Consider the following 288,358-nt stretch of genomic DNA (forward strand, 5'->3'; position numbering starts at 1 on the left):
CTAGATAGCAATAGATTTAGACTTGATATTTTAGTTTAGTTTAGAGATTGTGTACAAAGGAATTAGCCACAATGGCTAACTACAGACATAATATATGTACTAGAATGCTCTGTTCTAGAACGAACAACTATTTTGTTCGTCTGTAACGAACAACAATATTCTAATACTTTTCAGACTAGTTCATGTGTGTAAGAATGAATGGAGACACGACAAACAGACAGACACAACAAAGCGATCCTATAATAAGAATTCCTTTTTTTCTGGTAGAGATATGGAACCCTCAAAGGGCATTTATAAGTGTTTATTTTTCTATAAAAATTACATTTTGTTATTTTAGATATCCTGGGTAGATACAATAGAAATCATCCCTCAATTTATTTAAAAATATAATTATGCATGCTGTCAATGCGCTGCCGAAACTAATTTTGATGCTGAATGCACAACACAATATAGCTATTAATTACGTAGCTTAAGCTAATAATTCTGAATTAAGTTATCAAAATAATCACAGATCTTTAGAAACATTTTGGGAATAATCCTCACAGTTTATTCAACTTACCAAATGCGACAACCACATTCATGAATCGTAATCGTATCGCACTTTTCGTAGTTTGTATCAGGACTATCACCTATCACCACATGAAACTGAACACAACAGAAACTGAAATCACAAATCAGCAGACTATCAAATTCAATTTCTTCTCTGCCTACTGAGGTCTGAGAGCCACTGACCAGAAAAAAAAGCTGAGAGCTGAAGCCTGAAAACCTAAACTTGGATGAAGGGATGCCTGAAAACCTGAAAAAGTGAAATCCACCGCATATTACAAAGTACTCTGTGATCCACCGACCAGAAAAAAAATCCACAATCCACATACACATGCTATGTTGCATCAATCTATATTGTATCTATGTACCAAAGAATTTCTAAGAATGCTGGATAAAGCTGACAGATCCATAGAGATAGTATAGGTAGGTACATCTCGGTGAGTGTAGTGTCCATAGATAATATACTAATATGGTAGTGTCTCTGGTATATAGTGTGTTATCTATGGTGTTGTGTGCAGAGTAGGTACCTACCTACTTTGTAAATATTGGTTTTCCATATGTGTTCCATATGTAAAAAGAACTCTGTGATTGGTATGATTGGTACGCTACGCTCAGAAGCAAATAAATAAAATATTAAATTATTCATTTTATTCTTGAAAGGAAGTAAAATTACCTTTAATAACCTTTAGGCATTTCACTTAAGTTCAGATAAAAACCTAGAAAATGAAAGCAGTTTTGATATTTGACAGTGTAAATGATTTATTATTTTCTAAATGGGATGAAAGTTTTTTATTTCGGATGAAAACATTTAATGGTCAGGTAAGTCGCACTCTAAAGCCTTAGTACCTATTTACTTTACTACAAGTCCGGTGAGGATTTTTTAATAGGTAGGTACTTATCAATTGTAAATATCAATTATTACTAGCTGATACCTGCGACTTTGTCCGCGTGGATTTAGATTTTGCCGTGGGAACTATTTGATTTTCCAGGATAAAAGAAGCATATCCACTCTATAGGTCTTCAACTATATCCATGTAAAAATCAGGTCAATCTGTTGCTCCGCTGCAGCGTGATTGAATGACAAACCGACCAACAAACACTTTCGAATTTTTACTAAGGGTAGGGTATTTGATACTCTTACCTTACCCCCTTATTTATTTTTTGTTCTATTCCATGCCTCTATCAAGCAAAGTTCTCAAGTTCTCTATTAAATGCTTTCAGGCTGATATCTATAGAGTGCACTTTGACTTTGCTCAGACTTAAGATTGAGTTAAAATGAGACAGATTTATGTGAGAGATATACATCTGTCTCGTTTTAACTGTCTTAAGTCTAAGCAAAGTCGGAGTCCCAGTCTCCCCTTAAAATTGCCGACATATCTGTATGATACCTATTAAGTACCTATCCATTCTAATTTATGTTCCAACTTTTCATGAAGGTTCACAAATTATTTGAGACATTTTTTTTATAAGGAAAAGGATGGCAATATTACGGACAGTCATCACGTATCACAGCTGCTGTCACCAATCATTACATCCCAGAGGGTCATGGCGGCCCAGTTCAGCAACACATACACATCCATGCAATGTAAAGATAACACTACTATAGTATTTGATGAGGTATGTATTCACCTAACACCTTTTGTTTGTAAAGTTCTGCATTTATGTTATCATTATAAGTACTATACCTCGTACAATCCTTCATTGCATGCTGGATCATGGACCGCATCAGTGATATCAATCATTATGATTGCAAATGAATTATCAATAAATACAACGAATGGAGACCATCATTTATGTTTGGACTTACATTCAGAGTGGATGTGTTCTAAAAAATTTACATTCAATGTTTAATCTTAAGAGCCATCTGCCAGTTATTAGCCTTAACTATAAACATAATATGACTCAACTCAATAACCCAAACAAATAACTCAAGCAGCTACATCCTCATCCATATTTTAATAACTCCAGTGTAATAATTTTGTTACTTATTTTATTTAAATTCAATAAATAATAATAATTTACAAATTACGCTTCTTTTAAACATTGAATTTTAGCTTTAAGCATTATTTAATTTTATGCTTAAAAAGGATCGATTAAAAAGTTTGCAACATCACTACACCCACCATGACATTATTGATATAAATTAACTAATCAGTTTGTGTATTGCAGTGGCTCGACCATGTGTTCATGATCATCAGTGAGGATGATGTAGATGATGCTCATCGGGAGCTGCTGGATTGTAAAACCCTTGTGCAGCATATTTGTGGTCAAAACATCAATTTGTAAGTCTTTATGAATTGACAATGTTACTTACATTTGATTTTTGTTTTCTCGATTTGCTAGCAATTTACCCAAATTGCTGCTTCTTTTCAGTGACTTGAAACAGAGTAATAACCAGAATACTCAATTATAGGACAGAAGGCACATCCATTATACATTTAAATAATTACTCACTACTATATTTTTATAATTTTTATAGTGTTTTACCTACACTTCAAGGAAATTTGTAAATAATTTTTAAATACATATCAAAAATTGCGAACCGGCAGGAATCGAACCCGCGTCCCCTGGGATCGCGCCCGACGCTCTGACCACTAAGCTACAGACCACTAAGCTCGGTCGCGATCCCGGGAGACGCGGGTTCGATTCATGCTGGTTCGCAATTTTTGATATGTATTTAAAAAATTACTCACTACTACTCATTATGGTGCAATTAAGCTTGCACAGCGCTGCAGCCTAAATTTATTCAACACTCTTTCTTTCGCGCAACTCTCTCCCTCTCTCTCTCTCGTCACGTCCCAACCTCGTCACCAAGTGACCAAGTGAGTAGCCTAGTAATACTTAGGTTCTAGTTAATAGTGTTTTTTTCTTTTCAGATTACATTCTTCAACATATCAAGAATGGTTGTCAGTGCTGCTAGAGAGTCGAGATAAAGGTGATTCAATCCCAGGCGCCAGTGGGGTGATAGGAGAGAGTGGAGCCACTGCAGCAGCGTTGAATGCTCTGAGAACAGTCTCAAAGGACATAAAGTGCTCTCCGCACCAACACTACCACATGCTACTGTTTGTGGGGGACAAGATGCTGGCTTTATATTCCAGGTCTGTAGTAAATTATTTTCTACACAACTTCGAATTTGTTAAGATTTTATTATAATTTTAACGTTCTGTTTGTTTGTTGGATCATTGGTTCTTAATTTTTGTATAACTAAACGATGCGGACTGTTTTGAACAGACAGACAAACAAATGTTTATATATAACTAAATGATGCCCGCGCCTTCGTCCGCGTGGATTTAGGTTTTTAAAAATCCTGTGGGAACTCTTTGATTTTCCGGGATAAAAGTAGCCTATATCTTTCCCCGGAATGCAAGCTATCTCTGTACCAAATTTCGTCAAAATCGGTTGAACGGATAGGCCGTGAAAGGCTAGCAGATAGACAGACTTTCGCATTTATAATATTAGTATGGAAGTATGGATAGTATAGATATCAGTATGGATTTATTTCTAGCCGCGGATGTGAAGACCTCATGCCACCAGATTTGATATTGCTCAGCGTGCAGTGTATCGCCGCTCAGGAGTATTGGAAAGAGTTGCGGGCAACGTACACTACGACTGAAAATGCTCATCTACCTTGTAAGTATCACACAAAATAGGGATGTCACTTGCGTAAAAAATAAATCTCTGTGATTATTTAAATAGAAAGTCTTCCGAAATACGTAAAATCTACGTTTTCCGTTAGTTTTAACTGTTTTAAGTTGCATAAGCATTTTAAGTTCTATATTAAACTAGATTATGCTCACAACTTCTCTGTGGGAACTGTTTGATTTTCCAGGATAAAATATAGCCTATGCCCGTACGGCTCCAAGATGCAAGCTAACTCTGTAGCAAAAAAATTGATGTGGGAGAGGGTTTTTAATAAAAAAAAATTAAAGAAAAGAACTTTAATTTATTTTTAATTAGGTACTATCCTTTAGCACAGAGAATTCAACCTCAAGAATACAAGGTTTTGTATGCAAACAAAATCGTAAAATGTTGGTGGGAGACAGGGGAGAATGGGAATTAAGACAATGTGCGGAATGAGGGTACCGAACGGGCGAGGGCCGACTTTATGCTAAGCAACTGCCTAAGCTTGGCGATCGGAAGTGTCTGGCTATTAGGCGTCTATAGGTGGTGGTCTGTGTCTGTGGGTACAACTTACAAGCTATCTCTGTCCCAAATTTCGTACAAAAAATAGTTAAAACAGATGGGCCGTGAAAAGCTAGCAGACAAACAGACACACATTCGCATTTATAATAGTATGGATTACAAAAAGCACCGCAAATGTTTATTATCGCACTGCGGTTTTGTAGTCCGCAATAATTCCGCCAACGTTCATACAAGTTCCCATGCTAGCCGCGCGTTTTGACATTTGATAAAGAGTTGCTTTGAAAGTTTGAATATTTGTCAACATTTCTATTGTCAGTCAACATAATTTACCAAATCATATCATGCAGTGCTGCGTATCAATCGTACTACGTTCCTGTTATTTACATTATGATATGACTTTTTTTGCTGCGTCCTGACGTGCCTTATAAAAACCGCGTGCTGCCTGCAGCATGGGCCGTGCTGCGCTAGTGGGTGTGGCACTAAATGGGAGTATATTGCAGGGCTGTCGCAGGAGAACAGCGCCATAGTGCACCTGTGCGGCGGCGGCGCGGTCAGCCCGTGCGCGCCGCACTCCCTGCACGTGGCGGAAATCGCGCCGCGGATCGTATTCGCCGTGCTCGTTGATATGGACTCGAGGTAAACCTCTAGTAAACTTCTACTCCGACGCGCGACGCTTCTTACAATTGGACTTATTTATTACCTACTAGATTATTCCCGCGACTTCGTCCGCGTGGAATACACAAATTTCGTGCCCCTATTTTACTCTTTTAGGGTTAGAATTTCTAAAAATCCTTTCTCAGCGGATGCCTACGTCATAATAGCTATATGTGTAAAATTTCAGCCCGATCCGTCCAGTGGTTTGAGCTGTGCGTTGATAGATCAGTCACTAGTCAGCGGTCAGAAATTCTCTTTTATATTAGCAAGCATAGCTATAAATAGGTACCTGGTACATAAACTATGATATTTCAGGGAAGTTGGCATTGCAGTGCATATGTCTAGTCAGATTTTATCGAACTTGCGACGGCTTCTTTTGCAAAGGAATTTGGATGTGTTACCAAACACACTGGACTCTTTGGAAGCAACACTGAAAAAGGTAACAGATTCTGCTAGTTATTTCAAAAAGGAGAAGACGATATTTTGACGAAAAGTATAAAGATAGCTTGCATTCCAGGGAAGGACATAGGGTACTTTTGGTCCCGGAAAATCAAAGAGTTCCCACGGGATTTTTAAAAACCTAAATCCACATGGATGAAGTCAAAGTGAAAATCAAGTTAGAAATAAACGATCTCTGTGGTGCTGGGGTAGTGGACAGTTAATCCCACAGAACACACCTTCCTTCTAAATTCTTTAGAAACTAACTTACAGTCATTACTCATTGCAAATCTTTTTTTCATAATAATCAAGTTTTTGAAGTAACACGTTGTAGTCGCAAACATGCGTTTTATATTGTCGGGTGGTACTAATGCCGTCATTTGAATATAGATTAAGTATATATACCTACCTCAAATGATTATTAATACGCTTGAAAAACAAAAATGTTTTGTCATAAATAGGTTTTTTGTAAAAGTGTTAAATATTAATCTTCACTTTCCTTACCTTCTAAATTTTTATCAAATAAAATTAAAGATAATTCTTAATTAATATGTGCCACATGGGTTGCTTTAAATATCCCCCTGTATTTCAGACAACAGAAGCACTTCGCAAAAATAAGGCACCCTCCACACTATGTGCCCGCCTCACTAGTTGCATGTTGGAATTGCGGAAATCATGTACAACGACCACTCCGCTCACTCCGGAAACCACCGCCACAGCCCTGCACACGGCGCTCGAAGCCGTCATAGAATACCTCAAACCGGATATACCTAGCTTGAAGTTGGAACATCCTGTGAAGGAGCTCAGGGGTCTTTTAAGCCCCTATCTTGAATTCCTACGCGTTAAAGCTCAGCGATACTTCAGTTTGGAATCATATCCTTTTCATAAAACTGGTTTATTTCTTTTTAACGCCTGCAATTTGCGTGTTAATTGTACTGGTCCTTCGATTGCTTAGCTTAGCGTGAAAATAAAAAATAAAGCTTGTTTTTATCTCTGTGGCATTGCTTTGTCATTTTGATGTTTGGGAGAAACCGATACCGTATAATTTTATGGTTTTGCATAGGGCATAGGATAGCCGTACTATCCAGCTAAGATTCATTAACAATTTGCACAAACAAACTCAAACCACATTCCAGCGAATAAACCATTATTTATTTTTATTTATTATGTGTTTGTGGCTTGAGCACGTGTCTGCGCTGCGATGGGCTACTGACGACGTAATTATCTACAGCATGTTGAAAAGTTGCAATATAGCCTCATCAAGTTATCGTCAAAGTTTAATTTTGGGTTAATGTCGCTCACGCATTTACTTCCATTTTTTAGGGTGCATGGGATTAAGAAACTCTAACATGCATGATAGCTTAACTTTTCATTTTAATGGTGCCATCATGCACTGTTCAAAACGAGGAGAAGGTAATAGACTTGAGTATCACGAAAACATTATATTTTTAATTCTTTAAACCGTTGGATTGGACAGGTGTAAGAGAAAGCCTTCCTTATGGCCATATCGTATTTTTACGTTAGAACCTTTAGACTTTAGATTTTTTCGAGTTATTGTGATTTTGTGTATTACTTTCTCTGTCTGCGGTTAAAACGCACATTTGATATCACATTCATGTCGTGTCGCAATGATCGATTTCGCTTAACGTGGCTGTTACTGGCGGGACGGAGGCGGGTAGTTCCCTGACTCTGCACAAGTATGTGGAAGAGTTCCCCGGCCTCGTGCACTTCGTGTACATCGACCGCGGCGCGGCACGCTGCCTCGCGCCCGACATGGCGGACTGCGTCGACATGCTGACCCCGCGCACGGTGAGATACTCGTTTAACGTGGCTGTTACTGGCGGGACGGAGGCGGGTAGTTCCCTGACTCTGCACAACTATGCGGAAGAGTTCCCCGGCCTCGTGCACTTCGTGTACATCGACCGCGGCGCGGCACGCTGCCTCGCGCCCGACATGGCGGACTGCGTCGACATGCTGACCCCGCGCACGGTGAGATACTCGTTTAACGTGGCTGTTACTGGCGGGACGGAGGCGGGTAGTTCCCTGACTCTGCACAACTATGCGGAAGAGTTCCCCGGCCTCGTGCACTTCGTGTACATCGACCGCGGCGCGGCACGCTGCCTCGCGCCCGACATGGCGGACTGCGTCGACATGCTGACCCGCGCACGGTGAGATACTCGTTTAACGTGGCTGTTACTGGCGGGACTGAGGCGGGTAGTTCCCTGACTCTGCACAACTATGCGGACGAGTTCCCCGGTCTCGTGTACATCGACCGCGGCGCGACACGCTACCTCGCGGCCGATATGGCGCACTGCGTCGACATGCTGACCCCGCGCACGGTGAGATACTCGCTTAGCGTGGCTGTCACTGGCGGGACGGAGGCGGTTACCTCCCTAAATCCGTATTAACCAGAAGCGCTCTGCAGGCTTGTAGAAAATGCATATTCTGTTCTACATAAACTTTTACAGATTTTCTTTTACAGGCTCTTTTGACACTTGAATGACATTGACGTGTCAGTGACATTGACAGGGAGGCACTGTTGGAAAACAAAGGCTTAGCTTAGACTATTCAAACAAGAACAAAGCGGACACTTGACGGCAACGTTAGTTCCATTTTCGCCACGCGCCAAAAGAGCCTTGTCGCACTAGCTTGTATGAATTACATAATCACATCTACATAATTACATTATGTAGATGTGACGTCATAAACATTTGACGTAATTTTTTAGTTAAATCGATATTTTAAAATGTGTAGCACTTTTAAAACAGCGGATGTGGATTTTACGAATTTTAGAAGTGCCTCTATTTAATAATTCCTAAGAAATAATTTATTTTGGACATAGGCATCATACCAATAGTGAATGTGCAGGTCCGCAGCACGCTGTGCACGGCGATGCGCGCGCTGCGCGAGGGATACGGCGCGGCGGTGTGGCGGCGTGGCGCGCTGCACGTGTGCGCCGTGCGCTGGTTCGAGCGGCGCGGCGTGCCCGCGCGCCCCGCCGCGCCTCCGCACCCCGCCGCCGTGCGCGCGCTTCCGCCACCCGCGGACTTGCTCGGCGTGCACCACAGGTAACTTGTGGGTCAGAGGCACTACACTAAACAACTTGACTAACTACTGTGTTGCGGTGTGCCTCAACTCTCAACGTGCAGAGCTTGACGATCGATCAATGAGAGCTCGCCAGATTATGACAAATATCGAAAGAGTGCCAAGTTTCTATAAAAAATATAACTTCGATCGCCTTCCGTCGCATCGTGAAGCCGGACACGTCACGACGTATCCATCATCATGTAGGTTTTATTTGAAAATGAAGGTATCATTATAGTCACTAACTCGCTGACTCATAGACGCCTAGCTTGGACCTAGAAAGCAGAACTAACGTACACAAGGAATAAGGCCAGATTTTTTGAAATTCGATGCGATGCAGTGAAAGAAAACTAAAATTTTTGTTGACAATTTCTTAGTAATCAACGGTGCCAAAATGCGGCAGTGAATCAGTGAGGATACTTATTATATCTTTAGAAGATGGCTTGCTGATAGAATGTTTTGTTGATAGGCAGCTGGTAGAGCTGGCGTTCCCCGGGGACAGCCAGGGCGTGAGCGTGAAGGAGCTGGTGTGCATCCACCTGGGTCTGCTGCCCGCCGCCACGGCCGTGCAGCAGGCGCGCCGCCTCGCGCACTCCGTCCTCGAGCTCACCGGCGAGAACCCCGCCGTCGCCGCAGACCTGTTGTAGACGAGTGGCAGACAGCAGGGCGTCAGCGTGAGGAGCTAGTGTGCATGCGGCCGGGTCGCTCGACGCTCAATGTGTTGAGGGCCTAAGGATTAATCTCCTTATGTGAAATTATTGTTGTCTAAGGATGACAAAACTGTTACCCTGACGAAATTCCTCTGTTATAGTAATATGCTCTAGCTCCCATTTCTTAGAAGCTTGTTTCCTTATTTTGATGGCTGTGTATGCTTAAAGCATTCCATACTACCTTGGACCCCCACTAGTTTTATTTTGTTTATTGCAATCTCAAAATTAGATAGGTCACCAGTAATTATTGTAAATGGAGATATAGGTTTATTGTGGGCCAGGAAAAATGTGTATTATTTGAGAATTATTGTAATTGGTAGTTTTAATCTAGTCATAATTATTATCATTAAATGTTTTTTAAATAGGTACTTATCAAAAATTACGCAACCGGCATGATTCGAACCTCGCGTCTCTCTGGGTATCGCGACCTTTAACCGCGAGGCTCCTCTACCCTTCCGTGCCGAAATTTCAAATAGTATGTATCTACTCAAGTGTAGGTAAACACTAAGTAGGTACGTAGTATATAAAAAAATATTATAAACTAGATGAGCCCGCAACTTCGCCCGCATTGATTTAGTTTTTTCAAATCCCGTGGAAACTCTTTAATTTTCCTGGATAAAAGTAACCTATGTCCTTCCCCGGGATGTAGGCTAACTCTACCAAATTTCATCAAAATCAGTTAAAACTATTGGGCCGTGAAAAGCTAGCAGACAGACACACTTTCGTGTTTATGATATTTGTATGGATATAGTTAGTATTATATTTTTCTTTTATTATTATGCAATTAACAATATATCATTTTAAATTTGAATACAAAGATAAAATTGAGGCAGCCACTCCCAATATTCACTGCCACCTCAACTTTATAATTGTGAGATACCTACGAAAGTTGACAGCCACCTTGACAATAAATTATGACCTGATGAGCTTGCAACCAACCAATCTGTCTGGCAGTCAAAATAATTTTGTAGCTCCAATGCAACCTCAGTGACGCCTGGATTTCAAACGGGTCGTTCATTAATATCTAAGAGGTGGCGCTAATTTATTTGGTTCCAACCGTAAAAAATTTTGTTCGTTTGGGCATATCTTGTCATTTATATCGATGTTCCAATATAACTTTACTCACCCTGCGGCAGATGGACTAAATAGGGGGCTGTTTGACATCTTTCTGAAACTTATTTTACTTCAATAGAAAATATAATTAAATTATATAAATGTGCCATTTAGTTTTTATTATATTATTAGTATAGGTAAGTAGGTACTATTAATACATGTAGATGTACAAAAATTAAAAAAAAATTACAATCTTTATTTGGTTTTATTTCAATATTTTAGTAGACAAAAAAATGAGCAGGGTGTAAAACAAATGTTACAGAATTTACAGGGTTATGAATTAACATAAAATCTTGGTAAGTATCTTATGAAATCATAGTCAAGAGCTTCCGACACGTTCAAGCGGCTTGACGTCAAGTATGTAGACTAGTTTTTATTTTTACAAAAACATAGGTACCTCTACCTACATTGCCTCTTTCGCTTTTCGACACTCGTGACTTGACAGTAGGTATTATGTATTATACATCTCTATTATACCTATTCTTACGCCATTCCACGCAGGCTTGACTTTTCTAGTAATGATCGGGTTAGTTCGATTAGCTGCTAGGTTTATCGTTACCGAAGTTAAACATTTTCAAGAAATTGAAATACAAAAATTATGATTTTTAGCAACAGTAGGTAAATTATTATTTCAGAATCAGATTTAGATACAGCAGAATCAGATAGAGGATAATAATTAACTATCAGTGATGTTATTTGTTACAAAAATACTTCCTACAAGTTTGCATAACATTTTATTATAAGAATTTATTTACAAGATCTTGTAATGATATTCTGATATATATTTTATGATAATAGTCAATAAGTTTCGTACATACTAGTAAAATCAAAATATTTGACAAACATGAAAGCAGTATCTGTAAATTATAGAACACCACAGTAAGAATTAAGAAGTAAAACTATAACTCCATGTCAAAGGTAACATCAAACTAAAAAATATTATTGGCGGAATTATTGCGGACTACAAAACTGCAGTACAAAGAGCCATAGAGAAGAAAAGAAGAACAACAATCATATAATAATTATTATAGCAATCCATGTGTCTGTCTGTCTGCTAGCTTTTCACGGTCCAACAATTTAACCAATTTTGATGGTAGAGTTCACTTACATTGAGGAGATGGCCATAGGCTACTCTTTATCCCAGAAAATCAAAGGGTTCCCACAGGATTCTCAAAGGCTCGTCCGATAAACTGATTGATATGATATCCAGTATGAAAGTAGTCTTGGAAATTGATACGACTACTTTTTATCCCAGAAAATTAGAGTTCCCAAGGGATTTTTAAAAACCTAAATCCCAACTGAGAAAGTTTCAGGTATCATCTAGTATAAAATATAACGAAAAAACCCTTAACATCAAGGAAATAATAATATTAGACCATGGCTATTTAAGAGCAAGAATAACAAACTTGATAGTTAACATGTTGGTATGTTTTGTTTATGGTAACTTAATTACATTTTTATACATAGTTAAGGCACTTTCAATATTCCGGGGAGCTACCACCAGTAGTCTTATTATCATTGATGAGGATAGGCTTGTGATGATTCTCTTCCACATCAAAAGTAATTAAATCTTCACTGAAATTGGTTTTCTGTAAAAAAAAAAAAATTGAAAGTCTGATAAAGTACATAAAGCATACATATTACAAAATATATTTTTGTCATTTATTATTTTTGTAAAAAAAATTTAGTACTGAATAAAATAAGAATTAGGAACTTATTTTTCATTCATTTCTTACTATTCCTAGTTACCAAAATGAAATATATGTATTAAAAAAACTAACACTTGTTGAAGCTGCATCTGAATTTTTTTTGAGCACTGCAGCATAATTTAATGTTGGTGATTTCATACAACTTGGAGTCATCGGTACAGGGCTGGGAGTTCTCTCTTTGACATCATTCTCTTTAACCTGGGTAGAACTCTGACTGTCAGATAAACTGTTATTAATGCTATTAATAAAAATATTAGGTACGCTCAGTATGTCCACTGTGGTAGGGGCCTTCAATGCATCTATGCATGCCTGGGCCATCTCTACTTCTCGGTTAATATATTTTTCTTCAACTATTTTTTTATATGCAGTTTCCAGGTCCACCGCTTGATTGTTGGCCAAAATAGTACTCATTAATTTGATTTCTGCTTCTAGTTCCCTAATTGAACACTCATTTTTAGCTGCTATTTTAGCTTCTTTTATAAGTCTCACATCTACTGCCTCCTGGATCTTCAATATTGCTTCATCTGTGTTATTAGTTTGAACATTACTCTCTTTGACAATTTTGTTAAATATGCAATGTGGTGATACTCTGTTTGCCTTTTTATATCCAGTCAGTTTTTCACCCAAATTTGCTGTTACATCCTCCACATACTCATACATGTCGAGGCAGTTTATTTTACCAAATCTATATATCAGAGTATGTGTTGAGCTGGCAGAAGAGGTTTTACTTGATAAGTTACACGAGACAAAAGTTTTTCTCCCATGATATTTTTCGAAGTACTTTTGTAATCCTTTAGATATTAATTTGTCCCGGAAGGTGGGTTTTATGCTGCTATTTTTCCTATATTTATACCAGCCCACCACTTCAGTTGCAGCACTTGAGAGTAGTTCTGATAACAAATCTTCCTTTATTGTTCCCGTGGGTAAGTAAAATAACGACACTGAAGGCATTGGTAACACAGTTCTTATCACAATCTGGGTGTCCAGCCGGGCGCTATCATTTTGGGAGTCCGATATATGGTTAGTAATTTGTGAAGTTACATCGCCGATAAGGAAACCCTCCTACAATAAAAATATTTCGCAATATTATTCCAGTGTTTAAAAACGGCATTATAACTTAAAATAAGGCATACATACCTGACTATTAACAGAATTCATACATTCGTATAGTAAAAACGAGAGTGCGGTGCCATTGAGGGACACCTTCTCTGTGTAGGCCATTAGATATTACTATTCAATCATTTATTCGTCCTAATTAAATAACTGAATTATAAACATATTAATAAACAGATTTTACACTATTTCACCGAGTATTAATGAATTTATCCTAATATCGAGTCAGCAGCACAAGATAAGTACCTAATTAGTAAACAGCCATCAACGTCAAATTCACCGACCTGAAATAAAAAGTCAAATTCACCGACGAAAAAGGTCAAATTGCTAGTCTGTGGTCAAAATGCACAGATTTTTTGTATGAAATGGATGACTGAAATAACACAGATCAGCAACCACTGAATAATAACTCACATCACAACAAAAATTATTTTCTTTGACTAAAACATGGGCTTAGAATATGCTTAGAATATTAAAACAAGAACAAAGCGTTAGTTGTGGTTAGTTTCGATTTTCGCCACGCGCCAAAAGAGCCTTGACGCATGACTCTGTTGCTCATCTTGCTATAAAATATAACCACGAATAAATAACCTATAAAACAAAGAGTACCATACCAAACTATAAAATTAAACACAGAGCCAGAGCTATAAACTGTGGCTCTAGATAAACAAGTGATTATAATAGGCTACTTGACTCATATCTAATTTCGTCCAATAATTAATGATTATTTATTATAGTATTTTGCTTAAGACACCGAAATATATCAATAACAATTATTAAAAACGCAGGATGGATATATAAATCCAATTTAAAAAAATACAGTTTTTATTTTTATTTGAAACGCAGAAAACGCTGTCAGCCATGATGTGACGTCATTCAATATGTAAACAAAGAAATGTCATCCCTATGTCACGCGTGGACTAACGTAGTATCCATATAAATAAAATTTAAAGTCCTGACTGACTAACTTATATTAACGCACAGCCTAAACATCTAATCTGGTCCTAGATACATGAAATTTGGTGGGTGTGTTCTTTGTAGGTAAAGAGAAGGTATCCACTAGGAAAGGATTTTTTGAAATTCCACCCCTGAGTGGGTTAAATGGGGGTTTGAAATTTATAAAGTCCACGCGGGCGAAGTTACGTGCATAAGCTAGTTTTTATGTATTTCGAAAAACTCTACAGTAAACGTAAAAAAGTATCGTTTTCTCTTTATAAATTGAATATGTTATTAAGTAAGACTTACAACAAAGTGATCTTTGCAAAAATAAATTTGGATTGCAGTCGATAATGATATAGGATCCCTTTAAGTATATTTATTTCACTGAGCACTCTAATCCACAACTTTCCTGTGTTCTTTATCGATGCGTTTTTACATTCTCGGATGATACAGTAACGATAATTACTATATTTTTCATGTAAACTAGTATAGAAGTCATGTTTATTAAACTTTGGGAGGTTATGCTGTTGTTTACAAATGCATGACGTCAGAGCACAGATAATCTATCGGCCAAACATGGCCGACAGTGTGGTGTTTTCACGGTTCACCTGTCTAAGAAAAATATATTTTTGAATTAAAGTTTTACGGTTTTTAGGGCGCAATAAAAGATAGTGTTATTTTTTTTGATCGAATAGGACAAATTAACCATTTAAGACCTACTTAAAAAGAGTGTGAACTAGCCTATTAAAAATGTCAAACAATAATGTTTTGAACAATATTATTTTACAATTTATAATAGAACATAATATTTAAATTTATTCAATCTACTATAATTTTACATTGCTGTTGCGTGTCATAAAGTCGTTAAGTTCTAATTAAAAGATTTAAGTTATAAAAATATCGTAATGAGTGCAAAGCCGAACAATTTGGTTTGTGTTCAACTCTTTAAATACCTACCGTTTAGATTATTTAGGTTCTTTCTCGTACGTTGATCACATTAACCCATCGCTAGCCTACTACTGATGTCTGAACACAGATCTCAGAATGAGAAGGGTTTAGGTCATAGTCCGCTACGGTGGCTAAGTGCGGATTGGCAGACTTCACACACCTTTGAGAATATTATGGAGAACTCTCAGGCTTGCAGGTTTCCTCACGATGTTTTCATTTACCGTTAAAGCGAGTGATATTTAATTGCTTAAAATGCACAGTATAACTCAGAAAAGTTATAGGTACCTCACGAACAGGAGGCAAATGTCTTAACTACAAGGGTATCAGAGATCTTGTTTATTTGAATCATTGTTTTTTTTAGAAAAAGATCAAATCTTTGTGTTATCTAACATTGGGAGGAACCCTCTCGTACCAGCTAATATATTTTAAAAAGGATTTTAATGGTTATTATGATACTTTCTTACGACCGCTTAGCCAACTTCTGGATCCTGAATGGGCTCATAAAATAGGTGTTTCAGCTATTAAATACGGTATTTTTCCACAAGAAAGTTTTCAGGATCCAAATGTATTAGTGAGTTGATTCTTTCTTATTGAATACTTTTTAGAAGATTCTAAATATTAGATCCAGTTTTGGCCTGAATAAAACCAACTCTTGATGATAACTGTCCAGCTTTTAATATCCATAGCATTGCTTATTATTTTCTTTAAAGTATATTACTATGTTCCATATTCCTACTATATTTTACTGTCCTAGTTACATCAAGGCATAATTAAAACACATTCTCCATTTCCAGAAAACCAAATTCCTCAAATATGAGCTTAGTAACCCAATCGGGATAGCAGCGGGCTTTGACAAACATGGTGATGCTGTCACAGGCTTAAGATGCTTAGGGTTTTCAATAGTAGAAATAGGTTCTATTACACCGGAACCACAGCCTGGCAATCCAAAACCACGAGTATTTAGATTACCAGAGGACAATGCTGTCATTAATAGATATGGCTTTAACAGTGAAGGACACAATGGTGTATTCCAAAAAGTTAAAAACTTAGACAAGGCTTTGCTGCAAAATGGACTGTTAGGAATAAACTTGGGCAAAAACAAAAACTCCATTGATGCTACTCAAGATTACATTTCAGGCATTAATACATTTTATGACGTAGCCGACTATTTTGTGATAAATATTAGCAGGTATTGTTTATTAATTACTAGCTGATGCCTGCGACTTCGTCCGCGTGAATTTACCTTTTTCAAAATACCGCGGGAACTCTTTGATTTTCTGGGATAAGAAGTTGCCTATATGTCAATCCAGGGTATAATCTATCTCTATTCCAAATTTCAGCCAAATCCGTCCACATCACATCACATCACACTTTCACATTAATTATAATATTATTAGGATTAGGATAACATAATAATTTATAATGATAAATTTTAGAATAAACTATGAAAACATAAAAAATTTTAGAACTGGCAGGGATTGAACCTGCATCCCTGTGGCTATTGCTGCTTTGGGATGGCTTTAGTATGTTTAGACCACTGTGGTCTTCCTTCAGAGATGATGACAAAATTTTCAATGTGTGTTTTTTAACCAGTGCAACTGATAGTGACATTTATAGTATGCAACAGATAGAGATGGCAATCGGGGAGGGAACGCCCCGCACACGCGCACAGACTCGCGCTAACCGGCTGCAGGCTGTTACTATTTTTTTTTATTTTTTTTATTGTAAATTATTATGACTTTTATGATAACACATTGTATTTTATTGTTATTTCAGTCCCAACACACCTGGGTTAAGATCATTGCAAAACAAAGAAGAGTTACAGAAACTTTTGGCTGCAGTCAACAAAACGTTAAACTCATTACAAACTGAGACTAGACCACCCCTTCTACTGAAACTTGCACCAGATTTAAGTCTTGAAGAGATTAAAGACATTGTAGCAGTAATCATGAAAAAAGATACCAAAGTTGATGGTCTTATTATTGCTAACACAACAATAGAAAGGCCTTCACTTATAAACAAAGTATATGCTAGTGAAGTTGGGGGCCTTAGTGGAAAACCCTTAGCTAAAAAATCTACAGACATGATAAGAATAGTGTACAAATTAACAAAGGGTATGTTTTGATATAATATATGATATGTATTACCTACTAGATGATGCCCGCGACTCCGTCCGTGTGAATTTAAGTTTTTTAAAATCCCGTGGTAACTCTTTGATTTTCAGGGATCAAAAGTAGCCTATGTCCTTCCCCGGGATGTAAGCTATCTCTGTACCAAATTTCATCGAAATAGATTGAACTGCTGGGCCGCGAAAAGCTAGCAGACAGCCAGACAGACACTTTCGCATTTATAATATTTGTATGGATGATTTAAGAAATCAATTCACAAATAACAGGATAATCCATAGAAAGATATAAAGTGCATGCAAAACAAGTAGTTCAATCTATGAGGTTAAGGCACATGGTGCATTGTACAAAAACAGATCTCAACCGGGCTGGTGTGTTTATTTATGTAAATTGTTGGTTGACGACCTAGTCAAGCTGCTATGTTGCATCTTCAGATTGGACTTCTTGTTTTGTGATCAGTGTAAGCTTGAATATTGTTTTGGCTGGATGCTTTAGATTTTGTAATCCATACTAATATTATAAATGCTAAAGTGTGTCTGTCTGCTAGCTTTTCACGGCCCAACCGTTCAACCGATTTTGACGAAATTTGGTACAGAGTTAGCTTATATCCCGGGGGAGGACATTGGTTACTTTTCATCCCGGAAAGTTAAAGAGTTCCCACGAGATTTTAAAAAACGTAAATCCACGCGGGCGAAGTCGCGCGTCTTAATATAAAATTGCAATGCTTGCCTTCTAAAAGTAAGTAAATTAAACATTCAATTTTGTTTTAGGCAACATTCCTATAATTGGTGTTGGTGGTGTGTTTTCTGGCCAGGATGCATATGACAAAATATTAGCTGGTGCCAGTGCAGTACAGATATACACAGCCCTCATTTATCATGGCCCTCCAGTTGTTACCAAGATAAAGACTGAACTTACTGAATTGTTAATAAAAGATGGATATGGTAATGTCAGTGAAGCTGTTGGTAAAGGATTGAAATGATTCACAATGTTAATTCGCCAAAATAATTTTATTACATGGTATATAAATAATATTCATATTTGTTTTGTTAATTTTGTATATAGGTAATTTAATGTAAGCACACACAATATGAAGGTTTCAGTTAATTATTTTATCTTCTTTCCCTGAAAAAGAAATACAATATTAAATATTCAAGAAAGATCCCTTGATGAAATCAGCTGTCATCTTAAGTGTTACCGAGTATTTTGCATTTTGGCAGTTGTGATTGTAGATATTGCTTGCATCCTTCTAGATCTGATACACTTGACAAACTGAAGACAATTAACATCTGTAGGTTTTTTAACACCTTGATTTCCTTAAGGCCTTGATCTTTGACATTTACACATTCTGAAACTTGGACATGTGATAATGTAGCAAGTCCATATGAAAGTCCTTTCATTGCTCTGTCATCAATGTATTTGTTATTATGGAGAATTATTCTTTCCAACTTAGTGCAGCCACCTAAAAGAAATATTTTATGGCATTGAATTATACATTTAAAAAAAAATTTAGATTGGTGCAAAATCACCTGCTTGTTTGACAGCAATAGGCTACTTGACACTTTTTTTAAGTTGGTCTTAAATGGTTAATATTTGTCCTATTATATCAAAAAAATTAACACTATATTTTTTTGCGCCCTAAAAACCGTAAAACTTTAATTTAAAAAAATATTTTTCTTAGACAGGTGAAAACACTGTCGGCCATGTTTGGCCGATAGATTATCTGTGCTCTGACGTCATGCATTTGTAAACAACAGCATGACCTCCCAAAGTTTAATAAACATGACTTCTATACTAGTTTACATGAAAAATATAGTAATTATCGTTATTGTATCATCCGAGAATGTAAAAACCGCATCGATAAAGACCACAGGAAAGTTGTGGATTAGAGTGCCCAGTGAAATAAATATACGTAACACGCAAAGACTTGCTTAAAGGGATCCTATATGACTAACGACTTCAACCCAAATTTATTTTTGCAAAGATCACTTTGTTGTAAGTCTTACTTAATAACTTATTCAATTTATAAAGAGAAAACGATATTTTTTTACGTTTACTATGAGTTTTTAGAAATATATAAAAACTAGCTTATGCTCGTGACTTCGCCCGCGTGGACTTCATAAATTTCAAACCTCCATTTAACCCACTCAGGGGTGGAATTTCAAAAAATCCTTTCCTAGTGGACACCTTCTCTTTACCTACAAAGAACACACTCACCAAATTTCATGTATCTAGGACCAGCTGTTTAGATGTTTAGGCTGTGCGTTGATATATAAGTTAGTCAGGACTCTAAATTTTATATATATGGATACTACGTTAGTCCCCGCGTGACATAGGAATGACATTTCTTTGTTTACATATTTTAATGACGTCACATCATGGCTGACAGCGTTTTCTGCGTTTCAAATAAAAATAAAAATTGTATTTTGTTAAATTGGATTTATATATCCATCCTGCGTTTTTAATAATTGTTATTGATATATTTCGTTGTCTTAAGCAAAATACTATAATAAATAATCATTTATTGGACGACATTAGATATGAGTCAAGTAGCCTTTCAAGCTTTAAGTATTGTGAGCTGAGCCAGCATGTATGTGCCAGACCTTCGTTAATTTATAAAAGCTTAGTTTCTCTGCACATTCTCCCCAAAACAGGGAGGAACGATCAGAGTCTATGAAGTTTGGAATTTTGGATCATGCTGGTTTTGGGAGATAACAGGAAACGAAGCTGTAAAAAATCCTAATCAAAGTACCTATAGTCTAATTTTTTTTCTTGGGAATAGTATTTGAAAAAATCACGTCATGCATTGCCAGACACTTGGCATCATACTAACGCTTAGTATAATAAATAAATGTAACTAAGCCATGATGCCCTTAAACTTTAAAGTCTTGTAGTCTTCGTAGTCTCAGATGAGCTTTTATAAAATAATGAAGGTCTGGCACGCACACCGGCTCTCTCTCTATTGTATGCAACAGGTTTAGATGGCAGTTTTCTAGTGAGGAGTCAATGCAAAAAAAAGATAGTAAAATTATTACCACCTTTTTAAAAAGTAAGTATATTTTTCATCACAATCAAAATCAAATGAACTTACAGAAACAAATACTTTGTGAAATGGACTTTAAATAATTATTAATCATACCAGGCATTTACCCGGACCCACCCTCAGGCTAGTTCACACTTCACATGCTTGAGAATGGATTATTGGTTATATTATTTTTACATGTGACGAACAGGCACGTTTTATTTTTCAATACACAAAACTACAAGCAACAACAAAATTGATAAACGCAATTGATATGGGCTTGTGCAATAATAAAAGTATGACAGCGTGTGCAGTGTGTGGGGCTTACTCGCTACATGACTCGCCTCATACCCTGATTGTGATGTCAACCTGTCGCAAACAATATAGGTCTGGGAAAATTTTGCCTGCTCTTACCTGTTCTGATTGTCCTGCAATCTTTATGGCTGCCATAAAGATTGCAGTTGTATCTTTTGTGTTCACAAATTAAAATATGATCATGATATCATAGAAAACAAGTGACAGGCACAACAACAAAAAAATTACTAGGCTTATGCTTTAGAGTAATTTAATATTTTCATACTTAAATGAGAAAATCCATAGTGTGATATTGATGAATCAGTCCCATCAATCTCAACAATTTTTGGCACAGTCTGTGATTCTGGTGGAAGTAAATTATAATCATCAAGTTTTTTTCCATTCGCCCATACCACTTTTCCACCATTACGAAGCACCCATTCAGCACAAGCTCGATCAGGGCCGAGCGATTTAATACGTTCTGGATCTGGCTTGTTAAACATCATATTCACATACTCCCAAAAAAACCTAACTGGTTGAGTCTTAGGTAATGACAAATTCTGGACCTTGAAAAATACCTAGAAATAATATGAACTAATTCAGAAATTACAGAAAATAGGTATCGTACACTGACTGATTATATACTAGTATAACCATTTCATTGAATTCTACTTACTTTTCGTTGCAAGCCAAACATGATTGCAATTTTGGTTTTAACCTACGGTTTTAGCAACAAGATATTATCAGCTTGATATAATAAGATATTTATAATACGAAATACCTACAACTGAGCTGTCCAATCAATTCTATTTTTAATTCAAAACCTATTTTTGTTCAAAAATCTCATATCTCTGACTAAATACCTACCTATTATTATGAAAAAATGGAAAAAACTTCAAACTCTTCAACCAACAAACGCACAGACCTTGGATCAGTGTTTCCATATGTAAATCGAGAATTACCGTGTTCAAGGGTTAAAATTACGGTGTTTCTAGATTAAATTACGGTGGATTAGCTAAAAGAATACCGTGTAAATTACCGTGTCATTTTTAAAAGAAAAAACTTCACGAATTTGCTTTTTAATCAACTATTAATATTATTCTGAATCTGACTCTCCTAGCATAGCAATATCTTTTTCATATACGGATTTATTCATATTTGTTAAATCTCATTAGTTTTACATTTTACTCCTTCCTAATTGCTTGAATATGGACGAAAATAGATTGCTGAGATTTGATGCTTAAACCGAGAGCAAGAGAAATGTTGCCATTACGAAATATGCTTAGGTGACTGAGATTCGTACTCGTATTACGCAGTATATTATGAATTTTAACGTGATTTTGTATTACGGTGACACGGTCAAGGTAATGGCCATATTACCTTGACGGTAGATTAGGGCTGAATTACGGTGCATCTACGGTAATTACCGTGTACATGGAAACACTGCCTTGGATGAATATCTCTATGGCACAGACCATCTTCGACAGGTCTCAGATTAAGAATCAAGGTCACAAGGTAGATAGAGTAATAAAGGTAGATGCAGGAACGTTTGCTTTCTCATTTGCACTAAAAAGAGAGCACAGATAAAGTTACTAATGTGATAAACAGAGACGCAGCTAACCTATTTTTTTGTCCCTTATCGTGTAACTGGTTTATTTCAAGAATACATACAAAAAGTTGCAAAACAAACTTTGAGAATTCGTGGGGTAATTATATTTCTCATTAGTTATTTACTTGTTTTCACATAAAAAACGTTTAATACAAATATTGTTGATCGTTTAACACAAATATTGACTACGAAACAATGGTAATAATTGTCGTGCTATTCATCGTTATGTCGTGCTATCGCTATCTCATACGCGGTTACACAGTATTTACTTTTACCTATTATTCTATCTACACTACCACCTCTACCACCGACCCGTGCACCGACAGAACGTAGTATTGTCAAATATCTTGTTAGATCAAGCCTGCAAGATGCAAAGAATTTTTATGTACTACTTGATTATTACCTCTTACCTCCTATGTCGATGGCAAGATGTATTAAAGAAAGTAGATATTTAAGAAAAGCTCTAAAAAGTGATAAAGACAAAAACATATTTTTTTGTCTTTGTCATAGTTAAGCTTTTTTCACAGATCTGTCGCTTTTTTGATGGACACAGTTGTCACCTGTGCCCAACAAACAAACCTCTGTGATAAGTTAAGAGCTGTATAGAGTATGGGTGCTATTCTTGGATGAATGATTACCGTGCTATAATGCTATTATATACACGTGCTATACACCTATGATCCAAGCATCCAAGCCATAGAGATAGAATTCATAATGTGTACACTCGCGGCGCTAAAGCCCGCGACAACTGCGAATCACAAGTGTAGATGTTGTTGCCTTCGCACTGAAAACAGATATCGCAATAACGCATGCGATATTGGGGCCGATTCTCTTGTTAACAATCTCTAAACTAAACTAAATTAACAGGTCTAAATTTAGTGCTATTCTTTTCCGCAAGCAACATTATGAAAGGGATAGCAATAGATTTAGACGTGCCATTTTAGTTTAGTTTAGAGATTGTGTACAACGGAATTAGCCACATTGTGGCTAATTCCATTGTACACAATCTCTAAACTAAACTAAAATGGCACGTCTAAATCTATTGCTATCCCTTTCATAATGTTGCTTGCGGAAAAGGATGGCACTAGATTTAGACCCGTTAATTTAGTTTAGTTTAGAGATTGTGTACAAGAGAATCGGCCTCATTATCGACCTATAATAACGCGCCTGTGTGGGGGAGCCTTTATTCATCCAAGATATGTCCAAGATCCAAATTCCATCTCACAGTTCCAATAGTCCTTGTTCTGAGTTCCAAGCAGATTCCAACTTTCCAAGCAAACAATTTTATTTTTTGTCAAATGTCATTTGTCATTTGATTTTGAATATTGTTTAGAAAATAGTAGGATAAATAATTATTATAAATAGTAAATAGCTACCAAGGAAAAATAGCAGGAAAATAAAACAGAAAAGGACCACAGGAAAAGGACTGCAAAAAATATTCAAACTAAAATCGTTGAACTAATTTCCAATTATTCCATATTTGAGCATACCTTGCCTGCTAATAAATTTAACAGTAAAATTTACTAAAAACCAGACATTTCAGAGATTGCTAGCGATGTCCGAATCATACGGTAAATATTGCTGCGACTTGCGAGTATAGTTTGTTTATGTTTAATATTGAGTTTAATAATATACTAATATGAGCCATTTTATTCCAGAATATTTGTTTAAATTCTTAGTGATAGGAAGTGCTGGCACAGGAAAGTCAAGTTTACTGAATAATTTTATAGGAAACAAATGTGAGTAAACAGTACAATTTGATTTATCTGTGTAGGTATTTATCGTATATAGCTATTTGTCTATCGCCATTACAAATAAATTCTTTTTATTTTAGTTAAAGAAGACAGATGCCACACTATTGGGGTCGAGTTTGGTTCTAAAATAGTAAATATTGGAGGGAAATCTACAAAGTTACAAATATGGGATACAGCGGGACAGGAACGGTTTCGGTCTGTGACACGCTCATATTACAGAGGTGCAGCTGGAGCCCTGCTAGTGTACGATGTCACATCACGTGATTCTTTTAATGCCCTTGCTAATTGGTTGAGAGATGCTCGCACATTAGCCAGTCCTAATATTGTCATACTACTTGTGGGCAACAAAAAAGACTTGGAGGAATCCAGGGAAGTAACATTTACAGAAGCTAGTCAATTTGCCCAAGACAATGGTAAATTTCCTGAATCTTTCATTTTTGGCATTATGTGGATTTACTTAACTGTAAATAAAAAAGTATTAATAAATAAGAAAGTCTTTATTAAAATCATTAAGTAAAGTTCAGTTTGCTCCTGTAAAAAGGGTGTTACATAATCAAAGATTATTATCTAAGGGATAAAAGGCCATAGATTGCAGCTCACTCCAGTAGTAGGGGATGGGAAAAACGGGACTGCAACTACTTAACATTGCATAATATTGTAAATGGAATATTTGAAAAGAGTAACCACTGAGTTTTTTGCTGATAGGAATGGCATTCCAACCAGTAGTAGACTCAGTTGACGATTCAAAAGCATGTGAGAAGTTTTATTTTAATAAAAATCTTTCGATTTCTGTTTTGAGGCCCTTCCTCCTATGAAAGTAAAAAGTATATTTATTTTTTCAATTTACAGAAATAATGTTCCTTGAAACCAGTGCTAAAACTGGAGAGAATGTGGAAGAAGCCTTCTTGAAGTGTTCTAAAACAATTCTTGCAAAAATAGAAACTGGAGAATTGGACCCTGAAAGAATAGGTTCTGGCATTCAGTATGGCACAGCAACTTCAAAGAGGCTGACTGCACCAAAGAAACCTGCAAGAACACCGTCTGATTGTGCTTGCCACGTCTAAAGTTAGTATACAATTTACCAATAGTTTCAATGGATATTTATTTGATTGAGCTACATATTATTATGACTATTTAAATGTGATGTTTTACATGACATAGCTATTAGATTATAAGTAAACTAAGATTCTAGTTATTGAGTTATAAATTCAATAATATTCTCAATAGAATTCTGAGAACTGAATCTCAGTGTTTCTGTTTCAATTTACTTTTGAAGTAATGTTGTATCTCATTACCAGGTTGTTTCAAATTGTTAAAATAATAATTTGATTTTGTAAACATATTACATAGGTATGATCTGTGAATATAAAATGAGAATACTAGTCGCCTTCTCTTTACAGCTCTTTATGTTATTAATTGAATATTTAAATTATATTTTGATAAAGCAAATTCTAAGAAATGTTTGTGACTTCAAACTATGAATTTTATTAATAAGCCTAGATAAAAATGACTAAACTTTAAAAACTAATATTTTGATGAAAGTGTAACAACATACATAATGTATATTTTTTCACTAGGATTCAGGAGGGGTTTTCAAAACCTTCTTGATAAATAATTCAATTTAAACTGTGTCAACACTCAACAGTTTACATAATAGTAGCCAGTGTTCTCTGCTTGATTCATTAAAAGAATCCTCAACTATTACGTAATATTAGTTGGCTTTTGAGTAGAAAATATAGTAAATAATCACAATCTACTGTCATATGTGAGCTTAGCACTTGATATCTAGTTTTATACCAAACTTCAAACTTGCACTTGTAGAGTGAAAACTGTTTTCTTCTCAATGATTGTTATTACTTATACCTTAAGTGGATGTATTCCTATTTCATTAATGTGAATATACTGTCAATGTATTTGTGACAATAAAGAAAACAAAATCATTTCAATTAATTTAGTTCCTCTACAAAATGCCTGACATAAATAATTATAATTTTATGATTATGAAGATTTAGGTAAATAATTAATATCTGACTAGTTAGGTTTTTCAAAATGTGTTCGAAACAAACTACTTAACATAATATTTTTCTTTTCAATCTAATTTGAGTATAACTGAAAATCCTCTAATGTCCAAATCCATCTATCTCTAATGATTTAAGCTTATTTCGTGGTTTTCGTGGAAATATCGAGAAATAAAGCAATCACATTAATCGTGGTATGTACCCCGTTGTCTAAAATCTATCTCTAATCTGTCAATAAATTATTATTACTTAGCAGCGTTGTTATTTGTCACAAAAAAAGGTCATACGTTTTATGACTAATAACAACGAGATAGATTGACTATTGGCATTGGCCGCCAATCATTTGCTCACACCCTGTTCCCAATTGTCGTTTGTCACTTAATGTTCCAGTGGTACTGCATTTTGGCACGAAATCGGTTTTCGACAAGAGTGAATAGCTTCATATAAAATGTTCTGCCACTGTAACATCCGATTTAAATCCAGGTCCGACAAACGACAAGTGGAAACAGGGAGTTACTGCTTAGCTCAGGCCTCAGGAATAAAAGATACATCTCAGATCAGAATCTCAAAGAGATTTTCAAGTCAATGTTGAAGTCATGGTTCCTACCTATCTATATCTATACTAATAAATAAAATTAAAGTGTCTGTCTGTAATTTCGAAATAACTACCTCAAATTAAGCTCATAATATGGTTATTTGAACTGTACCATAACTGAATCACACGTTTTAAAAATTTTTGTCTGTCTGTTTGAACGGGCCAATCTTCGGAACCTATTTTGACGAAATTTTCTACCTGGAGTGACATATGTACTGTGTGAGTGGCTACTTTTATCCCGGAATATCAAAGTTCCCACGGGATTTTTTTAACCTAAATCCACGTGGAAGAAGTCGCGGACATCAGCTAGTTGTTTAATAAATAAAAAGTATAAAGATTGGGAGGGTAGGTATTTATTAAATGACGAGAAATACTTATTCTTTAAAAATTTATTTTGCAATCATTAACATTATTTAGCTCCTGATTTAGAGCTAACTAAATATAACTACTATTTCGTGAATTCAATATCATTTTATAAATTACTTACCTAATTAAATATTTATAAAATATTTCTTTATGACTGATCAAAAAATTACTTGTAAAAATAATACAAATTGAATATTTTAGGGTCACATTGTTTTACATTGTTTTGTCGTACATAATAATCGAATTATAAACTTGCTAAAACATTTCCGCAGGTGGCGATATGTAGATTTCTGCTTCTTAACTACATCGCAGATAATCAATGACCCATTAAATGACATCAATGCCTTCCATAAGTCATGTGGAATGTAAAAAACTTCCATTTGAAGCAGAATGCTAAGGACATGACACTCTTTCCATTGCCATCATTCTTACTTATTGTTATCTGTTCCTAAATAATAAATAAATAGGTGACAGGTATTAAAAAAAAACAAAAATTTTGAAACACTGAGCAAAACGTTGAAAGCAAATTCACAGAAATTAAACCAATAAATTAGCTAGCAACATTTTGTATAACTTTAGAAAGCATAACTAGTAAATTTGAGTACTAGGACTTATTTACTTATGTTTTTAGATTAAATGTAATAACCAAAATGTTTATGGATTTTTTTTAATTGGTTGATTGAATGACAATTCTTTAAAATATACAGAATTCAACAAAATTACATAAGTAGATACAATTATAAAGCACTGATTTTTCACACAAACTATCTACTTAGGCTATGTTATGCTCGATGCAACAAAATTATTAAGTATAGAAAAAATCTTAAAACAAAATGCACCTAATTTTAACTAGGAACTATAATTAAGTAGTGTAATGATGTAATATCGCATGAAAGTTACACTTTAAATACTATTTGCAATTATCTTAGACCATCAATTACTCAGTGAGGAAATTGAAAATGTTTCCTTCCTATATTGCTTGAAAGTAAAATATCCAGTAATTTCCCAACGATTTATTTCGGTACAATACATTATCCATATGCGTTAAGTAACTTAACTGTTTGAAATTTGAATCCTGTTGTTGGGCAAAGGCTTACACTCTTATTTGTGAAAAGGAATATAGCTGATATCTACCACTTCAGTAGGTGGCGAAAGGCAAACATTGATTTAGCAGTTAGCACATATTGTTATCAATGCAAAATCTTAAGAAATGTGTGCCAGGCTTGTAGACCTGTCACTTTTTGTGAGGACACGCGCGCCCTGACCACTAAACCAGCGTGGACATCAACATTGAGTTACGCGCTAATCACAAAACTAAAAAGTACATATTTTTACAGTATGTCCTAGTTCTATCACAGTAAAATATTTAAAAAATCACTTATAAATAGCTACATAATAATATCTAAAACAAAAAATTAACCACTAATTTATAGAAACCATATAATTGAACAGAATTTGCTATATTATAACTGATAAAGATAATATATTTAATTATATACAGCCACAGGTATGATTTATGAAACTCAATTAAAGATAACTACATTTGATAATGTGCCCAAAAATAACACAATTAATGATACGAAAGTTGAAATATGTATTCGTAAAATTTCATAACCTACCATGGTATTCAAATCAAAATATAAGTTTTTTTTTAATGGAATGATCTAAATGATTCTATAACAATGTAATAATCAATGTAGAGAATTGCCAGAGAATGAGATTCCTACATTTATTGCTTATGCATTTATAGTTCTCGCAATTATTCCCGAGCGCGCGTGAACTTTACTTGTGGTTAAGTCATTTACATGCATATTGCTTTAAGTGTTCGTGCCTGTCGGACCAATCAGTCGTGAGCAAGCGCTTGCAAACGCACACATTTACTTTATTTTACTTATACCGATAAGACTCAAACACAAGCCTGTTAATAAAAGATTTTAAAAAAAAGCATGAGCCACACGCACTCTTGAAATGCAAGAACTGTAATAACTTACAATGCGACAATACTCTTTTGGCGCGTGGCGAAAATCGGAACTAACGTTGCCGTCAGGTGTCCCCTTTGTTCTTGTTTGAATAGTCAGCCTTTGTTCTCCAACAGCGCCCCCCTGTCAATGTCATTCAAGTGCCAAAAGAGCCTTGTCGCACTGTATGTATTATTGATTTCAAGCGAAGTCTTCAAATAAATTAGCACAAATGAAAGTTTTCAATTCTATAATGATAATCGTGCCATAGGGAATAACGCTAACTATTAAAAAATATCTAATAAATTAATAAGTTCAAATTTAGACAGACTTACCCACATAATTTCAACAATTTGGTAGATTCAGTCAACATTATTCACATTTTTTTAAATTTGAGTGATCTATTTAACTGAACCTTAAAATTATTTAGCTAGTCAGGTGCTAATACATTTATGCTTATTTAGAAAAATCCCTTGGCAGTTGATACCTTAAATAATAGGTACATAATAGTGATCCTTTTTAAAAACACAAAGTTTTTTTAAACAATATTATGGTTCTTGAAAAATACATAGTATTGCAAGTTTTCAGAGATGTAACAAAATCAAATGCACAATGTGGCCAGAACAGATTGACACTAAGATCGAGAGTATGGATTGGCTATGGATGGTCTAATTTTAAATCAGTCTCAAAAACATATGATCCCATACGTACATATATAGTAGGTATATTTATTGCGCGACTTACAAATGCCATATAAAGTACAATTTTTTTTGCTTCCAATAAATAATACCTAGCCCATATTTAAAAGATATTGTGACTAGATTAATCTAAGTTATGTAAGTAATTTAATAAGTACAAAATATTAGCTTCTTAAAATCTTAGTGTCTATCCATACAATTATTTAAGTTCTTTATCGAACTCATTTGTATAACAACAACAAAAATACCTTTTGAATTTAAGAAATTTTAACCTCATAGGATAAATAAATAGAAAAACATTTTTAAACAAGACTGCAAGAGTAGCTTTAGTTTTAAGTTTGCGTAATAATCATCACCACTATATCTCAGAAATCCAACATCTGACCATCAAAAAGAGTTATTAATTACCTATTTTGAATAAATCATTTGACTTTGAAATAACACATTTACTATCCAACAGAGAGCTCACAGTTAAACTGTATCCAGCCTCCAAGCACAGTGGCAAATCTTTAACGCTGACCATACACGATCAAGTTTACCGGTCAAGGTTGCAGCGGACTTGAAGCGGCGGCCAGTGAACTGATAGCGATACACCCTCAAGTTTACTGGACGCTGCTTCAAGTCCGCTGCAAACTTGTCCGGTAAACTTGATCACACTTGACCAGCGTAAGACTTAACACTAAACGAAACCTATTCATTATTATCATTATTTTACAGTATCACTAATTCACTAAACCGCCTTCTATATATAATCTTTTCCGTTGCAACAGTCTATTGCTACACAAAATGGTACTTTGAGTCCCAAAGCGCAACTTTAGCAGTAGACACTGTAGGTTTAGTATAAGATTTTACATCTCCAACGTTAATAGAATTTGAGTGTCGATTGGCTTCAGTGTTAAAGTAACAGCCCTTTGTTTAAAGCTCAAGTTCGCCCATACATCTACACCCAGCGCTCCATGTGGTAATCTAATCTAATCTAAATCAGCCTGTGCTGTCCCACGTCTGGGCAAAGGCCTCCCTCGGAGGGAGGCTCCATGTGGTAATGTTTGCGAAATTAAAATCGGCGTTTAACTTTTAAGGTCCCATTTTACCCTGACGTGTTTCGAGTTTCGTAGCTCGAATTCTATCAACGTTGGTGAGATGTTAAATCTCATACTAAGCACTCCGTGTGTACTTATAGGTAATGTGTACATAAATTATTCGGCGGTTATTGGGTCTATCGTACATTTAACGCACCTCGCCAAATCAACAAAACCTCAATAAGTATCTATATAAAATTCATAATAAGTAACTTTTTATTTTGTACAAAAATACAAATGTTTCACGTGACACGATTTTTGTTTCATAGTTTAAAACTGCCGCAGTATTAGAAATCAGCGACTATGAAGTTTGGATCATGTTGGTTTAGGAGATAACAGGTAATAAAGGTGTAAAAAATCTTACGTCATAAAGTAATTTTTTTTAAATATATTTTCTTCGGAAAAAGTATTAGTAATCACGTCATGTATTGCGACACTTACGTTGAGATCTATAGAGCGTACTTTGACTTTGCTCTGACTTAACATTAAGTTAAAACGATACAGATTTATGTGAGAGATATAGCTCTGTCTCGTATTAACTATGTCTTAAGTCTAAGCTAAGTCAGAGTGCGCTCTATAGATCTCACCCTCAGTAAAGTGGCAACCCCCTGCCAGGCACTCTTAAAGTTTAATAAATTATTAAAGTTTTAGGGTGTCTGACAGGGGGTTCCACGGCACTAAGTGTCTGGCAATGCATGACGTTTTTAATACTACTCCGAAGAAAATATGCATTATATGAAGTCGGTTAAAAATTAGACTTTATACTTTGACGTAAGATTTTTTACACCTTTATGAGCTGTTATCTCCCAAAGCCACCATGATCCAAACTTCATAGTCGCTGATCGTTCCTCCCAGTGTTGGGGGAATACGCAGGGAAACTTTTAGCTTTAATAAAATAACGAAAATCTGGCCTGCCCTGGCTTTTTCTCTATAAGTCAGAAAAGGCAGTTTCGAAAAAACGGCGTTTAAAGTCATGTTCTATTATTTTGTGCTTGTGAAAACATTGTGATTTTCATATTGTACAGAGGCATAAAACCCAGATAGTAAGAAAGATCGTTTGACGAACATTATATAAATGTACCTAATTTTTTAAAAACCGACTTACTGCTGTACCTACTACGTACCATAGTATTACCACGACAGTATAGTCCAGCTTAGTTGCAAGTGTGTATTGAGGTATTGGAGGTTGAGGCTCGGGCTCGGTCTGTGACGAGCGAAGGCCGAGGCACGTCACTGGAGCTGTAAACGGTCTACGCCAGCGCCTCGCGCTGCCGGCACGCCACGGCCGCCACTAGCGCCGCGCCGCGCCCGCTGCCGTCCTCCGACAACATCAGATCGAACTGGAACAAAAACATCAGATATGAGGAGACCCGTAAGAGAAGCAAAGTAACAGATATAGCTCTACGAATTGCGAAGCTGAGGTGGTGGCTATAGTCCGCAACATGTCATGGCAATCAGGGTATGAGGCGGGGGGACGCTCCGCACACCCGCACGTCACCCACGCTATCGTGCACCGGGTTAGCGTGGGGGCTGTGCGGGTGTGTTCCCTCCCCAATTGCCATCTCGACTTGTCGCATATTATACTTGACCTACAATTGGTACGTCACGAGATGATTCATGCTGTCATGAATCATGAATTGATGGGTAGGTATTTATTGACATAAACACGTCCTGATCATTATCTGGGTGTTTATTTGTATTTGCTCATACTTAATCAAAACGGTTCAAAAACAACTCGGTTATACGAAATAATCTATATCTATACTTATCTATACTAATAAATAAAATTGAAGTGTCTGTCTGTAATGTCGAAATAACTACCTCACGTTGACCTCATATGGTTATTTTAACTGTACCATGACTGATTCACACGTTTTTAAAATTTTTGTCTGTCTGTCTGTTTAAACGGGCTAATCTTTGGAAAAGCTGCACCTATTTTGACGGGGCTTTCATAGACAAGTACAGAATTAACTAGGGAGTAACAGGCTACTTTTTAACCCACTTTCAAAAAAGGAGGAGTTGTATTTTTTTACCTATGTACGTCGAAATCTCCGAGATTTGCGTACTTTCTTTTTTCCAACTCCTCAATCCTGATGCTGCAGGGGGACCTAATCACCTATACTGATGGGATTGAGAAACTGTCGGTTACAAATTGATATTGGAGGTACCTACCTACCAAGTAAAGACTATCGTTGAACTCGAGGACCCAACTCCTCAACCCTGATGCTCTAAGGAATTACATTCCTAAATCGTGGTGATTTAAAAACTGGCCTACTAAGTTGGTTATGAAAAGGAACGACTAAACCGAAGCAATGGCGCTTGCTTCCAAATCCTACTTACATTCCTATTTGCATTGGGTTTTGAAATCGGTAGGATGTTACTTGCCAGCGGGACAGGAGTCGAGAAAGCGGGTAGAGACTTAGATAGGCGCGAGGGATGCAACGGATCGTCGTTAATATTTTGCATGGATTTAGACCGGAGGCTGGAGACTGGAGAGTGACATAGGCCACTTTTATGCCGGAAAACCTAGTTTCCACGGGATTTTTAAAAACCTAAATCCACGCGGACGAAGTCGCGGACATCAGCTATATAAAATAATATTATTTACTTACGTAAAGTATGTATGTTTTTACGTATTCGATATCTCTAAATGAACATTGAACCCACTAACTTAGTAGGGCGCCTATTTTTTAATTGAAAAGATAAGGATTCATTTGCGTACCTACTTACCCATACCGGTACCTATAAACTTTAAAATTGATTGTGTAGAACACAACACAGTAGGTACCTACAATAGGCCTAAGTGGTGTGTGTGTGTAGAACGTAGTTTGTCTCCTACATCAATCAAATGTCCTGTTGTGTTGTGTCATGTTCCTGAACTAGGAAGTGCAGTACACAATACCTACCCACAGTAGGTATTTGCTAAGATTAAAATGTTTTTTCCATCCCAGAGAATTAAAACATTAATACCTAGCTTAGTTTATAGATACCTACCATACTATGTGATAATATAACTGTGTACCTGATAGAATAACCATATCACTGGTGTACCTACTAATAAAAAATTTTTACAAAAAAAATAAAAACCGACTTCGTTACACAAACACTAAAAATTGAAAAATAATTTAATTTATTACCGAATATATTATGTATACAAGAGTTAATATAGTTCCATTATAATACTTTTTGGTGCCGGTGCCAATTAGCTTTAGCTGCGCGAATCGTCTAGACTTCATATTTTTATGGGACTCCACAATGGCACCTCATTGGCACCGACCCCAAAAAATATTATTATGGAACTATATTAACTCTTGTATACATAATATATTCGGTAATAAATTAAATTATTTTTCAATTTTTAGTGTTTGTGTAACGAAGTCGGTTTTTATTTTTTTTGTAAAAAATTTTTATTTCACAATTTTTAGTGGAATTATGCTATGACTGGTTAAAAATCTACTGTTTACTAAGCTATTACACTGATCGCGAGCAATTCACTCTTATCCGTTGAGGAGTTCCAGTATCTATCTTCGAAGATGTTCATCAGATCTTCACCAAATTGAAATGGGACCAACTTTGAAGTATACCCTTTCAAACAAAAAAAGAATTTTCAAAATCGTTCCAGGCGTTTTCGAGTAATCGGGGAACATACATAAAAAATAAAAAAAATAAAAAAAAAAAGATTCCGACGAATTGAGAACCTCCTCCTTTTTTTGAAGTCGGTTAAAAAGTAGGTTACCATAACTAAAACCGGTCAAGTGCGAGTTGGGATCTCACACGAATGCTTCCGTAAAGCCGTACAAGAAACACATTTTATTTTAATTTGCATGGCTGCCATATTGAATTTTTTATTATTTGTTGTAATAGCGGCAGTAGACATACACACACACTAAATTACAATGATGCTATGGATATTTAAATGATAGATATAACCACCACCAATAGTGAAGAGGATATTTTCACGGACAGTTTTTGACGTCCTCAATTTCTTTTAATTATTCATCAAAGCCTTAAATCAAGATCTGTACCGAAAGAATAAGACGGCTGGTCAACCTAACATAACGAAAAGGGGCTCGCCTGTGGCACTTATCGATAAGTTCATAACCTCAATAATTGTTTATTCAATATTTCAATATTTTATTTATAAAATGGCAATGGTATAATAATAAATAAGTCCATGACCTATGAAAACTAACTGAGATTTCAAAGTCGTTTTTAACTTAGATATCTATGCACTTAGTAATATGCACTTAATTTAATTTTCTTTCCCATTACAAGGCGGCGCAAGAACGTGTCGTCTGGAGACTGGAAGTCCCTGCAAGAGATCTATGTCCATTAGGTATCTTATGTAGGTATTAAGATTAAGTACTAACCCATGTACCTATTTGCAAGTATTTTACGTAGGAGTAAGTAGGTTCGTGTATAAATTAGACTAATGGTATGTAAAGTGAATGACCTTACTTACGCATATTAATATTATTGTGAGTGGCAGTTAACGTATTGTTTTGAAAGTTTTTTATACCTAACGCTTTCGTTCAAGGTGAATTGCATCAAATATATGCTACCTGCTAAGTACTTAGATATTGTGTGAGGCGTTAAAAAGTGAAATGAAACTTGAAACTTCTATAACTTAATTAAGATAGAACAGTACCTATAGTCATTCCGTTAATGTGTATTTCCTTGACCTTATAAGTCGTAAGACAAGTTTTGGAGAGCGACATTTTTTTTCATTTTTAGGTACGAGTATGCATAAGTATCTATCTAGTTAGCTATTATAAACTGTAAAAACAACTGCCCAAGTGTGAGTCAGACTCGCTCACCGAAGGTTCCGTACTACAGTCCTATTTTCGACATTTTACACGATAAATCAAAAACTATTATGCATGAAAATATATAAAATTCTGTTTTAAAATTTACAGGTAAAACTATTTCATATGATACCCTACTTGGTATAGTAATCTTACTTTGAAAGTTGAAAGTACTAATTAGGTATTTGTTTACTAATTACTTGTGCTATAGGACTTACCTACATACCAAATTTCATGATTCTAGGTCAACGGAAATTACCCTATAGCCTTTCTTGATAGATACGACGAACAGTCGGACATACAGACAACTAAGCAATCCTATAAGGGTTCCTTTTTACCTTTTGAAGCACGGAACCCTAAAAAATTTATAGCACGCAAGAATAATATTAAATGTTAAGTACCTAAAGGTCATCAGGAAATCGACTGGATTAAAATCTCTTCATAATATTAACGTTGCATACCTAAGTACTTTTGTAGAGACACAGAATTATAAGAACAATAAATAGGTACTTATAGTTATAATTAATTTTGAAACGTGCCAAGTCAATTAAGAAAACATCGACTACATGGCTCCTGGAGGCCTATTAATTATATTATTATAGAACTACCAACTTAAAAACCGCACTAGCCGCGTATTACGCTTATGGCTACGCATTTTTGAGATACGGTGTTATTCTCTGGGGAAACAGCACAAATGCCCATGATCTGTTTATACTACAAAAAAAGTGCATACGCATACTAGTCAATATAAAAATTACAGACTCGTGTCTACCTCATTTCAAAAAATTTAAAATTCTAACCCTACCTTCCATATATATCCTCGAAATATATATGGAAGGTAGATATACACTTATACACAAAACAAAAGAAATATACACTTATACACAAAAAAAGAAATCAAATCCCGTCGATTTCCCGAAAGACCTTCAAGATAAATTAAACCTTCCGCAATCAAAATTAGTACTGCATACCTCGAGTCTCTACGTAATGTCTATAAAGATATATAATAATTTACCAGACAAAATCCGTAACATAAACAATGAAAATAAACTCAACAAAATATTAAAAAACTTTTTATTAGAAAAGGGCTACTATGCCGTAAATGATTTCCTAAACGACGAACATAAAAATAAATAATAATATCGGTCTCCCTACTAAGGTCTAAGGACCAAATTGCGACACCCAAACTGGGTATCCATAATACTTTGTACATACTTAATAATATGATGTAGTTTATGGAAATGCAATAAATGAAAATTAAAATTGAAACTATTATAACTGTAAAATATATAAATCCTAGCTAAAAACCTAATTCAGTTTAGAAAAAAATTATATAAGAAACCTCAATATCATTTTTGAAGACCTATCCATCGATACCCCACACGTATGGGTTTGATAAAAAAAAATTTGCGTTTCAGTTCTAAGTATGGGGAACCCCAAAATTTATTGTATTTTTTCTATTTTTGTGTAAAAATCTTAATGCGGTTTACAGAATACATCTACTTACCAAGTTTCAACAGTATAAGCTCTTATAGTTTCGGAAAAAAGTGGCTGTGACATACGGACGGACGGACAGACAGACAGACATGACGAATCTATAAGGGTTCCGTTTTTGCCATTCGGCTACGGAACCCTAAAAAAGAATAAATCAAACAAATGCTTACTCCCTATTATATGTGCTCAAATTCAGTGATATGATTAATATAATAAGTCAATGCTCAAATTGGTATTAATTTCTGGTAGGTACCTAAATAATAATGTTGATAACCAAGTAATCTACACGTTGATACTTAAGGTAATGCACATCAAGCAAACTGATTATTTTATGTATTATCAACTTATTTGTTGAGTGATCTATCTTCCCGTCTGGGAAAAATTGTAAAAATACCTATTCATTTATCTTGTGAAAATATTTACATACCGTGATCTGACGACTGAAATTGATTTGTCTAGCTCTAAACTCTAGTGCCTTTGGTTTACGTTACAAAAGTTCCTAGGGGAATGGTTACAGCGCTTCTACGTAAAATTCGTTTGAGAAGGGCGAGTGTCGGGTAGTATATTGGTATAGTTATTTGTTCATGTTTATATTATACAGCACGCTTAGTACGAGATTTTATGTCTCACCAACGTTGATAGTATTCGAGTGTCGAAAACCTTCTGCATTATAGTAAACTGGATCTTAACTGCCTTGTTTTAAAGTTCAAGTTTCTCTACACATCTACAGCCAGCGCGCGCTCCAAGCGGAAACGTTGCGAAATTAAAATCAGTGGCATTGAATTTTTGACTTTAATTCAAGGCTCTTTAGGTCCATTTTACTTTGACGGTATTGTGTTTCGACTCTCTAATTCTAGCAACGTTTGGTGAGACGTAAAATCTTATACTAAGCGTACGGGTGTAGGTAGTTTCTGAGGTAGCTGCGTGGTGCGGGCGGGTGACGGCGACTTAACAGTCTTCAGCCGTTTTTAGGCTTCCGTACCTCAAAAGGAAAAAGGAATCCTTATAGAATCAGTTCGTTGTCCGTCTGTCTGTCTGTCCGTCTGTCGTGTCTGTCAAGAAAACCAATAAGTTACTTCCCGTTGACCTAAATTCATGAAATTTGGCTAGTAGGTAGGTCTTATAGCATAAGTAAAGGAATAAATCCGAGAACCGTGTTTTTGTGGCTATATCACAAAAAATATTAAAATGTGTTCATGAACAAATAAGTATAGTAAGTAAATAAATTTAGAGCCTCAATAGCTCAACCGGTAAAGGAGTGGACTGAAAACCGGAAAGGTCGACGGTTCAAACCCTGCCCGTTGCACTATTGTCGTACCTACTCCTAGCACAAGCCTGACGCTTAGTTGGAGAGGAATGGGGAATATTAGTCATTTAACATGGCTAATATTCTTTTTAAAAAAGAAAAAAAAATACCGTGCCAAAATGACGAAAAAAATACATGAGTAAGTTTTTTTTTAACTATATAGGTACACCAAATAGTAGACGATGATATGTCTAGAAGATGCCTATTCACTCTTCTTTCTGTCATTCCGTCTCGTTTAACGGTAGGCCTATAACGAGTAACGCGATGTGGCAACGGCACTCTCATACCTACTTTACTTTATGTCGTGTAAAGATAGAGAGAAGTTTACGCGATATTGGAGAGGCGTTTATAAAAGTGTTTTTTTCACTGCAGCGCTGTGCGAGCTGAATTGCACTTTATTGTGTTTAACAAGAGTCGTTATTTATTTGAACGTCTTGGCGGAGTGATTCTTCTGTATCCAGATTCCAGAAGGTAGAATTAGGTATTCTGTGTGTTAGGTGTAAGTGGTCGTACCTGTAAGCCGGGGCGCACCAGCTGCGCGATCTTATCGCACATGAGCGCGTGGAAGTGCGGGTGGAAGCGGTACACGGAGCCGTCGATGCCGACCGTGACGCGTGGCTCCCCCATCTTGTTGAGCAGCGTGGCGATGCCGGCCGACACCAAGTGTGCCGCGCGCCGCGACACCGCCTCGCACACGTGTCGCACGCCCGCCATGTCCGCCTCCGTCGCGTGCGACAGACCTGCGGGGAAAGATGTCGCTTGAACATTTGCCCAGCTTAGAGCCCCTTTACTTTTCTTGAGCGTAGGCGTTCATTGTGGCACAAGCTGTCGTGCCTAGCAAGGTGCATGGGGTCAGGAGTGTATACCTATCTTTCAGAATGAGCCCCATGGGCGTCGCGCAAGATAGAGACCGGCGCACGTTCTAAAGACTGCATGCGCACTAGGCGGCCTGGTCGCGGCGACCAGTGCGATCTAGTTATCCATTGTTCACAAATTTTAAAAACCGCACGCATTTAATGACACGATTAGCCGCCGCGGCCAGTGAGATCAAGCGCGAGCGCGACACATGCGGCCAGAACTGAACTGGACTGAGAATTCTCAGCCGCTCCATTGGCCGCCGAGAACCGCCTGGCCGTTGACGCCCAGGTCACCGTGGTCTGGCCGCCTAGGTGCGCATGTAGTCTGAGTTTCCGGGAGAATTGGCCACAAAGAGGGTTTTAGTGGGTACAAAGCCCACATAACCCGATCTCTCAGGGATCGATCGGGGAGACCCAAATAGATCGAGTAGGTATGTTAAGAAGATTTCGTCCCCGTCAATACAAAAGAAAAGGCGTCGTCGAACGTAGTACGTACGCGCAGCGCAGAGGCCGCGTCGACGCGATACACGCGCCTGAGTTACCTACGTAGGTCGTGATGTGCAACCGCAAACTATTTAATTTTTTTATAGTATTAAAATGTTTACCTACTCGTAAGTAAACATGCACACCCAAAATGCATTACGTAACTGACATTTGAGTAAAATTGGCTAAACATCGCGTCGCCCGTCGTTTAGTAAAATCTTACATAATAATACCTATACCTACTTATCTACAGTACCAACTCGTAGAACTTGATTAATTTCATCGTACCTAGGTATCATTGCATCGATTGATGCAAAGTTATGCCATAGTTTTGTATGTTAATCATTTCGCTCTCTACTAACGCTTATGTCATTTGAACCTGAAAGTTTCTTGATAGTTTGATAAAATACTTCAATAATTCAATTTAAAATTTCAACTCAATACGAGCTAGCTAACCTTTTCAAATTACTATAATTTTATCAAGACGACGACGTGTTAATTTAATCTTTATTATTGCTACAGTTATCTACATATTGTCTTGAAAGTAGAAAAGCGGAAAACTTTAGTATCGACCTTCGATGTAAGAGTGGCAATCAAGGCCAGCTCGCTCCAATCATGCCTGACTGTCGTCAAACGCATTTTCGTGCATAGCAATAAAAATAAGTTTCTGGCAGCGCGATTTATACGTAAAAATTTCAGCCATAATATTAGGTAAGTACCTATATCAAGAAAGGCGTTTGTTCTACTTATGCCAAACTTGGCTTGTGCCAGATGTAACACATGTTCGCGCCACATCTCCTGCCTCGCCAATTTTATATGAACTGCACTCTAGACTTTCGTGCCCCAAGCAACGTGAGGAGCGCGGCAAACATTTAGAGCCGATGTTTCGTCAACTATTTTAGGGAATTAGGTGGAGCCTTCACCTTATCGATGCATATAAAATATAAATATCTTGTTGACGAATGACATAAAAGAGAGAGAGCCAGCGCGTGCCTTCCTTATTTTATAAAAGCTGAAAGTTTTTCTACGTATTGTCGCCAACACTGGGAGGAACATTTGTTCGGATGTTAGTTTGGATCAAACAAAAGGACACCCTTACCGTTCATAATTTATTAAACTTTAAAGGTGTCTGGCAGGAGGTTGCCACCATACTAGTGTCTGGCAATGCATGACGTGATTTCTAATACCATTCTGAAGAAAATATAAAAAAAAATATAAAAAATAGAATAGTAGTTTTACGTAAGACTTTTTACACCTTCTGGCACGCGCTGACTCTTAAGCCATAATTACAGACCTACTACTCTACACTGAAAAAAAACTTACCGAGTTCTTCAAGAACTTCCATACAGCTAGTGTAGTCGCCCGCCTTATCTGACTCGATCTCAGACACGTATTTGGTGTAGAAACTGCCCCTCTGGTAAAGCAGGTCTGAGCCGCGGCCTCCGAAGAGCAGCCCCATCCGTGTGAACTTCACGAGCGCTAGACGAACCAGCTCACCCATGTACATGCCCGATATCATTTTTTCTTGGCTGTAAAGATGTTGAAAATAAGCATACTAAACTTTTGGCAACATTGCAAACTAAAAAATTGCTTGTAGATAAAATATAATAAGATAGGGAAGAAAGATGATTAGGTACCATAGATAATTAAAAATCAGCCAAGCCCAAGTGCGAGTCGGACTCGCATTCCGTACCATGGTAGCTGTACGTACATAGTAAGTACAAGAAATAACACTTTTTTTATAGCGGCAATAGAAATACACATTATGTGAAATAATTGAACTCTCTACCTATTACGGTTCACCAGATACAACCCGCTGACAGACAGACGCGCGACGGACGGACGGACAGCGGAGGCTTAGTAATAGGCACCTTTCCAGTACGAGAGCCTTAAAGAGTGACCATAGGGATTCTATCATTTGCTACTCCATTAAGTTAAAATAAAATAACGATATTATATTCTAAAGTAGGTAGGTAGATAGGAAGATACCCAACTAGGTACTTAATTAAAACTGTTTTGAGCAAACACGTGCAGAACTTGATCAAGAATTTCGTTATCTGGTCTAATTAAAAGGCACTTTAAATAAAGAAACTTGTTTTAAACACTTATTAATTATTATTAATTTATTTTTGTTAATTTGCTTACCCCAATTACAATTGTACCTAAATACCAAGGTATGCAAGTAACAATTAATTGATAAAAACTTAACCATACTAATCTAAATTCTAAATTCGTGGTACTTTACATAAGTACCTAGTTACTATGAAATACCCTAATTTTAAGATAGCGGGAAGTGGGTAGAAGAGGAAGGCGGAGGATCGTGTGTGGTGGCGTGCTCTTGAGAAGGCCTATGTCCAGCAGTGGACGCAAACAGGCTGATTGATTGATTGACCCTAATTTTAAACTTGGATGAGATTAATCAATTCATAACATCACCAGGTAAAACCTAAAATAATTTGTATTAGTAACTAGCTGATGTCCGCGACTTCGTCCGCGTTTAAAATTTTTTAAATTTTTCTCTCCGTAAGAACCATCCTTGTACTTCAAGGAATATTATAAAAAAAGAATAAGCGAAATCGGTTCAGCTGTTCTCGAGATTTGCGATCAGCAACACATTCAGCGATTCATTTTTATATATAGAGATGTCTTTGCCTAAACGGTTTTTCCAAATGTACCAATTTATCTATTGTAACTAGGACTCAGAAATTCTAGGCATTTGAGATATCGAATTAATTATTTGTGTAATGTTTAGGTAAGTAAATGTTTTGAAGAATGATAATGATATTTCTAATATCATATTACAGTGCAGTTAAATATTGCATTACGATTGAACTTTGTATCCACGATATTAGTCGGCAATCCTGATACATGATAAATGATGATTTGATAACGTAAACGTTAGGGAACAGACAGAAAACATCTAAAATATTTTGTACGGTCTTCTATTCTCCCACGGGCGTTTTAGGGTTCCGTACCCCAAAAGGAAAAAAGAACACTTATAGGATCATTTCGTTGTCTGTTTGTCTGTCAAGAAAAGGGAATCAAAATCTATAGGCTACTTCCCGTTGACCTAGAAATATGAAATTTGGCAGGTACCTTCAGTCAGTCCACTTGACCGGTTTTTTCTTCAAAAACTATTTTAACGCACTACCCTCATTAGAACTTAAACTTTGCGGATTTGCCTTATCCTTTTTTAAATTTGCAAAACATTCAACCGTAATAATTCCTTTATGTTGTATTGCTATTAGTAGTAAAAGTAAAATAAGGAAGTTATCTGGATCCTCTGGAGGTAAATGATTAGCATTACCTACAATTTACTTATGTGAAAAATGTGTCAATCACTTGAGTAGTACATTAGGTACTTGACTGATTTTTATTTTATTTTGAAAACAGCGGGCCAATTTAGAATGTTTTTAAGAGACTTTGCCCTTTATTAACTGTACCTTTAAAAAGCGGCGATAGCTTAGTGGTTATGACTTCGAACACCTATTCTAGGATCCGGGGTTCGATCCCGGGCACCTCTAATTTTTCTGAGTTATGCATATATCACTTGTTTTAACGGCGAAGGAAAACATCGTGAGGAAACCTGCATGCCCGACAGTTCTCCATAATGTTCTCAAACTAGGTGTGTGAAGTCTGCCAATCCGCCCTTGGCCAGCGTGGTGGACTATGGTTTAAGCCTTTTTCGATGCGTGATGATGATATGAAATTGAGTGCACTTTACCTTTCAAAATAAGTTATTTAGCAGAATTTTCAAATCAAGAACGAGATGGCAATCGGGGTATGAGGCCAGCGGGGACGCGCCGCACACCCGCGCTATCCCGCATCGGGTTAAAGCGGGGGATGTGCGGGGCGTGCCCACCCCGATTGCCATGTCAACCTGTCTGTTAGAATTGTAAACATAACTATGTATTATGAATGTTCTTCGCAATTAATTAAGTTAATCACCTAGGTTTATTGACATTAAGATTAGTATGCACTTAAGGTTTTGATTGATTAAACACCTATGTACCTAATTCAATAATACGCAGTAAAAAGGCATACCATAGGTACCTACTTATCCAGTCCAGTACAGTAATCAATTGGTTTTACATAACGCCGTTTTAGAAATAGATTATTAGGTAGGTTATGGTCTGTTTCACAATCTCCAGATATAATAATGATTGGTGACTTACATCTGTTTGCCGGGATTGATGGAATTGGTGTCGACGTCTCGATCGAACTCTGTCCTTATAAAGTCCAAGGTGCCGTCGTCGCCGAAGGCACCCCATTCCGTGTTGATCAGTAACTCCGGCTTGCCTGGCTCGCCGTCAAATATCTCGCAGTTTTCTGTCTTCTCCACGTAGCAAGCATTGCTGCCTGTACCTATAAGGCCATACTGATTTAATCAATCTGTCAATCTGTAGTCAACGTACGACGTCAGACTAATGGTAAAGAATAGATGGTTAAAGGCGTACTAAATTATGAAGCCGGTCTAGTCGATATCCACAGCAACTTTTAAATGAAATGTATTTACTTCTGCCACTGACATGATATGTCAGGATTCTACCACGGGTTCGGAAATCGGAATGCAGATTTAACTGTCTGTATCCGACTGTCGGCTATGCTAAAAACTCACGATGAGCCAGCCGCCATTTCACAGTATGCTAAGATTTTCCTATATGAGGATGACAGAAAGGGACAGAGTTGCTTTTCATCAAAAAGATTTCAGAATATCCCAGCGCGGGCTGTGCATTGCGTAACAGTACAAAAACTCGTGCCACACAATATTATCACAACCATGCATTTAGGCCATATTGTATACCTACTTAAATGAAAACTTTTTTCGGGACAGTTCCTTCTATTGTTTATTTTTTAGTCTGCTCAAAATATTAACCAAGCGTATAATGATATGATTATACGCGGTAGGTAATACTATTGCATTAGGTAGATACAACTTCATAGAACAGGAAAATCCATAATAAGTGGGTAGGTAGGTATTAACTCTATGGATATTATTATGTTAACGTTTTTTTATGCTAGCACAAATTAGTCATTTCGTATTATTAAATAGAGTGGGTAAAATTGAAACAAAATGTTAATCTGACGTAAATAACAGTTATACTCGTATGTTGCAAGTGCAATAATATAATGAAAATGCAGTCGGGGTGCAAATTGTAATACCCGAGCCGCAGGCGAGGCTTTTAATTTATAGCACCGAAAGTTTCATTTTCAATACGCATACCTACTGTAGTACATCATACAAAGTTTTTCAATACATTTACGAGTGAAAAGAAACGGGATTCTATTTTTAAAAATGATAGCAAGAGGTTTTACTAATAGGTTCCATTATCTTAGGGTTTTATAATATTATGTAGCAAGTAAAAAGAGTTTTTGATGTATAGTACCAACATATAAGATGGCAGCCTCGAGCAGCTGTTTTGTTTGGTGGCCATTCTTAGAATTATCGTAGGCTAGTACGATAATCAATATTACCGCACCATTGTCGGCCAATAACTGTGCGGCAGTGTTTTTGCCGCCCAATTGTAAAAAATTACTTTATGGTTTTAGTAGCGGTCAAATGAAAGTCATTTTACAAGCAAATGTATTGAAAAAACCGGTCAACAGGAAACATGTATTATGATTATTGATTAGACAACAAAATAATTAACTTAGAAATAATGTTATCACAAATGCACATTGATAAGATAAAAACACTGGCTCAATGAAAAAGAGTGCCTTAATTTATTTAAAAACCCCGGCCAAGTGCAAGTCAGACTCGCGCACCGAGGGTTCCGTATTCGGGTATATTTTTCGACATTTAGCACGATAAATCAAAAACTATTATGCATAAAAACAAATAAAAATTTGTTTTAGAATATGCAGGTACTTGTGTTAGTAGAGGTCAGTGAATAATGTTAAATTGTTAGTGTCATGACTCATGACTTATGAAACCCACAACAGAAAGCAAGCGAACACACACCGTCGTAAACAAGGTAAACCTACCAACGATGAGTCCTATTTTGCAGTTGTGGTTTTTCCACGCGCAAGACATCAATGTGCCCGTTGTGTCATTCAGAATAGCGCATATATCAATCTGGACGTCCTACAAGAATGGAAAAAACATGCTTTTAGAAAAGATATTAGCCCATTTTATAACGAGGCCTTCATTACCGGCGAGTCGTGGATGATGATTTATTATACCTAGAGGCTTTCGTTTCCATTATATGGAAACCCAGTCAAGAGAAATGCATGTATGATGGTGGAGATGATTAAAATATATATGTATCTAGTACTTAACTTATCTCCGTGAGATTTACGGGTCCCTAATAAAAGCTTTTAAGAACTAAATACATAAAATTTTCCTTATCGATTAAAATTAGGATCATCTAAAACTTGGAATTGTATAAGTAGGTACTTATCGTTAGAATACCTAAGGTCTTATCGTTAGAATACCTAAGCATGTCTCAAAAGTATATTAGGACTCTTATGTGAGAAATTTAAAAACACAAGTCAAATGAAAATTTTGAATGTGAACAACCAAAAATCATGCGAGCGTGCTTATGGAGATGGTATTATGATTGAACAGGCTTAGTTACCGACCAAATAATATGAACAAATTAATTCGTTCAAGGCTGAACTGATTAATTTGTCAAAGGGGAAAATTTAATTGCACAACAAAAAAATTAACGGACATCTGATCTAATGTCTCCATCGTCACTTAAACCACTGTACAACCAATTGTACTACTCCACAAAAAACCAATTGACTTTGATTGGTCTATTTGTTGTAGCGTGGTCCTGTTAGTGCTGGATCCTAATTGTGATATTAAATTTTTCTAGTAGGTAGGTATGCCGTATGCAAACAATAAATAACTAGGGAGGACATTGCACTAACAGCCAGCGCGTGCCAGACCTATTTTATAAAAGCTGAAAGTTTCTCTGCATATTGTCCCCAACACTGGGAGGAACGTTTGTTTGGATCATGGTGGCTTTGGGAGATATAACAGGTAATAAAGGTGTAAAAACCTTACGTCAAATTACAAGGTCTAATTTTTTTATATTTTTTTCGGAATAGTATTATTTACAATATTTCTCCCAGTGTTAGAGACACTACACAGATTAAGTTGTAGCTTTTATAAACGCGTTGGCTCGCTCTCTATAAGATGATAGTGGTAATTTTATTTATTGGTTTTGCTTAGTAAGTATAAGTAGGTATATTTTATATCAAGTATGTGCATTTAGTAGTTCATTTCTATAGTAAATTTTATTCGAAAAGCCGGTAAGTATTTATTGTTGTGCAGTTAAATACTACCCTTATAACATGATGTGACGCTCTATGCTCCAGTAGCAATTAAATGAGTAATCGACGACGTACCTCGTGACTAGACTATGTAGGTAGATTATACATAGATTTAAAAATTACTTATAATAAAAAAAGATTTTTTTATGTATAACAATATTCACGGTTAGCTAGATATAGTATTTCACATAGGTACAGTTACAGAATAGATGGCAAATAAAAATAAACCACCTCGTAAAACTGAAAGTGTTATAGGTGTAGGTGCATGCAATACAATATTAGTTATGTCCTATTGTTTCGTTAAAGTCCGATAAAGTGTAAAGAGTGATGCTATTGAGCATTAGTTTGGTCACTTGAGCTGAGATTCCATTATTAGAAAGCCTCTATTCGGTTCTCTTTGGCTTTAAACATGCCTTATTTTCTAGAGAGAGAGAGAGCACCCTCAACTCACCGATAATGATTCCTATTCGGCAATGGGGATTCTTATGCGCACAAGACATAAGGGTCCCGGTCGCATCGTTCAATATGCCCATTACAGATAAAGTTAGGTCCTGGAAAATGTTGTTCTATATAATTTAGAATAGGTACCAATTAGCAAAAATCCTTCAAAAACAAGATTGAAAGGGGCAGTTATTGTGATATGAAATCACGAAATTCATTTTCAATGTCAAATATAGCAGTCTTTTAAATAAGTAGATAGGTACCTACCTACTCATAATAAAATTCATTTTTAACAATAGGTAATGTTCTACAGGGTTTGGAAGACATGAAAACAACTGGTTTGTCTCGTAAGTAGATAAATAGTTTAGGTTAAGTAGTGTAGGTACAATTGTACCTACTTACCAATTACCTATTTATTTATTCTTGAAAATCCTGTCTCTACCTAGGGCACTACTATTTTTTTTACATTAGGTAAGTAGGTAGTTACATAATGAGTTCAAAAATATAATAAATTCAAAAATAAAAAGTTAACGCAACATTTAATAGTAGGTAGGTAACATAGTAACGTTATAAGAACTAGGTAGGTACCTAATTAATAACTAACTTACCCCGCGTCTAGCGATTGCATCCTTGAGTCCTTGCACGACGTCTTCGCCGACAACGCCTGAACATGAGAATCCCTTGGTCCAACGCTGCAGGATCCCTTTAGTAAGCCCCAGTTGTTGTAGAGGGAAACTGAACGTGAAACCGAGGGCTAGGCGTTCTTCATACACGCCATGTTCCTAAAAACAAAAATGGCTAAGTTCAACGTTCAACTTTCCTACCTAATTTTTTTCTTTTTTGTGGTGTCTTAATATTATATACCTTCCTATTTATCTATCAAAATAATAATATGATTTCTATCTCAATAGTCAAAACGCATGTTTGTCGGTATACCGTAAACTAAAGTAACGACAGCAAAAAATATTTCTTTTACCAAAATTTTAAGCTTCTATGTTTTTCTCAATTTAGGTAAAATAATTTATCAGGTAGGTACCTATTTCTTATGTAGTTTTTTAATCAATATATTTACCTTCATAAAATTAGCTAAGCATTCGGCAATGTGGTCGAATAGAGCTAGACCTGTACCTGTCATTATATGATTTGGTATAGCATAAATTTTTGATTGCATGTCGAAGTGATTTTCACCTAGATTTATTATCAGTACTCTAAAGTTTGTTCCTCCTAAATCTAAAGCCAAGAATTTGCCACGTTCTGCAACAATAACAATTATCTAGTTATTAATAAATATTTCATGTAAATATAAAAATATATAACAGGTGTATGAGGTGTATAATCAAGTGATGGGATACCTTTTCCATTGGGTAAATCTTGAATGTATGTGATCCAGCACTTAACTATTGCATTGGCATGCGAGTTTTTTCCAAGACCTTTGACAAGGTCATTGTGAAGTCTGCTCATTATCTCTCTGCACTGTTTTTCTGATAGATGAAACATCTCGCATTCTTCGCGAATCTGCAAAAAGTGGTTTTCTTATTATAGTCTTATAATATAACATAGGGGCCGATTCTCCTGTACAGAATCTCTAAACTAAACTAAAATTACACGTCTAAATCTATTGCTATCCCTATCATAATGTTGCTTGCGGTAAAGGATAGCACTAGATTTAGACCTGTTAATTTAGTTTAGTTTAGAGATTGTGTACAAGAGAATCAGCCCCATTGTCTAACTAAATACCTAACTAGTCTTCTATATTCTAAAAAATGAGTAGGTAGGATAACTTTGTTTGTTTGTCCTTTAGGTATGTGTCCCTATACCATCCATCCGATTGCAATAAAACTTTGTGCAGTTGTTGTTGGGGCTTGCGGGAAGGTTTCTGGCATCGTACCATCCAACGTATTAAAAGGTGGCGCGAGAGGTTATACAAATTACCATTGCAACACATGAACAGACATTAGTGCATGCATAACAAGTCTTTCTAATTCATGTATGTTCCTACCTAATAGTGTTTATTTTTACTTGTAACATCATAGGGAAAAAGGCTAATTGGAGTATTTTCTTAGCGAAAATTTAAGTAAGAATTCATAAAATTCGTTTATTTTAATTTCTGGTGCTCCGAAATCCAAATGTGAAATTTTTTTCACAAGAGTCCAAAGAAATCATTCTCAACTATTAAATATTTAAAAAGAAACCGTTACTTATATTCAACATGAGATATTTGTTTTACACGTCTCAGATGATTCGAGAACCAAATAAAGTCAATAAATTGCCTTAGGATTGCTATTCGGCTTCGCACGGGGAGCCTATCTATTCTTTAGAGTTTAGACAAAATCTAATGGCTGTATTGAATTAGAATATATACTTATAAACCTTCCATATGAAATGTACTAAATGATAATTAAAACCCGTATTAAATTGCACTAAAAAGTTTATAGGTCCTTGCCGCACACATTTTTTTACCGATATGGAACCTGTTACCAATAGGGAAGAAAATGTGAAAGTTACATACATTTACATTGTTGTTTACACTAATGTATGTTTTGTATTATGGTACCTACTTAATGAGTTTACTTTTTTTTACTAAGCTATTATACATATCGCCATTCGCCATTGATTTGCTGATATCCGTTGAAGAGTTCCGTCTTTTATCTCCGAAATTATTCATCAGAGCCTCACTAAATCATGGAATCTACCTGACAGTACAATCTTCATAAAGAAAAAATATTTTGTTAAAATCGGTTAGGATTTGATGAAGTGATGGAGTAGGTAACATAGACAAAAATTTTAGTCCGTATCCTGAACGAAACCTATTGTTTTTCGGGATTAAAACTATTTTATAAATGTTGACCCGGAGCTATAAGAAATAAGAATGCATGTTGCATTCAAATTCGTTCAGTAGACAGACAGAAAGACGGGCACAACTTAAAAAAAAGTATTTTGTGCTTTAATTCGATTATAATGCTTCCTACAATTAAAATTTTCAAAATAGATATATTTAATGCACAGAAATCCTTCAGTTACAGTTTTATTATAAGTAAGTAGGTACTGATTGGCCCTTTTACTTGATCCATTAAAAGGAACACCATTTATTTGATTTATCAATGCAACTTTTAAAGTCATGATTATTTAAAACAGCAACCGGAAAAAGATGACGTATTTTTCATTTTCCTTAATACATAGTTAAAAATTGAACAATGCCTGTCACCTGCAAAGTTTTACATTAAATAACAATCCAGAACACAATGCAATTCTTTTGCATTATAACTAATGGCGATAAACTAATTGTTGGTTTTATCGCCAACGAGTTTCACAAGGTCAAAGCGGTCATTACAACACTACTGTCTCTTATGGTAGCTTTCCAATAAAACTAAACCCGGCTTAAACCAATAGACTCTAGATCTATTTTTATTAACATTTTAAAAATATTACTAAACTACCACTTACCTGTGGTACATGATTAATTGCCATACCCATTTTTAATTAAGTTAATTGAATTTTTTACTGAATAAAACACAGCACAAGTTACGTATACTATACGACTTGCCAAGGCGAGCAATGAAAATGCAACACGACTCCGTTGCTAAAGGTATGACCGTCGATTGTGCTTGTTTCTTGCAAACTGGCGCGTTCTTTTTCATTCATGATAATAAAGTGTTGTTATCTCGCTCATGTGCGCAAACAGTCTACGTGTCAGAGTAGTACAGCATTATATTGTGCAATACAAATGAGAAAAAGGTAAACTCATATGGCTATTTGTTTATTGCACTCATTTAGTAAAGTATACCACAAGATATAGTAGATTTATAATTTGTCCCATAAATATAATAATTATCTCCTATGGTCGGGACGGTATCCAATGCTTATCATAAATCCTGCGGCGCGCCTCTTGTTGTATGGTTTTGATTGGATGTCGCGTGGGCTCGCTCATGACGTCATAAAAATTCCTCGAGTCGACGCGCGTCTTTCTATATTTACATTTGCTGCAATAGTATGAGTGAGCACTATCTGCGCTGGTAGTGATGCAAAGCAACGGTGTGTGGGTGCAACATTGCAGAATAGCGGCATTTATCCAATTTTTTAAGGGTCGACCGCCGACCTATTATGTTTTAATGGGTACTACTGGTAGGTACCTACTACTTATAAATACTATAATGTTGTAGGTACATTGCTAGTAGTTTGATTATTTTAGATATTATATGTAATGCAGATGTGATACGAGGTTTCTTACACTATTATTAAGTAAGTAGGTAATAAAATAAAATAAATTCATTTTTAGAAAAGTTTTTTGTTGACTCTACTTCGGATACCAATAGATAATTAGGTAAGTTTTTTTTAAATTATGTACTTCGGCACTAAAATCGGTCCGATGCGAGTCGGACTCGCTTACGAAGGGTTCCGTACCATCGTACAAGATATTTGTATAATAACACTTTTATGTAGAACACTGCAAGTTAATGACGCACTGCGCCATCTTTATGTGATTTAGTAAATTATTTTTTTGTGAACACATTTAAATTTTTTTTGTGATGTAAGCGGTAAGCGGATTCACGGTATTCTGATTTTTTTCCTTTACTTATGCTATAAAACCTACCTACCTGCCTTTCATGATTTTAGGTGAACTGGAAAGTACTCTAGGCTATAGGTTTTCTTGACAGACAGACAACAAAGTGATCAAGACAACACAGTGATGAAGTGATATAAGGGTCCATTTTTCCTTTTGAGGTACGGAGCCCTAAAAAGTACCTAGGAATTACGCAAGAAGCTTTCTACTTTCGTGGTAGGTTTTAGGAAAAAATTAGAAAAGAAAATATTTAGCGAAACCAAAAATTAAATTCCTTATCGGACAAAGCCCTCGTACAATTATGATAGAACTTCACTTACAGGTAAGTTTAATCATTAATAATATTAGATACCAGTGGTAGATGCATCCGACTATTCGAAAGTACTTGTAAAAGTTTATTCGAATAAAAAAGATTTTTATTTTATTTATTTATTTATTTATTTATTATTATAATTTCGGCTACTAATAATTATTTGTACTAGATAGTAGGGTATCACTTATCACCTATCAATATCACTGACATCAAAATGTAATCGGTAGACAATTAGAAATTGAGAGTAGGAGGTATGTATGTTTAGCTTACACAAAAACCTGTACTGGCCAGCAGCTGGGATCGCCAATAACCGCTAGCGTGAAGGTCATTCGGACTCAAGTCATTGATATTGAACATTTTCATCAAGACGGATGTAGATACTAATACATGGTATCCCTATCCTACTCAGTGTATCCCTACTAATCCATACTATCCTTGAATTCTCTGTGTATCCATCGAAAGCGTGCCTGTTTTTCTATCTGTTGACTGTTACCGTTTCACGGCTCACCGCTAAATTATTGAACCTATCGTAAGTTCTGACATTCATAACATGAATCCTGGAGATTTAAAGGTTGGTCAATGCAGGCAAAAGTAAGCAATACTAATTACTTTCTTTCTTTCTTAGAAGAATTTTGTACTACCTAGGTAATCTACCTTTGAAAGGTTAGGTAACATCGTAACTAGCAAACCGTTGCGATTGGATCATCATTATCATCATCATCAACAACCTATCACCGGCTCACTACTGAGGACGGGTCTCCTCTCAGAATGAGAAGGGTTTGGCCATAGTCCTAAGCCCATCACGCTGGCCAAGTGCGGATTGGCAGACCTCACACACCTTTGAGAATATTATGGAGAACTCTCAGGCATGCAAGTTTCCACACGATGTTTTGCAGACTTGCACGTAGGTAACTCCTTAAAGTTAGGTTTTGTGCACTCATCCGTGATTATACAGTTCCGTAAAATCAATGATATTAGAAGAAAAAGAGGTAGATAGGTTACTTATATCAAATTCGATGTTTATTAATGGCACGCTGCGTCAGCGCCGAAAGACTCAACACACATAAACGCATAGATAGTATTTTAACCTCACACAACAGAGAGTAAAGGACGGTGAACTAATAACATCAGCTTCAGTTGCGCACGAAAAAGAGACGGTTATATTTTGCACTACCTCGTCCTGCACAGAAGAGTGGAAGAAGGACGGATATATGCCTAATAATGCGAGCGTAAAAGAGACGGGACGAGACGGTAAACTAGAAACTCCAAAGAAAAAAAAAACAGTAAAGTCTTTTCGGCTAATGCCGATTTATGCCTACACTGTAGTTGTATAGTAAAATAAAAACCTTATACTGTGGTATTTAATATATTACGAACTAGCTTTTTCCCGCGGTTCCGCTCGTTTTTAGGGTTCCGTGCCCAAGGGGTGCCAACGGGACCCTATTACTAAGCCTCCGCTGTCTGTACGTCCATCTGTCAGCGGGCTGTATCTCGTAAGCCGTAATAGGTAGACAGTTGAAATTTTCACAGAATGTATTTCTATTGCCGCTATAATAAAAATAATAAAAATTAAATTAAATTAAATAAAGGGGGCTCCCATACATGGAAAAGAAGTCGAAATAAAATTACTAAATTTTACGCGGACGAAGCCGCGGGAAGGTAGGTAAAGGAATAAAATGTGAAATGAAAATATTTTTTATTTTTGAAAATATTTACTATTACACAATCTACATACCCATAGCCAAAATTCCCTCATTGTATGAAGAGACCCAGCAGTGGACCGTAAAAAGATGTTAGACCATAGTTAATTTATCCTTCCCTAAAACAGGAAATATGCACACTATTTGAATTGTCAATACTCAGAAGAGACCTATCTGTTTATTTTATATTCTTTGATCGGAAACTTTAAAATACGTACAACGATAACTTGATACGTACTTATGGCATGTGACATAAGGTACAAATTGCAATGAGTTGCATTTTACACGAACGTGCACGAGTTTGTTATTGTTAAATAAGTGAAAAATACGAATTATATAAAAGAAATAGTTTTACTTACGAATGAAATGTGATTCCTTGACTTTTGGAAACCTTGCTTGTGTAGTTTGTGCAGAATCTCATCACACACGACGGCATTTTCGGTTGTTTTGGGAGACGAAAACAAAATACACATTACTATCAACGACGTCATCGATAGCGCGACGACAGCGGGCGACTGAGCTCAGGTTTGCTAATTAGCTTAGTTTTAACGTGCCACTTGCGGTCCGCGTATAACGTATCTACCTATTTTCTTCTAATATCATTGCGTAAAATACTAACCGAGTTTGTATGACGGCCACTTCGAAGAATCACGGATACGAGCCGATTACGGATGAGTGCACAAACATCCTTAGGGTGCGTGCCCAGGATCGAACCTCCACCCTCCCGAATAGGAGGCGGACGTCACGTCGGCTATCACGATCAGATAGAATGTATTCTGCGTTGCAAATGCAATCTATACTTAGCTCACATTCACAGGAACCATAATAATATGTACTCAAATTGACCTGCGTCATAAGTACCTAGGTACCTTAACACATAACATTTGGCGATATCAGAACGATAAAATAATAATGGACGTTCTTCTTGTACGTACGTACATGACATTAACATTATAATAGGTAAATAATATATCAGCTTGCATTGATAAACAGGTTACAGTGGTTATTTTCCATGCGGATTGTAAAATTAACTAAGGTAGGAAGGTAGGTAGGTATTATTGACATCAGCTAGGTTTACAATAACGCCAACTAAACCTTATTTAGACTAGCATTCAATAATAACAACAATGTCAGTAACTTTGAATAAAATAGAATGCTTTGCAAATATGTTACAAATATGAGTTTTTCGGTATCTTTTGTGGCTAAAATACACTAAATAACTACAGATTGCTAAACATAGATTGGTCTTTTATCTCCAAACGTATGTAAAGTTTTTGATGAAAATTGACACTATAAATTAAGAACGATTTTCCGTCGCCTCTTCACGAAAAGATACATTGGTGCCACCGCACTTGAGCTGCGCTGATGTTAGGTTCCTATCGCATTACAACTGCAGTAAGCTGCAGTAAGCGTAGGTCTAGCTTAGGTCAATGTTTTTTATCAAGTTAAGTAGTACCTACCTATTTTTTTTTAAATCTACTGTTATTTTTTTCTTTTTTTTCTATAATATGCAATATACATTTTCATAAGAATCAAAACTTTGTTTTTTCAATTATTTATTTATTGTTTCCTCGCAAATGGGAGAAAAGTAGCTACTAAACAAGTCTCGGCCGAAATAGCAATTACCATGCCTCGTTCAGTTTTAAATCATTTGAGAAGTTCTTAGCTTCGCTTCGTCCTTCCAATATTACTCGGCCAAGTAATCGCTTTATTTCAGGCCTTGACTGTAATGTACTATTCACCCCTTAGAATTCGTCTTGAGAAGATTTTGCGTTGTGTAAAATCCACAGATTAGAGAAGTAATCTCTAATCTGTGGCAAAACCCGTATGATTTCTGTTGTACCTATACCTATATACCTACTTACGTACAAAACAGGACAAATGAACTGAGATTTGGCACTGACTAGATGCTGCTTGTTTATTTTCGAGTGTCTCGTGATTGCTAATATAGCAATGCGGTTGCGGCCAACGACGTGAGTTCGTAAATAAAATACACAGTTTACTTAATTACGCACAGTGTCTACGTACCTACCTACTACGTAAATGGTTCTCGTAACTCACTATATTGTATTTTATTTATATGGCCACTAAATATAATTTAAACACAACTAGATAGGTAATCAATAAAAATAAGTAGGTACATATAGGTAGGATCGAAATAAGTAGTAAGTACCTACCTACTTACAAGTATAATATTAAAAACGTGTTAAAAATACCTAACAGGAATATTACTTAGGTATCTAGAACGCCATCTTATTTTAATATGACTGATTTTTCCGTTATTTATTATTCTAAAAAATAAACCTAAAATAAATTAAAATTTTAAATTCTAAGTAACCACGGCCAAGTGCGAGTCAGGCTCGCGCAACGAGGACATTTTGCACGATAATTCAAAAACTATGCTTCATAAAAATAAATAGAAATTTGTTTTGGAACGCACAGATGAAGTCCTTTCATATGATACCTACCCCACTTGATATCTTAGTTATCTTACTTCGAAAATTGAAAATACCTACTAATTTTAAGTTCATGACCACAATTTAATTTTTTTGTGTGAAGTAACCACAAATTCACGGTTTTCAGATATTATTTCCCCTGATGTCTGCTATAAGAACTACCTACCTGCCAAATTTTATGAATCTAGGTCAACGGGAAGTACCCTGTAGGTTTCTTGACAGACCGACAGACAGACAGACAACAAAGTGATCCTACAAGGGTTCCGTTTTTTCTCCTGAGGTACGGAACCCTAAAAATATCATTTTCTGAATAAAGAAACGTAGGAAATAATCAAAAGAAATAGATACGTGCTACGCGGCCCTCCGCTGTGAAGATTTTTATCTAAACTAGGTAGGTAAGGTACCTACCTATTATGGAAATTAGCAAAATCGTTATCGTGTCGCGTACTATATATTTAAGTATAGTACGCGACAGGTCGAGATAGCAATCGGCGAGGGAACGCTTCGTATACCCTCACATCCCCCGAATACACAGAATATATAATAGCCCAAACGAGAATCGATCCTGGAACGAATATCTAGAACATCAGTTATGGTGATATAACCTACACCTTGTTATTATCTGAGGCCTTGTCCTTAAAGGTTAGATCAAGGTTGAGCAAACTCAAGTCATGGTATCTCCTATAAAATCTAGGTGAAGTAGGTACCTTATACCTACCTACTATCTACCGATAAAACATTTATTAATTAAATAAAAATAAAAAAAATCTTTTTTATTCGTATAAACTTTTACAAGTACTTACGAATAGTCGGATGCATCTACCACTGGTTCGGAATGCCTTAGGTACTAACTACTGCCTGATGACCCAGACTTCGTCCGCGTGGATTTAGGTTTTATACCGAACTCCTTACCGGGATAAAGTATTCTAATATAATCCGTCGGATGCATGTTATCACTGTGCCTTTAAAATTTTTGTGCAGTGGTTGAGCCGGAAAAGGGTAACAGACAGACTAGACAGCCACTTTCAACAACAACACAATAGGTGGTTATTCTAAGTTACAAATCTGTACCTACTCGTATAAATAAAATTCAAAGTCCTGACTGACTGACTGACTGATTTATACATCAACGCACAGCCTACAACACTGGTCATAGATACATGAAATTTGGAGTGTGTTCATTGTATAGAGTAGGTGTCCACTAAGAAATTCTACCCCTAAGCACTATTATATTATTATTCTGTGTTCTGGGTTCCGTGCCTTAAGGTGAGACAGTGAATAGTAGTAGAGTGACTGTAAGTGAGGCCTTTTGCAGCGGGCTAGATCTCATGAGAAACCAGAAATTTTACGCGGACGAAGTCGCGGGCAACTGCTAGTATATATATTTCTTAGTGCCACATCAGCACAATGCACTTTGCCTATGGGATAGTATGGTTTCACAAATAAGTAGGATAACAACCGTCAACTCCAAAAAAAACCCAGCCAAGTGTGAACGAGACTCGCCACCGAGGATTCCGTAGCTTAGAACATGAAATCAAATAGGTAGGTATAGTTGTAACAAACCAATAAACCTACAAACTCACTGTTGCATTTATAGGTAATATAGTACACAATTAGTATGGTAGTGTTAACTTATCACAAACGTGGGTGACAACTTATCTCCTATATTATAATAGAATAGCTAGTATTCATTGTTAAACTTGCAACTGGTTATAACCGGTCCTATACCTACATTTGTATTTTGTAGGTACAAGTTTCGACTTTCGATTGATCTGTATTGCTCATAATATTGAAGAAATAACAGTCACAATGAAATTTAAAAATCATGTTTCTAGATCAGTAGTAGATAACTAGCTGATAGATAGTAATTTTGATATTAAATTAGGTATAATGTAATGATACTAACTAATGAGGCGTTGGTAGGTATAGGTACTTAAATATTTATTGAGACTTGTAAATAGGGTCCCTATTTACCTGATGACGATAAATTAGCAAGACTAACACTCACAGATATTGCGATATTATATACCTATAAGTAGGTAGCTTGGACGATCTATAGGTTAGATCGTCCAAGGTAGGTAGGTACATACCTATATTGTACCTCTCGAGTCTCGACATCATTTACGTAGGTACTTACTACCTACTAATAGTACCTAGTAGTAGTAGGGGGTAGGTAGATACTAGGTTAGGTATAAGTAGCCCAGAATCTCATGAAAAATACGGAAATGAAATTCCAAAGTTAGCAACACTGTAGGGACCTACTCTGTGAATATCCTATGTACCTAGTATACTCTGTGGTCAAAGAGTACTAAGTACCTAACTATAGGCAGACCAACCTATAGCTACGAGTACAGTACGATTCAAACTTAAATGGGTCTGCGTGAAGTTGCGACACGTGCACAGTTACCCTCCCCGCTACCTCGGACACCCAGAATGTGTGGTCTGCGCAACGTCGTGCGCAAACGTCAGGGGCGCATTTACGTAAATGTTACGTTACGAAAGTCCCGTCAAAATAGGTTCAGCCGTTCCGAAGATTAGCCCGTTCAAACAGACAGACAGACAATTTTTTTTAAAACGCGTGATTCAGTTATGGTACAGTTCAAATAACCATATTATGAGCTTAATTTGAGGTAGTTGTTTCGAAATTACAGACAGATAAGTACTTCAATTTTATTTATATTAGTAAGTAGGTATATAGATTTATTAGTATAGATATAGATTAATAAAAACTCGGCGGGTACCTCCCCATGAATGTGTCTAAATTTTTCTCGAAGTTTTTCAATTGGTCAAGCGAACCGTCGAGGACGTTTCAATTTTAATTACTCATGATCACGATGATTTAAACATTTTTTGAATGACTTGCAGACGCCCACGTCTTCGTCCGCATGTACAATTTTTCTAAGGTACTTATAGGTAAACTTCCAACACCCATTTCAATTTTCACCCCCTTAGGGTCGGATTTTTCCAAAGTCTTTTGTTAGCTGGCCTTAGAAAATAGCCTACCTTCCAAACATGTAAACAATAACAATACTTAAAACTTTCTCATACAAATTTTCGTCCCCTATATTACTACGAGATTATTTTTCGAGATAACTTATGCAGGTTTTTATTATTTCAAGCTAGTAACCTAAATGCCGATTTTCATACCTCTAACAGCCGGTTCACACATGTCTCCGTTTTACTGTTCCGTTTTATCGTGTACGTTTTTTTTTCGTCGATGGCGTATGTAGTTGTATGAGCGACTTCACACATGGCAGTGCCAGTGCCATGATGGCACAGTATTCTGTATACAGTAAAAATATCGTTCTGTAAAAAAATGACATTCCGTTTTGTCATCGAATACTGGACGGACGGAACGGATATATATGAAAACGGATAGATACTGTGTGTTTTACTGCGTGTTTTACTGTGTGGTATACTGCGAGTTTTCTGTTCACACATCGCATCCAGTAATGACGGATCCGTTGAACGTTATACGGTGCCTATTGGTACGTCATAGAAATTTATGACGTATCCGTTAAAAACGTACCAGTAAAACGGACTCCCATGTGTGAACGGGCCGTAACTTCAAAAACATACGACTTTCATATCACCTTCCAACCCCCAATTCACTCCCTAAGGGTGCCTGTCCACTGAAGCGGAGCGGAGCGGAGATGTGTATAGTTGACCAATCAGAGTTTCATCAGATGACGGAATAAAAATGTCACGTTATTTACCGACAATCTGATTGGTCTGCTCAACACATCTCCGCTCCGCTCCGCACCAGTGGACAGGCAGCCTTAGCGGAGGATTTCGTAAAATCTTTTCTTATGTGACCTACCCCCTAGAAAGAACCTTTCAAATTTCAATTTAAATTGTAACTCACAGATATTCTTTTAACATAATCTTAAGAATATTTCTAATGTTTTACGATGATTTCGTTAAGACGCAAGAATAGCCCAATTTTCATACAAGGATCAGCTTTCTCCTTTTCCCATACACATCTCCTATTTTACGGGGATATTCCTAAATAACTTATATCCGCATTGATGGGTGGGTGGGTGTCAGTCAGTTTATCCTTCTATAGTAAGTACACCAGAGACTATTAATTGACCACACTCCTCAGTGAAGTACATAAGAAAAATAGAGTGAAACCAGACCCAATTTTATGACGGAAATCATAATCTATATTCTATATCTATAGTAATAAATAAAATTGAACTGTCTGTCTGTAATTTCGAAATAACTGCCACAAATTAAGCTTATATAGTTAATTTGAACTGTACCATAACTGAATCACACGTTTTTAAAATTATTGTCTGTCTGTCTCTTTGTCTGTTTGAACGGGTTAATCTTCGGAACGGCTGAACCTATTTTGACGTCACTTTCACAGACAAGTAGAGGATTAACCAAGGAGTAACATAGGCTACTTTTTAACCGACTTTCAAAAAAGGAGGAGTTGTGTTTTTCTAACTATATACACCGATATATCCGAGATTTCTGAACCGATTTGCGTATTTTTTTAATCAATATAGAAATTTGCGACTTAAAAATTTTGGATTCCAACTCCTCAATCCTGATGCTGTACGAGACATGACCACCAAAAGTTATGAGATTTAGAAACTGTCGGTTATAAATTGATATTGGAGGTACAACCAAGTAAAGACTTTATCGTTGAATTCGAAGTCCCAACTCCTCAAACCTGATGCTGTAAGGAATTGCATCCCTAAATCGTGGTGATCCCACAGGATTTTCATCATTTTTTACAAAATTTAGTACATAGATAGGTACTCTATTAAACAATATGTACATCTAATGTTAATAAAGAGGTAAGTAAAGTTTGTAAGTTTGTTTGTAGGAAGTAATCTCTGGAACTACTGAACCGATTTTGAAAATTCTTTCACCAGTAGATAGCTACATTATTCCTGAGTAACATCGGCTATTATTTTTCTAAAAAATTTGAGATCCGTACGAAAATTGGAATACCCGTGCGGAGCCAGGGCGGTCGCTAGTATACAAGTAAAGCGTGTAGACTGTAGAGTCAGAGAATGCTATAATAGTCAGGACGTCATTGAATGAACATTGAACTTACCTACCTACCTCATATGACCTTGTGCTGTGACCTTGCAAGACACGTAGGTACGTTTCAGTACAATGTTCCTATCTAGGCAGTTTAGCACATCACAAAATGACCACAATATGTTTCTGTATAATAATGTAATGAAAGACATTTTACTTATGTCTTTGAATATAATATACCTACCTACAGTACGAAACACAAGCGTGTACAACTTAGGTACACAACAATATAACATGACGTATCTAGGTACTAAAATAATGGGTAGCCTAAACTATGTTGTAAGTGCAAGTTGCAACACTACTTTTTAGTGTTATATCTGTTTTTCGACGTTAATTTATTGTACGTACTATGTAGATATTATGAGTTGCATATTAATGTGTAGGTATTATAGTTTTATTGTATCTATTGTATTTGTGATTGATCGTAATCCTATTCGTTTCATTTAGTTTAGATTGATTTATTGTTATACTAGCTGACCAAGCAAACTTTTGGACTACGGAACCCTACAATGCGCGTGGCCCGCCACGCACTTAGCCGGTTTTTTAAATGTTTGTTTTGTAATAAATACTTCTTTGTATTTTATGTTTTCTACATAAATAAAGTAGGTAGGTAAGTACCTACCTATTCGATCATAATCTACAAACATTGGAATGGAAGTAAGATTTTTTCTGTTCTATTTATGTAAATCATAGAAAAGAAGCGATTTAAGTAAGTAGGAACTCACCAAATTATAGGAGGTAGACCGTACTTACTCTGTGTAGAAAAGGTGAAAATCTAGAGATGTAGGTAATTTTTTGAATAATAAATATAGGTAAAATAATATAGGTCGGTACCTAACTTGGACGATTTAACCTATGGACTTGTAACGCGCCTAATATTACGAATAAAAATTTCTGTCACTTTTGGTGCGGGACGAGGAAACACTACATAGACAACTTGACACACTCACTCAACAAAGTTTTGTGTCATTATTAACACACACATATCTAAATGTTCAACACTACTACATTTTACGCACACTAATAAGTTATATACATCAACATACAAAGACATTACGAGTGTAAGACAGTCAAATTGATTTGCGATGCTACCGTATCGATATTTTAAAATATATCGATAGTTTTTCAGAAACAAAAGTAGAAGTAAGAATTTATTACTCGTATTTAATTACTTAAAACCAGTGTTTGGTCAGCGTAGCGTATTCTTGCATACATTCACCTCACTTAATAGGTAATTATCCCAAAAACTAATAATGCAACGTAAAAATAAGAAAAATATTTATTTAAAAAATATGCACATACTTTTTTACTTATTTTATATCATTTTTAATCTTCTGTATTTTTTTATGTAACGAAATTTTCATTTAAAATTTCGATAGTGAAAATGTGCTTATTAATGACTTATATTATTATATAATACAAAATAAACCTGACCGCGCAAAAGCCTACCAAACATAATTAGTAGGTATATCAATCAATAAAATGTTTTTTTCTTTCCAATCAATCATTTATTTATTGCACATTGGGTTTACATGGTAATTCCAATATGGTGTACTCTTTGTCCAAAAAAATTAAATGTAATTATTAAATATAACACGTATTGCCCTTACAAATTAGCAATGCAAAAATTTTCTCAATACCTGCCGCTTTTACCCCACAGCAAAATTCCATAAGACAGATATGATACTATGAAAATAAATTAGTAAACACACACGGTGGCCTCTTCTATTTTTAACACGTCATTATTTACCATTAGGTTAATGTTATGTACATTCTTGGCGATTTAATACATAAATTTTATACATTTCGCGCCTATCACTAAAATTGCGTTGCTTTAATTTTTTTTTTAAATGTATTAAGTACGTGAAATCACAGAAATCGACCAGTTTTATTACAAGTATAGGTAGCGAAAAAATTGTGGTAATTAATAATAACTATTCTTTACTTGACTTGAAGACGGTAATTTAGTCGTTAATAATAAAGAAAATGTTTTCATCGATATCGATAATCGAACCGCAATCACTATCGTACTACTACGTAATTTCATGCTGTTCACGCGTATTCAAATTTTAACCTAATTTGTATATATCGAGGGTTGCAATTGTTTAGAAAAAACAAAATATAGTCTCGTGAGGAGTGTGACTCGTTTCTACCGAATTATTACGTACTCAATTACTGAATCGGTAAAGTTCTCGATTGTTATTTTATTATAATAATTTATGTAATTTAATTTATAGAAAGCGTTTATTACACCAAAAATACTTACTTATGAAATGAAATTCCATCTTTTTGTAAATTTGATGTGTTTGATTTGTTCTTGCACTCACTAACGGCACAAACAGGCATTTTTCACCCAGCGTGTAAGACGTCGTCACACATCGAAAACGATTCTGACAATGACAAAATCGATTCCGCAAACAGTGTTTATAAACGCAGTGGATTAAAAATCCATTACTATTGACAGAGGGGAATAATCATGCGAGGCGCGTCCTTAGGTTAAATCGTCCAAGGTACCTAAGCACGTAGATAAGATCGAAATTTTCGAACACGCTGTATCTCACCTATAAAATAGGCGAGTAGGTGTATTGGAATATTTTGTTTTGGACAAATATTTGCCATTCTGATACTCACGATATCCCGAGCTTGACGCATATCGATTCGTCTTGTCAGTCGCGACGACTGAGATAAAAGGTGATGAACGAGGAGCGTTGGAGTCCACAGGGTGCTGTCATAAATTCCACCGGGCACAAAGATATCCGCGTTCGAGCGAATACCGGTTTGTCTGAATTACTCGTGCAGAAGTGAAAGGAACGGAGCGCTGTGAGCGGAGCAACGCGAGCACTTGTTTAGCGAGTTGACTATCGAGACTCGAGGGTCACCTTGAGACGCGGCGGCCGGCGCATGTGCACCACACCCTCGGCCTCGGCCCCCGCCCGCGTGACGTCATACCCGGCCCCCGACCGCGCCATACCATACCATTGTCCATTACCAGTTACCACACCACACCACGCCACACTGTGACTCGTCGCGTCCGGTGTCGCTCGCTTACAGGCTTGGTCAGATACAACTCGCGAAACATAGCTCCTAGAGACTAGAAGCACATGAGTAGATGCTAGAAGGAACTATATTGCAATAAAGAACTACACACACTGGGCATAAAGAGAAACTTTACGAGCATGAGAAGTGAAAATGTAAGTACAGCTATACGTGTAGGTTCACAAATCACAATTCACAGTCCGAAGCACGCTCCTGTGTATGCGCTTCGTAATGTAAAAGTCAGCGTTGCCAGATGATATGTAGCGAATCCTACGAGCGAGACGCTAAAAATATTATGTATACGAAAAGCTAGAACGCTGCTGTATCGCTGACTTTCTAAAAAAATAATGTAAAAAAACAGTTATTGCTGATTTTTGAATTGTGGATGTAAAGTTGGATTTGCCTTTCGATTTTTTGGACAATTGAAAAAGGTACGAAAATAAGACAGAAGATACGAAGGTACGAAAAGGTATAAATTTCGTACCCTTTCGGTCAAAGTTCCTTGTACCTGATGCGCGCGACCGCGATGGACACGTTTCAGTCGCGCATCGTTGCTGGCTGCCATTTCGCTTTGTGTGTGTCCAGGCCTTAGACGCTGTTGGTTAACGTGATACCCCTCACGCAATACAGCGTCAAATAACGCAACTTTTGAATTCTTGTGAAACATTTCAAAAACGTTCGTCACTTATTGAAAGAAAAATATTACCTATCTCATACACTACATGGACAGGTACAACTTATTGAAAAATACCTACATATTTTAATCTTTTTATTACAAACGGATGGAATTATAATTCCTTTCCTTTGATGCCTTACTTTAGATAAAAACAATAATTAATTTTATTAAAATGGTGCCAAATATTTAGATAAGCGCATTTATTTTATAAAATTTATTATTCTACCTACTGCGCTGTCTTTTTGAACGCAAGTAAGTTTATTAGGTAGGTACTTTATTGGGTAGGTAGGTACTAGGTATCTATTGATCATTAATAACTATGGATTAGTCTCTCTAAATCCTAGTAAGTCTAATTTACACTCCGCAATAAATAAATAAATAAATAAATAAATAATTGGATGCCTTTCCGGATCCGGACTAATGCCGCCGGGGAAAAATGCCAGAAACAAACGCCAGAGGAAATAAGCCCCAAGTTATGCCAATAGTCTGCCAATCCGCACTTGGTCAGCGTGGTGCCTGGTGGACTATGGCCAAATCCTTCTCATTCTGAAAGGAGACCCGTGCTCAGTAGTGAGCCGCCGCGCCGATGGGTTGATGATGATGATGATGATTAAGTGGTGGTTTACAATTAAGTAGGTATAAGTCCCGCAAATTACTAATGCGCGTTGTCGCCATTTTAGTGACGTCCGCACTAGGTGACTAGACTGAAGTTTCGCAGAAAGCGGGACAGACTAGGTACCTACCTACTGTCAAAGTTGTTGGTAAGTTTCTTACTTTAGCGGTTTAGGCTGGGTTGGTAGTGCAATCAGTCAGTAAGTCAGTCAAGACAAGTCTTTTATATAGAATCTATACAAAAAGACTATACTATACTATAGATAAGTGTTTAAATATGTATAATTTATAGATAGTCGTATTCAAATATTAGTGTTCCTCACGAGTGGAGTGAAAGGATTGTAAATTATGTCGTTTGTGGGTGTGGCATCGCGCGCGACGCGGCCGGCGCGCGGCTCGACGTGTCCCTGCGCAGGTTAGCGATAGCGCGTCGAACGGGTTCCGTGATACCGCGCACGTGTTCTCGTAAAGTATGTTCTCCGCATGACCTCAAGCTAGTCTCAAGCTTTGCGCAGGTTGTAGCCACTGCGTAAGCGCTCCGCAAGCGCCGCACGTACCGAAAAGAAAACCTACTAATAATATGTCAGTGACGTCAGCAGTCGCTAATTATTTGGGTTGTGCAAACTCTTGCGGCTCATATACGCGATAGGTTAAGATGGTGATCGGAGAGTGAACGTTCCGCAGTCCGCACACCCGCACAGCCCCCCGCTAACCTGATGCGGGCGAGCGCGGGTAACGTGCGGGTGTGCGGGTTACCCCCCGCTAGCTATAAGTATTGTGTGGTATCGTCTAGTGGCCAATTGTAAAAGCACGTCTCAAATAACCGCCACCGGGAATTACTAGGATGATATCATTGTAAGATAACTACAGATACGATTATATTATTAGGGAGGTATGTCTAGTTCGCGACAGGCTGAGATGGCAATGAATAGAGGTATGAGGTGGGGGACGCCCCACACGTCACCCGCGCTCGCCTTCACCGGCTTAGCGCAGGGGCTGTGCGGGGCGTTCCATCCCCGATTTGCCATCTCGATTCTCGACCTGTCGCGTAGGTCGAGATGGCAATCGGGGTGAGGGACCCCGCACACCCGCACAGCCTCCGCGACAGGTCGTGATGGCAATTGGGTAGGGAACGCATCGCACAACCCGCACAGCCCACGCGACAGGTCGAGATGTCATGGATGCCCCGCCTCATACCCCGATTGCTATCTCGAGCTTTCACGGACTACATCAATTAGTAAACAAATCTATGCTAAGTATATAATATTTAGATTATTATAGGTATGTAATTGTACTTAAACTTATATAATGTGTTTATAAACACTCTTGTGAAATAAAAGATCTTGCGTTGCTCTGTAAAGAGGATTATGTTTTATTAACGACCTGACATTTTACAAGAACCAAACACATAAGTTGTTAAAGATTATCTTACCTGTAAAGAGAAACAACAATTGAAGCTATTATTTCACTGTTATTATGTATTGTTTAAACTTTAAATTCTAATTTTATATTATAATTCGAAATTCACTCGCACAGCTAACGTTTTTAATAAAATACCAACCTGACAGTTGACACTTGACAGCTCTCTCGGGTCAATGCGCGGCAGATTCAAATTATGTGATCATAGACAGATAAGTGATGACATTGACATAGACAAATAAATGAAGAGAAATAAATGGGCTTCCTACGGTCATTTATATCTCCCCCCCCAGCCGTCGTCAATTCAACACTGGAACCAATTTTGTTATGTGGAATAGGTTTGATTCACACTTCTTATGTCCTGTATTTATTTTGTAGACTGAGGTTGAAATTTTTTCTAAGACCTCATACGGGCCAATTTTTAACTCATCTAGTTTTTTCCTGTTTAAACGGTTACCATTTTCAACATATACTAAGTCTCCTACTTTTAATTCACATGTTCTCCTGTTCTTGTCAAAGTATTGTTTATTATAATTGTGCGATTTTAAAGTGTTTTCCAATGCGGTTTTTCTATCCTTCAATAAATCATTACGGCTTTTATCTTGTTTCAATTCTTCTGGTAGTATATCAACATTTTTTCCTTCCAATAGATATTTTGGTGAAAATCCTGTTACAGTATGTTCCGTTTCATTATACTTTTTTGTGCATTCATGAGCAATAGTTGTCCAAGCTAATTTATCTTTCCTTTCATTTATCTTACATCTTATTTTATTTGTCAGTGTTTGATTTAATCTTTCATTCAGACCATTAGAAAATGGTGAATTCACTGCAGTAAAGATGATAGGTATATTCTCTTTGTCTAAGAAATTTTTAAAATCCTTTGAATTGATGCTGGGATATTGATCAGATAAAATTAAGCCAATTTTATTTTCACGTGTTACCTTTTGGACCAACCTTATAAAATCATTGGCATTTTGGGTTTTCGAAGTCAAAATATAAGCATATCTCGAAAAGTGGTCTACTAGGAGGTGTAAATATGTCTTTGTAGAACGTGAGCCACCAAATCCACCAATAGTATCTATAGACATTATTTCAAAAGGATAAGTAGCCGGACCTAAGTGAGACATTAGTCCAAAATTATATTTCCCTCTAGATTTGTTTTTTATACAGATTTCACAGTTGTCACAAATTTTTTTGATATTATATGTTAAATTTTTTGCTGTATAGAATGGATTAATTTTCCTTTTCATCTGTTGTATCCCAATATGACAGTACATATAATGTATTTTCTGTATAAATTTTTTACTAAATTCCTCAGTTAGTATTATCTTTTCCCTTTTCCCATCCTTACGATAGTATATGTTATCTTTTAATGTTACTTTATATTTATTCTGGTTTATATCTTGATTCCTTTTTTGATCATTTTGTATATCCTCTAGTTGAATCAAGTTTATAATTTTTAAAATTTCATCTTGATTTTCCCATGGGTCTAATACTGCATTTCTGCTTAAGCTATCTGCTTCCACATTGTATTTTCCTGGAGAGTATTCTATCTCAAAGTTGAACTGTGATAGGTAATACGTTAAGTCTCCTAGTTCCTCATCTGTTCTTGCCTTTATGTTCATTTTCTCTAAAGGTTTATGATCAGTGAAAACCTTGAATCTTTTTCCTATAAGCCAGTATTGCCAGTATTTTACTGCTTCCTTTATTGCTAAACATTCTAGATAAATGGCTTTTTTCTTTTTTTGTGTGTCATTTAATTTTCTTGAAAAATATGCACATGGTTTTTCTTCTCCACTGTGTTGAGGTTGCTTCAAAACAGCAGCGATACCTTGTATACTAGCGTCTGTATATATATGTATCGGGAGATTAGGGTCAAAGATCGCTAAAATAGGTTGCGAACAAAGTAATTTTTTTATTGTCTCAAAAGACTCTTGACATTTTCCTGACCAAATAAATTTTTGTCCTTTTCTTAACAAATTATGTAATGGATCTAATATTATTGATATTTTTGGCACATATTTCCCATAGAAGTTTATCTTCCCTAGAAACTGTCTAACATTTTTCTGGGTTTTCGGAACAGGGAAATTCTTTATAGCAATTAAGTTATCTTTCAGTGGAGTGACTGTATTATTCTTGATAATATGGCCCAAATATTTTACTGAGTCTTGTGCAAAGTTACATTTTGAGAATTTTAATCTAAAGCCTTCTTCTAATATTGCTTCCAGCAAAAGTGATAAGTGCTTGATGTGGTCTGAAAATGTCTCAGAAAATACCAAAATATCATCAATGTAGTTTACAGTGAAATCTGATAGTCTGTGTTTCCGTATAATACTACTCAATATTCTTTGAAAAATTGCAGGTGATATTTTTAAACCGAATGGTAAGCATGTCCATTGGTAATGCCCATCCTGGGTAACAAATGCTGTTTTTTCCCTGTCTTCGATCTTCAAAGGAATGGACCAGAAGGCTGAATTTATATCTAGTGTTGAGAAGTATTTACACTTTGCAGTCTTTACCATCAAGTCTTCTATAAGTGGAAACGGCTGCGCTTGAGGAACCACAATTTTATTTAATTCACGAAAATCTATACATAGTCTTGATCTTTTCCCCTCTTCTTTTTTATAGGCCATTGTTACTGGCGCAGCAAAAGGACTGCAGGACTCTTCAATTAGGTTCTCCTGTAATAACTTAGATACTTGCTGTTCAATTTCTTTTTTGTCTTCAATAGTGCACCTATAAGGTCTTTTACTACAGTATTTATCAATTAATAAATCAATATGTGCTTCATAGCCTTTCACAGTGCCTATATCATATTTATCCTTAGCAAAAAGAGGTTTATATTTGCATATTAAATCCTCTATCTCTGCCTGCTTTTGAACATCCAGATGATTGACAGAAATAATGAAACTAGTCTCTTCTACATGTTCATTGAAGTTTATTGTATATTTATCCTTAGTTTTATTCAGGACCTCCACATTTTTAATATAATTTTCCTCAATCTTACTATTTGAAATGTCCGATGGTATTCTTTTGGTTTTTAGGCTTACTTCTTCTTTATTATTATCTATTTTGAGGTTGATTGTACCCTGAGTAATTTCTAACTTCTCATTTTGAATCAGATGAAATTCTTTTATGCAGTCCAGACCAACTAAAAAGTCATAATCAAAGTTTTCTTCATCAATCACAAAAACATTAGCTTTTTTTTCCATTTCAAAAATCTTTATCTTTAATGTTACTATTCCTTTAGTTTTTTTCACGCCATTAATCGTTTTTAAGTTTGCATTTTCAATTGCAATATTATTGTTATTAGGTTTCAAAGATAGTAATCTAGAATTTATTAAAGAAACGTTTGATCCAGAGTCATAAATCCCTGTTATTTCTAAGGAATCATTTAATAACAATTTAATTTTGATTAATGGCGGGATCACTAGTTTTTTGGATTTATTTCATTTAATTCTGTTTCTAACTCTGAATTATTAACTGTTTTTATCTGATCTCTTTTTTGTTTATCATTATTTTTGTTTTTATACCAACACAAAGATTCGGAGTGATAACGGTTGCCTTTGTTTTCTTTCTCACAAATTCTGCATGGTTTATAACTTCCATCTCGGTCTTTAATTTTATTTTCTAAACCTTTCATTTTTATTCCCGAATTCTTTTTATTCACTAGATGTTCCAAGCCCCTGATATTATTAAACAAATCCTTAGTCTCCTTTAAGCTAGTTCTATTGATTTTGTCTGCAATAAAATTTGGGAGCCCGGTGGCAATTAAATCAATTAACGTGGTATTATTATCCATTGATTTATTAACTTCTAATAAAAGTTTTTCCTTTTTCAAAGCATATTCCAGTAATGATCCTTGTCTATATTTGAATAGCATTGCATATCTCACTGGCGACCATCCCCTGTCTGCGTAAGTTTCACAGAAGTTTTCCTTCCACGTTGACCATTCCGAGTTTACTGTACATTTTATGAGTCTTGAACTGTACCAATCGAGGCATGAATCTTCTAAGAATAATCTCAAGGCCTCAATTTTCTTAGTGTCTTCTTCTATACCAACACGAATACATTCTGATTCAAAAATAGCCATCCATTGTGATACATTTGACATCTTATTATTGAATTTCTCTAATACAATTCTTTCTGTCAGCTTTTTTATATTGTCGGACTTCGATGAATTCTTTTTTTCAGCAAAATTCTCTAAGATTCTCGTCAAAGCCTCTTCTGAAATTCCAGAAGTAGAGGGCAGTGTCCGCGTTTCTTGTGTTGATTCCTCTAGCAAATATCCTTTAAACTGCATGTTTCCATCTTCATCTATGTAGGTACCACATATCTCTGGTGTTAGTGTAAACCAAACTTGTCTTCTATCATTTCTCTTTTGTAGTGTGGTTTTTACTTTTTGAAATGTTTGAGTTTTTATCAATGTGTCGTGCAGTTTTGCTGGTTGGAATTCTTCCGGCATTAAGAAGGTACGATTATTATTAGTTATTGATGTTAAGCAGATGACATTTGATTTCGGATCATCCATCGATTTTTTTACAACAAATTCCAATCTTAACTTCTCCATGTTCTTGCAAAAAATAGCTATAGAATTGTTGTTTTATAATGTGTTTATAAACACTCTTGTGAAATAAAAGATCTTGCGTTGCTCTGTAAAGAGGATTATGTTTTATTAACGACCTGACATTTTACAAGAACCAAACACATAAGTTGTTAAAGATTATCTTACCTGTAAAGAGAAACAACAATTGAAGCTATTATTTCACTGTTATTATGTATTGTTTAAACTTTAAATTCTAATTTTATATTATAATTCGAAATTCACTCGCACAGCTAACGTTTTTAATAAAATACCAACCTGACAGTTGACACTTGACAGCTCTCTCGGGTCAATGCGCGGCAGATTCAAATTATGTGATCATAGACAGATAAGTGATGACATTGACATAGACAAATAAATGAAGAGAAATAAATGGGCTTCCTACGGTCATTTATACTTATATACATATTACATACCTATCTATATATTATGTAGAAACGCATCTATTACAACTATGGTAATTGGTAGGTACCTATTGGGTTTTCTCAGTCCAGAAATGAGCTCATTTTCCCGCCTTAGGGAAAATCGTGTACCTACTGAACAAAGCATGAATTAAATTGGTATTGAGTTTGTCTGCACCTACCTACCTATTTGGAAGCCTTGTATATGAATGTGTCATTACTCCTTATATTACAGGGGAAGCCCCGATGAATTAAGAGGTAATTTGTGCAAATATTAGTACTCTTTTGTGATTCACAGTAGAAAAGTTTTATTTTGAAAGAAACCTTTTTGCAACCTTTTTAACCGACTTCGAAAAAAGGAGGAGCTGTTCTCAATTCATCGGAATCTTTTATTTTTATTTTATCACGTCATCCTAAACATTAGCGTCATTTTTGTTTCAATTTCAGTTAATATAGATCGTAATAACTCGCCAATGAACTCGCAAAAATATAAATATTGAAGGATTTTTAAAAACCTAAATTCATGTGGACGAAGTCGTGGGCATCATCTATTTGGTACAGAGATAGCTTACCTACCTACATTCCGGAGAGGGATACATATACCTAGGTTACTTTTTATCCCGGAAAATCAAAGAGTTCGAACGGGATTTTTCAAAGATCGAAAAATATTTAGTGAGGACTAATTATTATACCTACATCCCAATTATTTTGTCTTATTTTCTCTTCCGACAGTTCTTCACCGGACTTAGCTAAAGATCATCTAACCGAAACGACCTCTAGGCGGAGATTAAGAAATTGTAAACTACAGTGATAAAAGTGATAATGGAGTTTATCTGAGAAATGAACCAAGTTTAAGTGTGTTTACCTATTAATATCTACACACAAAAGCAATAAAAACTTTCAGGAAAATTACAATTGAAGGAAACTCATACAGATTAAGCGCTGCTTATTTATATGTAAATATATAAGTAGATATGTTATCATATGTACCTATATCTAAAAAAAACACGACGTTGGTCAAAAGTAGAAAACTTAGAAAATACACGCGCCGAATCGTGAACTTCCTTCTTGGAAGTCGGTTAAAAAAAGTTTTGCAAGGTACTAACTATGCTCCTCCTGAGAGTCGAAAAACAAATTTTGGCTTACCCCCTTGAGTAGTATCTCGTTAAATAGGTATTTTAAAATCATTATAAGGTTTCTTAGACGGTTTAAAAAAACTGCAATTTAAGCCTAAAATTTTTAGCAACTACTTAGCATAGCTACAAGTAGGTACCTACCTACCTATGTACCTACGGATTACGGAACCCTACTTGAGTTCTGACTTCTGAACAGATATAATTAATTTAGAAATAAACTTAAAAATTATGTAGGTCCTAGATAGGCTGACCCTTTAAATCTCTTCATATTTTAACCCCCGCCCCGCCCCGACGAAAACTGAGGATCCCTAATCTATCATCGTAGCGCATCGTAGTGGCATCGTAGCGCTCAATCAGATAGACCCATTTGAATGTGGTTTTTCCTGATAATCCATTAGTAAGTATTTCCCGGATGAATACATACCTACGAGGATATTTTCTATCCTGGGAAAATATAGGATTCCTACGGGATTTTAATAAATATAAAGCCACGTGAACGAAGACTGAAAAACAGCTACATAAGTATTATTTCAAAGGAGTAAACCTATCTAAAGTATTGTGGTTTAACTAGTATTATAGAGGTATATAGGTAAGTATATTATATGAGCATGTAAAGATTACGTAATTTTTTTTGCGAATTTTGTTTAAATTTTTCTCACAAAGCTATTTACATACCGTATACATACGTATACCTAAGTACCTATATTAGCTTGTATAATCGTATTAATACCGACAAATTACTCTGTGGCGAAACTATTGTTCACGGTCCACCTCTCATTGAAAGACAATTTAACATATTTACATACCTTGAAATCCACTAAATCCTTAGTCATTTTCCTTCGATGAGTAGGTACAGGCACTAAGTACTACACTTGAAAGCGTAATGAATAGATAAGTTTTCCACACGTCTTTCTATAACCTCCCGTCAATAAAATCCTTTATCTTTACACAATAACAATCTTTATCTAAATTATAACCGTGAATTGCCGTTATTATATTGGCACTCTAAGAACGAATTATTGTTATATTGAATTTTCTTAGGGGGACATAATTTACCACTACTGCAGAAACAATAAATTAATTCGACAAGACTTGTTGTTCAATAATATTTTGTTCCAGTACTGGTGTCTTCAAAAAAGAACTGAGTAGTGTTATAGCGCAATTTTTACATATAGGTAGTATATTTAAGTATTATTTTCCACTATGGCTAGGTAGATTTTCTTTGGCACGGTTTAATATGTTACTTGGACTAGTACCAACTAGGAATGGACTATTGACTTTGAGAACGTAGATATACCTAACCGTGTCTTATGTAATTATGTTTACATTTAGTTTATTGACTTATTTACTATTGTGGCTTATTATATTTTATCTTCGTTTATGATTAAAACTGATTAACTTGTACTCTATCTTCTATTCTACACTAGCAATTTATTTTCAACTACCGACTCGCCCCAGCTTCGCACGTGTAGCTTATTACAATTTTCGTAGGGATCTCTAATTTTTGAAAATAATATACAGATAGCTTGTGTCACTTAGGAATAAAGTAGGTTTCTTCAAAATCGGTCCAGTAGTTCTAGAGATTACTTCTAACGTACAAACTTTATGTTTTTATAATTTTTGATCCATTAAAATCATTAATTAATTAGATTAGGTACCTACTATCTATTATCATTTCCCGCTTGAGTGAATATCCAAACTTTGCGCTTATAGCATTTTTTTAAATAAATTTCTCTCTTATCAAAATATCGTTGGAATTAGGTAAAATGGGCGCGGTAGGTAATGCGAAGTAATAAAACATTGTACCTAACAAGTAAAAAATTATACCTATTAAAACCATAATACGCTTATCTTAATCCGTCCATAATTTTAAAGCCGTCGTTATTCTTCGTAAGTAACAAGCAACAGTTGCCTAATTATTTTTGAAAAAAGGGGTTTTTCCCCCATATTACTATAACAAATTATTATTATAACAAATGCATACAATTACTTTAGAGTGATGTGCGAACAAATACCTATACAGACAGAAATTTAAAAAAAATACTGTGCGACTTCTCTATGCGGCTTCGTTCGCGTGATAAAATAATTTATAAGTAGCTTATATATACCTAGTATCCTAATATTTTAGTAGCCTAGTCGGGGTATCAGAAATAATTTTAAGAATCTGATCATTAGGTTAGGTCTACATAGTTTCGGAGATTTCATTAAAACTTCCTCTAAGTATCTTTATAATCTTTATAATACCTTAGTATAGGTACAGAATTATAAGTAGGTAGGTACTTAGTACTTACCTACATATTTAAATCATCTTTTCCTCATATTTATTTTTAAACAGCTCTATTATGAACATCGAGTCGTATGGCGTCACATTGCTAGTTGACAGGTATCTACTACTTACTTGCCTATTGTGTGGCGTAACTGCCTTAAAGTTGTGTTACGCCACACAATAGGTAGATACCTGTTGCGTGTTCGATTACGGATGACGAGGTTCTGGGTTCGATTTTCATTTCAGGCCAATAACGTTAGGTAGGTACTTATTGGTTTTTCCTATCAAGAAATTCTCAGTTTGGTACTGACAATTTCTCGGGAGTTTTCTCGGAGTTTGGAAGCTATTCCTGTGCCTCGTAGATCACGTCAAGCCGTAGTTCTGTGCCTGATCTCTCTCCAGTCGTGTTAGATTGCTGTCCCATCGAACTGTGAGAGTAAGGGAATAGAGAGGGCACCTGTGCATTATTTAATATCTCCAGCGCAGATGACATCTTTGTGGAAATTAGCAGTCCTTGGCTGAATCTCGGTCGAGAGGATATTATTATTGTATGGCGTAACGCCCTCTATGCTACCCTTATGTAACTATGATGTATGTAAGTAAATATGTAGCAATTGCGCCATCTCGCAGTGCGACTTAGTATTATTACAGCGATGAACGATCCAACATTGAAAACGATAATATGTCTGATAACATAATCATCAATGTAGCGTATAGATGGGGCTACGTTTATATTATCTTCGATACATGAGTGTTAAAAAGAACACAATTGTCTTCCAATAAATACTGGCACCGATTCCGTTGTCCGAGAGCTATAAACTAAGATAAGTCAATGGACCGATTCTTAGGTAAGTATTAGTAAGTTTATAAGTTTGGGTTAATATAATATTCTTATTAGCCTCTCTCATAGGCTATATTGTAATAATAGTAAAGTAGGTACTGTTGTCAGTACTTTATGACATAAAAAAAATGAATGTAATAGATAGGATTGGGTACAATAATGTAGAGTCTACTTTGCCTGCTCCTTCGAGCTTCGTCCGCGTGGATTTAGGTTTTTGAAAACCTTGTTGGATTCTTTTATATTCCAGAGATGAAACGTCCTAGTGTTTGAGTTTTGTGTCCAAAGATTTGTGCCTAGCACGAGCGTTAACTATCGATACGTTGTTCTCTTGCGGCGTGATTGAAGGACAAACCTACAAAGTTACAAACATTCATATTTGTATGGGTACCTACCTAGCAGGGCTTTCGAACACCGGATTTTTTCAATACCGGTATTAGGCAATACCGATTTTTTTGATGCCGGTACCTAGGTATTGGTTTCTGAAAAAATTGAAATTCGAGGTAAATTGATTTTTTAAGAAGTGTTTCACTTACACTGCGCTTACTATTATGATCAACCCATCGCCGACCCACTATTGAGCACGTCCCTCTCGTGAGAAGGGTAGGTATATGGTATATGTATATAAATAAGGGTAGGTAATATAATATTATATCTATTAATAATAATGTTATAGGCGAATCTTTATCTTACAATACATCTTCAGCAGCTTAGAAACAGAGATGAAATCATTGAGAGCGAGGAATGCAGTTAAAGCGTGGGAAGTCTGGTAGTTAATTAATTGAACGCGGTGTTAGATGTGCTGCTTCGGCTTATAGCGTGGCCTTGCTTTGAGACTCGGCATCGTAAACTATTGTATTAGGATCAACGAGGTTAACTGAGCGAAACTTACAAATCCTTACAATTAAAAGTCTATCAAATTCAATCAGTGTTATTTTTTTTACTAACCTATTAAGGAGGTGTACAATGTATAGCGCGTGGCGACGACTCCTCAAAATTTGTGAATTCGTTGTAGCTAGGTACCTACCTATAATTTCATAAGACATTCTTCAATATGTACCTAGCTGTTTTTTGCTATAGTTATAAACAAAGGACCAAAATGATATCAAGTATGTAGGCCACCTAGGTAAATCGTAAAACTTTTTAAAGTTTTAAGATGTAGATGAGGTTGAGGTACTTGTAGGTTCGAGTTTAGATTCGTGCTCGTAAGAACTGAATTGCCGTATAGGCTTGCGCTTGACGACAATCATGAATCAATTGATAAAAAGCAATAATGAGGTCTAGGTTGGAGCGCGCTTGCCTAGAAGATGCCTATTCACTCTTGTTGAAGGTTTGGTTAAAGGTACGTTGCAGGAGCCACGGATTTTGGTGAGGCATTCCACAACTTAGCGGTTCGTATAAAAAACGTTGAGCAAAACGGTTTCGTGCGGGTAGATTGTATGTCAATCACATATTAAGGAGACCAACGTTCAGTTCAGGGTTTTTAGCTGTTCTATGGTGGTGTGGAGGAGAAACAAGATTGTGAAGTTCGAGCGTTGCTGCTGAGCACACTCTGCAAAGTCTATCCGACTAGCTGATGGCCGCGACTTCGTTCGTGTTTAATTAGGTTTTTTTTTAAATACCGTGGTATCTCTTTAATTTTCCAGGATAAAAAGTAGCCTATGTCACTCTACGTCGTGTCTTTAACTAAGTAGTATATCTATGCATTGCATGTTCGCCATCTATCCCAACTTCTCCCATAGACTCTCAGGAAACCATTGCTTACATCATACATGCGCTTAGTCTTACAACATCATTTGGATTAATAAGAAACTGAGAACTGAAAAAGAAAAACTTTTATTAAGAAGTTTATTTATTTTATTCATTATTCATATAATAACAACATGATTTTTTACAAAGATCGACACATAACAAATTGGAAGTTCTCTTTGTGTTAAATAAAGTAGCGGTCCACGGTCAAAAGAAACTGAGAAACCGGTAAAGTGCGAGTCGGACTTGCACACGAAGGGTTCCGTACCATCGTACAAGAAATAAAACTTTTTATGAAAAAAATTGTGCTGTAACCAGAAATTCACTGTTTTCGGATTTTTCCCTTTACTTGTGGTATAGGTCAACGGGAAGTACCTAACCTATAAGATTTTTAATCCCTTGACGGGTTTTTACTGACACGACAGACAGACAGACAATGAAGTGATCCTAAGGATTCCTTTTTTTCTTTCTAGACACGGAACCCTAAAAAGGAAAATAGAGCAATAAATTATAACAATATTATTACTTTATAAATATAAATTATCCTGAATATTACTTATACTCACGCGTTTTGTCGACGTAAGCCCGACTAGTTCCGAACCCATCCGGGTTCGTTTTCACAGCGAGTCGCTCGCGCTTAATAGCTTTACTAGTAATAATAGTTAAACTAGGTTTAATAGTAAAACTATAGGTTTAACTGTAGGTTAAACTATAGGTTTATTAACTATAGGTTTAACTATAGGTTTAACTATAGGTTTAACTATAGGTTTAACTATGGGTTTAACTATAGGTTTAACTATAGGTAACTACAGGTTTAATAGTTAAAATTTAGTTTAAATGCTAAAATATTATTACAATGTGCTAAGAACGAACAAAAAGGCTTATTCTTATTTTGTTCGTACATTTAAACAAGCAAATTGTAAGGTCCTGCACATGCAATCTGGTAAAGAGAACATTTTCTTTTGTAAAGTCAACACACACGTTACACAAATAGCCTCATAAATATGCAATAAGCTAATGAAAATCACTTAGTATGACCACAGATAATATATTAAACAAGTTTAATATATATTAAACATATTAAACAAGTTATAATAATATTATAATATATTAAACAAGTTTAATATATTATCTTTGGTATGACACGGCACTCGGCAGGTAAAGGATAATAGGCGTAGCGCCCAACCGTAGCGGCCTCGTAGCGGCGACGGGCGGCGGCGCGCGCGCTCTCAGTGCGACAGTAGCTTTCGTTGCGTACGCGCATACAAATATTCCCGGGCTTTCAAACTACGAACGTTAACCCGACGTGCGTGCGGATAACTGTTGAAAATTTATAAATATAAACAGTGATCTCAAAGTGTTGCAAAAAATCCTCGAGTAATAATAAAAATGTTATCATTATGAAATTATATAAACAAGTCATGTTTTGTGTGTCTGTGTGATCGGCAAAGGGAATGGCGGGCACAATGAGTCCGCCGCAGAATTGGCACAAATGGCTAGTGTTGTCGCTACTCGGATTGGCTTTGTCCGCTCGCACAATTGGCTGCGATTACGGCTCCATCACCGAGAAATTTGGAGCGGAAGCTGTGGCTCGATGCAGTGAAAAATGCCCTTTCCAGGTCTGTTTTGTATCTAATGATCTTTTTATCATATTGAAAACCTCTTAAAAAGTCGGTTGGGTTTGAAGATTTCACAGTTTAACTAAACCTTTTTGAAACAGCTATTTTTATTTATCTCTAATCTGCAGGTTATGAATGAAAATCGGGAGTTGCGAGTTGCGACACGATATCAATTAAAACAAAATAAAATCGTAATCGAGTAATCCTAGTTAGCCGTCTGTGATAATTCAGAACAACTCTGTAGGCAGTGATGGTAGCTAAACCTTTTGCGTCAATTTTGACTATGAAGTCTATTATATTACCATTGTTACCGGCTATACAGAGATAGAAAGACCTTGGAATATGAAAATCTCTACAAGAGATTAAATTCTACCCCAGCAGTTGGCGTTTAAAGGTAGATACGACGATGGGCTATTATAACTAATGAAGGTACCTACCTAATGAATTATAAAAAAGAGAAACTGACTAACTAACATTTTGATGAACAGCTCAAATTGCTGGGACTAGAAAAAAGATTTCATAGTGAATCTAAATTGTTTTTCTCATTTCATGCGACCAGCCTTCTGCCTATAAGCAGTTGACAGTCGTGATGGATTTTAAATAATACGAAATGTAACATTAGTACAAACAAACGGTTCGCAAATCGCAACGGGCGGCGGCGCTTGTGCAAGTTCAACGCTCAACTAATTGTTGACAATTATCCGGTAATCAACGAGATCGCTAAATATAGAGGAGCGTGCTACAACTGTATTGTCCACAACACATGGAACGGCCTTGGATTATACTTTCAAACTGGAGCAGTTCACGAAATAAAATATGTGCCAACATATTTTTCTTCCATAATACGTTGTAATTCAATATATGCTATTTATTAGATAAAAATATTAAGTTCTGCCAAAAAAGTTGCCTTATTCAGCTTACCAATAATTATTATAGTAATAATCCTACCATTTATCCTAACATTATAAATGTGAAAGTGTGTTAATCTGTCTATTTGTATGTTACCTTTTCAGGGCCGATTTGTTTGAGTGATTTTAACAAAATTTCGTACAAAGATTGCTCTCACCCCGGAGACAGACGTATCTACCCAGTACCTCTACTTTATATATCGGAAAATAAAAGGGTTTCAACGGGATTTCCAAAATCATAAATTCAAGTGGACGAAGTTGGGGCCATGATCTAGTATTTTCTATACATAATATAACTATTAGAAGGGTATAATTTGTAAACTGTAGACAACACTAAAATGCAGTAAAAGCTGTGTTTGTAGTGGCGTATTCTATAATATAAAAATGAATCACCAAATGTGTTGGTTATCGCAAATCTCGAGAACCGCTGAATCGATTTCGCTAATTCTTTTTTTATAATATTCCTTGAAGTACGAGGAAGGTTCTTACGGAGAGAAAAATTTAATTCAACCTCCCCCTCAATTTTCTAACCTCCACCCGAGCGAAGCCAGGGCGGTTCAGCTAGTTGTTAATAAAATTAAGCACAATACTTATTCTAAGAATTTTATCATAATGATCATAAGATTTACTTTATCATAATATTTAGTAATTTTTGACCAATGTTCCACGTATGACTATAGGAGTGTTCTTCGGATTTTCATAATCTGATTAGTTAGAATGACTCAACAAATATCCCTGCATTCCCTGTGAACCTTATTAATTTTGGAGGGAAAACCTCATATTTGTATAAAAGGCAAAATAGGAATAAGTTTTCGAAATCAAAAAAAGGGTTAAATAATTTCGTTGTAGATACCTATTAAAATACCTAAGTAATCGAGTGTGGTCGAGTTGAGCTGCTAGTAGGTATAGTAATACCTACTAAAAACTTATAGTTAGATTTTCAAGAGAAATATATATTGCAATTTCCACCACTCCACCACTATATTGCTATCATTAAGAATATATATACCTAAAACATCACTCAAGTTTCACAAATATAAACTAGGCTCGTAATATTATGAAAAAATTGTTTCTCTGTGTTTACTACGTCTGACTCTACTCCATTCTTGGTCTAAATTTACCAAAACTAACTTGTAAAAGAAACATTGTCTGTAACAGATAACAGTTCATCTGTTTTTTATTAAAAATCGTTATGAAAACGTTTTTTGCGAGCGTGTGAGCGGAACCAGCGCGGTTCTCCTGCACTTGTATGGTTTTAAAAAGTAATGCGATAGCTTGAGGTTAACTTTTTTGGGATTTCTTAACTTTGCGCTATAAAATATTAAGAGTTTATTTATTGTTTGAATTATATATTGTTAAAATTGGTTTTAAGTAGTTATCCCATATTTTAATCTACCTACTCAGCAGTGGCTAATACCGCCGATATAGCAAACTGCATTGCAAAACCATCTCAAATTCTCAATTCTAGGTAATGTACATACGAAACGTGGTTTACGTGTCTATCAATATATTATCTATGTAAGACATAGTTTTAATTTGATTTAATTAAGCTACATTCAATTAATAGATTTTTCATCTAAGTATAATGATGAACAATCATTAAATGATGAAAGGCACACTTTTCTGCATCTAACTAACTTACCTTACCTTGCCTGACACGCTCGAGTAAATCCCAAAATCATCGCTTGGAATTCCCTGCCTACCTACCTACTTATGTAGGTAGGATTGCCATTTCAACATGTCGCTACAATATATACCTAAGGTAAATACCAAAGTAATATTTTATGGTTTAATCTTTTAAAAATTGACGAATTCCGCATAATTATAATATCAGGACATCATTTAATAAGTAGTTTAGTAGGTAATTATTAGTTATAGCAACATATGATATTATACATTCACATCCTGCGAACTGTCCAATTCACAGTTTAAACGATCGAGACCTAATGTCGCATGGCATGCTCCGATGCGCACGCGCGAGCGCAACGGATGCTATCAGGTTGATGTCCGGGGGATATTCGAGTTGATTATTATCAAAAAAACGGTACTACCTACCTACCTGTTATATTTTTTGTGCAAGACACCTTTGAAATACGTCCGAGATTTTTTTTTCAGAACCGAACGGGTGATGGTCATTTTGATGTCAGTTGTGGATCTGACTGCAGTGTCCAGCAAGTAAGTAAATCTATACTAATATTATGAATTAATAAATTCTATGTGTACAAAAATACAAGATCATAAAACACTCATATAAGTATTAGTTATGCAGAGTGGAGATTATATGATCAATCAAAGTGCAACATTTATAGTAGAACTAAAGTCGCATATAAATGTATAAATATTTATTTCTTTGAAATCAACTGTTTACTAAGATTTAATTACCAATACTCCTATCAATTTTATTTATGCGTAAATATGTAGGTAGTTACTAAGAATATTATTATTGTACTTGATACTACGCAAACAAATCGTAAAATTCTATCCGAAGCCGATAAGTTGATTTTTATTATTATAGTTTTTTTTACTGTTTTGTTTATTTTTATCGTATTGCTTAATACGTATAGCTCTCTACAGCCATATCGGAATAGTTTATTTTTATGTTTAACGGAAATTAGGAGTTAGCATTGTTAAGGGGTGCTTAATTATGTACGTTATACGTAGTTGATATGTGCCTATTTAAAACATTTATAATAACTCCTAAGTACATAGCTCTATATATACTTATTCTTGAAAATATGTTATGATTATTATGGATAACTCTCAATAATAATTAGACTCGGTAATCTAAGAGATAACTACTTACAATAATGTTATATACTTAGTAGGTAAGTAATTTGCTGCTTGTGTTACAAATTACCAAAGTATAGTTTGACTTAAATAGCAAGCGTTTTTAGCTTTGTTATTAAATTCCACTTAGGTATACTTATAAGTTGGTAGATACATTACATGCTGATGCTTCTATTTGTATGTTAGATATATCAACACTATATGTATTTATCTATACCTATGTAATGTATTGTGAATATAAAAGAGGCTCTCAGGGGTGACCGTGTTGAAATCTCGGTTACCATACGAAAATAATTACCTACTCGTATCTTCGTTTATAATTACCAACAGATAACTTAGTCGCATCATGTCAACCTCTAACCCCTTTTGCGCGATGGAAGGCCTTTAATGAATACTGGTCAAAAACATTCGATAAAATTGCTCATTAAGATTAAGAATAGGTACCGATTTATAATCTTGTATTTATTCCAAAATAACTAAGTTTTCTGAAGTCTTAGCAATTGTACAAAAATGACTAATAACTTGTTGCAGACATCTTGTTGTAATTATAATATTGTAAAATTTAAGTATTTTGATTTGTTTTAAAAGATATTTATACCAAACAAAAAAAAGTTATCGCACGAAAGAGTCAGTTTTACTAGTACTATTATATTATTCTGTGGTTTGACGATTCAGATTTGCTGTGTGCTATATTATACAAATTGACGAATTTCTTAATGACAAAGTTTCATGAAAACAGTCGGCCTTGGAATCAGCATCCCACATGGTACTTAGAGTAATAGTTTCATTGCTTATTGTGTATTTAAAATTTGTAACATTTTGTCTTTTAAAAAAAGAACAACGGCTGGGTTTCTTGCCAGCTCTTTTCAGCAAAAACTGCATTCCGAACCGGTGTAGCGGTGGTAGTCTCGACATAATTATTATCACAGACTGTCCCACGAAATAAATGAATTCATTTCATTGGGCAGTAGACAAATCACCTAATTCAGCTTTTAAATAAATATTTTGGATTTCTCAGACCTGGGCGCGTTTTGAACCCTCGTAGCTTTAGTTTTTAATTTCGCGTAAAAGTTATCTCACCACTATATCATCTTACAAATACAACAACTGACTGTCAAATAATCCATTTGATTTGATTTGATTAGAAGATGCACGAGTCGGTAGGTTCTTTCAGAAATTGTTTATTCACAGAAAATATGCTTATTATTTTGTGAACAGATTTAGATATCTCATTTCAACCTAAACCTAAGTTTTTTTTTTTTTTTTTAATAGATATAGCGAGCAAACGAGCAGGCGGGTCACCTGATGTTAAGTGATTACCGCCGCCCATGAACATTTGCAGCAACAGAGGAGCCGCCGATGCGTTGCCGGCCTTTTAGGAATTTGTTGGTCCGCCCCTTGAATAACCCCATGTTATAATCTAGTGGGAACACCGCCGATGGGAGTTGGTTCCACAGTTTGCACGTGCGTGGAAAGAAGGATCTGGCGCAACGGACGGTCGAAGTGCACCAGACACCCAGATGGTGAGGGTGGAATTCCTTACGGTGGCGCGCGGTGCGGTTGTAGAAAAAAGAGGGTGGAATGAGGTCAAAAAGCTCTTCAGAGCACTCCCCATTATACAGGCGATAGAACACGCATAGAGAGCTAACGTCTCTGCGGTGCTCCAGGCTTTCCAACGAGCCGGTAAGTTTGGGATCGTCCACAAGTCGAACAGCCCACCTTTGGATCCGATCAAATGGAAGGAATTGGTACTGGGGTGCTCCAGCCCAAAGGTGGGAGCAGTACTCCATGTGAGGGCGGACTGTTGGCTTGTTGTAACAGGTTTAATTTAAACAGACTGAATTAGAGCGTAACCGGCACTGTGTCGCTACCAGTTTGGTACCACTATTCACGATCGCTATTATAGTCGCTACTGTAAAGTGTAACTATCATGTATTTTACACAGAACTGTAGAACAAAGGTAAGTTGATTCCTAGTTTCTTGCATCTTTAACATTGAACTATCATTGTTTTGCCGTTAAGACAAGTTTATTCTGCGTTAGTTTAGTTTTAGTGCGTTCCAAACACACAGAGTTAGACTCTCGTTTGAATACTAAACCAATCAAACTCAATGAAATGTAGATTCATTGTAATGTACTTACGTTGTAGGAACTAATATCCGTGTCTGTGGTTTTCATCCTATTTTCAAAATTACACGGGCTCAACGATTTACATACAAATCTTTAAGCTCCTGTTACTTTAAAACTAGATATTTTTATACCTACGGAAATCTGACAAACTATAGACAATATTAGTCTGTAGAACGTGTCTACAAAATTGATTGAGTTTGGTTGTTTAATATTAAAATTCGAACCAAACTACGTTTGTATGGAAAGCGCTGGAGAGCGCGCTAAAGTTACTTCCTAGTTTTAACTTTTACTTAGGTATGATCTACAGTATTTGTATTTTTTATATAATAACAGGTTCACTAAGATTTCGCTGATAAGTATGTACATACATAGTTACGTAGTAGGTACATACATACATTATACATACATAGTTAGTATGAAGTCTATTCAATTTTTCCTCCAAGGTTTTCCATAAAAAACGCACAAATTGAAAACCTCGGCCTCCTTTAAATGAAAAATCTACTAAGGGAAATCGGTTAATTTCGTAAACAGTGATATTATCTACCTACTAGAAATTAAAACAGTTTAGGTATGTGAACCTATAATTAAAAAAAATACACAAATGTTAAGTTCGTTGGACCATTTTCTAAACTGTACAGTATGTTTAATTTTAACTTTTCAAGCGAGTAATAACGTTATCCGTCATTTTTAGGACAAGCTAATTGACACAAAACGGCTTGTTCCCCCAAACTTTGACAGTTACTACTGGTTAATGTCAAAATTATCGGTCGGTCCCAATTTATGCGCCCGCGCAACGCAAAAACTCTCAAGTGAGGAGAAGTGGCGGCGCGCACCCTTCTAATAGCCAATGAAGGCAATTGACTTGTTTCCATATATTTTTGGTTACAATAACATGTTACATTTTATAGCATGTGACCTTTAAATTGTTTAGTGTCTCTTTTTTTGAGTAGTGGCCTAACTTGTAGTAAGTATTTATAGTACGCACAGGTCGAGATGGCAATCGGAGTATGAGGCGGGAAAGTGCGGGAACCGCAGCCGCCGCGGTTGCCATCATCATGATCGCAAGACCGGCGGTTATTACGGATGCAAATCTGTTGAGTTAGTTACAAGACCGCCATGAACACACCAGAAACGAGCTGTTGCGTTTTATTTATTTTACAAAAGAATTCAAAAAAGGAGGCCCAAAAGGTTTTGGGTGTATCCACTGATTTCGGAAAGGGATCGTTATGGACTATTTGTTTTCCTTATTATTAGTGAGTAGAGAGTGAATGAGCACAAAGAAAAATTCTATAACTAAATATAATTTCGAATGTCATTAAGACGTAGTCATTCAGAACTCAGTTCTGAATAACTTCATTTCGCACGCCGACCGATCGCAGAGCTTGCGGGCGATATCCGCAAAGCTCGCGGGTGACAGCAGCCCGCACGATTTTACAAGCGCCGGTGCAGCAGGACCCGCAAATAACCGCGGATTCAGCGGGAACAAATAGCGTCGTGAAAATTGCTATTTACTTACCATGTATTTCGTATTCGTTCAAGTGTTGCAGTCTCGCAACCGCGATGGGCGCAGGTGAAAACCGCTCTGTGAGTTCTTAGCGTGGGTCCCTCTTATGAGAGATTACTAGAGATCTCTTACCAGAGATTTCATTTAGCTGAATAAAATAATCACCAGACACTCCGCTCGTGCGGACACTATCTATCATCACTGCACTAAAGGTGTGATGGACAAAATGCATTCCCTCCTTATAAGTACCTGTTAAGTTACGGATACTCCGGGATTGTGTTTACATCACACCTTCCTGTTATAATCGTTAACAACTAGCCCACTTGTCGATTTATATACAGTTCCCAAAAAGGGCACGCAGCTCAGTAGGTACGGTCGACTGAAGTTGCCGGCGCACGTGGGTTTACTTGTTTGCTTTTCACCTAGCATTGTATGAGAAAGGTGAGAGACACGATGATTTTCACCGAGGGAATAGTATATTACTGCACGAGACCGGGAAGTACCTAAGCGTTTTCTGGTCGAGTGTGAGTTAAACGGCCGAGCCTTGGCGAAGACGTCTATAACACGAGGCCAGAAAGGCACTCCCAGTCGAGGCATGTATAGTGCTTTACTAAAAAATTAAACAAGCAAATTGTTTAAAAATTACATATTATGCTAATTTGGCCTCCGCTCTCAAATTAGGAGGAGCGCAATCTAAATAGATACCTACTTAGAACTAAAATGTAGTGCTTCTTTTCTGCAAAGAGCCGTGTGGAAAGAATGGCAATTCTTAAAGAATTTGTGATTTAGTTTAGATTAGAGATTTCGTACAACCGATTGAGCAGCATTGATCGGTTATTGACTTTGGTTATGGAGACATGGCTATCCGGCGCGGTGGTCATCCACCATGGCCGGGGCGGGGGTCGCGACTCGCGTGAGACTCGACGCCGGATGGACGCAGGAAGGAAGCTGCTAGTTGCCAGCCAGCTCCCCTCGGATCTATTTTAGAGTACATTTTATTCCATCGTTTCATACAACGCTCTATTCTGAATAAAGAGTTTATGTACAGAATTGGTTAACTTTTCGTCAAGAAAATCTATCATATCTATATCAGGTACTAAATGCGTACAAAATGAATTCTCACGCGCCATTTTAATTTTTCGTGTCAATCGTCATGTCACAAACTAATTTAGTCCTTATTTTAAAGGCGAGCTATCCCAAGCAATTCGTAAACAAAAAAGTATGATAGGTACTTTTAAATATTAATAAATACATATGAACCGCAGGTTAGCTGCGATAATAGCCTTACAAAAATAGATAATCTTTCTGGACGATTAATTCTGAATACTTGCTCAAACTTAATAATATCACATGAGAAATTAAGTAGTATACAGTTTCATTATGATAACAAAATTCATGATATAGCTGAGTGTACAGTGTACACTCTACTGATGCGTGAAGAGTAGAGGAATTCTGCTACGGTGCGATGAGCATGACAACGCCGAATATCGGAAGTGGACTCTAGGTTTTTAATAACTTTTGCCCACGACTTCGTCTGCGTAGATTTAGGTTGTTAAAAATTTCGTGGATAGGTACTCTTAGCTTTTCTGGGATAAAATATCCTATATTGGTCTCCAGGATGCAAGCTTTCCGTGTGCCCGCCTCAAGATCTGTCCAGATCATGGATGGACAGATAGACATATTTACATTTATATAATGCATATATTGTAGATAGGTACCTTACCTACCTACTTAGACCGTGGACGGATTACTAAAGGAGATCGCCCGTGAACGGGCCCTCTTTTGTGGCGTCGTGTCTAAACTTAAATTAAATTTAACAAAATGTGTTATTTTTTACGATTATATGTTTTATTACGACATTTCTTTCACTCTATTATTGCAAATATCCACAATTACATTAAGAATTATAAACATCCATTTATTTTGAGGAATTATTAATTAAATATAACCTCAATATTAGCAGCATAAAAAATAAGATTTCTTTATAACCAGGGTGAATAAATGGACATCGTTTGCAGAATATGAAGAGGTAATTATTTGTCTACAAAACTAAATTAAAATCATGGTGACATAACAATTATATTAGGGGGGGGGCCCAAAGCTCCTAAGAAAATGGGCAATCTCCTTTATTGCTGAAACTGTCGCAAAAAAATTACGATGAACTATGAAGACATTTTCAGCATTCAAAAATGAGTTGCTTCTTCTCGTACCTGGGTACGTTCCTTGACAATTTATCTATTTTACGTATTAAGTAGTAGGGCGATTATGCACTGCGTCAGATCCGAATCCGTGAAAATAAGTTCCGAAGTAGTCATAGAACTATTTGTATTGTAGCTTACGCACTAGCGCCGACTTCCGTCATCCAAGTTCTCTCCGTCATCCGTGAGAATATCTCGGATGTGCCTCGGATTCAAATAGGATGTATTATGTAGATATGTCAAAGATGTCCACTGATTAGCTTAGATTTGGATAAGAGATCGGATTAGTGCGTAACCAATATCCGAGTTCGGTCTGAGTTTTTTAAATTTCACGGACTCGGATCGGATGTAAGCGTAACTGCTCTTATAGAGACAAAATACAAAAAATTTGTGCAGTAGCTAGATATTAATATTTCGTTATTAATATCTACCTACAGCACATAATATAATTAATATATTAATATATCAGCAATATGCAATATGCAGTTATTATGAATCTATTCTCATTAAAAAAGATGTACCTATATTTACGTAAATTGTATTGACTAAAACGTTTGAATTCTTGTTAGAGTTCCGATCGAATTAGAATAATTTATTCTTAACGCCAGTAGAGCAAAACCGTCAAAACAATGTTTTCACCTAGCGGAACTGAAACGAGTTCGGCCATTGCCTCACCTGTGACGGTTCACGGTACCTTACATAGGTATTTGAATATTCAGAATTTATGTAAATCGTTACACTCTTTTACACCATAGGTATGCTATACATGTTTCTATATTTACTGTTTAGCGACGGATTGGGTTCAAAAGATAAACTGTTAACTGTGTATCCTTCGGACTACGCATGTGATCTGATACGTAGTCCAAGGCGTCAGTGAGGCCGCCATTTGTTTACAGGGTTCCTTCTGTACCTCAAGAGAAAAAACCTTTAGGTATAGGCATCCTTATAGGATCGCTTCGTTGTCTTTCGTGTCTGCCAAGGAAAAGGAATCAAAACTTATAAGGGTACTTCCCGTTGACCTAGAATCATGAAATTTGGCAGATATGTATGGCTCTTATAGCATTGCACAAGTCAAGAAAAAAACCGATGAACTAATTTGTGGATACATCACAAAATAAAACCACCAATACCAATTGATTAATTAGTACCTAACTGTTAGCTTACTTTAATCAATAACTACTGATTAGATAGTTTTCAAAAGTTTCCCAATAAGCTGAACTGAATCAGTTTTCAAAGTTTTCACACGAGAACTTTCTCCGACCGCGCTGAATTAGTGAGCTTTATCGTGCGATGCCAGCAATTGGTCAGCTAATTGAAACACGCGATAATATGACGATGTCTCGGTCCTTTCGTTGGGCAATCGTCACTAATTAGCTTTATTTGTTTTCGTTTTATCGCTTTAAAGATTTAAAACGCTTTATGACATCATGTCACCACACCGATCGCATATTATCATTGATATTGGATAGTAGATTAATCTATTTGTATGAAAGAAAAAAAATAAGAAATGGGCAGGGAAGCACTTATCTCTATAAGAGATTTCTAACAGTGACACTGTGGGAGAGGTTGTAAAAGGAGAAGAATAGCTGTACAACGAAGGTGGGACTTATTGTAATGAAACTTCATATATTTCAAAAGCTTAACAAACTAAATAAAACTATGAATTACTTACCGGGTAGTAAACGTTATTAGAATTCCAGACGGCTTAATTCCTAGACTCAGTCTGTTTATTAGTCTCCACACCTACTTCTTATGTCGAGCTTTAAATGGAAACAAAGACAAGTATATTAGAGAGAGAGCCAGCGCGTGCCAGTCCTTCATTATTTTATAAAAGTTTCTCTGCGTATTGTCCCCGACACAGGGAGGAACGATCAGCGACTATGAAGTTTGGATCATGGTGGCTTTGGGAGATATCAGGTAATAAAGGTTTAAAAAATCTTACGTGAAAGTATAGTCTAATTTTTATATATTTTCCTCGGAATAGTAGTCATGCATAGCCAGACAGAGTATCGTGGCAACGCCCTGCCAGACGCCCTTAAAGTTTAAAAGTTTATAGATATACTAGCGACCCGCCTCGGCTTCGCAGGGGTGCAACGTAGATACTAATGTGGTGTCATTGAGGTGTCATTGCCTCGGAAACTCTCAAATGAGAGGATTATTTTCCGACCTAATTCACATTATTTCAATTTCGCGGGAAGCGACTTTATTTTATACTATGTAGAGAAGTAGTATTATCTTTTTATAGTATTAAGTACCTGTTATCTCCCAAAGCCACCATGATCCAAACTTCATAGTCGTTGATCGTTTCTCCCTGTGTCGTGGACAATAGGTATATACGCAGATAAACTTTCAGCTTTTATAAAATAACTAAGGTCTGGCACGCGCTGACTCTTAGTCCATGTGGTATTTCCTGGTGGCTATTTTAAGATGGTTAATTCTATTAATTGTATAAAGGAGAACTTTTATTGTAATTTAGGATACGAGTGACTTAAGTAGTCCGATATTACAAGGCGTGAGGTTTACTCCATGCATTACTTAATATATTTTTAACACTGCATAAAATAACCTAATCAAAAGTGTCTATCCGTGGCTTAAGTAGTCCAGGTTTTATACCTATCTTGTAAAAATGGACACTTAGGTAAGTCACGGATAAGCATCCCGGGTTTAAGTAACGCGCGAGCTCTGAAATAACTAGCTACTCGTGACTTAGCGATTAAGTCAATTATTTCACGACTGAGCTCATTGCATGGTGTTCGTGCAATGCACAAACCTCACGCCCCATGCAGTAATTGACTGTAAGTCACATATCATAATGTAAAATTTTCATGGTGTAAAATGGACTAGGTAAGTAGGTACGTACCATAGGCCACGGATAAGCGTTTCTTACCTAAGTGTGGGTTTAGGTCACTAGTGCTATAATATATTAATTCTTAGCACAAAACGTTAACATTTAAAAGTTTACTACGTCGTATCTACTTATATGTATGTATAGAGAACTGCATTCAGCTTCGTCGCCCGCTAATTCTTATTTCCTCATTAGGTTGAGCGTTCCCCGCCGCAAGCGCGCGCATCACAATCGCATTGCGTTCGTTCAACGTCTCTTTGCCCATTCTGATTCCTTTAAGAGCCAGTCCTCGCCGATAAAATACCTCATCTAAATATATATAAAAAGAAGAGGTGGCTGACTGACTGACTGCTCTATCAACGCCGACTCATACTACTGGATGGATCGGGCTGCGCATGGTAGCAAAATAGACATCCGGTAAGATTTCTAAAAATGCAACCCATAAATATAGGTTTATGTTATCCCAACCTCCAGGATCAGTTTTTACAGAAATCCTCTACATTTAAAGTCATAGACAAATTCTTTAATGTGATGCTACAGAAGGCGATTTAAAGCCAGATTACGTTGACCACACCACGACTGTTTGTGAACTTATAAAGACCTAGTACTACTTACCTAGACAAGTTTTCAACGTTTTACGTTCGTCATAAATCTCTACAATATCCTTTATTAGGGACTAGATGATGCCCGCGACTTCGTACGCGTGGATTCAGCTTTTTAAAAATCCTGTGGGAACTCTTCAATTTTCCGGGATAAAAAGTAGCCTATGTCCTTCCCCAGAATGTAAGCTATCTCTATACCAAATTCCGTCAAAGTCGGTTGACCGGTTGAGCCGTGAAAAGCTAGCAGACAGACAGACAGACACACTTTCGCATTTATAATATTAGTATGGATAGTATGAATATGGATTTTACCGAACGAGGACCCTAAACCATGTTCATCCGCCGAGCGAAATTGTCGCGAGTGCACTCAACCATGGAGTGTTTTGATTTATTGTCCATTTATTGGACTCTCAGAGGCGATTGCACGAATAAAAATAGAATAATTCTCCACTTGATACTGAGCATAATCATTGTGTTAAACTCCGAGCCCAACAATAATGACACAAAAGATTATATCCGTTTAACATCATACGAGTTGCAAACCACATACTTATTATGTGCACAATTTGCAGCCATTCGATGTACCTATTCAACACAATGACTAATATGGACTTGAATATTACAAACCTATTCAAATAATTTACACCTACCCAAATATATTAATTCGTTTTGATATTACCATTGGTAAAGCAAAGAGCAATCGCACAAACGTGGTCGGCTGATAGAGGCCAGCGAGTATACTAGAACAGAGAGCTCTCGAGAGCGCGAAGAGCGGGGCAACGGGAAGCCACCGGTGGGTCCCAATTTGCCCCAACATTATCCAATTGCCGGAGTCAACCATTTGGCGTGGGCCCGCGCGTGACCTGCACACGTATTTTGGATCTGTTTAAATATTTTAGACGACTTGTATAAGTAAACACAACTCGGATCAGAGCGAGATTTTTTCCAGACTCTGGGTGGATTGTGCTTAGCAGTTTTTATCCGACTCTAGGGACTCTGGAAGAGGTTGTTTTTAGCTGTCTATGCCTGTTCAACGATCCATCGGTTCCGTTATCGTCATTATCCTCAAATTACTAATTAGATTTTATTAAGTAAGGTGTCGATAGCATCGTCGTAGCAAGGTCGTAGCGTTTCGTAGGTAAGTCAATGGGCTACATGACGTCATGGAAAAACCATAATGGTCGGTATCACGAATTCACGATCTAAAAGTAGCTTAATGTCGGTAGTTCAAATGAAAGGTCTCACTGTGAAGACTCCGAAAATAATAAAACAAATAGGTAGATAAAGATGATATGAATTGTTCAGTCGTAGTGGTATGTTGATTAAGAGTAGATAGGTAGTAGGTAGGTACGTACATCTTTTCGACATATTATCTTGTAATATTTTTTGTGAATTTTTGATGATCTGAGGAGAAATATTTCGAGTTTGATTTCATAATATATATGTACTATGTAGGTACAATTTTTTTTATTTTTTTTTAATTAATGAAAATATTACAATAAAACTTAAAGCTAGCCTTATCTAATTACAATATAAATCATGCCCGCGTGGAATGGTGCCAAGAATACTGGCTGCATTTCCGCGCTAGACAGCCTGGCTGATCCGTTGCGCAAAAAATGAGCCAGCCCTTCTGTCACCAGATGAGGCTATTATTCGCGGTGAAATGTCTCGTTAATTTTTTTAGCACTAAGACTCCATGTCCCCAGGGTCTCCACGGCAAACGGAACAAAAATGTAACTCTCTATAAGAGAGGCATACTTGCGCCGCTTACCGTTTTCAGCTGTTTCTGCTGCGGCTCCCGGTCTTGATGCTGTCTCCCTGATATGACACGGAGCCAATGTGTCAAAGCAAGTTGCGTCCCAAATTAGCGCCCGTCCCCGTTCCCAGGGAATCAGCGTCAATCCATCAGGTCTCTTGCCATCATGCCGACTAATCCCTGCCGGCTCAATGAGCGCAGGAATATCTATGGTGGCAAGAGCTCTTTTAATCGTATCGTTAAGGGGACTCAGTTCGGTGCTTTTTCATACAAACGTAGGAGGGAAATTACAACAATATTCGATATTGTACGCACAAAACTAAGAATTATATCGATTTATCTCGTCATTATCTAAGTTTATTGATATATAAAACATTGAAAAAAATATTGATTTAAAAGCTACGAGGCTCAAAAGATTCCGATTTTAACACTAAATTAATGACAACTTTGGGCGTAAATAAATAAGATTACGGATATGAAAATTCTAAAACAATTTATCATTAGACGTAGTTTATTTATTCATTAGTTGAAATAACTTCACTTACGCAAACATACATTCAGCAGTTTTCTCTCAAAAATACTTTTCCTAAACCCTTTTCGCGCGCTTGATTTCGGTGAAAATCATCGTGCCTCTCAACTTTCTCATACAATGTCAAGTGAAAAGCAAACATGTTACCCACGTGCGCTGCCAATTTCTGTTGAGCGTCCTGCGTCACCTTAAGAGAGCCATGCCTAAACAGCCTACCAGAGCTCCTTTGGCAAGAGAGTCCGTGGATTCCAAATTTAATTAGGTACAATTAACTAACATTGCGTTATAGGTAGGTAGGTACTTATAACTTATAATGTTCGTTCGTGTACGAACGTACTACATTATAAGTTATAAGATCCTGTGATCAAGGTAGATAGGTACCTACATATCTATCTTCTAAGTATGTACATGTACCTACGTGATACTCAGCAATAAACTTTATGGCGAAAGATTATGACTTACACGCGTTTCCTAATGTAGTGGCAGATGATTGGATCGTGCAATGAAATATTTATATGGGTTACAACTTACAGTATCTTAAAGTTTATCTGAGGTCAGTAACGAATCTAATTCGAAAAACAGCAACATCCACTTATCCAGTGGCGCCAGTTATATTATATTATCTATCAATTAAATAATAATGATTGTAGCAAATAGGTACACGAGTGGCTATCAAAAGAACATAAAATCTTGGATTTACCGGGGTTAAGAAGCGAACTAACATATTATCTCGAACTTCTGATAATTAGGTACCAATTTTCGTTGAATTTATTACAAAAATAATGCCGCAAAAATATCATTACCTACTCATCATCATCACCACAACCCATTGTTGGCTCACTATTAAGTGCGGGTCTTATCTTAGAATGAGAAGAACGTTACAAACATAGGTTAAAGAAACAAGAAAAACAAAGTGGATTTATTTAGTTTGCTGGTTTGCCTATTTTTAATCGGTAGGTATCGATGGAGAGTGTGCATTCCAATACAATCTAAAGTAAATTTTATTTGTGACGTACCTACTGTAACTTTCAAAAAAGAATAAAAAGAATTAAGTACCAATCAAGTTAATTTTTAAGTTTTAATATCACAATAATTAATAAATAAACTATGAGTGAGTACTTTCACTTGCCCTGCATCCGGCGCGCCTGCGCCGTGCGCTCCCAATTGGACTTCCGAGAGCGTTTCCGAAATCGCTCCAGCAATTAAGTGGAGCGACAATTTTAATGACTCCAAAGGGAGCAACTATTGTTTTGTTATTATTAGGGCACGAGACAGGATGCTGGCTAATTAGGCACTAATTTACTTAGCTTTATTAGCTTAAGTGCACTATCCAACGATGCTTTTTTAAATAGAACACGCGACTCAATTTTTTAAATTGATTTACGATTTTTTTTACATATTAAGTTTTTAACAGATCAAAACAATGTGACTCTGAAGAACCGAATATAGTTAAGAGTAAGACCTTCAATTGATATACTGATAGAAGTTAGGGTAGTAATTTTATGAAGGGCTAATAAATGGATGGGCGGAGTGATGTAGGAGGCAAAGAAGGGACGGAAAAGTCATATTAAGGGGACTCAGTTCGGTGCTTTTTCATACAAACGTAGGAGGGAAATTACAACAATATTCGATATTGTACGCACAAAACTAAGAATTATATCGATTTATCTCGTCATTATCTAAGTTTATTGATATATAAAACATTGAAAAAAATATTGATTTAAAAGCTACGAGGCTCAAAAGATTCCGATTTTAACACTAAATTAATGAAAACTTTGGGCGTAAATAAATAAGATTACGGATATGAAAATTCTAAAACAATTTATCATTAGACGTAGTTTATTTATTCATTAGTTGAAATAACTTCACTTACGCAAACATACATTCAGCAGTTTTCTCTCAAAAATACTTTTCCTAAACCCTTTTCGCGCGCTTGATTTCGGTGAAAATCATCGTGCCTCTCAACTTTCTCATACAATGTCAAGTGAAAAGCAAACATGTTACCCACGTGCGCTGCCAATTTCTGTTGAGCGTCCTGCGTCACCTTAAAGCCGTCAAAGCAGCGCTACACATCATATTACTTTAAAATTCTTATGAAAATCTTTAAGCCCGAGTAAGTTTAAAATTACCTAGGTAGGTATTTACTGATATTATTATTATTTTCATGCTTGCAACCAATCTAGTTTCTACATATTATAAGTAGTAGGAACAAACGCCATAACTTTTAAGATCGCACTTTATTCTGAAAGAAGCTTCGGGCCGTAATTGATAACCGTTTTTCCAATTTCAACTAGGTACGTAAATTGCCGAATCGCAAAAGTAAACTTATAGGAACTGATAATGTAGGGGTATAGGGGGCAAAAATTCAACGTCATAATTGTAATGGAAAATGTGTAAATCCGCCACTGAGTTTCATTGGTTAATATTCAAATATGATTTAAACCTCATTTGTATGGAGTGCGCACCGAATTACTATGTAGCATTTTTCGACCGCTTTCCTTAGAGTGACCGACAGAATAATTAGGGTGACTAATGTGTACCTACTATTTAGAGATAATATTACGTTGTGATATATTATGACTAATGTAGATTACTAACGTGTTAAATTGGTGAACTGTTTGAACCATGTTTCCGTACACGTAATGGCGCTGATTCCAGTGGCCCACTTCGCAATGGGAGTGCGTTTGTTGAGGCCACGACCCGTAATTACATACCCGAAACAAAGTGCACAGATCGCGTCCAGACTCCAGGCACACTCATCCTCGCGCTAATTGTTCCGCGTACCGGCTATTGTGCCGGCTCTGAATTGCACATCATATTGAGTAGATTCGAGAGCGTATTATATGAGTATACGCGCTATAAGTATACTAATACCCATTGAGTAGATATTGTTTCTGTTATCTATGGTAATATGACTTAAATGAGATGAGGCACACTCGTGAACCGAGGAGTAGTTGGATGATGAAGTAGGTAATACTTACTTATACCTAGTACCTACCTGTCATTGTTGGCTAACACCACTTTCTTGACGTTCACCAAAACATTAATGGAATCACTCGCACCCGCACAATAAGTTGTACGTGCAAAATATTGTAGTTTAACTACGTTTAGGGAAGTTAAAATTATGACAGTGCATAGTCAATATATTTTTGAAAATTTATTGTACGTAGTACATAAAAATATACCTAAATAAATTAAAAAAAAGTGACCGTCATAATGTAAATACTAGAGATAAAAATAAACTTGTAATGCCCGCCTCTAGGCTCAGTAAAGTTAGCAATTTATTTGCTCGTAATTCCATACGTTTTTATAATAAGCTTCCAGAAGACATATTGGAGATGTCTCTCAACAAGTTCAAAGTTTTCATAAAACGTACTAAACTAATTGAAAATCCTATTACAATGTAGGGATTATTTAAATGATAAGCAAGCTTGGGAATGAGTTGCTTAACGGCTTTGTGATAGTTGTAATAAGTTTCAATAATTTTGTAAAGTGGTGATAATAAAAGGAATACCCAGCTGAGTTTGTTGTGGGCTCTTCTCAGACCTGGGCGCGTTTGGAACCCTCGTAGCTTTAGTTTTAAGTTTGCGTAATATATATCTTACAAATCCAACATCTGACCATCAAAAAGAGTACCTAATTTATTAGGTACCTATTTTGAATAAATCATTTGACTAAAGAACCAAAGATAACTAATTTATTACAAATATAAAATTATCTCTGGTTTAACTTAGTTCTAGGACTTCCATAGTCCACACGCCACGGTATTGCGCCGCCTGGATCCAGCGGTTTCTTGCGACTCATTTGATGTCGTCTGTCCACCTAGTCAACGCTGCGCCGCTACGAGGTCGCCATTTAGGATCTTGAGAACCCAACTTCTATCAATTTTTATGTGCCCTGCCCATCACCATTTCTGCGTTGCAACCCGTTGAGTTGAGCTATCGGTTACTTTGGTTACTACTCCTTCGGATCACCTCATTTCTAATTTGATCACGTAGATAAACTCCAAGCATCAGTACCTCTCTCCATCGACTGTGTGGAAGTCCAGGAACGTCTATCCGTTGACGATGATAACAATAATGAAGATTGCCTTCTAAATTCATAGTAAGAATACCTACGTACGTACCTGCCCACTTCAAAAGTAATAAAAATAATAAAGGCGCGGGAAAGAAATGAAGAAGCACCTGCGTCTTACAACTTTACAAGTCACAAGTCACCATGCGTAAAGGTCGCAACTCGACCGTGAAAATCCGTTACAAAAGCAAACACTGTAGTGCAGGTTAGATTTCCGTTAAAAGATTCGTTAATTTCAAGTTCATAATTTGTTTGGGGATCAAAAAATAAAGTCGTTTATCAGAAATACGTGAGACGCAACAATTTTAGACCTACTAGTTACAAGGATATTGATTGGTTGCAATAATACCTAAGTACATGCAATAAAAGTATACCACATACAAGTAAGAACTAAGAAAGCTCAGAGTCACTCAGCGGGCGATGGAGAGAGCTATGCTTGGAGTTTCTCTACGTGATCAAATCAGAAATGAGGAGATCCGTAGGAGAACTAGAGTAACCGACATAGCTCAACGGGTTGCGAAGCTGAAGTGGCAATGGGCAGGGCACATAGTTCATACAACCGATAGACGTTGGGGTCCCAAGGTGCTGGAATGGTGACCTCACACCGGAAGATAGCTTTGGAAGACCCCCCACTGGACGGACGACTTCAGACGAGTCGCAGGGAGCCGCTGGATCCAGGCGGCGCAAGACCGTGGCGTGTGGAAGTCCCTACAAGAGACCTATGTCCGGCAGTGGACGTCTATTGGTTGATGATGATGATGATGACATACAAGTAGACGGTCAATACGGTCGAGATAGCAATCGGGGTATGAGGTGGGCAGACGCCCCGCACACCCGTACGTCACCCGTGCTATCTCGCATCGGGGTAGCGCGCGGACTGTGCGAATGTGCGGGACGTCCCCACCCTGATTGCCATCCCGGCTTGTCGCGTACTATTATGTGTTCTGAGTCATAGGCTATTTAAAAAACACAAGGTTTGAGTAAAAAATCGGTCAATGCGAGTGGGACTCGCACACGAAAGGTAGAAAAAATCTCAAAACAGTAGGTAGGTATAGTCAAAATTTGCAAGTAAGTGACGGACTCGTGATGTGATTTAGTAAACTTTATTATTTGGTCGGGAACAATTAAAATCAAATATTTAATTTTTTTGTTATGTAATTCCTTTACTTGTACTATAAGCTTTTCTTTGCTACCTGCCAAATTTTATGATTCTAGATCAACAGGATTCAGGAAGTACTCTACAGGTTTTGATTCCCCGAATTGACAAGACAAGACATGACAGACAGACAGACAGACAACGAAGTGATCATATAAGGGTTCCTTTTTTCATTTTGAGGTAAGGAACTCTAAAAAGGTTTGACAATATTTAAATCACAAGCAAGCACTTGAGTTTAGTGCAGGTGGTGTTTGGTCTGAGAATGTTTAAACTAAAAGAAGTCGAAAATGAACATGTGCACGAGATGTGTACGAGATGTAGATCATACGCGAAACACTCTCGCGAACCGTTCAGGGCCTGTAAACATGCACAACACACATTGCCCTCATTTTGAACGAATACCTATTGATACCTTAAACAATGGATACCTACCTAGAGGGTAGAACAATTATTCTGAGATTGGCCTCTAACGGGTTAAAGTTTAGCTGATACACCTACCTATTTATTAAAAAGTTTTATGCATTAAAAATAAAAACCGGCCAAGTGCGAGTCAGGCTCGCGCAACGAGGTTTCCGTACTACAGTCGTATTTTTTCGACATTTTGCACGATAATTCAAAAACTATGATGGATAAAAATAAATAAAAATCTGTTTTAGAATGCACAGGTGAAGCCCTTTCATGTGATACCCCAATTGATATCGTACTTCGAAAATTGAAAATACTAATTATTAGTTCATGACCACAATTTAATTTTTTTTGTGTGATTTAACCACAAATTCACAGATTTCTGATTTTTCCCCTAAAGCCAGCTATAAGATCAACCCAACCTACCTGCCAAATTTCATGATTCTAGGTCAACGGGAAGTACCCTGTAGGTTTCTTGACAGACCGACAGACAGACAGACAACAAAGTGATCCTATAAGGGTTCCGTTTTTCCTTTTGAGGTACGGAACCCTAAAAATATAATTTATGTTCGATAATGTTCATACTCATAGGCGTAATTAAGTAGGTTCGAGCTAAACATCCATAAAACAACTGAATTATGTTGCCATTCAATTGATGTTATGTTAATTAAATTATAAGTAGGTGTAAAAGCCCCCCACTAATAGAAGCTAATAAAAATGGATCATGTAAAGATGTACTTAAAAATGTAAATACATATGGGCTTCATAATTTATCTTGTCATATCGCTTTATAGATGGTAGATAATTTTAGAATGTAGGTGCTAATTTTTTAGGAAATGAACTCTTATCTATCTGTTTTTGTTTGTTGCAGTGCAGACTTGGATGTAATCTTTGGTTACAAGGACTAGAAAATTCTTGTCAAACTGTTTGCGTAAGTATTGATTTATAAATTTAAATTATTTAATTATTTACTATCCATACCTACTAGGTACCTACCTAGTTCGATTACTGTGATGAATATTTTTTTTCATTGCAGAATGTAACATCAGAAACTGTCATCTCAAGAGAATTGTACTGCGTTATGGGATGTAATGAGGCGCTTAATATGTATTTGCAAAAAGTTCGAGGTAAATTTTTAAAGCCTTAGTTTTTAGCTTAACGCACATAAAAGCTACGCTGCTGCCTTCGCTGTCAGTCGTGTAACTCTTCATACAGTCCCTTCTATAACAATGCAGTTCGGAAGTACAACAAAGTAACGTTCAGTGTGGTTCTGCTGTGTAGACGGTTGCTACAGAACTACACAGTGTAGTTCTGTAGCAACCGTCGCATCGGGCGTTATCTGTCTATGCTTCTAGAGTTCTTGTGACTTCGCCGGTAAGTAGGGGATTTTGAATCAGTGGACTGTAGCAATTTTTTTAACTTGGTAGGTATAGGTATATAGGCTTCCGCATGACTGTAAAGTAAAGTAAACTCTTCTTTTAAAGGTGCCAGTATTGTATTTATAGAAACAAGGAAGCGAATCGCTTTGATACGAGTCTGTGGAACTTCGACCATTATGTATCTATCTGAGAATTCAAAAGCAGTTCTAAAAGTTTATTCAAATAAAAGGTTTATAATTTTATTGTACTCTATTCTATTCAGATCTACTGGGTACACCGCCCGCGCCAGCGTTAGTGGCAGACAGCCTGACAGCCACGTCTCTGTCCCTTGTGTGGGACGCGCCGAATCTCGGCAATCTCAGCTACCTCGTGCAATGGCGCTACGAAGAGCTGCCCGGCAGCTGGCAGTACTATTCCAACTCCAGCCATTCCGATAAGTCGATCATTCACGTAGAAAATTTGAGACCGTATACGAAATATAGAGTAAGTCTCTACCGATCGTAATTTTTAATAAATAGTAAGTAAGATTATATAGGCATACTATAAAAAGCAATCATGAGGTCTAGGTTGGAGTGCGCTTGCCTAGAAAATGCCTATTCATTTTTGGCTTGAAGGTAAAACGTAGCAGGAAACAAACAGGGATGCCGGAAGATCAATAAAATGCTGAACACGTCATCAACAAGCATTTCCAGAACCGAAATTCGTTTTCACGGCAGGCCCTACGTGGCTCTTACTTAAGATAAAATAAGTAAGTAGATAGAAAACGTGCCTTATTCCAGACCTGTAAATCCGAACAATTTTAGCAGGCCGGTAATTTATACCTGTTTAGATAATGTTTTACTTTCCAAGTTTATCTAGATAGATTTATCCCTGAATTTCCGCGGGAATTCAGGGATATCACCGAACGAAGTTCGATTGCTTAGATACAAATACTAAGCCTACATTATGAAGAACTGCTTGGAGGACTTAATAAAGACTGCTCAGAAATTTTCAGTTCCGAGTGGCAATATTCCTCTCTGGGCACAGCAGTGGCGGTGAGCCGGTGTACTCGACACCTTCAGTAGTCATATCCACTCTGGAAAGTGGGCAGCCCAGCTCCGCGCCCACCGCGCTGCGAGCCGCGGCGCCTGACCCCAGCCGTGTCGCCATCTCGTGGGAACCCGGACCCTTTCCGAACGGACCTCTTATTTCATATGTGCTGAGGCTAGCTGACACACAACCTAACACAAATAATGCCTTGGAGGTAAGCTGTATGATCACATAATTCTTCTTGGGCTTGGTCAGACAAATATTGCGTCTGTCCAAGTAGCCATAGGTAGTGGTTTCTTGGTGCATAAAAACGCAACGCCTACACGAATTGACAAACGCAGAAGTTCATAAAATACAGCGTGCCGGTTTGTTTGTTACGCGCAAACGCACAACATTATACTTATCATACTACTTAACCCTGTGTTTAGCGTACGCGGTTTAGGCATGCATAATATTTAAACCTTGGTGGGTTGGTGGAACTATCTTAGGAGCATTGTTAATAGATGGCCGATTGTAGCTCTACCTTATTTTATTTACGTGTTAAATATATAGGTAGGTACCTGTATTTATTTCCACTTTAGTGTCCAGAGAATCATAAAGATCATTTTATACTCTAATCTTTGTTTACATATTTAGCATTATTTATTATAGGATATGCCGGCATCAAACAATACGCTGTTCTATATGTTCCAAAACTTGGCACCAGCGCGGGAATATGAAGTGTCAGTTGCAATGCGTAATGCTGTTGGAGAAGGCCCTAGAGCCAGCGTAAGAATAAAAACTCCACCGTTACCTACGTGTAAGCAATACATAATTTGAAATAGCTGCATGTTAATTAATTATTACGAATGCTATTGCTATGATTATTTATTTGATTTAGAGATGCCTGGTGCATGAAATTATTGATCTTTCTTTTTTGGCGTTTCTTGACTGCCAGTAATTTGTGCAGTAAAAATTAATAACAATCATCATCATCGCTACTAATAACCATTAACCATCACCAGCAAATTCATTTCATTCATCAGATAGGTAAACGTTTAACAGACCAAAGTTAACATACAAATACTGTTCCAGCTGTTCCAAGTCAGCAGCCTGTATTAATTTTAGGAGGCGAACATAATATTCTTGCTGCGCCAGCGAATGATATGTTATCTGACCCTATAGAACTCTACAATACTGAACATGAAATAACTGGTAAGATAGTCCTTAGAAACAATAATTTATCATTATCAGGATTTATTAAAGTTTAACCAATCATTTTAATTTTTCAGGAGTTGGCCTCGACTTCTCCAGCGATTCTTTATTTGTATCTGTTTCAAACGGATACGTTTATCGAAGTTCTCTCGCTAAAAAGAGTCCCTGTGAACCTATTCTTACTCCAGAACATATATCGTACAAACCGTTAGATTTGTCCGTGGATTGGCTCAATAAGCATCTTTACGTACTTGGTGAAGTTTATTACACTAAAGAAGGCTCTGACTGGTCAAACTCTAGTGTTTATTCAAGTTGGGAAATATTGCGATGCGACTTTGATGGAAAGAATAAAATTGTTGCTTTATCAGGATTTAATTCACGGCCCATACATTTTGAAGTGGATGCTTACAACGGGTACTAACTATAACTTTTAAAAACATTTTTGCTTAGTAAAGAACTTATTTAATTACCCACATAAGAAATCCCTATAACTTATCAATGTTTATTATTCTAGGTATCTATTTTGGGCATTACGAGGAGTTGAACGAGGTGGTTTGTACAGATTAGATCTAGCGAACATTTCCAATGGTGTGAGACATGATGCTCCACCAGAACTTATTGTTAGAGATGCTCACCTGGGAGCTTTCACAGTAGACCATGCTGACTTCAGACTTCTTGTCACACATCTCAGGCAAAATACAGTACTCGCAGTTTCTCTTGATGGGTAAATGGCATCCTTCTCATAACATAAAAGTGGTTCTTAATTATAAAACAGTTATGCATTAGTTTTCTAATTCCAGGAGAGAAGTATCAGACTTTCGAAGTAACACGCAGAAGCCTATGTTTTTTTCGGCACGATCTATAGCTTATGCTAATGGCCTTTTTTACTGGACGAATGGTCGTGAAATGCTGACAGAAGAATACCACAAGCAAAGCGACAGTTACTATCATAATGAATATCCCTTAGCATACAATACAAAGACGCTTGCAACCAGACAAGTATTGGTTGCGCTGAGAAGTTGTCAGCCCATACCAGTCCCTGTGAATCCTCCTTTAGGGGTTCAAAGTATTATGGGAATAGACCGAGCAAAAGTATCGTGGGCTCCCCCACATTTGCTTGGACATCAGGGCACAGGAGCTTGGCAGCAATGGACATTTCAATTACAAGTAACAGAAGCGATATCTGGTGTTTATTTTAAAATGTTAGTAATAGTAACTGATTTTAAAAGTAAATCACTGATTTAGGAAGTTTGATTACTTAATTTTTTTAATTTCTAGAGAAAACATTCAAGAATCGATGTACATCGTCGAAAATATTTTATCAGACACCGAATATATTTTTCGAGTAGCGGCGGTAACCGAATCCGGATCGGGACCATGGTCTTCAGAATTTATTGGGAAAACGTTAACGTCTTCTTTAACTACTTTACAAAGTACTTTATTGTGGTCCGGTCCTGATGGTCTTTTACAAACTGATTTGACAGGGGACAACTTGCAGACTCTGATCCACAGGTAACATTCAGAAACTGTTATACACTTGACTACCTAAGATTTACTCTCTGGTCCTCTAGCCATAAAAATATATTTCTCCGCAGAACCTTTCTTAAAAATGTGTATATTACGGACATTTCTTGGTACCAAGATAAACTGTATTTGGTAACTAACACATCGACTGTAATGTGGTACAATACTACGAGCCACGAAACGGGTGTAATGGCCAATATGGACAATGTTGGGAGTTTAGCCGTAGATTGGGTTGGCAAAAAGATTTATTGGTCAAATCCTAAACAACAATTGGTACGTATGAAAAAATACAATAACAAATGCATAATAAGTACAATAAAATGAAAGCCTTGCAGACTGCAGTATAATTTGAAACTCTATTTCAGATAACCAGAGGAAATTTTGATGGCGGTAATCGTGAACCAGTTCCAATAGTAACAGTTGCAAAAGAACTTGTTATAGATTCATTGAGAGCATACATATACTGGAACACAGGTCATGCAGTGGAAGCTTCTAGACTTAATGGAGAGAATAAAATTATTTACTATCCCGCACAATTATTTAGTGGAAAACAAGGTATGAATACCACTATTTACCTCTCTTATAAAAGTTGATAATACACAATTTTATTCGGTTTTTGTTGTTTATCAATTTTAGTGATGGGCCTTACAGCTGACCTGGAAAACAAATGGTTATATTGGTTAGTCAGGAGCTATGATGGATCTGAATTACATCGAGCACCAACAGCGGACAAAATATCAGCTAGCATTAATGAGGTTTGTTATTTAATGTGAGCTTTTGAATGCTTTCTTTAATGGTCATTTTATTATGGTTAGGTATATAAGCAGAATGTAATAATTTCAGGTATCTGGATCTTTGGTGACACGTTTATCAGGAACGGCCACCCTTGGACCACTATGCTATTTTAGTGGAAGGCTCGTCTGGGTGCAGGATTCTTCAAGAGCAGTAGTATCAGACTTGGCTGGAAAGTATACTGCGGAACTATTACCCCGTGTTCATGTTATTGCTGTGAGGGATCCTACGCTGCACAAAAATAGTGGTAACTTTATTTTAATTCTACTTTATAATATGTATCAAGATACCTTTTAATAACCTAGCGGTAGGTAGGTACATGTACATGGACCGTAGAATTCGTCTTATTGATGACGTTAGTTAAACGTTAGACGTTAGACCTTTATAATATTCAACTAAAATTTTCAGAATCTATCATTGCTATACCGGAAACAATACACGCATCGTCAATTTCGGTGGAAGGAGAATGGGACAAGTTTAATGTGACCTGGGCGCCAGCTGCCCGGGTCAACCTGAACACCAGCAGAGTATACTATGATGTCAGCTTGCAATTTGAAGGACAGCATAAAATTGAAGTAGGTACATAGTTAAAATATGATTTTAAAATTACTTACCTACTACACACTCCATGATCATTCTGATGACTCGAAGGTAATCGTGAACAGTATTCGACAGTATGCCCATTATTATCTTAGGCAATGGGTTTGTGTCTGTCTTTCTTCGTTTAGAATTAGGTAGGTACTTCTGCAACGCCACACCATTTTGTGATTTGTGATCATGGACTCTTTTCAAGGGATTACTCTCGTCCATTAACATCTGCCAGACCCTGGCCACACCAGAGGAATCACCAAAACGTTACCAGCTGTTTTATTTTATTATTTATTCAGACTAATCCAAAACGTGTACATGCTAAGTTATTAAAATCTAATTAAATTCTAAAAATTACTAAGTAAAGTAGGTAACTATAATTTATACACAAAAATTGCTTATATAAAATCTGGACCTGATCCAGCATCTTGTTTAGCTGTTAAGGAATTTGTTTAGCTATCCGCGATCCTTCATTCCTTGATTGTTACCATGAATCATGATAACATTTTGTAGATTGCAAAGGGGGGACTTGGCAAGAGTGGGAGTCACTCCGCAACTTCAGTTTCTATTAACTATTTGATTTTAACATTCACCGACTCCAAAGAGGTTCTCAATTTGGCCCGGTTTTTTTTTCAGAGAACGGTTGACGTAGCGTGGGTGGAAGTGTCCTCGCGCTCGGTGGCACCGTACAGCAGCATGGAAGTGACGGTGCGCGCGCACACGCAGTGGGGTGGCGGCGCTGTCGCACGCGCGTCGCTTAGGACCCCACAAGATGCACCCGCAGCACCACGAGCGCCTCGCGTCTACGTACAATCTGCACATAGGTGACAAACAAATATAGCAAGCTGAAAGTCCTACTAGTACCTTTGTTGGTATTTAGGCAAAACTTGGGAGCTCAGGTTATGTAGGATTAAAAAAAATTGTTAACGTGGGCGTATCTCCTGAAGATACCTAAAAAGGAGAGAGTGTGTGTGATAAAAATACTGCTTTTGCAGTATTTTTATTAAATTAAAACCGAAGGGGGGCAAATAGTAAAGGTATCAAGAAATTAAGAACGCACGCGGTGCTTCGTTTAGTAAGCCATACCTACTAAAAATTTAGTATCCAAAATAGGTTTGTCTGTTGAGCCCCTCCTAAACAGAACAGTTCCCTAGCCTTTACTCGTCCCATCTACAGAAACGACGACGGATTTCCCGGGGTCTCAAAAAGCATTATGCTTAGGTACATTATAGGTATTTTCTCTTTCTTGGTAACGAGCAATAAAGAAAGAAAATCTATTCTAGTTTATCTACGTTCTGCAATCCACCTACGTTTTTGCCTGGCTACCTACTTCGCGCTGCAGTGGTCTCATTTAGATTTTTTTTCAATAGCGACGGCCCACTAACTGCCACGTTCAGGTGGGAAGCGCCCAGTAGAAGTAATGGTGTAGTGCGTGGATACGAGGCGCAGTGCTGGGCGGTGGGCGTCGGGTCTGCGCCAGTCAAGCCGTCAGCCTGTGCTGATGCGCGTCTGTCACCGCTGCACACACAACTCATGCTAAGGGATCTCGCACCTGCTTCCACATACTTCTTTCAGGTAACACCCGAAAAACAATTATTTTAAGTCGATACTTTTTAAAAAACGGAAAAGCTAGTATCTTAAGCCACGTTAGTTTTAAAACGTCAATCGTCGTCACATCTTTTCTTAGAGCGCAATTCTCGATTTAAATAACGACAAAATAATTACACCTGTTTTCTTTAGTATCCGGTCCCAATCACACAAAATTTGTATGAATTTGATTATATTATGAGGTTATACTTATCCAAAAATGAACCCCGAATAAAGCATAATCGACAGCCAGGTACACGGTTATTGACCACCCTGAATCCCACTAACCGCTATAATTTCAGGATATTTCAGTATAGTCAGCTGGACTGAATTACATAATTTTTTGTAATAATCTCAGACTCTTCTTCTAATAAAATCTCATAAATCCTTGTGTACCTACAGGTTCGAGCATTTACGGATGCTGGATATGGACAGTACTCCAAACTCGTATCTGCGTTATCAGATGAAATTAATCCAATACCCAAAGTAATAATATCTTCACAAGAATCAATTAAAATTGTCGATTTGGACTCCGGAGAAAGTGAACTTATACCGAAGAGTAATGGAATACCTATCGATTTCGTTGTTAGCATCGAAGAAAATGTTGCTTACTGGGCTAATAATTTGGAAGAAATATTCTCGTCTCGAATCAATGGCAGTGGAAACTTTAAGGTAAGACATGGTTTTGTACCAATAAAGTAGGTCCCTACCGTCCCTACTTACCTACATGTTTAAATCCTTGCATAATTATTTATTTAAAATTTTCAATGTTTTAGCTAACATCAATCAATGGAACTGCAACTAGCATTTGCGTGGATTGGGTTAGTCGATCAGTATATTGGGCACAAATAGAAATAACTTCAACGGAGTCTTATGTGATGTATCGAGCTGACTTAGGCATTCCAAACACTAGACCACATATTACCCGTGTCTTAGTAAGGAAACAACCAATTCACAGTTTGCAAATTGCTCCAAAGCTGCGGTAAGAAAGCAAACTATATAAATGATATTAAAAATATAAACTTCTATTACTAACTAACTTTTTATAAATTTTAGGTCTTTATATTGGTACGAAGAAAGTAAACATAAAGGATTAGGAACATTAATGACTGCATATGTGGACGGGAGCAATATTAGATCATTTTTTAACAATTCTGAGGAAGATATTTCCATGTCAGATTTTTTAGATAAATGCAACTGTCCTCAAAATCCACAAGTGACCAAAAGTTTCGTGCTTGATATGACGAACAAAACCGTTGAATTGTATTGGGTAGATCCATGGGCAAATCATATCAAACAGTCCGATAAGAATGGATGTGTCTGTAAAGTCATAGTTAACGCCACAGAAAAAAGAAAGTACGGGTTTCCCCCAATGTCAATAACGGTAGATAGCAAATATATCTACTGGTACAACTCAACAGAAAAATTAATATTTTATACAAACAAAGTTAAAAAGAACAAAATAGAACAAGTGAAGTCTTCTTTTGGGTACAAGATAGTGGCTCTCGATCCAGAAAACCAACCGTACCCTCCAAGACACTGTTTACTTCCTAGTTCACAAAGATTGTTGCCACATGTATTAACTCACTCAGCGAACAGCGTAACATTAAAATTACCTTCAGTAGGCAAACCATTCGGATGTGAAAAGGAGCAATATGAAATGACCGCCGCTGAATACACAATTTTTTATCGTGTACATATGAAAAATGATTCAACCATTTGTGATAAGGAATCATGTCCGTACATTACGACTACTAACACCGTCGTAGCATTAAATGAACTAAAGCCTTTTACAAATTATACTGTCATGCTGGAAGCCACCAATTACTATGCCAAACTTCATGAGATAAAACCGATTCTCGGAGAACCTTTCATTATACAAACTGCAGCTGAAGGTAGAGTTTAACGTTTGTTAGACAATTTATTGGTATACCTAAATGCATAATTACCACTTCTTAGTTCTTATATTATTTCCTGCCTTTTAGCTCCTACAGCCCCAAAGGATGTAACTGTTATCGTTTTAAGCCCAGTACTAGCACAAGTAGAGTGGACACCAGACCCTGGTCTTTATTACGAACTGCATTGGAGCACAGATAATTCATTGTCCGTAGCACAGAAAATAAAAGGTAAGTACTTAAATACTAGTTTTTAGTAGACTTCCATATTGAAGGAGTTATTCAATTTTGTACCTATAGTGTACACGATTATTTCATTGGTCAGTTGGTTGGGAAGGTCTTCATAAACTTGTTCATCATTTGACTGTACCTAATTCCAATCCATATCAATTGATTCGATTACTGAGCAAGTCGGTAACTAAATGGATGAACAACTTTGGCCGTCCGAATTTGGTATTTTCGTTTCCTCGTGTCTCGGAAAGGACGTTAGGCTTTCGTTCCCAGTTATTATCAATAACATTTGATAATAACTGTAAAAGCTTGTAAGAGAATCTCGTTAGTCTCTTAGTCGAGCTGATTTATTATTTACATTGTTATGCAAAGAATACTCCTACCGTAATGTGATTATTGGATCACGACCCTCAGTAATGACGAATACAACACACACAGAGAGAGTGAGAGAGACACGTGTGTTTCCTCATTTTTGTCTTTTTGCCAGAACACAACACAGTGTTGGTGCCCGGAGGGCGGCGGGCGAACATGACGCGGCTGTCGCCGGCCACGGCGTACACGGTGTGGGTGCGCGCGCGCTCACGGCACAGCGCGGTGGGCGCGGACTCAGCGCCGCAGCGCCTGCGCACGTTCCCGCCGCCCGCGCCGCTCGCGCTGCGTGATGCCACCGCCTATGCGCTCTCCGTTATCTGGCCGCCGCCTACTTCATACAAGCTTTACAAGTGAGTTTGCCGCTCTTGGCACCTGTAAAAAGTTATTTTTATAACAGTGGCAAAGACTGCGTATGTTCCACCGCCCGTGTTACTCATCAAGCTGTGTATGCATATGCTGTTTATGCTCACATTTCATACAGTAGGTATGGAGGCCTAATAGGAGGCAATTTACACCTAAATACACCTGACTTTCTTTGTAAAAGTAAGTACATTATAGTTTCTACAAAAAATCCATCTACCTACTCAACTTTGTCGTGCTATTTGCAGGTACGCAGTGGAGTACACAGAGCTCTCAAGTACAGCTGACGAGTGGACAGCCTGCGAGCAAAGCGACAGTGCAGAGTGGCTGGCGAGCGGGCTGCGGCCGCGCGCGCGGTACCGCTTCCGCGTGCACCTGCAGTACGTCGAGCACGCGCCGCCCTACTACTGGCCCCATGACGACCGATTTACCTATGAAACCTTAGGTATAGTATTTTTGTTTGATTAAAAGGACATTCATTAGGTTTAGAATCTTTTTAGTAATATCACAGTAAGTATTGGGTTGACATACGACATCAAACGAGTCGCAGGGAGCCGCCAACCGCCTGAATCCAAATCAGGCGCCAGACCGTTGCATTTGGGAGTCCTTACATGAGTGACGAGACCTATGTCCAGCAGCAGAGGTCTATAGGTTGTTGATGATGATGATGATTGTGTGTGCAGGTGACGTGCCAGGCCCGCCGGGCGCGCTGCACGTGGAGGCGGTGGGCGAGCGCATGATGCGCGCGCGCTGGAGCGAGCCCGAGGCCCGCGGCGCGCCCATCGAGGCCTATCGGATCTGGGGTCGACCGCATCATAGGTATGTCACAGTTTAAACTATCGTAGAAAGCAACTGTAGTACAAACAGATCAAACGTTGTAAGGAATGTGGTTGAATTCTCCATCTTCTTTCTTTTTTTGGCACTGTTCAATAACTTGGTACGCAGTGTACCTACTCAGCCGCGAAAATAGGGACGAATACTTATATGAAACTGTCGTCAATTCTGAAAATGTCGACTACCCCACCCCACTGTAGGACATAAGACCTTATACCTAGTTTCATTATCGATATATGCTTTTCTGCAGAATAAACTATGTGGATGAAAATATTATGACCAAGAATATAAGTGAGATGCTGCCAAACAACCTGCCCAGTGACATCGATGACGAAATGAAATTGCGCATTGTTCGCGAAGGACTCGAACTACTTTATAGCGGGAACGGTAAGTTCTCCTACCGTGGTACTTAATAATTTCTAACTTATTATCAGCCTGTTTTGGTCCACTGCTGGATATAAGCCCTTTCGATAGCACGTCACCTCACACCACACGATCCTCCTAGTCCCATCACTTCTTGTCATCTTTTTCTAGTCTACACCGATAACGTTCACGACTGTAGACAGCTGGACTCTGGAGGTAAAACGCTGTGACTTGACCTGCTTAGTTACCATTGTTAAACTTTATGAGATGACGTAAACTCGTACTACTGCGTCAAATCTTATCTTCTAAAATTAATCAGTGTGACTTATACGATGTTGCAGAGACGTACTGGTTGATCAGCGAGGGCGCGGTGTCCGAGGGTTACGTGGCGCGCGTGCAGGCGCGCAACAGCTACGGCTGGGGCCCGCTGTCCGCCACCGGCGTACTGCACGCGCCCGCGCACGCCGCCAAGCCGCATCCCGCCGCGCTGGCCGTGGCCGTGGCCGCGCTGGCGATGCTCGTGCTAGGCGTGGCCGCCGCCGTGTTTTACAGTAAGCTTCTCCGCTACTCGTGTGGTACAGCAGACAAATCTGCGGCTCTTCCAGGGGTTACGCAAACCACGGTCTCGTCTCCCTGCAACTCGTTTCATATCGTGTATCTGTTGCGCAGTTCTTGCAGCATTTTATGACTTCAACATAATATTCACTAAGCTGTGCCCTGATCATTGCCCCGTCAGCTTCGCAACTCACTATGCTATGTCGGGTCTTAAATTCTAGATTCAAGACGATGGATCATCTTTTATGATTTAATCACACATCAAGAGAAATATACTTTAAGGCATTCCAAACTAATCTAGCATCTTTAGACAATTTAAAAGCACTTGTAAAAGTATTTCTACTCCAAGCTTGGTATTCTCCATCCCCGCTGAGTAACTATGATCTTACTACGCCTGTATACGCGAGTACACTAGCCGGCAAGAAATATTGTATATCGTTCTTTAGAATGAGATTTCGGCTTTGTAGAGCTTTGGCTCTGTCACTCATACTCAACGACAGAGACAACGCTCTATGCAATCGCTATCTCTTTCTAAAGGTACAATATGTCCTGCCGGGTACTGCAGACTAGGTTTTCGGAGCCACAATTTTTAGCCACATTGAACCCACTTCACTGGACCCTATACAATATGCAATACTCTATGTATGTAGTGGCGTATTTATTTATAATTATTTTAATTTACTGTTCCAGCATATAACAATCGAAGCAAAAAGAAAGCAGCCATTGAGAGTCAGCTAACCGCCAACATTGTGCGACGCGGGCCCGATGTAGAGCTGGCCACCCTGCGACAACTACCGATTAGACATTCCACTAATATTTTATACAATCAGGTAGTTAATTATACGTAGGTACTCCCTCTTTATTCTCGAAAAAAATCAGCCCTAGGAGTAATGCGTACTCGCGTAGCGATATTTAGCAATAAATCTAATAAGTTCGGATTATTTCTTCTCTCTTCGCTCTTCATCTGAAATAGTTTCTCTTTGCTCATTGGTACTCATTTCGTTTCCTTTTCATAAATACTACACACGGAGTCGTTTAGTGTGTGCTAGTAAGTAGATATTTTTTCCCGTTTTTTTTGACATGACGCTCTGTTGCAGGGAGTGCATTGTCCGTCGGACGCAGAGCTGGCCAGCTTGCCGCACATCCGGCGCGAACAGATTACGCTCACCAAGTTCCTGGGCTCCGGCGCCTTCGGCGAGGTGTTCGAGGGCGTCGCGCGCCAACTCGGCGGCGCCAATGCCGACACTAAAGTTGCAGTTAAGGTAAAGTTTTTAGGGTTTCCAACTTCTTATATAAACTGGTAACACAAGCCGCCATATTTTAAAGCATAATTGTACCTAGGTGTTTTTTACACAAAGGGGCATAACCACCGTGCCAGTATCTACGAGTATATATAGGTAATCTAGTGCCGCTATGCTTTTCATAGTCACAAACGTACGAATTTATCTAAAAATATGAATGTATGAGCTTTGCCTATCATAGAATTAATTTTAAAATGTCTTGGAGTTACAAAATTGAAGTTTCTGGTTTTCTAGACGTTACGCAAAGGAGCAACAGAGCAAGAAAAGACTGAATTCTTGAAGGAAGCGGCGCTGATGTCCAACTTCAAGCACGAGCACATCCTGCGCCTGCTGGGCGTTTGCCTCGACAACGACCCCAACTACATCATCATGGAGCTCATGGAGGCCGGCGATTTGCTCAGCTACCTGCGCGCCAAGCGAGCTTCGCTGGTAACTACACATGTACAGTCCACTCTGACCTTTACTGATACAAGTAGGTACGCTGGACCTGCGATCCCTTTCCATTAATCACATAGTGGTATGAGTTTTTGTGAGTCAATAATGTGGTGGTTTCGAAAGCCTTCCGTGTACAACTCTACTAACAGAAAGAGATTTTTTATTTTTGCTTGCTCTGTGTCGCGGAGCGGTCGTCATAACGGAAACCGACCGCTCCAAGCAAAAACCCAAAATCGGTTAACCATCCAGTTACCGATTTGAGTTAACATTGCTTAATAATCGCAACCTGTAGGTATTGTATAGAAACCACGAGGCTAGACGTCCAAAACGATTTAAGAGCCAATTAAAAAATTGACGAAAATTTTGGTTAATAGTTATTAATCTGATCATCTGCCCTATTGATTGTTTTTAGAAAAGAAAAGAGGGTAGGTTAGAAGGTTTAAAAAGCTAAAAATACATTTCTTTTTCATAGTACACTCCAGAATCGCTGACCCTGTTAGACTTACTGAACATGTGCGTGGACGTAACGAAGGGATGCCGTTACTTGGAAGAAATGCATTTCGTGCATAGAGACCTAGCGTGCCGGAACTGTCTGGTGGCGCACCGAGCGAACGGCCGCGTCGTCAAGATCGGCGACTTTGGCCTCGCGAGAGATATCTATAAAAACGACTATTACAGGAAAGAAGGAGAAGGTAATCAATCACATTGTTTTTGGGAGGCAATGAACTACAAAGCGTAGAAATATTTCGTACGCTCCATTGTAGTGTAACGAAATTACTATCGTGGTGAGCGATCTCTACCGAACATGTCTTCAACACGATCTATCGCCCAGCGAGTAGCCAAGTTGCAAGGCTGGATTGTTTACTTTATACTTTAGCGTTAACAAGTGCGAGAGTGACGTTAGCGGTAATAAATGTTGCTGTTTTGTGAGCACCCATCGTACTCATGGTGAGGAGATTAGTTCATACTTGGTCAAATTCCAGGTTTGCTACCAGTGCGATGGATGGCAGTGGAATGCCTCGTGGACGGAGTATTTTCTTGCCAGTCGGACGTTTGGGCCTGGGGCGTCCTATGTTGGGAGGTATGATGATTCATTTCATACAATTCATATCAAACAGGTACTTTAATTAAACATTAAAATCAGGTTGGAAAAAAGTATTGTTTAAACAAAAAAAAATTGTTTTCTCGGTGCATAGGTCTCCTCTTAAAATGAGAAGTTTGGTCATAGTCCATCACGCTGGACAATTGCGGACACCTTTAAGAACGTTATGGAGAACTCTCAGGCATGCGGGTTTCCTCAGGATGTTTACCTTCACCGTTAAATGAAGTGATATTTAATTGCATAAAACCGAAAAGTTAGAAGTGCGTGCCGGAAATCGAACCCCCGACCTATCGAATAGGAGGCCGACATCTTCACCAATAACCACTACGCTATCACCGCTTATAATATTACTTCTAGCTTCAAAGCAAACTTTAGAGCTTACCTTTATTGTTGTGTAGGTGTTGTCGCTGGGCCAGCAACCGTACCCCGCGCGCACCAACCGGCAGGTGCTGTCGTTAGTGCGCGCGGGCGGCACGCCCGACCGCCCGCCGAACTGCCCTTCCGCCTTGTAAGTATCCACCGACGACATCCATACGACTTACTAGTAGATAGTATGGTTAATATCAAACTAATTTACATCTCAGCAATGTTCATAGAGTTCGAGCGTTAAGGTAGAAAAACTTGCAGTGTAAATTTCTTAATGGGATCTTAGGTTCTTACCTTAAGAAGCATCGCTTTCGGAAAGTTGTGCTAGGTTCTATCTACAGCTAAATGTTCCATGTTTGCAGCTACGAGCTCCTACAAAAGTGCTGGAGCTACTCGGCCGAGGCGCGGCCGTCGTTCCGGCACTGCCTCGAGGTGGTGACTGCGCTGCGCGACAAGACCTCGCCTAACATCACGCTCACCGCCACCGCCGAGCCCGCGCCGCACTATCTCACACTACTCGGAGATGGTAAATATACCTTCAGTGCAGTTCGGCTCGAGTAAAAACACCGCTGACCTTGACTGAGATCTCTTCCGCATTGTATTCCTCATTGTTGAGCGTCGCGCCGTCGCCCCTTTCTATTATTCATATTCAAAAATCTGTCTCGTTTTAACTGAAGCAAGTGTTGAGCGAAGTCAAAGTACGCTTTACAACAAACGCAACGCAACCCATCGCATTCTTTACTCGCCACTTGTTTATGATTCATGTCAAATACTGTAAACTGTTTCCCTTTTACCAAACTTGGGTGCTTTAACTACAAATCTTCAAATTACCTGGTAACTACACAAATTTAGCAAGAGTAATGTTCATCGGCGTCGGTAATCACTTAACATCAGGTGACCCGCCTGCTCGTTTGCTCGCTATCTCTATTTAAAAAGAAAGTACTGTATAACAAAGTTCGAAAATAGATGTATGATTGCCTAAGCAGAAAGGGATAAAAATTAAACATTAAAATCATTATTTGTTTTCCTTATTCAAGTCTATAAGATTAAAAGTAAGTTTTTTCGCCAAACAATAGAGTTAAATGCATGGGTATGTATCTATTCAAAGATAAGAAACAAGGGCGCCCAACATAATATAAGCATATGAGCATGCTTTACTTAAAAATCATCTGCTTCTATAAAATGTGACTAAACTGCCCCCTGATTCTGTTGATTTTTTTGCGTCTTTGTCATCTCCAACCAAAACTCGTGATAAATGACAAGTATCAAACCAAGATAATTATGCAGTTCTATACAAAATGTAACAGAAAAAGCTTACTCTGTAGTTTATAGCAATACCCGAAAAAAAAAGCAAAAAAGCATTTTTTTTATCTACTTTAAACTTGATACTTACAGTTATTTGTATTTTGCATATTTTAAATGTTTAACGTGTTCACAATAATTTAGGTAGTTACCTATAAATAGCTTTCCGTAGAAAACTACGAAAATAAGTGCGCAATCATGTGTGAGCACACATTTTTGATGACTGATTGCATATTATGTCAATTAATTTTGTATGGAGATGACAGATCGCAACCGAAGTCCTAAATGTCATTAAACATAACAGAATCAGCCCCCTATAATAAAATGCAGACCATTAACCTAACTAATACGATATGTTGCATGCCGCATGTACAGACGCCGTCACCAACCGCAGCTACCTGCTGGACGAGAATGACAACACGTTGGGTTAGTTCCACACTCGTTCCAAATTAAAAGGTCATTATAGAATTAACAACGTAGTTATCAAACAAAATAGAATTTAAAATAAAATCCTGTATCTAATATCTTACAGTTATAATAAGAATCTACCGAATTTGTTTTCGCATAGCCAAATTATTAGGCAACATTTGATAGCGCTTTTCAGATTGTATAGAAAAACATACTATGGAACGCATTAAGTAAAAAATCAAAGTATACAGTCCTCTCTGCCTCCCCTACGATATAATTAACACAAATAATTTTTTCACAGACGAAGACTTCCCAGAACACGAGATGGAGCCGTCGCACCTACTGCCGCAGCGGGCGCCGAAGTACTTGGAGCTCATGTACGACAGCGATTCCCCCGCGAACACCGTCTGCGACGGCTACGAGATTCCGCGGACACCATTCAACTACGCCCCGTTCTCGAGACACAGCATCGTCGGCGTGGCGCCCAACAGACTCATCAAGCCGCCGCTGTACCGCAGCCACTCGCTGCGGACGAGCGCGCGACCCGCCAACGCCACCATCGTCCCGCTGCGGAACGGCGTCGTGAAGCGCGCCTCGCTGTGCGGCGCGCAGCGCGCCTTCCTCGAGCCTCGCGCTGGCCCCTCGGCCGCGCGCAATCGTTCCGATATAGACTTCGATAAGCACATCTTTAAGACTCCATTTTAAACTGTGATATTAGAAAATTCCACCGAGAGACTATCCTTGTAATTTTAAAATATTTAATTATTTATTTTATAGTAATTGTTAATGTAAATACGAGGACCGATTCGATGTAAATATTAGCGTAGGTCGCTGTGGGTATTGTATTGTAGATGAGCGCGTGTAAGTAAACGATTGGGTACAAAATGAAACTATGATGTCATAATAGTTATGCATTTATTATAATGTTCTAGAACTTATTTAAGTCAAAATATGTGTGGTTTTTCTACGATCCATTGTAATTAAAACCAAAACATACATATCAGTAACGTTATATTTTATTTTTCTCCCTGACTCAAACAAAATAGAATTACAAACTATATCGACAATTGATGATTTTCTACATTGACGGCGTATTTATGCACGTTTGTTTTTTTTTTTTGACTTATTTACTGATCAAACAACAAATACAGATATCGAAATACTAACATACAATTACTTATATTGCGATGATTTTTTTAAATAGATTAGTTCCGAAGGCTAAAATTTACAAAAAATAGTTTGGAAGCTTGCCTAAGGAACCTTTTAAACTATTAGTCGATAAAACCAATGTCCAAAACAGGTTTTAAAAAAATTTACAAGAGCCAAAAGTATTTCGCATGCAAGAGGTGCTATTTCTAGGGTTCCATACCCAAAGGGCGCCAATGGGACCCTATTACTAAGACTCCGCTGACGCTTTAGCTCTTGACTTAAGGAAGCGTCTCGGGTGCACGGACGAGGCGCTGTTAAGACAAAATCTATGACGTTCTACGAAAAAAAGGGGGCCGCAGCGGGTGCATGTATTTCGTTCCACAGAGCGCCATACATTTTGTCTACACTGCGCTCAGTTCACGCTCCCAAAGCGCTTGCTGTATCAAGTTCCAGAGCATAATATATCGCCTTCTTGCAACTACGCGTTATTGAAAAAACTAGATTTTTGAGAAAAAAGATTTGAAATGGCTGTAAATTAGTTTCTATCGAATTTAGAGGAATGGTGTGTTCTGTGGGATTAACCGTTCAGTATCATAGATTAAGAAACAATATGAATTGAATGTAAGTTTCATAATTTAGTATAGGATAAATTGGATATTGTTAGTTAAAAATGTCACTTTTCCGAAATAACACGTTGTAGTCGCAAACAGGCGATATGGATTTAGCACAACTAACAAATAAAACTAGCATAAAACTTTCTAGTATAAACTAACAAGTAGACGTAGGTAGTAGGTACCTCAGTCGCCGTCGGCGGCGGCGGCCTCCTTGGCGCGCTTCTCGTGCTTGATGCGGTCGGTGGTGGCCACGGCGGGCTCCTGGTCGTCGTCCTGCGCGTCGTCCTTGCTATTCTCGTGCAGCAGCACGTACTCGCGCGCCGAGAAGCCGAACTTCACCACGTCGCGCTCCAGCAGCTCTGTGTAGCGCCGCGGCGACACCTTCTTGTTGTTCACGAACGTGCCGTTCGCGGACTCTGCATCAGGAAGGGTAACGTTATTAAATTTTAACGTTAAAGCTATCGTAATATTTGGTCGTGTTACGTTAAAAGGTAACGACAATAGTAGCGGTATGCAAATTTCAATTTCAGTACATTTATTTTAGACAAGACAAGTCTCGCGACTTCGTGTGTATAAGTTTTAATCCTGTGGGAACTCTTCGATTTTGCGGTATAAAAAGTAGCCTATATCCATCTCCGTGATGCAAGCTCTCTCTGTACTAAACAGATGATGCCCGCGACTCCTTCGGCGTAGATTTAGGTTTTTAAAAATTCTGAAAGATCTCTTTGATTTTTTGGAATAAAAAGTACACCATATCCTTCTCTCGGATGCAAGCTATCTTTGTATTTTTCGTCAAAATCGGTTACAGAGATGGGCTATCAAAGCTGCGCTTTCATCTTCGAACTATGTGCCCTGCCCATTGTCACTTCGTTGAGCTAGGTCTGTTACTCTGGTTCTTCTACGGATTTCCTCATTTCTGTTGCGAGTGAGAATATAGACAGAGTGACTATAGACTATAGTGAGACCTGTAACTTACCTAGATCGATGATATAGGGCCTGACGCGGCGGCCCTGCGAGCCATCGGCGCGCGTGAAGGGCGTGGCGCGGTACTGCAGCGCCGCGTGCTGCTTGCTGATGGATGGGTGCTCCAGCGCGATGTCCACCACTTTCTTGTCGCGCCCGATCAGGAAGCTCGACTGGCGGTGGATGTACAGGATGGGCAGGGCTTTGTCGCCCTTGAATGGATAGAATCTGCGAACACAAAGTAATAATGTTCTCCCGACCGAATTTCAGCCACAGCGGCCGATTTCCATAGAGATTATCCATAGGCGCGGGAGACGTTATAGTGCACAAACAAACTCTATTCTCTCACTCTCATAGCCCGATGGGACGAAAATAAGAGATGTTTTTATAAAAGAAATGGACATGGCTGCGGTTTTCCGGGGTGGTTACTACAAAAGTGATGTCCATTTTAAAATCTAACCTAGCCGTCGTATTTAATTTTTAATTATTAATGACTGACTGATCTATCAACGCACAGCTCAAACTACTGGACGGATCGGGCTGAAATTTGGCATGCATATAGCTATTACAACGTAGGCATCTTCTAAGAAAATATTTTTGATTCAACCCTTCAGTGAAATAGGGGTTTGAAATTTGTGTAGTCCACGCGGACAAAGTCGCGAGCATGAGCTAGTTTTTGAAGAAATTGATATGAGTTCGCGTCATCTCTACGTTTTATCGGGATGCGGATTATGAAAATTTAATCAATTTTGAAATCCAAGATAGCTATCGGTTCTTTTTTTTTTTTGAAGAAAATATAAGTGTCATTACAGAGGTATTTTGGGGTCCTGATTATCAAAATAAGAAAACCAATTTTCCATTTTCAAGTAAAAGTTATTTTCTTTCTGTCCTTCTTTGTTGTCATCAGAGTGTGGCAGCAGCTGCTCCATTGCAGTAGAATGACAGTTACAATGTCACGATCGCAATCACCTCTGATTAGTTGACGCTCGCTCACTATTGGTTACAATACAATTGTTGCAACAAGAATCCCGTAAGTTAAGCTAATCACTACAATTGAGATTGTAATAATGATTGATACAGTTTTTCGGCAATCGACCAGCAGTATTCTACTTACCTCCATCGTCGCTTGGGTTGCTTGGCGTCGTCGGGCTCAGTGTACTTGATGACGACTCCGTTGACGGTGTTCGCGTCCGCCGTCAGTTTGCCCGACAGCCCGAAGTTGGGCTTCTCTTTCTCTTCTTGACTCTTGTCTCCTTCCTTCTTGTCGTCATTTTTTCCCCAGCTGTATTCTTTGTCGTTCCCGTTGTCGAACCTGACAAAATGTACGCGTCTTTTTTAAACTACAAGCAAACTGGTCGCTTAATGTTCAGATTAATGATTATATCGCCACTCAAATAAATTCGCAGCATTAAAGGAAGCACAAATGCATTGCCAGCTTTAAAATAGACACACATAGTTCTTCACAAATCTACAATACGCAACTCATCAAACGTTGATTCGCGTTGTTCACTCTTCACAGATCACGCATCTCGCTATTGAGTATGTCCCGCCCGTAAATGTTGATTGCAATAGCACCACTCTCGACTTATAGCGACTATGGAGAGCACTCTTAAATCTTACCTGCTTTTTCGTTCTCGCGGTTTGGGCGGTTCGGGCTTGTCGCGGCGCTCCCTCTCGCGCCGCTCGTCTCGCTCCTCCTTGTACCGGTCGCGTACTCGCTCCCCTCCCTCATCCTTGTATCTGTCGCGGCTTTTGTCTTCCCTGTCATCTCTTCTTTTCTCTTTGTACGAACGGTCTTCGCTTCTGGATCTTGAGCGCTCTCTGAACAGGCGAAACAATTCTCTTTGGATAGAACTTTTGCCAATCCGCACTTGGCCAGCATTGTGAACGATTGCCTGAGCCCATCTCATTTTGAGAGGAGACCCATGCTCAGTACGGAACAGCGATGACGATGATATTTCATAGAGTGTAACTTCTTTAGACACGTTCAGCAAAACTCTTTCGTTAAGTGAAACGAAAGTAAAACTCGATATAAATATTCAACAACACAAATTAAGAATCCAAAGAAGTTTCACTCCTGCCATATATACACTTTTTACATGCAACATTTTTATAAAAAATATTATGTACTTGTACTGCGTCGTAACAGGCGGTTTTTCTGGTCTGCTCGGTCTGTCGCGGCGTACGTCCCGGCTCCTGTAATTGACAGTAAGTTCAGCTCATTTCTCACGTTCTAAGACATCTCATATTATTTACAACAAGTAAAAAGCAATATCACATGACAAATTATGTATTAAGGATAATATTGGACAATATGTATAAAAGTGCTAGGAATTGGACATAATTCTATATTATTATTCTAATCCTGAATATTATATATTTTTTTGGAATTTTTTGACAGACTTGGATTTCATAATACATAAAGAATACACATAGGTACTTATTTTTTTGTAAATTGTAATATACTTTGATTGTGAGAGATAAAACGATTTTACGACTCCTGGAACATACACGCGTCGATATAATTGATGTTTTATAGCTACGAAATCTTAATCTGTTTAGAAGCTGAAGAACTGTCTATAGTTATAACAATTTACAGATAAATCCGAAGTTAGCTAAGTTATAAACAAGAAAAACATCCGAACACGATGTATCAGTTATTTTGACACTCCTTGGACACTTACCATTACTTTACACTTCAATAGAATGATGGTTCGCGAACATATACCTACTGCATTGAATCCAATCGTGGATTTATCTATAAATATATGTATGTGTTTACATAGTATATTTATGTAAGTGTTTCGAACTTACTAATGAAATACATCTTAGACCAAAGAGCGGTATATGTATTTCATAATCTTGTGTATTGGAAGAATATTGTAGCAATTTCTGGTTAATTTCGAATGCAGACGTAATGTACAAATTTCATATATGGCTACTACCATGTACTTACTCCATCGATCCTTCAGTGTTCAAACTTACAGTAGTAGTATTAGTTTTCTCCACTGTTACTATCTGCGTGACCTCAAGTTAATTTAACTTAAATAATATTTTCACCAATAAATTGATACAAGGTTTTCGGTTTCCATTAAATTTTTATTTTATTTAGTGTTTTCAATTTCCATTATATTTTCTTTCGATCTGTTTTCAATTCTATTTATTCTTCAATTTTTTTTCAATCTTGCAATGCCTGATTGCTGTCACTAATTTGAAAATGTTTTTTGTTGTTGAACTTTTTTTTGATTTCTCATCATCATTCTTTTGGAATTTCAAGTTATTCTATATTATTTGTTCCCTGTAATCCTTTATGCGGTTACTGTGTAGTATAATCAATTATGTTTGTTTTTCTTCTTATTTCTCGTAAACCATTTTTCTTTCGTTTATTCAAATATTTAGCCAACATTAGCAAAATTATTATCTTTTTGCAATTTCAATGTGTCATTTATTGATTCCTGTTGACTTAATATTATTAATCATATTAAATTATTAATAGCAATATTTTCTAAAATTAATTTTCTGTTATTTGTAAAGTTTTTAGTTTTTTAGAAAAACTGTGATTCTGAAACTGTGATGTTCTTTTTGATGAAAATTATAACAAATTATTCTTCTTTTTCCTATGTTAATAATAATTATGAAATAATATATTCTGTGATATTTCCATGTTCCTTTTTTGGCTTTTTCATTACATATTATCATACATTTACTCAATGATTTCGCTCTTTTTATCTTTTCTTTTCTTTCTTTGGTTTTTTACCAAATCTTCTTTCATCTTCTTCTAGATACTTATGTCCAATCAATATTGACGGCTTAGCTAGGTCCTTATCTTGTTGCAAAAATTTGACAGGTTCAAAAAGAATCCATTTTCATTACATATTTTTTAAATGTAAGTCAAATTTTTGATGTCTGGTAATAGATTAGACTATTGCATTAAAACGTATAAGATAAATTCCTATATGCTTCTGTAACCGTCAGTAAGTAGATTTCTATAAAAGTTGTCCCGGCGAAAGTAATAATTTAAACTGTAATATCCAAAAATTCTTGCAAGACTCCTGATATAACATTATTTTGTGGACAATTTATCAAGAAAAAGAATATTTGGCATCCACCCTTACTCTGTTCTTTCTTCAAAAAACACTGTTTTAAATTCTAAAGGTACAACTACACATTTGATTAAATGCATAGAGATAGCTGTGTCTCATACGTGCCTAGAGTAATTATCATTTAAGGCGAAAACATTAAAATGTCTTTGCAACTGCAACATGTTCTGAGCAAACTCATTATAATTGTCTGTAGAGTTGTCACTGTAAAAACAAATACAGTCGTTTAGCGTCGCGGAATACGCGCGGCGGCGCAACATGCACACCTCTCAATATACATACTAATATAGCCGCAACAGCCAATTTGAACAGCCTTATAAATAAAATATCACACTGCTGTCTATTTGGTTACACACAAATCTATAGCAGCCGAAATCTTCTAAATATATAAAATGAAAAGGTGACTGACTGACTGATCTATCAATGCACAGTTCAAACTACTGGACCGATCGGGCTGAAATTTGGCATGCAGATAGGTATTATGACATAGGCATCCGCTAAGAAAGGATTTTTGAAAATTCAACCCTAAGGGGGTGAAATAGGGGTTTGAAATTTGTGTAGTCCACGCGGACGAAGTCGCGAGCATAAGCTAGTTAATAATAATGAATCAGCCTATCTGTAATCTGTCAACAAGATAGGTACAGTGCGACAAGGCTATCTTGCCGCCTGGCGAAAGTCAGAACTAACGTTGCCGTCAAAAGTCCTGTTTGTTCTTGTTTGAATATTCTCCAACAGCGCCCCCCTGACAATGTTATTCAAGTGCCAAGAGAGCCTTGTCACACTGTACTAAGCAACTTTGTAAAAAAAATCACACAATTTTTGACAAATAAAAATGTTGCTAAGTAACTTATCGACAGATTACCGTACTATAGAGTTGATTATGAATTTCAGCCATTAATTGACAGGTTTTAAAATATGTAGTGTTCTCCTTTTCACAATGTACCCTTTGGAAGAAAAGAAAAAGAAAAAACGATACCACTACTTGTAGATCTGACAATACAGTTTAGAGATTTGTGAATAAATGAATAGACACCATTTTTCACCTTAGTATTCATTCAGACTTATTACTAGATTAAGGTAATAGATAGACAGAGTGAAACATTAGAATAAATCTGAATAAACACTACTGCTGTGATGTAATTTTTTATTTATGAGATGATAAATGTGTAACTTGATATTATGACTTCATAAACATAAATTTCTCACTAGGCGAGTGAATTTCTCATATTTATTCATTAATAAAGACACGTACCGTTCTAGTGAAGGTCTTTCGTCATGGTACTTATCCCTCTTTTCATATTCCTTCACAAGGGGCCGGTCGGGCTCAGCTGGGGCACGTCTGTATAAAAATTATAAATCCCTATAGAGATATAGTTTTTTCTTTCTAAGTCTGTAAGCACTTTATGAGATAGAAAACCGGTAAATACTAGCTTATTAGATATTAGATGTTGACTGCGACTTCGTCCAGTTTCGTCGGTTTTGTCCCATGTCCCATGGAAACTCTTTGATTTTCCGGTATAAAAAGTACCTACCTTATGTCCTTTCTCGGGATGCAAGCTATCACTTTACCGAATTTCATCAAATCGGTCAAATGGATGGGCCGTGAATAGGTAGCAAACAGGTGGCCAGACACACATTCGCTTTTATAATAATTCTATATTTAAAAATGAATTGCTAAATGTGTTGCTGATCGCAAATCTCGAGAACAGCTGAACCGATTTCGCTAATTATTTTTTATAATATTCCTTGAAGTACGAGGATGGTTCTTACGGAGAAAAAAAATTAATCGACTGTTAGACGGTACGAAGTTCGCCGGGGCAGCTAGTTATTAATAAAAACTTGAAATCAAATCAAATATGATATACCTGTCACGATAATCCCTTCTGTCATCATATTCTTGCCTTTTAATAGGTTTCTCCTCATAACGGTTGTATTTATTATTGCCTAAAGGAATGAAAATACATTAGTTAATACAAGTAAAGATAAGGATTAGGTCAGAAACACAATTTTATAAATAAAAAATGTTTAAGAAAAGGTATATCTGTATGTAAAGGAGAATGGGCAGTCTTATAAGGAGCATGTGCAATCCTGTGACCAAGAATTACAATATTTTCTTTACAAAAGGTAAAGAAAACTTTATAATAATAATGATGTTGGAATAAAATAGGTAAGGTAAAAAAGGCTAAGATTTGAAAAACAAAAAAAATTTGCTAAGTTTAATATGGAGAAGTAGGAACTGTTTCATTGACTCATCAACAATAACACAATTGAACCACATCACATCATTATTGCTTTAAATATTGCATCATTCTTTTCAATTTAACATGTAGCTCTGTAACTAAAATTTTTACTACAGATTAGATTACTCACCTCTGTGCTCTTCTCTCGGCTCGTACTGTGGTTCACGTGCCCTCTTGTAATGATCTTCGCGCCTTGGCTCTTCATATCTTACCGGCCTAATATTAAATTACACAAATACTTTATTCCTACACCATCTTTAGCACTAACTTTAAAGGCAGGAACATATAGGGAGAGATAGTCATTGGCGATAAAACCACCTTAGCATGCTGTGAAGTTCTGTTCCTAGTTTTTTGTTTCCTTTCTTCTGTGTTTCCTTTTTTGTGCAATAAAGATTTTAAAATAAATAAAATAAATGTCTTTTTTTGAAGATTATGCAAAGGTATTTTTCTTTTGCGTGACTATGGTATGTTCTTTAGGCAGTTTAAACAGAAGTGATGCATGGTAGAGATATAGCCTTCACTTCCACACTTGTATGGCATTGGTTGGTGATACCTGAGCCACGTCATCTGTGTATTCTATTAAGACATTGACACTAAAAACAGTTGAAATCTACCTCTTATAATCATTATATTCTCTCTGCCTTCCACCATATTCTTGATTGGAAGTAAAATGTGAACCTTGTCCATACTTGTCCCTCTGTCTGTATTTGTCGTCTTGAGTTGCATACCTGCAATAAACATAGGAATAAGCTTTGATATACATGACTACTAATTTATGTCCATCCCCAGGAACCAAGTCTTTGTACCCATCAAAACCAGTTAAATAGATGGGACATAAAATGGTAACACAGACAGAAAGACAGACACACTTTTGCATGGATTATTAATAATAGCAACTAATCATCATCACAACCTGTCGCTGGCCCACTATAGTTTAAATCAGGTTTAGACTATAGTCCACCACACTGACCAAGTGTGGATTGGCAGACTTCACACATATTATTTCAGAACTCTCAGGCATCAAGGTTCTTTAACCACACAATAAGTTATCACAGCATAGTCGAAATATTCATTTGGTTAGTTTTCTAATGTGATAGGATTCTTTTAGCTCAGACCTGTCACTCCTTTCTCGTTCATAGTTGTAATTGTCCCTGTAGTCACGTTTTTCTTTACTTGTCCCTCTGTAAAACTTCTGGAGTTCCTGTTCACGTGTGTAGTTGTCAGTTGATGCAGGCTCATGATATTCTTTCCTAAAAGTTATAAGTTTAAAACTGAAGACACCAGTTTCTGTATTTTATTGTTACTGTTGTAGTCTTAAAAAGTAAAGTGAGCGGGTGTTCCCTCCCTGATTGCCTCTATAACTACAAATTCAATTTTACAAAACAATAGCAATTTGCTATAGTTTACCTACTAAGGGCACATTGATGTATAAAATATTGATACAGTTCTAATTACTTACTGATAATAAGTACGAGAAGGTTGACTGCCAGCCTCTGAAGATGCGCGACGTTCTTTGACTACACTATGCAAACGACGCTCTCCATGATTTTCATATCTCTCATCTGTATACAAAAACCAAACCAAGTTAGAAATTATGTTTATAAATATGTATAGGATTATTGCAATGTTTGAGTCTAAATTGTAACTTTACCTTCACTAACAGAGCTGTGGGCTCGTTTGGAATGCTTATGTTTGTGTTTTCGTCTCTTTTTGCTCGAGATTTCGCCGTCGTCGCTTATTGAAATGGCGTCATCAGAAATGTCGTCGAGGGAATCAGATCGACGTTTTTTCTTGCTATGCTTCTTTTTTTTCTTCTTGTGTTTACGTTTTTTAGCACGTTTTTGATCAGAGTTACTGTCTGAATCTGAAGAATCAGCACGTTTCTTTTTCTTCTTGTGCCGGAGCTCGGATACCGAGGAATCATCACTATCACTTTCCGATGTGCTGCTAGATTTTACGCTAGCATCTGACTCTTCTGATTCTTCAGAAGAGTCGTGATGGCGTTTTTTCGATTTCATTTTAAATCTGAATAAACTAAAGCACTTTGGTTATAGACGTGGTCATAGACATGTCATAGACACATTCGACATAGAGCAGGTATTTATTCCGTGACGTGATTTATTATGAGCCGTAGACCTTGGAATGCCATCGACTGAGTAAAAAATCTAGACAAAGGAACATTTGCTTTCTCATTCACACTAAAAAGAGAGCACAGATTAAGTTGCTAATGTGATGAACACAGAACAAAACAAATCAATTATTTCTTTAAAATACTTGATTCAGCATAACTTCACGTTGTTTGTCAAGATCTCACGTACAAATACATCTTGACAAACAAAAAAAATGGGTGATAAGGACAGAAAGTTATCATTTTGTCACGTTCTAATAAGAGACTAAATGTATTTAGCTATTTCGCTCTAACAGCAAGAGTCACAATAGGGCTACTTCTACAGGTATTTATTCTGAGGCTCAGAAAACAAATCTGCCAGTGGGGTGCCAACTGCCCACCAAATATAATATTTATGGTATGTTATTGGTCTGTGAACCATACGCTTTAGTGCAAAGAGTATACCTAATAATATACATACAGCTTTGGTGCCTTTTGGTGCCAACTACGTGCCAACTGCCAGCGGTGCCAATCATGTGCCAATGGTCTCCACAGATGGTGTCTCCGACCGATTACTGGTCTGTGCCAATCAAAGAGTAATAATCACTACGTGATCACTACTACCACAGACCAGTAAATATCCTACGTTTTATGAAAAAATGTAAAAACAGCACATCAATATTTTTTAATTTGTAAGTGATTTGTAACCAAACAAGAGAAGAAGTTTGAATTATAATTAATTACCTTTGATATTAATTTATAATATTGCTATTACATTGAATCATTCCATAAACGCCATTCAACAATTATTATTTAGGAACCGCATGAAGTAAATTATTATAGTTCCTTCGCTGTTCTTCAAAAAAGTTGAACAAGTCGTCCGTCGCCGAGTGATCTTAGGCTTATATTTTAATTCCAATTTAAAAAGAAGATATGGCTACACGAAAAAGAAGTGGTTCTGGTTCCAAAAGACATTTAAAAGAGAAGGTGGTGCAGATATATGAGTCCTTTTTTCGTGGCGAAGATCTAACAAGTGATAATCCTACATTTTGGGACGAGTTCTTCCTCTTAAAGCCGAAAATTCCCCAGCTGGAAGCAGAGATACATAAGCTAACAGTGGAACAACTTAATAACTTGAAAGAAAATATCAATTTGTTGGTTATACAATGTATTGATATGTTAGGACAAGAGCACCATATAAGGTATAATTATTTCGACAGATTGATCTGGCAGTATAATTTTTTATATATATAGTGTAGTTTTATATATAGTCTGATATTATGTTGCTGTACTGTTAAATATAAGCGAGTGTGTGGGCTCTCAATCTGTGTCATACCCTCACATAAACTGTTAGTTATAGCTGTGTTGTAGCCCACTACTATGAAGTAGAAGTGGAGGTTTTACTTTCAATACCTACTTGAAGCAAATACCTACTTATCGCTATCCACTTCGTCTAACAAATTAGAGAGGCAAATAGTTTGACTTTCTGTGATATCTTCAATACAGTTGAGACAGTTTTGTAAATTTATGTGAAAAAAATCTACTGTATACTACTGAAGCACTGTGCTGAAATGTGTTAAACAGAAATAGTTTACAGGTTGGTGTATGCCCTTCAAACATTTAGTGCAATATTGACTACAATGTACCAAAGAGCTGGGCAAGACCCCAGCATTAATATAAAGTCTATATTACTAGGAACAGACAATGCAAATGTTAAGATGCAAAAACTTTTAGAACACTGTAGCACTGTACTATCAGGTATGTTCAATTTTCAAATTAAAATAATTAATAGTAAAAACCAGTCAAGTGCGAGTCCGACTTGCGCACCGACGGTTGCATACTACAGAAGAAGTAAAGCAGTAAGAATCACTTTAGTTTCACTTTCACATCTGTTTAAGAAAATACAGGTAAAGCCCTTTCATAATATAATACCCCACTTGATATAGTTATCTTACTTTGAAAAGTGAAAATACTAATTATTAGTTCATGAACACATTTTCTTTTGTGATGTAACCACAAATTCACGGTTTTCGGATTTTTCCCATACTTGTGCTATAAGACCTACCTACCAAATTTCATGATTCTAGGTCAATGGGAAGTACCCTATAGGCTTTCTTGACAGACACAACAGACAGACAGACAAAAAAGTAATCCTGTAAAGGTTCCTTTTTTCCATTTGAGGTACAGAACCCTAAAAATTGAAAATAGTGAAAGTTGGTTAAGATTATATTTTTAAATGAGCACAAAAAAAGCAACAATGGGGCCGATTTTCTTGTACACAATCTCCAAACTAAACTAAATTAACAGGTCTAAATCTAGTGCTATCCTTTTCCGCAAGCAACATTACGAAAGGGATAGCAATAGATTTTGCCATGTCATTTTAGTTTTGTTTAGAGATTGTGTAAAACGGAATTAGCCACATTATCTTAAGTGTTTTAGTAGTATGTAAATCCTAATACACTCAAGCTGAGAGGTCTAAGAGCCACTGCTATCTGCAGAGAACATTGTGAAATTATGCCAGGTGGCTAGATAAAATTCATTTGTATATAATATCTGAATTCATTGATGCCATTTTTTAGTAAACTAGATCATGCCCAGTAAGTTTAGGTTTTTAAAAAAATTACTTGGAAACTCTTTGAATTCCCAGGTCATATATTAGTCTTCAGGGTGCAAGCTAACTCTGTACCAAATAGATGATGACTTCTTTGGTGTTAATTAAGGTTTTTAAAAATCCCATAAAAGAACTCTTTAATTTTCTGGGACTACAAGTAAAAGACGCCGTGGGTGATGTTCCTTAAAGTTACTACACAGATCATCATCATGGCTGAGTCATCGCCGGCTCACTACAGAGCACGGGTTTCCTCTCAGAGTGAGAAGGGTTTTGGCCATAGTCTACAACGCTGGCCATTTGCAGATTGGTAGACTTCACACACCTTTGAGAACATTATGGAGAACTCTCAGGCATGCAGGTTTCCTCACGACGTTTTCCTTCACTGTTAAAGCAAGTGATATTTAATTAATTAAAACGCACATAACTCTGAAAAGTTAGACATGCATACCCGGGATCAAACCTCCAACCTCCGATTAGAAGGCGCACATCCTAACCAGTAGGCTAGCATAGCACACTACACAGATACATATTTTTTTTTTTAATAGAGATAACGAGCAGGCGGGTCACCTCATGTTAAGTGATTGCAATCGCCCATGAACATTTGCAGCACCAGAGGAACCGCCGATGCGTGCCGCCTTGCCACTTGACATGCTGGCCTTTAAAGAATTTGTTGGTCCGCCCCTTGAATAACCCCATGTTGTAATCTAAAGGGAACACCGCCGAAAAGAGTTGATTCCACAGTTCGCATGTGCATGGAAAAAAGGATCTGGCACAACGGGTGGTCGAAGTGCTCCAAAAACTCAGGTGATACACACAATTTTACATTTATAATTATTTTAGGGGATGTGCCCGATAGTCTGAAGTCAATGGTTTTGAAGTTGCTGTTAATAATTGCAACGGGCATAGATAATATTGATGAGAACCCACTGGTTGAGTATCTGATGCTACATTCACTGTTCGAGCCACTAATCCAGTTGCTGTGCACTTCTACTGAGAGACAACAACATGGTATGGATTTATGTATTCTTTTCCTTAGCTTAACTTACAGTCCGAAAAGGCTTTCTTGGCATTTAAATGACATTGACAGGGGGGCGCTGTTGGAAAACAAAGGCTTAGAATATTCAAACAAGAACAAAGGGGACACCAGAGACATGCTGGGGACACTTGACGGCAACGTTAGTTCCGATTTTCGCCACGCGCCAAGATAGCCTTGTCGCACTGTAACAAAAGAACATAGGCGTGGGATTACCTGAATGTTTTAGGAAGTGTCTAGAAATGTGACCTATGCAAAACTTAGAAATTTAATTAGTTAGTTTTTTATACGAAATTAGTTTGTAAGACTTTATCGTAGATTAAATTATTAAATTAATAAATTATTATTTGATTAAATTCATATCTGGTGTTGGTTATAATGACAAAACATTACCAGAGTTGCCACTCTAGAAAAAGTCACCTTTAAAATAGGTATTTCGTTATTATTAAGTAATAAATAAAACTGTTTATAAATGAATGCTTACAAACTATATTTATTATTGTGCTAACTATTACCCGCAGCTTCGCCCCCACGTGGCTCAAGGAAAGAATAATTATTGAGGGTTTGTTGTTGTTGTTAGCTTGTATTGAGGGTGGGTTGTTTCTAGAAGAAAGAGGTAGTTACCAACTATCCGTAATGAATAGGGATCTTGGTTCCATTGTCAAATCGGAACTGTTTACGTGCATAACAACTAAACTATAATCACAGACTAGTACATCATGCTAAATACTGAAAAAGATCTTTTATAGACAATGCTAATGCCAATGGCATGTAAAGGACCATTGTTTAGTAGGTAAGTATCTTAGCTGTGCTCGTTTGCTACTCTTTGTGCGCATGCGCGTGATTCGTGCATTTGCAGTTGCAAATGTCACTTGTCAGAGTCTCTGACTCACGAGTTGGGAACACAACTCTTAAGTGTTTTTACTTGATAATATTAATGCATCAATCTTGCATATACTACCAACCAAAGAGTATGTAACCACTACGTTACTTTCATAATCTCAAAATATAAAAATATTAATATCTTTTTTTTGGTGGATCCTGAAATGAAAAATCTTGGTGATTATATTTAAGTAATGGACCCCCTGTGGTATTAATATTTTGTCCTACATAGACGCATTCAAGGTAAAATTTAGTTTGAAGCTCGCCTTTGTTCTTTTAGTGTACGCTACGGCTCGCGACTGGCAGCTAAAGTCACTTGGTTTGACAGTTCTAAATTAAATAATTTAAGACTGTCAAACTGTATCCGTCCTTTTCATATTACATTGGTAGGAAGAGGATACCAATACTCTAAAATTAAGTTGTGGTTAGAATCAGTACCATTGTCTGCAAAACAAGTGGTCCAATCTGAAATTGAATATCTGCTAATTAATACAGGGTTACAGGAAAAGAGGACACGATCCCGTTAGGGGGTTATAGTACAGGACATTAGCTATCAAACGACCCCTAAAGTGCTTATGCGAAAGTGTATCGTTTTCGAGTTATTCATTTTTTTAATTTTTTCTTGATAAAGAGGTGTTTGCCGCTTTGAAAATTAATAAAAAAAAGGAACAATGTATTTCATCAGTTTTTTTTTATTTCTTGCTAGTACATATCCTTGTTAATAATAAACAGTTATAAAACAATTTTTTTTTGCAATTTTTTTTATACCAATGGATAGCTAACGAAACGTTGATGTTTTTAAAATAATCCGCAGGATAAGTGCCATAGTAATTTTTACAGAAAATTTGCAAGTTATTCAAAGAATTAAATTTAAAATTGGAAAACTTGTACAGTTTTTTGGGCTGTAATTTTAAATGCTTGAAGATTTTTCTTAAAGAAATAAAAAAAATCTGATGAAATACATTGTTCCTTTTTTATTGATTTTTAAAGTGGCAAACACCCCTTTACCAAGAAAAATTTAAAAAAAATGAATAACTCGAAAACGATACACTTTCGCATAAGCACTTTAGGGGTCGTTTGATAGCTAATGTCCTGTACTATAACCCCTTAACGGGATCGTGTCCTGTTTTCCTGTAACCCTGTATATATCTATATTAAATGCATTTATATATGCCTCGTGTAGCGGTCCAATCTGGACTACTTATTTGGCACACACTATAAGCATTGCATTAAGACATTCTTTATGATTTTTTTACTTCTATTAGCGTTTCATTATAAATTTCCAGTAAGGACATCTTTAACAACTCATTTTTCACACACTATAACTCCTGTCTGCGACAAGTCAAGATGGCAATCGGGGTATGGCGGGGGGATGTCCTCGCCGATTGCCATTTTGACCTGTCACGTAGGTACTATAGTTTAAATCTGGAATCTAGTCTGTAACAAAAACTTATTTAATATGCCTTCTTTGTTCCTATAAATGTTTTTATCATTAATTATTTTCATCAATTAAAAAAAACTTGTTTTCAGATAACAGAAGACTGGACACACTTGTATTTTATTGTGACCTGAATCTTGCTTAAAACTCCTTTCCTTGTTTTAGGTTATGATGTTGTCTTGCTGCTCATGTTCTTAGTGAATTATAAAAAGCAGGAGTCTGCTAATCCTTATGTTGTTAAATTGTCGATACTTGACGATGAGCTGGCGTTAAATGGGTAAGAAATGACTCACCATTAACATATTATTAGTTTTAAATTAACATCAAAAGAGGAGTTTATTACAGAAAGATAAATACTGTTTGTACTTGAGTAAATTAATGTTTCTGATAGCATTATCTATAATGATTTTAACCTTTTTTAACCGACTTCAAAAAAAGGAGGAGGTTATCAATTCGACTGTGTTTTTTTTTTTTTTGTATGTTTGTTACGCGATTACTCCGTCAATTATGAACCGATTTTGATGATTCTTTTTTTGTTTTGTAGGACATACTTCCGAGGTGGTCCCATTTTAATTTGGTAAAGATCTGATGAATATCTTCGGAGATGGAGAACGGAACTCCTCAATCAATAAGAGTAAATTGCTCGCGATCAGTGTAATAGCTTTGTAAACAGTAGGGTTTTAACCAGGCATAGCATATTTTTAACCGACTTGAAAAAAGGAGGAGGTTCTCAATTTGAATGTATGCCTTTTTGTATGTTTGTTACACGATTTCTTCGCCAAATATGAACCGATTTATAATAATTCTTTGAAACAGTAGGTTTTTAACCAGGCATATCATATTTTAGTACGATGGGGCCACTAAAAATTGTGAAATAAATTTTTTTCTAAAAAAATATAAAAACCGACTTCAATTACATTACAGTACATTGTTCCTTTTTTTTATTAATTTTCAAACCGAAACCAACACTAAAAAGTAAAAAATAATTTAATTAATTACCCAATATATTTTGTATACAAGAGTTATTGTAGTTCTATAGTAATATTTTTTAGAGTCGGTGCCAATGTGGAGTCGCAAAACACTATGAAGAGTAGATAGACGGTTCGTGCGGCTAATTGGCACCGGCTCCAAAATATAGTGTTGGTTTTTATTTGAATTATTTTAATGCACATCGACTTTTTTTAAGGCCACTGATATGAAGCATGTTTTATGGCACATTGTTATAAAACGGCGTCGACCGGGTTGTTAGGGCTCACCGCTCAATACGTTGATTCCTATGAATATTTGGCGGATCTAATGGGTACAATTTTTGCAAATATAAAATACTTGTATACTAGGCATGAGATTACAAGGCAAGTCAGGCAGGGCAATTATCTGGCTTGGTTCTGCGAATAAGTTTGGTCCCGTAGCCCAACCACTCGGTGATTCGCAGAAACGGACCACCACCTTATAGCCTATAGACGCCTAATAGCCGGACACCCCCCATCGCCAAGCTTAGGCAGCTTAGCATAAAAATCAGCACACGCCCGTTCGGTACCCTCATTCCGCACATGGTCTTGATTACGTGACTTTTGAGTCCACTAATCACAAGAAAGCATTCTCCCCTATCCCCCGCCAACATTTTACGATTTTGTTTTCATGCAAAACCTTATATATGCGTACTCTTGAGGTTGAATTCTCTGTGTTCACAGAACACCCTGGGGTTTTCCTCGACAAAAAAAAAACCGGCCAAGTGCGAGTCAGGCTCGCGCAATGAGGGTTCCGTACTACAGCCGTATTTTTTCGACATTTTGCACGATAATTCAAAAACTATGATGCATAAAAATAAATAAAAATATGTTTTAGAATTTACAGGTGAAGACTTGATATAGTCACTCACTTCGAAAGTTGAAAATACTAATTATTAGTTCATGACAACAATTTTTTTTTGTGTGATCTAACCCTAAATTCACGGTTTTCAGATTTTCCCCAAATGTCAGCTATAAGATCTACCTACCTGCCAAATTTCATGATTCTAGGTCAACGGGAAGTAACCTGTAGGTTTCTTGACAGACAGACAGACGGACAGACAGACAGACAGACAGACAACCAAGAGATCCTATAAGGGTTCCGTTTTTCCTTTTGAGGTACGGAACCCTTAAAAAAAGGCGGGGCATCTATATATGCTGTTTATTAATAGGTGAATTCATTCAACTTACCCTTACTTGGACACCGCCTCGGCCCTCGATGCTACCTCGCCTGCGCCGCGACTTTTGCGCAAATATATCCTTAGATTTGATTCTTAAGTAGGAAATGTCCGCGCCGCAACAAGGTGTCGTCTCTCAGGACGACTTAAGACAGAGTTAAAATGAGAGCTCGTTTTAACTGAAACTTCTGGACAAAGTCAAAGTATGCACTAAAAATATCCGTTTTAGTGTTTTAAGCGATACGCTTTGCAATGACATGCCATATGTGAGGACTTTTGGCATGGGGACCTAAATGACAAAAACGCACCTCATTGCATGAACAGCGCATACCCATATGAGTGAGCGAGAAAGAACACACACACAGCTTCGCTTCTCTTGGGTATCCCGCGAACCTCACGGCTTTTTATAAGAATTTTTCCAGATATGGCCAAGTAATAACGGCAGCCCTCAACGACTTCGTGATGTCAGCGTTCGGCGGCCTGCAGGCGAGCGGCGGCGGCTGGCTGTCGTCGCTCACCAGCATGGTGGGCGGCATCTTCCTCACCAGCGACGACACGCAGCCCGTCGTCAGGGGGCAGAGACACAGGTGAGTGAGAGGATCACTTAATTATCTGCATCAACCCATCGCCAGTCTGAGAGGCCATATTCTTAAGTCTTATCATGCTGGCCAAGTGCGGATGGTCAAACTTTACACACACACACACACACACCTTTGAGATCATTATGGAGAACTCTCAGGTATGCAGGTTTCTTCACGATGTTTTCCTTCACCGTTAGAAGTATTCAGTCGGTCAATCAGATTTTTGAGATATGACGAGATAATTTTTCACGTCATTTATTGAGAATCTGATTAGTTTGTTAAACATGTCCACCGGTCTTCTACTTTGGTACATACTGCCTTTAGTCTACTAAATATAAGCTAATTATAAAAGCTTGCTTTATTAATTTAAACAAACTTGTTGTCTGCAGCGGTGGTGAAGAGGGTATGCTGTTAGCGTTGTACGAAGCAGCTCACTTGAACCGTAACTTCATGACTACACTAGCTCACTCTTCCTCTGCGGCCGCTTCCTCCGCGCCGCCGTCACCGCCGGCCACCTTACCTCCTCGTCAGGTAAGTTAGGAAAACATACATATAACTTACAGATAAGTTCATGAAAACTTCATGACAATACTAGTCCATCTTCGACCGCGGCAGCTACCAACTTATGGCTACATTAGCCTACTTAAATTTTGAAGGTCTCATGCAGCTTAGCAGACTTCACATACATTTCACTTACAATGCACATAGTCTGAAAGTTAAAGGTGTGTGCCCGGGATCAAACCCTGTATCCGAGCACACGTGCCAGATGCTGACGCGCATTCCAATTCCTTTAACATATTTTGAATAGTTAAATATCTCTAAAATTGGGTAAATAACATATTTTGTATAGTTAGGTATCTATAAAATTGGGTAACTTGTTTCAGAATCCGCCTAACTTAGCTCAAATCCAAGCCTTGGATAATGAGCAGCCAACAAATTTATTAGTCACATTCTTTCAATATTGGTGAGTATATTTTTTTTAGATAAGTACTTTGCTAGAAGTTGTATGAAGGATCAGCTGTATGAAGGGACACTTCAGAGTTGCTGTACGTGTCTACGGGTCTACGGGCACTCCATACTCCATACCATGAACGCCTTCATACGGTTCCTTATGTCGGAACATCCAGTAGTTGAATCACATCAGTTCAAGTTTTAGTTTAAAACAGGCCAAGTGCAAGTCGGACTCAAACAGAAACGGTTTCGTACCCTTGTAAAAAAATATACACTTTTTTTGTGATGTACCAATTCATGGTTTTCGGATTATTCCCTACATTTAGGTATGCTAATGACTGTGCTACCTGCCAAAATTCATGATTTTAGGTCAACAGAAAGTACCCTATAGGTTTTGATTCCCTTAACCGGTCTTGACAGACACATCTCACAGGCAACAAAGTGATCCTTTAAAAGTTTCGTTTTTCTCTGAAGATACAGAACCCAAAAAGCAATTTTTTTTGTCCTTACAGTTCAATAGTAATGGCGGACACGCGGACGGAAACAAGCATCAACAAATGCAGTTTATGTTTTATCACCCTCACATGCATCGTAGAAGAGCAGTTCGCGAACTCCATAATGCACGACCAAAATCTTACTTTTAAGGTAATTTCATGAAAGTAACATTAAGAGCTAGCACACACCACGGCAAATCGTATGTTTTTTTTTCCAAAAAATCTGTGAATTATAGAACTACATAGAAGCGCGCGCACTCAGGAATTTACGTGTCAAGTCTGTAGTTTCAAAGTTACACAGGTCCAAAGATTTGTATGTAAATCTTTTTACAGGTTCAATTGTACAGACTTCCAATGCGCCATAGAAAAATAGTTCCTGAAGAACCACCTTCACAACCTCTAGCTTCAACGCTTATAGGTAAGTTTTATAGAAATATAATATGTAATCCATCAAATAAATCCTAAAATTAAGTAAGCCAAGGTCAAATGTGGTCCAGAAATATACCTGAGCACGCCTACTCCACCCAGTCTTGTCTGTCCTATCTCCAGTATTTTTGCGAAGCCAGAAGCTCGCGAAGGGGGTCTTGAATGAAGTGAGCCTACGAGGCTGAATAGAGCGAAGGGGAGAGGTGGCAAATGCGGATCACGAACTGGTTATATTAAACAGTATTTCAAATTTTAATGGATGACCCCTTTCTAGATCTTCTAGTCGAGTTCATGATGTGCCATCTACTAAAGAAGTTCCCGGGCGAGCTGTACGAGCTGTGCGTGGGCGTGCTTCTGCGACTGCTGAGCTACCAGAAGCGTTGCCGCGTGCGGCTGGCGCGCGACTGGCGCCCGCTGTGGGCCGCGCTCATCGCGCTGCTCAAGTTCCTCGTCACCAACGAGAGCACGCTGCTGAGGAGGCACAACATCTTTGTCATGGCGCAACAGGTTAGAGCTCCTAGTGCGTGCTGCTAAGCCACCAGAAGCGTTGCCGCGTGCGGCTGGCGCGCGACTGGCGCCCGCTGTGGGGGGCCGCGCTCATTGCGCTGCTCAAGTTCCTCGTCACAGCTCAAGTGCTCGCAACTGATTGATCTGACAGACACGCACACAAACGCAATGCGTTTGTATACGACGTGATTACAAGTAAAGTTCACGAGCGCTCGTGAATTGCGAGCAGTATAACATGTTCTTGAATGGATATGTGGTAGTGAGACTGATTTTACATTTTATTTCTGATTATGGATCTGAGTATTTAAAAATGAATTTTGTTTCAGGTTGTGAATATCTTCAATCTGTTCATCACATTCGGCGACACGTTTCTCCCGACGCCCGCGTCCTACGACCAGTTGTACTACGAGCTTATTAGGATGCATCAAGTGTTCGACAATCTGTTTTACATGGGTAAACCATAAGAGTGAAATACTTGAATACGCCACACACTATAATGTTTTCAATTATTTGCTCATATATATAACTTATTTTAGCTTAGCAATCAGATGATTTAGAGAGGCATTTCTACATTCCAAGTTTGTCACTAACATTAGTGACAAACTTAGAATGTAAATACAACAAAATAGAAAGGTGTTTTATTTCTATAAACTTTTTCAAAAATGCTTTTAGTTCATCAAATGAATCTATCAATGTTTTTATTATAATATGTCTCTTATAGGTAAACGCGTCCCATCGTTGGTCACATCATCACTTTCAATCAGGTGTGATTGTGGTCAAGTGTGTGCCCATAATCAATAAAAAGACTAACCACTATCTCAAAGATTTATGAACCGATTTTGATACATTTTTTCACTGTAATTTATATACTTTTCTTTTTATAGCATTACGTTACTCGACGGGCGACGGGGAGTTCAAGGCAGAGGCGTTGCGGCTCGCAAACTGCCTCGTCAACGTGCGTGCGATCATACAGCATTTCTCACCGAAGATCGAGACCTGGCTTGCCTCGCAGAACCTTTCCACGCCCACCGAGGACCAGGTATCTATACTAATATTATAAAGAGCTAACGTTTGTAAGTTTGTTTGTTGGAAGTGTATCTCTGAACTACTGAACCGATTTTGAAAATTCTTTCACCAGTAGAAAGCTACATTATTCCTGAGTGACATCACTACCCATATTATAAATGCGAAAGTGTTTGTTTGTTGGTTTGTCCTTCAATCACGTCACAACGGATCGACGTGATATTTTGCATAGTTAAAGTGGAGAGTGACATAGGCTACTTAATATCCTGGGAAATCAAAGAGTTCCCACAGGATTTTTTAAAACCTAAATTCACGCGTACGAAGTCGCGGGCATCAACTAGTAGCCTATATTTCATTTTAAAAAATTAGAGATATCTGCGAAAATTGTAATAAGCTACCCGTGCGAAGCCGGGGCAAGTCGCTAGTTTTTTAACCGACTTCAAAAAAAGGAGGAGGTTATCAATTCGACTGTATGTTTTTTTTTTGTATGTTTGTTACGCGATTACTCCGTCAATTATGAACCAATTTTGATGATTCTTTTTTTGTTTTGTAGGACATACTTCCGAGGTGGTCCCATTTTAATTTGGTAAAGATCTGATGAATATCTTCGGAGATGGAGAACGGAACTCCTCAATTAATAAGAGTAAATTGCTCGCGATCAGTGTAATAGCTTTGTAAACAGTAGGGTTTTAACCGACTTGAAAAAAGGAGGAGATCTTTTTGTATGTTTGTTACGCGATTTCTTCGCCAAATATGAACTGATTTATAATGATTCTTTGAAACAGTAGGTTTTTAACCAGGCATATCATATTTTAGTACCATATGGGGCCACTAAAAATTGTGAAATAAAAAAATTCAAAAAAAATAAAAACCGACTTCAATAACCACTAAAAAGTAAAAAATAATTTAATTTATTACCCAATGCCAATGTGGAGTCGCAAAACACTATGAAGAGTAGATAGACGGTTCGTGCGGCTAATTGGCACCGGCTCCAAAAAATATTAGAATAGAATAGAATAGAATAGAATAGAATGTTTTTTTATTCATGTAAACTTTTTAAAAGTGCTTATGAATAGTCAGGTTTAATTTACCACTGGTTCGGAATGCCGTTCCTACCGAGATGCCTTTATTACTATAGAACTACTATAACTCTTGTATACATAATATATTGGGTAATAAATTAAATTATTTTTTACTTTTTAGTGTTGGTGGTTATTAATATTTATATACAGCGACCATTAATAAACAGCGACACAAAAGTAGTGGCTTTAAACTTAAATATCACTATATCATAAATGCGAAAGTGTGTTCGTTTGTTGGTTTGTCCTTCAATTACGTAGTAACGGGGCTATAGATCGGCATGATTTTTTGTATGGTTATAGTTAAAGATCTGGTGTGACGCTAATTTTTTATCCCGGCAAATAAAAGAGTTCCCATGGGATTATTAGACAAATCCACGCGAACGAAGTTGCGGGCATCAGCTAGTTGACAATTAATCTGTAACATGTGAAGAGGTATTTTCTAGGCTAGCGCGCTCCATCTTAAGCTGCATCATCACTTGCCAGCATGTCTGATGGCATCCAAGTGCTAATCTATAAATTAAAAAATACACAGATACTAGAAGTGGTCCGCAAGAACTACGACAGCCTGATCCTCAAGCTGCAGGAAGGGCTGGAGGCGTACGAGCGCTACGCGGAGCGCGCGCACCGGCCGCTGCTGGCGCGGTTGGCGCGCGCGGCCGCGGGCTCCGCGCGCCTGCGCTCCGACGCCGCGGCGCTGCGCGACCATTCCGCCGCCCTGCTCAGCCACTACACCACTATCGCGTAAACACTCTGCTATTGTGACTAATAATTCTGTTCTAGTTGTACTAATTCTATTTTTCATAGCGGGGATTATGAAAAGCATAGCAATATATTATAGTCCGTAAAAAATGACTCCTCACGCGCCATTTTAACTTTTTGTGTCAAATTTCATGTCAAAAATACGATTTTAGTCTTTATTTTTACTTTTGGCATGACAGTTGACCCTTAGAGTTAAAATGGCGCATGAGGAGTCATTTTTTACGCATTATCTTTAGGGCCAGTTTCACAACTGCCAGATAAACTTCTACAACGGATAATGCAAATGCATTTACATGATAGAAATACATTTATTTGTTGATAACACATGGTTAACACAATATAAACATTTACAAAGATCATGCCTTAAAATGTAGCAGTGTTGGGCCAACAAAAAGGCCCGAATTCAGCTAAATGTTGTGGATACACAATGTAACCACAACACTGTTATTCTGTTCGAGCCCAAACCAAGGAAGTCCTGGTCTTTAGTATCTATAGAAAGCTATTAAAATTAAACAAAAAATAAAGCAATAAAATCAATTGAAATTTCTGTTCTTTAACTATTTTGTCAAATTTATTTGTTAGATAGTTTTATCCAGAGATTGTGAAACAGGCCCTTAGACGTGTTAATTCAGACAGGCCACTGAAATAGACATATACAAGTACGCTGGAAAACGTGTACCATACAAAAGCACAGTTATTTTTTGTGCCGGTCCGAGTGTACCGGAAATTGAAACCTTGTGACATATGGTTTTCGCTTTGACTATGTTGGCAGATTTCTCATCACTAATATTTAGTTCGGAGTACGCTCACATGACGCTGACTGCTGCTATCAGCGCCAAAATGGCGAAAATCAATTAAAAGTACTTCAAAACCAGATTGGCAATAGCAAGTCCAGCGTACTTGTATTAATAGTCAGTGAGACAGGTCGGGGTTTCTGTCAAGAAATTCTCGGTAACAGTACGCCTTTACATTGTATCCTATTTTATTGAATTACATAAATATATATTTTTCAAATGAATATGGAATCCCATCAAAAACATTAAAATGTAAGAAAATATATGTGCCAAGCCGCGCAATTCAGCCTCTCTAGCTATAAACACTTGTAAAGTTAGGTTCATTGCACTTTTGGAAAACTGAAATTTCATACTTCATACCTTTGTTCAAGAACATACAGGGAGCTGTGAATTGCTTCGACAAAAGGATGGTACGGCCGTGCCATACCCGTATTGTTTGTTCGTTCGACTTGGCCGAGGTACTGTTATGCCCTCATATCTATTGAGTAAAATCCAAAAAGCCATAGAATTGTAAGTTTGTTTTACTTGATAATGCCCGCGACATCGTCCTCGTGGATTTAAAAAATCCCGTGTTAAGTTTTTAAAAAATCCCGTGAGAACTCTTTGATTTTCTGGGATGAAAAGTAGCCTATGGCCTTCCCCGGGATGTAAGCTATCTCTGTACCAAATTTAGTCAAAATCGGTTAAACGGATGAGCCGTGATAAGCTAGCAGACAGACAGACACACTTTCGCATTTATAATATTAGTATGGATAGTATGGATGTACATATTAGAAATGTTATTTAGATGCAATAAATATCATATCAAATGATTATGACCCAGTTTATGAAAACATGTATAATAAATAATTATAATTTGGCTTTTACCCAATCATAGAGCTATTTGAATAGTGCGAAGTAGAAATAATTGTTTTGAAAACAAAGTAAGATAGGTGTGCAGATTTATATAGATAAACAGAGGCTTTGCAACTCTTTTTAATGATAATTTATATTCCTATTGTAATATTTATGAATAAATCTATTTTATATTAGTTACCTATGTCAGTGTATAAATAAATCTATCAAATAGAATTGGAATATAGTGGTGTATAGTAAAATGACAAATTTTTCAATAGTCATTCAATCTAACTGAGGTGCATTCAATAATTTATATAGGTATTTGGCAATTGGGATACCGGCCCTAAGTCATATAATATAGTTGGACTAAGAACTAGCGCGTGCCAGACCTTCGTTATTTTATAAAAGCTGAAAGTTTCTCTGCATATTGTCCCCAACACTGGCAGGAACGTTTGTTTGGAATTTGAATCATGGTGGCTTTGGGAGATAACAGGCAATAAAGGTGTAAAAAATCTTACGTCAAAGTACCTATAAAGTAAATTTTTCACATTTTCTTCAGAATAGTATTAGAAATCACGTCATGGATATATGGAATCACGCCTTAAATTTTAAGGGTGTCTGGCAAGGGGTTGCCACGACACAAGTGACTGGCAATGCAGTGTTAACTAGTGCAGGGGTTGCCCATTCATACATCTACTAGACCTAGGTCTACTTAATTATTACTTGTTTTTTATCTGTATTATAAGTATTTTTTTTGTGTTCCTTATACGTAATTTAACATGTAATAATATCCAATAAATTTAATTTAATTTAATGCATGACGTGATTTCTAATTCCAAAGAAAATATAAAAAAATTACTTTATACTTTGACGTAAGATTTTTTACACCTTTATTACCTGTTATCTCCCAAAGCCACCATTATTCAAACAAACATCCAAACAAATGTTACTCTCAGTGTTGGGGACAATACGCAGAGAAACTTTCAGCTTTTATAAAATAACGAAGGTCTGGCACACGCTGCCTCTCTCTCTAAGTGTACCTAATGTAATTTGAAGTTGGGTTACTTATTATTATTATTTAACAAATATATTTTTTATATTAAATAAAAGACTGAATGTATATAAGTATTTTATTTTATGAATTGATTAAATAACAATTATATAATGTATAATAAATGCATTTTTACTTTAATTATAATAAAATACTAGACTATAGACTAGATCAGGTTTGCTTTTCGATAGCTCTTTGGTATAGGTATTACTATCACAATTATTATTATAAATCAAAAATACTATTAATACTCGATCTGATGTTCGACAGTGCCGATAGATAAGTCGAATGAAACTGGTAGCCAAACAAATGTATCTTCGATTCGTAGTTTTGGCCACAGCTCAGGCTCTAAGGTCGGCTGTAGTTGGATAAAGATCGATCTGCGTTAGTAGTCAAGAGCTTAGACAACGGACTATCTTCCGCGGAGGACGAAAATAGATCACTTTGGAACTGCATTACATACTGTGCCTTTATATGCACATGATGGATGTACGGCCAAAGTACTTTGTTCTCAGCGGACTATAGCCCCTCGTCTGCACAGGCCCTAAACATGATTATAAGCAAACATTGTAGTTTCAATTATTGAACAGACTTAATTTCAGCAAGGGCTTCCTTAACTAACTGTTCTAGCTCTTGGGGAAGTTCTATTTTGTTCTGACTTCTATCATAACCACTGCCATCTTCGTAGTTTAATTCCACAGATAAATCGTCTTTGCTTTCTGTTAGTTCTTCCTCAGCTATCGAAAGTTATTTTGTTCGTCAAATTCTCGAGAGGTTCCCTATCCGGTTTTTCTTTGCATTCAACAGATTTGACGGAACCAGCGTCGAGGAGTTCCTCTATCAACATTTGAGAGGGAAAAGACGGTATACATTTCTCACCGTTACACCAACTCTCTAGTGTTTTTTTCCAGTTCCGTTATTCTGCTAGCCAGAATTCTATAACAATTTACAGGCAAAAGTTATTGTTATTGGATATCCAGTACAAAGGATTGGGTGCATGTTCACTGTTCAGGTTAAAGGCCGGACCGCATTACAGCGGCGGCGCTGCGTTAGTGCGGCACAAAGCGTCAAAATATTATTTCAATCATTTCGTCGCGCGTCGCGGCATAGGGAATATTTTGAATGCCGCTGTTTTGCGGTCCTGGCTTTAGTTCTGGGTGAACACGCAGTAACAATTTATAATTATTCGTTATGCAAGACTACAAAGTTATTGACCAAGCAAGCGAGAGACTCGAAGGCACGAGACGCAAATAATTTTGCGGCCGCGCGAAACAGAAATTTTCATTACAATACAGCGAGGAAAATGCTAGATACAGTACCCGTGAGGAAATATTGTACATTGACCTTTAAAAAGAGATAGTGGTTTCACAGAGCATTGTCTCTGTCGTTGAGATCGACAAAACGTCACATCGGTACGAGTGACAGAGACAACGCTCTGTGAAACCACTATCTCTTTTAAAGGTCGATGTACAATATTTCTTGCGGCTATTGTACAAGATAAAGAATGCAAAATTTAAATATAAAATTTTAATCACCATTTAATATTTTTTCCGAGTTAGTGAGATGAAATATAATATATGTATATTAGGATTGGATTTTCCAGCTAAAAACATAAAACTTTTTCTTAAGTTTTATGGTTATAGGTTACTCACTGGTTTGTTTCCTTTGGTGTTGCAGCGCTATTGATTTGTCATTCAAAGCCTCAAATAATCCCAAGCACAAAGATTTCAATTCAGAAGCAGAGTTCCTTTTCAAGCCTGTTTTTGAGTGATATCCAAATATTCACGTACTGAAATAATAGATTCAAATAATACTAGCTCTGAAGCTTGATCAAATAAAAAGGAATAAAAGTATTAGACATTGCCCAGCATGACGTGTTGCACCAACAACAACTGTACAAAATAACTCAAACAGATAAAGATGCATGAATGCATAGAGTACATACACAAAGTAATGTTAATTTTAAAGATTATTACCTTGTTTTTGTGTCATAACATCTGTAAATCCTTTTTTTTAGGTTCCATGTCTCATTTTTGCTTCTATTGTCCAACAACACCTAAGAAAAAAGGTCATATGAAGTCTCTAATTATCAGTTACAAAAGTAAAGCATTACTTTGAAACCTATATTTAGTTTATTTTCGACAAGCTGATGCCTGCGACTTAGTTGGCGTGGCTTCAGTTTTTAAAAATCCCCTAAAAAACTCTAGGATTTTCCGGTATAAAACTAGCTCATGTCCTTTCCTGGGGATAAAACCTAACTCTGTACCAAATTTTGTCAATTTCAGTTAAACAGATCCTCAAAATGATAGACCGATAGACTTTCGCATTTCTAATAGAAGTAGGTATGTGGTGGTTTTTATTACGACAATAATATTCTTTGTGACCCAAGCTGTAAATGCACTGATTGGTTTTGCCTGGTTCCAAGTTCTAAGTAAAAACATAAAATAAACATATTATGTTGCAGTGTGATCGAAGACAACCAACATAGTTTTGTTCAAAGAAAAATTCAAGAAAAAATTACCTTGTACTTTGTCAGAGTTCTTTTCACAATTTCCTTTTCAACTTAAGCTGTTGTTATTCTGTCATGTAGATATTTGTTTTCGGTTAAAACTGCGTCAATATCCCACTATAGGCTTTAGGGTGTCGTTCTCTGTTGTGACTTTGTTCTGTTGGTGAGGATAAAGCTAATTTGATGATTCAAACGTTGGACCTTGTTCTTGTAGTAGTCACGGTCAGATACCAACTCTTCTTGTCATCTAATGTAGCTCTGTAATCCAGTTGAATTTGTTGGTACTGTAACAGTTTCATAAGACCAGTATTATCGTCAACCCATCGCTGGCCCACTACTGTGATGTGGGGGGCTATTCCCATTGAGTCACACCCCCGTGAGTAACAGTGTGACTCAACAGGAATGTTTGGCCTGTTGAGTAACCTGACCCAATGGGATTTTTTACCCATTGAGTCCACCCTACATATTGCGTCAACGGGAACAACCCTTGAGTGGGGTAGTGGATCTTGTGGCAGAATGAAAAGGATTTGACCACAGTCCACCAACTATCAACTGGCTAAGTGCAGATCAGCAACTTCACACACCTTGAGACATTATAGAGGACTCTCCGGCTAATAGATTCCTCACATTGTTTTTCTTACTGTTAAAGCAAGTCATATTAAAATTGCTTAAAAATGGACTTAACTGAAAAGTTAGCTAAGCCTACGTCTTAACCACTAGACTTATCACCGCTTTTATAATCGTCTTAACCACTAGACTTCATCCACCGCTTTTATAATATAATATAAAGTAACAGAAAGGATAGCACTATATTAGCTGTGTCAATTTAGAGATTATGTAGAATAGAAACTAGCCACATCTTCTAATGTACATGTGTAGAGAGACTAATGCTGTGCTGTTGTACTCTAAAGTCTAAACTAACTAAAATGACAGGTCTAAATCTTTCATAATGCATGATGTGCTGTGGCACTAAATTTTAGAGATTTGTATGCTTCAAAATAGCCATTGTATCTGTTGAACAAATTTTAACCACCCTAGATGCAAGATTGCCTACTTTATCTGCACCCTAGATGCAACAGATTCACAACAAAGAAATTTGTATTTGTATTTGAACAGAATCACTACTTTACAGAGAAATATTGGTAACATAAAATGTGTATTTCCATAATTACACACTAATTTGCAGGCAACAGATACCTACTATGTTATAATAATATAATGGACAACCAATGTATACCTTTTCTCTTAACTTTTTCTAATTCATGCACAAGTTGTTCATAATCATTTCTCGATGTTTGACAGTCTTTTATTTCGTTCAATTCTTCATAGTTTTGTCCTCTCTGCAGCTGCTTCCTCGAGCTAAAATATCACCATTTGCCTCGTCCAAATTGCTCCGCAAGATTTCTACCTGAAATAGCCTTGAAATCTTTTACTAAACAGATAGATGTTATTTTTACTTAGCATCTGCTAACTTTTGTGACAATTTTGTGAACATTTAATCAAGAAGCTAACTAATGTTGCACTTTGTTTTGTGGTAATAACAGTTCATAGAATTTATTTTCCATACTTGCCTAAGACAAAACAAGTCATTTGATGAAGTTTTAAGACAATATGATATCTATAGGCATAGCAGTAGCCAGGAATTGAAACCATGCCGAATGCCGATGAAGTTGCAGCATCAATTACTTAATTTGTAGTAGAACATAAAAGCGAGAGTGAAATTTTGATAGGTAAATATATAATTTACAAAAAATAATTTTCCTTCGCCTGAGATTTGGGTGGAGTTTAGACCCCCAAAATCCTCCCCTTGGCATATCAGGCTTTACATTAGCACTGCAATATTAATCTTATTTTGTCTTACATATATGTATAAAAAGGAAAAGCTGACAAACTGACTGAAATTTGACATGTAGATAGCTATTATGACATGGCCATCTGCTAAGAAAGGATTTTTGAAAATTCAATCCCTAAAGAGGTAAACGGGGATTTGAAATTGTATAGTCTTGACAAAGTCGCAGGCATAAGCTAGTGTGTTATAAGAGTGAACTTCATGATGATAGCAGACTTCAATTTATAATAAAATGATAATTTATTATGAAGAGTTGATAAAATTACCTCTAACTTTAGCATGTTATTGTGCTCTTTTGTCCTTGCTAATATTTCACTGCCCGCTTATTGTATTGGTCGTGCAAATTTATCCCAACTGTTTGTATGTTCTTGCAACAATTTTCTTGGCATTTCAATTGCTCAACTAATATTTATATCTATCTCGTTCCATACAGCATTTGTCTAGTTCTTTGTTCATAATGGACAGAGCATCATATTTGACTGTGCAATTTACTTTTGAGAACTGAATTCTAAAACAATAAGCTTAATAAGTATTAGAATAGTCCATGAGCTATCAGTTATCACAAAAAAAAACTTATAGTGATTAATACATAATTATTTTTCCAACAATAGGAAGTGGAGATTTGATAACTGGTTACATATTCAGTCTAACTTAAAGAACAGTACAGAATATAGAAAAACATGGTATTCTATATTAATCATCATCATCATCGCAACCAAATAGACGTCCACTGCTGGACACCAGGTCTCTTGTAGGGGACTTCCACACGCCACGGTCTTGCGCCGCCTGGATCCAGCGGTCTCCTGCGACTCGTCTGTCCACCTGTGGGGTCTTCGAACGCTGCGTCTTCCGGTGCGATGTCGCCATTCTAGCACCTTGGGACCCCAAGTTCTATCGTTGTACGAACTATTTGCCCTGCCCATGGCCACTTTCAGCTTCCAACCGTTGAGCTATGTCGGTTACTCTAGTTCTCCACGAATCTCCTCATTTCTGATTTGGGTCACGTAGAGAAACTCCAAGCATATTAATAGAATTATTCAATTCAATTTTGATTTATGGCATGCAGTTGTAGTAAATGCGTACAATTTGGTTGGATGGATGGGTGAAATGGAAGAGACTTGCCTTATTGGTCAGTGATAGCTGGGAACTTTTAGAGAGTTAGTTTTCATAGCCTGAGCAAGAAACATTTCCTAGGTAACAGGGGTTACCTCTAAACCATTTCCCCCTTAATTCGTTCGAAAGAGAATGAAGTGTACCAAACCTTTAATTGGTTCTAAATTATTATAAACCAATACATGAAAAGTATGTGAGTGTATAAAAGGCGTCATTGCTCCAAAATATCTAAATTACGGGATACACGGGGTGGCATTTCAACCTTGCTAATAAATGATAAACGGACCATGATAAGAAGTTCTTACCTCGAGGACATAATCGTCCAACTGTTGATCTTGAAATTGTACTTTATTTGGTTTAGTAAACATTGTATAATTAATTCAGCACGCTACCTTAGCGCTGCAAATGGATTTATTCAATACACCATTTTTAATAAAATTACACGAAAGTCTTTTGTGAAGAGTAAAATGTCCGGAACAGGGACTACTTTTTGGAACTCAAATCCACTGGAGGCACAAACTGCATACTTGGTATTATCGGAGATAATGTTAAAATTAAATGAATTAAATTTAAATGTTGAGCCGTGAGGTACCTATTTTTATTTCTAAAGATATCACCACACGGTGTAGGTACCTACATTCCTATGTCGATGCCACAGAACACATTTAGTCGATGCCACAGATTTATAGAGGATTGACATTTAATTTTCAGGGTTGCTATATTATTAACGTTGGTCGTTGACGTAGGTACCTCATACGTACCTTAACGAATGTATAGGTACTTACCTGTATAGGTACACTATAGTGCGACAAGGCTATCTTGGCGCGTGGTGAAAATCGGAACTAATGTTGCCGTCAAGTGTGTGTCCCCCTTGTGCTTGTTTGAATATTCTAAGCCTTTGTCGTAGATAGAGTAATAGGTAGATGTAAGTACTGTGTAACCGCGTATGAGATAGCGATAGCACGACGTAACAATGAATACACGACAATTATTACCATTGTTTAGTAGTCAATATTTGTATTAACCGATCAACAATATTTGTATAAAACGTTTTTTGTGAAAACAAGTAAATAACTCATGAGAAATAAAATTACGCCATGAATTCTCAAAGTTTGTTTTGCAACTTCTTGTATTGTATTCTTGAAAAAACCAGTTACACGATAAGGGACAAAAAATAGGTTAGCTGCGTCTCTGTTTATCACATTAGTAACTTTATCTGTGCTCTCTTTTTAGTGCGAATGAGAAAGCAAATGTTCCTGCCTTTATTACTCTATCTACGGCCTTTGTTCTCAAAGAGCGCCCCCCTGTCAATGTCATTCAAGTGCCAAAAGAGCCTTGTCGGGTTTTCTCGGCGGACAGCTCGATGGTGTCTCGTTAGTCTGTGGCATAGTCTTAATTGTCTGTGGTCTCGTTTATATTTGTAGTCTAATGTCAATTTTGTCGAATTTCAATTTCAATTTTTTTTTTTTTTTATACAATAAAACTTAAAGCTAGCCTTATCTAATTACTACATAAATCATGACCGCGTGGAATGGTGCCAAGAATACTGGCTGCATTTCCGCGCTGGACAGCCAGGCTGATCCGTTGCGCAAAAAATGAGCCAGCCCTTCTGTCACCAGTTGTCAAAGTCAAATCGTGTTACGGTGTTGCACTTGCGTCTTGCACATTTTAAAGATTCTTTGTATTATTTGCCGATGTTTAATAGATTTATCACTCGAGTTAACAATTTCAAATGCATATTCGATGCAATGTTATATGGAAGAGAGCAAAGAATTAAGTTTGGTTCATCCTAACGCTTGGCAAGAATGGCTGCATCTGCCAGCGAGATTGAAGACTTCCTAAGTGGACCTCTTATTTCGTGGGTGAGTAGTCAACGATTGATAATCCATTAATATACTAAATTGTCCGTATTTTATCGATGATTTATAACGCTTCCAAAATAATTCAATTTAAATACCTATTGAGTAAATTAGATTTGTTTTTAAAGCCCACTCTACATAATTTTAAAAAGCAAAACCGATATGCTCACTCATTTATAAATTAGACAAAGTCTATTAGAGCTATGTAGCGGTATGCCACTAAAGGAGAAATCAATTAAACAATGGCTTAAAATGACCTCTTTTCTGAACATCTTCCCATAGTACTTGATACACAATGATGTGTTTTGTTCATATGCAAAGTTACTATATTCTGAAGACTTACACATTTAAAAACATACTAGTGATGATAATGAAAATATTACTTAATATATTCAATAATGTACAATATAAAGTTTAAATAAAAAGATAAATTTGCATTAAAATTAAAATTTTAAGTAATTCTTAATTTAATGTAATGTCAGGTGCTTTGTTTATTTATTAGGGTTCCGTACCTCAAAAGGAAAAACGGAACCCTTATAGGATCACTTTTGTCTGTCTGTCTGTCTGTCAGTCAAGAAACCTACAGGGTACTTCCCGTTGACCTAGAATCATGAAATTTGGCAGGTAGGTAGATCTTATAGCTGACATTTGGGGAAAAATCTGAAAACCGTGAATTTGTGGTTACATCACACAAAAAAAATTAAATTGTGGTCATGAACTAGAATTAGTATTTTCAATTTTCTAAGTAAGATAACTATATCAAGTGGGGTATCATATAAAAGGTCTTCACCTGTGCATTCTAAAACAGATTTTTATTTATTTTTATGTATAAAAAATATGTTTTATTTATTTTTATGTATAAAAATGTTTATGATGTATCAAAAACTATGATACATCATAGTTTTTGAATTATCCTACAAAATGACGAAAAAATACAACTAGTACGGAACCCTCATTGCGCGAGCCTGACTCGCACTTGGCTGGTTTTTTTTATTAAAGGACACTTAACCCTTGACTCTGACCTCTGATGGTAAGTAATGATCAGATGATGCAGGTTAACTGGTTATAGTAGTTTTAATAAACCCATACCTCTAATCAGTTTCTATGTCATTCATATTAGAAAAGAAAAATTATGAAAATTTCATTTAGATTTTGTTTTTAGTTCAAATCATGTCTCCCAGAGCCAGAAGCATCAAGAATTATTCTTCCCTCTTCGATGGAGATATCCTACACCACATCTACCTCCAGATTGATCCGGAACCATCATTTCACATAACAAAACTAACAGGACTTGAAGACCAAGCACTCATATTGGGGAGAGTAAAAAACTTTGATGCTATAGTTAAGAATGTAAAAGCATTATATGATGAAGAATTGGGAATGACACTTTTAGTTGTGCCAGAGTGCATTTGCTTGGGAAAGGCGCCAGAATCTCGTGAGGGATTGGAAAATATGAAGCTACTGGCTCTATTATTACTTGGTGCAGCTGTTCAGTGTCCTAACAAAGAAGTTTCATTACTAGAATCAAAGAACTGGATGTTGATTACAGCACAATATTGTAGAATGTATAAAACAGGTTTGTAGTTGCATATTTTAATTTTGCACTCTGAATGAAAAGATGACTTGTGGCTACATTAATAGCTTAAATAATATTAACACCTGAAATTTCAAACGGTTTCAGTAGTTTATATACTTACACCAGCTTATGCTTGCGACTTTGTCTGCATGGACTATACAATTTTCAAACCCCATTTTACCCCCTCAGGGGTTGGATTTCAATAATCCTTTCTTAGCGGATGTCGACGTCATAAAGCTATCTGCATGCTAAATTCAGCCCAATCTTGGTCCAGTATTGAGCTGTGCTTCAGGTCATCAGCTTTTCCTTTCACTTTGTCCATGTAGGTTTTAAAACCAGTTGGAACTCTAATTTTTCTAGGATAAAAGACCAATCCTGATCAAGTGTCCGTAGCTGTCTTGAGGATGTGAACTATCTCTATGCCAAATTTCGTCAAAATCGATTAGCAGATAAGCCATGACCAGGTAACAAACAACAGAGTTACTTTAGCATTTTTGGCGCATGGATTTACGTTTTTCAAAATCCCATGAGCCTGCTTGTGAAAAAGTAACTGACTGTTGCATTTGTATATTAGTATGAATGGAATGGATTTATTTCTAAATTACCTGCATATTTTATGCATTGCCCATTGACTAGGCTGATATACAGACCATGTTCATTTTTTAACTGCCATTTGTCATGATAGGGGTCTTATCGTTTGTGGTGCACCCCTATGAAAATATACTGCACCAGACCGAATTGTATCAACAATTCTAAATATTAATTAGTAGCTTTTTTAACAATATTGTGTTGATTTAATTACTTACTATGCATCATTTATTGAGTGTGTTGTATTATATGACGCTAGATTTTGCCACAGACTGTCCACATTATATTATTTATAGCACTCAGGGATAACTTCATTCATCAGTGAAAGAATTTTCAGAATTGGATAATTAGTTCTGGAGATGACCCCCCCTATAAAGTGTGTTTAATAAATCATAATAACAAGACTGCGTCCGCGTGGGCTACACAAATTTCAAACCCCTATTTCATCCCCTTAGGGGTTCTTTCTTAGCCGATGTCTACGTCATAATAGCTATCTGCATGCTAAATTTCAGCCTGATCGTCCAGTAGTTTTGAACTGTGCGTTGATAATCAGTCAGTCAGTATAAGATTGATTTAAGGGCCCCAAGCAAAGGCAGGGCGAGTCAGCTATAGTTATGGTCATAATTATAACCACGCATGACCATTTAAGATCTAAGTTAAATATCCTAATAAGCAAGTTGTATCCAGGCTAAATGATTCCATAGTATATTAATTGCACATCTTCTTCTTCTTCGCTCTGGGCGAGCTGGCTGGGCATTAATTGCACATATAAGGAGAATAGTTTAAGTAATCAGTGTAGTTACACAGTAGTGTCTATTGGCAATGATAGTAGACTAGATGACCTTGACTTGCCTACTATACTACACCATGAGAGTAAACATAGTTGTTTCTTACTATGAATGTTAAATGTTTTTAGGGTTCTGTATTTCAAAACGAAAAAGGGACCCTTTGGATCACTTTGTTGTCCGTCTGTCTGTCGTGTCTGTCAAGAAACCTATAGGGTACTTCCCGTTGACCTAGAATCACGAAATTTTGTAGGTAGGTAAGTCTTATAGCCACATAAGGGGAAAATCCAAAAACTGTGAATTTATTTATTTATTTTATTTTATTTTACACTTTATTGCACACAACACAAAGTAAACATTGAAAAAACACAATACAGGATCTTAATCTAATAGCTGTAGCATGCAAAGGCGGCCTTATCGCTAAAGCGATATCGCGGAAGCGCTGAATTTGTGGTTATATCACAAAAAATTAAAATGTGTTCATGAACAAATATTTAGTATATTCAATTTTCAAAGTAAGATGACTATACCAAGTGTGGTAACATATGAAAGTGCTTTACCTGTACATTCTAAAACAGGTTTTTATTTATTTTATTTTTATTTATTTTTAAAATGTCGAAAAAAATAACCAAGTATGGAACTCACACTTGGCCGGTTTTATTTATTTCTTGTCTGTCTCCTAAGCTTTTCACGGCCCATGATGAAATTTGGTACAGAGTTAGCTTACATCCTGGGGAAGTACATACTTTTTATCCTGGAAAATCAAAGAGCTCCCACGGGATTTTTAGAAATCCACGTGGGTAAAGTCGCGGGCATCATCTGGTTTAGAATATAAGTATGGAAGTATGGATATATCTGGGCTACATAAGCAGAATAGGATATAGATCTATTTTTGAGGACCCAAAACTTTTAATTTGGTCACTTTTAATTTATGACAAGTCTCCTTTCATTCCTCATTGTTTTTTCTGTAAAATTGAATGAGACTTCAAATCAAAACCACAGCACATCTTAATTGTATACTTTCAGGTAACAGACATGCAAACAGTTGTATTGACACCAGATGCAATAGATCTATTCCAATCACCAACTATGTTTAATCACATGAGAAGGCTAGCCAAAGAAAGGGATCATTATTTACAAAACTGGGCATCTTTAGTTCTTAATGAAGGTTTGTGTGAAAACGAAAATGAAAATAAAAGTGGAAAAAGCAGATCAACACAAAATGTCAATCAGAATAATGGCGAGAGCCAACATCTGGCTGTCGAATTAGCCGATTGGAAAGCAAGGCTTAGAAAACAAAGACAAGAACTGTAAGTATCTACCTACTTTTCAGTATCATCAATCTCATGATGGTAACCATATCATATAAAAGTAAAGTAAAAACTTTATAATGTAATTTTTTTAGGGAAGAAAAATCAGAACAGCTTTCAGAATGTCGAGAAGAATTGGAGCATACAAAGCAAGTGTTGGCGAAATTACGTGCAGATAGTCAAGAGTGGTTTAATGAAGCCAGAAAAGCAGCAGGATATAGAGATGAAGTTGATGCTCTTAGAGAAAAGGCTGAGAGATGTGACAGGTACGAGTATATGAGATATGTTTTGTTATAATTTGTTATAATTAAAAAAAAACTCCTATGATGCTCATGTTTATTTTTCATTAGGTTAGAACAAGAAATTCAGCGGTATCGTGATCGTCTAGCTGATGCTGAATATTATAAAACTCGAGTAGCAGAGTTACGCGAAGACAACAAAGCTCTAATGGAAACAAGAGATGCTTTGGAAGAACAACTACAAAGGGCGCGTAAGAGAGCTGAACAATGTTTAACTTTGGAAGCAGCTATGATAAAGCTAAAGAGAGATGCTAACGACATTGCTTTGGTAAGTATAATATAGGCCAGTTGTTTAAATTGCTAATAGAGATATGCAGTACCTAACTCATGTTTCTTTTCTTAAAGGAAAGAGATGCTGACCAGCAAAAGATTCAAGAACTCATTGAAGAAAATAATCACTTACAATACATAACTAGATCTGTTTTAAGCGAAAGTAATAATAGTAATTTAGATACAGATAATGAAGGCGAAAATACGTTAGAGTCGGGTGAAAACAGTTTATCGGAACAATTGACGAGTAATGCACAAGCGCGAGCCTTAAAACTTGAACTAGAAAATAAAAGACTTCTTTCTACTATAGACAGTCTCAGAGAACAATCGTTATTAGAAAGCAGTGACAAAGTTTTAGAATTAGAAAAAGAAAAAAAGAGACTGACGCTGAAATGTGAACAGTTACAAGAAAATTGTAACAGGCTCAAGCAACAAAACTCAGAATTGGAGGAAGTATTTAAGAATGCTTTAGAAGAAAATCGCAAGTTACAAGATTCATTAGATAAGCAGAAGTCTTTTATGGACAGACAAGCTATTGACAGAGATTCAGAGAAAAATAAGTTACAAGACTTTGAAACGCATTTGGAATCTTTAACTAAAGATAAACAAAGAATCCAAATGTTATGTGATTCCATTCAACGACGAGCAGACGACCTGGAGAAAACTTTAGATTCAAGGACTAAAGAACTGAACATCACTAAGCCTGAAGCTGAAAAAGTAACAAGACTGATCATACAAACAGAAGAATTAAAAACAAAACTAACTTATAGTGAAAAAGAGACTCATAATTTACAAAGAGAAGTCAATAAATTAAAAGAAGCAATAGAGGAGAAAGCAGTGACGCTTGATACAGTCACAACTGAAATTGAACTTAAAAATAAGGAAATTGAAAGATTAGCAAGACAACTTGATATAAATCAGACATTATGTAATAAGCTTCAAGACTTAGAACAAAAAACACAAGAGCTAAAATCGCATAAGAAAGTGGATACAGAAACAATACAAACTTTACAAAAAGACTTAATATTAGAGAAAGTTAATTTTGATAAGTTGCGAAACTGTATGGAAAAATTAGGAGTGAATACTTCCGAAATTATAACTAAAGACGTAAACGTCGAAGAAATGTTGGAGAAAGTAATAACTAATGCAGACCACGAGACGTTAATATCTGAAATAGCAGCAAAAGCAAATGTTTTTAAATTAGTACCTTGTAATTGCAGTAACAAAGAAAAACCTGATGTCGATGAAACTATAATTAATCCACAAATGGAACAGTTATCAGCTGATTTAGCAGCATTGCAAGTTTCATTAGAAAACTGCAAAGCTGAAAATGCAAAACTGCAAGTTAATGTAGCTACATTAAATTCGCAAAATGGATCTCTGATTTCGCAGCAAATGACTTTACAACTTGCAAATAGTCAGCTAGCTGCAGAAAAGGAAGAAATATTGAAGCAATTGGAAGTCTTAAAGGATAAACAGGATAACCTCTTGCGCGATCAAGTAGCTTTGCAAACACTTCACGAACAATTGAACACAGAATATGAAATGTTACTCAGTGAAAAAGAGCCGGTAAAAGCAGCCATTCGGGACTTAAAAACTGAAAATAGGGAGTTAAAAGAAAATTTAGCCACTTATGAGAAAAAGGTTGCAGAACTTGAGTTAGAGCGTGAGAACCTAAAAATAGAATCTAGAAATTTAATTAATCTTAGAGCAGAACATTCAAAACTAAAAGAAGACTTCAGAAACTTATTTACTGCAAGTGATCGCTTGAAAAATGAGTACAGAAATATGCAAGAAGAATATAGAAATATTCGGAGTGAAGTTGCACAATTAAAGCTAAGGAATACTGAGATGTCCGGCGAAATAAACACGAAATCCGAGGTCTTTACAAGTATGGAATTAGAAATAAGCAAAACAAATCAACATTGTGATATGTTGATACAAATGAATAAAAGTTTGGATGCAGATAGAAGATCATTAATGGATCACGTGTCTCAACTTCTCACACAGTATCACGAGTTACTAGCACACTCTTTAAAGGACAAACAACACTATCATGAAGAAGAAAAAATGTTCGCCGACAGAGTAAACGCTCTGTGTCGTCAAAAAGAAAAATTAGAAGAGAAAATTATGGAACATTACAAAAAACTAGACAACTGCACTCCGAAAAGACGAGGATTCGGCGCATCATTCGTTAAACGAGTGCGGAAAGCTGGCACGGACTTGATCAATAAAGTGCCGTCGCGAAGCAACAAACGCATAGAGGACTCGAGTCGATCAAAATCCCAGCTCACGCTCGCCGGCTCCGAGTCCGGCGAATCCGACCCGGGTAGTCAAGATCTAGAGAAACTGTGCAAGATTTCCGACCCAGACCAAGGCTCCTCAAATCCAAGCGTCGAATCACCCAGACACAGTTCCGATTTAAGTTTTAACAAGCGGTTTGATGACACTCTTTTTAAGAAATCTGAAAATGTAGATATGTCGGCATCGCTACATAGTATAGACCCGGTGAGAATCCCGAGCGAGAGTAACTTCGTCCGGAGGCTGTCGTCGGCGTCCATCCACAGCGGCGGAGGTGACGACGCTCTGATGCGCGCTCGCGCGCGGCGCCCGCACAAAGCCGTTCCGCCCTTCACATCGAAATAGTTATCAAGGCTTAGAGAGGAGAAACTAGTTTGGCCTGCAGGTACGTATTTTTAGTACTAAATATTTTGCCGCAATACATTTTGTAAACTTTTCTTTTGTATGCCCAATTTGCAGTTCTGTTGTACACAATCTCTTAACTAAGTTTATTTGAGAGATTGTGGTTGTGAAGAGTAAACTCAAAAGGTATTGTATTGGATAGCACCAGAATCTATGACTAGAAGAGATCTGTCAATTTATTTTAGATGTGTACAACAGAATTAGTCACATTGTGAGTTAGTTTATTTATATTTAATTTTTCTAAACAACCCGCAAGTAAATACTGCAGTAAAACTACGCGTATATTATAAAATGGTGAAGCATTTATTAATCTTTCATAATATTATATTGATTAGCAAAGTATGTCGTATCTAAGATTATCATTTTCTGACCATTCGCAGCGTCAACACCATCTCCCGTATTCGGCGCAGCCGGAACTCGTCGAACGGTATACTTGGCGGATGACAATCCGGAAGTCAATCTGAATAGCAAGCCGCAAAGTACACCAGTGAAGGAAAATCCTACTTACTTGGTTTACAATAGAATTTCTACGGTAATTGGCGATGGAGCTTGTAAAAGCAGTGGAGACAGACCGATGAACGAGCATCACAGGACGCAGGAGCAGCCGCGCTCAGTGGACGACAGCGAACAAGACAGAGACGACGCGCGGCGGACGGCGAGTCGCAACGACAAGCCTGACAACTCTAAAGAAACGGCTATATGGTACGAGTATGGGTGTGTATGAATTTTTTTACGAGTCTGTCTAGTGAAAGCTGATATTGGGAAAGAGCGGCAAAATTTTTTTAGGTAGTGTATCCCCGTGTCTAACTAGGAGTAGACGTATTTGATACTTTATATTTTTTTAATAATTACCTATGCAGATTGCTATGATTAATGAATAATTTTATTGATCTAGTAAATAGAAAACCTGCGGAATTTTATAGTGTTCTGCATTACTTTTTTATTATTTAAGTAAGCATAAATTATTTAAAAATTAGAGTATCAAAAACAAGGTAAGTTTATAAAAAACATTTTCCAATGTTGCCGATTTCTAAAAATTTACTATAAGTTTTCGTTAGACAGACTACTGTAAAAATATTTTTTGTGCTTGAATAGACTGATGGGTTGCCTTGAATTTCGAAATGAAATTGAAAATGTGTGATTATATCTGTTTGACACCTATATTTCTATTTAATATTAATAATAATAATCATTTAGTTTAGTAAGTATTTGATGTAACTTGTTTTGTCGTAATTTTGTGGAACAGTATTATTCAGCATTTATTTTTAAAGTGCACTTATTTCAAGTTTTACTTTGAAAAGTAATGTTGATGAAAGTCTTTTTTTATGTAACTTGTTTTCTGAGGCTAGATTTGTTACCCAGTGATGTTATTCACCCTTAGGTGATCAAATTATTTTATTGTGAATGTGTCTTGTGTAAAATGTTATGCTGACCATGGAAGTATTATTGTACTGTGTGATGTGACATAATACCTAACTGAATGTTGGTATTAAGCGTAAAATTTAACTTCTCACGCGCTATTTTAACTTTGTGTCAAATTTCATTACAAAATTGCGATTTTAGTCCTTATTTTAAAGGTGAACCCGTACTTTTGACATGACAGTTGACCCATAGAGCTAAAATGGCGCGTGAGGAGTCATTTTGTAAGGACTACTATTGTGTAAGGTTTTGCTTACGTAACTATCTCCGTTGAACAGTGCACTTAAAAGTCCCATAATATAGTATTAGTATTTTAAAATTGAATATATCATTTTGCTTTATTCTTAAACAATTTACAGCATAATATTTACATACAGCGTATTCAAACCAATTCTGCTGTAATGCATACAGCATAATTCGTTTAAATATGCTATAAAGTACAAAAACAACACTGTTTTTTCTGCAGGGACAATTTTTAAAACTACAGTACTATTTTCAGTCCTGTCAATTTAGTATGCTTACCTATAGGGGAAAGAATCTTCCATAATATGATTTTGGCTGACATACTGGCAGATTTTATTAGCTGTATCGTACAAAGTGTAATATGTAACTATTTATTATTTAATTTCTAATTATGTAAGACGGCTAAACTCATGTTCTTTTGTCCGTATGCCAAGTCCATAAGTCCATTATTCAGTTATTTTGTTTCGATTTTCAGCATATCTATGATAAACGATGTTAAAGTGCCTGCAATATTATATCATTATTGTATTAAATTATTGTCTTGCCAGTTGTGTGACAGTAACTTTATATTTTTAGGGTTCCGTACCTCAAAAGGAAAAACGGAACCCTTATAGGATCACTTTGTTGTCTGTCTGTCAAGAAACCTACAGGGTACTTCCTGTTGACCTAGAATCATGGTTCTGGTACTTCAGGTAGGTAGATCTTATAGCTGACATTTGGGGAAAAATCTGAAAACCGTGAATTTAGGGTTAGATCACACAAAAAAAATTAAATTGTGGTCATAAACTAATAATAAGTATTTTCAACTTTCGAAGTGAGTGACTATATCAAGTGGGGTATCATATGAAAGGTCTTCACCTGTACATTCTAAAACAGATTTTTATTTATTTTTATGCATCATAGTTTTTTAATTGTCGTGCAAAATGTCGAAAAAATACGACTGTAGTACGGAACCCTCATTGCGCGAGCCTGACTCGCACTTGGCCGGTTTTTTTTTTATTTCTTGTGCAAATGTCAGTGAAATGTTCTATTATAGAATAGAAACGTTAAGTGTGCGCATGTATAGTCCGCGACAGGTTGAGATCGCTACTATAGTCATTTTCTCAGTACCTAGGTATAATATATGAGATATTTTGTTCACTAGGCGAATTACGGCGGAAATTAATAAATCTATCCGGAATCTGTTACTAAGCAACGTTGTTAATATAACTGTCAAAGACAATACAAATGTTTGAAAAATAGTAATGTTGTTCAGTTACTATCGACAGGTTACGGATAGAATAAATTTTATTAATGTGGCCGTTAGCCTAGTGAAATTAGTTAAATAAGTCAAATGTCTGGCAGAACTTACAACTTTAATTGCTCACATAATTTTATTCACGAGGCCAAGGCCAAGGTTTTAACACCAATATTAATATTATTTTGAACTAGCTGATGCCCGCGACTTCATCCGCGTGGAATTAGGTTTTTAGAAATCCCGTGGGAACTCTTTGATTTTCCGGGATAAAAAGTAGGCTACTTTTTACTATCACTTTGTCTTTATGCAATACGATACCCATATTTACCATACACACCGTGATTTTTTGCATACCCATACAAATAATCACGTCAATCCTTTGCACCGTTGTGACGTGATTGAAGGACAAACCAATAAACAAACACACTTTCGCATTTATAATAAGGCTACTGATATCTATACCTATGTGATTTGATTTAAGAAAATAATCGCGCACACTTAACGTTTTGACCTTGTATTATTAATGTGAACTCTAGGTAGGTAGGTATGTTTTTATTTATGATTTATGATGATATTTTTAATGAATTATGAATCTATTTTATTTTAAGGACAACAATAATATTTGATTTAACTTTAAGGTACTTACAAGTAACATAATAAATAGATTTTATTTTGTGTGGACACTATTTTTAAATTGATATTATTTTTTTAGTTAATAATAAGTAATATGTGTGACAATAGTAATAATTTTAAAACTACTAATCCCAGTGTACCTTTACTTTAGTTAGAATATAATATTATTATTTAGTTATGTAGATAGGTAAATTATCTTTCTATGGTGTACTCAGGTAGCATTAGCAAAATTTTAAAGTTTTTTTACATAATGATTCCATATCGATATCAATATTAAAACTAATGCATTTAATATTTAACTTATGCAGTGTAGAGGGGAGCCTTAAATCACAATTTAATTCTATAATTTTACTTAAATCAAAGTTCTCATACCTAGTAATTCTATATTTACTTAAGTATTTTTATTATTATATTAATACTATAAAAAATTAATTTCAAATACAAATACCTAGTTAAATAAATATTTTTTAGTACAAAATGATGTATGTTTGAATGTGAATTTTTAGTTAGGTAACAATTTTTGATATAATTTTTATGATACAATAATATAATATTGTATTAACGAGACTGTGCTTACATTTTTAAATTTTAATACATACTTACATTTATTTGTATATTCATTTTTTTGTCCCAAGTATTTTTTTTTAATAATATCAACAAACTGATCAACTTATTATCAACTGTCCAATAATTTAATCTTAAATACGGATTTATTTACGTACCTAATTATTATTTTATTACAAGAACCAATGTGAAATAAATTTTTAATACATATCAAAATGGTTACCATGGTAGATGTCACCACCAGTCGCTTAATCTTTTTCGGCATTGGCAGTGCAGGGACCGTAGTCTAAACGGTGTAGAGTCTAGATAGATAGACCGGCCGGCACGGAGAGCATCTCTTTAGTGTTTCACACTGAGCGCATTGGGAGCATCCTTGTCATCCCATCTTGTTAATAATGAGAAAGAAAAGAAATGTAAAAGTCAAAATTTGCACTGCTCTCCACGCCTCACTGTCTTAGGCGCAGGCCACATTGGGAGCGAAGCGAAACTAAGGTTAAGGTAAAGTTAAGCTCTGTGACGGAGTTCTCTGTGTAAACCGAAGTATGAAAAGACGCGGTAGCGACATCACAAACAAGTTCGTTTCGCTTCGCTCCGTAGGTATGTGGCCTGCGATCTACAATTTTTGATGTGTATTAAAAACCAACAAAATTTTTTAGCACTACAAATAAGCACCTCCAAAATGTTGCTTCGCATTGAGCCACTACGTTTTATCTGAGGGAATGCTGGAAAGTGAATGCTGGAAGTTTGTATGATAGTTTTTCTGCATTGCCTGATTATGTCCAACTTGATTAGTCAGCTGGTTTTTGAATAGTTTAGTTCAGTTTTTATCAAACATTTTTATTATAATAGGCTACTTGACAATTTTTTTAAGTTGGTCTTAAATGGTTAATATTTGTCCTATTATATCAAAAAAATTAACACTATATTTTTTTGCGCCCTAAAAACCGTAAAACTTTAATTTAAAAAAATATTTTTCTTAGACAGGTGAAAACACTGTCGGCCATGTTTGGCCGATAGATTATCTGTGCTCTGACGTCATGCATTTGTAAACAACAGTATAACCCTGTGGTTATACTGTTGTTATACTGTTGTTTACAAATGCATGACGTCAGAGCACAGATAATCTATCGGCCAAACATGGCCGACAGTGTTTTCACCTGTCTAAGAAAAATATTTTTTTAAATTAAAGTTTTACGGTTTTTAGGGCGCAAAAAAATATAGTGTTAATTTTTTTGATATAATAGGACAAATATTAACCATTTAAGACCAACTTAAAAAAATTGTCAAGTAGCCTATTATTGTATTCATAAACATATTCAGGGCTTTGAGACTAAATTATTCCTACTTCCACTAGGGACAAATCTAGCGGAATTCCGAGCAGATTTTAGGTTTTTCTAATAGGTTTTCAATTTGCGGTTGAATTTCAGTAATTTGTCAGATCTTGTCTTAGTTTTCACATTAGCCACTAGCAATAAAACATGCATAAGTTGGCTCTGGTAATAGCAAGTCACTAGCACTGTGTAAACATTTGCAGCAAGTCAATTTCTGCAAGATTTCCATTGGAAAGTACCTTCCACAAGTTTTATTGCTAATGGACACATAACTTGTAGTTGATTCTATGCGAAGGTGTTATGTTATTTATCGGACAACTTAGAGCTCTGCCTCATTAGTGCTTTGCGTTGCGTCGGCGCTGCGTCGTTTTCCATATATTTTATAGGACATGCCACATCAAAACGTTGCGTCGTTCCACGCGACGTTTCAACAGATCGACGGACGAGACGAAAGGGGGGCGATGCACTGCGCTGTCGGACCTCCAGTGCGACGACGAAGTGTTCCACTGCTATGCTAGAGGGCATTGCGACGCAGCGCACTAATGAGGCATTGCCAAGTAGTTCCCAAAGCAAATATTGATCTGCGAGGTTTATTGCAGGCCACATACGCGGCCTAGAGACGAATAAAGCGTTAGAAATTGGTACTATCAAATGGTGCTCTGCTTTTACTCTAGAAGTAGAAAACTATTGTTGCTATGCAATATTTATTTTAAGAATTACTAATCGAAACAATTTGTTTTTATTTTTGTATTACATAGTGACGTATTGTACTTAATCATCGCCTCTCACCGAATTACGTATCTTAATTCTTAACACACCTTTTTTGAATAAAACATCGAAATAATATATGTCTATTTTATTTTCAAACATATTTTTACAAGTTTGCTCTAATTTAGGAACATTAATATGTAACATACTATATGCCTATGTAATTATGTATATAGTATATTTATTGAATACACTATGTTGATGAACCTGTCAAGTATCTATAAATTACATTCATATGATCATAACATTTTTAATCATTTTGGCAATGTGAGTCCTCAGTTCAAGCAGTGAAATGCTTTTGTCCATATAAAAATTACAGCATGTCTTGTGAGTTGTGACACTAGGTCTTACCTTCCTTTTCGAATTTTATCATTTTTGTAACTATTTAATTTATTCATCAATACTTATACATAAATGTCTTATATACCAATAGATATAGATTATATAATTAATATATACTATTAATAAATATTTAAGAAAGCATTAGTTATGTCCATTACCTAATGAATGAATAATAGTATAAAAAAATAAGATACTTTTTATATATATATTGTCAAAGAGATCCATTTAAATTGAGATCAGTGGTGACTTCCCATTGTAATACTGGTATTGGTTGCATTGAAACTTTGAAGGGCACACCAGACACAACAGCTTTTTGACCAACTTCTGCTTTAGGCGGCAGATAAGAAATTACACACTGAAAAAGAAGAAATAAAATGTAGTATACAACAAGGTCTTGAAAGTTGTCTACAGATTTAAAAATTATATTTGCTCTATACCGACCTTTGGTTTAGCAATCTCTGTAGACATGAACCCAATGCACATTGTCTTAGTGGTGTGACCCCAAAGAAGTTCTCCTTCTCCAACTTGGGGATTAAAGGTGAGAGCTAAAGAACCACCAAGTCTCTCTGGGATATCCCACAGAAAAGGTGACTCTAAAAAATTTTCCTTCAAGCATTTATTGAGACCCAACGTTGGTGATGATTCTTGTAAGCTTTCTGCAGAATTTTTGGCCAATTGAGTTCTAATGAGATGTTCACCACATCCTGAAGTGCAAGCTGCAATAGAAGGTTTGATACCATCTCTGCTCATCAGAGCCCATACTCCACTTCCGAAGGAAGCTGCCTGTCCTACTCGGCCCTCATGTTTTAGGGATACCCCGCCTGAGCTCGCTCCAGATGCCACTACACCATTTGAATCTACACAAATTGCTCCTACAGTATCTAAAGGACTAAACGTTAAGTCGTTTTGAACAGAATATCTCTTCAACTTCCGTTTACAATGTTTATAATTCCGAAATGCTCGACTTGATACCATTTTCTGGTCATCAACAATTTGTAAGCCCATCCTTTCTGCCCATGTTTTTGCTCCTTTGCCTGTCAGTATACAGGGTGGCACTCTTCCTAAAGAGAGGCTCTCGCATTGTTTAATACAAAGTTGTTTGGCGAGTGTGATTGGGTTCCACACATTTGAAACTGCACCACATGCACCAAAGTGTAAAGTTTGCCCATTCATAATTGATGCATCACATTCTACTAATCCATCCCAACTAAGATTTGATCCATATCCAGCATTTGTTAAAGGACTATTTTCCAATTCTGCAATATAAATAACTGGTTTCATAATTAATATCACATAGGTAATGAATAATAATAAAAAATTCAAGCTAATTTCGTCGTTTAACGAAATTATTTACTACTACCCATACTCTCGACATACTACCATGACAGCTCGAACTTCATTTCTCGCAGCATTGCAGTCCCGTCGTGACCATGACTCCACGACCCGCGCAATTGGGTCGAATCGACAAATAATCCCATCAAATTCTAGGTACATTAAAATAAATTTATTTGTACAAACCAATTATAGCCTTCTCTACAGCATCAACAGCATTTCCACCTTGTGACAGTGCTTCAGCAGCTCTTCTGCATGCGGCATAGCAAGTTTTTTGGTAATCCTTTCTTAAAGAATCACTGTGAAATCCAGCCCCTAAAATAGAATGAGAACACTAGAATAATACGCCAAAAAACTGATGAAATGAAACATTCAAGCTTAACTTACCGCAGTGGACAGCTATAAATCCATTCATCGTTACGACCTATGGCTTCATCACATTCTGAACATCTGAAATCGTGGTTTATCTTGGATTTGAAATAAAGTTCAGGCTGCAGTCGCCAATCTCCCAATTTTTTTTCAGACAAAACAATCCACAGAACACTATTACTTTTTAATTACCTACCTAAAGTACTGTGCAACCGCGACCATAGAGTAGTATTATTAGGGTACGCGACTGAGATAGCGATAGCACCTTAGATGAATGTATACTATCTCTATGGATAGCACCGAGCACGACGTAACGATGAATAACACGACAATTACCATTGTTTAGTAGTCAATTTGTATTAACCGATCAACAATATTTGTATGGAACGTTTTTTATGTGAAAACAAGTAAATAACTAATGAGGAATACAATGATGCCACGAATTCTCAGTTTATTTTGGCAACTAAAGTTGTATTCCTTGAAAAAATCGGTTAGGTACACGATAAGGGACAAAAAATAGGTTAGCTGCGTCTCTGTTTATCACATTAGTAACTTTATGTGTACTCTCTTTCTAGTGTGAATGTGAAAGCAAACGTTCCTTTGTCTAGATTTTTTACTCCGTCTACGAGACAAAACAATATTGAACTCTCTCCACCGTAGATTAAGTAAAAAAGCTAGATTAAAGTACTGTGTAACCGCGTATGAGATAGCGATAGCACGACGTAACGATGAATAACAAGACAATTATTACCTTTGTTTAGTAGTCAATATTTGTATTAACCGATCAACAATATTTGTATTAAACGTTTTTTATGTGAAAACAAGTAAATAACTAATGAGAAATACAATGACGCCACGAATTCTCAAAGTTTGTTTTGCAACTAAAGTTGTATTCCTTGTATGTATTCTTGAAAAAAATCGGGTTTTTTAACGATACACAATAAGGGACAAAAAATAGGTTAGCTGCGTCTTTGTTTTTCACATTAGTAACTTTATCTGTACTCTTTTTAGTGTAAATGAGAAAGCAAACGTTCTTTTATCTAGCTTTATTACTCTATCTACGATCTGAACTGAATTTTATTTTACAACTGGCATTGTTGCTCTGGATTCTAGTCTTTTTCAGCCCAAATTATACCAAAGACAAAATGTATAAACCGTCACGCACTCATCCGATCCGAATTCGTGAAAAAGGAAAATACACGTAGTTGTACATGCAAGTTCTTTGGAAAATAAATACCGATATGCCGATACAAAAAATATTTACGTCAATTATGTCATAAAAGCTACCTACCATACAAAAAGTTTTATGGACTTGGATCGGATGAGTGCGTAACCGCCCTAATTAATCAGTAGGCTGGGCTGGCCAAAGCTTACAAAATAATACCAATTTTATTTGAAATAGGTATTTAATTTCTATTAAAATACTTTACATAATATTTTTCTTATTTTATATTTTAACTAGATGATGCCCGCGAATTCGCTATGGAACTCTTGATTTTCTGGGATAAAAAGTAGCCTATGTCCCATTCCCTGATGCAAGCTATCTCTAGGAAAAACTCAAGCAGTTAAATGGACGGGTCATGAAAAGATAACACACTTTCACTTTTATAATCAAACTATGACATTAAATAAAATTAATTATTTTTAAGAGATTTCCCAGCACCCATGACAACACCTACAACGAGGGCAGCTATGGTAAATCCTTGTGCCACAATACGAACACGCATCATCTTCTGTGATAATTTTGATCTTTTTGTACGAAAACACCACAAACCATATGATAATGCTCCAGCAGTTGCAAGGCAACCTGAAACAAAAGGATAATTTTAACTTTCCAACTATTTAATAGGTACAAAATACTAATACTGTAGATAAATTAAAAGACATGGCCATAGTGAGTCAGAATCTGCCTTAGAGGCTTAGAAAAAAAACATTATAATAAAAGTTAGGTATTTGGTTAAATTAATCTAGTGTCTCAAAAACAAATCTCTTTTATTTGGAACTGCGAAACTAAGTTTGTAAAGGTTTATTGCCGATTTCTATAAAAAACTGCTATTGAGGATTTTTTATTTTTCCTGTAAAGTTATTATATACTATAGTATATACCACTATCAACTCTAATTATCATTTAAGATTTTTCACTTTACAATCTTCAGAGATAAGGGGGAAAGGAATTTTTAATGTCATATCAGTACTCTGAGAGGAGACACATGCTCTGCAGTGAGCTGGCGATGGGTTGCTCATGATGACTCAAATTAAAAATATATTTCAGAATGTACATGAATTTCAAGGAAAGTTCTAATTTGATAGATTTGTGCAACTGGGTGTCCTCATTTTAGTTTATCAAAGAGTCCTATTATTTGCTTTGGTTTACTGATAATATTAGCAAATATTTATACTTGCTAACATTATTTATATACCAAAGCAAATAACATTTTAAATATCGAGATAACATGGGCAGAAGCACAAGAAATATGGACTTATGCAGCAGCATTGTTTCCAAACAATAGCAGCTGGATCTGGCTGGAAGTTGCGAAGCCGGGGCGGGTCAAAATAAAATGTAAGACACAGCTACATTCGCATTAATTAATATTAATATGAATGATAGGTATATTAATTAATTTTATCCGTATTCTAATGAAATGCAAAATCCCTAGTGAAAATGTGATTTACCTATAGGTACAAAAGGATTCTCGCTAAATTTTCTGACAAATTTTTCTTGCGTAGTTTCGACACGGTGCACTGGACCCATATCACGGCGCAATTGCAGCCAGTCAAGGTCTGTTGGTTCGTCGTTCGCCATTATTAAATTTTCCTAATGTTTTATGTAATATTTATTTAACTTCTGACTATTCGAAAAAATAAATTGCGTATTGATAATCACATGAAAAATTGATAATCACAGACTCATTGTACATAATACATATACTAATGTAGGTATACAAAGTACAAACCAGTTACCATAGATTATCTACTATATACTAGAGATAGATGTGCGACTCTAGATTTCTTTTTCAAAGTTACGCGTGTGCTCACATCTAGAGGGCACTAAAAGCGCGCTAGGCGTGCGAGAGCGCGAAAATTTAAATGCTATTTAAATGTACTTTACTAGAATATTTTATATTTTTGAACATGTTTTAAAAAAACATCAATAATTCCATTAACGTTTGTTTAAAACATGTTTAAAAATATATATTACAAGACTGACTCTTTAAGATACTAAATTATAAAACACTATAGAAATAAAAAGGTTTTAAGGGTTTGTAAAATATTTTATTTTCATAAATTCGTAACTAGGTACATAAAATACATACCCAAATTCAAGACCCACGAGATTGTGAAATAGGTAAAGCTCAAATCCAAAATTTTTGGTTATTTACTTTTCATAACTTTCATATTACTACCACAACTGGTGTATTTCAACGATCTTCAAACTGGTGATTGCAAATTTGATAATTCGTAACTATATATTATTTCATTATCAGTCTTGCTTTCTAAATGTTGTCCTACTATCTCTTTTCATTGTTTAAATGGTTTCAAGGAGAGGAGTAGCCAGGTTTTGGAAAGCCATGCAAACATCTGAAAAAGTAATAACATAAAATATGCATTAGTCTATACTTACTTATTGTACTTAATTAGTTGATAGCTGATACCTATAATATAAAAATAACTTAGTCAATAAAGTTCAAAACAAATGTTGTAAGTACACTTAATTACAAAAAATAAAATTTACAGAATTAGTAGTTAATAATCCATAGCAATATGATAAATGCAAAAGTGTGTCAACCTGTCTGTATGCTAGCTTTTTACAGTAAATTTGTGTAACCGTTTATGATGAAAGTTAGTACAGAGATAACTTGCATCCAGGTAAGGACATAGGCTTCTTTTGTCACGGAAAACTCAAACAGTTCCCATGGGATTCCCAAAAACCCTAAATCCACGTAGACAAAGTGGTGGTCATCATCTGTTTGGTACAGAGATAGCTTGCATCAGACGGTTGTAACTTATAGGCCACATTTATCCCGGAAAATTGGACTTCTCACGGGATTTCTAAAATAGTTTTTTCGAGCGGACGAAATCGCAGGAACTATATACCTAGTATCATGATAAAATACCTAATGTGCTAATGGTGCCTTAATGGTGCATAGAGTTTGACTCATTGAAGTAATTTTGAGTTAGATTACGAGTAAGCTGATTTTATACTTACCGAATTAGTCACATCCAGACACACATCGAGATCTCCGTGGCATTTTTCTGCACAAATATATTCACAGAATAATCATTTCACAAAGCAAAAACAAGTCCGTAATCCGTAGCCCTGGTCAATCGTTCAGGCATAAATCGAGTCACTAAATCAATCCTTAGAATATAGTTATCGAGGTGGTGAAAGGAAATACAGACTACAGAGTCCTGTTATTAAAGCAGGGTCAGATAAATTTAACAGAAATATAAATATTTACTACAGCACACGAAAACATGAAAACTTGGTTATAATTTATTAATGTCATTAAAATTACACCAATGTGCCCGCCATCTATTGACGTCTTTTGTAAACTGTTCTCTATTTGTTTAGCCGTGCTCGCGCTTAGATGGCACCACAAGCGATTTTCAATTTGCGATTTTTTAATGTTCTAGAGTTGCACCCCTATGCCAGTTACCGACCGAGTCCAGACAGGTCCAGACTTGGATGATGGATGATGGTCTGTGATCATAGAGTAAAGTAATCATTCATCCCAGAAAGTAATGATCACCGACCAGAAAAAAAAGAAAGTAATCTGTGATCCAGACCACAGACCAAGACATAACTACAATTGTTTTTAAAACTGGTTTTACAGCCCTGCATTCTAGCTTTTTGGAGCCTACATAACTATAACTATAATCCTAAAGTTTGACTTTTGAAGTTTTGAGTATTATGGTTATTAGTCTATAGTCTGTACCTTATTTTTCTGGTCGGTGGTCTGTGCTTTGACGTGTAAGCTTGTGCCTGGTGTTAGAAAACTTTTCTATTATAAAATGGGTTTTACTAGTAGTGATTATATTGTTTCCAAAACAGTAAGTTACTTGGATTAATATAATATAATCATATTATTTCCATTATTTAATTTCACGTGCTTTTCATGTCTGAAACTATTCACGTGTTTTTGTTTATCAGTCTGTAAAAGATGCTATTCTCACTTCTCATTCATAAAGTTCTTAATAAGTAAATATCTGTTTATCTGCCAATATAATTGAATTGCTGTGTTATTATACTATCTACTACTTTACAACTATAATGAATATATAAGTACTCATGATAGATGTTCAAGTCAACAATTAACTCGCATACGTTCAAGGGCATTATGAGTACATCCTTGTCAGCACTTTAAAATGGCGCATCATTAGAATGGTCAATTTCGCAATAAAATGCTTTACTTGTGCTAAACTTACTGGTGCTAAATCTGTAAAACAATGCAACCAACTAACCTTGCCTTTGTATGTGGATGATGTACTGTCAAGTCCACTATTCATAAATTTTACAATATTTTTTTTGGGTTGCCCTCTGTCCAACTTTCCTGACCGATAAAATATATTAGCTCAGCTCAGCTAGTGAAAATACAGGTGGTGTAGGTTTTGCATGAGTGTATTTTGAATGTTGTAATGATATAATCATTCTGTACCTACCCTTAATATTATAAATGCAACAAGTGTGTTTGTTTGTCCTTCAATCACACTGAAGTAGAGCAACAAGTTGATGTGATTTTTTGTGGGGATACAGCTAGGGATGTGAAGAGTGATGGCTGTTTCTAACACATTTACTATAAACTTCCCTTTTTATCTGAAAATCAAGGTGGGGTTTTTAAAAACCTAAATCCACAGGAACAAAGTCCGGGCATTAACTCGTCATTAATAAAATGATAGTAAATACATAATACAGTGGACCCCCGGTAATACGGCCCCTGTCTAATCCGGCACCCCCTGTAATCCGACATGACAATCTTCGCTAATGCATGACTAAACAATTTATAACTTGTATATGCACCACCACTATTGTGTTTGACGCGTAGGGTATTCTTTCGATTATGATTGCTTAGTTTGAATTTGAAGTTTGAAGAAGATAGCGGTGCAGTTTAATTTACCAAATTTGGCATACATATGTAATGAAGTATGATTTGTACTTCAGAGTACATATACATAACATATTACATAATCTTATCATTGGATGTGTAATGTGTCAGATTACTAGGTACTTTTTTGTAAACAATCCGGACTATAGGGGGTCTTAGGTAGTACTCTATAATCCGACAAATTCGATAGTCCTACACTGCCTTGCAAAATGTTTGTTGGATTACCAGGGGTCCACTGTATGAATAAAATAGTATTTATCACTAAACAATCAATGTTCACATTGTCTGTAGTATAGAAAAATCAAATGCTTTTATTTTTAAATAGAAACAATTTCTAATTGTTAAAAATTAAAATAGCTGAGTTTGTTGTGGGCTCTTCTCAGATCTGGGTTCATTTGGAACCCTCGTAGCTTTAGTTTTAAGTTTGTGTAAAAATTATCACCACTATAATATCATCATCTTACAAATGCAACAACCGACCATCAAAAAATGTAACTTATTATCTATTTTGAATGAATCATTTGACTTTGACTAATATTTTGTATTATTATTGTTCCAGATGCCTATGTCAATGCTGAGTTTCAAGCCAAGTGTGTCTTGAGCACTTTTATGTCTTTAAATAATTATTAATTTTAAGTTTTTAATTAATTCTTTCATAATATATACAGTATATCAAAATTTCCATTAGTTTTTGTTGTATAAATTCTTAATGTTGGCAATAATATTCCCCTTATCAGTCTGCTCAAGATAAAGCTCACCTTAGTATCGCTTTGTTTAGTATTTCATTACAACTGCTTCAGTAATCATTATTCACATTCAATTCAATCTTATTTTTCATTTTAAAAAACAATTTTCTTGTTGGATTTTATACAAGAGGAGACAAGATGGCTTCTAGTGATCCAGAGTTAAAGGATGGATTTACACTTCCTGTTTGGATGAAATCTAAACCAACCAAGTAAGTGTTAAATCATATTTTTAAAGCAAGACTGTAAGGGAGATCGCCTACCGCGACTTTTTGCACTGATATAGTAATGACACATTTTGCGTCGCTAGGTCGCGTATAATACGCGACAGGTCGAGATGGCAATCGGAGTATGGAGCGGGGCGACGCCCCGCATACCCGGGCTATCCCGCACCGTGTTAGCGCGGGGGCTGCGCTGGTCTCCCCACCCCCATTACCATCTCGAACTGTCGCGTACTATAACTTTGTCCACGATTCTGTATCGCTACTGTCGCGATTCAGAATCGCATTCAAGATACGAGCGGCAGTATCACTGCTAAAAGTGACCGTGGGTGATGTCCCTAATCTATTAAAACATGGAATCTTTTCATGGAAGATTTTTTCATATCATTATAATTATTGTGTTGTGTACTGTTGTATAATTTTCCTTGTGTTCACCAAGTCACAACTAAATGCATTCTGGCTTGATATACCTAAAATGATTGGAAAGATAGTTATTAGTCATAATATTAATATGACAGCTTTATTGATTAGTATTTAATACTAGATGATGCCCGCGACTCGTCCGCGTGTATTGGTATTCCAGGATCAAATGTAGCAATTAGCACATATGCTACATATACATATGCGTACATACATACATATGCATATGCGGGGAACGACATATCCTTCCCCGGGACGCAAGCTATCTCTGAACCAAATTTAATTGAAATCGGTTAGATGGATGGGCCATGAAAAGCTAGCAGACAAACGGACAGGACAGACAGGCAGACAGACACACTCGCATTTATAATATTAGGACTGTCTTGAGATTTTGCGTGCCGGTTCACTCTAAAACTGGGTTGGGTTCACTAAGAAAGGTTTTTTCCAAATTCCAACAGGATTCTTAAAACCTGAATCAGTTGCAGGAAAAAGTTAGTAAGTAATTTATGTCTACATTTAGTCTACATAGATAAAATTATTTAGTATCAGGTTTTTTTTTGCCGACCGCTAACGATCGCCAGCTTTATTAGATTTTGTAATGTAACCTACGTACTAAAACCCGAGGCCAACATCGTCGCGGGTGTGGTCTTAAAGTTATTTAATAGTTGGTTGACTGAAATATTTCGAAATGGCGCCTACCCTTATGTATGCATAACACATTAGTTAATGGTTAACATTGAAACGTCATCCACGACTCACGAGTAGATAGATACCTTTATTGCGCTAATTGTTTATGACGTCTTTCAACCGAAGTCACGTCTCGTCAGTCTGTAGTAAATACACGCACCTGCAAATTAATATGGGATTTTTCTAATAATGAAATAGTTAAACCATCAGCCCGATAGTTTCGATAATAATTAATTAGCGGGGCGAGATAAACAACAAGACGAGAAAGAGCCGGCCAAAGTCAGAAGAAGCAATGCATTTTTCAATGTGTACCTACTACAATGCATTTGACGTCAGTCAATCGATGCGCCCGTAGAAAATGCGGATAAGTGATGACGTCAGCAGAGGTCATGTATTTATGTAAATGCTGCCATAATAATTATTATGTAAAGAACTAGCTGATGCCGCGTGGCGTGGGTTTCGGTTTTTGAATATCTCGTGGGAACTCTTATTTTTCCGGGATAAAAAGTAGTCAGTCATTATTCAGGTCTGACTATATCTATGCAAAGAATCACGATAATCCGTTGCTCCGTTGCGGTGTCATTGAAGGACAAATTAATTTATACCAATATGGACAGTTCGTAGTGATTCATAAAATAATAACGTAACATATCGACATCATTATATTACCAATTATATATGTAGTGAAACCTTCCTATACTTATCTTTATCACTATTCTTAAAAATAGATGGCATTTGAAATGCTTATAATATGACGTTGATCCAGGGCCGTATTAGGCCATGAAGGCACCTTAAGTTTGCAGACTTTAGAAAACTACAAAACATAAATTAAAAAAAACAGAATGTATTAGATTTATTATTTTGTTCAGAGACTTTCTCGGTTACTATGGTTAACTTTATACTTATAATAATAAACCGGTCAAGTGCGAGTCAGATCCCCCCACTGAATGACGGTTCTGTTGCTTGGAAAGAAAAATATAAATAGTTATTTGGTTAAAACTCGAAGACATCTATTTAATTTAGGACAAGCAAATGTAAGTTTGTAAAGGTTTATATTAGGTTGGAATTTGAAACTTGGTATGTGGTGTAGGTAAAGAGATTTGTTACTTAGCTTAGTAGGTACTTATAATGGATAAGGAATTCTGTTATCCAACAAGTGTCGATAGATAACCTGATATTGACATAAGCTGATGAAACAAAAACATTCTCACGTGCATGAATGCATGCTGCCAAGTGCCACCTCAATTTATCATCAGATAATCGCACATGCACGAGGATTTAAACCTTTCTATTGTTTCATTAATTAAATTTTAATACTTTATAGGCGCCTACAAAATTAACAATATAATGTTTTTTATTTAAATAAACTTTATTTCTCTACCGTGAAGAACCAGCAAAAAAACTTAGTATACTAATGTAATAAAAAAGTTTAGTATACTAATGCCGAAAACATACTTTTATCTCATCTATAAAGCGAGGCGCCACGAGTCACGACTCACGAGACGCGTTTTGAGTTAAATCGTTTTAGGTATTTTCGATAACCAAGCATGCTTCCTACAGTTGGAGTCAAGTAAAAAAAAAGGCTACCCTTGAACCTGCTTTAGTGGGTCATTTATCAATCTATTTAGTGGTACGAAGTTCTTCTAATTAAGTTCATGTACTTATTTATATTTAGAGATTTGTGTATTCTTTTTGCATTATTTCCTATTGTATTTACTTACGTAAGTAGGATTGATAACTATTGTGTAAATATTATCACTGACGTAGGTATGTAAACTTCAGTCACTGAATATATACATAGATTCTAATTCTATAAATAGACTGTCACGTTTTCTTTTTCCTTTAGTAAAAATATTTACGTTTTCAGTCTAACTTAATTTCTTAGACGAAGTGGTGCGATGTGCGATGTTATGCTTATGATTATGAATTATGACGTACTATTTTATGAACTAGGTTTCAAAATTTTGATTGATTGATTGATGTGGGCAATGTTGGCTAAAAGTCCGGATTACTTTGTTCACCATCAAAATCGAACAAATTTTGATTTAAATGTTAATTTATCAAAGAAAATACATAGCAAATCAGTACCTCCAGTACCCTTATTATAAATGTGAAAGTGTGTTTGTTTGTTGGTTTATTGGTTTGTTGGTTTGTCCTTCAATCACGACGTAACGGTGAAAACGATTGACGTCATTTTTTGCATAGATAAAGACCTGGAGAGTGACGTAGGCTACTTTTTATCCCGGAAAATCAGAGGTCCCACGGGAGTTTTAAAAACCACGCACGCAGACGAAGTCGCGGGCATCAGCTAGTTTGCTTATAAATTGCTTTTTAAGACACTGATTGCCGCCAAGCGCTAGTCTATAAATTCAAAAAAGAAGGGCAAGTACTAAATCAGGGAAGCGTTTCTAGTTCCTTATAATATTTTGCAGCAGCTAATATACATGTGAACGAGAAAGTTAAAAAATATTCTTGTACGAATGCCAATTTTGTTATTTTTAGCTATATCAAAGTACCTAACTCTTGCCGCAGCTATAGTTTTTAGTGTAGACGCACTTGGCGCGTGATCAGTTGTCTGCCAAGGTTTTTCAGTACTAATTTCTTATGGTAGCATATTATAACTAACTACGTATAAATATAATACGTCTTTAAAAGTTAATAACTTCTGTCTTTGACCTCTAAAACCGACGCGCAAGTACCTACTCGTATTATGTTGAACTGAGTGTAGTCATACCTAGTCGTGTTTTACCGCTACAGGGGGAGTGTCCGCTCAGCCTGTTGCCATTGGTCCTTTGCTTGTGACGTCACGTGTTATTTTTGTTTAATTTACATATTATCATGATAAGATTACACTAAGCATAACACACTGTTTTCGCAGTATAAGAAGTTGTCGATTGTGTTAATTGTTTTTAGTTGACTGATAATTTTGTAGCAGCAATACCTATCTCCCTTAGTGACATCAGGCTACGAACCAATTTTTCACTTTTGATAAACTAAAAAGAATTAGGTAGTTCTCTGAAGATGATGAAGAAAAGAAATATTTTGGCCCAATTTAACAATTTAAATAACTTCTTCGAGTGAGTACTAAGTATATATTTCATGTTATATATTTTGATAATGTGGCTAATTCTGTGGTACACAATCTCTAATCATGGACAAAATTGACTGGTCGAATCTAAGGCTATCCTTTTCCACAGGGAGCATTATGAAAAGGCATTCACACCTGTTATTTTTAGTTTAGAGATACCTAACATAGTTGTTAATTCATTAAAGACGTGTATCAAGTTTTTAATTTGCTTTTATTACCTACGTAGTTTTTAATGATGACTCGGTTTCTTATTGCAAATTTGAAATATTTTTTTACGAAGTTATATTTTTTAAGGCTATTGACAAATCTGATGAAAAATCGTAAATTTTCTTTCGACGACCGCAACGAGACTTGTTTGTCGACGATAAACTAGTCCGTCCGTGACCGTCATGTGAAACATTCCTCAAGTTAAACCAACTCAAGACCACAATTCAGAGGAAATTGCGTTTGTTTTTGTGACATCTTCGACGACTGAAGTTAGTTCTCTACAAGTTACCAATAGTACAAAGAGTAATTCAACTACTGATATTGGTCACAGTCGTCGATGAGTACCGTGAACTATTGACGAACGACCACGGCACGCGATGCAATGTCGTTCATGATTGAATGTTTATCTGTTGACGCCAAAAAACTAAATACAGCTCATTCAACGCTTACCTCAAGTCTGTGCAGATAATGCACGTCCCTAATATTCTAATATTAAGGTGGTAAGGTGGATTTAAAATTAATGAGCGAATGCTGTCTCTATATCCCCATTATGTCAAATTATTTTACAGAGACTGAGCATTGCTCTGTCAAATTATTTTTGGATAAACTGCAACTGACTATTGCTTTCTGATTATCCAACGGAAATTTGATTGAGTGGGTATAGAGCCACGTTTACATTGCAGCGGAATTCTGCGCGTTATTTGCCCCTGGCCTAAATGTCGTTCGCTAAATGTGGCATTTGTTCGTTTTCTCCCTAGCGTTAAGGTTGTCTGGAAGAGATCGCTATTTAGCGATAAGACCGCCTTTTTGTACCTACTTATTAAGATTTCTTTTTGTAACCTGTCATTTTTGTTTCTGTGGTGCAATAAAAGTATATACATACATACATACATACATACATACATGTCTAAAATTTTGTTCACAGGGAATTCGAGCCGTTTTCCACATCCCCTCCAGCCCACGATGACTCTTTCTTTTACATTCGGTACCCAAAACCTGAAGTATTATTCGGAAAGCCAAAATCCGCTAACGCGTTGCCGACCGACCAGCAGACGGAGCTGCGGGATACATACAACGTCTTCAAGGAGAAGGATTGGTCGAAGCACACCAAGCCCTGCCAAGATGTTTTGCACGGGATCGTGCCTATTAATACAGCAGGTATTTTGACGTTTCATAAAGCTAATTTGCCGTTGCCGTTTAATTTTCTATTTTCATAATATGTATGTTCATTCAAAACTAAGCATAAAGTCTTCCAGCACAGACTTTACTTTATTTATTTATTCCTTTTGTTAGATTTAAGTTCACCCTTTAAATCGAGCTACTGAAGCCTTAAACTAACTACCTAGTTGTTTATTAGGTAAAGGGCGTGAGACTGCTTTCTAAAAAGCTAAAAGATATTGCTTAAAAACCCAACTTTTTTGAATAAAATTAACAAACCTTTTTTTGCTATGAATCACGAGTATAGATATACATATATGTATGTATACCTATCAACATTCTGCAATTGTTAATGTTTTTTATGTCACGTTTATATACCAATTAAATAATTCATCACTACCCATATTATCACTACCACCCATATTACAAATGCGAAAGTGTGTTTGTTTGGTTTGTCCTTCAATCACATCGCAGAGGAGCAACGGATTGACGTGATTTTTTTGCGTGTTAATGACAGGGTACTGTTTATCCTGGGAAATCAAAGAGTTCCCACGGGAATTTGAAAAGCTAAATCCACGCGAACGAAGTTGCGGACATCAGATAGTAAAACAATATAAATTATAAACTACCTAAGTAATGTTTTGTTATGAAAATGTTTTAATTATTATTATGTGGTAGAAACAGTCACGTTGAAGAAAAATATTATTGTTTACTCAAACTGTTTTAATTTAAATAATAATTAACTTGAATGTTATTAAGTAATAACTAATAATAATTTATTTCATTAAGAGTCTAATCTGTTGCGTAATCTGTGGAATAAACCACTTCGCAAACGTGTATTTAATTATAGAATTGCTAAACTAAAACCTAAACCTTTTTATTCCGGAAAATCAAAGAGTTCCCGCGGGATTGTGATAGTTCTAATAAGTTTCAATAATTTTGTAAAGTGGTGATAATAAAAAGAATACCCGGCTGAGTTTGTTGTGGGCTCTTCTCAGACCTGGGCGCGTTTGGAACCCTCGTAGCTTTAGTTTTAAGTTTGCGTAATAATTATCACCACTATATCTTACAAATCTAACACCATACCAGACCATCAATAAGAGTAATTTATTACCTATTTTGAATAAATCATTTGACTTTGACTTTGATTATTAAAAACCTAAATTCACGCGGACGAAATCGCGGCATCATCTGGTAATATTATAATTAATGTGAAAATTCGGATGTTAGTAATTATACACATAGGCTACAATTTGTCCCGGAAAATCAAAGAGCTCTCGCGGGATTAAAAAAAACCTATATCTAAGCGGACAAAGTCTACGAGCTTCATTCATAATTCTTGAAAATCGTGCATGCGGAACCATTTACGGAAAATTAATAAAAATAAGTTGTTTGTTTGCTGTCCTGAAAATTCATATAATATTATCGTGGTCGCGTAGCTCAAAGTGTACCTTTACTAGGTATTCGTTGCAGAGATAGGTCAGAAAAACTTGTCTGAGTTAAATGGTCGTTGAACTAAAGACAAGATTATATATTTCATTTAGTTTTTTATTAGTTTCGCTTATTTTGGTTGTGTTTACTAATTTAATTAATTTGACCATTTTTATTTGTCCTTAATTGAATTTTGACGTCGACCATTAGTTGTTACTGTATTTCTAGAAAAGCGTTATTTTATTGTTGTTATTTTTAAATGGTTTTATTAAGCTTTCCTTGGTTTAAAGTATCATTAACTATAGTGAGCGACAGGTCGAGATGACAATCGGGGTTTGAGGCGGGGGACGCCCCGCACACCCGCACGTCACCCGCGCTCGTCCGCATTGGGTTAGCGCGGAGGCTGTGCGGGTGTGCGGGGCGTTCCCCTCCCCGATTGCCATCTCGACCTCTCGACCCATCAGTAAGCAAACAATGATTTTCCTTCGGTTGTTCCCAACGAGTCGCACCCAATCTTGTCACAGTGTGACTTCTTGGGAACCCATCAGAACTTTTTTACGTCGAGTCACACTGTTTCCATACTTGAATGAATTATTTTCTTTTCAGTTAAATCTGTCAACCTAAAACCTAAACCAGCGGGAACAGACGATGGCTTCAAAGGCGAAGGAGCGGCTTGCGGCAGTTCCGTTGTCAGGGTAAATACTCAAACTGAAATTGTAATGTAGTACAAAATTGTACCTATTAATAATATGTATTACATTCTTCAATTTCTGCCTGTAAGTATATATTAAATATATAAAAGGAAAAGGTGACTGACTGACTGACTGACTAATTTATCAAAGCACAGCTCAAACTACTGGATGGATCGGGCTGAAATTTGACATGCAGATATCTATTATGACGCAGGCATTCGCTAAGAAAGGATTTTTGGAAATTCAACCCCTAAGGGGGTGAAATAGGGGTTTGAAATTTATGTAGTCCACGCGAACGAAGTCGCGAGCATAAGCTAGTTCAGCAACAAAGTCCTAAGTTTTAAAAGTAATTCTATTATTATTGATTTGAAAGTATAAGTCAAACTTATTAAATAAAAAGTTTGGTCATAGACTTTTGTGACGGGATCGTCAACCGATAGACAACCACTGTGGGACCCGCCGCGGTCTTACGCCGCCGCATGTCTTCGGACCACCCACCGCTAAGGCTGCGCTTACTGGTGCGAGGTCGCAATTTCAGCAACTGGGGACACTAATGTCTATCGGTTGTTCGAACCACTTCAGCTTCGCAACCCATTAGGAGATACATAGTAAAAGAATATTTTTTAAAAGTTTGAACCTAGCAGTATAGCCACACTTTTAACTAGAAAAGCTACTTTTCATTTGATTTAATAAAGAGTCGATTACTTGCTGTAACGCTCGCAGGTGGTCCCTGTTCAAGGTACTTCCGAGGGCATTATTCTATTTCAATGCGTGAGCCTAGTGAATCAGCGATACATTCACCTAGATAGCCGTCCGTTAACTATCAGAGACGTTATTTTGCTTAATTAAAACTATAACGCATTCATTTCATTTTAGTTATGAATCAGAATTTCCAAACCTGACAATTAGGTATTGTGTGTCAAGTTTTTTAATCGGAAGGATCAAATGAAAGTGGAATAACCGGATCTGTTTAATCGAAATAACCGTAAAGATCCGACACATCTAGATCGTTCTTGTTATCTTTGTTGTTGTTTTAAACTAAAAGCGCAACATTTTATTATTTATTAATAATATGTTATACTTATATGTTTAGAAAGAGATAGCGGTTTCGTAGAGCGTTGGCTCTGTCGTTGAGACCGACAAAATGTCACATAGGTATGAGTGACAGAGACAACGCTCTACAAAGCGAAATCTCATCCTAAAGGCCGATGTACAACGGCTGCTGTACTATGTATTTTAAGAGTGTTTAATAATAAGAACCGGCTTTGGGTCCGGAACGTGCATGATTTTTAGAATACGTGACCTTTATTTCTTGTGAATACGGAATAATCAGGCGAGCAAAAAATGAGTGCTAAATCGGTTATATTAAAAGCAGCTGTCTATTTATAATGGAACAAGTTTATGACGAAAAATCGCGGATAGGTTACTATTTGAAATAAACCTATGATATAAATAACTCGATAAGTTGATTGATAAATAAAATGTAAGCGGTAATTAATTAATTAATTGCTTTTACTTAAATTCTGCTTCCCTACCTTAAATTGCTTGCTACTTTACTCATTCTGACAGGAGACCCAGATTTTTCGACATTTTCTGATTCTATAATGTTAGGTGGAGTCAAATCTACACGGTATTTAGTTGGTATCAAAATATATAGGTTTCAAACTACAGTAAAACTATTGACTAACAAAAACAGTAATTAAAAAATAATATTGACAATCTCACTCTCAACCACACTCTTTTTTGAATTCATAATCAGGCTCTCTATGTGACGTTTTGTCGGTCTCAACGACAGAGACTACGCTCTACGAAGCCGCTATCTCTTTCTAAAGGTCGAGGTATAATATTTCTTGTCGGTTACTGTAATTATTATTTATGTATTGTTATAGATGGCAAACCAGATGATATCGTCGACGCGTTCGCCGCGCGGCTTCGCCGTGGCCACGCCGTCGGACGAGGCGCGCGAGCCTTCGCGGCCGCTGGCGGCGCGGCGCGGCAGCCGCAGCCTGCCCGCCACGCCCGCGCACTCGCCGCCCGGCAGCCCCACCGGCCGCCGCAAGATGAACTACAATCGGTACACACACTTGCTTTATCCATACTAATATATTATAAACTATAATATTATAAATGCGAAAGTGTGTCTTTCTGTCTGTCTGCTAGCTTTTCACGGCTCAACCGTTCAACCAATTTTGACGAAATTTGGTACAGAGATAGCTTGCATCCCGGGGAAGGACATAGGCTACTTTTTATCCCGGAAAATTGAAGAGTTCCCACAGGATTTTTAAAAACCTAAATCCACGCGTACGAAGTCGCGGGCATCAGCTAGTTATCAATATAGATGATACCCGGCTGTACTGACGTGGCTAGTCGACGTAAGCCCGACTAGTTTCGAACCTATCTGGGGCCCTTTTTCACAGGGACTCAGCTCGTGACGTTTGAGAACATTAGAGAGAAATCTAAGGCATGTTATCTGTGTATATGTCTCTGTTTTATACATACAATCTCTAAAATGACAGGTCTAAACTTATAGCTGTTCCTTTCATAATGCTCCCTGCGGAAAAGTATAGCTAGATTTAGACCAATTTAGTTAACAGTTTGCAGCATTATCAATCTGATTACGTTTTGTGTATATTCTATTTGCGGGATTACTAGAAATCTCTGTTACTATCCTATGCTATCTCTGTCACATGTAAATTCCTCTCTTGCTCACTCATAATATCTTTACAGCTACTTCACGTCTCCATTTGAGCCTGTAGAAGACGCTAACAACCGCTCGTGGCTGACTATGGCACTTCTTGGCTTCAAGAAAGACATGAACGCGTCCACTTCAACACTTGCGGAAGAAGATGCACTTGAAAATAGATTACACGGTGAGTTTGTTTTTTGGAATAATGCAGTCGTGTAAAATAATCATAATCATAATCATTATTTCATTCAATAATAATCATAATTATAATCATAATTTATTATTGCAAATACACGTTTTAAATAGGTGGTACAGCAGACAGGTCACAGTGTATCTTCCATTATAAACCGATTGGTTTCCACTGATGATCAACAGATCGCCAACCCACTACTGAACACGGGTCTCCTCTCAGAATGAGAACGGCTTAGGCCATAGTCTGCCACGCTATGACCCATTGCCGATTGGTAGACTTCACGCACCTTTGAGAACATTATGGAGAACTCTCAAGCATAATGGAGCCGGTTTCTTTACGATGTTTTCCTTCAACGTTAAAGCAAATCATATTTAATTGCTTAAAACGCACATACACATGTCCGAAAAGTTAGAGGTACATGCCCGGGATCGAGCCCCAAGATCCCTTTTTTCTTCAAAAAAAAACCAAACAGATGACGCTCGCGGCTTCTTTGGTGTGAATTTAGGTTTGTTAAAAATCCCTACTCTTTGTTTTTCCTAAATAAAAAGTAGCCCTTTTCTGTCCTCGGGATGCAAACAATCTTTGTACCTTTCGTCAACATCGGTTAAACGGATACTCTTGTTTTTTACAGGTACCCTCGCCGAATCCGTTGAAAGTCTTGGACCTGCACCAAAATCAGATTTAAAGACTCTTTCCAACGAGTCTAAAAGCTCGCAACCCAAGACAGTTAAAACCTCCTCGATCCTCCCCAAGCCTTCGGAATTACGAGAAATGAACTTCTGGTCGCCGACTTCTATGTGAAGTAACATTATATTCTAATTATATTATTCTACTTATAGTTTTGTGGTAGTTATAACTTGAAGTAAGTCGGTATGTGTTATGTAATGTCCTTGAAATTATTATTATTAGTATACGATTAATTAACTCGACCGTGGTACTGTCAAATCACGTGTTTTTTATATATTGATGACAGTTTGCGAGGCAACGGCACAAAATTACCGAACTAGGAAGTTGATATCAGAATTTGATAATTTCTGCCAGCAACATAGAAGTGAGCGGTTGTAACGTAGTCTATAGTACAGTGCAAGAAGGCTCTCTTGGCAATTGAATGACATTGACAGGAGGGCGGTGTTGGAAAACAAAGTCTTAGATTATTCAAACAAGAAGAAAGGGGATACTTGACGGCAACGTTAGTTTCGATTTTCGCCACGCGCCAAGAGAGCCTTGTCGCACTGTATAGTTGGTGGTGATCATTAACCTAAATGTTTTAATAGTAAGTATGAAACTGATGCATAATAGAGGTTATTAAAACGAGCGTAAGTTCAAAAATCGAGCCGCAGGTGAGGTTTTTTATGGTTATCACACAAGTGTTTGTATACCTAGTTATTTGCAGTTTCATATAGTACTTTATGTAAACTCAAATCTTAAAATCCATTATTTCGTAGAATGTACAGAGTAGGGAAGAATTTCATTATGAAGGCATTGACATTTTTTAACATTTATCTTACTTTCAATATTTCCTGTCTTTTATGACGTTTAATATCAACAGTATTTGTCATATTATCGGTAAGGGATTATTAATGTGACGTCATCTCAGATTTCTATATCGCAGAATGTTGACAGTGAGTGATGATGATATTAGGAACTAGCTGATGCCCGCGACTTCGTCCGCGTGGAATAAGGTTTTTTAAAAATCCCGTGGGAACTCTTTAATTTTCCGGGATAAAAAGTAGCCTATGTCACTCTCCAGGTCTATATCTATACCCATGCAAAAATCACGTCAATCCGTTGCACCGTTGCGACGTGATTGAAGGACAAACCAACAAACAAACACACTTTCGCATTTATAATAAGGGTACTGATAGTTTCCTTTGCGGTTGCTAAGGTTATCTGTATTGTTACATCTACATACTTTAAAGTTCAAGAACGATCGTACTGTTGTATGCCCATTGTTTAAGACCAAACGCACGAGTACACCGTGCACGGTGGGCTAGGTGTGGAAACCGGTGTTGGAACAGTAGGTGTTTCCGTTTAGCGGGGATTAATGAATGAAATGATTAAATATTCTTCCCATTGTTTCTGTACTCTGTCCCTATTGTGGGTCAGAAGGTTTAGTGAAATAAAGCAGTCAAAAAGTGAAAAGTCAAATTATTTATTCAAATTGGGTACTATAGTACACTCTCTGATGGTGAATTTGCAATACAATGATAAAGTGGTGATAATTAATTACGTAAACTTCTAAAGCTACGAGGGTTCCAAACGCGCCCAGGTCTGAGAATAGAAGAAAATAACTTAAAATTATGCCCGTTGTCCCCCTTGATAGGGGTGTCGAAGGGTATTATTTATTCGGACTCCGCCATAACACTTGCTTTTGGCTTCTCGCTTTACATACCACTGGTGTTAGGATACGGTAGGTTTCATTGGTACTGATTCTGAGCACAACCTAATTTTAGAGTATTCGCATACTCTTCTTATTGATGTAATATGAAAAGGACAGACTTTTTTAACAAAGGACAAAATTTAGAGTCTTTAAATGTAAAGTTCATGTTCTGTCCCTTTTTAGCATTGTTAAAAAGAAAAGGATGCAGATACTCCAAATTTAGTTTAGAGAAAGACAAATCGGAACGGAACGGAATCGGTGTCGATCTTAATTCTGAGTTCAGCATTTGTTTTTCACTTACGTCAATACTGAGCAAAGAAAGAGTCAAATAATGGTAAATATACTGACAAAAAATAATTGTGTAGACGTCTTAATACTTACTAAAACGATTAACTAATACGATTTAAAAAAATGACGTGATAATTTTTCACGTCATCTATTTTGAATCTGATTGGTCGATTGAACGCATCTCCTATCCTCTCCGCTTATGTGGATACCGGGCCTTAGAGTTCAAGCTCAACAAATGAACTTTCTATTAAATACTCCTTATGAATTTTGATAAAAATAAAATTGTTAAAAGCTTAATTTACGTACATGATATTTTTGTAGCTGTAGCCAATGACGCGAAGTTTTACTGGAGTAATAATAATAATGAATTATAATACAATGTATTTTCTTGACGATCTAATGATTTTAAGCAATATTCCATTAAAGATAAGGTTCACAATTCATTGCAGTAGCATATAAATCTTGTTCACCTCATAAAATAAATAATGAATTAATGATATTATTATAATTTATAATTGACAAATATATGTAATATAACAAAATGTTCAAATATTTGTCAATGGTTTACAAACAGAAATGTATTAAAAATACACAACAATACATACTTCTTAGTATTTAGTATTCTTCATGGATTTATTATGACTATGGATGTTGACATACACATTTGGACAAATATTTGTACAAAATTGGTAACAAATATTCATACCTACTCATTTTCATTGCATCATAACACTATGTATAAAATCATCTTTTTATTGTAAAAGTATCAACTCCACTCCACTTTTAAAAACTTTTTTAATTAATATTATAAATAGGTACCTATCTATAGTTGTAACTTGTAGATACCGTAGGGTTATCATAAATTATTCATTACATATTTAAATAGAAACATATTTTGTTAAAAAGCAAATGATTATTTTGTAGTTAACTTGTATAGAATCACAAAACAATGATTCACGTTTTAAAAGCCGCCTTTTATCGTTATATCAGATATAATATTTTATTGATAAATATCTTGCCTAATTCAAACTTGTTTATAGAGAATATTGGTTATATTGTAATCAGTTCAAGGTTAAAAAGTGGATACAAGGTTGGAAATCAGTGAATTTTGATTAAATTTACTATGATGAAATGGCTGTATTTTTATAGGTGTCTGTACTCGTATCTATGTATTTTTATATTCTATCTGTATTTAAGTACTTAAAACTTTTTAGCTACTTTTGAAAATGGCGTAGGTACTGTGTATGTCTTGTAATGCAATTGCGTCTTTTATTTATTTATACTAATTAGTTTATTTATTAGCAATGACTTAACATAATATGATAATATATTATATTAAGTATTGTTACATTTAGGTGTTGAATATCATGAGCAGATGTGATTCCATAAATAGTAATAAGTTTATTCGATATTATCTGTAACAACTTACATAGTATATAAGTAATTATAATAAATTAATATCTCTCACAATATTGGTGTTTTTTTTCATCCAATCGACACCCCACAGTTAGGAATGTGTTATAAATTAATATGAAACAAAATAAATGGCGGCAAAGAAACAACCTCATTCTACTGCCTCAATTAAGCTTTAGTCTTAAAGTTATGAATAGTTCATAACTCACTAATGAGTAATTTTAGAGATGAAGATTGTAACTTAACACCATTGAGCGATACAGAAACAAGCATTTATAAAGCCTGTATATTGACAAAGTACTCTGTGGCTTTATACTTGAACTTGCACGGGTACGCGCGCGTTTAATGAGACAGCTGTCCCCGTCACGCATCGTTATGGTCGCGCTTTATTGAATTAATTCAAGCACTTTTTGTGCTTGAATAAAACCCATCAATGCAGTGGGTAAATTAACACTTTCGGGGGTGTCTGCTTCACAGCGTTATTGGTTCGTCAGTCAACCTTTCGCTTCTCGCACTGTAGCAAAATACAGTAGGTAGGTATCGCACACCGCTACAGATGCTCATACACATACCATACAGAGTTCTTTATACCTGAATGACGTGTAATAATTTTAGAAAATAGGACGGGTTACCTACCGGTGACAACCCTACATATCTAAAATTAGACTCAACATAATTCCATTTAATTGACTACGAGATAATTATGTATTATTCTTCTCTTTTAATTCCGTAAATCGCTCGTTTCCTGTTCCGAGATAGATACCAATTTATTAATTTTAAATGCTATTTTATTTTGAGAAGTCTGATCGCTAAATCCGGAAATAGCTTTTGAATTTTGCATTATACAAAAGCTTCTACCTGGCTCGCGAACGAAAGCACGATGTGTCAAAATCAATTTTCACATTTACAGGTCGCTATTTTCAGTTTAGCCATTATACTGTAAGAGCTCACCGCATAAAGGTTTTTGTTTTCGAAAGTTTGGAATAACACTTTATCTATGCTCATATCTTAAAATCCTGATTATGAATTATCATAAATAATTAGGTACCCAGGGCCGTCTTTACCCGGCGGTTTAAGGGGGGTGGTGCACCCGGGCGCAGTCCTAAGGGGCGCAAGGCGACTGCCATAAATTTCGATAGGTACTTCTACACTGAGACCACGCCAGCGGAGCCGTGAGCACAGCCAGTAGCGTAGCAATAGGGTGACAAGCCGAGTAAAATGCCATGGGCCTACGGACCAAGGGCCCCACAGCCCTCGATTCTTGCCCGTTTTATCAAATTGCGAATACCTACCTAGATTTGATTTAGAAGGGTGCTGAAAAGAAATACAATAGGTTTGTGCCGTGCCTCCCAGGGGCAATTGTAAAAACTTAGCTTTATCAATTTCTGAATGCTTAGATTTAATTTTGGAGGTGCCGAAATGCACACAATATGAAAGGGCGCAGGCTCATTTTCGCACCCCGGCGCCCTAATATGCTTAAGCCGGTCCTGTAGGTACCTACCTATTAAAACACTCATGCGATACCTCGCCTGCAGGTCGGTTTTTAAACTCACACTCGTGCAGTTCTAATAACCCCTATTATGTAACCGTTTCATAATCTATCTACACCAACAACAACCTACTTGATAACAATTCAATAACGAACATGAGACATGCTACGCGACATCCCGCCCTCGACTTCACATCATGCACCCTTGTACAGCGAGCGACAGTATTTTTTTTTAGTATAGGTACAATTTTTTTAAATTTCTGTGCACTGTTCAGTGACGTATCTAACCGGACCAGAAGATCTAGTGTAACTTTGCCTGGCACACTTGTAACTCGATTTTTTTAAAATAGAGGTAGCGAGCAAACGAGCAGGCGGGTCACCTGATGTTAAGTGATTACCTACCGCCGCCCATGAACGTTTGCAGCACCAGAGGAATTGCCGACCTTTTAGGAATTTGTTGGTCCGCCCCTTGAATAACCCCTATACTTATAGTACGTTTTAGGCCGCAGTGCGGACTGCTGTGCGACCTGAATTGCACTTTATTCGGATTGCAACAAGAGTTGTTATTTATTTAAACTTCGTGGTGGGTTGAGCCTTAAAGGTATATATGTATGTATGTATATGCCAATAAGCAAAAGTAGGTACCTACCTATAAGATTATAGGTAGGTACCTACTTTTGCTTATTGGCATATACACTGTTGCTTTGTGTACGTACACAAAGTAACAGCGAACTTTCCGTCTACTCGTATATTTGATTGGTCTATTTGAGGAACGGTAAAGTATTGCGCCGCCGACCTGTCCAGTCGCGACAGCTAAATGCATCCGAGAGTCAGACTGCAGCGACAGGGATCTGCACTTTGCAACTGAATTTTTAATGCAGCCGGTTATTTCGGCACGAAGTGCCTAATTAGTCTTCGCAAATCGTCTGCTTGTGATGCAGTTGGAATATTGTAGGTAAACGCCTTTGCAGAATTAGCGACTAGTTGACCGTGCTTGACGGGATTTAGAAACTTACAGAAAGGAAGATACTTATTAGACCGGTGACGGTTCAATGAATACCTACCTACTCGTAAATGAAGCGTCTATACCTAATTATTTGCTGATTTTGTGATTATAACAGCTGTTTATTTCATCATCATCATTCAATTTCGTTCCAAAAATGTTTCGCTTCACGTCGTGCGGTCGACGCTCATCAAGGCGCAGAGGTCTTCCCTCATCTTACTCACAAAAGCGTATCGCTCCGCCAGCTCCGCTGCGTTAGCGGTGCTCGCGGGTGTGTTGCCGGCCGACCTGGAATTGATCCGTGCTGGGAGAATCGAAGAGGTGCGCCAGTCCGTGCCCAAGAAGGAGTTGAGCAGACTCAAGCGGGATATCGGGTCGGATGTGATTACGATGTGGCAGGAGCGGTGGTCTGCGGAGATTTGGGGTGACGAATTGCGACGCTCTTTCCCAGACGTATCCGGCAGGCTCGGGGCCACCTGGGTCGCGCCGGACTACGAGACCTCACAGATCCTCATCGGACACGGCTGTTTCCGGGCGTGCCTGCATAGGATGACGTTGTGCGAGAGCCCGGCGTGCGAGTGCGGCTTTGGCGACGAGGATAGGCACCATGTGCTGTGGGAGTGACCCCTTTATGAGGACTTGCGAGTGACGATGTTGGATGGGATCGTACGCGGGGAAGCGGGGCCGGTCTTCTACACGGACCTCGTCTCATCGGCGGGGAACTACAACCGGCTACGGGAATTCGCGCACCATTGGCATAAGAGGCGAAGCAGCTCGGAGCGTGCAGGTGCCAGGCCGGCACCACGGAGGAGCAGCAGCGGAGATCACAGCTGCGTTAGTGACGTCTAGCCCCCAAGGGGGGAGAGTGAGCATAAGGGACAAGGAAGAGACAAAAATAATTTGTAGGGAGTCAAGACCCCGGGAAAAATGCCAAGAGCAAGTACCGAACGGGCGCCCTCCCGCGATTCGGCCCATATAACCGAGAGGTTGGTGGGGCCATGGGAGGTGGAGGGTTGTCCCATCATCATCATTCAATTTCGTTCCAAAAATGTTTCACCGGATCAACTGTCTAAGTTTCGCCTTTAGGTAGGTAGCTTTAGCTACTAGGTAACTTCATCAAGATTTTTATTGGAGCATAATAATTGAAAAAGTCTTCAATTTTCATTTACATAATTTTAAACGAAGCCTATCATCTTATAATTGTTAGAAATCGTGAAATCAATCATCCAATATAAAAATTTGTAATGAGTTAAATACTATGGCCATAAATAATAGAACGCATTAAATATGATATGAAGGAAACATTTGATTGAATGAAGAATATTGCAACCTAAACCTTATGTGATTCATTCAATCAAATGTTGTTGACAATACACATCCCTAAATTGCATATCTATTTAAAGTAACTTACTTATTAAGCTTGCTAATCGTTAAAATTACTAAAATTATTTATCAAAGTAGTATTACATATATTTGGTTGTTAACATAATAATGACTTTAATTAAGATACTTTGAAAACGATTCTTAAGGAATGAATGAAGGTACCTTCACGTCATTTCGATTAATATCATAGTTCATTCATGATAAACGATATAAAAAGCCGTGTGGCCTAATAGGCAAGCAGTTCTGTAATGAAAACCGACAAATAAACTTGTGAAATCGTCTTCGAGTTATTTTTCCTTCGTGGTCTCCTTACATCAGAAGCAGGGATCGATCGGCTGAACGCAGGTAATAAGTGATTTATTTTATTGTGTGAATAAGTCTAAAGCGATTTGAAAATTGAGATGTTTTTTTTTGTGTTTTAAACCTGTTCATTAATATCCATTTATGGAGTTAATTATGGAAGTACCCACCACCTTCAAAAGATAATTTACGAAAAGGATAAAGGAACAAAATGAAACTTTGCTGAGATAGGAGTGATTTTTTTAATCTACCCGTATTTCATCGAGTTCCATGTTTTGATCTTTCCGTGTTACTAACGTCTCTAACCGATCTACGTAGCTAACCGATTTTGAAACTATAAATAATTAAGTATGTTAAAATCTAACGCAATAACATCTATTTCTAAGTAATGTGTGTTTTTCATCTACCCGCATTACATTGATTTACATGGTCAAAATGTTCAATTTGTCTTTTTTTTTTTTTTTCGTTCTTTCATATCGAGGACGATGATGTGCCGCAAGCCTCAGCCTGGAAGTGCGGCCGGAGACGCAGCCGCCGGTGTGGCCGGAGTACAGCCGGGAACACGGCTGGCAACGCGGCCAGAAGCGCGGCCTCCACGCCGCGATGCGACTGGGAGCGCAGCCGGCAGGACAGCTGGGCGGTGCGGCCGCCGGTGCAGCCGGGAGCGCAAACGTCGGCGTGGCCAAAAGCGCGGTCGCTGGTGCGGCCTGGAGCGCGACCGTTGACGCGGCCGCTGGCACGGCCAGGAGCGCGGCCGGGAGCATGGCCGTCGGCGCGGCCAGAAGTGCGGCCGCCGGCGCGGCCGGGAGCTCGGCCGCCGGTGCAGACGGGAGCGCGGCCGTCGGTGCGGCCGGGAGCGCGGCCGTCGATGCGGCTGGGAGCGCGGCCGGGAGCACGGCCGTTGGCGCAGCCGGGAGTGCGGCTGGGAGTGCGGCCGTCGGTGCGGCCGTCGGCGCGGCTGGGAGCGCGGCCGCCGGTGCAGCCGGGAGCGCGGCCGGGAGCACGGCCGTTGGCGCAGCCGGGAGTGCGGCCGGGAGCGCAGCCGTTGGTGCGGCCGTCGGCGCGGCTGGGAGCGCGGCCGTCGGCGCGGCTAAGAGCGCGGCCGTCGGCGCGGCTGAGAGCGCGGCCGTCGGCGCGGCTGAGAGCGCGGCCGTCGGCGCGGCTGAGAGCGCGGCCGTCGGCGCGGCTGAGAGCGCGGCCGTCGGCGCGGCTGAGAGCGCGGCCGTCGGCGCGGCTGAGAGCGCGGCCGTCGGCGCGGCTGAGAGCGCGGCCGTCGGCGCGGCTAAGAGCGCGGCCGTCGGCGCGGCTAAGAACGCGGCCGTCGGCGCGGCTAAGAGCGCGGCCGTCGGCGCGGCCGAGAGCTCGGCCGCCGCGGTGCGGCTGGTAGTCCAACCAGAGCAACCGAGGGAAGCAGAAAAGTCTGCTAATTCAAATGGTGATAATTGTGCATCGATGTAAACATGTTAATATGAGTTATATAGATTTCATGAGGCTCATGAGTTTTGTAGATTTATCAATGATCAATCTCCAAAACTGCATTATGATGAAAATAAAATAATCTCTAAATTTGATTCAACAACAAAAGTTAATGAGTGCACTAAATTATATACCACTTTTGCATTCCCGACTCAGATCATGTTAAAGAAAATAGTACATGCTAATTACAATCGATTAATCGCAAAACCTTAAGGGCTTGTGTGGATCTTGTAGATTTGCTTGGGTTTTCGAAAGACATGGGTAGGGACTAGGGAACATAACAGTGGAAGTACCCATAACCCAATGCTTAGACTCAGAACTCTCACTCGATGATATTTTATGACACCCGATAATTTGTTTTAGTTTAGTTGAGTCTCAGAGAACAATATTATTTAAAGCATTGTCTTTTTTTTTTAAAGATTTTGATGAAGGGATTAATAAATTAGAGAAGTCTTTCACTTATTGGATTATGCCATATTAACTTTAAATGAAAAAAAATGACATTTCTATTTTTTTTTTGATATATAAATAAGTAATCTATGAAAAATCTTGAACTAGTACACTCATTAACCAAATTCAATCAATCAATTAATAATAGTACAGATAGTGAAGAGAATAAATAATTATAATAATATCAACATTATTATCATTATTAAATGTAGTATCTCTAACGGAAAAATCAAGGGATCAAAGGGTATTCCTTAACATAAAGTTAAGGGGATGTCAAAATGAACTTCCAGGCATGAACCGAGGGCATGTCCGAAGAAGTTCCAGGCATTAAATTAAGGGCGTGTCTGAAGGAACTTCCAGCATGAAATGAGGGTATGTCTGAAAAAGTTCTAGACACGAAATTAAGGGCATGTCTGAAAAAAAAATTCGGGCATAGAATTAAGGGCATGTTTGAAGGAACTTCCAGCATAAAATGAGGGTATGTCTGAAGAAGTTCTAGACACGAAATTAAGGGCATGTCTGAAGAAAATTTCAGGCATAGAATTAGGGATGCTTATAGAAAATGTTAAGCATTATTTGAAAATTGAATGATATGAGTAGCAGGGAGCTGCTGGATTCAGGCGGCACAGGACTATGGAAGTTCCTACGAGAGATTTTCTTTAAATTAATTCATACAAGATCGATAGATAGAATTAGTAAATATGTATGAGAATTTTATTTTCTCTGTGATTTTATTTAAATCAGTGTAATTTTAATTAATGCTTCAGATTATGATAAATTAAATTATTGATTGGTTATTTTTTTTGCGACACAATTTTTGACGTCACTCAAGTTCTAATTATGTTTCATTAATAATACTAAAGTTATTACTTAATTCATGTATCAATCCATTCTCATTTGAATATTGTAATTCTGATTTAATTGTTACAGTTTGACGATTATTTTAATCCTGTTTTAAATGTATAAAATAATAGTCCGGAAGCTAAAAATCTTAAATAAGATCAAGATGAATTAAAATCTTAGTAATATTAGTTAAATAGATCTTAAATAATCTCAAGGATTTTATATTTAGTTAAGTTAGTTGGTAATAAAACATTTAGCTGGTATAATAAGCTTCCAGAAGACATATTGGAGATGTCTCTCAACAAGTTCAAAGTTTTCATAAAACGTAAACTTATTAAAAAATTCTATTACAATAATACGTAAAGTACTATTTGAATGATAAGAAAGCTTGGTTGGGAATGAGTTGCTTAACAGCTTTGTGTAAGTTCTTAGTGATTTTGTAAAGTGGTGATAATAAAAAGAATACCCGGCTGAGTTTGTTGTAGGCTCTTTCACGCTCAGACGGGCGCGTTTGGCATTCTCGTAGCTTTAGTTTTAAGTACGTATTAATTATCACCACTACATCATTTTACCAATTCTGGATAAACAATTTGAGTTTGATATAGTCAAGGTGTAGTCTCATGAAAGCAAAAGCACAGTGGACATAAGTACATTATGTGAAGATATAAGGAAATTCTACTTAAATTTAAAAGTCTTTAGCACGCTCTTCTCACTTAATACAAAGGTGCTAAAATATTGTCAATTATAGTTAATTATCTACTTATGCAATTAAAAGTTTGAGGACAAACTATGATTATCAGAAAGGCCGAAATGTTAGAAATCGTGAAATCAATCATCCAATATAAAAATTTGTAATGAGTTAAATACTATGGCCATAAATAATAGAACGCATTAAATATGATATGAAGGAAACATTTGATTGAATGAAGAATATTGCAACCTAAACCTTATGTGATTCATTCAATCAAATGTTGTTGACAATACACATCCCTAAATTGCATATCTATTTAAAGTAACTTACTTATTAAGCTTGCTAATCGTTAAAATTACTAAAATTATTTATCAAAGTAGTATTACATATATTTGGTTGTTAACATAATAATGACTTTAATTAAGATACTTTGAAAACGATTCTTAAGGAATGAATGAAGGTACCTTCACGTCATTTCGATTAATATCATAGTTCATTCATGATAAACGATATAAAAAGCCGTGTGGCCTAATAGGCAAGCAGTTCTGTAATGAAAACCGACAAATAAACTTGTGAAATCGTCTTCGAGTTATTTTTCCTTCGTGGTCTCCTTACATAATAAACTCCTCGAAAAACTTTACTCTTTAATTTTTCTGTCGACCTTTTAATTACTTACTTAATATCGTTTTACAACTTCAATCGGATCTGAATTCACGCCAGTCGCGTCGTTTAGGATAGTCTAATTTTCATCGTAAAAAATTGGTTAAAGAATGAATTGCAATAATTAATTCGGCTTTTGAAGGACCGTATAATAAGTTAGGGGTGCAACTTTTAATTTAAACTTACCGTAGGATTTAGGGTTAATATGTTTTCGACCTAATGTGGCTATGTATGGTACTTTATGTGTGAGGTAGAAGATGGTCTGGGCTCATTTTCATCTCAGCAAAACAAAGGGTTCTTACGGGATTAAATAAAAACTAAATCTACGTAAACGAAGTCAGACATAAATAAGACTTGTTAAATTAAAACTAAGCTGAAATATGAATGGAATGAAATTTTAGTAACGTACAGTACAGTCTACAAATAGGTTAAGTGATCACGTATTCTAGACAAAGTATCAATTTTATTGCAAAACGTTAGCCAGCCTTTTACCGATTCTATCCTTTACACGTTTCCTAGCCCAGAATAGCAAGGTGCCAGTAGCTAAATAAAAGATAACTGCAGTCTGGCGTTAGATGGAAGGCTTTCTAGCTAATGGTTCTAAAAATATTTCATTTTAGAATTGTTTTGAGCCCGAGCTGCGCCAAGTGACAGTTAAACTGATGTGTTGTGCAATGGGACCGAGATGCGCACATTTATTAAATGTCTTGACTTAAAAATGGAAACAGAGTACTTAGATAGTTCCATGGTAGTTCGTAGCTAAACAATGATAATGTATCTACATAATATGTTAGATTTTATTGTCACTATCTGAGTATCTGAGCACGTTTTCATTTTAGTCATATTTATCCACGCCTAAAAAATAAATTATTAATACTTACAAAAGATAAAATCAACAAATTACAAAAGTTATATTGTGTTTTATGCAATAGGCTACTTGACAATTTTTTTAAGTTGGTCTTAAATGGTTAATATTTGTCCTATTATATCAAAAAAATTAACACTATATTTTTTTGCGCCCTAAAAACCGTATAACTTTAATTTAAAAAAATATTTTTCTTAGACAGGTGAAAACACTGTCGGCCATGTTTGGCCGATAGATTATCTGTGCTCTGACGTCATGCATTTGTAAACAACAGCATAACCACAGAGTACATTATATATACTGAGCATAACCTACCAAAGTTTAATAAACATGACTTCTATACTAGTTTACATGAAAAATATAGTAATTATCGTTATTGCATCATCCGAGAATGTAAAAAACGCATCGATAAAGACCACAGGAAAGTTGTGGATTAGAGTGCCCAGTGAAATAAATATACGTAACACGCAAAGACTTGCTTAAAGGGATCCTATATGACTAACGACTTCAACCCAAATTTATTTTTGCAAAGATCACTTTGTTGTAAGTCTTACTTAATAACTTATTCAATTTATAAAGAGAAAACGATATTTTTTTACGTTACTATGAGTTTTTAGAAATATATAAAAACTAGCTTATGCTCGTGACTTCGCCCGCGTGGACTTCATAAATTTCAAACCTCCATTTAACCCACTCAGAGGTGGAATTTCAAAAAATCCTTTCCTAGTGGATACCTTCTCTTTACCTACAAAGAACACACTCACCAAATTTCATGTATCTAGGCCCAGCTGTTTAGATGTTTAGGCTGTGCGTTGATATATAAGTTAGTCAGGACTCTAAATTTTATATATATGGATACTACGTTAGTCCCCGCGTGACATAGGAATGACATTTCTTTGTTTACATATTTAATGACGTCACATCATGGCTGACAGCGTTTTCTGCGTTTCAAATAAAAATAAAAATTGTATTTTTTTAAATTGGATTTATATATCCATCCTGCGTTTTTAATAATTGTTATTGATATATTTCGTTGATTTAAGCAAAATACTATATAAATAATCATTTATTGGACGAAATTAGATATGAGTCAAGTAGCCTATTAAACATTTTCTTTAACGGCGAAGGAAAACATTCGTAAGGCTTGCCTGCCTGAGAGTTTCCCATAGTTAATGTTCTCACAGGTGTGTGAAGTCTGCCAATCTGCACTTTGCCAGCGTGGTGGACTTGGACCAAACCCTTCTCATTCTGATAAAAGGTCTATGCTCAGTAGTGAGCTAGTAATGGGTTGATGATAATGATGATTTAGTTTGGGGTTGAATTGAGATCACTAATCGAGTCTTTATTTGTGGAAACCCCTACGTTTTCTGGGAGGCAAAATTTATTTACAGAAACTGATGGCGCTCAAGTGGATATAATTGAAAAGTAAATCCTTCTATTTACTTCTAAATTATCCGAAAGATAAACATTTTTGTCAAGAACTCCAAGTAAATACAAGATATCCTTAAGAATTTAGTCAACTGTTTACTTTGCTCGTAAGACGAATGCGGTGTCCGTTTAGGTTTTAGACCGCTTTAAAGTAGGTATAGGTTTAGTCTTGAAATCCTGATGATGGTATTGTTAAATTTCTTTCTGTATATAAAAGGAAAAGCTGACTGACTGATCTATCAACGCACAGCTCAAGCTACAGAACGGATCGGGCCGAAATTTGGCATGCAGGTGGCTATTATGACGTATACATAGAAAGTCGCTAAGAAAGTATTTTTGCAAAATTCAAAATAGGGGTTTGAAATTTATGTAGTCCACGCGGACGAAATCGCGAGAATAAGCTAGTATTTAAGTAAAAATAGAGCTTACCTAAAAAAAGGAATTGTTGTCTACACAGACATTTAAAAATTAGGTATAGGTAAAGTAGTCTACATATAACTTGCTACGGTAGGTACAGAACTACAGATTAAGAGAAAACCTCTTTGGGGATTTTGCAAAGTAAAATTTTCCGATCCTTATTTTATTGACCTCTGTTTTCAATAAGTAGGTCTTTTAATTTGTCACCTTCAGTTTCAGTCCCTACGCTTTTTAAATGGTTTTTAATTTTGTTTAGGGTATTTCAATTTGGAAACATTTTTGACGTCAGTTGATAGATTGCCGCATAGTCAACGTCACAAAGCTTTCGACGATCAATCTTGTTATAGAAACGTTAATTTACAGTATAGTAGTAGCTAGTAGGAAAAAGTGAAAGCCTAATTAGTTGTAAAAGTTAAGTAATAGTGGTCTATAGTTAGATACTAGATACTGATACCTATTTTAAGATGCTATTTTGTTATAATAAAGCAAGTATTTAATAGTTATAATAGGTACCATTAAGTTATGATTGTATTAAGGACTATTACTTTTGGATAGGTACTATTAAGGACTCGCGACTTTCTCCGCGTAGACTGCATAAATTTCAAAATCCTATTTTAACCCCTTAGGGGTTGAATTTCGAAAAATCTTTCTTACTGGATGCCTACGTTATAATAGCTATCTGCATGCCAAATTTCAGCTCGTTCCGTCCAGTGGTTTGAGCTGCGCGTTGATAGATCAGCCAGTCAGTTATGCAGTCAATCAGTCAGCCAGTGAGATTTTCGTATATAGATTTGTCGTTTAGGATATTCTGTAGGTAGTCCCGAAAAAGAGAATAGTAAAGAAAATCTAGTACATATAGGTAGGTAAGTAATACCTACCTAACTAACCTCGTTAGAAACACGCTGGTTTTAAGAAAGTTTCTACTTCCAGGTATTCTTTTCAACGTACAAAAGGCAATATTATATTATGCATCACATGAAATAATGCAGACGTAAAGTTTGACAAGGCATGTCGACTGCGGGGAACTAGAATAGACCAATAAAAACAAGACATGTAGAGAGCCCCTTTTGTGGGGCTGAAGTTGTCGACTTAAGAATTATTCAGCGATTCGAAACTGCGGTTGCTTGTACGTCTATTGACAAGATATCTTCTTGTAAAGTTTTACAATTTTGTTAAAATAGCAAAGTATTTTCTTGTTTCACATGGGGCATAGTTGGTGCTCACGTCAAACATATGTAAGTTCTCATGTTATGACTTAAGAGTTCACGTATTCTACATAGATTGGAGTTAATCTGATGTTCATTAATATGGGCTTTAAGAAAAGATCAGTTATAAATATTAAGTAGCTCGACTTGATAATTAGATATGAAGGCTGTAGGTAGGCAGATATATCAACGCGATAAGCCACAAGTTTTCATAGGCCGGATAATTCATCAAGGGAAATCTATTGACATCAGCATAACTGAATGCTCACAGCGGACGCTCCTAAAACCACATTCGCTCTCAATACGTTCCAACCTGACAGGGAAAACGCAAACTAATTTAAATTCTATAATTATAAAGCCAAAGACCGACTTTACTTCGTCAACCTTAATGTTGTACAACGGCACCGAAATGTTTTGTCATTTCATATAAACACTGTAATTTGGAATTTCCTGCATAGTAGTAAGGTCTAAATTTATATAAAGGAGATAATTAAGCAGGGGATTGATTGGACTCTGATTTTGCGTTAGACCCTTGTATCAAGCTTAGTACATACTTAATTAAACTGTCAAACCTTTGTATTTCGTTAATTTCCAGTTTCGACACAATGAAATAAGCAGTACTTAATCTAACTAAGGAACAGCTTAGGACCTCCTCCTATACCTATTTGACGTCTGTATGAGGCACGGAGGTGAAACCATCTCAAGAAGTTTAATTTGATGTTGTAGGTATTTTTGTATTGAATTTGAAGGTGCCACCAATGCTTCAACATAATATTATATTTAATTATTGTAGCTAGAGTAGGTATTTTATAGTAGGTGCAAGTATACTTATAAACTTAATAAAAGTAGTAAAATGTTGATAAAATCTAACATTTATAAGTAGAGGTACCTACTTAATAGTTTTAAAGGTTGAACACGCATACCGTGTTCTTATAGCGCACGATCAAAATTTAAGCATGACTTTAAGTGGGCACAAAAGTAATAAAATTTTATTACACTCACACTGGCCATGCGACGGCAATATCGATCTCGAAACTTATTAATTATTTACATTGACCTCAGTGACTTGCTAATTACGTTTTCATAGTCTTAAGGAGGTCGCAGATTGTAGCTAGTCGCTGAAGCCGCACGTGTCGAACTATTGTAGAAACCTTGCATGACCTTCGTCAGTAAAACGGATTCTACTGACAATGTGAAGATTGAAGAGTTGACTAGCAAGACTGACATTTTTGTTAAATTTTATACTATTTTTATAATATATTTATAGCCCTTTCATATGATATTCCACTTGATATACTTAGTTATATTATGTCGAAAATTTAAAATACTAATTATTAGTTCATGACCACAATTTAATTTTTTTTGTGTGATGTAACCACAAATTCACGGTTTTCAGATTTTTCCCCTAATGTCTGCTATAAGACCTACCTACCTGCCAAATTTCATGATTCTAGATCAACGGGAAGTATCCTGTAGGTTTCTTGATAGACAGACAGACGGACAGACAGACAGACAACAAAGTGTTTCTGTAAGGGTTCCGTTTTTCTTTTTGAGGTACGGACCCCTAAAAATTAACAGACATATACTTAGGTAGTACACCGGCCATCTTATAGAAACTTTAAACGAGAATGGTAAATTGAAAGAGCGGCTGTTGCGGGGCGCCTCTAGTATGCGAAATTACTGTGCCTTATACGACAAGCCGAGATTACTGAAGTTTGTCTAAAATTGGTCGGTTAATAGAGGTTGTTAAAGAAGCTTTTAGTGTAAGAGTGAACTTGCGTGGCATGTTGATGGCTTAAGCTGATGAGTTCAACTTATGCATAGTTTTGGAGTAAGAAAACTGAGTTGTTTCTTCTGGTACTTACTAACTTAATATTGATATCAGGCGGCCTTCCTGCTAGCACACTATTAATAAATATTCCCGCTATTTATATAAAAAAACCTTAAATTAATTTCCACGGGTTTTAATATTTACATCAGTTTAGATATCTGTCTCTTCGCTGGGTGGAATTTGGTCCCGAAACAATTCTGGAATTGAAATATTTTTAAAGCCATTAGCTTGAAAGGAATTGTAGCGGCACTCGACCAACTCTGGTTATCTTTTTAGACAGGAAAATACAAACGTAACAAATTATTTGCCTGGACGTGGATTGGTATTTTCCTCTAAATACATATATGTTTGAATGTATAGTACGCGACATGTATAAATGGCAATCGGGCAGGGAACACCCCGCACAGCCCCCGCGCTAACTCGGTGCGGCCGAGCGCGGGTGACGTGCGGGTGTGCGTGCGTTCCTTCGCCTCATACCATCCATTGCCCATCCATCCATGGCCGATTGCCATCTCAACCTGTCGTGGACTATAAGCGTCAAACACACAGCAAATAGTTTTTCAGAGAATAGTCGTTCAGAGTTCTTCGGTCACTTTAAACCAATCAAAGACCATATTTTATGATTTTACTAAAGTTATATTTACATTTGAACTATAGTTCAACTATAGTTCAACTATAGTTCAGTGTAGTTTGAGTTATAGTTAACATTTGAAAAAAAAATTATAATTTCTAATCAACTTTCTAATATAAGTCATCACTTATGTACAGGGACAGGAGCTCAACGCATTCGGAACTAAGGGTAAGATCTATAGAGCGCACTCTGACTTAGCTTAGACTTAAGGCAGAGTTAAAACGAGACAGATCTATATCTCTCACATAAATCTGCCTCGTTTTAATCTTAAGTCTGAGCAAAGTCAAAATGCGCTCTATAGATCTCAGCCTTAGAATTCTAGACCGTTCGTTGTGGAATTAAAACTCTACTAAAATAAAGTTTCAGGATTCATCATCTCAAGCCATTGTCGGCCCATCACTAAGCACGGGTTTTCTCTCAGAATGAGAAGGGCTTAGGCCTAGTCTATCACTATTAGAAGTGCGTGGGAACGATCCTCAGACCCTCAAAAAGGATATCGAAGTCTTAACTCTTAACCACTAGGCTCATCGCAATTTTGGGATTAAATCAATCAAATTAGCAGGGTCAATTCCTCAACAACCAAATCTTTCCTAACAAGAATTGACAAGCGTCCCCTCGGGGTCTCACGGATCTTTGAAAACATATTTGGCTCTGGGTGATTTGAGAGGGCGGAGTGGGCGTATACCCCATTACAACCTGCGAAATCCTCCCTAGACCCCATTGATCACAACATCGCGTAAAGCCTCAAAAAATCCAGCAATTTATTTAGACGACAACAACAACAGCCTTTTTGGGGAAAATATCTCTAAAGACTATTTATAGCTACAGCATTTCAATTTGGTTTTACTTACAAAAGCTCTCGTACCTAAATAATGTTATCTCTATAGTATGAGAACTATCTTTTTTTACCTTTTTTATACCTACTCGTAGACTAAGACCATCCCTTGTCCCAAAACCATCCCAAAACTTGTCATAAATATTAATGAGGTTTTCGAAAATTAATCGTGGTAGGTAGGTATAGGTACCTAAATACATAAAAACAATATAATAATCGTGCAAAGCACTACCCATATGCAAAATATAATGCGAAAGTGTTTTCGTTTGTTGGTTTGTCCTTCAATCAAGTTGCAACGGAGCAGCGGACCGGCGTGATTTTTGCATGGATATAGTTCAAACCTGGAGAGGGATATAGGCTATTTTTTATCCCGGAAAACGAAGGAATCCCCACGGGATTTTAAAATCCTAAATCTACGCGAACGAAGTCGTGGACATCAGCTAGTCACAAATATTTAGATCAAAATAATAAATAAATGTTGGCGTAAATTTCGGTGTGATTTATTTAATATAAGTTCAGAAGTTTGTAATATTGCTTCGCTTCTTAGTTGAACAATAAAGTCGCGAACTCTCATTAGGTATATTAACCTCACGATAATTTATTAACATGGATCAACTTTTTAAGGCCTTCTTCTAAATCCCTTCCATTAAACAAATTTCGCAAGCAAATATTGATAGGTATAAAATACCTATAAAATTAGCTTGTGACTTCTAACTGAGATTCTGGTGTTAAAACATAAAAATTGATAACCTATCTCACATATTACAAGTAAGTATAATTATTTTCTGCCGATATATCATATTATGTCGAATGCCTTATGCTTTACCTCAAATATAATACATGTAGATAGGCACTCCTAGCCAAAAAAATCTTGCGTGAATGGGTAAAAGTTGAAATCACGCACTTAAATGTTATCAGATCTTAATATTATAGGTGCCCTTATTTCTTTAAGCATGACTGGTAGGTCATTAAATAATTTTATAATTTCACTCTCCTAATTGTTTCTAGTTAGCTTTACCTCAAATAAGTACGAATATAACTCATAGGTAAGAATATTCGTAAGTTTAAAAGTTAAGTTTGATGACTGTACAGATTAACTCGTAGCTAGCTCGTAGAACCTTGATTTATTTCGTAGCGTCGCGTCGTAGCTTATTTATTAAGCTCTATGCATGCAGCTTTTTTTAAATGGATGGTGGATGTATAAAATAATAAATCAGGTTCTATTCCAGGGCTAGCTAGGTTGTGCAGCGAGGGTGCTCACTGCACCACTAATGTGAATCTAATGCTGCCATAAATCGCGTCTACGAGTTCCGGCACACACCCAACACTTCCGCCTCCTCAGTAACGGCATTGGGAATTAGTAACGATTAGTATAGGCGATAATATAGCGATCACGAACATGTACCTATTACCTACCTTATACCTACTGATACTCTTCTCTCTTGTCGCGGTATATGCAGATTAGGCGTCATGCGACCATCACGCGAAATAGTAGTTACATATAATGTGATTCCACTTTCAGCTCTCGCTAACAGTAAATATTATTTCATCTGGATACTTCTCGTATGGATATTAAGAACATCTCTGGAAAAGTTTTCCTTCTACGTTAGATAATGTATTCAATGTATTTTACTGCAAAGAATCTTGTAGAAAAAATTGCACATTGCCGCCGGTAAGTCTCTGCCTGAATCCAAAATAGGAGCAGAGAAATATACGAGCGACTCTAGCGATACTCGTACTCTTTGCTACTTAGTTGGATGCGCTTTCTAATGGATTAAATTTTTAAGGCTGCTAGAGTAACGCATTAAAGAAAGCGAATTCACTAGAGACATTCTTTACTGTTATAGGCTTCCTAAGTAATGTTTTCTTGTTGACAATGTACAAATATCGTACAGAAAATTTACATTCATTTTCATCAAGACTAAACTCTTACTAAAACTAAGTTCTTACTAAAACTTATTCTGTACTCACAGCGTTTCATGTAAGTATAGCATGTCTTTCTTACTTACAATGAAATTGTAATGCAGTTGAGAAGACGGCTGCGCTCATTTTATAAATGTCGCTCTTTAATCCGTTAAGAGCTAGTTGTCGCAAGATTATCTTATAATTCTGTTTCGTTTGCAACAAAGAGAGCGAAGTCCTTAATTGAAGCGCTGTGATTTAATATATCGAAAGCTAAATGAATATTCAAAGCTTTTAGTTAAAACTGGTAACACTCAGGCACTAACTATGTCTACAATTCTAGATACATCGAAAATAACTATTTTTATTTATTTTATTTAGAAATCTTCATTGTACACACATATATACAGGAAAACAATACAAAATACAGACGGAACTTTACGAAAGGGTGCAAGGTCAGCCTTATTGCTCTTACAGGCAACCTTTGGTGAAAGGATTTAATTGACCAGAGAGCGGGATGGTGCTAAAACTAAGAAGTAACTATCACTTATTTAACGTACAAAATGTTACGTGGGTATGCAGTGATATCTAAATTTATAGTGTGGAAGAGAGACAGTTACGTAAGGTGATTAATTAAGTGACATACTTAAGCAAAGTTTGGAACCGGATCGATATCGTTACAATACCCCAGAGTACTTACACCACTATTCTAAAGCCTATATATATATCTATACGACTAGGGCAATATTTGCCAATGAGTAAACAGATTCTACCCAGATGTGAGTACCATACCATCCATACAATATTATAAATACGAAGGTCTAGTTTTAATACATCTGCCATCCAAGTTAGCCCGCTTCCATCTTTGACTGCATCATCATTTATCATCAGGTGAGATCACAGTCAAGGATTAACTTGTATCTAAATAAAAATAAAAACCTTATATATAACCGTATACAAGTACCTACTTATAATAATTTTGCGGCGCTATTAGACCAACCCGTCTGGCTAGTTTTTCTTTCTCGTAGTCAAGGTTAGCAGGCAGGTAATGCTGTACCCGTAGTACAAGATTTTACGTCTCACCAAACGTTGCTAGAATTCGAGAGTCGAAACACTTCCGCGTTATAGTAAACTGGATCTTAAATACCTTGTTTTAAAGCTCAAGTTTGTCTACACATCTACAGCCAGCGCTCCAAGCGGAAACGTTGCGAAATTAAAATCAGTGGCATTGAATTTTTGACTTCAATTCAAGGCTCTTTAGGTCCATTTTACTTTGATATTATTTTGTTTCGATTCTCGAATTCTAGCAACGTTTGGCGAGACGTAAAATCTTATACTACGGGTACAGAGTATCATTTTACACTGCTCTTAGAGCATTTGACCTGTAGCAAAGTGGTTTCTTACAACAAGTGGCATTGATAAACACAACTTCATTAAAAGACTAAGTAGCTTTTGTATTTTATTTCAAGGTGGATTTTTATGGTGTATTATTTTGCAACGTTGATATTAACGATTTGAAGGGAAATACCTGTGTTGAATTTTGAAATATTTAGTCACATACAATTTATGAAAAAGGTAGATACCTCCATTTAAAATGGACATTTTATATTTGGTCATAATATAAGTATCTACTTACTTCTTCATAAAATATTTAAAAATAGTTTATAGCTGTTCTTACCCGCAACTTCATCTGCGTGATATAATTTGCAGCCGAGGAAAATGATAGTTACTAGATCTATTAGTGAAAGAATTTTCAGAATAGAGTTATTAGTTCCGGAGATTATCTCCTACATACAAACTATTATACTATTATTTATAACATTAGATATAGGTATATGCAATATTTCATGTTTTATCGTATAGATTCGTGATCTTTGAGACTTTGAGAAAGTTTTGACTTCTGACAATCCACATTAATTTATATTTACTCAAAGCTATACTACGGTGTATTCGACTTTTGACAGTTTAATTAAATTTTCCCGAGTTTATACGAGGGTCTAAGTATAATCAGAGAAGTAATTGTGCAACCTATTTGTAATCAGAGTAGAGCGAAGCTTTGATTTTAACAAGCCAACCCAACGGTTGGTGGTTTGGTGAGTAGGTATAGGTATTTATCATGGAAAAGCATATTAGTTAACCCAAGTCAGTAACTAGTCGGGTAAGCGAGAATAAATCATTTATTTCATCTTACAAGAGTCTAGATAACATTCGATGGCCCGCAGATCAGAGACCTCAGGAAACCAAAATATATTATGATCCGATGGTACCTATTGCTATCGCCTTGTACCAAATTGCTACAGTTTGCTTCGCGGACAAGTCATAGTTATTTACTAAATGAAAATATAGGGATATGAAAATTTAAAATACGTATAATTAACTAGCTTCAACTTCGTTCGCGTGGATTATATCAAACCCCTATTTTACCCTCTTAGGGATTGAATTTTCAGAAATCCTTTCTTAGCAGATGTCTGCGTCATAATAGCTATCTGCATGCCAATTTTCAGCTCGATCTGTCTAGTACTTTTTTATACTTATTTTATACATATTTTTGTAACCAGAACGCTGGCAAAAACGAAGATAGGTGATAGTACTGATGATTACTGATATGATACCACAAAAAAAAACGCAAAAAAATTTATGAGTAAAAAGATCCTATAATTTTGTAAAAGTTTACGATATATTGCAAATAAAACATCTGACTGACGCTAGTCGCTGTCAACAAACGTTGCTATAGTAGGCCATTCGGTGTCAATGCCACGTCATAGGCGGAACAATGACCCGAGTTTTGCATGCTATACGTTGCGGGGTCGAAATATACTAAATCACTAAAACTAAAAAAAGAGGCAAATGGTTATTGGTATTGGATTGTGTTTAGGTAGTATAACAAACGCTAAGTTTGTGCTAAGCATTCTGTTAGTTCAAGTTTTTATTAGAATACTGTCAGTGGTCATGAATAATAGCGTTCGAAAACATCGAAAACTTTTTGTTTTCAAGACGTAGGTACGTAGGTATCTACTTATAAAATGTTGATAGAAACTTTTCCAAAGTTTCAGCGAAGCGCTGTTTATTTAATGACCTTACTTTTCTCCTCCGAAATGTTTTCTTCCATTTGTCTTAGTAAGTGGGGGAATGATGGGTATGGACCTTCTAATTATCTAATTGATTAGTTTCATAATTAATTACATTCTCTGGGCATGAGCGATTCTTATTTGAAGACAGATTGCTGATATGTGGGATTTAAGCAGCAGAATGTAAAACCACAGATGCTATCAAAATAAGCTGAAGAAAAATAGGTAAGTACTTTATACTAAGTATGCCATGGATTAAGAAGAGAATAGACCGCACGGCCTATCTCAAAGCTGCTATATGGTTGAACCAAGCATTTAATAGTTCACAAGGGTTCATTTTTGAAATAAAATAACTCAATTAAACATGTTGAGGATCGAAATGAGTTACTAGATGGTTGAACCAAGCATTTAATAGTTCACATATTTTACCCAATGAGTTCTATGTACGCATTAGATGGGGCATTCCAAATAAAAGCTGTCAAAATTAATATGACCTGGCCCTCAAGTTGTAAGCATAAGCGAGTTGCAGCCCGCAAATATTTTGTTCGAAATGATACACCTAATGCGTAGTAAGTACATGGAGTTTTTCTTTTGAGTTTACAACCTTTGAAGTTCAGTCATCAATAAAGAAGAACAAGGTTTGTAAAATCTAGTAGGTACAAGCAGAAATCTATATAAAAAAAGCTTCTTGCATTTGAGTCAAAACAAAAAGTGGATACAAACTACAGCGGACTAGAGTTCAATCGAGAAAAGTTTCAGAGTGAAACAGTAAATGTTTTCAGTAGCTGTACCAGAGCAAACTAGCTGTACTACCAAAAACATTGGTGAAGCTAGGGATGTCAATGTTAAAAAGTGTATGACGGTATGCAAAACGGACTAAAATTTAAGAGAAAGTTCACTAGTCAGAGACTAAATATTATTTTCGAATGCTGTATGACCACTTTCAAAACGGAATCGTTGAAAGTTTTATTATTTCACTTAACATAATACTAGTAAATACCAATTTTTGAGAAATTCTCTACTTTTCGCATGCCTTTCTTATTTTATTCTATTCAATGGTAAGGAATCTGAAAGGGAAAAGGCAAGAGGGTAAGGGAGATATCAAAGAAGAAAATAAAATACCAGAATGAAAAACGAATAAAGATTATTTCGAGAGAAAGTTCAGGACTCGTCATGGTTAAATATGAAAGGCGCAACGCAACGCCCACCAGCAGAACTAAGACGTGGCAGCGTCAAGGCTTGGTAACTAAGCTTTGTTTACTTTGGGGTGATTGTGCGCGTCCTCATGTTTTGTTTTCAATATAGGTACCAATTTTAACTATAATATGTCAAAGTTCATAAAGCTGCGTTTAACTATCAAAACAAAAAGACTCGAGTCGACTGGAGTACATCTGTATGCGTCGGCCTTTAGATGTGCAACCAGTCTGAACAGTTAAATATTTCGCACTCCCTTCAATTTCGGCTTCCATAAAAAGTGGATTCTTGTCGTGTCGTTTTCGTTGGGCGTCGTACCTACTTCAGTCGACGCGCGTCCTTTACAAAACTTTATATGTACCTCCTACACTCTGCGACAGGTTGAGATGGTAATCGGGTATAAGGGTCCACCATGCTGGCCAAGAGTGCGGATTGGCAGACTTCGCGCATCTTTGACAACATTTTGGAGAACTTTCAAGCACGCAGGTTTCCTTACGATGTTTTCCTTCACGGTTAAAGCGAGCGATATTTAATTTTTATTAGGTAGATATATTCTAATATACGGGAACGAACCATTGCGGAAAGACTAAAAATATTTGCAAGCGCAAAGCTAAAATTATAAAGGTGGCAAATGTAGAAGCCGATGTAAAAGTGGCTGGAGAAAATGAAAACGTGCTGTATCTACATCGCTGTTAAACTTACTGACAGCTAACCTGTTACCCTGTGGAATATTCAAGGTTTAAGCAATTTTTTTCTAATTAGGAAATTCTTAAGTCGTATTGCGTTGTGACTTGTGACCAAAGATATTACATCATTTTAATAGCTTGCTTGCAATATACGAGTGCTATAATCAAATCTCAATCTCGTTACTTATGACAGAGCTGTTTCCTTCGTACTTAATTGTTTTTAAGACAAAAGAGCAGATGTGTGATTGCGTCTGTTTATGAACATTTAGCGCTAGATACTCTAATGCAATTTTTCAAGTTAACTATGCGTAAGTCTGTAAGTATTTAGTATACACTGAAAACTCTATTCTCTCTATACATTTTTTGGAGATTTAAACATAGATAACTTAAAAGTTCACAAGAGACGCTAACCAACTTTTAAGGGATTTATTTATCTTAATTTATAACATTTCACGTATTATCAATTTCAATTAGGTACTTATTTTCAAGGGATGCCAATGCCGAGCAGGTTTGAGAAACGCGCGGTAGAAATAATCTGGTATAACAAACTCCAAGTACTTACTTAAAAAATGCTAGTGTGTGACTCTATGGAAATTATAAAGTTAGCCAACAGTAACAGCGGTTAGAGTAAATAACAACGTGCGGTATCTACATCGTGTCGAAATTAACTGGCAGTTAACCTGTTATCCTGCGGGTACACTTGAAATATGTGAGCATATTCCGAAATGAAATATTATTTTGACAAGTAAATGACTGAATGTTTCGTTATTTTTTAACTGATTTGGTTTTTGAAAATTTAGTAGATAGAGACTTTTTGTTTTCTCGGAATAAAAACCTATAAGTTGCTGAGGTAAATTACCTACTCATTGTCCGATGTCAACCCCATCATCATTCAGTACAAAGTCCCATCAAAATCGTTCGAACTTTCGAAAATTAGCCACACAAAGGAATACATAGATAAAAGTTTAAAAATTGAATGTTTGGATTATTAAAAGGTACAAAATAATAATTTGTGAGCTTGAAAGCTTCAATATCTTAAGTGTTAAAGGAGCAGACTGAAATCCGAAAGGTAGGCGGTTCAAATCCCACCCGTAGCGCTATTGTCGATGTCGGACCTAGCATAAGCTTTACCTACGCTTAGTTGGAGGGGAAAAGGCGATGTTAGTCATGATTAACGTGGGTGTGTTTATTACTCAAAGTAATCCATTACCATTAAATATTTTTTTACAGAGTTGGTACAAAATTTTTAAGTGATATTTTTACAACCTTTTTACTTGGTAAAAAAACGCTTAAAAATATACGCTCAAAGTGAATGAAAACGTGCCGTATCTATATCGTGGCAAAATTAACTTAGAGCTTACTTGTTACTCCTTTACGTATCTACTTACTTTGGAAATCTTTCATTATTAATTCATGAACCGAAAGATCCTAAAATCATGCAGGTGCCTCTAAATAAAATACTCAAACACTTTCTTGGATAAAGGTTCTGAAACATTGAATTTAGAAACTTATGAAGAGAAGAATTTTACCGTTAGTATTTAATGCATGATTATCAAATACTCTATAGTCGTGAAGTTCTCCAGGCCCAAACTGAAATTACAAAATATACATTAGAACGGAAAAACTTAAACACGGATTATACGTGCACTGCAAATAAACGCTCGACACAAATGACTGAAAAATGAGGTTAATTAAATATGTATATTTAATTAAGTAAAAGCGTAGTGATGTTTCATCCCGTAATTGAGGAGTCTGCGGGGAAATCAGTGCGGTGGGTATGATTCAACAAAACTTTGCTCTCGCATTATCTCATCTTACACACATTAAGTGAAGTTCGTTTTTTATAATTCAATTGTTATTGGCTATTGTTATTCTAATTTACTAAACATAATTTTTAAATTTAATTAAATTAGACTTTAAGGTTATACGTATGCAACGCGAGCGCCACCATCTAACGATTACAAATCCGTAAGTTTTGGACTAAGTAGTACAAATCTTTCTGTTTTTATTTCAATGATCAGTTTTTAGATGCATCTTATATTTTACTAGAGCTAAAGTCGATGGATCGATTAACAGAATTATCGATATTATTGAAGCCTTGAAGGCCAGAGTAAAATGAGGTTTAGCGCCAATTAGCCAAAAGCACTCGTGAAACTGACGTAAGACTTTTTTACACCTTTATTACCTATTATCTCCCAAACCTACCATGGTCCAAACAAACGTTCCTCCCAGTGTTGGGACAATACGCAGAGGAACTTTCAGCTTTTATGAAATAAGGAAGGACTAGCACGCGCTGGCTCTCTCCCTATAACATAATTAAATAATTAAGTACCTAACCGTAGCGATGTCTCATAACATAATAGAAAAGCCTGCGGGGAAATCAGCGCCCCGGTCACGGGTAAGCCTGATTCAACTAAATTTTGTTCTTGTATCTGGTATCTATACCTACTTAGTAGTATCTTAGTATGGCCACGTATGGAACTCTACCTTTTTTAAATTTATTATTCGTACCAAATATATATAACAGTAAACAGAAAAAGGTAAGATGTGGACACGGAAGCACTTATTTATATAGAAATCTTTATTTAACACAGCTAAAACTCAAGTTGTCTAGGAATTAGGCATTTTATGATTTACTTATTCTAGATTTTTAAAATTGGTGTGAGCCCGGTAACGAACAGTGGATCTTCCGAATAGGAGGCAGATATTTTATCCACTTGGCTATCACCGCTTGTTGTCAAATAATATTATTTATTTAACTCCCAAAGTGAACACGGAACGTGACCGGAGTATGAAAAATTTCAATTGCTTGTGCGAATGGGCGCGATCACCCCAAATCAATTTGAGATTAAATCTGAATTTCATAACCTTCATAATGTAACGTTTTATGTAATGGATATTTGATATTATTTAATGCAATCGATTCATCATCATGATCAACCCATCGCCGGCTCACTACAGAATACGGGTCTCCTCTCAGAGTGAGGAGGCTGTTGGCCATAGTCTACCACGCTGGCCATGTGCGGATTGGGAGACTTCACATACCTTTGAGAACATTATGGAGAACTCTCAGGCATGCAGGTTTCCTCACGATGTTTTCCTTCGCTGTTAAAGTAAGTAATATTTAATTAATTAAAAACGTAATAACTCCGAAAACTTAGAGGTGCGTGCCTGAGATCGAACCCCCGACCTCCGATTAGAAGGCGGACGTCCTAGCCACTAGCCTATCACAGCTTTTTTTAAAATCAAATATAAGCAAATGAAAAGAACAATTTTGAGATATGGCACCCATTAGTTACGCTAGTAAAGTTAATATGTTTAAATTTTTTCATCTTCAACTAAGAGTTATCCTTTGGCTATTTGGGTATAGGTCCTTCCATTTTATTATTTATTTTTTAAATTCTTTATTATCAATAAATATTTTACAAAACATATATAACGTTATATTATAATGTTTAACTTAAATTATTAATACTTACAGGCTAAGTCGCGCCTCTTAAAGTTTATAAAGGAATATTATCTTACACGTTTAATCATAGATAGTTACATTTATATCACAAAACGAATTAATTGAATGCAATATACTTAAATGGTATATTCGCTTACAAAAAAAAAAAAGTTATTATTTGTTTGAAAAAAACGCGGGTACAACTAGGTAAGTTATGCCTACTCGTATTAGTAAACTGTCTCAGCTTGCATTACGAAACCGGTACACTGGCCAGTGTACGGTCCGCGTGCAGCGCTACCCTGCCCCTCGCACATGTACGGTAGGCAGGCGAGAACGGGGAATTCAAGATGATGCACACGTGTCGTAGGTATTAGTTACGCTATGCGTTCACACCAGCCCGCGGAAACAATAAGCAGTGATGGGGCAATTTGTACGTTCCGTATTTATCGATATACGGCAAATCTGTGGTCTTAGTTTTACAAATATTATTTATGAGAGGATTTTTATGGTTTTTATTCATATTGTAGAATTTTAATGTCAATTTTAATATAAAATCAAGTAAAGTAGGAAATTTTATCTCGTGGTGTAAGTGGTTTAAGTTACTCTTAAAAGGAGTATTATAAGATATTTTTAATGCTTTGTTTTGTATAACTTGTAGAAGCTTGTAATTAGTAACACAAGTGCTGCTCCAAATAGGGCATGCATAAGTTATGGATGGTCTGACAAGTACACTGTAAATTTTAAGTTTAGTTTTAGGGCTAAGATTACTCTTACGATTTAAAACTGGGCTCAGAGCACCGAGTGCTTGCGCGCCCTTGACACGAAGATTTGCAATGTCCAAAGGTCCTTCCATTGATATCCAGCCAGAGCTGTTTATTTATAGTTATCTGCAACTATAACGTCACCAGTTTCGTCTTTACCACAAGGGCACGTGGAACACGAGCTCGAGCTCAGAGCCGATGGGCCTAATGGGAGGGAGTAAATTTTTCATCTAAAACACATCGATTTCTTTGTTCAACGCATCCAGCCAGCCAGGGTTACTTAGCAGATTGAGTTGAAATTGCTGCCGACTTTAGGCTTTTCAACTTTCACCTTAAAACAACAACCACTTTTGGATAGTTTGTAGACAATTAATTATTATGTTTAGGTACTTATTCATGTTTTCTTGGCCCCAAACTCAGTATGCTCAAGATCTTACGTAAGACGGTTCTAAATAATATGATCTGTAGGTAGAGAAGTAGCTTTTTCTTTGTGTACAAGAGTTTCTATTATTTTTGTTTATCACAAGTTTGTTAGAAAAAATTGAGATATTTAAAGAAAATTTCTTTCGTCTTTACCGTAATATCTCTACCAGAATTCTAAATAAGAATAACGAGCGGTACGAGCGCTGGCGAGGCAAGCCGGGCGCCAGCACACGCATACATTACTCGCTGAGTGCACTTTCTAACAAATTAAATTTTGATGACTGCTTGGATAACGTTGAAAAAGCTTTCATAAGTCTTTCATAAGAGTAATTTGTGAAATGCCATTTCGCAATATAGTTTCTCAGTGAAATGAAACGCTTTTATTTTTAATATCTGAGATTCACTTTCAGGAATAGCACTTCCACTGTAAATAACAAGGTTGCTTGATGATCACCTTTGGTCCAGGGACAACTATAGTACGTCGAGATGGCAATCGCGGAGGGAACGCCCCGCACGCCCGCACAGCCTCCGCGCTAACCCGGTGCGGGCAAGCGCGGGTGATGTGCGACCCGTCCCCCCGCCCTCATACCCCCATTGCCAGCTCGACCTGTCGCGGACTATATTTCCAAGGTAAAAATCTTTTCCTACAGGTATCACTTCTTTATTTACTAATAATGGTTAAGGTATGGCTTAAAGTAAGTATCTACGTATTAATATTATATTTAATTAGTATTCAACGAACCAAAAACTCAGTTGAAATGAAACGTAGTTATCAAGCCCCTTTATCAAGCGTGCTTCTAATCAGATTCAGGCACGATTTTCGGCAGTTACTTAAGTAAAACGCAATTTTCCTAAACGAATATAATCAAACATTACCTACTCCAATCATGCAACAGTTCCATGAACCCAGGTAGTTATTTACCAGTAGTAAAAGTTGCCCTTGGTTTTGTCCGCATAATGGGCCGAGCACACTTACTACAAAAACAATGTTAGTTGGTTGGTGGTAGTGTATTGCCAGAAACACACTACCACCAACCAACTAACATTGTTTTTGTAGTAAGTGTGCTCAGCCCATTATGCGCACCCGCATGTCATCCGCACTCGCCTGCACCGGGTTAGCGCGAGTACCTACTATGCGGGTGTGCGGGGCGTTCCCTCTCCGATTGCCATCTTGACCTGTCGCGTACTATAGGTACTTGGGAATGTTTGCGCATGCCTACGGTCTCACGCAGTGATAAAATGAGAGGCGTCTGCGTGGATTTAGGTTTTTTTAAATCCCGTAGGAAATCTTTGATTTTCCGGGATAAAAACTAGTTTACATCACTGTCTAAATTTTTAACTATATTCATGCAAAAAATCCCGACAAACTGTCGTTCCGTTAGTTGAAGAATATATCAACAAACAATCACACTTTTGCATTTATAATACAACTAGCGATGCCCACGACTTCGTCTGTGTGGATTTATATTTTTCAAAATCCTGCGGGAACTCTTTGATTTTTTGGGATAAAAATTAGCATAATATGTGTTAATCTAGGGTATAATCTATCTCCATTCCAAATTTCATTCAAATCCGTTCAGCCGTTTTTGAGTGATTGAGTAACAAACATCTATACATCCAAACATCCCAACATCCACACTTTCACATTTATAATATTATTAGGATTAGGATTAGGATAATGTGGGTAGTGTTGTCATACTATGCGCTAACGCTTAAGAATTTCTAGTTTTCAGCTCTAGCTGTGATGAGTATAACTATTGAAAACGGGTCGGATCACTCCTATTGGAAAAAGTTTTACACAACCCTCGCAACAATCCTGGCAAATCCCTGATGAAAAGAAAGTTATATAAATGGAAAACATTTATCAGATTCACGCTTTGACTACTATGACGTCACAAGAGGCTCTCGTTAAAGGATATAAATAAATAAAATAAATGAAAACACAAGTATTTCCAGATAGGAATACAGTTGTCGAAGTTGCAGCCCGCAATTGATCGAAACGGTCAATTCACTCAACGTAACGGCTTATGAAGTGGAAAACCTGTCAAGTGCGAGTTTAAAATATAAGATATTCGTTCAGTATTAATAATTTTCTCTTAGGTCTGGCCTGCGAAGGGATTTAGCTGAGATTGCGGTTAGTTATCATAGCCCTATGGGCGGATATGCACTTGTCCTATTTGAATTCGAGAAAATACGTAGACGGATTTTTTTTATATTCAATAATAACGTTTTTCTCATCTCAGCTGGTCACACAAACACAAACCTTGCTAAACAAAGATTAATTAAGTATAATAAAGTAAGAAATCAAACTGAGCAGATGCCTACAAAACTTATGTAAACCATATTATAGGCAATTAAACTCTGTGCTTAAACTTCAGTCACAGACTATATACTTAATAGTAGCTGTGTTCATTTGCTTCTCTTTGTGCGCATGTGCGCGTTACATGCATGTATGTCGCATGTATAGAGAAGTACAAGCACTGTCACTTGTCAGAGTCTCTGACAAGTGACATTTGCTACAAGTTAAAGCAACTGCGTGGCAACTGCACATGCACGAGTCGCGCACATGCGCACAAAAAGAAGCAAACGAACACGACTAGTACTACGTCTTCAATGTTACAGAGTATCTCAGCAGGGGACATACCAAAGTAATAATGATTGCTGATTGTTAAACATGTCCCCTGTGTCTGAAGATATTAATTTAAAAAATAATTATTTTTATGCCTCTAAATGAGATTTATGGCCAGACCAAGAGGTTTGATTTTAAAATAGCTACTACTACTGTACTAACTATACTGGCTGATACCCGCGACTTTGTCGGCGTGGATTTAGATCTTTGAAGATCCCGTGAGAACTTTTTAATTTTCCGAGATAAAAAGTAGCCCGTGTCACACTCCAAAATCTTTAACTATACGTACCCATGCAAAACATCACGTTGATCCTTTGATCCGTTGCGACGTGATTGTAGGATAAACCAACATACAAACACACTTTCGCATTTGAAATATGGGTAGGGATTATGATAAACTATAAGTTTTGGTAGGTAGTGATAAAAGTATTAATTTGATAAAAATATTTTGATGCTGGCGGAACCCTGATTTTTAATTACTTAGTATCAGAGGCTGTTCGTAGCAATACCCAATGCAAATGAAAAAAAAAATTACTGCCAACCCTTTTGCGAAATAATGGTCGAAATTGGCAGGCCAAAGTACTATTTGTAAAATTTAATATTCTTCTAAGGCAGAAAGGGCCAAGAGGCGCAAATATGAGAATATAGAAAATAGTTTCATATTTGTGCCTTTTGGGGTGGAGACCATGGGTTCGTGGGGCGAGGATGCTAGATCCTTTTTTAAGGACCTTTCATCCCGACTCGCGGAATCCACGGGGGACCGGAGGGCTGGCAGTTACCTCGGTCAGCATATTAGTCTGGTCATTCAACGAGGTAACGCTGCCAGCGTTCTGGGCACCCTGCCTCGTTGCGGTGGTTTAGATGATATTTTCGATTTGTAATTTTTATGTTCTAGAATAAGTTTGATATTCTTCTTGCTTATATATTATGAAAAGTGCTGCAAACCACGAATTTATACGTTTGTATTTTTCTCTCTCTGCATCGTATTCCTCATTGCTTGTGACCAATAAGAATTAATCACAAATAATTATTAGGAGTTTTAAATATACCTATATAACCGGCTGGACTTACGTGATACTCAGGTTAATATTAATGTTAGATTATAGGTACATTTATAATGGATATCACTATTTAAAAGATCGGTTTTCAAAATTTATTCGCAATATTTCCGTAGAAGTTTTAATGATTAACAGAGTAAATGAATAAACAATAGGTAGAAGTAAATAAAACTTGTAAAAGTTCAAAATGAAGTTCAAAATGCAGATAGAATGTAAATTTCTTTATAAAGAGTGGGGTATCCAATAAGAAAGGGTTTTTCAGAATTCTACCTGTAAGTGGGTCAAATGGGGGTTTGAAATTTATGTAGTCCACGTGGACGAAGTCGCGAGCATAAGCTAGTCTACATTATAAAATGGAATGCATCCTACACCAATGAAATAGAGCGTTATTGATTTAAAGTTCAAAATAAATAATTATTATTTTTATTTCAAAATCAATCTACTTATTCGTTTAATACTGAAATAATTTTGGAGCGATGTCGCTAATTATTTGACGGAGTCTACGCACACAAACAGAAAGGGGTGCCTCACACCGGTCAATATTGTTGGATTAACCGGCTTTATACAGCTGATGAATAATTGTGTCCACCCGACCCGGATTAAACCGCTTTCTGCTGATTTAATTGACAATCCCGATATCATTGTTAACCATTGATTGTATAAATGCGACATTACTAATCCGGTTAAAGTAAAAGCTCCGTTATGATAATTATTAGAATTAGATTAAATTGTAAGTAGGTAAGGCTTCGATCCCAAATTCCAATGTCGTCGGTCCAAAGTTTCTGAATTCAGTGTTCCGCTGTCCAAATTCTAATCCGACGAATCAAGGGAATCGGGAAGGGAACGCCTTGCCCACCCGCACAGCCCCTGCGCTGGGTTCAAGCGAGCGCGGGTGACGTGCGAGTGTACGGGGCATTCCTCGCCTCATACCCCGATTGCATCTCAACCTGTCGCGGACTATAGGTACCTACGTCAAAAATATGTAGTTGCTTATATATTTTTTAATTTTTTTTCATTGAAATATTACAATTTTTTTTTTTAAAGAATATTAGCCATGTTAAATGACTAATATTCCCATTTCCTCTCCAACTAAGCGTAGGGCTTGTGCTAGGAGTAGGTACGACAATAGTGCAACGGGCGGGGTTTGAACCGTCGACCTTTCGGTTTTCAGTCCACTCCTTTACCGGTTGAGCTATTGAGGCTCTATACAATAAAACTTAAAGCTAGCCTTATCTAACTTATATTGTGACCTTCATGGTCAAATAATTTTATGTGTATAGAATCCGAGCTATCGTATAATTAGTAGTCTAGGCTGTCTAGGTAGGGTGAACACTGATCGCAGAAAGCTCTAACTTTTCAAGTTAACTAACATATTTTAAATAAAAGTTAAGTTAACATGAGAGAGTGTCATTTTATCATTCAGTATGGACGGGCAAATGTCCATATTACCTATTTGCCATCTGTATATAAAGCCTATAGGAATTCTAGACATCTATAAATATATTGAAAGAGTACCTATATAATATATTAAAACATTAATTAAATGAAATGAGAATTTCTGATGCATTTTTGAGTTAAATTTTTACCTACTATATCATATTTTTATAGAAAAAAATACCTAAAATATGGGACTCTCTTTTTGGCGATAGAAGGACATATTAATTACTAGCTGACCCTGCGAACTTCGTTCCGCCTAACAGTCGATTCAAATTTTTTAATTTTTTTTAAAATATCAATTCACTATCAGAAATTCTAAAATCCCCACGATTTAGGACTTCAGTACTTTGCAGCATCAGGATTGAGGAGTTAGGATCCGAAGTTCAATGATGTAGCCTATGCTTGGTACCTAAAATAATTTTGCATCATCCGCAGTTCCTGAAACATTATAGTTTAGGAGTGCTGTACCCTACATCATCAGGGTTGAGGAGTTGAGACTTGAAGTCTGAGAATAAAGTCGTTGCTTGGTACCTACAATATGAATTCACTATGAACACTTCCTGAATCTTGATAACTCAGGCGGGCAGTAACCCTGCAGCATCAGGATTAAGGAGTTGAATCCAGAATTTTTTATGTGACCACCACGAAAACTTTTTTTGTTGATTTAAAAAAAATATTTACAAATCGGTCCAGAAACCTCGAAAAAATGGATGTAGAAAAAAGAACCACCTCATTTTTGACAGTCGGTTAAAAACCGATTACCTTGAAATATTTACGGAACAATTTTTAAAATATCCCCTTTCTAACAAAAAAAGAATGAATGAAATCGGACTACGCGTTAATGAATTACAACTCAGTATACATTTTAACTTTCATCCCCTCTCCTACGGGAACCATGCTGAATTTCGGGATAAAAAGTATTCTATATTCTTCCTCATAGTATGACCTCAAATCGTACCAAGTTTCATTGGAATCCATTCAGTAGTTTCAGCGTGATGCGCGGCCGTGATACAGACAGACAGACAGACAGACAGACAGACAGACAGACAGACAGACAGACAGATAGACAGACAGACAGATAAAAATGAAAAAAAATACAGTTTTGTGTTCAGTATCGATTATAGAGTGCCCTCAAAAAAAAAATTTCAAAATATCTTCAATGTACAGAATTTGACCTGTTACAGTTTTATTATAAGTATTGATATTGATGATGATGATAAACATTAGAAATTGATCTACCTAAGTTCTGTTCTAATATGATCTAGATTTTTTAATCAAACTTTTTCATGATCCAGTATTAAGTATAGACAAGCAGCCTGGCGTCGTTTTTATCGATAAGTTATTAGCGCCTGAGCTCTCAATCATGCCCGCCAGATTTCACGTTGAGTGATTGATTGATTCCATTTTTATATTATACTTATAAAAATTTATTGAGCGTAACGTTCTTATCGAGATTTTTGCTTTATAATAAAATCTGTCTTTTATCTTGGCCATTCAATTAAATCTAGTAGCTAATATGACAAATCTACCAACAAAATTAAGTCTGCTGTAGGCAGTCTCTTGCACGAGTGTACCAGGCTGTCGAGTCATGAGGCGCATAACATCTACCCCTCTTCGAGACAACCAAGCCCCTCTGACAAGAGTGTTACGACGAAGAAGTAGATACAGTATGACAAATCTGTTCAAATTACGAAACTTTGATACAACCACAATCTTTGGAATCAGTTTTTTATCTACTGCTAATGTTTACTATTAGCCCAATTCACCAGTTTTATCAAAGCAAGGTATAAATGAAATGATTGCGACGTTTCGAGGCCAAAGTTTATAAATGAAGCTTCACTGTCGACCTACTTGTAAACAAGTAACTTATTCCATCTGCCTATATTGAGATTCGCAAGCCCTTCCATTAATCACATAATTCTTCCACATAATATATTATTGTGATACAACTAATTAGTTTAAGGTGCGTTTTCGACTTAGGTAGGTACTATCACTAGGTAAGGTTAATACTATACAGTCATGGTTAAATTACTCGAAAACAATATATATAGCTAACGTTCGTTCAGTTATGAGTAGTACATTTATGAAATACTAGCTGATGCCCGCGACTTCGTTCGCGTGGATTTAGGTTTTTAAAAATCCTGTGGGAACTCTTAAATTTTCCGACATAAAAAGTAGCCTATGTCCTTCCCCAGGTTGCAAGCTACCTCTGTACTCAATTTCGCCAAAATCGGTTGACACACTTTCGCATTTATAATATTAGTATGGAAGTATGGATAACGTAAACCTGAATTTAAATTGACATTGTATAGGACAGTGTCTAAATATCGTGCTCCGGGGTGCTATAACGACCTTCCAAGGCACGGTGATAATGTAATTAATTAACCTGCCTTAGCAAACCTGTCTAACCTTACCCATTAATTAATTTAAGTCTTCTGTAAACAATATATTGAGAAGGCCGTAATATTTATTATATCTAGGTAGTATCATCGATTTACCGATTACGGAACCCTAAAAATAGCCAAGTGCGGAAAGAGGTTACACACGAAGGGTTCCCTACCATCATCATACAAGATATTGTACGGCGGCCATTTGGAAGTTCACCATCTTGATTTTTTATTATTTGTTGTTATGGCGGCAATAGAAATACTTACCGACATATTCTCTGAAAATTCAACTCTCTAACTATTAGGTACGGTTAATGATATACAGCCCGCTAACAGACAGACCGACGAACAGACGTACCGAGTACCGACGGTGGAGGCTTAGTAATAGGTCCGGTTGGACAGATGTCTACATCCTATAAAAAACTTACCTGCTAATAACATAATTATTATACATACCAATTACTGTTTAAGTTTATAATAAAGAATTTTTGTTAACATTGATAATAATAATCAATTCAAATTCCTTAGTTAATTTATGTAGGCCAACTTATAGCGTTTATGCTGTACCTACTCAAAACTCTATCACCGGTTCGGAAAAGAATTTGTATTGAGAAGAGTTACTCTATTTAAAACACAAAATGTTAGTTAACTAACGCTTACTGTACCTATTAACTAAACGTTTTTGTAACAAACTCCATCCATTGACGTTTCAATAAAATCAAAGCTTTTATGCTTTTAAGTAAATTATGGACAGCTTTCTTTACTTGTATAATTATTCCTATCGGCATGGAGTGTTGAGCAAAGCTTAAACGTCCATTATAAGCTTATGTTCATAGAATCGCAGCGCTTTAATTAAGAAGTTCGCTCTGTTTCGCATAAAACGGAATAGTAAGATAATTTTACGGCGAATGGCGATTGCAGATCAAAGACCGCTTTATTAACAGAGGGTTATTAATTCTAAAAGTGAAAACATTTACTTCCAAATGTGAATGTGCCTCTTCGTATTGGGGTCTGAAAACTTACCAAAAATAATGGTTTCATACAAGTCAGGCAAATCTATGTTGCGAATTTTAATGCTCAATTCCTTTTGAATCGAGTGAACTGGGAACATCAGAAATATCTTTGAGACTTTCGTCTTTCATGTATCATTAAATGCATAAATATTATGAAAATTAATGTTTGTGTGTTCGTTCGTTACCTGTGAGTTTATTTGATGAGTAGAAACTTCAGAAGTTGATTCACGGGAATAAGCTAGTATTCTATAAAATACTAGCTGATCCGCCCGGCTTCAGCTGGAATTTGATTAATATGATTCCACGAATACGATTCGACTATATTCATAATACTAGACCCCTCACCTATGTCAAGCAGTGGACGTCTATCGGTTGTTGATGATGATGATGATATTCACAATACAGGCAACACAATAATTTACAGTTATTTATAATGTTGGGTTTAAAAAAAACGTTACGTAGTCTCTTGCGCTACAGGTGATCGGTATATTTGAGGAACAGCGAGTGCATCAGTGTCCATAGTTGCGACAGGCTAAATGCAGCCGATCGTCAGACTGCAACAGGGATCTGCACTTTATACGATTGAATTTTTAATAGGGTCAGTTATTTCGGCGCGACCTGCCTAATTAGCTTTCGCAAATCGTCTGCTAGCCAGTGAGATGTTATATTCTTAGAGCGTGCGGCATCTTGGATTTCTAGAATAATATAATATTCGTTCTTAGCCATCCCCAAATCCTTGAAAATGACACCCATAATGAGAAAATGTCATATAGAGGCCATCTTGGATTTCAAGAATAATACCATATACTTATTCGTTCTCAGCCACCCCAATAACCACAAAAATGATACATTTAATGCGAAAATGACGAACTGGTCGGCGGCGGCGGCTATCTTGGATTTCAAACTATATGTAAAAAATAAATTTAAAGTAAAAACTTTTTAAAAACAAGCTTTTATTTAAGTACGCTAAAAATAAAATAAGCTATTCCTTTAAAACTTTTACTATCAACTTCTAACGTCATTACACAATGACTTATAATATGATTGTCGTGAGATTTACACGTGTAGATATGATCTGATTGATTTTGATTTTAATATTTTCAAACTAAGTAAATTCGAGTACCTACTTAAATCTCGCGAAAGCTTTTTATCATATAAATTATTGTATAATGACGTTAAAAGTTGATAGTAAAAGTTTGAAAATAAAAACTTGTTAAAAAAAAAGGTTTTTACTTTTAACTTTTTATTCATGAAAAAACTTTTAAGTAAATACGCGTTTTGTATTGAACACGCATGCAAAGTTTAGTTTTATTTTAATTAATTTTTAAACATGTTTTTATATTGCTTTTACTTGAAAGACATATTACTCGATTAATGATTACCTTGTAGAGAAAATTTAGTTTTATTTTAATTTTTGACATTTGTAATATTATTATTTAAATTGGTTTTTATATTGTGACTAAGTATTTAATGTGACTAATTTTATCAAAACTATGTTCACGTTGTTAGGTATATCATAACATATTGCATGCTAATAGGCAGAATTTGGCTGTACCTTTTTGTTTTGTAATATCTGCACTGTTTACCCATATTCGCAATAAAGAAATTTGAATTTGAATTTGAATTTGAATTTGAATTTGAAAATGTTTTTAAGTTCCAAGGTTACATCTTTATTAAAACGTTGTATAAAGCTTAAAGTAGCTTGTTGTACAATGTTTGCTGCTCCATAGGTATTATATAGGTATCTCAATGCAGGTAGCAGTTGAATCAGGTAGTCCGTACCTACTCTGTATAGTTAGGATTATCGAGCCAATTACGCTAATTAGCCAAGCCTGTCTGTCGTTAATGCCTTTTTACTGAATGCTCTGATGTATAACAGTCTAGTTCGATTTTATACTATTTTATGCCACTATATGTTAATGATGATTGATCAAAGAAATATTTTATGAAAAGTATAGGTATGAAAATTAGATAGGTATGACTGCTATGGAAATGGACTGTGAGTTGTGACAGAAGAACAGACAGTTAAACCATATATAATACCCAATATTAACATTCCTGAAGACATAACGATTGACACAGCAAGACAGACACGTGTATAATGCAACTCCTACAACATGTACCTAATACCAGGAACTGCATGAATGATGCTGAACACTGCATTCAAAGATATTATAAAATTCCGGACAGGCAAAGTAACGAAGCATAGTGGTATTTTAAAAAGTGAAGATAAACTCGTACTGTACTCGTACTCGATACTGGCGTCACCTTTGGGTAAGACCGTATGAGCATGTAAGGTACGAGCATGATTTTTTTTAAAAAAGAATATTAGCCATGTTAAATGACTAATATTCCCCTTTCCTCTCCAACTAAGCATCGAGCTTGTGCTAGGAGTAGGTACGACAATAGTGCAACGGGCGGGGTTTGAACCGTCGACCTTTTGGTTTTTCAGTCCACTCCTTTACCTGTTGAGCTATTGGGGCTCAAAATTTACGATTAATTATTTTAAGATTACCTCGTTACAAATCAATAGAAGTCGTTGACTGCGATAAGCACAAATAGGTGCTAAGTTGTTAGTATCTCCTAGCTCCTCCGACTGGCACATGAATAAAATTTGCGAGTAACATCATTGATCATCAATGGATTCTGCATAAGTGCAGAAAATACTCTCCGTTGATTTCGATGTTTTTGGATTCAGGAGCAACAAAACGCTTGGATGCTGCTCCCCCAGGTATTCACCGCAATATTGTGAGCAAACACAAATGACGGTGTAAATTTCAGCGAGATTTATTTTGAATAAGTTGCGAAGTTTGCAATATTCCCTCGCTCAGTTCAACAATAAATCGGGAACTCCCATTAGCCTCGATTTATTAACGTGGACTTTTTAAGAGGTAATGATCACCTTTTTGAATTAATATTACTTTTCATCCGATGCGGACCACATGTTAAGCTATACTTAATATAATTATTAAATAAATCATTTTTGTGGGGGTTGTTGATAATGATAGAAATGATAACTGATAATGTCCTTCGATAGCTCCTTTAATGATACTAATTGATAATTGATATGATAATGATAAGATGATGAGTGCGATTCGCGGCGCGGCCGGTGGTGCACTGTCTTTGTGAACTGCTAGGTGCCAGCACGAGGATTGCGTAAACTGCTGATGCCGCACAGTTCAGTGTTCGGTACACACAGTGTCCTGAACAATTTTAATGTTAAGTGTTATTAATGATATTAGGGTCGATGTTTATGGATCCTATAACTCTACACATTTTTACAAAAAATTGCAGAAACTTCATCTTTTGAGGCCATATCCAGTTCAAGTGCAAAATAATAATGAAGCTACTTACTGACAACAAAATTCAGTGGTCTCAACAAGACATGTTAGAGATTTATTTAAACTGCCTTAGGGCCGATTTCATCGACGTAAAATAAGTCTTATCCGAGATTAAATTTGATATTTTGGCGGGTTTTCAATACAAAAACTGTCATTACGCCCAATTTATTCCTCGGTTAAACGTCACTCTTGGTTGGTGAAATTGGCATTTAGAATAATAGTGCATAACATATACATAGACCAATAAGATCGTCATGCCAGGCCTAGCTAAAGCCTTTGTATAGGTAACCTAAAGCCAACGAGACGATTATCTAACGGGATAATGGATATAGTAGGACTCACGCGCTACTAACGCGATACACACACGCGCCACAAACAAGCCTAAGGTACACACGCCTTTACACATGCACCACATACGCCTTACATACGCTCCACAAACACGCCACAGACGCGCCACAAACGCCCCACACACGGACCACACACCACTCACGTGCCACACACGCGAAACAAACGCGCCATACACAGGCCATAAACGCGCCACACACGCGCCACAAACATGCCACAGTCGCCTTACATACGCTCCACACACGCGCTACACACGCCTTAAAAGTGCCCCGCAGGCACGCCACACATACTTTACACACGCTTCACACACGCGTCACACACGTCCTACACCAGTAGATAGGTACTGTTTTCTATTAGATATGTAATATGCATTTTAAGAGCACATTTTATGAAACTTTCGTCGTAAACCACAGCTCAGCAGGAAATTTAATAATCTCGATTAGATTTGCGGTTGGAATACGTTAAAAGGAAATAGCTACAATCTATGGTTTTTAAAATAGCTTTTCCAGGGAAAAATATTCGTTTTACTAAACTTTATAGAATGTACATCTTCATTTTCTGGCTAGGCATCTTTTAAACGATAAACTTAAAGTAACCCATTAGATAATATTATTGTTGTACCACCGCAAGATACTTATCTAAGTACCTACTCAAAATGTGTGTGAAAGATTTTACCGCATCGATAGGTCAGATCGAAGACTGGAAGGAGGGCGGTTCCTAGGGTCTTCTGGACGTATTATATGCTCGTTTTTGTATTCACGCTTACACGCACGCTACACTTAGCGCATCAATAAATCGAATGCGCGTGCACGCGCTCATTCCACCGAGTTTGCTTGAACCAGAGGATGGATTCCGACAAGAAACGACTCGCGCGTATACAAGCTTAAAAGCGCGTCTACACTTGTACTAGAAGCGCTGTGACAAAAAGCGCACGTACGCAAAAAAAAAGTTTTATAAATAGCGCCATAGAATGGTCAATTAAATAGTCTTTGAGTTGAACGTCGAAAAGTACTTACGTCTTTTCAGTTGAAACAATGGTAAGTAAATAAAAAAAATCGAATGAACGCTCTGCAGTGTAGCGAAATATTCGCCGAGTTCAACGGGCCTGTTCAATAAAACGGCAGTATTTTAAAAATTTAATACAAACCTCTAAGGAGTGAGCGTTCGCCAAAGCGCGTACTCTCTGCACCGTATTTACAGGAATTTATGATTTCATTTGGTGTCGCATATTTCAGCGATGTGCCATTTGCATCGGAATGGCCGCGGTCCGTATTGGATTTTCCTTGTATTACTTACACGCCTACGATGTGCATTAAATAATGAAAATTGATTTCTTTATTTCTGCTCATAAAAATGAAAGGTCACGTAAAATATTACGTAAAACTGCTTTACCAAAAATTTAAAAACTAACAAAAATGCTAGTTGCATAAATCCTACTAACATTATAAATGCGAAAGTGTGGATGTTTGGACGTTTGTTACTCAATCACGCAAAAACTGCTAGACGGATTTGGCTGAATTTGGAATGGAGCTAGATTACACCCTGGATTAATACAAAGGCTACTTTTTATCCCGGAAAATCAAAGAGTTCCCGCGGGATTTTGAAAAATGTAAATCCACGCGGACGAAGTCGCGGGCATCAGCTAGTAAAATATAAATAATTTTATGTAATTATTAGTAATAAGAATAGAGTTGCATTTTTAGGCCTACAAATAATTTGAGCAAAGGATCTACTTAGTCTTTTTGATTAAGTAGATCTACTCTAGTAGTAGCTACTCTTTTAAAATCTGACCACTTTGCTAAATTGATTTTTTCAAAAATCCTAGTTTTCAAGGTTTCGGATATCATGCAATTTTTTTTAATAAAATGTAACTAAAGTATGCAAATTACATTTTATTATAAAAATTATGTTACAATATTAAGTCTGTTGCCGACAAAATAAGTCGTTACATTTTTAATTAACTTTCCGTAGGTACCGTTATTTATGCTGTAATAACTTTCATTACTTATTTTTAATATTTTTGTCCAGGTTGTTTCCCGTAGAACAAAAGAACAGATTAAATCTGTTTACTACTACGGTGAGATTGGTGAGCCAAATGTATTGTTTTATAAAGTTTTAATAAAGTAAAAATTGATGAAAAATTGTTATAAAAGAGTTTGATTTTTGATATTGTGCCATACTAGTTCGAATTTCAAAATACAGAAAAGGAATTTGCACTGTTCGTAAAAAACAACCCTGGTAATGTGCCGCCATTTTTTGAAACATGCTCATAGATATCGCAAGGTCCATTCTTTTAGTAAACGGGTTGTACGTAAATCCATTTTAAATATCTTAGTCTGTGTTCAGATATTTATTCTGAGTCTGTGTTGCTACGCGTAGGAAGGTATGTATCACGCACACAAGTGTACGAATTTGTAATGAGCTTTGCCTATCTGGAGTTTTATAATACCTACCTATCTCTGGTTAAAAAGAAGAGTAGAAAGTAATATTGTATTAATAAATAAGAACAATAGAGCTTAAGCTTCAGTTGCCCTCAAGAACAACTGAACTTTAAGGTACAGGAAAAGGTACAGTATTCACATACTGTACCTTTAACCATCTTATGCTGTTGGATTCAGGTGGCGCAGGACAGTGGTGCGTGGAAGTCCCTACAAGACAAGTTGCTACGAATTATTATTTTTATAACGCTCGCTGGTTGAAACAGCAGTTCAAAAACCAACCAATGTGAAATGAATTTGATGGCTTTCATTTAATGATCAATGAGTTAGTGAACCACCCCGCTGGTTTTAAAACATTGTAGTTGTAGTTAGGTCCAAAAATATAATTGCAGAAAAACGTGGAAACTCAGTGAACTGGCCAACAAAAGAAAAGCGGCAATTCCTTGAACCGTAATTTCTGTAGCAATCTTAACGAGCTTTGTGCATCTATTGTTGCCGTCCCGATGCTCGTTTTGCACAAACGCAGCGGCGGGCAACCTGTTGTGAAATTTTTTAATTAAGTGTGGGGGAGTTGTAGTGTAGCTCTCTCTATTCTTTGATATTGCTAGTTTCCCCGTTGTAAAGCTGTTATTACTACACGGTTATAACTTTATTTTTCTGGTTTTAACTGCTTGTTACAAACAAGGTCGTGTCCTTACAACTTATAGGGAAGAAAATGGACTTTTTAGTTGCGTAATTACTGTGACCCATTTAGTCTTGCCTTTATAAGAGTTAAAAACAAGCGTTTAAGCTTGCTTACATTTACGTACAGCTTGTGGAGTGTCATTTTTAAAGCAGAGTCGTTAAAGTGCAACGTGCTTCTAGGTAGTTTAAAAATAGTAAAAGAAAGAAACGAAACATTCATTTAAAAAAATTGTGCCACACATCATAATAGGTTACTTATACCTAAGAGTCCGGCGCTTCTTCCACTTGAGCATTTAAGTCAAAATGCCTCAAGCAGGAAGCTTATAAAATAATGCTTAAGTATTCAGTTTTCTTGCTAGTTTTTCAGAGCCAGGCTTATGGACTTTCTTAATAGATTAACCTCTGTTTCCTCAGTTTCTCACTTGGTGTAAAATGCATTATTTTCTACATATTTGCAGTTTTCAATAAGTAAATTTCTAATATAGGTGTGTAATAGGTGTAATATGTAATTTCCATGTCATATACGTCCCATCGTTTAAAGATTCTGAAGCGTTCTACCCACACGTCTCTTGCTCTAAATATTTAAAAACTACTCACCATCTTGATAACCCTTTTAACATTTAAACTCCCTTGAGTGAGGTGAGATGTCGGGACAGGAGTAGGTACGGTTGGCATCAGAATTCGAGTAGCAATTCCGCAAAACTATTGCATCAAAACCCAGTCGCACTTATAACCCTTTTCTATAAACAGGCCACACTTAGAATTGCAAGCGAATTCGATATTTAAGGTGCTAAACGAGTTTTGGCCTTTGACTTTATGTGGAATGAACGTAGGCACAAGTATGAAATGCGTAAAGTCTGAGTGACACTGACCAAAATGTAGATGAATTATTAACATAATAATGTTAGACTAGCTGTTGATTAGGACTTCGTACAGATCTAGGGTTTTAAAAGTACCGTGGAACTCATTGATTTTCCGGGATAAAAATAGCCTATGTCACTCTCCAGGTCTTTAACTGGTATATACATATATGCATGCAGAAAATTACGTTGATACGTTGCTGCTCCGTTGCGGCGTGATTGAAGGACTAACCACCAGGTGAGATTGCAGTCGAGGGCTAACTTGGATCTGAATTAGTGATTGGTCAAACTTGTCATTTTTCTAATTGATAGTCTATGGCCAGCAGTGGACGAAGACCTTGGATATGGATGGATGAATCGCAAACAGAGTGTTTGATAGATTGACTATGATTTGAATGTTGAATGTCATATCGAATAGACACTTTGATTGAAGTAAGATTAAGAACATTCAATGATCAATGAATCATATTTTTTAGGTCTGCCAAACACCGCCGTGGCCAAAAAATGGCGAAGCGCGTTGCGATAGCCCGGATATTGGCGGGCCCGAGGCGCCGGAAGCGCCGCCATTACCGTAACTCACGTGTGACTGCAGTACGGCGTCACGTGCTCACTAATTTATGCGCCCACGCGCCGATTCATGGCTTTGACCTGATACTTTAGGTTCAGAGGACTCTGACTATGTTAAAAAACTTACAATAGTCTATATTTTCAGATTTTATAATTATTACCTAAACATACTACGTATAATAAATATTATAAATACGGAAGTGTGTCTGTCTTCCATTTAACCGGTTTTGACGAAATTTGGTAGGTCCTAGGGAGACTTTTATCCCGGAAAAACAAAGAATTTCCGCGAGAATTTGAAAAACCTAAATCCAACTGAACGTAGTTGTAGACATCATCTATTTGATACAGTGTTGCAGTGGCAGCTTGCATTCTAGGAAGGCGCAGCTATTTTTTTATCACGGAAAATCCCACGTGATTTTTCAAAAACCTCGTGGGAGTTATCTAAATCCACGCGGACGAAGTCGCATATATAGATATTGTCATCTAATACTTACTTAAACTTAATATTTTAATATGTGAAAATAAATCAATTTGGCACAGTCATTTTCAGCACCTTGCATCTAGGAGATACTTTTCGTGAAAAACAAAGAAGAATTTTAAAATAGTCGTTAAAGTCGCAGGTACCTACAGAGTATTATCTATGTATCAGTATCAGTCGATTACCTTGTGATTTGACATAACTTAGTAAAAATTTAATATAATGATAGTATTTTAATGGAGCTATTTCATATTTTATCATCATTATTAATTTAAACTGAGTCTGAACTCAGAACTAAAGAAAGCCAAGTGATGTTGAAAGCCCAATGCCGGAAAATGGCGAGGCAAGTAGTTACATAAGCTCTTCAGTGGCCCTACCGCGGTTGTTTGACAGCTACAATGTCACGATCGCAATCATCTCTGATTGGTTAATGCTCGCTCACTATTGGCCACAATGCATTGTTGCTCATTGTTGCAACAAGAACCGCACAAATTCAGCCAATCAGAACAATTGAGATTGTAATAATGATTGATGCAGGTTTTAGACAATCGCCCCGCTGAGCTTTCATATAATTTGTTATTAAATAATTATGCTAAAAATAAAAAAATATGATATTTATAAAAGAAAATTTCTTTCTTCGATTCGCATATTTTCATTAATAGGTACTAGCTGATGCCTGCGATTTTGTCCGCGCAGATTTAGATTTTTAAAAATCTCGTGGGAACTCCTTTATTTTCTGGGATAAAATGGATAGCCCATGTCACCCTCTAGGTCTTTTACTGTATCCATGTAAAAAATCACGTCGATCCGTTGCACCTTTGCGACGTGATTGAAGGACAAACCAACAATCAAAAACACTCGCATTTATAATATGGGTAGTGATCTATTTGGCATATTTGCTGTTTCTCAAATGGCAATAATTTGGAGGACTCTAATAGCAGTTAAGTTAATTAAGTAGGTGCGCAACGACGTGACGTTGATGTTATTGATGAGAGCCGGGTTCGACAGCTTTACGAACCCTCTCGTATTAGAAGTAGGTTAGCATATGAATAATTAATTCGTATTACTTGTAGGTAAGTATAAGTAATGATTTATGTCAGGAACTCCAGATTCATTTATTTCATGTAGGACTTGCTAGTATCCATTATACTGCGTCTGAGAGCACTAATTAATACATACATCGTCATAAACGTATCACCGGCTCATTACTGAACACGAGTCTCCTCTCAGAATGAGAAGGGTTTGGCCATAGTTCACCACCCTGGCTAAGTACGGATTGGCAGACTTTACATGTACACCTTTGAGAACATTATGGAGAACTCTCAGGTTTCAGGCTAGGTTATAACTTATAGCAAGTGATATTCAATTGCTTAAAACGCACATAGCTCCGAAAAGTTAGAGGTGTTTGCCCGGAATCGAACCCCTGATCCCCTGAACATGAGGTCGAACGTCTTAAAACCACTAGGCTGTCACCGTTTCATTAATAAATACACACTTCATTACAATTTTATTGGATTGTATCGTTTTTGTATATTTTTAGGCTAGGCTCTAAAGGCTTCAATCAACAATGACACTAGTACTTATACTTTATTGTTCGAAGACCGTAGTGCATCCGTTTCAATTTATCGTAGAACACATTTGTATGTAAGATACGGTAACTTTACAAACTCCGTAAATAAACTGAAAGCACAAAAATATTCATGCGAAGTTGTTTTCACATGACTCCGTTATAGGATGTGATATCTCCTCGCTTGGGTTCACAAGGGGGCTTCAGTCTGTTTTATAAATGTCAGTGTTCGAGGTTTCACTCCAAATGTGACGGCCGCATGCTATGTCTTAGGGCCCTTGTATACGTGCCACTACTAGCGTTACAAAATTCTACGTAAACGTGGTAGGTAGGTCCTATCACACATACCCACGACATTTTGCACGACTGTCGCGACGTTTAGTCAATACCGACTACAACGCGGCCACAAACACAACAACTCGCAGCACTCGCACGCAAGTAGCCGACCACATCCTGACAACCATCAACCTTACTATTCTTAGTAAGTGGCTGTGATAATGTATCTTGAGGAGACCATTCACAAACGATGACTGCCTGGCGACCTGGCTGTGGTGTAGTCCGTGTGATTAGACCTTTATTGTACGGTTTGGAGTTCCAAAACACTATTTTTAGGTCTTGGTATGGCACTGGCAGTTGGTAACATTTTTATTTTATTCCATGAGTTTTTGAGCTGGATTGCCCTTGTAGAAAACCCTTGCCTTTTAAATTAAAGGCTTCGACTACGAACCCGAGGTGAGACGGTTGCATACCCAACACGACTTCTAGGAGATGTAATAAAAGGATAAAATATAATATATAATATGACTTATCCCTTTTCCGCTCCAACTAAGCGTACAACCTGTGCTAGGAGTAGGTACGACAGAAGTAGGTACAGCGGGTGGGGTTTGAATGGCCCTCCTTTCGGATTTAAGTCCGCCCCTTTAACTGTTGAGCTATTGAGGCTCTAGCTGAGGATGGAGCTACACCAGCGATATATAAATGTGAGCTACACACTGCGGAGCGTGGTGGAACCGTGTCGTCACTTTCCCGTATGTTTGTTTCCCATAGCTTCTTATATTACAAATATCTTCTGTATTACAGTTCACTTTAGTACACTCACTCATCAGTGTGACATTCTGCCGCACTATAATTGTCTAGTCTAACTTTTAATCCAACAAGCGGCGATGTTTAACAAGATAATCTCACTCACATTGTCACCTGCAGTTTGGTGATAACTATTCAGTAGGCATTGCAGCATTCAGTAGGCATATATCAGTGTAGGTACTACATAAGCCTAATGTCAGTTTGGATGATGCCCATCAGTTGTTATGTGACTAACTAGGTTACGTTATTTTGATGCTGTAGTCGACTTCTAGCGTAGTAGTAGTGATCATTAAAATAATAGTGTGGTTCGCGCCACGTGACAGGTTGAGATGGCAATCGGGGTATGAGGCGGGTGGACGCCCCGCACACGCGCACGTTATGGGCCGCGCTATTCCGCATCGGGTTAGCGCGAGGGCTGTGCGGGTGTGCGGGGCGTTCCCACCCCGATTGCCATCTCGACCTGTCGCGCCTCGACCTGTCATGTTGGTATATTTTGTAAAAGTTTTAATTCTTATTTGAAATTATACTCGAAGTCTATTGTAGAAGGGATAAAAGAAAAAATAGGAGAAAGACAAAAAACATAACATTATAATTATATAACATAAAGGGGTGATGTTTCACATCACACTTTATATTTACATACCTTTACAGTATCAGTGTCGGTTAATTCGATAGTAACACGGTGTAATTCTGTTACGGTATGTTTGTCGGGTGTAAACGCGTTATGCGAGTGAGAGCTGGAAGTACTGGCATACATAATACATGAAGCTACGGATTGTTGTAAAGCACTTCTGGCTGACATCACGTATAATAATAATATTAATCCTTGAAATTAGGGACTTCTTTTTAAATTTTATTAAAGCCTTTTATACCTATTTTATTTTATGTCTAGTTTAAATATTTTACTTACCATTTATTTATAGTAGAGCATTACCTATTTACACGGGAAAACAATTGTTTCCATGTAAATTGTATATTAAGGTAAATAAAGCAGCGTTTAATTTTGTTATCATAATACACTCACTTCACTCTAGTCCGCTGGTACGCGTCAACCCTAAGTTACATAGATTCAAGGTCTACAGGGTATTATGTTTTTTAGTGACAGAGTGACATAAAAAACTTGGAAATAAATTAATGTTTTTTAATTTACAGATCGATTCTGAACTCAATATATTGATGGTGGAGAAAAAGTAACTCTGCATAGATATCTCCTCTTAAGGCCTTTACCTCGAGTTGAAAGATTTTTATAATGTAACTTAATTAAATTAATAAAAATTATTGTAGACTGCAATGATAAACGCTATAACAGCTACTGGTTATTTTTATTATTTTATTATTGAAAATAGGAAAGGTAGACTGAATATCATTCTTTATTCAAATACCAGCAGTAACGCTATCTGCTGATATGCCCCAACTTAGCTTTGCCAGCATGCTTATTTCCGTTCGACCTGTCGCGCTCGACGCTGTTCAGGAATACGCGACGACCCAGACATGTTCACTTTACCGACAACCCAAATGCAAGCCTTGACAGCTAGGCTTGCCAACTGTTAAAAGCCATTTTCGGGATTTTCAGCTCGATATCCTGGAGCTTGCTACTTGAGCATATTTCATAAGATACACTGTAAATTTTATAACGCGTAAAAAATTAGGCTTGTGCTTGACGACAATCACGCTTAATAAAAAGCAAGTCTAGGATGGAGCGAGCTTGCCTAGAATATACCTACCTATTTAAGGTATTTAGATTGAAGGTGACAGGAAACATGAACGCCGGAAGGGTTGGTGGTTCCTATCAAACCGTTCAGCAAAAATATTTCGTACTAGTAGATTGGATGTCGACCACGTAAGGGTGCCAACTGCAAACTTTCACGGTTTCGCGCGGTTCTGTGGTTTAACAGTGAAGGACTGTTTGCTCCCTGCCTGCTACCGTTAGTCTGAAAGCATGTAATACGAGTTCTTGGTGGGTCATACTCCTGTAATAACGTATCCCGTATAATTCAAACTGGTTGGTAACCTGTAAGGGTGGCGCCATTTGTAAGGGTGGTAAATTGGGCGGAATAGAAATATACCCGGATACGGAATAATCTACCACCTTACAAAGATTAGAGGAAAAAAAAAAAATAATTTTACTTACTTGATCTATCTACCTAGTAAAGAATAGAAGCTAGCCGTCGACTCCCTTGTAATGTATATGAGGTGTTATAAATGAAATTTGCTAGATGTTAGGCAAAATGGTTTTTAATGTAACTTTTACCGGGGTCGCTTAATACATAGTGATGGCTAATAATGCTTAGTTATTATAGCTTAATGCCAAGACTTAATTTAGATACATTAGAATGCCTTAGGTAGATAGTACATAAAATCTATGTTTTAAATCTAAGATGCCATTGGCATGGAATAGACAATGACACAGTAAAATTCATAAAATTGTTTCAAAATAAAAGCTCAGTAGTAAAGACAGGGTTCTTACTGTACACATACACTAAGAAGGTTCACTAAACTGTTCCAGGATACAAACATTTGCTTACTTGTAGGTGCGAAGACTGCAATGTAGCTGGACGGCATCGGCCAAGATCCAAAACTCAATTTAACTTGATTCTTCACAACCGAAATGTTTCCTTACAAAGATTTTCACCAAGTCTTATCCATAGAAATTAAGTTGCCAACGTGAATGTGCAAAAGAAATAAATACGAAAACCGAAAACTAAAAACGGAAACGCAAACGGAAAACGGAAACGGAAACGCAAACGGAAACCCTGTAACAAAGAAAAACAAGATTATAATTTGTGCTGTGTGAAAATTTCGACACGTGGAATTTTCCCGATCAAACACAACTCACCTATTGAACTCCTGGCCACCAATGGTTTTCAGGAGTCCCCCACAACCCATTATCCTCATTTATTTGGGAAGGTAAAATAACTGGAACTGAAAGGGAAAATCATGAAATTAGGATTTTCTCTAACCAAACCGCCATTTTGTCGAATCCACATTACTTGATTTTTCACTCACCATAATTGATGAAACATTGAAATACGTTAGGAGGATTAAATTTATAACTATTGTATTTTCCCAGGCGAAGCCATGGGCGAAAAAAAATGAGATTTTCCTGGAACGAAAAAAATTCGTCTTCACATGTTGACTCCAGAAAAATTCTGAATCTCACCAATCGGTGTTGCCAGACGCAACCCGAGTGTGGCCGCTCTCATTTAGATTGATCATGAAGCCAATTCATTTTTGAATATTTGCGGAACCTAAGGATATATTATAAGAACCGTTTTGTTAATGACTTAACAATAAACAAATGATATTATGGTTTTATTTAATTATTTTTGTTTTATTTTTACGACAATTGACAACGAAGCAAACGCCATCTATTGTGGCTCGAATGAACTCTGAACATCGACCCACGCGTAGTTCTGCACCTTGATGCTAGGTGGCACCAACATACTTTGAACAAAATTGATTTTTATTAAAAGCGAAACGCTAGTTAGTAGTTCAAAATTTACAACGTCACAATACTTCCCCTCCTACGAAAAGGTTCAACAGGTTGAACCACGCTGCCCTCAGCGTCATCCAACAACTACTAACAATTTGCCTGAAACAAACAAACAAAAAAACACAGAAGTTACGCGTGAATGCACATCTACTACTAACAAGGAAAATTGTCTAACAAAATAAATATGCTGAAAACAGTGTAAGGTTTTATACATTATACTTAACTACACAACCCTAACTTCTAAAAAGAATATATACAAAAAAACTTCATGGTGTCTAAGACACTTGAGTGGAAACATCTTGGCATCATTCTTCAGCTGACTGATAGAATGCGTCTAGGCCTACGGTGGTTCACTCTTTTAAACTACCATCGTAATATTTGTTACTCAACAAATACGGAAAATCTGGTTGTGAACGGGTCCATCTGATATGGCAACCGTTCTCTATCCCATTCGGAAAAATAAAACCGAATCAAAATCGGAATATGAGAAAAAAAAACGAAATAACTCTCCTAGAAAATAGATCTCGGAACAGAATCGGAAAAATAACAGAAATGATCCATTATCTAGAAGGAAAACGAAAACAAAACACAAAACCCCCCCTTTTCGTTATCCCCAAAGTACGATATTTGCATTTTTACTTTCTCTACCGGTTGGTCTACCACAAGCATTCCAATCATCACATATTCATCCCTACATACATCCACTACATTCCTCCTCAACTGAACCATGGTAATGTAACTGTTAACTCAGAACATCACTACACTCATTCAAATTCCTAATTGAATATTGATAACTTAAATATTCAAACAGTTTAGACCAAACTAAGTAATGGCAAATATCTACTTCTTAATATCCTTAATATGCCAAGTGCCTATTGGGTGGTTGTCAGCTACTCTAACTAGTTCGTAAACCAAAGGTGACAAAACCTTGACAACCCTGCACTTTTCATACTTAGGTGCCAGCTTAGCTGCGAAAAAATTTGTAGCGTCGCTTTGTGGATAGGTCTTTTTCCACACTATGTCCCCAACAGAATAGCTTGCAGACCTACGCCTTAAGTTGTAATGCGTTGCATACTCTGCATGAGCCTGAAACAAATTTCTCCTAACCTGACCAAATATGTCCTCCAAAGATCCAAACTTTCCTGCGTATTCCTCCCTTGGAATTCCGGCCTCGTACTCCTTATCCGTGTCCTTATAGAAGGAACCATTTAAAACCGGTTCTCTAGCGTGGACAAGGAAGAACGGGGAGAATCCAGTGGATTCATTAACCGCACTGTTTATGGCGAACTGGACCTTGTACAGGTTTTCGTCCCAGGACCTGTGGTTATCTTTCACAAAAGCGGCTACAGCAGTCATAACAACCTTATTGTACCTCTCAACAAGGTTAACTTGCGGAGTGTACAGTGGTGTGTAGTGTAATTTCGGAATATTATAACGCTTAATGAGATTACGGAATTCAGATCCTGTAAATTGGGACCCATTGTCCACAATCACAGTCTCTGGAACACTATGGTTCAAAAATACAAAATTCTCTAGCGCTTTAACAACAGCGGCACCTGTGGCACGCCGTAACGGAAACAACATTGTATATTTCGAAAAACAACACGTCACCACAAAAAGAAATGTAAATCCTGATTTAGACCTAGGCAAAGGTCCGACTAAATCAGCCGAAATGACCTGAAAAGGTCTCTCGCAGACTTTAGGCTTCCCTAGCAGACCTGGAGTGGCTGATGTCGTGTGTTTATACGCAGAGCAAGTATCACAATTCTTAACGTACTCAACCACGTCCTTATACATACCACGCCAAAAATATCTGAGGGATAATCTGCGATGAGTTTTGAACACACCAAAATGACCTGCAGTTGCATCTGCATGGTTTTGTTGCATAATTCTAAGGATGTCGTTCTTGTGGACTACCTCTTTCCAGTCGAACTCACTGAGAAGCTGGTATTTACATTTACTGTAACGATATAGTTTATCGTTCAAAATACAAAAATTCGGAAAATTTGCTGGATTGATTTTACAGCCATTAAATGTTTTGTCATACCAGTCATCTACCAAAACTTGTTGACTAGAGTTATCATTACGATCACCAACTACATCTACGTGTATGAGTCTCGACAAGGTATCCGGAACTACATTATCACAACCCTTCCTATGTTCGATAACAAAATTATACTGTGATAATCTACAACCCCATCTGGCGAGTCGTCCTGAGGGATTTTCTAAATTTAAGAACCACTTTAGGGATGCATGGTCTGTGATAATTATGACTGGCTTGGAACCAAAATAAGCCTGAAATTTCTCCACTGCAAAAATCACAGCTAGAGCCTCGCGTTCCGTCGCGCTGTAATTCCTTTCGTTTTTATTTAGGCTCCTACTGACATACGCAATGGGATGATCGCAACCATCGGTTTCTTGCGTCAGCATACCGCCAACACCATATGCAGAAGCATCACAATGTATTTTGAATGGTTTTTCAAAATTCGGTACCGCAAGAACAGGTGCGGTTACCAACGCATTCTTCAATGTATTAAATGCTACCTCTGCCTGTTCGCTCCACTCAAATTTAGGTGCGTTCTTTCCTTTACTCGTTAGTCTATTGAGTGGTGCAGCGATGGTTGAAAAATTCCTAATAAAGCGCCTGTACCAAGAACAAGTGCCTAGGAAAATCTTTACCTCCTGTGCAGTTTTTGGGGTCGGAAAGTTCAAAACTGCGGCAACTTTTCCAGGATCTGTGCGTAAACCAAATTCATCCACTATATACCCTAAATATTTCAAAGAGTTTCGAAAAAAATTACATTTATCAAAATTTATGGATAGTTGAGCCATTTTTAGTTTATCCAGAACTCTGTTTAATAAAATTAAATGGGTTTCAAAATCAGCAGAACAAATAACAATATCATCTATATAACAAAATACTATTCCATTTTCAATATCACTACAAAAATTTTGATTAAATAACTGGTCCATTAACCTCTGCTGTCGTGCTGGTGCACCGCATAGGCCAAACGGCATGACTTTAAATTTGAATAACCCTCTACCAGGAACTGTAAAACTGGTTTTTTCCTGAGAGTCGTTAGCTAATGGAATTTGCCAGAAACTTGAACTTAAATCAATCGATGATAAAAACCTTGCCTCTTTCAAGCTATCTAGAATTTGTGGAATGTACGGTATTGAGTATGAATCCCCCTTTGTCACTGAATTTAATTTCCTGCAATCTAGGCAAAATCTCCAGTCTCCATTTGCCTTTTTCACTAAAATTGCTGGGTTATTCCAAGGGCTTTCACTCGGAGTAACTACGTCCATTTCCAGCATCCTATCTAACTCTTTACTTAAAGCTTCCTTCTTTTCGGGAGAAAGTGGATATTGTTTTATTTTTATTGGCAAGGCATCACCGGTGTCAATAACATGTTCAATTAATTTTGTTCTACCCAATCCAATTTTCTCTGAAGAAATATCTAAAAATTTATTTACTACAGACTGGGCTAATTCTTTCTGTTGAGATGATAAGTTTTCAAAAGAAGTGATGGTATGAATTTGTTTATTATCAATCGCACAAATATTGTAAAATTGAGAAGGTGCCTTAATTAATTCTAAATTATCAAAAATGCCAGGGGCTAACTGAAATGTTTTCCAAAAGTCACAGCCAAAAATAACATCCGCTATTATAGAGGGTACTACAAAAAAATTTTATTATGTGAGTTACGGAATTATAAGTAATCGGAATAAACATATAACCCATGCAATCAAGTTTGTCTCCATTTGCCACTGAAAATGTGGTATCAATACTGCTATGCAGTTTATAACCGAATCTCAAAAAAACCTTGTGCGCCTGGTTACCCAAAATTGACGCGCAAGCACCGGAATCTAGTAAACCTGTAATCTCAAAACCGTCAACAAAAACCTTTAAATGTGGCCTAAAGTCTCGTTTATCCACTGAATACAGAACTGTGTCAGGTAAAAGGGATGTTTTGTTGTTAATGACCAAGTTCGTTACTTGTGTCTCTGCACAGTTCTTACTAATTAGTTTTTTGAATTTTTGTCCGGAGCGGGTTTACTAGTCGCCTTTTTACTACAACTTGGACATGTCTTTACTGTAAAGTTCTGACGTCCACACGAAAAACATCTAATAAATTTCGGAACTGTCCTGCAAAATTTAAAGGAATGGTTACCCTTGCCGCACTTGTAACATAGTTGTTTATTTGTTTTCGTAAAATCAGTGCCTTTACTTGTATCAACCTTAGGTGCAGGTGTGACTGAAAGTGTGTTTATCTGTTTTGTCACTTGTTTGTAAGCAAACTCTGAACTTAAAGTTGCCTTACTGTTAGTAGGCTCAGAAAATAAGGCGGAACGCTGCCTCGCAGCCTCTAGTTTGCGACACTTTTCCTTCAACATTGCGACAGACTTAATGTCAACAAGAGCTAATTGTTCTGAGTAAAAAGGGCGAATATTATGTAATAAAATTTGTAACTTTTGTTCTTCGGAAAGTGGTGTTGACAACCTTGAAAACATGCAAAACATTACAGCGAAATAGATAGACACAGGTTCTTCAGAGCCTTGTGTTCTTGCTCGAATTTCACCTAGCAACCTGTAGTCATAATCTACTGCATCAAATTCCTCTAAAAATAAAGTTCTCAATTCTGACCAAGACGAAACTTGACATTTGTTGCCTCTGTACCATAACAATGCTCGGCCTGTAAAAAGATGAAATGCAGAAACAAATAATTTTCCATCTGAAACGCCATAAGATCTTTTATATTCCTCAACGCGTTCGATGAAACTGCGCGGATCACCCTGTCCGTTGAAATGTAACTTCCACTTGGCAACATTTTTATCACCAGTGCAGTCAACGGCGGTACTCTCGGAATCCAGTGATTCGTCGTGAGACGACTCATTGTCAGCATCTAATCTGGAAATCAAACTCTGCAACTTTGTATGTAATTCACTCTTCCTACTTATTAAGCTGAGTTCGGAACACTGTATTCTCAAAATTCTAAAGTACAAATGTGAAGCTAAAGCTTTAGACCTACAGAGGGCATGTCTATCTTTAGTGTCAGAACACTTTTTTAATAAATCTTCTAAGTCTTGAAGTTTTTTAGTAATAACCCCTAACTCACTTTCAGAAGAGAAATCTGTCTCTAAAATTGATTCAGAAGGAATTTCCTGAATTAATTGTTTTAACTGTTTCTTTAAACCTAGCACTGTAGGTGCTGGAGTTTCGGAACGAATGGATACCTCATAACACAATTCGTCCTTCAAAAGTGAATGAAACTGGGCAAAAGTCTGTTCCATTGTGTTAAGTCAAAACACATTTAACAAAATATCGAGCTTGTGTAACTGTCTATGTTTAGCCTTATACCAATTGGTTAAACACAAACACAAAAGAAGTTATTTAAACTATTAAATATACACAAGCAAAATACACAACAAAAACAATATTCTTAAGTCTATCCTAACTATTTTATCAATTATGTTCCTATTCCAAAATATTGTTAATAATACAAGCACATATTATTACTATAGTAAACAAAATATAACAAAATAAAACTTCCCAAAATTGAATAAATGATTGTAAGGTGCAGTATCACCTTTATGAGTACACAGTGTGTTACAACCTTTACAATTACAAAAGTAAACAGGCAACAAAGTTGCAATGAACTCTGACTAGCATATTATCTTTCAAAAAAACAAAGAGATTGTGCAATGGTTTGATGGCTGTTACTTTACACTTTTAACACATAACCTAAAATACAACAAAATCTGTTTCTAAATGTCACTTTAAACTACCAGCATTCAATTAAACTTAACATGTTTTGTGTGTGAAGTAGCTTTTATCATAACCTTAACACAGCTCTAAACAAAATTTCAACAAAATAATGAAGTATCAAGTCACTGAAAAAAAAATTGTTCATAACTTCATACTTGAACTTAATGTAATCTCTGAATATAGTTTATATATTTAGTTTCACAAGTTGTAACTCTTAGTATTTATAAATGTATGTGTGTAACTAGTTAACGGCACATAGCGTTTCAAAACTTTAATTATACTAAGTTACCGGAAATTTCAAACATAAGATGTACTTACTATTGAAAGCAATACCCAACAACAACTCAGTTAAGCAATGTTTATTACTAAACTGAAGGCAAACATTCACTTATACACCTCCAAGGTAAGTCGATAACATAATTAAACGGCATAAGCACCATTTATAAAGTGTTAATTAAGTAAGAAAAAACAAATGTTGGACTATACTCAGAAAATTACTTAAACTATCAAACAAAATTTCTAACTATTAGTTATTATTTAGTTAGTTAACCATAAAAAACAGCTTAGTGCTCTTTGCAATGTGTCACTACTTAGAAAATTGTACAATCAGCGGAGTACATTTCATAAAATTCACAAAATTTCTCAAAATATACTGAAATAACTATATAAAAAAAACGTTCGGGCGCCATTTGTAAGGGTGGTAAATTGGGCGGAATAGAAATATACCCGGATACGGAATAATCTACCACCTTACAAAGATTAGAGGAAAAAAAAAATAATTTTAATTTACTTGATCTATCTACCTAGTAAAGAATAGAAGCTAGCCGTCGACTCCCTTGTAATGTATATGAGGTGTTATAAATGAAATTTGCTAGATGTTAGGCAAAATGGTTTTTAATGTAACTTTTACCGGGGTCGCTTAATACATAGTGATGGCTAATAATGCTTAGTTATTATAGCTTAATGCCAAGACTTAATTTAGATACATTAGAATGCCTTAGGTAGATAGTACATAAAATCTATGTTTTAAATCTAAGATGCCATTGGCATGGAATAGACAATGACACAGTAAAATTCATAAAATTGTTTCAAAATAAAAGCTCAGTAGTAAAGACAGGGTTCTTACTGTACACATACACTAAGAAGGTTCACTAAACTGTTCCAGGATACAAACATTTGCTTACTTGTAGGTGCGAAGACTGCAATGTAGCTGGACGGCATCGGCCAAGATCCAAAACTCAATTTAACTTGATTCTTCACAACCGAAATGTTTCCTTACAAAGATTTTCACCAAGTCTTATCCATAGAAATTAAGTTGCCAACGTGAATGTGCAAAAGAAATAAATACGAAAACCGAAAACTAAAAACGGAAACGCAAACGGAAAACGGAAACGGAAACGCAAACGGAAACCCTGTAACAAAGAAAAACAAGATTATAATTTGTGCTGTGTGAAAATTTCGACACGTGGAATTTTCCCGATCAAACACAACTCACCTATTGAACTCCTGGCCACCAATGGTTTTCAGGAGTCCCCCACAACCCATTATCCTCATTTATTTGGGAAGGTAAAATAACTGGAACTGAAAGGGAAAATCATGAAATTAGGATTTTCTCTAACCAAACCGCCATTTTGTCGAATCCACATTACTTGATTTTTCACTCACCATAATTGATGAAACATTGAAATACGTTAGGAGGATTAAATTTATAACTATTGTATTTTCCCAGGCGAAGCCATGGGCGAAAAAAAATGAGATTTTCCTGGAACGAAAAAAATTCGTCTTCACATGTTGACTCCAGAAAAATTCTGAATCTCACCAATCGGTGTTGCCAGACGCAACCCGAGTGTGGCCGCTCTCATTTAGATTGATCATGAAGCCAATTCATTTTTGAATATTTGCGGAACCTAAGGATATATTATAAGAACCGTTTTGTTAATGACTTAACAATAAACAAATGATATTATGGTTTTATTTAATTATTTTTGTTTTATTTTTACGACAATTGACAACGAAGCAAACGCCATCTATTGTGGCTCGAATGAACTCTGAACATCGACCCACGCGTAGTTCTGCACCTTGATGCTAGGTGGCACCAACATACTTTGAACAAAATTGATTTTTATTAAAAGCGAAACGCTAGTTAGTAGTTCAAAATTTACAACGTCACAAACCCTAACCCACTGCACGACATGGATTTGCACTTCAATATTTTAATATTTGATGAACTTAAGTAATTTTGTGCTGGTTCAACGAGATCTTTTTTGCTCTATTAAGCAAAAGTAATTTAATGTCGCAAAGCTATAAAACAGAGACAAATTAACAAAGTTAAGATTTTCAGACAGTTAATTCAGACGAATATCAAAGTTTATGAATTAGGTATATGGATAAAGTATTATAACTTTTCACGCACAAATCCAATAAACATGAATGGATTTTGAAATGATTTGTCATCTGTCACGATTTTCACGTGGGTTTGGTCGGAAGTCGGAAAACATAACCACGGTGACGTCCTACCGCACGGGCGGCATCGTACTTTGCTACGGTGCGGTACCGTAGCCTTTGCTACGGTGCCGCATACTAGCGAGTTCAGTACTTCACATAAGGTACTTCACGTCAAGGCAGCGGTCTACCGCCGTAGCTTGACAGCTACAGTGTCACGACTGCAATGCCGACACTCTCTCATTATTGGCTGAAATGAAATGTTGCTGAAATAATGGCATTGGTTAGGTCTGCATATGGCGGATGGTAATACCAAAGTGATATAAACCGGTCAAGTGCGTGTCGGACTTGCACACGAAGTGTTCCATACAATTGTAAAGGTTATACACTACGTACGTTTTTATATTTGCATGGAGGCCATTTTGAAACGTTTATTATTTGTTGTTATAGCGGCAAAACTGATCAGTGTGATTTTTTGCATGGGTATAGTTACGTGGACACTTCGCCCATACATGTGTTGAGTTTTAAACAATTTCTGAACGCGATAGGCTTTGAACTTTTTTAATTTTAAACTTATTATTTGAACCTGTGTAGACTCGCCAATTGTACTATCAAGTAAAGTCTGTAACAATAATTGTAAACAATACAAAGTTAGGTATTGCATTTTTACTTTTTTATTAAAAAATCGAATAGGTAGAAAGTTTCTATTCTTTCATTGTTTCATAGAGTAAGTATAGTACGCGAAAGGTTCAGATATCAATCCAAGTGAGGACCCTCCGCACACCCACACAGCCGTACGGGTGACGTATGGGTGTGCGGGGCGTCCCCCCGCCTCATACCTCGATTGCCATCTTGACCTGTCGCGTAATATAGGTATTATGAGACTAAATTCAGTGATCAAAAATAAAATTAATGTGATTCAGAATGCATAATATTCTGTAAAAAAAAATAAAAATAACACAGGTTAATATAAGTTTTTATTTTGTCTATTGATTGGGATTTATATACCTATTTGGTATTTGGTATTTATTTTTGAGGTTCGTATTTTTTAGTAATTTAAAATTAACAAAGAAGTACCTAATAGGTTTATAATCAAATGTTACAGTTCTACCTAATTTATCATCATGATCAATCCGTCGCCAGCTTACTACAGAGCACGGGTCTCCTCTCAGAATGATAAATAAATTCTAAATTTCTGTCATAACAAAACCGCTGTATTTGACTCTGAACTTTGCATATAATTCTCTCTGTAACGTAGACACCTCATTATGAAAGAATTGGGTGTTTGAATACATCAAAAATAAATTATTTCTCAATAATTATTAAATAGCCCTCTATTTATAAAATCTTCCAAAATAATTAGAATCCACGTCCTTTGTCAGTTTTATGTGTGATAACCATTTTAACTAAAAAGTACGCCATTATAATGTGACGTCACATTCCAGTATTTCATAGAATATCGCATACTAAGTGCGCGTTTTGACGTTAGATAAAAAGTTACTGATTCGACTAGTTGTCAAATACCGTATTTTAAGAAATGACAACGGGATTTTATAAATATAAAATCCGCTAACAAAGTCGTGGGCATCAGCTAGTTTAGAAAAAATAAATAGTAATATGTATAGATAACGAAGTGGTTAAAAATTAAAAAGTAGTAGGATATTTTTGGCCAATGTTACACAGCAAATATTGTAGCTACGTGACTCTGGCACGCTCCAAGCTAATGTCTACTCCGTGCGAACATTTCATAGTTTTATAAAGTAAAATATGGCAAGTTCGTGCTTTTTTAATTTATTTATAGTTTGCAACAAATATATTTAGTTTCATTCGCTTTGAGCTACAAAAAGGATTATTTGAGTATTACAAACTTCCAAATCCAATATTTCCAGAATTTTTACAAATCTATCAACTAAAATAAAAGCAATGCAGATTATTCACGTATTTTTTGTAGTCTGCATCAGATGGAATTAAATTCATGAGTATGACAATAAGTTACTTTTACAACCGGTTTATAACTTCGATTCTTATGGCAAACAGTACAGTTTATACATAACATTCTTTCTTTCTTTGCTGGATTATGACGAGTCTGCTGTCTGTACAACATTATGCTCGGTCTTCCACGTTTTCCAGAAGAAGTGTGGAGTTAGTTGTAATATCCCCTGAGATTGGTAAAGTTATTAAATAAGTATTCTAAGTCAGACCAGTTACTGTTGTTATTTATTAAAACTCATATAAAGTCGATCCTTATTTCCGTCGTTTATGAAAAGCAGGAATAACGTCTTTAAAAATATCACTGACGATAAAACATAATATTATTATGTTGTCATCAGAGACTATAACTTTCTGTTAAAACTATAGATACCCCAAAAGTTTATATTTTATATATACCTACATTTTTGAAAAAGTATTGTGTGTCACTGCCTATAACTTTTTTGTGAGTCATTTTGTCAGTTACTAAGTAATATTATAAATGCGAAAGTATGTCTGCCTGTCTGCTAGCGTTTCACGGCCCAATTTTAACTGTTTTTATTGTACAGAGATAGCTTGCCCCCATAACCCCAGGGGCGGACAAAGGCTATACTTTTTGTTGAAAATTAAAAGTTCCCACGGGATTTTCAAAAACCTAAATCCACGGGGATGAAGTTGCGGGTATCATCTAGTCTAAATATATAAAAGGAAAAGGTGACTGACTGACTGACTGATCTATCAACGTACAGCTGAACCTACTGGACGGATCGGGCTGAAATTTGGCATCCAGATAGCTTTTATGACGTAGACATCCGCTAAGAAAGAATTTGAGGAAATTCGACCCCTAAGGGGGTAAAATAGGGGTTTGAAATTTGTGTAGCCCACGCGGATGAAGTCGCGAGCATAAGCTAGTTATTAATAAGATACTTTTGTTGCTCAATAGCTGACCCATTACAGAACGCATACTAATACGATTACGCATTTGCTTAATTAATATGCAAGTATAATGTTTATATTATCTAGAGAATTTGTATCTCGTTATCTAAATACATTTTAGTCCACATCTTTGTATATAAACATTTCAACATTGAATTTTTCATTTGTAAGGACGCGCTGGTAAGGACTATTAGAGCGTAATGGCGTATTCAGCTCTTTTCTACGCAACGTTGGCTCTTGATGAATGAGCTGCGTCGGGACTCACGTATATTAGAATGGCCACAATGACACAATACTTAGAGCACAGGTCGCTTTTGACGCGAAATGTTTTATTCGTACGTGATCTTACTTAATATAGTTTTACTCATAGCACGAGTTCATTTATTCATTACTAGCTGACCTGCCCGGCTTCGCTTGTTTGTATACCTTAAAATCCCTACGTGATAATTAATGACTTACTATCTAAATGGTAAAATTGAATGCGACAGCTTTGACTTTGGTAGAACCATTACCTACTCTAACAAATTGTATAGTTCGTAGCGTACAAAATGAATTCTCATGCACCATTTTAACTCTGTGGGTCAACTATCATGTCAAAAGTACGGTTTATCTTTAAAATAAGGTCTAAAATCGTACTTTTGAAATGATATTCGTTACATAAAGTTAAGTTAGCGCGTGAAAAGTCATTTTTTACACATTATATCTAGCATCTTCTGTTTTCGACATAGCTTCTTTATTTAATATGCGTTTATGATTACACAAAAGAAATCATAAATAAAAAAATGACGAAAGAAACGAGTCCAATGGAAAGTAAAAACGTTAATTTTCTTCGTCAATACAGTCAGTATTGCTTCGAAAGAAGATCTAACACCTAATTTCCTGATTTCTTTGTTCCCTGTACCGTGATTAACTCTCTTATTGGTTTAAGCCATTTCAAAGAGTGACTTACCTGTGTTCCGTTGTATTCAGAGTTTTTTTAACCTTTTTTCAATGTTTATCCACGTTAATATTATAAGTTTCTAGCTTTACAATTTTCCACAGATTTTTCAAGTTTTACATTTTTTTTTATTTTATTTATATACAAGTTAGCCCTTGACTGCAATCTCACCTGGTGGTAAGTGATGATGCAGTCTAAGATGATAGCGGGCTAACCTGGAAGGGGTATGGCAGTTTTTATTAAACCCATACCCCTTTGGTTTCTACACGGCATCGTACCGGAACGCTAAATCGCTTGGCGGCACGGCTTTGCCGGTAGGGTGGTAACTAGCCACAGCTGAAGCCTCCCACCAGACCAGACCAGAAATTTAGAAATTATAAAATTCCAAACCCCTGCCAGGAATCGAACCCGGGACCTCCCACTATTAAGACCTCACCACTGCGCCAGGGAGGTCGTCATATGAATAATAATAATTATTTATTCGTAGCAATGTAAATAATCCATCCAATGGAATGGAAAGAATCCATAACTTTTTAATGAAATATATTTATAAGCTACGATAGTTATTTATCTGTTGGTTAAAAATATTTATAGTGAAGTAAGATTAAAGCACAGTCAGATTTCATAAGAAACATAAATTATAGTAATGTTCATTAGAATAAAATAAGCAAGTCATTTCATTCTCGCTCATTTCCGTGCTGAAGTTGTCGCTAGGAGTTCATTTGCCTTTCAAATGTATTCATTTAATTAAGAACCCATTACTTGCTTTTTAATTAAAATATGTTTTATTAATATAAATGTTATTATTGTGCTAGTAATTTTAGTATTTTCACTTAAAATTGAAGTACATCTAGAATAACATTCAAACAAGGTGTAAATAAAAAAGGTAGGTAGAGCTTTTTAAGGAAAATATGATGCTATTTACAGAAAGTATTTAATCAAACATGAGTCAAATAATGTTAAATTAGTTTTTTAATGAAACGATGACCTCCCTCGGGTATGGTAGTTTCATTAATTCCATATCAACTCATTTTTTTTCCGGCAACGTACTGGAACGCTAAATCGCTTGGTGGTGATGAAAAATCGGTTCACTAATGAATGACAAAAAACGTATGACAAATTATCAGTTCACCAAAAACTTTTGAAAAACTAATCAAATCACAAACGTCGTATACCGCAAACATATCATTTTACAAAAGATCATTTGACAAATATTCTATTCACAAATGTTTAACTTTCCAAATTTGCTGAATGTTAAAATATCATTTAAAAATTTATTATTTCACCAAATAATTTGTTTTTCAAATTCGCGATTTTACAAAATAATGAATAAATTTGCTAAATTTAGATGATAAATTTATTATTTGATAAAATAACTAATTAACAAAAAGTCTGTTTGCATACATATGCAAACCCCTATGCAACGCAGCAATAATATCATGGGGCTCCTTTTTTCTGGGTGCGAAAAAAAGAAATATCCCACGAAGGGGATGGCAGGGTCTCAGACCCCGCCATCCTCTTCTAACCTAACCGTTCCGAGTCGGAGTGCCCCAAGTCCCGAGCTCGCTTCGCTTGCTCTTGATGGTGGGAGCGGGGGGGATGAGAGAGACCCCCCACCATAGTGGTGGTCTCTTCTCGTCGACCGGGGCCCGTCGACGGAGCCCCGCTTGGCGGGGCTCCTTTTTTCTGGGTGGTAAAAAAAGAAATTACTCACGAAGGGGATGGCGGGGTCTTATAGACCCCGCCATCCCCTTCTAACCTAACCGTTCCGAGTCGGAGTGCCCCAAGTCCCAAGCTCGCTTCGCTCGCTCTTGATGGTGGAAGCGGGGGGGATGAGGGAGACCCCCCACCATAGTGGTGGTCTCTTCTCGTCGACCGGGGCCCGTCGACGGAGCCCCGCTTCGCGGGGCGCCTTTTTTCTGGGTGGTAAAAAAAGAAATAACCCACGAAGGGGATGGCGGGGTCTTATAGACCCCGCCATCCCCTTCTAACCTAACCGTTCCGAGTCGGAGTGCCCCAAGTCCCGAGCTCGCTTCGCTCGCTCTTGATGGTGGGAGCGGGGGGGATGAGAGAGACCCCCCCACCATAGTGGTGGTCTCTTCTCGTCGACCGGGGTCCGTCGACGGAGCGGAGGAGGGGCTCCTTTTTTCTGGGTGGAAAGAGACCCCCCATTATAGTAAGCGGTCTCTTCCGTCGGCCCGGTCGACATATAAAAGATTTGGTGAATTCTTAAAGTATTTATCAAACAGTTCATTTTATAAAACAATTCATTTTATCAAAAAAAAAGTGCGATATGTTGTTTTACTAATTAACACGATTAATGAAATCAATTGTTTGTCAAATGATATTTTATGAAATAACAATTTGTCTGGTAATTTGTTTTATCAAATGAATTATTTGTAGAAACATAAGTTTTATATCGATCATAAAACGATTCATAATTTTGCCAAAATTTGTTTGGGAAATGAAACTTTGTCATTTGTTTTTTGTCAATTGATCGGTCACCGAAAAATCTTGTCAACATGAAGAGCATTTGACACAAATTGCCAATTTTGATTCCCGATACGCTCGGTGGGGCACTTCGAATCGGCACAAAAACTTTTTGTGTTACCCTATTCTCGGAAAGAAGGTAATCTAGTAGGTACGCGAGAGGTCGAAATGGCAATTGGGGTATGAGGCGAGGTGACGCGTCCGGACGGCCCGAACACCCGCACGTCACCCACGCTATCCCGCACCGAATCAGCACTGGGGCTAGTGTGCGGGGCGTGACTCAAAATGGTGAGCGCCCACTGAGATTTTTGACTCTTATCATTTGTATGCGATTACGTAACAGAGACGCGCTATACTAATTCTTTCCGCGGATTAAGTATAATCTAGTGTACCTACTTGTATACAATTGTCCATATTTGTGGTTTATACACATCAATTCAGAGGTCACCCGTTCTGTATTGTGAGTGAGTCTAATATTCCCGCCGCAGTTCATTCATCGGGAATCAGCGATGCGTGAAAAAGAGCTGAATGCGCCGTTCCGGTCGAATAGTTGCTGCCTATGAAAAACTCTCGATTGAAATGTTTATTCAAACTTTTGGATTAAATTATTATTTATAGAAAAAAGTAAAATGAATGTGTATTTTCCAGCAAGCGCAATGCGATTATTATATTGATTTAATAATTTTGGTCTACTAGTTACCGTATTTCTTTTAATTAGGTACGCATATGTAATTCTAAAAAAATGTAAAAAGAAGATCTAAAGTAAAACGGCTAGGTACCTACACTTACAAGGCACATAATATTGTAGAACGCTTTATCTTCTAAATACTAACTATACTTAGTGCGTTTTGTATCTTCAGGTGCGCGATTAGTTGACGCTCGCTCACTATTGGCTACAATGCATTGTTGCAACAAGAATTGCACAAATTCAGCCAATCGCAACAATTGTGATTTTAATAATGATTGATGCAGGTTTCCCGCAATCGAGGTGCTGTCTTACTCATCATTTCACGAAAATTTAATCAGAATACGAATTTTATATGCCCTGTAATATGAACGGAACGGAGCGAATGCTATAATATCATGGGGTTAAATTTAAGTTGTCTGAAAGATTTTCTTTCACATGACATAATGATTTCGAAACATGCTGTAGGTAATAGTTAAGTTTGTGTAACCTGTGCGGCTGAATTTTCAGGCTAATAGCAATAGACCAACAATATTAGACCATTACCGACGTAAAATACGTACATTTTTAAACCATTAATCACTGGTAGATCAGGTTATAAATTCCAAGCGGCTCTTGTTTTGGTCAGATGTAAGCCGGGATAAATCTCCAGTATCAATTAAATAATTTAATCACTGTGGTAAAGACCTCACAGCCGTTACGTAAATTAATTATTCTTAGTGGCATTTATTTTTATCTACCTAATGGTGTCATAAAGCTTTGTATAATCCTCTAAGCCTCAATCTTCTTCTTTAAACATAGACAATTTATTAGGGGGAACATTGTAGAGTTAATAAAGTTTATCGAAGAACTACCTAGATAAATATTTTAATACTGTACGAAGAAGGCGAATATATCAGACAATGAAAATAAGAATAACTAGGAGTATTTGAACGAAGGAATTATATTTTGCCTCAGGCAGGCAGTTCTCCACAATGCTCTCAAATGTGTGTGAAGTCTGCCAATCTGCGCTGGGTTAGCGTGGCAGAATATGGCTAAACCCTTCTCATACTGTGAGGAGAACCGTGTTCAGTAGTGCTTGAATCTTGTTGATGATTATATTTTAAGCATATTTTTTATTTTACTTATCAATGCATTATTACGACATACTTATTTGAAAAAGTCTATGATGTAAATTCATTCAATTTAAAGTTTTCCACGAAGGAAAGACGGGAAAGGATAAAACTTAAAAATAGGACTGCAATATAATTTAAATACAAAACAAGGATTATATTGCAAACAAAATGGCTATTAGAATTCTTTTCAGAACCGATTGGGAATTCAGCGTCGTCTCAACAAGGAAATTCCATTTTCCAAACACAAAACTGGGAAAAGACGACACGAACTTAAATACCTTGTAAGCAAACGAAGCGCGATAAGTAAATAACGTTTTCTGAGACGGAATTTCAAATAAATGGTTGATGAAAATACAAAACAATTAAGAATTGAATGAAATTTATTCTTAAAGTTCATGGTTTTTGTAGTATTTTGATGTTTGTTATTGATATATTAATGAAATCGTTGCTAAAAAACACAACTTCTTGCAGAAGAACAGAACTGTACATGAATGGAACAAATTACGTTTTTTTATTTGAAAATTTGACATATCATATAGATATTTTTATCCTTTACAAAGATAAAATTACTGTGTGCGACACAGTGTGTGAATATGGTATGATCTCGCATTATCGTGTGAGTATTAATTTAATTTATTTATTGGCATCCATAACAGATTACAATAATTATTATAATTAAAACCTAATTAAATAAACTTAAATCTAAATTAAAAGTACTTAAAAATATTAAAATAAAACCTACAAACCTAAAATTAAACGTCGTCAAAAAGTCCGCCCCTGGTTGCCTCTGGGCCAAAGGTGTCCATTAAGCTGGCACTATTGCCACGCTGAATGGCGAATGATTAAAACCTAATTCCACAATACAACGTTTCGTTCTTATTGTAACCCTAAATGGTCGCACAGCATAACCAGAGTTTAAAGTACGCGTATTATGTACACAATATAAATAATGACGTAACAATTAATTATGTGAGCAGAAATATTAAGTATGGTGGTATCTCGTATTTTCGCAAATATAGAGAGAGGTTTCAATAAGCTGGCTAGATTTTCGCAAAATTCAGTTCTACAATCTACACCCAAATAAAATTTTGCACCTATAAAATTACAATAAAATATGATGTTTCTTAAAAAAAAATCCAATGACTCAGCCACGCTCAGATAACGCTTATCATAGGTAAGGCTTAGGTACGATATCGAAAAGTAGATAGCAAAATAATCAATACATATAACAAACACCTGACCATTATCATAATCAATACTATTTTAAATATAGTGCAGTTAACAGCTAACAACCAATTTTTTAATTTTAATTAATTCATTATTGTCACAGTAATCAATTGTCAAGCCTAAGGTACTTTCTTTGTAATAAATTTTAGTGTTCAGGCGTACCTATTTAAATCTTATTATTTAGTTATGTTTTTGTTATCAATTAACTGAATTGCATTATCAGTATAATTGCTAATTCCGACTGAATTTATTTTGTTATAATATTATGTCCCTCATTTTGATATATGTAGTTTATAACATCTTATTTTGGCCATGTTTAATAAGTACATAGGCACTTGAAATTTTGTTTATTAATTTCTATCTGCTACGTGTATTTTCATCGTGTGTTTGATATATGATTTGTATTTTTGTTTATAGTAATGGCACCACCTCACGCTTTGCCATGCGGCCCCTATTGTGGCAGCGGAAACTGTCTGCCACACTGCTACTTCCGTAACCAACCTCCTGCACCACCATATTTGCAGCAATGGCAGCCACCACCGTACAGTATTCCGCCATCAACCTACCCGGACCCGTACCCACCTCAGCACCATCCACCTCATTATCCGCCACATTATCCTCCTCATCACCCTCCGCATCACCCTCCTCACCATCCTCCGCATCACCCACCACATCACCCTCCTCACCACCCTGGACCACCCCACTACCCACCCAGTTTTGATGCTATGAAAAGATAAATTTTTGGATTAAATACTTTCTTAAAATAAATCTTCTTTGTTAAAATTATTATTACAAATTTTTTTGAATATAAAAGTTATAAAATTTGTAAAACGTAAACTACATTGTAATAAAAAAAAATCGTCTGTATCAAATAATGGTATTATTATGTGTGATTATAGGTAAATACATTTATTAGGTTTTTAAAGATATTGTTTATGTACATGTTTTTAAAGATCTGTGATATGAAATTAAAAGGGTATTATCTACTTCTGTGTTTTATTTATTCTTTGATGTTTGAATGCAATAGAATGTACGTGTACTAAGTATGTAGTAGACAAAACCTTTTCACTAATGAAACTAAAAATGACAATATACCTTATATACGAACCGTAAGATTTATTAAGCAAAAAGATTTCGAAAGAAAGATCTCGAAGTAACAAGGACATCCCTGCCTCAACATCAGTTCCGATGGTTCTCCCTCCTTGAATGAAACTCAAAACAGAAATTCTTTCTCATATATTAATTTATGAGAAAGATGTTCAGTCTTAATGGATTTAGAAATTAAGATGGCAATCGCTCTTTGCAGTAGTGAACAAAAACATCTAGGATGAAATAAGGAGAATGCATTATATAGATAAAAACTAACTTTGGATAAAAATTAGCAAAAGAAATATCTTAAATAAATAAATAGTAATCTTAAAGCGCAATAAATAAATAAAATGTAGCCTAAGATAAATTCAAAATATAAGTATTGTATTATATAAATAAGCTATTGCGTTTATCCATTAAATTTTCAAAAAACTTGCAAATTACAGTTTCATATTTATAGATAACGTCTATTTACTTCGAAATAAGTGTACTGCACCAAAATGTTAATCAGTGTGACGAGTAGCTACTTCGTACTTATTTAGGTATACTTATTGCTCACCTTTGTAATCCATATCATATCTAGAATATGGAAAGTAAGATAAAAGTGTAATCAATAAAATAAACACCTCAGCGTTATCAGTATCATTTACGTGTGAGCCACTATCCAAAAACTTGGAATATTATTTTGATGAGAAAAGTGATCGAATTTTTAAAGCTTCACTTTGGGAAACATAATAATTAAGGTATTTTTCTTTGTTTTATTTTTATTTTATTTTATGATTTAGTGCGAAAAACTCAATGCTATCCACTAACGCAATTCTTCAGAATAACCGTTTATTACTTACCTCCTGCCAATTTGTATGATTCTAGGTCAACGGAAAGTACCCTATAGGTTTTCTTGGACTGGACAGACGGACAGACAGACAGACAGACAGACAACGAAATGATCCTATAAGGGTTCCTTTTTCCGTTTTGAGGAACGGAACCCTAAAAATTACTTCTCACGCGCCATTTTAACTTTATGTGTCAAATTTCATGGCAAAAGTACGATTTTAGTCCTTATTTTAAAGGTGGGTGAACTGTACTTTTGACATGACGGTTGATACACAAAGTTAAAATGGCGCGTGAGAAGTCATCTTGTACGGACTATACTTATATAATATGGTGTGGGTTGAACTCAATGTTCAACACTGAATGATAGCAACGGAGCTCATTTGGCATTGTTTGGTTCTACATTGCTGCTTCACTAAATGATATTAAAATTAATTTTTCGCCGAAAACCTTCAATGGATAAAAAACAAATGTCAAATGAGATCATAGCAACCCGTAGCGTAGATGTTTACAAAATCTTAATTCTACATATGTTTACAGTAATGCCACCACCACAAACTCTACCGTGTGGTCCTTACTGCGGCAATGGTTACTGTGCATCGCACTGCTACTTCAAAAGCATGCCACCCGCACCGTCACACGAGCAGCAATGGAAACCACCACCATATAGCGAGCCACCCACTTCACGGAACCCTAGTGCATCGAACAGACCACCTTGTCCACCTGGAATCCAGCACCGCCAGCCCTCACCAGGATTCCCACATCCACCCATGTACCCACCTCATCATGGTCCACCTTATCCTCGGCCTCCATATCATCGCCCGCAACCACCAAATGAAGATATCTTTCCACCGGTCCATCGTCCACTGTGATTACTTTATTTAGGAATATGTTTAAGAAAGTAAGATACGTAAGAAGCCTAAAATATACCGTCTGAAGATAATTTGTAAAATACCGCACCTCTAATCATGACTGTGCGCGCAAACCAGTAGTCCAATCTGAACAATGCGACATCCCGTATGTAAAAAGTACTCTGTGGACCTGGCGGTTTGCGCAGTTCAAAGACTAACGATTAAATACACAAGTCTGGCTGAGTACTATTTTTGCACAATGGTTCAGAAGGACTACTTGTTTATGCGCACTATACAGTGTGTTTTTTTAACTGGGACAGTATGGGGAAATCCAAAACCACAGGAGATACAGGGAAACTGTCTTAGGAACCATTAGCTCTTTTTTTGTAAAAAAAAAAATTGGTATAGTCAATTTTTTGTCCATAAAAATAAATGAAATTAACTAAATATTTTTTTAATGCCGATCGACTTAGTTTTATTTAAGAATCATTTCATTGTATCGAAAGAAAAAAATCGGGACCGTAGAAGTTAGTCAAATTGAAGTAAATACAATAGGAGGAAGCAATGAATACTATGTATATATATCATAAATAAATGAACTAATTACTCGTGCACAAATCATTCAAAAATAGTATTAACTACTATTAAGGTATTTACTTAATTTCCCAGTTAAAAAAAGACACTGTATATTAGTAACATTCGGATATCTAATTATAGTTAGGTATAGGTACATTATTATATTAAGTATTTAAATATATGAAGTACTAGCTGATGCCCGCGACTTCGTCCGCGTGGAATTAGGTTTTTAAAAAATCCCGTGGGAGCTTGGCATTTTTTAAAATTTATCTCTCCGTAAGAACCATCCTCGTACCTACTGCAAGGAATATTATAAAAAAAGAATTAGCGAAATCGGTTCAGCTGTTCTCGAGATTTGCGATCAGCAACACATTCAGCGATTCATTTTTATATATAGAGATTATTTAAACTTGTACGTCTATTTTCAAGTTAGTCGGAAGTTAAGCAGATTTTTTTTCATTTACATTTTTCGGACACAGGTGTCTATGGCGACTAATCTGTTTATCACAATAAATTATACCTACTTGATATTTATTTATTTTTTCAATTTATATTTTATTTGTTTACAAAGATAAATGACTTTTACAATTATTTTCCTCCTTACAAATAGTTCCAATAATATAATGCTAGTATAACAGCATGTGATCCTGCCAAAGGAGTGCTTAGACAATTGTCCTAAGATAGTTTGTGTTACGAGTGTCGTCACCTTCCTCCGCACGTATATTATATGTAGTACTTATTCTTTTCTATAGACAATTTACGAGCTAATACCCGGCATACATTGCTAAGTCTCAACAAAGGTTCAACTCAATCGGATAAACGATGCGCGAAGGTATAGATAACGAACAGTCAAGCAGACAATTATGAATTTTTATGTAGTTATTAGATACAAGATAATAACAGAAATAGCTGGTCAGAATATTTTAGAAGTATGTATGTATGTTCAATATACATAGTCGATATATTTCATCATTCCCTCTAGAGCATAGCTGGGATAAAAACAGCGTTCTTATTAAGAAAGTTTTTTCCTATAACAAGATTACGTACGCCAGATGTGTTGGATAGCATTTGGTGCAAGTAACATGGGAGTAGCGACCTGACCTGTATACTAAACCGGGGCTATCAATACTGAATTAAGACTACTGCAATTGCTAGCTGTATTTACGTTAGTGAGGTTTATGTTTAGTTGATGGGTAGTTAGATATTATAGCCTCAATAGCTCAACGGTTAAAGGAGCGGACTGAAAACTGAACCTGAGGATCAAACTTCGCCCGTTGCACTATTGTCGTACTTACTCCTTAAAAAACCTAACCTAACCCAGCGCGGGATAGCGAAAGTGAAGTGCGGGTAAGCGGGGCCGATTGCCATTTCGACCTGCTGCGAACTATATGTAAGATAGGTTGGGAAAATTAAAGCGACATAAAATACTCTAAAAAGTTGGCGAATATTTGTAGCCGTTAAATAATTCACGTTTACAACCTATCCAGAGCTATCAATCGGAGCACGGGCGTATAAATAGTAAGCACGTGACGTCATTGCCGCAGTCGGTGCGTGCAGCGTGAGTTACGGTTATGGCGGCGCTTCCGGAACCTCGGGCCCGCCAATATCCGGACTTTTGCAAGTTGCTTCGATTTTTGACTGGCAATATCTAAATGAAAAATTAATGCAAAACTATGTATTTCAGGTCACTTCAAGTATGAAATTGCTTAATATTATTTGAGGATTTTTTTTAATAGGTTGTAGAAAATTACTGTCTACGGTCTACCCATAGGTATAATTAATACCAAAGTGTGTTTGTTTGTTTGTCCTTCAATCACATGTGATTTTTTGCACGGATATACCTAGTTAAAGATCTGGAGATTGAAATAGGTTGCTTTTTGTCCCGAAAAAGTAAAAGTTCCCATGGGATTTTTAAATACCTAAATCCACGCGGATGAAGTCCCGGGCATCCGTTGCTTTATTATGGCGTGATTGAAGGACAAACCAACACACTTTCATTTATAATGGGTAGTGAGAGAGTGTGGCTATTGCTCATATCTCCAGTCCGTAGGTACCTAAGTAGGTATACAACGCTACGTACCTATAAAACACCATAGTTAATTTGTTGAAAAGATATGTAAATGATTATTGTATTTCAAGTTTCTAACCCCAAAGGTTTAGTTTGTGCGTTAATAGTTTTCACTGCAACACAGATCATTCTTCTGCAGGATCATCGTTCCCTAATTAGTCATTCCCTAATTGTTATTTATTACACTAGAAATACGCATGATCTGTTCAGTAATTAGATAAAGCTAGCTTTAAATTTCATTGTAACTTTTTCAATAAAAAAAAAGAAGAGATACCTATTACAAAATAGGTACGTCTGCGCTATGACTCTACCACTCAAAACATATTTTATATAAGCCTCACCTAAAGGAAATACGTGAAAATAGCGCTCTTTTCAATAGTTCATTTCGATTTTCGTATCGATAAACTATAACAAATTCAATAGTTTCGAAGCGGAATACATGCCAATGCTCGACTTGAAGCCACTTATCACTGGCATCGGCTCGTAAATCGAGTTCTTAACTGTTGAACATCACGAAACGCCTCGTCTCTTAGCATGCTACTTTAGAAATGTTATGTGAATACATCATTTACCTCACGCTAGAGATCTAGAATAGACCTAGTCTCGAGTACGATTCCCTGATCGTTTTATTGATTTTTTTTAAGTATACTTAAAGTCAGGTAAGCAAGGACATTCTTTAAAGGCTGCAATAAAAGGAACACGAGACGATGACGTGGCCTCACAACACCCTTCCTACCTACCTAATAATTTTATCTATCACTATATTCTCTACAGTGCTTGCGGACATCGCACAAATTAGCGGTGCCATGTAACTACATGATACTGGATACAGGATAGTCACCAATATTACCTTTTAAAGAGGTTCAGGTTAAGTGTTTATTCACTTTTCAAGTCATGAGTGAATAAGTTTCTTCTAGGTAAGCGCGCTCAATTAGGCTGCCTCATCACCTGCCAGCAAGACTGATTGCAGAGAATCACTAGTCTATAAATTAAAAAAAAGATTAGGTTAATTATTTTTTCTTGCTTTAAATATTAAAGATCTAGGCACCACCTTGAAAATCCTACAAACATTCATCCACACTTTAAGCATCCCTTGAGTGAGACAGCCTACTTAGTAGTCATGCTATGTTAACATAACAAAAAGTTTTCCAAGTAAAATTATACGTCGACGGTGCTAACCAACTTTACGAGTTTTATTATAATATATTTTATATTTTGAAGGAAAACATTGTTCGAAAATCTATATGCCTGAGAGTTCTCTTTAATGTTCTCAAAGGTGTATGAAGTCTGCCAATCTGCACTTGGCCAGCATGATAGTCTATGACCAGAACCTTTCTCACTCTAAGAGGAGACCCGTTCTCTGTAGTGAGCCGGCAATGTGTTGATCATGATGATGATGATGATATTTTATATTATGTTAGTAAAGCAATTCTCTAAAATATTCACGAAACTTTAAGTAAAAACTAAAGTGAAAACTCAACAACAACCCCATAAAATATAAATATCAATCCCAGGACAATATAAGAATATAAAATAATCATATAAAATAAATTGAGTCATCTTACATTACTGCTATCTTACATTAACTTGAGTCTTCTTCTTCAAGTGTCTCTCCATTACTGAAGGTTAGTAATCAGTTGTTTATACTTCTCTTAGCCTTGACTTGTTCCTTCTTCCTACCCCTCTTTTTCCAGCTAATTTGTCCATCATGATTGTCTGCAGAATTGGTACCTTATCCCAAAATATGGCCCAGGTACGAGATCTTACGCTGCTTGATAGTTTTAACTAACTCGGTCTTTTTCTGCATCCCAGCAAGAACCTCAGCGTTGGATACCTTAGCCGTCCAGCTTATACAGAGCATCCAGCAATACGTCCACCTCTCAACTTGGGTAAGCAGTGCTTTATGCCTTTATGACCTGCACCAGTGCACACCACTAGCTGCTGATCATAGAAAAAAACTTAGTATGATTTTGTTTTACGACAATTCGGTAATAATATAATATAGGTATGTGATTACATTTTTTTTGTACGTAATTGCTCTTAATTATACTTATTCGTAGTTTTTGTTTAAGTATTATTTCTAGTATGTTGAACTTAAAGATAAAATCAACACTGTTCGTAAATATAACGTGCTTGGTTATAATACTCGTAGAAATGGCTGCAATAAATAAAACTTTATTGCTAGTAATTCTGGTATTCTATAAATGTTTTATACAACGCGAACGTCTAAACTCTAATTTTATCGTCCGTTCTGGGTACAATTTTCCTCAAAGAGCTCTATTTATTTAATTTGCCGTATTTGTATTCAAATATTAGAAACTAGGGCGTTTGCTTTTCTATTGTACTTGAAATATTAAGGTTCAAATTGTAATAAAACAGTTATTCACTTTATCACGGCATTTTTCGTGATATTTCTTTTTACATACAAAAATAACTTTTTAAATTACTTATTTCAGTAATATAAAGTGTTATTTTTGTATGAAAAAGCTTTTGTATTAGTTTTATTTGATATAGCAAAGCTCATCAGTACCCTTATTATAAATGCGAAGGTGTGTTTGTTTGTTGGTTTGCTGGTTTGTCCTTCAATCACGTCACAACGGTGCAACGGATTGACGTGATTTTTTGCATGGGTATAGACAATGACCTGGAGAGTGACATGGGCTACTACTTTTATCCCGAAAAATCATAGAGTTCCCACGGGATTTTTAAAAAACCTAATTCCACGTGGATGAAGTCGCGGGTTATCAGCTAGTTCACTAATAAAAAATAAAATAAAAGTGTCACGAACGTATAAGTCACTCGATTTAACGAGTTAAATCAGTAAGGGAGGTAATTACTGTACGAGAGGAAAAGAAATCAGGAAATAACGTGCTCAAGCTTCTTCCCGAGTCCCGAGTCTCGACCGAGAGTTCACTTATTGACCGGAACGCGAACATTGGCGTTTTTTAATATTCCATTATAACGCTCACTTCTTGTCGATCATATTTTTTCATAAACGGTTTAACTTATTACTTTGACAAAAAATATTTATTTATGAAAGGTTTTTCTAGCACGCTCCCTTAAATAACTGAAAAATATGGCTGGCTCAAGTTTCACAGTCCGAAATGGCGAGCGTTATAAAATTCAAGCCCTTTTTGATATTCAAGCAACTTTATTCAGACACAAAAAAATAACAAAAAAAGCCATAAAGGTTTCTATCTAGTGTAGAAGCAATAACAAAATACTTTATGAAAGTTGCCAGTTTTATTGTGTCGCAGTAAAATTTGCTTCGGGAATCGAACTATAGGTACACTTGGAAACAGTCGTAAAGCGATCCTTTGCCGGTCACACATTTTCATGAATAAAAAGTTACTATCTGGTACATATAGAAAGTAGGAATAACAAGACTCGGCGTGCTGTGTTCTTAAAATATATGAGACGGTTTTGGGATATTGGATATTTATTTTTACTGTAGGGAATTTTTTCAATTTCATCGAACTTGGCATCAAGATTTTCTCTGTCTGATGACACAAGGACATGTAGTCAAAGCACAATCATCACCATCAAGCACAATCTATCAGACAGACTTTACGGCTGATTAGTGTTGCAAAATCTGCAACCAAGAATTATTATTTCCTACATCCATGGCTGCAACAGAGAAACGGGGTAATTTGCTAACTCAGTAATAATTTCTCGTAGAAAACCTTCAATGGATTAAAAATAAATGTAAAATGAGCTCGATGGCTTCCATTTGGTGATGATCACTGAGCTAGCGAATCATCCCGAAGTCTGTGTTAACTTTCACGTGCTATTTACATCGTGCACACGCACCTTTTGTTGCATAAACATTTAAAGAAGAGTTTGTGAAATATTTCCTACAATAATTTTGACATATCGATAAATTTTTATCATAAAGTAGTTAATAACTAGAAACGACCGTTAATCGTTTTCTTGGACAAAAGAAGGTGAAAGACCAGATAAAGATTATTATTTCTTTCCATCCAAACAGTTTTATCGATTGTCTTTAACTTTATCTTATGCTACCTTTCTGCTACGTACGTCTGTTATGATAACGAGGATAGGTACAGTCCGCGACAGGTCGAGATAGCAATCGAGGTATGAGACGCCCCGCATATCAGCGCTATCCCGAACCGGGCAGTGGCGTGCAGATCATAGAGGCATAAAAGCACTGCTTACCTAGTTGAAATGGCTATGTGCTCATTTTTCATGATGACCTGTCATTAAATAGGTAGTTAGCTAACTAATGCTTACCCTAGGTTGAAACCCTGTGCACGCCACTGGAACCGGGTTAGCGCTGCGGGATAGCGCGGGTGTGCGGGGCATCCCCACTCGACTGCCATCTCGATCTGTCGCGTACTATATGTCGTGGTGATGGTGCACTTCTAAATTAAAATTATACAATGAATGTTCTATTGACAATCCTATTGGAATAAGCGTGTTAGCACGAGTTGACTGGCTGGCGTGGTCGTAAGTTTTTTAGGCAGTATAGCAATAAAATATTCTTCTACTTAAAACACGCCTAGAGTAGTCCGCGATACGAACTACCTGCCGGTCGCTGTAGTCTTTTCATAAAATATTTCCTACTTGACATTGTGCTCTTTCTATTCAATATCCGGCAACTCTTGCTAAGCTGACATACTTCCGGCGTCTTTATACTGGGCTAAGATTTCTGAACTAGTTTTAGTCATGAAAAATGTTTGCCTAGTTCGTAAGCTTATTTATTATACCCAAACGTCATTTGCAAATAGCAAAAATATTTTTATTTTTATTTTACTCGTATTGTTATTCTTTTATCTTTAAAACATAAAAAACAAGGATTTTGTCTTGGCTTTTTCTTAGACTTCTTGAAGAAATTTATTAAAATAAAAATCTTCCCAAGTATATTTATATTAAATTCAAACCGTAAAATCGGAACATCATAATCGATTTAACGTTTTATAATATTACACTCTCCGCGTAGGTCATTAAAATATTTATCTACAGCCATGCTTTAAATCCTCTATAAAAGATTCTGAAACAGTTAGCTTGTTGCCAACATTAAAACACCCAATATCTTAATAACCAGTAAAGCATCCAAACGAGTGTTATAATGTTGTACTGAATTTCATTATAGCTCCTGTGAAAAAGAGACAGTGCTATACTGCTGGCATAACGAGACAGATTATGGTGTTTTAATGTTGGCCAATAAGCTAACTGTTTCAGAATCTTTTATAGAGGATTCATAATATTATGGGTGTAGATAAAGTCTTGTGTGCAACTGTTGATAATTAGGTATTAAAACAGTTGCATAAATAACTATTAATAACTTTGCTCCGTTTATATTCCGGTAAAAGAGATTAGATAGGCACACGAGTAGATAGAGATAGGCTGTCGCCTAGTTCACCTTTAAGGACCTGGTTACTCGGGATCATTATACATACATACGTAATACGTATTTGCTTTACCTATAATTCTGTTTTACTTATCAAGGTGTTTTAGAGAACATAATTTTCTTAAAATAAATATTTAAATACGTAAGCGCATATTCGTGTCGCTAAATCGGAGGTGTCAAGGCTTGCATTTGGTTTGTCGCTAAAATGAACATGTCTGGTTCGTCGCGTATATTCCTGGAATAGAGCCGCGCGACAGGTCGCGTCGGGCGGAAATAAGCTGCTTCGCTCAGTTAAGCTCATGTCTGATATCTTTAACAGTTTTAATTTGGGATTAAAGTTGTCTTTTATTGAAATTCTACCTACTTATCACTAATTCCATTTTCATACTTCGTGCGGGTGACCTTAAAAATTAACATGAATATTATGTTGAATAAAAAAAATTTAAATCCGTTCTGCGTTATTTATCTTCATCACAACCCATCGCTGGCCCATTATTGAGGTCTCCTTTTAAAATGAAAAGGATTTAAGTCGCAACTCGCAGCCCACACTATGTTTGTCCAGTGCGGATTGGCAGGCAGATATAGGTTTAAAAATAAGCTAGTTACGTAATAGTTCGTCTGTTGTTTTATCTAATAACGTAGACGTTAAGAGGCTATTTACTATGACATGTCTTATAGTTATTACCTATATACGAACACTCCGATTTAATAATGATATGTTAGTTACACTATGTTCCATACAAATAAAACTTATTATCAGTAGGAAATTGTTACAAATGTACCTACTGGACATGAACGAACCGGACTCATAATAGGTTCCCGGATTTATGTCTAGACAATATGTTATAAAAGTACAACCTATTTCATTTTACGAGCCATATGCTTTCTATCATACTTACTTACATTTTGGTGACTTTTATATACTGTTACAAAATTTTATACTATTACATTGCATTTTCACAAGTTTCTTATTTATGATCTTAGCTTAAAATAACAGCCATTTCTGTACCAACTGCATACTAAGTTTCGTTCCATGTGCAACCCTTCAAAAGGGGCTTGCTCAATCTGAGGCAACCCACGTCATTATGCAGGTACAAGCCATACCTGTGGTCATACTTGGTTTTTGTTCTCCAGTCTGAACTGTACGTCTAGTGAAGACGGTCAAGCACACGCATGCATTTAAAAAGCATTGGCCTCAAATAGGACTGCTTGGTCTGAAGCTACTCAATTTTATTAAAAAACTGACTGATGCCCGCGACTTCGTCCGCGTGGATTTTCATTTTTGTTACTAAGTACGCGTCAGGTCGAGATAGCAATCGGGGTATAAGTACGTATAAGGTGGGAGACGCCCCGCTAACTCAAACGTCACGTATCGGGGTAATGCGGGGGCTGTGCGGGTGTACGGGGCGTTCACACTTCGATCTCGACGACCATCCGATGACAGTCAAATAAACAACTATAAATACGAATCATATAAAGAAATATGAGTCGAATTAGATCAAAATGTAGACGTAGAATGCAGAACTTAGAACTCTGACTAGATGATACCATTGGCAGTGGAATAGCCCCTAATGAAAGTTAAAAAGCGGAAACATTCTGACATCCGGGAATCATCCGTATAGTAAAACGTGCACGCTGGTGAATAGAGTACCTACCACCTACTCTAGTCTCTACCTTATTCCTGATTTTGTTACCTATCGTTTTCTCCGCGATTAACTCACTTATTGGTTTATGCTGCTGCAGTATATTCCTGGAATTATTAGATTATTTTATAGACTGGAAAAATATTTTCTATGACTTTATAACTGGTGTAGCATGAAATTTAGTTTCTAAATAAATAAATTTGTAATATGAATTGATATTATTTGAAAGACCGTAGGGTATAAAAAGTTGAAGCATTGTCGTAGGTGCATACCTACCTACTCCCGAAGCAAACTTTAGCTAACTTCAGGAACTTTTTACTTATCGAGGGGAAAGGACGTAAATATTGCATAAACCATAATCCATTCTAATATTGCACTCCAGGGTCGCACAATGGGCAAAATGCAAATTTTATTCCAGAAAATTAAAGAGTTCCCAGAGGATTTTTAGAAAACCTACCACCTTTCCACGCAGACGGAAACACGAGCATATTCTACTAGATAATGCCCGAATATTTGAAATAAAGAATTAAATTAAAAAGTATTATCACACTCATATTATAAAGGCGAAATTTTGTGTATGTGTGTGTATGTTTATACTTTATTACTCTTTCACTGATTTGGCTGAAATTTGGAATGGAAGTAGATTAACACATAGGATACTTTTTATTCCGGTAAATCAGAGAGTTCCCACGGGCTTTTAAATCTAAATCCACACGGACGAAGTCGCGAGCAACAGCTAGTTTTAATATTAAAAAAAAATTAATATAGTGGTGTGTTTTCTATTATACTATTTACAAAATTTATAAGATATTACTTATTGGTGTATCTATAAAAAATGTTTATACCTATCATTGTTTGAATAAACATTTGAATTGGAGAAGTTTTCACTGGCGGCAGCTATTCGACCGAAACGGCGCATTCAGCGCTTTTGCACGGTACACTGCTTCCCGATGAGTGAACTGCGGCGGGAATATTAGAATCACGTACTGTACTCGTATAGTCCGAGCTTACGGGCCAGCCTAGTGGTCTGTGAGGACATCGTGTTCATAAACACTTCTAGTTTGTATACATAGGTATACAACAACAACAATAGAGTTATTTATACAAAAGTAAACGAAAATCAGAGTCTTCAGCGAGTGATGTGATGGAGAGAGCTATGCTTGGAGTTTGTCTGCGTCATCAAATCAGGAATGAGGAAATCTATAGGAGAAGTGGATTAACCAACATAGCTAAACAGGTTGCGACTTACGAAGTTGATGTGGCAATGGGCAGGGCACAGCTCAAAAAACGATAAACGTTGGGTTCCCAGGGTGCTCTGAACTCTTGGCTCTTGGACTCCCCACTAGGTGGACAGGCAACATCATACGAGTTGCAAGGCTAAAGTGGCAAGAGGCAGGCCATATAGGACTTTTATAGAAGACGAAAAAAATATAAGTCGATTGTTATCACCTGAAATATTTGTTACACCGAATAGAGCCGATGTTATATTAAACGTAACGCTACGCGGGGCTTTGGGCTCCTGCAGGCATAACGTGGCATGAATACACAAAATATTAGAGCTAAACAATATTAGACAACTTTATCTCGGGCGGTATTTGATATAAAGTAATACAGCGAACAAAAATAATTTATGGATGTCACCACTTTTATTGCCTGGCTGTAAAATTTGCATCCGGAATCGAACTACACGCTTTGGAAACGGTCGTAAAGTGATCCTGCGGCGGTCACACGTTTTCATGAATAAACCGTTCCTACTAGAATACAGGCTTGTAAGAAAAACGTGGTGTGGTGCATTTTTAAAATTGTAAGAAGCTCTCTGCTATTGGATTTCTCTACATGCAGTTCTCGGTAAAGTATCCGAAGAGATATCAACTTTAACAAGTTTACTTTGTTGTTACACTGCATGCATATTTTTGATTTTAAATTTATATTATGTTATACTTCAATTTCTGTAGGGATAAATAATAATTTAATTTTACAATACAATGAAGGATGAGATAGCAATATGAACAGTGGCATGCAGGTCATAGAGGCATGAATGCACTACTTACCACAGTTGTAATAGCTCAATGCATATTTTTCATTATGACCTGCCAGTAAACAGGTCCTATCTAACTAATGCCTACCCTGGCTTCAAACCCTGTGCACGCCACTGTATATGAAGTACCAGCCAGGTAGCCTCCCCGTGTACCTGAGTGTTGCGCGTCCCTCTCAGATACGTCCGGAGGGAAGATGGAATGGAAGAGGAGCAGAAGAGTAGGGCCGCTGTACCCTGATAGCTTAGTTAGCGGACATCCGCTGGCAGAGTAACGAGAAGTTTCCCTAAAGGTCCCTTGTGCTCCGTCGTCAGGCTTGGAACTTCGTGAGGTTTTTAGTTGGTTGGAGTCTAACATAACCACTGTTCTTCCCCGTGGAAGGTGGTATCCATGATGGATTTTTTTCACGAGAAAAAAAAAACGGTATATGAAGTAAGTCGTCTCTAAAGTATATTTTTTATAAAGTGCACATTCCTTTTTTAATTTTTCTTGAAATATTTACAAAAGCTAACTTATAGAGCTTATTAATATCATTTATAGTACGCGACAGGTCGAGATGGCAATCGGGGTATGAGGCGGGGGGACGCCCCGCACACCAGCACGTCAGCCGCACTATCCCGCACCGGATTAACGCGGGGGCTGTGCGGGTGTTCGGGATGTCCCCACCACGATTGCATCTCAACCTGTCGCATCTAGATATTAGTATGTACCTACCTACGCATACGGCACACAACGCGCTAATACAATAGTGTCATTCACTAAACATAGGCGTATAAAATTAAACATTTAAATATGGTGAGTGCAGATTTGTGTTGCTGCAGTGGCGTGCTGTCAAGGCTTGCATTCGGCTTGTCGGCGAAACGAACATGTCTGGGTCGTCGCGTATTCCTGGAATAGCGTCGAACCTGCCGCTCGGACGGAAATAAGCTACTTCGCTCAACTAAGTTTGGACATGGACACTGAATGTCTGATGGCTTTTAGTTTGGTGTTTGAACAAAATAGCATTATGCTCTTTTGTCTTTCATTTCTATTTGTAGCTTTGAAGTCTTTTTACCGATTTTCAATTGTATTTCACTGCGGTTAGAGTGATGAACGGGGCTTCTGTTTATAATATGAATACGATCGTAATAACACGACTGCCAAAAAAGGAACGTAATGTTTTCAGGATTCATGTATGTATGTGAGTTTCTTTATTCCACCATAACTTCTAAATGCCTGAACAGATTTAAATGCATAGAGTATCGTTAGAATCATTACATCTTCCCGAGTGGTACTGGCTATAATTTGTTTGTAAAAATTCAATTTGGCAGTGGTATTTTTGACATTTAAATAATTATAAGAATGAATGAGATTTTTCCATCCTAAATTAATTAAATTATGGGTATAAGTACCTCATATTGCATTAGACTTGCATCAAGCATCCAGATTTGCACTATAATTTCGGAAGTTCAAAATATGTATTATGGACTATCTCAATTTATTTCTAGGTTTTACCATTTTTGTTTTATTTTGAAATATTATGAGTATTTACACAATATGGATGTATATATATCATTTAGGTACTCGCTGGTATTAGTGTACGCCTAAAGTACAGATTTGGAAGCGTGTAGGAGTCACGTTCCGACAATATTTGCTGGGGGAAAATTTACCAACATTGTCGTTATGCTGCAATACACCTACAATACTACGAAAATATGAACAGATCCTGATAAAAACCAAAGTTTTTCCGGAGCTAGAAAAGCTAATAAAATTTAGAACATAAAAGTATTTTTTTCTTTCTATTTGCTTTCACTTTAAGAAAATGTCAAAATATTTTTTCTATAAATACATATTAAAACTAGCCAAGCAGGATTACGGAGGCAAGTATAAAATTTATTTATATAACGTGATGTTCATAAATAGTAATATAAGGCTTATAGTATACCAGATGATGTCCGCGACTTTTTTCACGTAGATTTAGGCTTTTTAAAAATCCCGTGTGAACTCTTTAATTTTCCGGGATAAAATGTATGTATCCTTCCCCGGGATGTAAGCTAACTCTGTACCAAATTTCATCAAAATCGGTTAAACTGTCGGGCCGAGAAAAGCCAGCAGACAGACAGACAGACCGTATGGATTAAATAATAATAATAATAATGGATAATCGACACAGAGGATTTATTTGAATTTTGTAGACATTTTAGTTCGGTTTCCTCGTAGACGATGCAGATGCGTAGCCGTAGTCGGTTAAGTCGTAGCAGCTGCTACGACTTTGACTGTTAAGGCAAACAAACTGTAATAGTACCCACTAGTCTACCTCAGTACCCGTAGTACAAGATTTTACGTCTCACCAAACGAAACCAAATTCGAGAGTCGAAATACTTCCGCGTTACAGTAAAATGGACCTAAACAGCCCTGAATTGAAGTCAAATATTCAATGCCACTGATTTTAATTTCGCAATGTTTCCGCTTGGAGCGCTGGCTGTAGAAGTGTAGACAAACTTGAGCTTTAGAACAAGGCATTTAAGATCCAGTTTACTGTAACGCGGAAGTATTTCGACTCTCGAATTTGGTTTGGTTTGGTGAGACGTAAAATCTTGTACTACGGGTACAGGGCTTCGATCTATAAAAATAACATCATCGAGAAGTGTTGGGCCACAGTCTACCACGCTGGCCAAGTGCGAATTGGCAGACTTCACACACCTTTGAGAACGTTAAGGTGAACTGGCATGCAGGTTTTTTCTCGATTTTTTCCTCTACCAAGCACGTAATATTTAATTGCTTAAAATGCATATACTAACTCCGATAAGTTAGAGGTGGGAGTGGCGTGGGCGGGCGTGCCCGGGATCAAATCGTCTACTACCCGAATAGGAGGCCGACGTCTTAACCATTAGGCTAACACCGCTCTAACATGCACATAAAACATAGGATATATTATGTGCAAACAAGTATTTATCAAAAGAAAAAAAAGTATAGATACACCTAAGCCTTAACAACATTTCTTCATTAACATGCATAAGTTAATGTGACGTAAAATGCACGCAATTAATTATTGTAAAGAGCGAAAACGCATTAAAATACGCCAGAATAAAAGAGCAGGGAACAAATAAGTGAATGCTCGAAAATAAAGAGCACAGGAAAGAGGAAGCAGGCGAAAAACGACGCTAACTGAAAGGCAAACTAATCTTTTTTTATGTTTGGCCAGCTCTCGAATGGTGAAGCAAGCCGCTGAACTTGGATGTTTTAATTACAGCCCTACTGTGAGAAATACTGCTTTTCACTAAGCTTTATTTTTGAACACATTTGCTCATTATCTGTGGCTATACATACATGGTTTATACACTTTACAAATATAGGTATGCATTCAACGTGTGTAAGTCATGTATAAACAGTGTAAATTTTTTAGTAAGTAACGGCATATTATATACCGACATTGCTCTGGTAGATATAACATGCTTATGAAAGCATGTATTAATTTAAGATTAGATTTTAACAAGGCCTTTATCAATGCGCAGAGGTAAGTATAATCTAAATATATAAAAGAAAAAAAGGTGATTGACTGACTGATCTATCAAAGCACAGCTCAAACTACTGGACGGATCGGGCTATTTGGCATGCAGCTATTATGACAAAGGCAAAGAAAGGATTTTTGAAAATTCAATCCCTAAAGGGGTAAAACAGGGATTTGAAATTTGTGTAGTCCACGCAGATGAAGTCGCGGGCATAAGCTTGTATATTATACAATACAAGTTATAATACGATATTCGTTTGTTGCGATGTGTGTACATCTACATTTAACACGACATGCAAAGATTAAAAAAAAATTGAGCGAACTACTAGGAAAAAAAATAAACCATAGAAATACTTTTATAGTGTACGTACTTTTTTTAATATACAAACCGTTCAAGTATGGTATGCAGCGTATATGGAATGTATGGTGTGTATTGTATAGATACTGCAGAGTCCGTATGTACCTAATGGGAATCGTGACATCACGTAGAGCACTATATGTACATATAGTAATTGCTTAATTTTTCATAAGGCACGGTTAATCACGATGAATAAGGCGCAATTCGCACTGGCAGCCTTCTACATTAAAAAATCAGCAGCCATTGCTAATAGGTATAAGAATAATAATTCAGTGCACTTTTTAGTTCCTAGTTTCCACAATCGGACTTTTGAAGCTCTATGTTATTGACACGATCTAAAATAAAAACAGAAATCGCTTTATGGAACGCCGAGGAGAATAGAAACAAACACTGGTTGAGCGGTTAGATAGAAAAAAGTATAAAAACTCAATAGGAGTTTACTTTTTGTATAGTTCAATACAGATCGGAAAGAAGAAATACATTTGGTTATATCAGCCTTTTTTGTTGTCGTTCTATGAAGAGGTGAAGGTGTGATTTTGTATTTAATGCACTAGCTTTTTTCGCATTTTAGCGCACCTTAGGTTCCCTCGCCTAAGGGAGAAGTGGGAGAAAGGGGAATTTAATTCACAGAATACTTTACGTCAGTTTAGGAAAATGGTCCATTTGTCTTGAATTGACACGGTCGACACGGTCTTCATCATCATCATCATCATGATCAACTCATCATCGGCTCAATACAGCGCACGGGTTTCCTCTCAGAGTGCGTAGAGTTTTGGCCATATTTTACCACGCTGGCTAATTAGTGTGGATTGGCAGACTTCACACACCTTTGAGAACAAGACACGGTCTTAAAAGTTAACAACTCTTAAAACTTTAAGTGTTAAGTTTAAATAAATAAAATCGTGGCGAGTTTTAATCTAATATTTTAATATTGAATACCTGAATCAAAAATATCTATTGATTTTTATTTTTTACACGACAACAATAACCTATAGATAATTTCAAACGATAGCAGTCCGTGGTACTTAAATGTTTCCCTCCATAATTGAATTATTAAAATTCACGAAAGAGGCGAAACGGATGCAGAAAGATACTAATCAGTATCGTTCATCAAATAAAATCATTGCACAAAAAAACTGGATACAATTTTTTAAATTATTGTAAGTATTTTATAATGAGTATTTAAATAAGAAAATAATTTCATAATTTTAATTTTATATTCAACTAGAGGATGCCCTTCGTCCACGTGGATTTGAGTTTTTAAAATCCCGTGGGAACTCTTTGATTTTCCGGGATTTGACGTTCCGGGGACGTAAGCTAACTCTGTACCAAATTTCATCAAAATCGGTTCTTAAACTGGAGGCCCGTGAAAAGCTAGCAGACAGACAGACAGACACACTTTCGCATTTATAATATTAGTATGGATTACTTTTATGATAGGTTTTGCCTTAAAAACTCTATTAATAAAAATGAGATAAATAATAGCCTTTGTACTTAGATAATAATTAACAAATTGAAATTAAAGAAAGAGTTAACAATTACTTTTCAATAGTTTAAACGTTCGTTCGCTTAATAGCAATAAACGCACAAAAAAACAATTAAATTGATCGTAAATTGCTAAAGAGCGTGGTAATTACATTCTCGTACTTTTTGGCGAGGATAATACTCTCCTCACGGTAGTCGTTATTAGGGAGTATTGCAAATTAATTACACCGCCATGCCTTTTTAACAGAGCAGACGGGAGCGTGGCGCGCAATCGGCCGCCCTAATTACAGCCAGTAAAAACTAATTGCCAGTGGTTCTGCCATACTGCCTAAGCCTCTTCTTGTCTTTGTGAAGTGGGAATATAGGTTATGATATTCTGTACAATAGTGATAGCATTAACATTTTTGTTAATTTGATATATGTTGAAATTTGCGTCCTATTCCTCATTTTCTGAGGGGCATGGTCGTTTTTTTTATTCAGATACAAGTCCTTGAGCCCTTGCAATCTCATTTGGTGGTAAGTGATGATGTAATCTAAGATGGATGCGGGCTAACCTGGAAGGGGTGTGGCAGTATTTAATAAACCCATACCTCTTTGGTTTCTACACGGCATGCTAAATTGCTTGGCGGCACGGCTTTGCCGGTAGGGTGGTAACTAGCCACGGCCGAAGCTTCCCACCAGACCAGGCCAGAAATTTAGAAATTATAACATTCCCTAACCCCTGCCGGGAATCAAACCCGGGACCTTCCAAGACCATTGCGATAGAGAGGTCGTCGTTTTTAAGTTTCCGTACCTGAGAAGTGCCAACGCAACGGGACGCTATTAGGACTAGTACTAAGCCTCCGCTCTCCATCCGTCCGTCTGTCTGTAGTCAGCAGGCTGTATCTTATGAACCGTGCTACGTAGAGAAATGAAATTTTCACAGTGTGTATTATCGCTATAACAACAATTTCAAAACGGTCGCCATGTAAATTAAAATAATAATAATTAAAAGGTGCAAGTTTGTACGATGGTACGGAACCCTTTGTGTGCGAGTCCGACTTGTACTTGATCGGTATATCTAGGGATAGTACTAATATCGCGATGGGCTCCCAGATGTTTTACGGCTCTATTATTGAAACACTTTTTCACCTAAAAGTGTATTACCTTTTAGAGTATTCAGTTCTATTCATAGTAAGTATTAGAGCGACCACGAACCGTGTTAGTACGTGACGCTTGTGTACACTGTACTGTGTTTAGTATTCGTACTTTGACGTCACGTTTGACCCGACCGCCGGCTGCTCTGCATCCCGAACTTTGTTATTCGATGTCGATGCTGAAATGAAGGGTATAATATTATACTGTACTTTCGATACAAACAACTTTCATGATCATGCAGTAAGATGTTATTAATATAAAGTGTTTGATTGGTTCTCAAAGTCCAATCACCCAGTTCTAAGCTACAGTAATCATCAAGTGTACCCCGATTCGAGATACTCTTATGTATACCTACAATTCTGTCAAGGTTGATTTTTGCCGCTTTTCAAGGATGCTGGCACAGTGGATAGACCGGCTCGTAGTTTATCCGTGATTGTAGATATCATGGTACCTAGACATTAGAACCTTGTTGATATATCTGGAATGGTTACCTATAGCTCAAATTTACTATAGTACCTTTACTTTGTCTCGGAAGCAAAGTTTTCTTATGGCTCAAATATTTAGCCCAATTATTTGTGGATTGCACCATCCATTGATGTTTATAATATGAAAACTCATAAAAGTCGACAAGCCGGTCAGAGTTGATTGTATATGATATGGTATATATGGCATATATGCCAAACGGCACGCAGCAGGAGAGCGTGGTATATAGCAGATGATTTTATTTACCAAAAATAAGTAAGTTTCTATTGATTTCTTGTGCGATGTGTACAAGGTCTAAGCGCATTTCAATCCGACCTCCTAATTTAGTGGCCTGCTTCACAATTCGAGTGCCAACCAAACATGTAAGCCAAGCTAGGTTGCTTTCCATTTAACTTCGCTTTTGAACAATTTTACTCCTTTTTCCACTTTAGTGCTTTCACCTATTTGTTTGCAGATCTCCTCTGCTCGAACTCTTCCGTTACTAAAAAGGCTACTATTAGCTTTTCTGCGATTTCGTCTGCGGTACCTATACCTGTAATATATAGCTTTGTTTGTACTTCTGACTAAAATAGCTTTTTCATGGGAAAATAATTATTAAAATCGGTTTAGTAATTTCAGAGTTTATCGATTACAAACAAATATTTCTTCTTTAATATAATACCAGTGGTTCGGCCCGTTCTAAGACCTCGCGGTATCCCATAATTCCCGATAGTTTTATAATGTTAACAGCGGCGCTATTAAATCTAGTATCACAATAATGTATTATCATTCACACACACAGCTGTGTTAAGAATAGTGATACCCATTAAAACTGCATTAATTTCATTTCTTTATAATATTTATCAAGTTTTATTATTTGTTGTTCTAGTACAGGATATAACTGAAATTATACTCAAGTTTACTAGAAACTAATTATAATATGTAGCCATATTTGACGAATTTAATCTCCACTTTAAAGCCCCCATTTCGTATGACAGCAATCCTGAAATAAAGCATCAGTTTACATATTATTATGTTTAATTTGAAGTAATTACTTTCAGTGATTCAGAAGTTAATGACAGACGGACAGACGGACAAGTGCAATTTCACTCAAGTAGACTCAGATTCGCACGGTCAATTAGTATAGATTCTAAACAGTAGCCAGTAGGATAGATACATAATAAGGCGGCGACCCGACCCCAAGCTTTTGCGTTTTCTTTGGATAAGAAATGTTAACTCAAAATAGTATGTTGTAGTTTGCTGTACAGTTAGTTAAATATAAATTAAACTTAAAAGTTTAATGTAAAGCATTATTATTCGTACGAACTAGTTTAACTGACGCTATAACGCAGGTTTAACTGAGCACTAGTTAGTGCAGTTTAATATAAACAACCCAAGTTCGTAGAAGCCGCAGTAGTTGAGACGCAGCCACGCAGCAGCTGCTACAACTTATGATAATATTGAATTCTAAATTTTACATTATGTATATTTTAAGCTTAATATAGAAGTTAGGTAAATTGAGGCTTCTTGCTACCTTTGAGATTAAATTATGATTTTGTTTTATCGTCATCATCATTATCAGCAGCCTGTGAAAGTTCACTGTTGGACATAGGACTTCCCTAAAATTAGCGACATCACATCCGGTCCTCAGCCTTTCTCATCCAGCCATTTCTCGCCAGCCAGAAGAACTACAAACAGATAAAGCAGATAAAGTAAGTATACGGCCGTAATTAATAAAATCTAACTGTAATCTGTCGATAAGCTACTCGGCCACGTTGTTATTTGTCAAAAAAGATCACACAATTTTTGACAAAAAACAACGTAACCTAGTAACCAAGTAACTTATCGACAGATTACAGATAGATTGATAATTTGCTGACATTCGATAAGCGCCGCCTATTCCATAATGAAGTAGGCCTACAGTTAGGTACGTTTAGTGTATAATTTATCTACATTTTAATGAATTAATTTTGTTCGTTCCGGGTTTATTTGGGTTTAGGTTGTGTTTTGTTACCTTTTATTGTAATTACTTTACCAACAAATTTCTGTAAAACATTTTAATGAAAATGAGACTGATACCGAGCGTGATTTCAAATGATTAGAATTAATCTTACCCACATTTACCTCACTACATGTGGTTGTGGTCACACTGACCACAGTTTATGTTGTATCCGGTTATATAACCAAGACTGTGTTTGTGGTTATAAGGCATATTAAAGCTACAAAGCTACAAGTGGTTCTTGAAATCTTTTGAAAAGGTCTTTAGAAAAGATTCGTGAAACATGTTGTATGTACCTATACCTATGTAAATTGCACATACATACCCGCAGTTAAACATTGAGTTTCAGTATAATAATATCATAATACCTATCTATAAGATTTTGCCACGACTTCATCTTCGTGATATTATTTATATAGCCTGCACTCGGGCATAATGTCTATAATCTATCAGTATAATAATTTTCAGATCGGATTAGAGCCGGAGATTACTTAATGAAGGCATCTCGTTTCTCGTTTTTTTTTTATTACTTTTCCCTGAATATTCTCTCCCCCAGTCGAGTTTTTTTGTTATTCTTATGTTTATTTTATCTGTGAAAACTAGTCATTAGCTTTAATCTTCTTCTGTTTTTACCTATTCATTTTTTCATATTAGCTGTAAGTTTTCCTGTTAAATAAAATAAAATAAAATAAAATTATAAGGGCTGATTTTTCAATCATCAGATAACTTTTATTTTATCACAGTTTTGTATAGGAAATCAGTCAATACGGCAAACCTATTAGTCAGTTAAAGTTTTCTCTTTATAATAATATTAAAGCGAGACCAATAAATTAATCTATGATTAGTGTATTAGTATAGATAGAGCGTTTATATTTTATGGAAACCGTAGTGGCCGTTGATGCAGTACAATCATAACAACACACAGCAGGGAGTCTGCTTATATGGATTACAGTCCATATATCGTGGTGATATTTTTTCAAAACGTGTAATGATTTTTGCATTGACAAAATTAGTGGCGTTTAACATGAAACATGACTAGTTTTCTCAGTGCCGTGTTAAATTACTGGACTAATAGTAGCTATGTAAAGTAAGACTTAGCACTCAGCAGTATAAAATATTTATAAAATGAGCAACGAGTGAACGCAAAATATAATTTTATTTTAGAAAATATTTACCGGAAAATCCTGCTTAGGTATATCATCTAATAAATTGGTTTATATTGTTTTATAGTTCATGGATTTTATCTCACGGGACAGGAGAATGAACTTACTAACTATAAAATTGACTTGGGTAGTAATTTCATTTTTAATTTGAAATAATAAAGAGAATGTGGGTCTCAGAATGATTTACTTCATGGATATAGTCAAAGACTACTAAGTGTATGCTACTTTTTATCCTGGAAAATCAAAAAGTTCCCACGGGATTAGTAAAAATCTAAATCGACGCGGACGAAGTGTTGGCCTCGCTGGTTATCGGTATAACAATGAGCTATAGATATATTTTGGTAAAGATTTTTTTTGGTATAAAAATTGGCGCAGAAAAGGTTTTAAATTAGCTCTTTAGAAGCTACAGTGTAATCACCCGGGACAATTTGTTGCTTGCAACAAGGGGCTTAGCGGCCTAACTTGTCTCTGAGAGATTTAAGTGTCGTGCAGACGCGATGGGACGAATACACTTTATTTATACTAGCTTAGGGCACAGGAGGCTCTGCTTAGTATTATATTATATTGATTGATTTTATTTGACGAATCATATGCAGATGTGGTAAATAATAAGATCCAAAGACGCCACACGACGCGGGGCTTTTACCAAGTGGTTGCCGCTCATGGAGCGATGATGGGCGAATTATACTATGGATACGTAGTAAATAGCGAACGATTGGCGAGTGTTCACCTTACAGTGAACCCACACGATGCATTGCGTCGACGATGCGGCGCCTGAGCGCAGTGCCGCTGCGTCATCCTATAATATAGAAATAACTGTTGAAGCTACTTATACGATGCGTTACGAGTTACAAGGTCTTAACTAGGTAGTGCGGTGCAACGTCACACTATACTAGAGCGGCAAGACAGTGTCCGTGTGGCACTCAATACACAAATCCACAGCGGCGCAGTTCGCAACGCACCGGAAACGCATCGTATGGCCTGTCTTACATCATGCGGCGCCGCATCGCACGCAAACCATCGATGGATATAAACGGATTTTGGACCAGAGAGACGAGGCGGGGAGGGGTGATGCGCTGCACGCCATATTTTATGCAAGGCAGTGCCCGTGTAGCACCCAATACTCAGATCCACAGGCACAGCGGTATGGCGGCTCAGCGCACCGAAAACGCATCGTGTGGCCTCAGTCTTACCCGGACTTCTTCTAACTAATTTTAAACCTAGATCTCAGAATATATAATACCTAGTTGCATAGATATAAAATAGTATCGGCAATGTTGTTCTACCTCGTGTAATATTTTTCCTCATTAAAATTTTCCTTTAAAGGCTAGTACTGTGAAAAAATTAAACCTCTAAATGATGATTAATAAAGGCTTGAAACTGGTTTAAAGTGGCTCTTTAGCAGCCACAGCTTAATCAGGCCGTCAGGACAGTTTGTTACCTGCAACAAGGGGATTACAGGATCAACCCGTCCCAGAGACGCCTTTTATATTGTCATCTGTTATACCTAGTTGAATTCATTCACGTATCGAGGTTTAATTACTATTACAACTCAACTAATTTGGAAATATCAATCTCATTATAAAGATTTAAAGAAAAATAAAGCCTCAACAGCGCAACTATCGGGGTACCCACTAAAACCGAAAGGTTGACGGTACAAACCCCACTATAGTGTTGTCGTTCTGCTTCTTATGTTTTATGCTTAGTAGCTTTTGGAGGGGAAAGAAGAATATTAGAAGAATAAGAGATAAAATTATCACTAATTCGTCTTTACGAATTTCATTCAAATAAAATAAAAATAACAAATATTTTATTGTGGAGTATTTTTGAAGTGTATATCAGAAAGAGCTACCATAATAATTTACTATTTTTCATCAGGGAGTAAAAGCTACAATAATAAAGTCCACACGGGTCTTTTAGATATTTTATTACTTGAGGTAATTTAATTTGCTGGAACACAACAGTACATGCCGTTTTCATAACCAGGTGGCCAGATTTACGGCGATACACTGTGTTATAAAGGTGCAAGCTTTTTCATTTAACGAGGAGTGTCTGGTTTTATACGATATATTAGGTACCTCTATTCAGAGACATTTTAATCAAAAAGAAATTGACTTTATATTTTAACAGAATTACTAAACTTTCTTAGGTATTGCAGTCGCAAGTCGAATGATGAAATCTTACATTTTATAATAATACTAGCTGACCCACCCCGGCTTCGCTCGGGTGGAATTTAGAAAATCGACGTAGGGGATGAACTTCCATAAATCCTGGAACACGTATTTTTTCATTTGTGACCGACAACCCAAATATCAATTAACATGCAAATAACTTGAAAAATGACGACTTTCATACAAACTTTCATCCCCCCACTTAGTTTCGAAAAATTCTTTCTTAGTGGATACCTCCTCTTTACAAAGAACACACCCTCCCACCCACCCAATTTCAAGGTATAAAGAGTTAATTATATTATTTCATATTAAAATATAATATCTACTAATTAAAATTCCTAGAAATGAATTTATTTATTTATTAATAGGAAGCCAACGGTATACAAAGAAATATTTTTTTATATCTAAATTAAAAGTAAAAAAAAACAACATTGAATTAAAAATCTATACAATTTTTGCATTTATAATATTAGTATTATAAATAAAAAAGTTTGTCTGTCTGTCTTTCACCTTTTCACGTCCCATCAGTAAAACAGACTTTTAACGGCTACAGAGATAGTTTGTGTTCTGAAAATGGCACAGACTACTTTTTAAGCCGTGGACATTACCTAGATAGTCATACAAGTATTTATATTATTGCGAAAAAGGGGCCGGCAATTGTCAATAATAATAAATAATTTATAGTAGGTACAATATTTGATTATTATCTGTACCTATCAAAGTCTTTATGTTATTGATTTTAAACTATTAAATAAAAATCCATTTCAGTCCAATTGTAAGTGCAATTTGCGACCGTAATCAAAACATTTGCTTGCAGCGGCTTGCTTCGCAATTCAAGAGTTGACCAAACATATTTACAAAGACCGGTTTCGTTTGCGTTCCCGTTAACTTTGCTTTCCGTCCGCTTCCTCTTTTCTCTATTTTTTTTTACTTTCACTCGATTTGTCAGTGCTTTTGCTTTTTAAGTCTGATTTTGGATTATATCTTAATTATTTTTGATTGGTAAATTTGCACGACAAACCATTTACCCTTTTATAATATGATACCCCACTTGGTATAGTTATCATAATTTCAAAATTAAAAATACTAAATTCTTTGTTCATAAACACATTTTAATTTTTTCTTGTTACGTAACAACACATTCACGGTTTTTGGATTTTGATTTCGGACGGACAGACAGACAACAAAGTGATCCTATAGGGTTTTCCTTTTGAGGTACGGACCCTAAAAAAAGTCTTTTTTTTATTGCAAGATAAATGAATTTTTTATTTTATTTTTTATAGGACAACTTCTGATGCTTATGATTATGTCAAGACCCAACCACCGGTTTGTAAAGCAGATCTACTGAGAAGAACCGGCAAGAAACTCAGGTGGCAGGAAATGAGGAAACACGGGTGCCGGAAGGACATTCCACTCTAGTAGTTCGTATCAAAAACGTTTCCTGTAAGACTATATTATAAGGATGTCAACGTTCACGGTTTCCCGCCGTGCTGTACTAGAATGATGAAGGAAGAACTGGGGACGCCCCGCACACCCGCACAGCGGGGGCGCTGAGCGGGTGTGCGGGACGTCTCCTCCTCCACGACTTACCTCACATCCCGATTGCCATCTCGGTTAGTCTATTTCTCCTTTTATATAGATTTGTAGGTACCTATAGAATAATACTATTTAGGTAAATTGTGGAACAGTGGAATGTAGAAACGGTGTCAGTAATTCAGCGCAGCAGTAGAATTTCTTAGCACGAAATTACGGAGAACTATATTTTAATTTTGAATTCAAATACAAAACAGAAAAGTGAAGGAGTAAGTCTTTTAATTAACTAGGTACCTACTCCCGGTCAAAGGCTACTTTTTCAATTTTAGTAAAGAAAAAATTTTTACAAAAAAAATAAAAACCGACTTCGTTACATAAACACTAAAAATTGAAAAATAATTTAATTTATTACCGAATATATTATGTATACAAGAGTTAATATAGTTCCATAATAATACTTTTTGGTGCCGGTGCCAATTAGCTTTAGCTGCGCGAATCGTCTAGACTTCATATTTTTATGGGACTCCACAATGGCACCTCATTGGCACCGACCCCAAAAAATATTATTATGGAACTATATTAACTCTTGTATACATAATATATTCGGTAATAAATTAAATTATTTTTCAATTTTTAGTGTTTATGTAACGAAGTCGGTTTTTATTTTTTTTGTAAAAATTTTTTATTTCACAATTTTTAGTGGCCCCATGGAATTATGCTATGCCTGGTTAAAAATCTACTGTTTACTAAGCTATTACACTGATCGCGAGCAATTTACTCTTATCCGTTGAGGAGTTCCAGTATCTATCTTCGAAGATGTTCATCAGATCTTCACCAAATTGAAATGGGACCAACTTTGAAGTATACCCTTTCAAACAAAAAAAGAATTTTCAAAATCGGTCCAGGCGTTTTTGAGTAATCGGGGAACATACATAAAAAAAAAAAAAAAAAAAAAAAAAAAAAAAAAAAAAAAGATTCCGACGA

The 288,358-nt window shown here is 36.6% G+C and overlaps 16 protein-coding genes and 1 long non-coding RNA gene across 31 annotated transcripts; 9 read left to right on the forward strand and 8 right to left on the reverse strand.

Annotated features, from left to right (window-relative positions):
* The first annotated feature begins 1,082 nt into the window (after positions 1–1,082).
* HPS1 (Hermansky-Pudlak syndrome 1 protein) lies at positions 1,083–10,882 on the forward strand. Of its 2 annotated transcripts, none has more exons than XM_069501656.1 (11): positions 1,083–1,365; positions 2,017–2,163; positions 2,716–2,828; positions 3,423–3,644; positions 4,052–4,176; positions 5,190–5,325; positions 5,659–5,782; positions 6,374–6,654; positions 7,479–7,770; positions 8,650–8,849; positions 9,335–10,882. In XM_069501656.1, exons 1-11 carry the CDS (start codon positions 1,270–1,272, stop codon positions 9,510–9,512), a joined length of 1,914 nt encoding a protein of 637 aa, XP_069357757.1. In that variant the 5' UTR covers positions 1,083–1,269; the 3' UTR covers positions 9,513–10,882. The 2 variants fall into 2 exon arrangements, with proteins under 2 accessions (XP_069357757.1, XP_069357756.1); XM_069501655.1 differs by having other exon boundaries at positions 6,374–6,653; positions 7,439–7,770.
* LOC117986582 (BRISC complex subunit FAM175B-like) lies at positions 10,875–13,801 on the reverse strand. Its single transcript, XM_034973442.2, has 3 exons — positions 13,535–13,801; positions 12,470–13,459; positions 10,875–12,277 (listed from the first exon to the last, which is right to left on the reverse strand). The coding sequence occupies exons 1-3, from the start codon at positions 13,616–13,618 to the stop codon at positions 12,167–12,169; spliced, it is 1,185 nt and encodes a 394-aa protein (XP_034829333.1). The 5' UTR covers positions 13,619–13,801; the 3' UTR covers positions 10,875–12,166.
* A 1,197-nt stretch (positions 13,802–14,998) lies between these two features.
* Dhod (dihydroorotate dehydrogenase 2) lies at positions 14,999–18,561 on the forward strand. The gene is made up of 5 exons (XM_034973443.2): positions 14,999–15,378; positions 15,759–15,968; positions 16,192–16,586; positions 17,174–17,511; positions 18,294–18,561. The coding sequence occupies exons 1-5, from the start codon at positions 15,355–15,357 to the stop codon at positions 18,503–18,505; spliced, it is 1,179 nt and encodes a 392-aa protein (XP_034829334.1). The 5' UTR covers positions 14,999–15,354; the 3' UTR covers positions 18,506–18,561.
* Positions 18,519–21,796, reverse strand: LOC117986588 (ATP synthase subunit s, mitochondrial). 4 transcript variants are annotated; one of them, XM_069501662.1, is made up of 5 exons: positions 21,707–21,796; positions 21,516–21,557; positions 21,126–21,417; positions 18,722–18,985; positions 18,519–18,648 (listed from the first exon to the last, which is right to left on the reverse strand). In XM_069501662.1, the coding sequence occupies exons 2-5, from the start codon at positions 21,534–21,536 to the stop codon at positions 18,623–18,625; spliced, it is 603 nt and encodes a 200-aa protein (XP_069357763.1). In that variant the 5' UTR covers positions 21,537–21,557; positions 21,707–21,796; the 3' UTR covers positions 18,519–18,622. The 4 variants fall into 4 exon arrangements, with proteins under 4 accessions (XP_069357763.1, XP_069357765.1, XP_034829342.1 ...); XM_069501664.1 differs by lacking the exon at positions 21,516–21,557 and having other exon boundaries at positions 21,707–21,787; XM_034973451.2 differs by lacking the exon at positions 21,707–21,796 and having other exon boundaries at positions 21,516–21,700.
* Positions 21,797–23,563: 1,767 nt separating this feature from the next.
* Positions 23,564–26,152, forward strand: Rab4 (RAS oncogene family member Rab4). 2 transcript variants are annotated; one of them, XM_034973450.2, is made up of 4 exons: positions 23,564–24,019; positions 24,107–24,187; positions 24,283–24,615; positions 25,052–26,152. In XM_034973450.2, the coding sequence occupies exons 1-4, from the start codon at positions 24,004–24,006 to the stop codon at positions 25,264–25,266; spliced, it is 645 nt and encodes a 214-aa protein (XP_034829341.1). In that variant the 5' UTR covers positions 23,564–24,003; the 3' UTR covers positions 25,267–26,152. The 2 variants fall into 2 exon arrangements, with proteins under 2 accessions (XP_034829341.1, XP_034829340.1); XM_034973449.2 differs by lacking the exon at positions 23,564–24,019 and having other exon boundaries at positions 24,088–24,187.
* A 1,037-nt stretch (positions 26,153–27,189) lies between these two features.
* Hex-A (Hexokinase A) lies at positions 27,190–74,821 on the reverse strand. Of its 4 annotated transcripts, none has more exons than XM_034973438.2 (9): positions 74,361–74,821; positions 48,936–49,098; positions 48,656–48,837; positions 48,192–48,365; positions 45,847–45,946; positions 44,037–44,226; positions 41,185–41,390; positions 39,035–39,261; positions 27,190–32,256 (listed from the first exon to the last, which is right to left on the reverse strand). In XM_034973438.2, the coding sequence occupies exons 1-9, from the start codon at positions 74,385–74,387 to the stop codon at positions 32,167–32,169; spliced, it is 1,359 nt and encodes a 452-aa protein (XP_034829329.1). In that variant the 5' UTR covers positions 74,388–74,821; the 3' UTR covers positions 27,190–32,166. The 4 variants fall into 4 exon arrangements, with proteins under 4 accessions (XP_034829329.1, XP_034829330.1, XP_034829328.1 ...); XM_034973439.2 differs by lacking the exon at positions 74,361–74,821 and adding an exon at positions 64,303–64,495; XM_034973437.2 differs by lacking the exons at positions 45,847–45,946; positions 74,361–74,821 and adding exons at positions 47,594–47,693; positions 51,028–51,335.
* On the forward strand, positions 64,595–119,538 carry sev (receptor protein-tyrosine kinase sevenless). 6 transcript variants are annotated; one of them, XM_069501652.1, is made up of 37 exons: positions 64,595–64,862; positions 83,050–83,109; positions 101,790–101,849; positions 101,955–102,045; positions 102,560–102,780; positions 103,292–103,540; positions 103,978–104,125; positions 104,401–104,520; positions 104,598–104,934; positions 105,035–105,244; positions 105,321–105,722; positions 105,799–106,032; positions 106,116–106,317; positions 106,410–106,599; positions 106,681–106,799; positions 106,888–107,083; positions 107,245–107,411; positions 108,061–108,248; positions 108,795–108,999; positions 109,414–109,683; positions 109,788–109,993; positions 110,068–110,906; positions 110,997–111,137; positions 111,625–111,859; positions 112,118–112,314; positions 112,553–112,688; positions 112,954–113,090; positions 113,408–113,617; positions 114,306–114,451; positions 114,719–114,883; positions 115,157–115,351; positions 115,830–116,049; positions 116,341–116,438; positions 116,858–116,967; positions 117,188–117,351; positions 118,503–118,553; positions 118,837–119,538. In XM_069501652.1, the coding sequence occupies exons 1-37, from the start codon at positions 64,848–64,850 to the stop codon at positions 119,238–119,240; spliced, it is 7,338 nt and encodes a 2,445-aa protein (XP_069357753.1). In that variant the 5' UTR covers positions 64,595–64,847; the 3' UTR covers positions 119,241–119,538. The 6 variants fall into 6 exon arrangements, with proteins under 6 accessions (XP_069357753.1, XP_069357751.1, XP_034829344.1 ...); XM_069501650.1 differs by lacking the exon at positions 64,595–64,862 and adding an exon at positions 79,653–80,026; XM_034973453.2 differs by lacking the exon at positions 64,595–64,862 and adding an exon at positions 79,653–80,026 and having other exon boundaries at positions 114,312–114,451.
* On the reverse strand, positions 70,174–72,267 carry LOC138402965 (uncharacterized). Its single transcript, XM_069501684.1, has 2 exons — positions 72,147–72,267; positions 70,174–72,067 (listed from the first exon to the last, which is right to left on the reverse strand). Exon 2 carries the CDS (start codon positions 71,982–71,984, stop codon positions 70,845–70,847), a length of 1,140 nt encoding a protein of 379 aa, XP_069357785.1. The 5' UTR covers positions 71,985–72,067; positions 72,147–72,267; the 3' UTR covers positions 70,174–70,844.
* On the reverse strand, positions 119,434–129,670 carry LOC117986576 (smad nuclear-interacting protein 1-like). The gene is made up of 12 exons (XM_034973432.2): positions 129,253–129,670; positions 129,061–129,163; positions 128,717–128,851; positions 128,216–128,329; positions 127,732–127,817; positions 127,227–127,305; positions 126,614–126,700; positions 123,392–123,457; positions 122,882–123,082; positions 122,376–122,573; positions 121,275–121,489; positions 119,434–120,714 (listed from the first exon to the last, which is right to left on the reverse strand). Exons 1-12 carry the CDS (start codon positions 129,617–129,619, stop codon positions 120,482–120,484), a joined length of 1,884 nt encoding a protein of 627 aa, XP_034829323.1. The 5' UTR covers positions 129,620–129,670; the 3' UTR covers positions 119,434–120,481.
* Positions 129,671–130,334: 664 nt separating this feature from the next.
* LOC117986574 (armadillo-like helical domain-containing protein 3) lies at positions 130,335–145,224 on the forward strand. The gene is made up of 13 exons (XM_034973428.2): positions 130,335–130,910; positions 131,306–131,466; positions 133,160–133,327; positions 135,838–135,949; positions 138,280–138,444; positions 138,828–138,969; positions 139,323–139,402; positions 139,902–140,034; positions 140,217–140,301; positions 140,584–140,816; positions 141,143–141,269; positions 141,701–141,855; positions 143,454–145,224. Exons 1-13 carry the CDS (start codon positions 130,642–130,644, stop codon positions 143,664–143,666), a joined length of 2,043 nt encoding a protein of 680 aa, XP_034829319.1. The 5' UTR covers positions 130,335–130,641; the 3' UTR covers positions 143,667–145,224.
* Positions 145,225–146,427: 1,203 nt separating this feature from the next.
* On the reverse strand, positions 146,428–152,479 carry LOC117986423 (coiled-coil domain-containing protein 149). Its single transcript, XM_034973255.2, is given in 15 exon segments — positions 146,428–147,157; positions 147,159–147,266; positions 147,268–147,298; positions 148,011–148,134; positions 148,137–148,151; positions 148,339–148,375; positions 148,377–148,418; positions 148,884–149,113; positions 149,116–149,157; positions 150,112–150,228; positions 150,231–150,279; positions 150,987–151,040; positions 151,042–151,197; positions 151,199–151,228; positions 152,139–152,479. Coding segments are annotated over 15 exon segments (1,314 nt in total). The 5' UTR covers positions 152,202–152,479; the 3' UTR covers positions 146,428–146,941.
* Positions 152,480–153,635: 1,156 nt separating this feature from the next.
* Positions 153,636–166,168, forward strand: LOC117986636 (girdin-like). Its single transcript, XM_034973510.2, is given in 11 exon segments — positions 153,636–153,695; positions 154,855–154,882; positions 154,885–155,199; positions 155,202–155,231; positions 155,234–155,268; positions 157,668–157,951; positions 158,047–158,217; positions 158,302–158,518; positions 158,596–161,148; positions 161,150–161,210; positions 161,604–166,168. Coding segments are annotated over 11 exon segments (4,095 nt in total). The 5' UTR covers positions 153,636–153,638; the 3' UTR covers positions 161,948–166,168.
* A 1,323-nt stretch (positions 166,169–167,491) lies between these two features.
* Positions 167,492–169,643, reverse strand: Tasp1 (Taspase 1). The gene is made up of 4 exons (XM_034973504.2): positions 169,480–169,643; positions 169,279–169,407; positions 168,202–169,016; positions 167,492–168,115 (listed from the first exon to the last, which is right to left on the reverse strand). The coding sequence occupies exons 1-4, from the start codon at positions 169,505–169,507 to the stop codon at positions 167,972–167,974; spliced, it is 1,116 nt and encodes a 371-aa protein (XP_034829395.1). The 5' UTR covers positions 169,508–169,643; the 3' UTR covers positions 167,492–167,971.
* A 1,205-nt stretch (positions 169,644–170,848) lies between these two features.
* LOC117986635 (HIG1 domain family member 2A, mitochondrial) lies at positions 170,849–172,399 on the reverse strand. Its single transcript, XM_034973509.2, has 2 exons — positions 172,135–172,399; positions 170,849–171,268 (listed from the first exon to the last, which is right to left on the reverse strand). The coding sequence occupies exons 1-2, from the start codon at positions 172,262–172,264 to the stop codon at positions 171,096–171,098; spliced, it is 303 nt and encodes a 100-aa protein (XP_034829400.1). The 5' UTR covers positions 172,265–172,399; the 3' UTR covers positions 170,849–171,095.
* A 1,980-nt stretch (positions 172,400–174,379) lies between these two features.
* LOC117986634 (uncharacterized) lies at positions 174,380–191,229 on the forward strand. 2 transcript variants are annotated; one of them, XM_034973505.2, is made up of 7 exons: positions 174,380–174,513; positions 176,125–176,520; positions 181,857–182,089; positions 184,127–184,215; positions 186,102–186,286; positions 186,940–187,082; positions 187,723–191,229. In XM_034973505.2, the coding sequence occupies exons 2-7, from the start codon at positions 176,450–176,452 to the stop codon at positions 187,890–187,892; spliced, it is 891 nt and encodes a 296-aa protein (XP_034829396.1). In that variant the 5' UTR covers positions 174,380–174,513; positions 176,125–176,449; the 3' UTR covers positions 187,893–191,229. The 2 variants fall into 2 exon arrangements, with proteins under 2 accessions (XP_034829396.1, XP_034829398.1); XM_034973507.2 differs by lacking the exons at positions 174,380–174,513; positions 176,125–176,520 and adding an exon at positions 180,192–180,713.
* A 3,362-nt stretch (positions 191,230–194,591) lies between these two features.
* On the forward strand, positions 194,592–196,805 carry LOC138403049 (uncharacterized). Its single transcript, XM_069502004.1, has 3 exons — positions 194,592–194,650; positions 195,848–196,451; positions 196,635–196,805. Exons 1-3 carry the CDS (start codon positions 194,592–194,594, stop codon positions 196,803–196,805), a joined length of 834 nt encoding a protein of 277 aa, XP_069358105.1.
* A 62,318-nt stretch (positions 196,806–259,123) lies between these two features.
* LOC138402961 (uncharacterized) lies at positions 259,124–260,097 on the forward strand. The gene is made up of 2 exons (XR_011237275.1): positions 259,124–259,235; positions 259,529–260,097. It is a non-coding gene; the product is annotated as an uncharacterized lncRNA (long non-coding RNA).
* Positions 260,098–288,358: the final 28,261 nt, after the last annotated feature.

The sequence above is a fragment of the Maniola hyperantus genome, chromosome 11 (assembly GCF_902806685.2).
Source record: "Maniola hyperantus chromosome 11, iAphHyp1.2, whole genome shotgun sequence".
Taxonomy (NCBI): Eukaryota; Metazoa; Arthropoda; class Insecta; order Lepidoptera; family Nymphalidae; genus Maniola; species Maniola hyperantus.

Excerpts from the sequence above, each read along its gene's own strand:
- HPS1 (XM_069501655.1), top strand. The coding sequence starts at position 1,270 with ATGAAAGCAGTTTTGATATTTGACAGTGTAAATGATTTATTATTTTCT. Across the intron at positions 6,654-7,438 it reads GCGATACTTCAGTTTGGAAT|CTGGCGGGACGGAGGCGGGT; the intron begins CATATCCTTTTC and ends ACGTGGCTGTTA. Across the intron at positions 8,850-9,334 it reads TTGCTCGGCGTGCACCACAG|GCAGCTGGTAGAGCTGGCGT; the intron begins GTAACTTGTGGG and ends TTTTGTTGATAG.
- LOC117986582 (XM_034973442.2), bottom strand. The coding sequence starts at position 13,618 with ATGGCCTACACAGAGAAGGTGTCCCTCAATGGCACCGCACTCTCGTTT. Across the intron at positions 13,460-13,534 it reads TGAATTCTGTTAATAGTCAG|GAGGGTTTCCTTATCGGCGA; the intron begins GTATGTATGCCT and ends TTTTTATTGTAG. Across the intron at positions 12,278-12,469 it reads CAGATGCAGCTTCAACAAGT|AAAACCAATTTCAGTGAAGA; the intron begins GTTAGTTTTTTT and ends TTTTTTTTACAG.
- Dhod (XM_034973443.2), top strand. The coding sequence starts at position 15,355 with ATGAGTGCAAAGCCGAACAATTTG. Across the intron at positions 15,969-16,191 it reads TTCAGGATCCAAATGTATTA|AAAACCAAATTCCTCAAATA; the intron begins GTGAGTTGATTC and ends CTCCATTTCCAG. Across the intron at positions 17,512-18,293 it reads AGTGTACAAATTAACAAAGG|GCAACATTCCTATAATTGGT; the intron begins GTATGTTTTGAT and ends ATTTTGTTTTAG.
- LOC117986588 (XM_069501662.1), bottom strand. The coding sequence starts at position 21,536 with ATGTTTGGCTTGCAACGAAAA. Across the intron at positions 21,418-21,515 it reads TGTTTGGCTTGCAACGAAAA|GTATTTTTCAAGGTCCAGAA; the intron begins GTAAGTAGAATT and ends TATTATTTCTAG. Across the intron at positions 18,649-18,721 it reads GCCAAAATGCAAAATACTCG|GGAAAGAAGATAAAATAATT; the intron begins GTAACACTTAAG and ends TTTCTTTTTCAG.
- Rab4 (XM_034973449.2), top strand. The coding sequence starts at position 24,088 with ATGAGCCATTTTATTCCAGAATATTTGTTTAAATTCTTAGTGATAGGA. Across the intron at positions 24,188-24,282 it reads TAATTTTATAGGAAACAAAT|TTAAAGAAGACAGATGCCAC; the intron begins GTGAGTAAACAG and ends TTTTTATTTTAG. Across the intron at positions 24,616-25,051 it reads TCAATTTGCCCAAGACAATG|AAATAATGTTCCTTGAAACC; the intron begins GTAAATTTCCTG and ends TTCAATTTACAG.
- Hex-A (XM_034973437.2), bottom strand. The coding sequence starts at position 51,057 with ATGGGTATGGCAATTAATCATGTACCACAG. Across the intron at positions 44,227-47,593 it reads CCGAATAGGAATCATTATCG|GTACAGGCAGCAATGCTTGC; the intron begins GTGAGTTGAGGG and ends ATGGCCTTATAG. Across the intron at positions 32,257-39,034 it reads TGGTGCGCCCCGGCTTACAG|TTCGATCTGATGTTGTCGGA; the intron begins GTACGACCACTT and ends TTTTTGTTCCAG.
- LOC138402965 (XM_069501684.1), bottom strand. The coding sequence starts at position 71,984 with ATGGAGAAGTTAAGATTGGAATTTGTTGTAAAAAAATCGATGGATGAT.
- sev (XM_069501650.1), top strand. The coding sequence starts at position 79,862 with ATGGCGGGCACAATGAGTCCGCCGCAGAATTGGCACAAATGGCTAGTG. Across the intron at positions 104,521-104,597 it reads TACTGAACATGAAATAACTG|GAGTTGGCCTCGACTTCTCC; the intron begins GTAAGATAGTCC and ends TTAATTTTTCAG. Across the intron at positions 105,245-105,320 it reads CTCGCAGTTTCTCTTGATGG|GAGAGAAGTATCAGACTTTC; the intron begins GTAAATGGCATC and ends TTCTAATTCCAG.
- LOC117986576 (XM_034973432.2), bottom strand. The coding sequence starts at position 129,619 with ATGAAATCGAAAAAACGCCATCACGACTCTTCTGAAGAATCAGAAGAG. Across the intron at positions 129,164-129,252 it reads CCACAGCTCTGTTAGTGAAG|ATGAGAGATATGAAAATCAT; the intron begins GTAAAGTTACAA and ends TTTTGTATACAG. Across the intron at positions 126,701-127,226 it reads AGAAGGGATTATCGTGACAG|ACGTGCCCCAGCTGAGCCCG; the intron begins GTATATCATATT and ends ATTTTTATACAG.
- LOC117986574 (XM_034973428.2), top strand. The coding sequence starts at position 130,642 with ATGGCTACACGAAAAAGAAGTGGTTCTGGTTCCAAAAGACATTTAAAA. Across the intron at positions 139,403-139,901 it reads GTCACATTCTTTCAATATTG|TTCAATAGTAATGGCGGACA; the intron begins GTGAGTATATTT and ends TTGTCCTTACAG. Across the intron at positions 140,035-140,216 it reads ACCAAAATCTTACTTTTAAG|GTTCAATTGTACAGACTTCC; the intron begins GTAATTTCATGA and ends ATCTTTTTACAG.
- Tasp1 (XM_034973504.2), bottom strand. The coding sequence starts at position 169,507 with ATGAATGGATTTATAGCTGTCCACTGCG. Across the intron at positions 169,408-169,479 it reads ATTTATAGCTGTCCACTGCG|GGGCTGGATTTCACAGTGAT; the intron begins GTAAGTTAAGCT and ends ATTCTATTTTAG. Across the intron at positions 168,116-168,201 it reads CAGAGATTGCTAAACCAAAG|TGTGTAATTTCTTATCTGCC; the intron begins GTCGGTATAGAG and ends CTTCTTTTTCAG.
- LOC117986635 (XM_034973509.2), bottom strand. The coding sequence starts at position 172,264 with ATGGCGAACGACGAACCAACAGACCTTGACTGGCTGCAATTGCGCCGT. Across the intron at positions 171,269-172,134 it reads GAATCCTTTTGTACCTATAG|GTTGCCTTGCAACTGCTGGA; the intron begins GTAAATCACATT and ends CTTTTGTTTCAG.
- LOC117986634 (XM_034973505.2), top strand. The coding sequence starts at position 176,450 with ATGGCTTCTAGTGATCCAGAGTTAAAGGATGGATTTACACTTCCTGTT. Across the intron at positions 176,521-181,856 it reads ATGAAATCTAAACCAACCAA|GGAATTCGAGCCGTTTTCCA; the intron begins GTAAGTGTTAAA and ends TTTTGTTCACAG. Across the intron at positions 184,216-186,101 it reads GCGGCAGTTCCGTTGTCAGG|ATGGCAAACCAGATGATATC; the intron begins GTAAATACTCAA and ends GTATTGTTATAG.
- LOC138403049 (XM_069502004.1), top strand. The coding sequence starts at position 194,592 with ATGCCAAGAGCAAGTACCGAACGGGCGCCCTCCCGCGATTCGGCCCAT. Across the intron at positions 194,651-195,847 it reads TCGGCCCATATAACCGAGAG|CCTCAGCCTGGAAGTGCGGC; the intron begins GTTGGTGGGGCC and ends ATGTGCCGCAAG. Across the intron at positions 196,452-196,634 it reads GCGCGGCTAAGAGCGCGGCC|AGCGCGGCCGTCGGCGCGGC; the intron begins GTCGGCGCGGCT and ends GGCGCGGCTAAG.